This window comes from Heloderma suspectum, chromosome 2 (assembly GCF_057233095.1).
Source record: "Heloderma suspectum isolate Gila_16-S chromosome 2, 16-S_ref, whole genome shotgun sequence".
Lineage (NCBI taxonomy): Eukaryota > Metazoa > Chordata > Lepidosauria > Squamata > Helodermatidae > Heloderma > Heloderma suspectum.
In genome coordinates, this window is record NC_139459.1 from 259,786,247 (window position 1) to 260,074,604 (window position 288,358).

The 288,358-nt window shown below is 43.9% G+C and overlaps 2 protein-coding genes across 4 annotated transcripts; one reads left to right on the top strand and one right to left on the bottom strand.

The window, feature by feature from the left end:
- Positions 1-31,326: 31,326 nt before the first annotated feature.
- On the bottom strand, positions 31,327-81,417 carry PITX1 (paired like homeodomain 1). 2 transcript variants are annotated; one of them, XM_084838936.1, is made up of 4 exons: positions 80,662-81,417; positions 48,025-48,174; positions 42,225-42,430; positions 31,327-33,253 (listed from the first exon to the last, which is right to left on the bottom strand). In XM_084838936.1, exons 2-4 carry the CDS (start codon positions 48,167-48,169, stop codon positions 32,720-32,722), a joined length of 885 nt encoding a protein of 294 aa, XP_084695062.1. In that variant the 5' UTR covers positions 48,170-48,174; positions 80,662-81,417; the 3' UTR covers positions 31,327-32,719. The 2 variants fall into 2 exon arrangements, with proteins under 2 accessions (XP_084695062.1, XP_084695061.1); XM_084838935.1 differs by lacking the exon at positions 80,662-81,417 and having other exon boundaries at positions 48,025-48,190.
- On the top strand, positions 77,962-223,866 carry LOC146354464 (uncharacterized). Of its 2 annotated transcripts, XM_084838938.1 has the most exons (5): positions 77,962-78,177; positions 78,820-78,908; positions 105,237-105,318; positions 139,541-139,594; positions 222,880-223,866. In XM_084838938.1, the coding sequence occupies exons 1-4, from the start codon at positions 78,157-78,159 to the stop codon at positions 139,592-139,594; spliced, it is 246 nt and encodes an 81-aa protein (XP_084695064.1). In that variant the 5' UTR covers positions 77,962-78,156; the 3' UTR covers positions 222,880-223,866. The 2 variants fall into 2 exon arrangements, with proteins under 2 accessions (XP_084695064.1, XP_084695063.1); XM_084838937.1 differs by lacking the exon at positions 105,237-105,318 and having other exon boundaries at positions 78,105-78,177.
- The last annotated feature ends 64,492 nt before the right edge of the window (positions 223,867-288,358 follow it).

Below are 288,358 nucleotides of genomic sequence, written 5' to 3' on the forward strand. Positions count from 1 at the left end.
GTAAACCGTTTACAAGAACAAGTTGTGCTTTGCAATCCTTCCCTCCACCAGCCCTGGCCCTACAACTTCTCTGACGCACAGAGTTTACTCTTACTGTGGCCTGTAAGTAATCTTTTCTTTTCCGGTATTTTGACTGTGCCCTTCTACTAGGCACAGCCTTAAAACGGCAAGAGACAGCCTTGCAGAATTGACACAAGTAAATGAGCTAGTTTCTATGCATGTTTCTATGCATTGCAAGTTTCTATGGAGGATACCAACACTTCTCCTTAAATCTAACAGTAACGTAGTCCGCTCATTTATAATTAATAGACATGATACAAAATGGGGAACAAAGTGGAGGGGAGGGGTTCAAAGCAAATTCAGGTACCAATTCTTACATAATTACCAGGTGGAATGACCACTGCAGGAGACAGTTCTAACGTTAAGCAGGAGCCCCCACATTTTCCTGTCCCCAAATGACACCCTTTCTCCTTAATATGCAGAGGTAATTGTTTAAGAGCACAATCCTACACATGTTTAGACAGAAAAAAGTCCTACAGCTCCCAGCATTCCCCATGCTGGCTGGGGAATGCTGTGTTGTAGGACTCTTTTCTGTCCAAAAATACAGAGGATTACATCCTATGTCACCAGAAACAGACTTTCCCTCAGCAAGTGACTTGTTAGGATTCTGACACCACAGAGAGAGTATGGGCACTTCTGTGGGGTAGGATGAGAGCTACTACTGGGAAAATGTAAAATACCCCTGGGCACTTAGCAACTGTTCCTGCATGATATGGCAAATGAACAACTATCTGGGCTGTGGAGACACTTAAAGAAGCAGAACAGAGTACCTCTCCCCATTAGAGCACCAGTGTGGTAAAGCATCTAGAACATGGGGTCTAGCTGAAGGAAAGCCAGATTCAGATCCTTCTTCAGGGCTCATTGGATGGCCTTGGGCGGGTCACTGTCTTTCAGCTCAGTCTACTCCACCATGTTGAAACTGCTCTACGGCCTATTGCAGCCTTCCCCAACTTGGTGCCCCAGATGTTTTGGACTTCAACTCTCATCGGGACCAGGCACCACATTAGGGAAATCTGGTCTATGGGATGCTGGTGGCAGTGTAGAAACTCTGTGGTATTGCCCAGAGAGGGAGTTGTAGTCAGAGCATGAAAGACTCTGTGTAAGGGATTTCTCAACTCCCACAGGTGTGCAGTTCACGATACTCCTACTCACCAAACACTTGTTCCAGACTACTAATGAAAGTAGTGAGGAGCCTCCACACTGTCACTGTGGGCTAGTATATTTGTGCAATTTTGAGGGGGTGCAGTTCTCACATGGGTGCTAGTCCTCAGTTTTTATCTGTGGAGTCACTTGTTTGAAAGGACCTCCATGTGAAAATTCTGCTGTATATGGAAAAGTCACATCAGAGAGAACGCACATTTTCAAGGCTTCTCTCTGATATGTGGAATATTCACATGAGATTCTCTCCAAATGTGGAAGTGGTAATCTCCCTGCATGATGACTGTAAAATCTCACTGTCAAACATAAATGGGAACTCAGGAATAAGGTTGGCAATCTCATTGACCTGGTTGGCACATTAGTGTTATGTCGAATGGGTTGTTGAATTTGGGGTTGTTGTGATTTGTGAATGTGGCCATGCTTACAAACCATGGTTTGTTAACCACAAACAACCTAGGAAGAGAACCTATGGTTTATTGTTGGGTTAAGAACTCTGGGTTGTTTAAACCATGGGTTGTCATTACGTGTGATCCCAAACCATGGGTTGTTTCACCAGGCTACAAAGGTGGTGAGCGAAAGTGGTTTAAAAAACCCCAGTCACTCTACATGCCAGTACTCCAGTACCACAAAGGCATTTGGGATACAGGGAGAGAGTGGGCAAAGGAGGAAGGAAATAAACAACTCAGGGAGTGAGAAAACAATCATGGTTTGTTTGATTGTCTGCCAGACAAACCCTGAGTAGGGCTACGAGCCATAGATTAAATAAACCATAGGTTAATGTTATGTGTGAACCAGGCCAGTGACTATCTGTACAACATACCATGGCCTGGGGCAATATGGGGAGCTTGCCAGCAGCCATTTATTGCCAGTGGTTACAACTTTTCTCATTGATCCTATTATCCTAAAAGTTAGGTTTTCCATCCTTTGGTCTGAAGAGACCTTCTGTAACTCTTGATAGGTGTAAGGCACAGAAGGAGAGAGGTTCAGCTTCTTCCATCACTCTAGTCCTTTGGAATCTGCCCTTCCTGACTTCCCTCTGCCATGGAGCTATTAAAGCATTAGCCTCCCCTTTGGGGCAACCATCTTAAAAACCCCATCTGCCTCCACTGAGGGGATTTGATGTTTTATTCCAAATGCTCATTTAATCCTCATATTTTCCAAGAAAAGCTTGCAAATGAGACTTCAGGGCTCTCTAAATATTGTAAGAAGTATAAGGCAAATCTGAAGGGGAGGAAAAAGGGTTTATTAGTTTTGAAAACTCTCAGTACTGCTATAACTACCCTCATGATATTTGAAGGCCTGACTCAGGATTTTTAAACATTTGGCGTTAACAATGCCCCCGGACTCACAAAACCAGCTCAGATACCCACTTTCATATGAGCTACAGGGTTTTTGTCTGTGTTGTTGTTTGTGATTAAGTTGCGGGGAGGGGAAGAGAAGCATCCGCACGAATGTGATCAGGTGGATGGTAAAGATGCAGGATTTGTGTTGTTCAAACTGTTGATGGTTTTCCTAGATTCAAAATCTAGAAATTCTCTTTAGATTCTGTGTAGCCTGTGTTCTTAGGCCCTGGGAGTAGTGCTCCAAACAACAGAGCAGGCACTGGAAATATATTTAAGAAATATTACTAAATAATTTCAAATAAGTAAGTATTCTGACTCTTTCATGTCTTCCAGGTATGAGAGCTCATATACACATGTGGGCTTCCATGCCCTGATTAATGGTTCTCCATTCAGTGAATTCACTGTCATGGAGCCAATCCATATGCACATTTCTTTTAGTGTGCATATTGTTGCTCTCCCTTGAAATGAATGGGGATCTGTATTTTATTTATTTATCGTATGGCACATTCACATCACGTTACAATAAAATCAATGGGGATCTGTGTACATATGAAAGACTCTCCAAAATCCAAACAATGGCTCCTTTTGATGTACTCTCTCCCATCTTCCAGTTTAAAACTAAATTATGATAATTTAGGGAGAATGGAATTGTAGCCACTGTGTTGCATACTTATAAACTACAGCCTCAGTCATGAACTGAGAATATGGCTTTAGAAAAAGCATTGTTACTTTAGCTTCAGCCATGCCTGGGAGCTAACAATACTGGCCTACCTTATGGGGCTATTGCAAGGTTTATTGAGATAATGTGTGTGAAGCTCTTTGAACACTTAAGACGTGTGCTATAAAAATACTAAATCTTAGCAGTAACTTGTAACTAAAATTACTAAAGCTTTAAACATGCCTTAAAACGCCTTACCCCCTGCTATCTTTCTCTGAAGTCTCCAGCCTTGATTCTTTGCCTCACTCATTTCACCCTCACAATCCTTGTCAAACAAACTACCCAACCACTAACTTAAAAAAAGAAAGAAAGAAAAAAAGATTGCGTGGACTAAGTTCATCACCCCTCCATAATCAAGGAATGTTCCTTTTCTTATCTTACCCGTCCTTCGGATAAAGCCTAGTGATTCCATTCTTACTTTCATGCAGTACCACTGTTCTTTGTTCATGGATAGATCTTACTGATTTGTTTGAGACAATGATGATGTTTCACATAGTTCCCTTGAATCCTGAGCCGATAGAGGTAGGCATACATAGTAGGCAATTGCTCTCTTTTTCATTTTAATGCCAATCATAATGCCAATCAATGGGGTTTAGGGCTATATATAATAAGAAAATAATAGCCCCATTTCAACCTTGTAGAAATATTATTGGCCCTGGTATTTCATCATTTGTGGTGTTGTGGCCCAGATTTGTTGTGAAGCAACTACAGGCATGAAGGAAATGGCTTTCAAGTGGGTAATATGGCAAGTCTGGGCCAAGAGACACATTACACTCATCATGGGGATACCACTGAAATTAACAGCCTTCCCATGTAGAGGGATGGAACGACAGTACTTACTATATGGATGGATCACTCCCATCATTCCACACCTCCACCAATGGCCACTAGGAATGTAGTCATGAGATCCAACCAACATAGGGATGCATAAGAATTTCATTGTGGTTCATTTTAGACTTGAATTTGCCCTGTTCGTAACTCCGAACGCGAACACGTATGTGAGTGTTTTGGGGGAAAGCTCACATTTCCCCAAATTTGCATTTGCATTTGAAAAATGCGCATTTTCACACTGTAGTCTATGGGGAAAAGTGCACATTTAGGTGCACACTTTTGAAAAGTGTGCGTTTTCCCCATTCGAAATGTGCACTTTTCCGCTTTGTACAAAACAAAAACCAGAGTGCAACAGAACACAGAGCATGATCCCAGCTTCAAGGTGGAGTTTGAAGAATCTCAGTGATCATGAAAATTGCCTGTTCACTTATCCCTAATCAAAAACATAATGGAATTATAATTGTTCTGGTTTTCTAAAGGGGTGAAAGAAAATATTTATAGAGTGGTTTTCAGTACAGCTCTATGTGGTATTGAACAGAATACACCATTCTGCATTGTGAGTGTAGAATCACTTCATATATCCAGTCCTGACCACAACTGGAAGCCCACGGGGCACAGAGTGGTGCCTGAGGATGACAGACCCAGCTGTAGACAGGTGCGAGTCTCAGGACTTCAGACATCTCTGAGTTTGTGACTTGCCCAGACAATGTTTGGCCACTGGAGCAAAATGGAAGCTTTATATCCCTTGTGGTCCAGATGACGCCTCCCAGGCTCCTCCCGCTTCCTGAAAAGTGGAGAGCCTTAAAGGAATGTTCCTCTGGTCTAGTTCCTAGCACTCAGGTGCTTCTTCATCTTTTTCCTGCAATTGGTGGATGAGCTCACACCATTTACTAACTGTGTTCTCTTCAAATAATCTTTTCCAACCCAAGTCTTCCTGAGAAGGTTCCGAACGGGACAGGACAAACTAGGCATCTGACAGCTCCATATCAAGCTTCATGCCTTCTGTCTCTCCTGCAGCGCAGAGCCAAGTGTGAAAGCCACCAGGGCTCGTCCACAAAGGTGAGAGACTTTCCTTAGCTTCGCTGACATGTTCCACACAGTCCTCATACTGTGTTCTCTTTGAATCCTTTTTCTAGGCTGGGTCTTGCTTTCATCTGAATGACTGGACAAGCTAGGCCTCTGAAAGCTCTGTGGGCACAGTTCTTCTAGGAGTGGTGAGTTAAGTGAAGGAAAGGGGTGGCTGTAACAGGAGGAGGAGGCCCACACACCTTTTCTTCCAGCACAGAGCCAAGTGTAACAGCACCCAAATCTCTGGGCTGTTTAATTCACAACCCAGAGTGGGGGGCTCAGTTGACATGACTAACAACCCAAGAACGGGGTGTCCTTGAGTTGTTTCGGCAAGCTGATGCAAAGCAGAAGTGGCGAGCAAGCAGTTTAGCCCATGAATTGGCATTATGTGTAAACCAGGCATTATGTCTTTATGTGCCCCCAGGCCCACACTAAGTAGATGATGCAACATGGGATGAAGCCCTCCTTGGGACCCACGTTCCTTCTATCTCACAGGGGTAGAAGGCTTGTGGAAATCAGTGGCATGTGTGTGGGCTTGCTGTCTCCCTGCCAGATTTCAGATCATGAACCGCAATTGGCTGGCATATAGCACGCCCACAAATATGGGCAAGCTATCCTGCCTTCATGGGCCGCCTTTCTTTTAAGGGAGGTTTGAACAAAGCCAGTGGAAGCTGTACCACTGTGGCTGTGGCTCCGATTTCAGTGGGGCTGTACTTCCATTATGGGTTTCAGTCAGAACCAGCCAGAGCTCTAAAGGAGCTATCCAAGGTGCTGACCCCATTTGGGGGGTAGGGTTCAGCACCCTGGACAGCTCCTTTAGGGTTTTGGCTGGTTCTGACTAAAACCCAGAATGCAATCACAGCCTCACCAAAATTGGAGCCATCAGCCTCCACTGAACAAAGCCATTGTAAATAAAACAGGCATGGAAGGGAATCGTCTACTCTCACTCCAGCAATGATTTGGTACACTAAGCATTTTAGAGCAATGTCCGTGGTACGAAGGCTTCTCATCTGGGGCAGTCCATGGGAATTGGAGTTATGGCCACCTTGAGTGGCCTGAGATTTGTTCACATCTCTGATCATTTCTCCAAAGCTACCCAGCTACCTCGGTCTCTCCTAGAAACATAGGGAGCTACCTTATGCCAAGGCCATAGCTCAGTGGTAGAGTGCCTGCTTGGCATGCAGAAGGTCCCAGGTTGGATCCCCGGCATCTCCAGGTAGGGCTGGGAAGGACTCTGCCGGAAAGCCTGGAGAGCTGCTGCTGGTCAGTGTGGATGGTGCTGGGCTAGATGGACCACAGGTCTGACTCAGGATAAGGCAGCCTCCCATGTACAGGGAGGCAGTGGAGTCAGTGACTGGCAGTGGGTCTCCAAGATTTCAGACCGGGGACTTTCCTAGCCCTCCCAGGAGGTGCCAGGGACTGAACATGGGATCTTCTTCATGCAAAGTATGCACGCTTCCTCTGAGCTACATCCATACCCATCCCAACACCAAAGATCCGATACGCAGCCTAGCTTCCAAATGACTTAACCGAGTGGCTAAAAACACTCCTTCCTCTCTTCACTTGCTTTAGCTCCTGTTCCTGCTGGAATTGTTCGCTGGTGTTTGCCTCCTTCCTTTTGCCCTGTTGCTAGCCAGCTGCTTGGTATTGAATGTCAGGGCTGAGATACACAGCCCCTGCCAGGTTGATGTCTAAGCAACAGCGGTTTGGGCAGGCAGTTTGTTGAATATGGAGGTGACACAGTGGGTTGTCTGAGTGCTCCACTATATAGCTGTTGACCAGTTTTGCATGCTACTGCTGTGCCTTTCAGAGGCTCCGTTGGAATCTGTGTACATCAGGTGCATCACTGTCTTTACATTCAGTCCACGGTGACATTTTTAAAAGTGTCTCTGCCTCTGTGTTCACGCTGCCTCTGTGTTCAGAGAACATTTGAGTTGAGACTGGGTGTCAGATGTTTTCCTGTTCTGGCGTAAACTACAGGTGTCAACAGCTCTTTAGCTGAGGTGTGCATTGGCACTGCAATCCCTGACTAATGAGGCATTGAATGAGAGAAGACATTTGATCAACTTCCCCATTTTCTGGTGTTTGCCACAAATACTAGATTATGAGGGCAGAGTGGCTCTACGAACCAGGAGCTCTCTGCTAGACCTGCACTGATGGTTTTCTTGCGAAAATTTTCAGGGTGAAAAGGGTTTTGGAAGGATTCCAAAGTCTTCCCTCCCACCCACCCCCACAATGTGCAGTTGTGTGCATGTGTGTAGCTTGTTGCAGCTGTTGTGTTCCACCATTCTCCTGAGGTACCATTTTCTTCCCTCTCATTGCATCATTTCAGCCAGTCACTGAGTAAGCAAGATGATATCACAGTGCTATGCACCCAATCAGATTTGGCTCAGGAGTATAATTGTCAAGGTTAACAATGCCCCATGAAGTTAATGAACACTTTCACCCCTATTTCTGCATCCCTAAAGGATTGTTGAGAGGAGGTTCTTTTCATGGGCACTTCCACAAAAAGTGTCCTTCCTCCCTGTTTTGGTTCAGTTCTAGCTGAAAGTCCTTGGACTCTGTATATTGTCTTATAAAAATAACTATATCTCTGTCACAGCCCCCACACCATGTACAATATAGGAGAAAGTGATACTGGCCTACCTTACAGTGTTGTTGTAAGGATTACTGAGATAGTGAATGTGAAGCACTTTGTGTCTGAATGCTCTACTTGCAATTGCTACATATTAAAACTAAATGTACTGATTTTGTAATTAGTTGGCTTGTTGATCAAAACTCATCTATTCGTAATCCTCATCATTGTGGCAAGCCTGGATTGATATATTATGAATACACTATTAAGTGCAGAATTGATTGTGAGCTTTGGAACATGCACAGTAAAGTAGTACACAAATTCCCTCTCCTAAATTTTCACTTGTCCTACCATCTGGACCCACCCAAAAACTGACTTGAAGCAGTTTCATTAGCTACATCTCTTATTGTTGCTGCCATCTCACCTCTGGCTCCAAGGAGAGGAGGATGACTACAGGTACGTCTTCACACTGGTGATTGGTGATGGTGAGTAAACATCACAGCTTTCTTCACACAGAGCTTTTATCCTGCGATTGAGATTGCTCCCTCACGGAAGTTTGCGGGCTCTTTACATGATGCCGTGATCATTCAAGGCGTCTCCTGCACTAAATGCCCTTTGTTCCATTTTTAAATAGATTGCAGATAATGAGCCATCAAATTACCCCATCGTGTTCCGCTTGCGGCAAGAAGAGGAGTGAGATCAATGAAAGATCATGGAAGATACGGGGAGAAGGAGGAGGAAAGGGGAGGGGGGAAAGGAAGCAGGTGAAAAAAGGAATGGTTGTGATCCTGCATTTAAATGGAAGCAGAAAGCCCCGTTTTAAATGCAGGATTTTAGGCTGGTGTAGAGGTGCCCCACATGACATCATCATGCAGGCAGGCTATGTGAAAACAACCATTCAGAAAGGGGGCACATAGCATGGTGATGCCTGATGTCCTGCTGCACTACGCGATTCCAAACTACAGTTCCCAAGATGGACCTTGATATTGTGCATGTGCAAAAACCCGTATACACAGAATGGGATTTCGTATGAAAGGGGAACTCTTGTCCAAGCTCACATGGATGAATTCGCATGGACTTTCCAAGTAAATAGCGCATTCACTTGGGGTAAGTTTGCCCATCACTTATTATATATGCATCTACCAATTTTTCTCATGTCTAGCTTCTTCAAACCTCTTTTTTTACCTCTTTAAATCATGTCTTTAGTTCTTTCCACTAACTCAGTTGCAGAGCAGCTGCTTTGGATGCAGAAGGTCTCAGGTTCGATCCCCAGCATCTCCAAGTAGAGCTGGAGAATTTTCTGCCTGAAAGCCTGGAGAGCTGCTGCTGCCAGTCAGTGTCGACAATACTGGGCTAGATGAAGCAAGGGTCTGACCCAGTATAAGGCAGCTTCTGATGTACACTGAACATGTGAGAATGGAGTGGGGCTGTGCCTGTTGGCCATGCCCCCAAACTACGTACTTTCAGAGGAGTGCATGCAAAAGGTACCTATGTGTACACAGCTGTACACACCCAGGGGATTCCATGCGACTGGAATCCTGATTGCACAAGTTTCTCAATTATAGCTAAGCCCATATGCATATATAGCTGAGGGGGATGGAAATGCAAAGGGCTATAGAAATGATCACAGCAATATGGGACCCCTTTTAGCTCCACCACTTGAGTTCCTCTTATCTGGTCCTACGTTATGGTTCTTCCATAAAAAAGGTCCCGCTATTAATTTGAAGTCCAAGGGGAAGGAATCCTCCTCAAAGCTAACAACGTTCTAGTCAGCCAGCCTGTGAGTGTGAATTTTCTTTGATTTCCCCCGTCTTGAAACAAGCCATGCAGTGTTAAGAAGGGAAGCCCACTGTGCACTGAAACACACACCCTTGTAACATGTGTTCCCAAAGCCTCCAAATGTAGAAACCCAGTTGGGAAAACTATGCATTTCCCCCTTTTTTTGGTTTTTCAAAACTGGTGCCTCCAACACACTATAAATAGACTTTGAACACTTACCCCATGGTAAAATGAAAATTATTTGCTTTGAAAAGGCTTAAGATACAATGTCTTGTGGAGCAAAATTGAATCGGTTTGGAAAAGCAGACACCAGCCTGGCCTAATCCCTCCCAGCTGCTTTGCTTTGTTTTTGCCCCCAGAAAGGAGCCCCTAAATGTCTTCTCCATAATCCTGCAAGATGAAATTCAATATTTTTTATAAAAAACACACACACATACACACACAAAGTTTGAGCTGTGGTTTTGGATGTGGGGAACAGTGAAGGAAGAGCTTCATCTCCGCTCCCCTCCCCTCCCCGCCCAATGTGCTAAAACTCCTTAAATTTAAGGGAGCTCCCTCTCTTGGAGGAATCCAATTCATTTAAGTGCACTAACATAGAGTCTGTTAGGCGAACCTGACAGACAATAGATAGCTTTGAGAGTTTCACTAAGTAGCCATCTTTTTGTTGCTTTCGACAAGGACTTTGTTTCTGGTTTTATCAGTCAAGTTGAGCTCAGGCTTAATTGGCAAAGAAGTTTTAACACACATTTCTGATCATGAACCCCAAACTGCCATGTATGTTGCAGGCTCTGCTATCTTTAGATGTATCCCAAGAAGAATTTATCATCATCTCCTAAGTGTTTCCCAAAGGACTTTCCTCTGAATAACTGGGAAGTTATAGGGATTCTGCAGGTTGTTCTTTGCTCTTCCCTTTTTTAGTAATGGAGCAACTGAATCAGCAGCTATGTTGTGTAATAAATTTATTCCCTGAGCTGCTTGGCCTCTTAATACTTCATTGGTCCAAAGGTTTTTAGAGTTTATTCTCAGTTTTATGACCTTTTCAAATGCAAAGATTCCCCCCACCCCAGATAAGTAGGCAAAAATAGTAGTATGCAAGGCTCAGCTTGGAATCCTTTGTCCTGGGAAAGAGGGAAACTTGCTTGTAAAATCAGAAGCAGAAACTGGAGCACTACTTATACCTAACTAGTGTGACTGTATAATATTTACATGAGCTTGGTGGGTGCTGGGCCATAGCAACCGAATGGTGGGATATTGTATTTCTGACCTTGACGCAAGGAAGGAAAGAATACGAAAGAAAAATTAGAGAGAATAGGTTATAGCTGGGGAGGGAGTTAGCTTTGGGCTGACTTATTTGGGTTTTACTATAATATTTTAGATACAGTATATTTTATAGCATTTATTTTTATATTTTTCCAAAGTTGTATGTATCTGTGTGTCCCACTTTATTTATTATAGCTTTAGCAAGGAAAGTCTATAAAATACACACAGAACCATCATAAGACAACAGATTAATTCAAAATTCAGTGTTGTGACACAACCTGAGCTTTTGAATAGGTTAGAAATAAATAATAAGCCATAAGTATATGTGCCACACATACATATGAATACATTTATCATTTCCCAACCTTCTGCTAAAAAAGAGAATTGACAATGGGACTATGTCTGGGACTATGTAGATAAGAACGTAAGAAGAGCTATGCTGGATCAGAGAAAAGGCCCATCTAGTCCAGCATTATGTTCCCACAGAGGCCAACTACATACTCATGGGAAGTCCACAAGCAGGATATGAGTGCAAGCACTATCCCACTCATGTTCCCCAGCAACTGGTATACAGGTGCAAACTGCCTCTGATACTGGTGGCAACATACAGCTATGATGACTGGTAGCCATTATCCTCCATGAATCTGTCTAATGCCTTTTTAAAGCCATCCAAGTTGGCTGTCGTCATTGCATCTTGTAGAAGCAAATTCCATAGTTTAATTATGCTGGCTGGGGTTGATGAGAGTTGTAGTCCAACGCATCTGGAGGGCGCTAGGTTGGAGAAGGCTGATCTAATAGTTTCCTTGACACTATTCACTAACCACACTGGTGATCTCTTGGATTTGGTGGTACCTTTCCTGACCTGAGGTGTACATTCTAGCTGAACTTTTATTATTGTGGTTTTGAGAAACCCCCAAGCATTCTGAAGAAATGAATCCCTCTTAACTTTCCCTAAACTTCCTTTTTGATTTTTGTCAAGCCCATGTTGTTGTTGTTTTTAAATAAGATTCTTCTTTTGAAGTCAAATGTGACTGTCTTGGACGTCTTTTGCAATTTTCCTCTTGCATATTAATTAAGTTGGATACTTCTGTAGTCAATGTTCCAGTCAGTTCAACAACACTCACATCTTGCACTTGGCCCTGGCTGCCACAACACTTTCTCCTTTGGATGTGTTCCTGATTTCATTCTCCATCTCAAGATCATCTTGATAATTTTGGTCAGAGGGGTGAGGGTGCTAGCATATCCCAAGTACTAAATTACTTTTGGGGTCTGTATGGTCACCCACTTAGTGATTCTGTGGGGAAGACTGCTTTTTTTGAGATTTCTAGTCTGCTTGATACTATACCCTCTTTGACATACAAAGTGACACCACCCACTGTTCACCCTTTCCTGTCCTTCCTGTAGAGTTTGCATCCAGAGGTGACCATTTCCACTGGTTCTCTCCATTCTATCAGCTTTTCATTATGCTTGCTATATCTATGCCCTCTTTAAAGACAAGCATTCTGTTTAAGGCCAAGAGAGCCAGTGTGGTGTAGTGGTTAGAGTGTTGGACGCGGACTCAGGAGACCCAGGTTCTAGTCCTCACTTGGCCATGAAGCTCACTTGGTGACTTTGGGCCAGTCACTGACTCTCAGCCCAACCTGTCTCACAGGGTTGTTGTGAGGATAAAATAGAGAAGAAGAGGATTATGTAAGCTGCTTCGGTCTCTTAGGAGGAAAGGTGAGATACAGATATAACAAAGAAACAAGCACTTCATCTTGGCTCAGACTTTTAGCATTTGCATAGAAACATCTATACATGGTGTTCCTCTTCAAATGTCTCTGGCATGTCCATTTTGCCCTTTGGCCTCTTTGATTGGCTATCATATTCTTCTGTATGCTCATGGCCTATTTCTACCTTGTACTCATTTGGGTGATGAACACCATTTTCACCCTCACCCCTTGGGATGTTTCACCCCAAACCAGCTACTCACCAGGCGTGACTCACAATGTCTAGAGGCAACAGGGACACGAGTCAGGATTAGTCCCCTCCTCCGTGTCGCACCCATTTACTTCCTCCTGCAGTGTAATTGAGCAATTGCCATTTGTTCTTATAGAAAAAAGTAAAATGTTGCACTTTGGGACAAAGTTGCAGCCTGGGCAAATCCACTTTGACAGGAAACAGACTGGCTGCCAAAGGCAAAGAACAAGCAGAAGCTTGCATACACATCTTCCTTGCAGTTCTTGTAATATACAAGACCTCTTTCTGTACATAACTTTACTGATGGTGGTTGGGGCATTTTTGCTAGTAGTAATACTTGATTCATTTGTTCTTGTGCCATTCTAGTGTGAAAATAGCAGGGAGGGTCGGATCCATCTATGGGGCTGTTTGTACGTAATGCTGGCAAATTAATTAATGTAATAAGTTAATCGACCCATGTTTTACCATGGTGCATTCCACAGCCTTTTTGAATATTCAACTCCCAATTGGGAGTTGTTACATGGAGTCCAAACCTGGGCATTCTAGCTTAAAAAGGGGTTAAACAACCACAGTTAACCTAACTACTAATTGTAGGTTAACTGTGGATTTTTTAACCTGTGATTCAACTATAGTGTCCGAGTTCAGATGTCACATAGCAACCCCTGATTAGGGGTTGAATGTCCATAATGGCCATGGCATGTGCCTGGCATGCACCGTGGCAAATTGTGGGTTAATTAACCTATGATTTGCTGCTGTTACATGTGAACCATGTCTGTGTCTGGCCCATGCCAGTTTTGCATGTGTTAATTCATAAGCCTGTTCTGTTTCCACACTAATTTGCACTTTTAAACAAAATTGCATATTTAAATACATACATTTGAACTTATTTCTCTCAAAATATGGATTTCTAAATGCATTTCCTCCTAAAAATATGCATTTATATGCAGTTTAAGCTGAGATCTGCATCGTAAAATTCAGAGAAATGTAAAATTCAAAGGGTATCTGCATTCTGATTCACACATTTGTCCAGAAGGTACAGATTAGTTGCTTTGTTTTGAAACACAGACCAAACAAAATCCTTGAGCATCCTTAGACAATATAGCTAAGTGTGTTGGGAAGTTTGGGGAATGGGTGACATTTAACTGAACTTCCATATAAGGTTCAGCAGTGGTAATGGTGTTTGCTCAGAAACGTAAGTACTGATACACAGAGAAGGTAACTTTAAGAAATACATCTATTCATACCTGGAAATATGGCAGGCTAGCTTGTTGGGGTGATCAGTGGTAGTCCTGGACAAGTGTTCCAAATCCTGGGTGATTCCATGTTCTAAAATCATGAGCCATGCTGAGATCAGAAAATTTAATAAATGTAGATTTAAAGATGCTTTATGTTTGTCTTGTACTTCCTAGATCTTCAAGATGCATCACTGCCATCTTATTGGCAGTCATGATGAGAGAGGTTAAAAAAACACACACAACATTGGAATGATTGGAAAAACCATTCCCAGTGCCCAAATTGAGACGGATCTGGATGGCTTTTCAGATGGCATGGGTCAAGTGCAATGGGTTGGATCCAAAGGTGCCCTTCTATCCACAGAATGGTTCCTTCCACTTGTGGAAGGAGCTTGGATCCAGTGAAGGCTTCCATGAATGGAACTTGGGTGTTCCCCCTCTGTAGCCCCTACTGCAGAGCATCCCCCAGGGCTCTGGAGCAGACCTGGGGAGGGGGGCCAGGGTGATGGAGAAGCTGAAATCTGAGAGACCCATCTATCTATCTATCTATCTATCTATCTATCTATCTATCTATCTATCTATCTAATCATTTCCCACCTTTCCTCTAAGGAGCCCAAGGTGCCATACATGACCCTCCTCCTCTCCATTTTATCCTCAAAACAATCCTGTGAGATAGGTTAGGCTGAGAGTCAGTGACTGGCCCAAAGAGCTTCATGGCCAAGTGGGGACTAGAATCCAGGTCTCCTGAGTTCCAGTCCAACACTCCAACCACTACAACACACTGGCTCATTCGGTGAGTGGAACTCTGCTCATGGGACTCTTGATTCAACCAATTGACTAAAAGAAAACAAACGTTGGGCTATAACTGTGGTGTGTATGCTGATTTAAAAGGCAAACCAAGGCCTTTGCCTGAAGGATGTTGATTATCATCTGAAACTCCAAACTGTGAGTAATTAGGCTAACTTATTTTGTGCAGTGTTCTCACATCAGGCATTCTCTGAATGACCGGAGGGCTTTCCTTGTTGTTATAATAACAATATCTACGCTAAAGAGTCTGGTTTTGCACATGCTGTACTTGCAAGCCATGGGAAGCACTAATGCACAGGCTCTGTTCCAAGACAACATGTGTGATATCCGCTTGGCAAGTGCTAGAACATGTGTTCTCTCTTCTGTTTGGCTTTTCAAAGTACTAATGGCCTTGCGAGAGGGAGGCGTGCCATTGATTTCAATGAATTCTGGGCCAGAGCCATAGTTTTTGTGTCTCTGCATAGAGAGAACTCTGCACCTCAGACACTGCCATTGCACAGGGCAGGATCTTTTGTAATAGGGGCTATTGATTCACTATTGATTGGAAGGATTCAGGCAATAGCAAATATCTATTCACAAGCTCCCACAACAGTATCTCTGTTCTTACATTGAAACAGTGCTGAAGAGCATCAACCGCTGCATGTTATCGGTGAAAATAAAGGGAGATTTTCTGTTCTTCAGCTCTCTTTAGCAACAAGTCCCAGTACTTCTGTTATTGCTCCTAGGAGAGAAAAAGAGCTGTAACACTGCAGCTTAGAACACTGCAGGAAAGAAACATTAAGAACTCTCACATCAAGAACTTGGTCACAGATTCTAAAACCACTCTCATTGCATATAAACAAAAGACAAGATTATGACCATGTGCTGAAGAGTTATTTTCCAGTGGGGAATTAGCCACTTGCCTGCTACCCAACTGCCATTTTTATACATCACGAAATTGGTCTTGAAATCCTTGTTTTGAGTTGAACCAGACTAAGGCTTTATCATATGAGAGAACTTTTAAAAAGTGAAATAATTCTCCCCGCCCCCGCATCCATTTTGAACAGATATTAACAAATGATTACTCCAGATGTTAGCATGTAGGAAGAAGCAGACCAAAAAAGTATATAACCATAGGCTCACTTTTATGGTGGCATGAGCGTTGGTAAGCAGTAATCTACTTCATCAGATATATAAATCCATTCTCAAAGTCCAGACATGGAAGCAGCCGGGGGAGGGGGGAGAAGGAAATGAGCCACTGCAACAATAGTAAAACCTAACACAGAAATCTTATGGGATGAGAATTGGTAGTGAAGGAACTGCCACTTCCTTAAACCCTGGGGGCAGGGGATTTTTCCTCCCACCCTTCGATCCATTTTTAAAAATCCCTTGAACTAACAAGGCTAACATAGTTTTTCTCCCTTTGTTGGGGATTGAGGGGGCTTTGAATCCTGTAGATCCAAGGTCTTCCCTAGTCTGCTTTGACATGCTGCCAGAATGCCCCTTTTCATCCCACTCCCACCAGTGGCAGGACATCTATGCTGGTGGAGCTTTCTGCTGGCGGACTGGGGGCTCCTCTGGGGACATAAGTGCAGCCCCACTGGCAGAGAAGCGCTCCCACAACATTCTACAGCCCATCAGAGGCTGACAGGTGGTATGTTTGCAGTCTTAATCAAGTGGGCTATTTAAAAATGTATGGATACAAAGAAATGCAATTTTGAAACCATGAAAACAAGAAGAATTTCCCCCCAGAAAAACTGAAAAGTTGGGGGAAATGGCAATACATACAATGAATTTTTTATCAAATATAAAGTTACTATATTATGAACGTGAAATATACTGTGTACAGGAATACATAAAATTGTATGATCTGGTGTAGTCATGACATTTAAAATTTTAAGTGTCTTTACTTGTTTCAAAGAATAAATTACAGACATACTCAGTGGTGGAGCTGGAGCTGCAAGCTTTTGCACCCTAAGATACTGAAGTATGTCTCTGTTTTTGACAACTGGAAAAACAGCAATAAAATAAATGTTGAAGATAGAAGCCATCAACATTGGAGTAAATAAAAAGATGGTTTTACTATCTGGGCTTGTAAACAGTGTGCAGCGCTATCTGGCAAGAAGCAAAAGAAAAATGTATTTTTAAAGGGAAAGCTCTGAAAATAAACATTCCTATAATGTAATTAAGGAGCAGCAATAAATTTGGATGTTCAGTTACACTTCATTACAATACTGAACGTTTCAACAGTATATCATAATTGCGTACAATCAGGCTGCAATCCTACTTAATTAGAAGCTAACCCCACTGAACTCCGCGGGACTTGCTTCCAAGTAAGCATACATAGGAGAGGATTGCAAGTGTCATAGAGAAAATGAGCTATGTTGAACCCATACTTATTTATGTATTATTTATGTCCCAAATTGTAGCCTTGAAAATACAAGCTTAACTCTGTAAGTCTTGTGGCACCTTAAAGTTTATTATGGCATGACAAGCTTTCATGGACCAGACCACTTTATCAGACTCTGGTCCATGGAAAGCTGATGCCATAATACATTTGATAGTGTTTAATGTGTCACAAGACTCTTTGTACTTCTTGCGATAGCTTAATGAAAGTTTATTTCTCTAATCTGTGTATGAAAGAGCCATACCTTCTGATTCTGAACTTTCAATTACAGCGTCACATATTTCAGAACTGGAGATCAACCTTTTCTCCTTTTTTGATAGTTACTCGTTTGTAGACCATGGGAATGCTGTGGACATAGTATATCTTGAAAGCATTTGACAAGGGTTCCCATAATATCCTTGTTGACAAGATGGTAAAATGTGGGTTGGACAATACTACAATTTTGTTGTTGTTCAGTCGTGTCCGACTCTTCGTGACCCCATGGACCATAGCACGCCAGGCCTTCCTGTCCTGCGCTCTCTCCCGGAGCGTGCTCAAGTTCATATTCATTGCATAATACTACAATTAGGTGGATCCAAAGCTGGTTGAGCAACCATATTCAATGAATGCTAATCCATGGGTCTGCATCCTCCTGGAGGGAGGTCTCAACTGAAGAGTCACAGGGCTCTGTCCTAGGCCCTCTGCTGTTCAGCATTTTTATAAATGACTTGGATGAGGGTGTAGAGGGATTGCTTATCAAATCTGCAGATGACATGGATCTAGGAGGGATAGCCAATACCACAGAAGACAGGATCTGGACAGACTGGTACACTGGGCCAAATCTAACAAGATGAGATTCAACAGAGATAAATGTGAAGTCTTACATTTAAATACAAAAGAATCAAAGACACAAGTATAGGATGCCTGGCTTGGCAGAAGTACCTGTGAAAAAGAACTAAGTGTCTTAGTAGATCACAAGATGACTATGAGCAAGCAGTGCAACGGCAGGTAAGAAAGCAAATGCATTAACAGAAGCGTAGTGTCCAGATCACGGGAAGTAATGGTTCTGCTCTATTCTGCATTAGTCAGGCTGCATATGGAGTAAGTTCTGGGCACCCCAGTTTAAGAAGGACATTGACAAGTTGGAGCGCATCCAGAGAAGAGCAACCAGGATGGTGAGGGGTCTGAAAACCAAATCCTATGAGGAACAGTTGAATGATCTGGGTATGTTGAACCTGGAGTAGAAGAGATTAAGGGGAGACATGACTGCAGTCTTCAACTATCTGAAAGGCTGTCATGCAGAAGATGGAGCAGATTTGTTTTCTGTTGCTCCAGAGGGCAGGACTAGGAGCAATGAGTGGAAATTGCAGAGAAATGGATTTCAGCTAAACATTTCAGCTAAACTTCCTAACAGTGAGAAATTGCTTCAGGAGGGATGGGTTCACCTTCACTGGAGGTATTTAAGCAGAGGTTAGATGGCCATCTAGCAGGGCTGCTGAAGCTGCACCCTGCCGTGCAGAGCCTGCATTGAGCAGGGGGTTGGACTAGATGATCTCTGAGGTATTTCCAACTCTATGATTCTAGGGTTCTCAGGTGTTCTGGCTGCTGGTAGTGGTCTTGCTGCACTCCCTTTTTTTAATTTATTGCAAAATGTATAACCTACTGTTCCTTCCCAAAGGAAATCCAGTGTATGAGTTTTCAAAGGCTACAGCCCTCTGTATTAGAGCCCTCTATTTTATTTACTATAAAGATGAAGGGATGGATCATACATACCAGTGGAGGCTGCTGGCTTTGATGTCAGTGAGGAGGTGAATCTGCTCTGGGTTTCAGTCAGAACCAGTCAAAACTCTAAAGGTGTTTCCCCCACTGACTTCAGAGCCACCAGCCTCCACTGATACATTCAGTACAGGCCCATAGCCAGACTGTCTAGATGAGAGGGCCAATGGGTATGCTGGAGGTGATATATAAGTTCTGTCTGTGGTGCTTGATCTATGACGGCTCACTTGATGGTGTACTTGTTGTAGAAATAAAAGACAACACAGTCATCAAACAATGGCTTACATGTATGATATGCTCAGGTGATATGCTGGGCCACTGGCATAAGTGAGCCAAGCCTAGTTCTTCATCAGATGCACAGGTTAGCCTCCAGATGAACTAGACTGCAATCCTGTACACACTTTCCCACAGTAAGTCCTATTGAACTCAGTGGGCCTTACTTCTGAGTAGACATGCATAGGCTTGCATTGTAAGTCTCTAAAACGGGAAAGTGTATATTTAGGGTGGGGGTGGGAATCCGTATGGTGCTTGAGATAATGTAGAAAATATACACACGTAGAAGAGAGAAACCAGAGAAGTGATTCTTCAGTGCACTCTTTCCCTACTGGTGCAGTTCAGCATATTTAAGCTTGCTGCTCAAATCATCTTGATTATTCTTATCATGCTTTTTGTGGTCAATTCACTTTTGCATTAGCAGAAAGAAGCATAGTTGGATTTACCTTGGAGACTGATGGCAAGCATCTCCAATATTTGATTACTGGATTTATGCAGAACATGCTACACTAGTGTGTAATAGAGTGCACAATAGAATTATAGATCTGTAGGACTGAGTTTTATGTCTTGGTAGTCCTTTTACAAGGGGGTCTCCAACAACTGGAAATTTGACAGATTGTAGTGGGTTTTCAACTATATAATAGAGCAATAAAAGATGAAGAATAGTATGGATGAGATGAATTAGGAACTCTTATTTCTCCTTTCCTGTGAAGCAAGAACTAGGGAAAGCATGATGACATTAATATGTATCAGGTTTAAAATAATTATGTACCTTTCCGTGCTGTGAGCACTTCTGGAACCCACTGTCAAAGGACGTTGTCAAGGCTGTATCATTCGATTCAACACAGATTTAAACAAATTCATAGTGATTAAATCCTTCAGTGGCTGAGAGCCAGGATGACTAGGGGATGCAATTTCATACTCAAGTATTTGGAAATCTCTGCTTTGTAAAAAGGATGAGTGAATGGAAGGGGATGGATTATTCCATAATTGTTCTGAAATATCAGCCACTAGCGGTTGTCATAGATAGGACACGGAGTTAGATGATCCATATTTTAGTCCATGTGGGATTTCTTAGGGGTACGTTTATGGCACGGGACCAGTTTTGCTCTAATAGAGTTCTGTTCTGCCGAGAAACTCTTCTTCTGATTTTGAGAAGCAGTAAAAAGCAGATGTGCGAGTAACCTTTGCTTCCACTTTTTTTGCATTTCTGGGTAACCACCAGTGGTATTTTAAGGATCAGAGAAGAGGCACAGGGTGACGCCTTCAACCAACCCAGCCAAAAGTCAGGTACTGAATCAAAACATGTCTTATTAAGAACACCCAATAATTAGGGACAGAAAATAAAGAATGCAAATGCATGCTAGCTTCCTCACTCAACTTTGACTAGCTTTTGACGGCAGTTAGTAAGCCGTCCAAGGTACAACAGTTGCCTCCTCTTTTGATTAGCCTTTGATGGAAGGCACTAAGCCAAGATCCCGACATCCCGGTTGGAATTAAAACCTGCTTCTGACCTCAGTCTCGGCAGCATAAAATAAGTGACAATCTGATCAGCTGAACATTGACCGAAAAAAGCTGTCAAAAGGATTTCTTTGGAAAGGAAAGAAACACAAGAGTGTGACGGGCATGTGCTATCGTGGCACCTTCATTTCTAAACAGGAAGTGTGTCCTTGCTCTTGATTTTTCCAATAAAACTATTAGATCCAAGAGCTTGGGCACCAGGAGGTTATGCCATTCCATGAACTCTTGCGCAAGGACTAGCTGAAGACTTCCCTCAGTGCAGCCAGGAATAAGAAAAACATAGGCCAGGGGTAGCCAACGTGGTGCTCGTGGGCACCAATGCACTCCCAAACACCCTTCTTGGTGCCCGTCAAGGTGCCCTACCTCTCCCGCTTTAATTGACACATTTTCTTACCTGCAGCTGGGATCTCTGCGAACTAGGTTTCTGTTAGTGATTAAACTTGTGGGTTCATAGGAGTGTTGGGGCTCAGACTCCACCTCTGCCTTGTACTCAGTCTTTTGGGCAGGTTACTTGTCCTTTGCCACGCCTCCCATGGCAGCCATGTTGTGGTGGCAACAGGGCAGTTTCCGAAATTGCCAAATGTGCCCATGGCCCAAAAAGGTTGCCTCCCTGAGATAGGCTGTGCAGTATGCACAGTCTAGCGGGCCATAAAAGTCTTGGGAATTAGCTTATGCAAAGCCTTAGATATGAGTCTGAGCAAACAGGCAAACACTTTTGGATTTGGAGCCCATGTTTCTCACACAAAGCTTTTCCACTCAGAGAAGGGCTCTTTCCAAGTTAGTAAAAGAGGCTTTCCTTGAGTGGAAGGGCATCTTTGGATCAGGTCCGCAAACTCCTCTTCAGTGTTGCACATCCTATGGGAACTGAGGAGGCCTCATACTATGTATGTAACCATAAGCAGCTGCTTAGGGCAGCATTCTTGCAGAAGCAGCAAATGGAAGATCTGGTCTCATCCCAGTTTCACCCTGATGGTCACATTTCTTTTGTTCATGCATAGCAGCAGGCAAAGGAGGTTGCAAGGTCTAATGCTATAAAGAGGAAAGGAGGGGCCCACGAGAAACTGTCCATTCATATATGGCTGCTTTGCCATTGAAATGCCAGTGCATTTGTCTGGCTCAAGGTCTGACTTGGGGCTGTGTATCTGGCCCTATTTAGTGTAGGCTAGGGGGTGCATAGTAGGTAGATCTCAATCTACTGGTAAAGCTCTGGGTAATTTGCAGTAGATCGACAGGGATTTCTGACTTCTAATTGTTCAACAATAGCAGCAGCAAAAGGCTTCCCCTCCTGGCCTAAATTATACTGCCAGAATGATGAAAGCCTGGGAGTGGATTTTGTGAGGAAGGACTGTGATCTACGTACAGTTCCGGCACTGAAAACCCGTTCCTGGGCTCAGAATTCTGTCATTCTAAGGGTATATCTTTTGCACCAAGCTCTGGCTGGTGATCTCAGGGTTCTAGGAAAAATGAAACACATCCTACAAGCCTGAAGTCTGCCAGCCTCTGGTGTAGGCAGATATGCAGACACTGATTCTCATTGTAGTGGGAAATTGGTGGCATACAGATGAAGTTCTGAATCTTGTGTGTAGGGGATTTTTCTCTGCCTCTTGTTCCCATGGGGAAGCATCCTGCACTTCCTGTGCGCCAGTCGGATCCACTGCTAGTGTGAAGGGGAGCTAGTGGTTCTTAAAGCAAGTGGAAATGGTAAGAAACGCTGGTTTTCGGAAGAGGGGTGGCCAGCGGAGCTCACAGAAGGGAGCTCTGCTGACCTGCCCCAATCTGGAAATGAGCACTTCTGTTCACTTCTGGGCCTGCCCTAGGCAGCGCTAACTCTCTATTGCAGTAGCGGTGGGTCCTGCTGGTGCAATGGCATTAGTGGAAACACAGTGGCAGTATTGGTGTGGTCCATGGCCTGAAACTGTGAGTAACAAATGTGTGGCGGAATAGCAGGATCATATCCACTGTCTTTGCCTGTGACCTCCACACATTCATCCATGCAAGTGTGCACAGAGCTGAGGGACTCAGGTAGGCTGTGGGCACACAGAGCTGATGAATGCCTGGATTTGGGGGCAGGAAGAGCAGGGATACAGTTTTCAGACCATGTGCAAAGGATTAACTGTAACTTCCTTGAGTCATTTCTGCAAAACTGGAAACCAAAAAAGGGATGGTTGCAGCTGCAACTGTTTTACTTTGCAGCTGTCTTAACTAAAAGTGGGTTTCACTTTAAAATATCTATATATAATAAAATCAAGGCCATGCCTTGATTTTCAATGCCTTCTGGGGGTGTGAAAAGAAAAATGTTTTGGAGCAGCCTAAGATGCTTCCGTTAATGTACAGATATGAAGCATGTGTAGGGAGTGCTGTTCTCAGTGTTGTTTGCTAAACACCATTTTTGTTTGCAAAATCACCATGTAATTTAATTTTCAAAAATTGCATGAGTAAACCTTGGTTTATGAGTCAGGATCTCAAGCTGTTTTGAAGACATCAGACTCATGTTTCGCATGCAGCTTGCCAGTTTGGATACAAAATCTTGTCACAAAATCTTTTTCTAATCAGTAAAGTCATTTTTATTTATATAATTTGAAAATAGAAGCATAAATATAGCCTGAATTGGTGCCACTGCAGTTTGCAGCAAAACCCTCATTCACCAGGCGATTGTTTTCCAACTTCCAGAGGCTTTTGGAACAAGTTCTTTTTTAATGGTTGGATCCACAGATGCCCTCATATGTGGATGGTGTCCTACACTTACAGGAGACCAGCTTTACATCTCTCTCTAGAGCAGCCTGCGTCAACCAGGTGCCCTCCAGGCTTAGAATTATGGAATTTGCAGTCCAACACATCTCAAGGTCACCAGATTGGGGATGGCTGTGCTAGAAAAGTGTGTGTGGGAAGTCATTAGTGTTCTTCTGGTTATGTCAGAGCCAGTGGAACCTCTTGTACCTGCATGAGATCTGCTATAGGACCTCCCTACATGCAGCACTACATAGCTCAGGCAATTTCATGTGCTTTCACAGAATAGCACTTGTGGCTAATGCTACATACTCCCTTTTCTCATGGTTCTTTGGATCCAAATTGCCTTTTTGGCCTGTAGAACTTTTGGGAGAGTCTCAGAGAGCAAGTCACAACGAACCTCTAGAACGTACATGGAACCACTTTCTCAGGGATTTCTCCTGCATAGGAAGAAGCCATTTACATCGCAATCTAACCTTATATAATTATAATTAAAGCTATTTTGTCAGCTGTCCCCCCACATCAAATTGAAGCTGCAAACCTCTACCACCTGATCAAAGATAACATGGGGGTTCCTCTTCCCAGAGGGTGGAGCTTAGGGAGGGGGGCAAGGCCTGTGGAGGATACTCAACCCTCTGCAGGCTGGATTGGGCCCCAGTGCAGGTTGGAGGTTGGCCTTCCTTGCTGTACACACTAGCTTGGGAGTAAGTCCCACTGAACTCAGTGAGACCTCTGGGTAAACATACATAGTATTGCACTGTTAATCTGCTGTTCTGTTGCCACTTCTCCTAGAGTTGTATCCTTTTGCAATCCATGGCCTGCTTCAGACTGATTGATTTTGAATAGTTTTGCACTGTTGTTAATGACTATGTAAGTTGACATGGGTCTCAAAACTGACTTTTGCTCATATCCATTCTAAATATTAGCCATATTTTCCCTAACTTTCCCCACTGTCTTTTTTGGTAGCTGCTGATTTATGAAGGGAACTCACTGCATTGCTAATTTAATTTTCTTTTGTTAGGGAAATGTTTTCTGACAAACTCGAGAATACTCTATTAACTGGAGCACATCAAGGCTTAATTTGGGAGAGGGCTCACTAACACTCAGTGCTAGAATCTGTTTGAACGCAGGGCTTAGGCCTAGAATATTCATGTGGGGACAATAAATAAAAGGAACTGCAACAGAGCATGTGCAGAGTGCTTTTCATCAGCACTAGCTGTAGCTCACCACCAAACATCTAGTATTAGAGGGCAGGGCTTCCAGTTCAGGCATCTACCATGCTAACAATTAGCCACTGAAGTATCTATATCCACAAATCAACATCTCTTATTCCCCTTTTGAAAACGTTCTTCTCTAGCATACAACAGCTTTTATCCATGTGTATAATGTTTGTTCATTTCTATCATTTTACCTGGCACAGAACTCAAGTTTACTTACTTCCAGAATCTGGAGTGCTATTTGTTTTTCTTTTGTTTAAATTACTGTTACATTAGCTACTTCCTATGTAACACCAAAGTCAATTTTTAGCTGAGTTCCAGTTGTTGTTGTTGTTGTTGTTGTTTTTGGCAAATCTTGCATAACTTAATTTCCCAATGTGCTCTAAACTGAAACCCATTTTATGGGCAATTTGTGGTGATTATTCGGGTCTACCAACTGAAAATAATGGTTTAGATAACACAAGTATCTTCCTAACAGCCTCTTTTGTGTAGACAGAAGCAAAGAATTTGCTTAACTCTTTACATCGAGTGTTCCTTAACTAATTCTCTCTCACCTGGGTGGTCTAAAAAGGACTACAGGAATTCTTTGGCAGGCTTCCTCTTTGTATTTTATTTTGACCCCAAAAAAGAAAAACAAAGAAACGTCATTGTTGCTGTTTGTGTTGAACATCTTTAGCTAGTAGCTCCTCAAATTCCTTTTTGGCTGGTGTTGTTACACTCTTACGTTTAACTTGCCAAAATGTATGCTTTCTTTCATTGGTTTTGCTCATTTTAATTCCTGGGTTGTTTTTTAAAGGAGACTTTCCCTTACCTTTCTTCACATGGCTGATGCTGTTAGCAGGGCTAGAATGTTTTTCTGATGTTATCCAAAAGACCAACCCACGGGCCCCAAAATAGAATCCTTCGCATATTAACTCCTTCAAATAAACGCCCACAATCCAAACCAGAGCTTTCCCAAGCAGGAGTGGAGAAAATCCAGCCTGCCAAAAGATGCCTGCAAGACCATACAGGCAGAGCTGGGTGTATTACCAAACTCAACATTTCAAACTCCACAGGGAAAAAAAGCCACCCACATGTGTGGGTGTGATTTGGAGTGAGCACATGGCAAATGTGGAAAAGGTTCCCCCACTGACTTTCCAGTCCTGATTCCCCCTGCCCCGATATTTTAACGTAGCTGTTCTGGAAAGAGTGATCTGTCCCTCTCTTGGTGCTTTGTGGGGTGGAGAAGGCGGGAAGGCGGTGGCAGAAAAGGAGCAAACCTGCCCAATTTGGCACTGGCCTAGGCCACCGCAGGCTGCAGCCCCTGACAGATTACCCCTGAGGGAGTGCAGTCCTTGATTAATTTTTTTTTTTTTAAAGGCTGTAGGGATGGATGAATCTCTCAGTTTGGGTTTTTCATGTTTTCCAGTCTTCACTGAAGTTCATTCCAAACTTTTGATAATTTTTTAAAAAAAGTTTGCATGAAATTTCATGTGCATTCTGGTGCACATTTCTGTTAATACAGACATTCTTGTATGCAATTTTGCCTAATATGGTAATTTTTTTGCAAGTAATTTTCATAATGTATTGTTTGAAATTTATTTTTACTAATACACATATTTTTGTGTGCAGTTTCCCCTAATATATGCAATTTTTGTGTGCTTTTTTTGAATGGAGAACTCCACTGGAACATTTGGAGAAGTGCGAATTTTGAAGGATAATTATGTTTCGGATGATGTATTGGTTTGAAAGTACGAAATTAGGTATGTGCACATTAAAATGCAAACTGGATGAATTTCTCTCCCATCTCTAGTTATAACTGGTCCAGAATGCAGCCTTTTAGGGTGTTAAGTGGATCAGGCCACAGGGAACATATGAGGTTGACTTTTAAGACAACTCTGTCATTCCCAGTTGGTTTCTGGACCCAATTCAAATTGCCAGTGTTCTTTAAAGCCTAAATCAGGGATGGGCAGGTTGTGGTCTTCCAGATGTTTTGGCCTACAACTCCAATCAGCCCTAGCTAGCATAGCCAATGGTGAAGTATGATGGGAAATGTAGGCCAAGCCATCTGGAAAACGACAACTTGCCTGCCCCTGGCCTAAATGGTTCTGAGCAACGATATCTCACTGGCCACCTTCTACCATATACCTGACTGCCCATTAAAATCTCCTTCAGAAGTTCTGCTCTGGGTTTCCCCACTATCAGGGTTACAGAGGGTGGTTACCTGGGATGGGGATTGAAATGAAATGGCACTGAGATTATGGAATTTCCTTCTCAGGGGGGTTTGCTCTGCCCCATCTCTGCTTGCTTTCAAATACAGTTCTTTTTAGAGAATTTTGGGGGCTCCTTGTTTAGTTTTAAAGTTTGTGGTGGGGCGGGGGAACTGTGTTTGTTATCTTTACTGATTTTTCTGCTGCTCAGTTATATTTCTCTTGCATGATTATTCTGTCTTTGGTTATCATTATTTTTAAGGTTCTATTAGAGAGCAATTCTATGGTCCCTGGGAGCGTCCCAGAGACCATAGGATATTTCAGAGTTTCCTCTCTGAGGCCATAGATACTGTTCAGAAGTGTGTCTAGTATGAAACACCACAGAAAGGAGGATGGAGAGGAAAAGATTGCCTCTGTTGTGACTTCTGCTCTGCTGGGTGTCCAGTGGAAGACCATTGGAGTTTGGAGTGCTTGGACATCGGAGTGCTCCTTCGAAAAGTAGAGGGTCGCTTTGCCCATGGCTTAAATATTTTTGGAAGCCACTTTGTAGATCTTTCAGGTCAAAAGGTGGGATATAAAAGGTTTAACAAATTAGTTAATCAGGCATTAACATTGTATGATCTCTCTGTGAAATCTGATTTGAAGGCCCTCACTTTGCTTTGAAGCTATCCCAGCTACCAGTAGAAAAACATATTTATTTTTTAAGTGGGAGGGATAGGGCAAGATGCCAAGAAAGGTGTCCAGGGGCACACTGGATCTATTCTAAGTATGACCAAGTCTGGGTCTAACCGAATGGGCTGGCTTGCCCATCACAATAAGCCACACTGAAAACAAGCCATGGTGGGTTCGTTAATCACTTGCTAAGCCACACTGCTGCTGACAGTTGATCAGGCAATTGCCAGCTTGCTATGGTTTGTTTTCCCCCTTCGTCCTCCCACCTGCTCCCAGCACGTATCCCAGAGGTCTTTGCAGCTCAACTCCTCTACTCTATACTCCTGCAGTGATGAAATTCTGTCCCCACCCCGGCCCTCTCTTGCCTTGTGAAGCAGCAGTGTTGACATCTATATGCCATGCCTTTGGAGTGGAGGTGGGGTGCTTACCTTACTTTTTAGGACAAGATGGCTGAGGATTTTCTTTAACACTTAAAAAAAAGCCTCCTTGGCTGCTCCTTGCAGCCTGTTCCTCCTCCTATCACAGTTATGTCTGTATGCATAACTGACTTATCTCTGGGTATGTCGGTACGCCCTGCCCCAATTCAGGACCATGGTGTCTCAGGAGGGGGGCATTTAAGCTTTCCCCCTTATTTTCATGTCGAAATTTCCCCCCTCCACACACAAGCCTGAAACAAACATGGGTGACAACCCACCGTGGGTTGCCGTGTTATGCGAACCAGGTCAACATGTGTGGCCTTCAGGCTAATCCAATGTTATGCAAGCAGGCGTTTGTTCATGCAATGGGAGTGTCCATTCCCCTCCTCCCCTGCAGCTTCATGCATACCCCCCAAATTGGATCTGGGGATTCCCCCAACCTTCTGGACCAGATTTGGAGGGCATCCAGGGTGCTGCAGGGGAGAGGGGAAATTCAGTCTGCTAGTGATGTCCATTCTGCTGGTGGAAGGACAGCATTGGATCCAATCCTCAGTGCTCTCAGAGTCATTTTCTTATAAAAAGTTGACTATGTGAGGATGAAACTTCGAAGAAGTGTAAACAATATCTGGTGACATCTCCGAATCCACTCCGTAGAATTCCCACTGGGCAGGGAGCTGGCCTTCAGTGCTCTGTTGATTTACTTCTTCTCCTGGCAGATGCAAGCTGAATTGTGCAAAGTAAGAAAATAGATGAACAGTGTACCTAATTTGCATAATGTCCTACAGATGGCAGAATCTGATTTTACTTGGCAAAGAATTTTGCCTTTTTTTAAACAATAGCAACAACAACGTATGCACAGCTTTGCACAGAGCTCCAGATAACTTAAGCAATTGAACCCAACTACTATACAGGGAAGATAAAGGCAAGGAGAGGGGAGAAGAAACTAGAACCACTCAATGGCCAGTTTGATGTTGGAGAAAATTAAAGGAATGTGGAGTAGGCTGAATACAATAAGTAAAAAGGCCTTCCAAGGACATGGTAATTTAAACATGGTACAACAGCAGTTAATACATTAGTTTGAACTCAGAACTGGGTAAATACATCTACAACCCAATTCTAAGGGCATTTACTCAAAGGTAAGTCCCACTCCATTCAGCAGGACTTACGTCCTAAAACATCTGGATAATTGGAAGCTTAATCTTGTACCTCACTTGGGGTCAGGAACCCTTTCTCCCTCTCTTCCTTTGGAATGTCAGTGAATGTTTAAATTACTATGTAATGTAAGATTTTCCTCCCCTCCCTCCTTCGCAGGGTGAATGAAGGCACCCTTGCCTCACTTTAGCATAACAACCCTGCAAGATAAATGAAGCTCAAGAACTCATGGACAGACATTTTATAGCAATCACTTGAGCAGCTTCTCATAGAAACATAGCATATAGGGGCTAGACATTGATAGCCCTTTCCTGGAAGTACATCCCACCAACAAGACCTGGCTGAAATCTAAGGCCTTGGACACAGATTTGTATGGAAAAGGTGGCAATTCCCACATATTTTCCAGAAGGAAGCCCCAGCCCCCCCCCCCCCCAATCTGTGAGTCCCAAATGTTAGGTTGGAAATAGCTATAATAGATACTGCAAATGAATTAAGTCACTAAAGTAGCCAATCTGTTCATATAGTTAATTGCAACGATCTGTTGTTAGTGCTTAAAGCACAGTATGTAGAAAAGTCAACAATCTTACCATATGATTAGTCTCTCTAAACAAACTGATATAAACAAACACTCCAGGCCTACCTATGTGTACTTAAAAGTAAACCCCTTAATTTAAATGGGAACCCTCCATACAATAATGATCTTTCTGATCCTTATGTTTACCTGAAAGAGGGAAATTCTGCCTCCTCTTTCAGTTTGAAAGATTCCCTTCCACTTTTAATTTTCCAACTAACACATTTACCAGGGAAGTCTAACTGATTTCAGTGGAGCTTTTAAATTCCAGATGGTCTTCGGTTTGGGACATTAGAAAGGAGGTCTTACCTTAGCAATGCCCTAAGCAACAGCATCAATAAACTCAGCTTTCTCTTGCAGGGTCTTGATATTTAAAAATAAATTAAATTGAAGTGTTATAGTGGGAGCAATTCACATCTCATGTAATGGAGTACCATTCATAAGTCATGCTGCTGTAATGAATGCATCATTTTGCTCTTAACTTGGATATGTTTGGGATCTGCATAGGAAAGGTTGTGGACCTACAGCCATCTTTGCGTTTCATGGCCTTTTGCTCCCACTGTTAACTCCAACCCCCTCCCCAAACCCCTGTATCCATGTCTGTATTCTTTTACTTGAAAAAATTAATATATCTCAGCCAATTGCCCATAACACTTCAAAGTGTTCCTGCTGCTCTCCAGAAATGCTTGCACCAAAATAACAGCTGCAATCCTAGACACTTTCCTAGGAGTAGTCCCACTGAATGCAATGGGGTTTACTTCTGAGGAGACATGTAGGTTCACACTGTTAGCCTTTAAAGGTACCACAAGACCCTGTTATTATTAGATATCTGAATGGGTGTTCCAAGATAACTTTCAGCAGTAGTTGATTGATGTCAGTGTGGGACTTAATTCCACAAACATGTTTAGGAGCAACCTAACTTACTCCCTGCCTCTGGAAATCTTCACTACTGGAGTTGCAAATTTTACCTTCTTTGTATTTTTGGAAAAATCCCCGTCATTTTGTGTGCAATCCTATACCCATTTATCTGACTGGAATTAAGCCCCTTTGCCTCAATAGGACATACTTCTGAGCAGATATGTATAGGATTGCACTGTTGATGTTCTATCCCAACATCAGACCCAGGAAATTAAGGCGGTAATCCTATACATTTATTTACCTGGGAGTATACACTTACTCCTGAGTAGAAATGCATAGAGTTGTAATGTTAATCCCTTTAATTACAACAGAGCTTACTTCTAAGTAAGCATGTTTAATATTGTGGTATTAAGATCACAGCGTTGGAAACAAATTCCCTGGAATTTATGCTCCAAGGAATGTATTTAGGAGGCTAAGCTAATGGCTTGGAGTAAATCCCACTGTGAAAATGTATTCAGGGTCGAAGTGGTAGTGTTTCAATTTATGCACAGGACACTATAATTTTATTTTAAAGAAAGCTGTCATAGCAATGTTTACATTTTTAGCTCATTCTATGATTTTTTAATTTATTGCCCTTTTAAACTGCCCGGTAATCAAAGTTCTCTGATGAAATTAATACAAAACCAGAACCAGCAGATTGCAGTGTGGAATGTCATCTTTTAAAATATCCTCCAGGATTAGATAGGAGGGTCTAAACATTAATATAGCTAGAAAGGAAGACTAAAAACGTTTTAAGAGGTTTTTTCTTTTTTATTCCCATGCTCTTAATTTTGAAAAAAAAATCACAAAAACATAACTTATAAAACAATATATATACTGCATCCTCCACAACAGCATTATTGAAACATCCAGCGTAACGGTTACCACAGGTGGGAATACACTGGGAAAGAAGTACCTTGTGCATTTTATATTATGTTTCTTTGTCATCTACAGGTAATAAGTATCGACAGAAAGAAGCAACAAATATGTTTGCAAGAAAACTTCATATGCGTTTTTGTATGCGTATTAATATTTAAAGATCATATTCATTTCCATAGTTTTTTTATTTGCCAACAAAAACAACTCATTTTAAGTATTATCTACATTTACATCATAACACCTTTAAGATTTCTTGTTTGGGTTCCTTGCTTTTTGTTCAGGGATGGAAAAACAAGTCACTTTTTCAAACATTTTCTCCATCTGCGAGGCTATTCTACTCCTTTATTTCAGATGCAGTATCATCAACATTTTGCTCTGTCTTTAAATCCCCACCCCCACCCCCGTAGATTCTCTAGGAGAATTCTTTCCTTTTTAAATTAAAAAAAACCAACCCTTTAAATAAGGATGAATGATAATTTGATTATCAGGGTACGACTTCGAAAGGAGGGGGGAGGTTTCTGTAAAGTTCCTTTTCAAAGGGAGGAAAGTAGAAGGATACTGCAGTCTTGGGAGGGAATAAATGAGAGAGAGAGAGAGAGAGAGAGAGAAAGAGGTAGGAACCTTATCAGCTGCTTAGTGCTCGGAATGACTCGATCTTCGTCGCTTTCAGCTAAAGAAACAAATCTCACCAGGAGTCACGCATTGGAAAAACAACATCGTAATTCAACGGCTAAGCAAATAGATGAACAGAACCTTACTGAAGTGGTTGACCCTCGCCATGGAGAATTTGCTCGCAGAGTTTCATCCTCAATATCTGAGCCCCCGCCCCCCCGTTCCTGCTGAATGACACGCTCCCCGCCCCCTTTTCTCTCCCAGAAAGAGCAAACGCGGGACCCCGCCTCCTCCCCCACCCGCGACCACGAAGAGCCCCACCCACAGCTCTCCAAAACCATCACTCTCGCGGTTGCGCCCCCGCAACCCCGCCCAACCGTTACCGTATTCTCTCGTATAAAGTGGACGCTTACAGAAGAAAGTCCTGTGCAAGTTCAAGTAAACACACATACAAAACCCGCATCATCCAGAGGAGAAGAAAAACAATTGCAACTCATCCATGTACTTAGGTTCGACTCGGGCGCCGCCGCCGCCGCCGCCGCCGCCCTCCTCTCCCTCGGCCCGGGAGGGCTGGCCGGCCCGCCCCGCCGCCTCGCTCCGCCTCCGGAGCGTCGTCCTGCCCCCGGGCGCAGCCGCGGGCCCTCGCCGGCGGGGGAAGCGCGTCAGCTGTTGTACTGGCAGGCGTTGAGGGTGGAGCCGGGGCTCTGCAGGCTGCCGTAGCCGAAGTTCGAGTGCTGCTTGGACTTCAGCCGCAGGCTGGCCAAGCTGGAGTTGCAGGTGTCCCTGTAGACGCTGTAGGGGGCGCCCGGCGGGCCGTAGGGGCAGGCGGGCGACGACATGGCCGTGTTGAGCGACGAGCCGCTCAGGTTGTTGAGGCCGGAGCTGGGCACGCCCGGCACGGCCGAGTGGCCCATGGACGACGGCATGCTCATGGAGGGCAGCGTGCTGGGCGCCGAGAACATGGACTGGGCCGACGACAGCGGGCTCATGGAGTTGAAGAAGGTGAAGCTCTTGGACGAGAGCGGCGCCGGCGCCAGGCTCTTGGCGTGCCAGTAGTTGGACGGGTAGCCGGCGTACACGTCCTCGTAGGGCTGCATCAGGCCGCTGAACTGCGGCACGTAGCCGTTCTTGCACAGGTCCATCTGCTGGTTGCGCTCCCGCTTCCGCCACTTGGCGCGCCGGTTCTTGAACCACACCTGCGGGGCGGAGAGGAGAAGACACGAGGCACGCCCGCAGGCTGAGAGGTGGGCCGGCTCTGCGTGCGCCCCCACCGCTTGCGCGGCGTGAGGCTTGCCAGCCCCGCCTCCCGCCTATAACGTTAGAAGTTCAACCGGTGGCGCCTAAGAACTTTACCTAGCCACGCTCAGGCCAGCCAGATGCTGCACATGAAGGCAGCCTCCCCCAACCTAGGGCCTTCCGGATGGTTTGGACTTCCACTCCCATCAGCCCCACCCAGCATGGCCAGTGATCAGGAATCTTGGGAGTTGTGATCTCAAACATCTGGGGGTGGGAACCAGGTTGAGGAGGGCTGTATTAAGACATGGAGTCGAACCCCCCCCCCCCGGAACTGTTCAATGGATGGCTAATTGTTGCATCTCCATGTCAGGTTAAGGAATCACCTGTTGAATTCCTGCTCCTCAAGACACAAGAGGCCAGGAGAAGTTAAAAAGTGGAACAAATACACACACGATAGACATTTATGAGTGTTCGTGTTGCTTTCCTTTTTGAAGTTAAAAGGTGACAACCTAAGGGAAAAGCACTCTGCACATGGCTCAAAGTTACTCTTCTATGAAAAAGAAGAGGTGCCAATGTTCACCCCACATCACTGACTAGCCAGTTCCCACTGTTTCCCCATGACTGAAAGCTGGTCACGCTTATTCAGCTAGTATAGATCTGCACATCTTCAAACTTATGTTGACATGATCTAGGGCCACCTTCCCCAATGTGGGGCCCTCCAGATGTTTTGAATGGCAACTCCCATCATCCATGACAATTAGGCATGCTGGCTGGGGATTATGGGAGTTGTAGCCCTGGAGGGTGCCAGTTTGGGAAAGTCTGTGTTAAAAGGTTCCATAGCATCTATAATCATATTTTTGCTACAGACCAACATGACTTGCTCACTGGATTTTTTTTTTTTTTTTTTGAGCTCATCTCTCCTTCACTGGCAGTCTTCCCTATATTCCTACTGCTCAACTCAATCAACCTTTCAACAGAACAGAGAAGGCTTTGGAGGTTTGCCACATTGCAGAAAATTAAACTATGGATGCAATATTTTGATATGCTGGAGAAGGCCTTCAACCTCCCCCCATTCCCCAGCCCACTCTAACTCTGTTCCTCCAAAAGGAACAAAAATTATGGAAACTGTGGCTGGGAGCCAGTTAATGATTTTTAGATAAAATATAGTTTTTAACTTATTAATCAATGAATATGCATATTTCCAAAACCTCAATCTATGTGCCTTTGGAGGAATTCTGAAGAGGAGACACATGTAAAGTTCTGGAAGTCCCTTGGACGAGGCTGTGTGACAGACAGAAAACCCTGCAAAATAGGAAAAGCTGCAAGACACCCTCAGTTGCCTATACAGGGGTATTTGCTGTCACCACCCACACTACAGATGCTTGGTCATGTCTGAACAAGTCTGGGTATGCCTTTTGGACAGGGACATGTTGTAAAAAGGGGTGTGTGTGTCTGGTGGGGACCAGATTTGTCACACAAGCTCTCCTTCTTTCCTATACCTTTAAAAAGCTCCAGAGAAAGTTGTTCTGCCCCCACCCCCATTAAATAGGTTCCAGCCCTATTCATAAACATATCTCTGGAGTACCATGCAATAAGACCTATAGTTGCCATACAGCAATATAGGAACTTGGGCCTTGATAAATCCCCTCCTGCAGGCTTAGCCAGGTATCTCCTTTGTTTCCTATGGATGATCTCCAAATTTCATTTTCTCTCTTCCCTTCAATATTAACTACTGACAAGTCCAAACGTTGTGGCCTATCAAGTCCTGGATAGGATGGCTAATCTGTTTTGTCCTATACTAACACTATTTTAACAACAACCCCTCCATACAGATGATAAAAGGGAAATTGGACTAGTATGGGTGAGGTAGCCTTCCTCAACTTGATGCCATCCAGATGTTTTGGATCAAAACTCCCATCAGCCCCCCACCATTGCCAATTGCCACGCAAGATGGGAGTTGTAGTTAGGGGATGCTGGTCCAAGGTCAACACAGAGCCAGCCAACTACCCCCTACCACTTTTGTCTTTGAATAAAGGCAGCATCTTACATTTAATATTAAGCATTTACAGCTTTGTTGGTGGAGAGGAACGGGAGGGAATAATTTTTTTTTTCCTTTTTCTTTTTCTAAACAGACCGGGAGGGAAGAATCTGATGGGAGATTTTCGGAAAGTGGATCTTTAGGAAAACGCTTTGAGTGGCCTTTCATAAAAATCCAGGGCTTAGAGAACAGGAAAAGCCACCCAGCCCGTAACCCGAAGCAGGACACAGCCGGATCCGGTTTAGCGTCCTGTTAGAGAGGCTGCTGCAGATCTAATGGAAGGTTGGGCGCCATCCACGTGGTTTCTGCACCAGGTTAAATGTCTTCCCCCTCCCCGCTGGAAAATATCGGCCTCCGTAACTGCCTGTATTAATGGTGGGTTGTGATCTTTTAAAGTGCTGGCTAAGGCAAACCAGTAGATAGAAGACCTCACTCAACCAAACTTTGGAGTCGAGGCCTCTTTTCTACAGAAGCGTATTTTCCTTAAGCCAGAGCCCCAGAAGGTGAAAAGGCTGTTCTGTTATTCAGGGGTGGTGGTGGGGGTGTTACAGTACAATCCTATTGTTGTCTACTCAGAAGTATGTCCCACGGAGTTCAGTGTGCTCCCAGGTAAGTGTGTATAGGATTGTTGGGTCCAACTTATAAATTAAATATAGATTATAAAATCAATTTCTTAACGGGTGGGTGGTGTGGCTGATATTTAGAAGCGGTTGCTGCTTTTTCTGGTGGGTGGGGGCTTAAGGGGAAATAAACTAGTCTTAAACTGTGAGGACAGTAAAGAAAATTTCGAGGGGAAAAAACGGAAGAGGGGGAAGAGTATATGAGTATAAAAGAGTATATAAATATAAATGAGGAAACGAAGAAAGGCAATGTCCTCAAAACCTGTAATTCCCTTCTCAGAAGATGCTTCCAGACAGGAATTTCCTGAAAAGGAAGCTAATAGTTTTAATGATGGCTTCTAGACATTTTAAAGGAAGGCCCTCTTAACAAATTAAAGTTGGGATGGTTAAACTAGAATTGGGCGGGTCCGAAAAAATATATCTACAGAAAGGTGAGAAGTGGAGAGGGGTGGATTTGGGGGTGGTGGAGGAACCAGAAAAAAAAGCTCTAGGAAAGGCAATTATTGGGCTTCTTGAAATTTTTCCACCTAAGATACAAGGTACATTTCCAAGTAAATGGTCCTTATTTTCTGCCACTGGGACCGATTGCCTTGACAAGGTTATTAAGGTCGGAAACTTCGTCAGTACACCCGCCGTGTTCCATTCTTTAGAGCGTCATCCTATGTATGTTTACTCACTGGCACCTGAGTTCAATAGCCTTTCCTCCCAGGTAAGATCGTAGCCCTAGGTTTTTTGCCCTGCTCTCAGTGACTTGTATAGGACAAAGTGGAATTTCCGAAAATGATACGCAGAATTAGAATAAGAATTACAGAGGACCCGATGCTGCCGTAATTAAGCTCCATTGACTGCAACGGGGTAGTTAAGCGGGCCTTGAGGGTGCAATCCTATACATACTAATTGGAAATATGCTCCTTGGAACACATTGGTAGTATACTGAGTAAACAAGTATGAATAGGATGTGCATAGCCCTCCACCCCCACCCGTGATATCAGTTGGGCTTAAAAATGCTTTAACTTTGGCTGGATCGTCCATCTTTAAAACAGAAGCACCTCCTACTAATCTCAATGGGTCTCAATGAGTTTAATCAGATTTACCCCCAAGTAAGTGGGACTAGGACTGCAGCTTTAATATCCTTCTCTTCGCGACAAAAAAAATACCCTTTTCTTTCCAAACGTACTTACTCCCCAAAGTTTTCGGTGGGCTTTGTCACTAAATTCCTCAACATCGCAAAGCTATCTCAGTCTAATCAGACGTCCCAATGGGTAAGGAGCTGCAACATTCAGTTGTAGCCTAAGGCTGCACTCTTATAGGAGTAAATCCTATTGAACACAGTGGGTCTGACTTCGGATTAGTCGTATATAGGATTGTGCGTGAAGTCTAATTTCAGTTCTGGGGGGAAAAGTTGAGCCCTTTGGGATTTCCTGTCTCAAGCCAATTTAAGGCTTCGATCCTATGCTGTTTGGTTCGAAGGTCGCTCGCCTGGAAAGAAATCAGCCGCCCCCTTTTCGGGGTCCCGCTTTGGGAGACGCGGGAAGCTTTCGTAGGGATTGAACGGAGAATGGTGATGAAAGGCTGCGATCCTATGGGGACTTACTTGGGAGTCCCATTGCACCTCTTGTCACTTTCCTCCTTCTTTGCAGTGGTGCAGCTAGGTAATTTTCGCCCCTGGACTCAATGATCCAACATAGCTCCACGTCAGATGACCGTGTGCATTACTTCAGTTGTGGAACACACAACTAACATTTCTCACCCCACCCCAACCATCCATGCTTTGGAACTGCTTCTACATTCCTGTTACGTTAGAACACCACCTCCGAGAAAACCTGTTTGCTAACCCTGATTTAAAATAAATAAATAAAAATAACACTCTGACCATGTGCAGTTTTCCATGTTCAGCTCACATAAATCATAGCAACAACATGACAACATGGGAATAAAATGGAGCTTGCTTCTGCTGGCTTGATGCCCCCACCGCCTGCTGCTCTCTGGGTGGTCACTTGGGGTGGGGTCCCTGGACTTTGGTCCCAAGGTTCAGACCTAGTTGAACCTCTGTTTCTTAGTAAACATGCACAGGATCCGCGCTGATCTGCGTGGGGGACCGTGCTCGTCTACGGGAGAAATTCAACTGGGTTTTCCTGTACATTTCCCCAGTTGATTTTATGTAATCCCCAATAACTTTTTCTCTGGTGTATCATCAGCCCCTTCCGCGTGGTCCCCAGTTAGGGCCCATTAAGGCTGCAATCCTATGTATGTTTAGACAGAAAAAGTCCTACAACTTCCATGCTGGCTGGCGGATGCTGGGAGCTGTAGGGCTTTTTTTCTGTCTGACATGGATAGGATTGCAATCCTATGCTTGTTTAGACAGGAAAAACTCCGACAACTCCCAGCATTCCTTCAGCCAGACATGCTGGCTGGAGGTATGCTGGGAATTGTAGGACTTGTCTCTCTCTGTCTAAACATGTATAGGATTACAGCCGGAGAGGCTTTAGGAGGACACAACACATGAGAACTATTCAACTCGATGGGCTTTTTTGACATCGCCTTGAATCTCTTGTAGTTCTTTAGCAAACTATACTCAGCAGGGGTTAAATACACCCACACCTCCAGCGCTAGTAGGACTAATTCCTCCTACTAAAAACACAATGCAAGGAAAGATCCTGGACTAAGAAGGGTGGGGGGCAACTCCTAAACGAATCCAATGCAGTAAGAATCCAGGGCAAAAAAAACCCAAGGAGAAAGTCTAATAAAATGGTAATCCTTCCCCCACGGCAGGTTATTGTCTGCCATTGGCCGCTTTAAACCAAACAAAAACAAACAACCCCCGCAGTTGTAGGGACGAGCCCCGTAAAGAACAGTTCTAAAAGTCCTTGTGTCTACACAGACTTTGTTGATTTGGGAGTCCAAATGAACCCAGCCCCGTCGCTGAGTTTCATCTATTGACACTTTCTACCTACTGTGGTAGCGAGCCCCTATCAATACGCCCAGGACGTAGAAGAAAGAGCCATTGATTTCAACGAAATCTACGTCATGTTTGCAGTTAAATGCCCTTGGGTGGAAAGTGTGATTTTGCTTTGTTTTGTTTCAGTTTTACACTTGTGCTCCACAGCGCTCACCACAGCACTCGCCCCATTTAAAGCCAAAGCAATGGGACTCTCACCAGGATCCTAAACACTGAACTTGAAGTTGCTTTAATTCCAGCGGAATGTACTTAGCCTAACCCTGAGGTCTAAAGGCCATCTGCTTGAAATTAACCTCTACTGAAATCAGTTGGACATCATCAGGATGGCCGGTCCATCAACTAAAAAACCAAGTTTGTGAATCGGGCGGTTAGTGTTAAAAGAACCAATACATTACTATAACAGGTGGACAAAATAAAAGAAAATTAACCCCACAGGAAATATTACCTAGATTTCACATAGGTTTCCCACTTGATTTTAGGGATTTCATACATCTTTCTCACACACTCACACATCATTATAGCACCCTGAGCCCAACATATCAAGTAGCATTCATTTCACTGGGATTTATTTCCATACAATGGACACGATATAGCCGAAGTTATAGTGTGATCTGAAGTTTGTTTACCCAGAAGTAAGTCTCACTGATTGCAACGGAGCTTGCTCCCTAACAAGGGTTAAGTATATGTTTGATAGCACACTTCTATACATGTCTACTTCGAAGTAAGTCCCATTGAATTAAATTGTTTATTCCCAGATAAACTTGAATTGGAATTGCAGCCTAATCCTTCCACATAATTCAATGGAATTCAGTCCAATACTGTGCATTGGAATTAAGTTCCACTGAACTCAACAGGACTTCCACGCCGGACTTCAGCCTTTGAAGCCCTTATTTCTAGCTGGTATCGTGCCCAGTATTTTAGGCCCGAGGTAAAATACCTCCCCGTAAAATCGAAGCCAGCGCTCTAATTTCTTTTAAACCAACCTCTTCTGCAATACAATTATTGAGTGCAGAGTGTAAAATACAAGGTCCCTACGACTGTCTATCCTGTTAACATTACCCGCAGCCCACGGAAACTTGTCCGATGAAAGCGAATGAGGCTGGCATTCTGCCTAAAGGTGCCTTCCGATCTTTAGATATGGGGAAGGCAGCCTAGACGCCAGAAAGTGAAACAGACAGTAATATCTAGCGTGAACGAATCATGGCATTTCAGATGGTTCTGTGGATTAAGCTGAGGGATAACGCTGGCCTCCAGTGGTTTATTTTCTCTTTCTCTCACACACAGAATGAACTAAAGTTTAGACTTCTGCCCTGATCTGTTTCTATTTGCACGTCTCCGGAAATGTCTCACTTCAACTCAGCTCTAGCCTAGCATCTTATGAAATCCGCGAAGAATACACCGCACAACCGAACTCCGCCCTTGTAGCTGAGGCCAAGACTCCCCAGCAAGCGGCATGGGAACCTCCCGCGGTCGCCGGCTTTCTAGATCTAAGGGCGAAATTAATTTCTGTGTTTCGAGCTCCCCCCCCCCCGCCCCGGGAAAGAGAGTGCATTCATAAAGCCCGGATGCCCCCCCATCTCTCTCTCTCTCTGTCTGTCTCTCTCAACAATCCCCCGAAGAGAAAATAGATTTCCTGCTTGGTATTAAATGGCTGCATTTAATTAACCCAGGGGACAACAGTAAATCCTGAACGATGCCTCTCTTCTGGCCAAGTCTTTTTCCCCCAAGCCACACAAACAAAGAGGACAATAGTTAGCGAGCCAATTGGCATCCCCCGCCCCCAATACAAGGGCTATTGTTATTTTTAATCAATATTATGGAGAGGAGTTGGGGGTGATTTTATTTTAAATAAACTACCCGGAGAAGGACCCCCCCTTCCGTTTGCCGATCCCCATCGCAGACTATCCCAGATACTTTGAGGGCACTGACGCCCCTGGACTCCTCCGAGCTGCCAAGGCGCAGCCCGCAACACGCATCGATGAGGTAGCCTGGTCCGCACGGGCCGAAGAGCCATGCTTCGGACCTGCAGTGGCGGGCCGGACTTCCCCCCGGAAAGGACGGTGCCCAAATCGCTCAGCCCTACAGAGGCCTGCTGCGCGCCGGTTCCCCTTGCGCCGGTTAGCACACGCTTCGCGATTGTTCAGATTCCGATTTCGGTGGGATTTCCTTCCAAGGCTCCAGCTTGCTTCAGCCCCCTGGGTAGGGGCATCCTTGCTCGGCAATGAAGTGGCACCGTTTGCCACGGCATTCGCTTCGAACTAAGTAGGCCTGGAGCCAGAGTGGAGCCATTTTGACTGGGAAGCAAATCCCACTGAGTTCTTACTCCCGAGGAAGAGGCCACGAGGGAGCGCAAATTTAGACCGCAATCCTACGCGCACTTCCTCGGCGCTAGCCAGCGAGGCTTACTTCTCAGTAGGAATGGCTGGGATTCGGCTGCAACCATTGAACTACAGGTCCCGTTCCATTTCATTGGGACAACTCCTCTGCGGGTCTACTCTGAAGTAAGTCTCACTTTGTCCCAGGGGACTCCCTTCCAAGCAAGGGTACCGAGGATCGCAGTCTTGACCTCGGCTGGCTTTTCTGGGCCGAGGCGTTTAAACTGGGGAGCGTTAAGAGCAAGCAGCCGCACCCGGCATAGGCCTCTTATTCAGGCCGAGCTCAACCCTGGTCCTTCTTGTTTTATTTTGTTTACTGCCATCATTACTGCGCCACGAAAACTTTCTTCCCCTCGCCTTAAATAAAGAGCATTCGGCCTCTTGACTTCGGGCTCTGTATCGAGAGAGAGAGCAGTCAAGGTCCCACATTCTAATGACAGACACCGAGATACTTACTCCACGGTGCTCCCCCGCCCGTAGGTCTTCCTTGCACAGAGTGAAATTGACCGAAGTTAGGTGAGAATGACAAGAATGGGGGAAGCCCCCCCCCCTTAAACGTCCCTCTTTCTCCCACCAGACTTCCCTGCTCGCTTCCTCCTCCTCCAAGAACCGGCGCTCCCCCGTTCCCTTAGATGTCATCTCTTTTGTAGGCCGGTGTCTTGGATTTTTAAAGCAAGTGGTCTTAAGGCTACGATCCTAAGCACCCTTGGGCCGGCAATACGGCCGTGATCTCTGCACACTTACTTGGGAGTAGGCCCAGTTGAACACAGTGGGACTTACTTCCGAGTCAGTGTCTGGTCAAAGGCACAGAGCGCCCTGGGGAGCTTGCAATCGGCTAGACTTTTTACGGGCTGACTTCGAGCTGTCTCCAGACAGCCGGGGAAGTGGCTGGATTGACAGGAGAATCCTCGGAGACGCGAACAGCGGAGCGCGGCTCACCCTGACTCTGGGCTCGGTGAGGTTGGTCCACACCGCGATCTCCTCTCTCATGCTCATGTCCGGATAGCGATTCCTCTGGAAAGTGGCCTCCAGCTCCTGCAGCTGCTGGCTGGTAAAGTGAGTCCTTTGCCGCCTCTGCTTTTTCTTCTTCGCCGGGTCATCTGCGTTCCCGTCGTCGCTTTTCTGCACGCCACTTCGCTCCTTTTCTGGAAACCAAAGGGCCAAGCGCACGGAGACAAAACGCAGTCTTAAGTGAGAAAAGTCAAAATGCTGTTCTTGACCGGCTAAACCCAAGACATCGCAACCAGCCCTGCCCCAGAGCCTGAATAACGCGGGAGTCTGAATTGCTGTTCTTGTGGCCAAAACCTTCCCTAAATTGTGTACAGCGTTCCTCAACAGCGAGCACTTCTGGACTGGAATCAGCTCGTCAGTTTCAGAAAGGCTCACCAAACACAACTGAGGACAGAGCATTTTTTCCATTAAGGGCCAATCAAACCCGGAGCTTGATCTAACCTTCCTACTTAATGCAGAAGATTCTGAAAGCTAAAAGTGTGTGTGTGTGTGTGTGTGTGTAAATGGACTTTGTCTTTAAAAAAGAAAAGACATTTTAAAAGGGGGGGAAAGATGCACAAAATTTTCTTTACTAGTCATCTCGGAGTCAGTGTTCTCTCAATAAGAAATTCATCGCTAGTTCTTTCGTTGTTTTTGGACATGTCCAGAGGGCAAAACAACAAATATCAAGAAAAAATCCTCCCTCCCCCATGTTAGTATTTACTTAGCCAGAAAATGAGGTTTTCCATAAAACTGAAATAAAGGCAATATACTTTGGGAATGTTGGACAGTTGCATTCAATCGATTTTTCAGCTGTGTAAAATTTGGGGTTTTTTTTAAACCCAAGAACAACAGAACGGCAAGAAAACAAAACATCGTAGACCCTAACACCTACCCAAAACTTTTCAATAAGGATTCGGATATTATTTGAATGTTTTACAGTTCCAAGTGGAAGACCTGTATTTATATGTACACTTCCCCACAAACCCGAAAATCTACTTGTATCTTTATGGCTACAACTTTTATAGCCTTATGGCTATAGCTTTTTTTTCCTCATAGGCTTGAAGACCCTGCTTTCAATCTACAATCTTAAGGCTGCAACACTATACACACTTACTAGGAGGACCCAATGGTCTTTACTTCTGAGTAGACATGTATAAGATTTCACTGCAAGTCAAGGAGCAAACATTTCCAGAACAAGATCACTTCTATGTTCCGCTGGCTTGGGTGGGAGAAATCTAAAAGCACACTTAACTGGGATCTTGAAAGTCCCATAGATTTCAATGATCAAGAAGTGATCCAATGTTTACAATTTGAGTGTAAGCCTCCTCGGATTTAATTGACTTGGTTCCGAGTTAAAACTCATTGGATCGTGCTGCATATATGGTGGTTAACTTGGTTGTAGATTGCTCCCAGTTTTTGTTTATTGTTAAGAATACCAGTACATCTGTTGAATTAATTAAAGTGCATTTTTATAAGAGTATAGGTTATTCTACAATCTTGAAAAAATTGAAAGGGGAACAATGGCTTCTTATCTATTCAAAAGCAACTAGGCTGCAGTTATATGGCTACTTACCATAGAGTAAGCCTCATTGAACTCAGTGGGACTGATTTTCAGTAGATTTGTATAGGATTGCAAGGTTACCACAGATATCTAAATAGCCCAGTTTGATGGCAGCGAACTTCGTAGGGTTCTGTGATGTTGACGCATTTATGTAGAAGTCAGTTATTTTAACGCGGCAGACTTCTAACCCGATCTTATGCATCTTTACTCAAAAGTAAATCCCACCCCTACTCCAAAGAGACTTCCAAGGGATTCCTTCCTGTAATGTTTTGAGGGAAGAGCGTTTTAAACCTCAGGACTTCTCCTTAACCAGATTGTGTAGCAACCCTGAAGTCATTCAAGTGGTACCTTTATAGGCACTTACTTGGGAAGAAGTATAATCGAACTCATCTGGACTTGCTTCTGAGTAGAAATGTTTACAATTGTGCTATCTGTTAATTATTCTGGATTAATAGATCTATTCATTATTGCAGAACCACTCTGATTTTATAGAACTAAGACTTGCCTTCATCTATGTTTAGGTATTGTGCATGTCTATCGCAATATGCTAATAGGAATCCACGTGCAAATCCCTCAGTTAGAATTGTACATACTTCCCACCATCAGGCTGCAATCGAGAACTCATATACTCCACAATGCCTTTCTTTTGTGTAACCTTGTTAAAATAAACTGCTTTGGTCCGAGAAGAGTTATAGAATAAAGGCACCGTGGATCTCAGCCCATGGACTATTGTGTGTATGTATAGTACTGTGTGAGAGGGATTTGGTATAAAGTTATGTTTTCTTTACATCCTGACACTGAATGCCATTATTTGAAGTCCCCCTTCTATGGAATTTACTTAGGACGGTCAGCTTATTTCTGTATGCATTGCCACATGTACACTGTAATTGAATGTGTGCCTAAATATGTGTATAATACACTAATATTTTTTTAATTGAAAAAAGAGAGAAAACCATAGGTCAAGATCAATGCAAAATTAAGCTCTTTATGTCCCATTGATTTCAACGGTGCAGATTAAGTTACACGCTTAACTTCCCTATTGAAATGAGAGCGGATCTCAAAGAGCTTAACTTTGGCTGGATCAGGCGTATGTAAAAATATAGATACTACATGTGCCACTCTATACAGAGAGAAGGAAGTGTGTGTGCTGTGTGTGTATTATACACACACAAACCACATACAGACAAGAACGTGTATACACTTCAAGGAGGCACGCAAACAAAATTTTATTCACTTTGGTTTGTATCTCGGACACTGATCCTAAATCCTCCTCTACTTGCCTTAGTCTCCCCGAATGTATTCTATGTACCAGTTTGTGAGGATATTGTATGCACTGGAAATCCAAAATAAACTACCTCCAACCCCCCTTCCCTTTTTCAGGTCATCGGTTTTAAGTCTCTCTCTCTTACTGCTGCACTCATCTGGGATCTCTGAAAGGAAACTAGGTGAGTTCAAACGGTTAAATGGAAACCCCAAAGTGGTAAATGGCCTTACTGCACCTCCGATGGCCACTCGATTTCCAGTAAGCGGTTTGCAAAGCAAACAAGGCCTGGGACTCACTGGCCTCGTTAAAAGCGTCCTTGGTGATGTCAGACGCCCCTTCTAGCCCAGTTGCTCCCCACCCCCGCCCCGTCAAACTGCCAGACTTCATTGTAGGTTCCTAAAATCCCGCCACCGGGTTCCTAGCTGCGTCGGGGAAGGATTTCAAACGGGGACAATTTGGCAGTCGGTGAAGGAGGCGTTTCTTTAGGCTTGTGGCGAAGAGGCTGGAATGGGAAGGGAGGCGAGGAGGTGCGAGGAAGGCGAAACAGGAGACCTGTGGAAATCCTCCGCCGCCTCCGGGCGCCCTTCGTCCATCCAGGAGATTGCGATCGTGGCCTTTGACTGATCCCCCCTTGCCCGTTTCATTGAACAAAGGAAGAGGCGGCCTTCTCCAACGGGCTTCTCATACGGTTTCCAACCGCAGCAGCACCCATACGGCTTAACTGGCCTCCGCACATTCCCCCACTTAGAAGCGCGCGGTACTTTGCGCCCTCGGCGCGGACGACCCGGCCCCCGCGGGATTTGCAGGCCGCGGTTCGAGGGGCGACGCGGCGGAGCGACGCCTCCCCGCTTTCCCGCGGCGGAGACGTCCCGGCCATGCAGCCCAGGCCCCGCCGCTTGCGCGCAAGGCCTCGGCGAGGGCAGGCGTCTGGGCTGCCTACGTGAGCTGGCTGCCAGGCGCCGCCTTCGCGCTGGAGCCGCGAAATCCCACGTTCCCGGTCATGTCAGGGACTCGGGGAGAGCGGCAGCCCGGACGGAGTTCGGTGAGGCGGTCTAGAGGCAGCAATTCCGAGTCCCAGAGCTCTTGCTTACGGCCTTCACCCGACGTGTCCTCCAATTGCGCTAACCAGGCTGATTCTAAGTAGAAATGTAGTGTACCTATGTTTGTCTGTTGAACTTAGATATAAAAATATACATATACATCTATCTATCGATCTATGAATGAAACCATATATATATATATATATATATATATAGTAATGTATAATTACCTATACATTACATAGGATTATATATATATATATATATACACACACACACACACACACACACACAACATAAAGAGTGAATGGTGTATGAACCCCCCCCCCCCGACATATGCAATATGAATACACAAATACACACATATCTCATACGTCGGGGTGTGTGTTAGACACCATCCACTCTATTTCCGCACACTTGTGGATATACATTTATTAAATTATTTATTAAAGCCACAACTGTCTATGCAACTATAAAAACACAGTGGAATCCTTCGAGAGATATTAAATCCACCGAAATCTATTGCAATCAGGAGGTTTTACAGCCCCGTGTGAATTGGGAAAAGAATGGGCTGCAATCCTGTGTACCTGGGAGTAAGCCCCATTAAACTTCGTGGGATTTACTTCTGATTAGGTATAGAGAGAACTGGGCTGTGTCCTTGTATTAGCGGGTTTCACTTCCGAGTAAGGGTGCACAGGATTATAGCCATAACCTCTTACTGTGTATTTTATTGCCATCCCAGGCATGCCTGCTTGGAAGGAAGAAATGTGCAGGGTTGCCTTCCAGGTTACAATCTGTCATCGAGGCGTTGGTCCTATTAATTCCAATGGGCGAACTTTCCCAGGATTTGAAGCAATTTTCAAACCAAGGAATACTGCTGCATGTTTGACTTTAAAGGCATGCATTGGTTTTTCTGTCTTGTGTGCTGAAACAGAAGAGAATCTTATTCTCCCCTTCTGTGGAGGGACCTTTTTATATATGAGACACCGGCCAACTACATGCAGACATATTTAGAGAGAGTAACCCAAAAGTCGCCGTAAAAGAAACTTTAACGGTAGCATTCATTTTCAGACTGCGATCCTACGCACTTTTACCTGCGGGTAAACTTCACTGATCGCAGTGCCGAATAAACACGCATAGCATCTGCATCCGCCACCCCTTTATTATCTTTTTTTTTTTTTTTAACGACTTAAGTTTTGTATATAAGCCACTTTTGTGTAATGTGCAGCCGATATAATTCCGAGGTCTGGAATTCTCCCCCTTCAACCCCCACCCCTCATCCTGTTTTCTGATCGGTGCCAACCCCCCCCCCCCTTTGACAGAGAGATCTTTTTACATGTGAACGCTGCTATCCAGACTGGAAAATAAATCCAGCACTGCTGATATGATTTCAGAAGCGTTCTGTAAAAACCACAGGCCGAATGGAAGCTTTCAAAGAAATGTATAGCTGCAAAAACATTCTTTTTTTGTGGGGATACTGCGGACAACGACAACAGCCTGCTTCTCGTGTGGATATTGAGAGCAATATACTGTCACATATGGGATACATGGAAGAAAGTCATCCGGCAGCACAATCGTCTGCCTGTCTACTCGGAAGTAAGTCCCACTGAGTAAGTCCCAGTGAGTATAGGCTCTCAGCCTTAATCTCTCCATGCGTCCTTTCCCATTCCGAGACTAATGAATTCAATGGCCTTCTTCTACCCTAAGCTCTTTTCTTTTCTTCCAACTAAAATAACTTCTCCGATGGATCTTTCCTTGGTAGAGAAGGAAGGTCCTTTTCTGCAGACGTTACGTAACCCCCCCCCCCCCTCACACACACACACACACAACAGGGACACCGGCTACAGCCTCAACAACACATCTGGGCGGTCTCGATCTTACCTGGTACTTCGGTGTCTGAGGATTCGCTGGCCGAGTTCTCGATCGCTTCTCTGGCTTCGGAAGATCTCTGCAAATGGAAGCTGGAAGCCATGTCGTGGGAAGCCTGGGGAGGTCTCAAACTGTCGGGCAGTCTTTCCAAGTTCATCCCACCTTTAAAGGAATCCATAGCGAGAAGGAGGAGGAGAAGGAGAAGGCTCAGTCGTGGTCTGCTTCGGAAGCGACTGGGTGGGTTTGTGCGCGCGCGCGCGCGCGTGCTGTGTGGTGGTGGTGTTGTCCCTTTTTTTTTTTTTTAAGATAAAATACGATGATTATTATTCCACAGGGGCTGCTAGAAGCCTACTTTTTTAGCGCCACGGTCGCTGTTTTCCTCTTTAAATCCGCCCGGCTTTGGGAGGGGCTGGGCTCGCTGTCCGACAGGCGCCGCCAAGCCTCGAAGCGCGGCGGCTGCATAAGCGGGGAAGCGGCAGCGGGGCCCCCCTCCAGGCGAGTCGAGCGAGGCGGCTAGTTCCGAGGGAGAGAGGCTCGAGTGACCTGCCCGAGAGCGCCCGCCCGCAAGTTGCAGCGGAGCTCCGCCTCCTCCTCGCCTGCCTCCGGCCCCGCTCCCTCCTCCCCAAGGTTCAGAACCTCCCCGTCCTGCTGCCGGCTAAGAGATCGCGACCAGCGAGCGCTCTGCGCAGCCTAATGGAGCTGCCCTCAGACTCCCCGTCCGGGCAAGCGCGCTCCCGGGCGGGTGGCTCGGCGCATTTCTTAAAGAGACAGCGCCCTCTCCGAAGCCCGGAAGGATCTTCGCTCCCCAGTGGCTTCGCCCTCTCTCTCTCTCCCCGCTCGGCTTTGCTTTAAAGAATCCGGACTGCGGGAACGTCGCTCGTTTCCCCCGAGAAGCGCGTAGCCAATCAGATTGCACTCCTCTCTCTCCATCACTGCCTGCCTCCTTCCAGGATTTATGGTGCAATCCACGGTCCATTCCAATCAAGGGGACCTTCTGCCATTGACATCACCCGGGTGGGTGGGAAGTAGACCCCCCTCCCCGCCCGCATCCCACTCAAGGCTCAGTCCTCTGTGGAAACAAGTCCTGCCCAAAGTCTGCTCTACAGTTTTCCTCCCGGCCCGGGAAATGTTTGACATGGAGGCCACATGTCAAACACACCCACATTCTCCTGAAATCTATGGAAAAGCCCCACACTGCTTGCAGTGGCAGTTTGGAAGTCTCAGCGCCCACGCTCGAGTTCACTTCTGGGAGAACAGTTGCTTTCTAAGGCCTACAACCCTAAACTTACCTGTGAATGGATATAGTGCAGCTTAATTGCGAGTAAACCCGTGTATAGGATCGGCCTGCACGGCTTTTCATAACAATCCCACCATATTCATCATTAAGGCTGTGATTCCTGAACACACTTACCAGGGAGAAAGACATATTGAAGACAATCAGACTTACTTCCGAGTAAGCACGCTAGGATAGTGCTGGAAGGTGGACTTTCTCCATTATTTCATGGCTTGCATGTGAATGGAGGATTCTAACAAGCCAATCCAATGCCTGTTTACTCAGACGTATATCTCACTTTGCTCAATAGGACTTTATGGGTTGAATCCGGACTTAGTCATACTTAGAGTCGATCTATTGAAATCAATGAGGCTTAAATTAATCAAGAGCAATTTCACTCCCATTGAGTTCAGTGGGTCTACTCTGAGTATGACTAAGTCTGGATCCAACCCACTATGTGGATAGGACTGCATGCCTAAGGTGCATTCCTATACCTACTTATCCTGGGGTAACTGTTAATCTCAGTGGGTCTTCTGGTTAGATACTATAGGATCATGCTGTAAACTACTTTAGGGACAGGGGTGCGCTGCCGCTTATGGGGTGTAAGGCCAATGGAAATCAACATGATCGAAATCAATGGAGTTACTCTTGTATAATATATTTCTTATCAGTTTCCTGAAGCTGAGAGATCTCTTGCTTTCTCACACATCTCTTTAAAACAAACACATATTTAAAACTTATATCTAAAAGCCCCACTGAAAAACCAGTTACAGTAACCCTATCATCAGTGAGTTTTGAAGAAAGAGTAAATTAAACTTGACTGGAGCAATTTTTCAGGGAAACACAAACAACTCAAATACCTTAACATACATATACACAGAGGACATCTGCCATATACTGATTTTTATGACGGCATGGCGTGGAAACGGTGACTATAGGAAAGTTCTCAGTTTGTTACATATTTGATTCTACAGTGAAGGAGTTAGTCCAATGGCCTAGAATTTGGTAAGGGGAAAGACAATATGACAATACTATGTTTTCATGGGAAAACGGACTTGGCGTTTTCTCTGGCCATTTCTGGAGCCGTTGGCTTGGAGACCCCAGATGACTTTAATGCCCCTCCTTTCAATGGGTCTGTCTCAGAACTTTCGCTTGATTCCTCCAAGTCCAGCTGGAATTTTCCAAATGTGGGAGAAGGATTTTTAGGATTGAAAATATAGGCGATGCTACCCACACTTGTCTGGGGAGGCCACTCGTGAATGTGGTTGAACCTGGCGAGAGAGCACTTCGGTCCATTTAAATGTCGGCCCTATACTTTTGGGGTCGTTTTCACATGTGTCCCTTAAACTGGCTTTGCCTTCCTTTTATTCTCGCGGCTGGGATCGTCCATCAGATTAATGGATGGTTTTCGTTTGGTTTCATACAGTTCACAAGTGAAACTCCCCAGATTATCACCACGGGTCCTAAACAGGATTATCCTGATGAGGGTAAATGTCCATGAGGCTGCAGACCTGGGGAATTTCGCATGTGACTCTAAACTAGCATCACTTGGGAAACGTTTTAAGGATGATATTTAGGTTGCATCCCACGGGCCCTTAAATTCTAGTTTTTCAGGTTAACTGGGTGGATTGTTGGGATTACCCCAATCTGCAACGCACTCATGCCACAGAGCAGTGCCAACGACTTCACAAGAACTACTTGGTAAACTGGTTGTGGCGGATTATAGTCTCAAGTAATTCCCTTTGCTTCCGTAGCTTAAAACTGATCACCGGATTGCTTTAAAGTTTGTCTTCCGATTTCGCCCGATTTGCGGGACAAAACTTTTTCCTTAGGTTGGCTTATGCCGGGTGTGTGTGTGCGCGCGTGTGATTTTGGTGACTCCTTAATGAGTTTTTCCCCCCAGCTCCCAAGAGGCCAACCGCTGGACCTGATTGCTCACATGGCCACTGAATACTTAAAATTGGGGAGAGGCTCTTTCCCCTATTTCTGTTGCTTGCAAGATCTTGTCCAAGCTGGGCTGGATTTTGCATCGGTCTCAAAGACAGAAGAGAAAGCTTTTTGGCCCCATACACAGAAAGCAACCGCTCCACTTCCAGATCAACTGGAAGCCACGTTTGCCTGTTGAAGTTTTTATGCCCGGGGCCAGCTGGGTAGATGAGTTGTGGTTTGATCGCTACCTAACAATAATATCATAATATAATACATACCATTACTAGAGGTTTCAGTGGATGGCAATAAACCAGCAGGTAACTCTCACAGAGTCTAGTATTTATTGTTCCTCCACGTGACTATATAGATAACTGCTAGCGTTGGCGCGTATTAAATTCCGCATTCGTTTAGATATCTTCTCTTCTTGGACAAACTTGGGATGCAGAGATGTGTGCGTGTGTATATTCTGCGTCTAACGCCAAGGTATGTTTAGGATCGAGCCTTTCAATCTGCTCCCCATCCACCATCGCGAAGACATATTGATTAATTAGGATATGTATTGAATAATAAATATTGATAATAGTGTTATCGGGCATTGCTCTTCCCTACACGGTGTCTGTTTTAGATGGAATAAACATTTCAATAGAAATGCCTATTCAGGACGTTTAAGTGTGTGTGTGTGTGTGTGAACAACGTCAAAGGCAGGCGTGCTTTGGACTCTCTAGGTTGGATCCAGAATAAGCTAGTTGCCACTGAAATCAGTGGGACTTAAGTCATTACTAACTTGTCCCACTGATTTCAATGAGACCTAACTTCCACTAACAGTGCTATACTAACTACACCTGTCTAACGATACATGTCACAGCTAACTGTACATACTCTACTCAGAAGCAAGTCCATTGAATTCAATAGGGCCTACTCTCAGGTAATCCTCCATCTAGATCCAGCCCAGGGATGCCACTTTTACCAGATCCTAGTCAATTAATGTCCAGTAAAAAGGCAACCCTAAGCGCGCTGCCCTAGAAACCACTCCGTTTGAAAGCAAGCGGGAAGACTCGTCTCAAACGCAGATGATTTTTTTTCTTCCCGAAGGTCAGTCGCTTCCAAGATTTCGCTCGCTTGGCCTGAGGAGTGAGTATTTGAAGGACTCAGGTAGGCATATGCTCCTATACTCGACAGCTGCATTACACCAAGCTCAGGTCAGGAACAGAACCCTTTCTGTGCTGTTTCTAAAGGGGCCGCGGTGGGCCACACGTCAACTCACCGAATCATGGAAAAGATATCTAAGGGATCATCTTGCCCAGCCGGATTGAAAACACGTTCGCCTTGGCCTAATACGCTCCCCGAGGATCCGAAGAAACTCCTTGTCTGTCACTTTGGAACGCGGGCGCGGTGTCACCTTCAGACTCTTTACTGGGGGGCGGGGGGGGGGAGAAGTGCCATTGAATGGGTTTTTCCAGAAGAGAAAAACACCAAGAAGCCAGTTTCGGTTTAGCAAACTCCTTAAGTCCACGTTAATGATCCTGTTTTATCGCCCCTGCAGCATTCTCCCAATCTCCCTCCCCTCCCCCACTAAATGAGCGGAATGAAGACTGGAGAGTGGCCAGGTTGACTTTTCCGGAATGACTCCAGAGCAAATTACTTTTCGGAGAAGGCAGCGGTAAAGCTGACCCACTCCCCTGTCCAAATGGCATTTGAACGGGTTGCTCACACCTCTCCAGAAACCGCCACCATTCGAGAGCGAGACGCGTGCCCCCCCCCCCCCGCCCCGAACTTGCTTTCTAAGCCAGTGCGCCGAGGATTCGAGCCTGAATCCAACACCCGCGCGTTTCAGCTGGTTTAGGCTCGGATCCTAAACACACATCTTGTAAACACTATGTAAATCACAGGGACAAGCTTCCAGTGTGGTAGGGACCCCTGTGTCGTTGCTAGACAAGAGAACTCGGGACTGCCTTCTCCATATACAAATCCGTCGCTCCATAGGACAGACATAGGAATTCTGCGGTCTGTTCCAGGAACGCTCCGGAGTCAAGTGTCAAAGTCGGTTCAAGTGCCAAGAGACTTGAAAGTGGGTTGTCGCCACCAGAGTCTTGCTTGGGATCTGGGGCCGCCAAGTTAAGTGGGGAATAAAATCCAACCCATTTCTGCTTAAATCCACGTCTGCACATTGAGGTCAACAGGACCCAGCAGTTTGCATTTAGATCATTTGACGGAACCAATTTGGGGCTGTAAATAAATGTACAGTTTGCTCTTCCTTAGGCTCGGATTGAAACAGAATTGCATCTTAACGGTGCAACACTGCAACTTTGCGGAGCGGATCTGCTGAACCAAATGCCTTGTCAGTCACCCATATCCTCTGCCATCATAATCATTATGGGTTTCTGTTGATAAAACACAAGGATCTCGTTGTGGCTACCTGAGAGACACCCCAGCATCCCCCCCCCCCCGCTTTCAGTCTCAAATCTACGACCTCTGGACTTTAAAGCGACAAAATATTTGCCTGTGCTGATGTCAGAGACAAGGATACCAGTTTGTCTTGGGGGAGAAAACGGAACGATTCTCCTTGGAGTGGAGTTTTCCAGAAGAACACCCCCCCCCCTCCCGGAAGCCAGTTTCGGTTAGCAAACTCTCAAAGTCCATGGTTCTTTAACCCAGCTTTATTATCGCTCATCCAGCATCCTTCTAACTTGAAAAGCCTGGGTGGTAAAGGTGTGAAACGATAGCTGGTGATCTGAGCTCCACCATCGTAATGTGCCCTTTATGAACTTCATGAAATGCCCTTGTTTTTACAAAGGACTGGTCCTAAATTCAGAACATCCTGCCACACTGCTCCATACAGAATGGACCCAGAAACTGTACCACCGAACTTCACGTCAGAAGCCCGCAGAAAACACGAAAGGGCCTCTCTAATTTCCAAAACGAGCCGCTCCATAGAGCTGAACGGGTGTCCTCGTTTCAGAAGCCAGCAAGTTAGAGACCTTCAATCGCACCCCTCGTTCAGAATACTGCAACCTCCTGCAACAAGAAAATACTCTGACATTTTCTTAAAATCCTTTTGACCTCACAGCTTTCAATCCCCATCCCCGCACCTGCCAACGATAACACCTCATGCATGTGGCGAAATGGACTCTAGTCCATGAAAGAGAATGCCATGACAGATTTGTTAGTCTTTAAGGCGGGGGTGGACCGTCTTTTTGCCCCAGAGGGTCAGTCACATGCGGCTGCGGATGGGCAGTGAGGATGCATGCCTGCGGGCTTGGCCAAACCTGGCTGTGGGCGGGGCCTGGGCTGGTGGGTGGGGCCAGGGGCCTCCGTCAACCCTCCCCCTCCCCCCTCTCTCTCATACACACACACACACACGCACGCACACACATACACACACCCATTCACATTTTCACACACCAAACTCTTCGTTGTTGATGATGTTATCGAAAGAAGTATCTTTGGAAACATTTTACCCTCTCTCTTTCTGTCTTCAGCACATTAAAGGCACAATCCTATGGAAATTTAGACAGAAAAAAGTCCTACAACTCCCAGGATTCCCCAGCCAGATCGCATTGATACGGCTTTCCCCAGAGTAGCCCGATCAGTCTGTAGCAGCCTGCCTTCCCCAACCTGGTGCCCTCCAGAGGACTGTAGTGCCCTCCAGCGACTACAACTCCTATCATTCCTGACCATGCTGGCTGAGGCTGATGGAAGTTGTAGTCCAAAACATCTGGAGGGCACCAAGTTGAGGAAGGCTGGTAGCAGTCAGCGGGCCAAAAGGGCTGTGGAAACTTGGAAAACGAACTCCTTTCTTTGGGGTATGCGGTGCTTTTGGCGTAACTCTCTCGAATTCAATAAAGCCAGGGCTTACTCTACAATCCTGTACATCCTTACCTGGTAGTAAGTCCCAATGAAGTCAGTGGTCGTTACTTCTGAGTAGACATGTATAGGATCGCGCTCTTAATTGTGTCAGGGCTCAGCCCTGCTACAGAAACAAACTGAGTGTGCGAAATAACAAGAATGCCCCTGAGCATGTTCAGAGGGCCTTCTCCTCGCTTTTCAGCAACCACACAAAGCCTCCACCCACATGTAAGGTTGGGGGAGGCAGCTTCCGGGTCAGCGGATGTGGTTATTTCCATTTTGGAAATGAATACAGACCCAATAAATCGGCGCACTTTCTAACCTTTCCTCCTCGCTTATTATTTTTTAATTTAAATGTTATTAGATTCATTTATTTTTAATAGAGAGAACAAAAGAACACTACATTATGATCGGTGTGTTCAAGTTCTAAACGAGGTCAGCGCTCTCGCGATCTGCTCTCCCAGGATTAGGGGCGGTCCACTGAGAAGCAGAGGGCCTGCTTGCCTGTTCGTCGCTCTCCTTTTCCATTAGAAGTCTTCAGTGTTGAAATCACCCCCTTCCCTTCCCAGCCCAACGTCCAAAAGCCCCGGAAGAGGCAGATTTCGGCGTCCGGTGGCAGGTGGCAGCGCCCCCCCTTCGCCTGCCTGGCTGAAACTCAAGGAGGAAGGAACAGAGTGAAGCTTCCTCTCCCTGGTACGCATCTAACGTAAAACAAGGGAAGGTGGGCGGGCGGGTTGTTGGGGATGAAACCAGCAGAGGTTATGTTTTCTGAATTTTTGTAAACCGTCTTGGTTGGTCCCGGAAAGGCGGTATGAAGCAATAAATACATAGATATGCGGAGAAGGGAAAGGAAGCGGAGCGGCGACTCCAGTCCTAAGGATGCTACCTTGGATGGATCCACCCCCGTCCCCCGCCCCCCCAGAACGTGGCGCACCCCTGTTCGTCTGTATTTCAACAAGAGAAAGAGCATTGTAAAGACTGTCGCATTTACTGTGGCACAACCTTGTGTGGACTCGAGTCCACCACTTCATCAGATGCACTTCATCAGAAATGCGTTCCAGCTCACTCAAGCTCATGCCAGAATCCACGTGCTCGCCCGCAAGGTGCACCAAGAACTACTCTTCCTTGTTCTTGGACTGGACGGGACTGAATTCCTAGGCACTCAGAGGCGGATTGATGATGACGAGGGAGGCGGTCTCAAGATGAAACCGGTTTGGTTTTCTGCTGCCAGGTGCAGCAGATGTGCAAATGTGGCATTTTCTCCAAGAAATTTGGCATTTCCCAAGAGTTTCTCACCCGGATCCTAAGCACACCATTAGATAGGCGCTGGACGGAACAGAGACGTGGCAGGATGACAGACTCCACTCAGAAGAAAGTTCTGCTGATTTTCAGTCGGTGAGACCTAGACTTAGGCATAGAGCAGACCCCTTGAAATCAATGGGATTTAAGTTAGCTCAAACCTATGTCTCATTGATTTCAAGCGGTCTGCTCTAAGCACGACTATGTCTGTACTCAACCCAATAGGTCTTGAGGGTGCTGTTGCTCTCAGGTCTGCTTGTGGGCTTCCCCTAAGCATCTGGCTGGCAGCTCTGCGAATAAAATGTTGGACTAGATGGGCCTTCGGTCTGATCCAGCAGTGCTCTTATGTTCCGGCGCTACATTGTATTCCTTTCGGCGCCAGGTGAAGACCTTTTTATTTTCCCAGGCATTTTAGCTTTCTAAATTTTTATCTTTGCTGTTTTAAATCTGTATTTTAAACTCCTGCACTGCTGCTAGGTTTTATTGTGGTTGTATTGTTATAGTGTGGTTTTAATGCTCTGTATATTTTAAATTGTTTTATTGTGTGTTGCTTGGATTTAATTTTTGTGAACCGCCCAGAGAGCTTCGGCTATTGGGCGGTATAGAAATGAAATAAATAAATAAAATAAATAAAATAAATAAGGTTGAGGCACCGACCTCACAATTTCACTGCGATCTGCAGTCCGAGCCTGTGCATACATTTACTCAGAAACAAGCCCTGCTGAGTTCAATGGGACTCACTCATGTGGCCATTATCAGCCTTTGCCCGAAACACCCTGTAAGGTTTTTACTTTTAATGTAGCGGATTGCATTTCTATGCATCAGGCTCCGAGGGCAGGAGAGCAGTTGCTCTCAGGCTCAAGTGTATATCAAGGAGGCCAAGTCGCTTTATCTCTTACACAGAAAAACCCTTCATGTAGTCAGGAACAGTGGTGCAGCTAGGGCTGGATCTTGGGGCCAAAGTCCGGGCCTCCCAAATGACCATCCAGAGAGCAGCAGGTGATGAGGGCAGTCGAAGCAAAGGCCATTTTATCCCTGTAGTCATGGTGGTGCTATGGTTTAAATGAGCTTAAAATGCAAAACTGCACATGTTCAGAGTATTATTTTTTTTTAAATCGGGGGGGGGGCAAACAGTTTTGTTGTTGTCGTTCTAACATATCAGGAATGTAGAAGCAGTTGCAAAGCATGACATGGGCACGTGTGTGTGAAATGTTAGCAGTGCATTTCACAGCCCAAGTAATGCACATGGTATAGAGATGGCCACCAATTTGGATGGCTTTAATGGCCCAAAGACCTAGCATTTTTGCAGTCAGCAAAATACCCATGCATGTGATTGTAACACGCAGAACCTGGTGTAATGGCTGTCATGAGATCTCATCTGAATTAAGAGCTGGAGCAAACTGTTCAAACCTCATCTTATTCCCAGCCTTGCACACTGGGTGGCCACAGGACTGCTGCTGCATGTTCCTGTTATCAGACCCTATCTTGCCCGAAGGAGACAACACTAGAAAAGCTTACACAGCCCCTGACACCAATTCAACGCGGTAGGTGTCAATGGAGATAGCTCAAGCACTCCGACAAAAGAATAAGTGACTTGCAGCACCTGCAAAGCAGGCCTTGGGCTATGCATATGTGGTGTATTCAGAAAGGAAGGTTAACTAGCAGAGGTCTATAATCTTTTCACCCTCAAGTGATAAGAAGGAATACAGGAAATTCTTAGAGAGGGGTGTGAGCAACAGGTTTGATTAACAACTCTGGATCAAAGCGCAATCCTTCTTCAGCGTCTTCCTCCCACCACCTAAGCAGCAGATCCTGTCAATACTGACGAAAGAGTTACGGTCCTGGAAAGATGGCCATACTTTCTCAGACAAGCCCTTGTATTAAATCTGAAACTTCTAGACATTTCCTAGCATTAGAACGCAATTCAGAACAATCTTTCCCAGCCTGGTTCCCTTCAGACATTTTGGACTACCGCCCCCAGCATTCCTAACCGTTGGCCATGCTGGCTGGATCTGATGGGAGTTCAAAACTTCTGGAGGGCACTAGTTAGAGAAGAGTGATTTAGAACATCTACCCTGGGCAAAGACACTGCCAGAAACAACTGCGTCTGGAGCCCCATTCTTATGAACGTTGTCACACTGAACACATTTTCAAGCTTGTAGTCTGATCAACACAGCCCAGGTATGTTAAATATTAGAGGGATATCCTCCACAGTTAGGATTATTTCACTCTCATATTAAACACACACAGTACATGAAAGCAAGTGCCACTGAAAGTATGCAGTCGCAAAATTTGAGGCACCAATGGCCTGACTTGGTATGAGGCAGCTTCCTATGGTCTAATATTCACTGTACGTCATAGTCATATTCTTAAGGGTTTAATTAACATTTGCCTGAAATAAATACTGATGAAGTCTAGAGGAAAGGCTTCCCAGTGAATGTACTTATAACGGCCCTCTAAGTCAATTTGTTTAAATCCAGATTGTTCTTTTTCTTTTCATTGGGGTGTGAATTGAAATATGCCTATACAGCAACATCTCCCAACCAGGTGCCCTCCAGATGTGTTGGACCACAGCTCCCATCACCCTTAGCCAGCCAGCCAGATGGCGATGATGGGACCTGTATTCCAACACATCTAGAGAGCTCCAGAAGGCTGAGGCTGCTATAAACAGGTTTATTCAGACATGTCCCACTGAATTCAAGGAGACTTACTCCTAAGCAAGTGTGAACAGGACTGCAGCCTGGAGCCACCATGTTTAAACATGAGGTATATTGCAAAATCTTCTTTAAAAAAATCCCAGTCTCCAATAAATGTCTAAAGTGGAGAGCTACAAATCATTTACTGCAATGCAAACTTCAACAGGCTTCACTGAAACTACCACAGAACAAGTAATGACACTTTGAAGTTTCTTTTCTTGGGGGTGGAGGAAACCCATAACTAATTTTTTCACTGAATGTAAAACAAAGGAGCTGAATTGCAGGATGTGATCAGCACATCCTGCGTGGGTGGCAGGAGTCTGTCCCATGTGTGGCAAAGGAGAGAGGGCCTGCAATAGCGGTAAAGCAAGGGTAGGCAACATGGTGCCCTCTACGTTTTTGCACTACAACTCCCAACAGCCCCAGCCAGCATGGCCAATAGTAAGGGATTATGGGAATTGTAATCCAAACTGTCTGGACAGCATGGGGTTGCCTACCACTGTTGTAGGTGGAACAGGGAATTTGGTTTGGGCAGGTACAAAGGACAAGGAAACCACCTGCAGCCCAAATTCCATCATCTTTACACTTATTCAAAAGTGACCATAGCGAATACCTTTATTACATTACAACAGCATCATTGCAAAATAAAGAAAACTTTTGAATTCAGCAGAACTCTTTGTCAGGCTGGAGGTTAAGTAAAAAATAAAATAAAAACAAAAGAGGACGAGAGAGAAAGATGTTGGGCATTATGAAAAAGCCCCAGTTTGTTACAAAGTGCTGCAGACTGGGATTCTCTCATCATCTTTTTCTCAACACCACCACCACCTTTCCGGCTTTTTTTGCCTGACATCTAGTTTAGGGAAGAGTTCTGCTGAAGTTGAAAGCTTGTGGCCTTTTAGTAGGTCTTAATAAAGGTACTGGGGAGGGGACAGTGATAGAGCATATACTTTGCATGCAGAGGCCCATGGTTCATTCTTCAGCATTTCTTGCTAAAAAAGATCTCAGTAGACATGGGGAAAACCTCTGTTGGAGAACTTGTGCATTAGCTGTGAGACTAATAGTTTCTGCTTCCTTGGCTTTTAACATCAATAGGCTTTCATTCCTAGGTTCCTTCGATAAGCAGCTGTCTGTCAAAAAGTGGTGGAGTATGGCTTTCTATAAATTGCAGTTTCTGGATTACAGACATAAATCTGATCTAATTTTTTTTTAAGTCTTCCCCAAAGGATCCTGGGAACTTTAGCTTTACTGTGAGAATGCATCTATAGAAATTGTTCCCAGGCTTCCTTATTGAACTGCAATTCCCACAATTCCTTGAGGAGGGGAGGTATGACAGTGGGAAAACTTCAATTTCCTAGAACAGGGGGAGAGAGAGAGAGAGAGAAAAGAATCAAGAAAATGTTGAGTTGTTCCTTTCTCCCTCAACAGTTTCTCTAGGGAAGCTTTCCCAACCTGGTCCCCCCCCCCCCAATGTTTTGGACTTTGACTCCTAACAGCCCCAGGCAGCATGGTCAATGGGCAAGAATGCTGGGAAATATAGTCCAAAACATGTGGAGAGCACTAGGGTGGGGACAGGTGTTCTGGCGCTTTTAAAACCTTTCACAGCGCATTGTACTGTAGCCCCACAAAAGAAGCAAAGGCTTTGGTTAAAAGAGCATTGCTGTATTTATTTATATTATTTCTTAACCATCTTTCATAGAAAGTATTCCAGGGTTGTATGGAAAAGTGTGAATAAAAATATTCACACAAGCATCTAAATGCAATATAATAAAAACGGCATATGACCGTAACAGAATACAGCAACCAATTAAGCGGAATAAAAATAGACTAAAGGTGCAATCCTATGCATGTTTAGACAGAAATAGGTCCTACAACTTCCAGCATCCCCCACCCAGCATGGGGGATTGCACCCTAAAACATAGGGGATTGCACTCTTCCTCAAGCTGGTGCCCTTCAGATGTTTTGGACTTCTACTCCCATCAGCCCCAGGCAGCATGACCAATGATCAAGACTGCTGGGAGACATAGTCCAAAATATCTGGAGGATACCAGGTCGGGGAAGGGTGGAGTAAAGCACAATAACAGAGTGAGATTTCCTGCAAAATGCCTGGGTAACTAGAAAGGTCTTAATCTGGCCCTGAAAAGACTGCAGTTTTTGGTGTTCCAAAGCTGAGGTGCCACTGCAGAACAAGCTCTCTCCTTTGTGAAAATACATAATGCGCCTCTGCTAAAGAGGTTATTCAGAGAAGAGCCTCTACAGAAGATCTTAAGACCCAGGCAGGCTGGTCAGGGCCACTCAGAGGGTTTATGGGGTCTGAGGCAGATGTAGGGGGTGGCAGGGGGGTCCCCAACCTTACCAGGCCCATGCGAGGGGCTGTGGTGAGCAATGTGGCATGGCTGTGGCCAGTGATCTGCACAGGAGCTGAGGTAGGAAGGCCTTGCTTTGCAGGGGTCCAGGGCAAAGTCTGCCATTGCCCCACTCCCTGGGCAGGGCTGAGGCTGCTAATATGCTACAATGCAGGCTGCTGACCTTTCTGACAATGCTGGCAGTTTTTTCTTCAGATTCAGTACTGGAAGATTGATCGTCCTGGTGGAATCTGATCTTTTAGCTAGTCAAGGTAATTCTGCTTTCTTTAAGTGATCCACTGCGCTCCCTTTCAAAAGTCACTAGCTCAAGGAAGAACAAACTTCCAGAGGCTACGGACTGATTCTTTAAAATCATGACCAATAGGATCCGATGGCAAAAAAACCCTGGCCTTATTGTAGAATTGCTGCACTTTCCCAACCAATTTAAACCAATACCAACCATGTATCTTGTAGCACAAGACTCTTAGTTTTATTTGCTGCAACACAGACGAACATGGCTGACCCTCTGAAAATTGTTACAATTTCCCAAGATACCTTGGGAATTGTAGTCTTGTAAGGTGGCTAGGCATTTCTTTCATCAGCAGAACTACAGTCCCCAGAGTACATTGCAGGAAGCCGTGACTTTTAAGACGAGAATACATAGTATCTCTAAACACACGTTTCTGTAGGAGCGAGCGACCAAGGATTTTCGCTTGTCCGAAGATCCTCAGCGAATTCGGGCGGTACCCGAGTGCCAAACGGGACGATCCAGCCATTTCTTGTCCTTCTAGTTGCCACCCGACCGACTTCGCGTTGGCGGCCTGAACACTTTATATGTAAAAACCCTTTCCTCATCTCTAAACAATGGGTAAAATCCAACATAAGCCCTACTTGCATACATTGCATACATACTTGGAGAATGCATACATTTGAGGGATAAATGTAGCAGTCCATGAGAACGCTTTCCAGGCAAATAATAGTCCCATTCGGGAGAGGGGGGGTGTCTAACATCGCGATCCTGAACATCTTGTCTATTTATGACCTTTCTACGTAAGTAAGCTGCACTGGATGAAATCGACAATATTTCAAATAAATGCCTTGGGGAGGGCAGAGGTGTTGAACAGACACTGGGTAAAATCCAATGTAACTCCTGCTTAGAGTAGACCCATTGAAATGAATGAGTCTTCAGTTTGCCATGAATAATTTAAATCCCATTCATTCCAATGGGTCTACTCTAAGCAGGAGTTACATTGGATTTTACCCAGTGTCTGCTCAACACCTCTGCCCTCCCCAAGGCATTTATTTGAAATATTGTCGATTTCATCCAGTGCAGCTTACTTACGTAGAAAGGTCATAAATAGACAAGATGTTCAGGATCGCGATGTTAGACACCCCCCCTCTCCCGAATGGGACTATTATTTGCCTGGAAAGCGTTCTCATTGACTGCTACATTTATCCCTCAAATGTATGCATTCTCCAAATAATCCACTTCTTGAAAAGAGTTACCCCTTCTCTTTTCACTGTAGAGAAATCGATGTGAAAGATGCAAGATCTAGTCTGTGAAATCCTCAAATCCCCAGCAGCCAGGGATACAGATATATTGGGAAGGGGTGGGGGTGTCTGCTATGCTATAGGCCCATTGACTTTAATAGGCCCATATGTCAAGTGGACAATGGTTTCATCGAGTGGAAAAGCTATGGGTAAAACCCAACAGTTCTTCCTTAGAACTGAAATGACCGGGGCTTATGTTAGTCATGACTAACGTAAGTTCCATTCCTTTCGATGGGTCTACTCTAAGCAGAACTTCAGTTGGATTTTACCCTTTATTTTGAACTGGGTTCCTTTTACCCTCTCCAGTGGCACGTGAAGGCGGCCGGTCTCGGGAGATGGGTTATATCGCTGAAACGCCAGATCCTGTTGTTTGCCCCCCCTCCCTTAAAGGAGAGGCGCCCACAATCGGCCTCTCGCCAAATCGCACCGAAAGGGTCCCAACAACCAAGCCGGTGCCGGGCTCCCGTTTTCCCTCCTGGCGCCTTTCAAATTGATCCGTGTCAGCAGCATCTCATGTTTTCCGAGTGCGGAGGGGCAGCCGGAGGCGGCAGCAGCCTGGAACCAGAGGGACTCGCTTTCTCTCCTCTCCGAGCTGTCAAGAGTTACGCAGCCTTTTCCATCGCGCGGAGAGGGAGAGGGAGATCCGGGCTTTCCATGAAACCTCCCGTCGGAGCCTCGGGTTTGTGGCTTGGAGGAAATGTCCAAACCAAACAGCAGCGCGACCGCCGTCGGCTGGTTAGCAGCTTTAGCAGAGTGCCGTAGAGCTAGCCTGCAATTGTCACCCCGACCAATCCCTGCAGCCCTCGCCAGCAAAGCGGAGCTGGACTGGAGCTTCGCAGCCGAGCGAGCAGCGAGCCAGGAAGTGGCCGCGGGTTCGAATCTCGCAGACGCGGCCTCGCTCCCCCCCCCCCCATAGTCAGACTGATCTACCTAACGGGGTTGTTGTAACAGGGAACGCATATTACACGTTACCAGCACCGATCCCCAACGTTTTTTACTCGGGAGAGAGTCTTTGGCTTTCCCTGGAACCCGCTTCCAGGTAAGCCTGCCTAATGTCCTGGCTTTATTTGCGGGCATCCCGAAACCTTTTACTCGCAAGTAAGCCCCGCTGATTTCATTGGGATTTCTCTTCCAAGTAATCATGACTGCGATTACAGGATTTCACCGGGTGACAGTGCGATCCTATGTATGTCTACTCTGAAGTAAATCCCACTGCGTTCCATGGGACGTACTCCCAGGTTAAGTAGGCACGGGATTGCAGTTATTGTTGTTATTTTCATTTCTATGCCGCCCCATAGCCAAAGCTGTCTGGGCGGTTCACAACAATTCATTAAAAATGCAACATTAGCATTGCAGAATACAAGTTTAACGGGCCTATTTATTTATTTGATTAAAAACGATGTACATTATCCTGCCTTCCCATATATATATGTGTGTGTGTGTGTGTGTGTGTGTACTCTCATGCTATTTTCTTTGTGTGAGAATCCAGCGAGGTTGTAGCTCTTACGTGTTGTGAAATGCGTTTCATCCACCAGTGGGAATATCGCAATCGTTCAGACAGAAGAGCGGACAAACAGATTTGCAAGTAAGTAAGGTGTCAAATGATTGGGAAGTATGCCCAGCCACACAGGATCTCTGTTTTAATTAGGCGTGATGGTGGCCGTGTAAAGCGTAAGCGTGTGGGATTTGGGATGTCTGCGAAGGAGTGGCCACAGATTATTCCCAGTCTGACTTTACCGTATGTGGTAGTGCTCTCATTCCAGACCACAAGGAACACCTCATCCACGTTAGCGACATTTTACCGGCAGAATATAAAATCGCAAGCTTACGCCTAGTTATTCTTGCATATGTGTACTACGTATCCAACCATAACTGATGAAAAGCTTGAACTCAAAGTGCGTTTTTATTGCCTCGCCCCTCCCGGGTTATTTTTATTCATCCTTAATTAAATGCTCTTTCTCCCCTACGTATTACTTTACATTAAGAAACTGTAAATGGAGACGTGATGTCACCAGAGTCTTTTAATGAATGGCCCTGACGTCACAGGCTAAAAATTAATCCCCTGTCCAGTGGAAGTTCAACCTTGACTTCTTCAGTCTAATTTATTCAGTCTGATTTGTTCTATGAACCCGGTGCCGTCCAGATGTTGCTGATTTCAACTCCCTGCATTCCTGACCATTGGCCATGCTGGCTGGGGCTGATGGGAGTTGAAGTCCAAAACATCTGGAGGGCACCAGGTTGGGGAAGGCTGTTCTATGGCATGAACCGAACGTTAAAGGTCAGGAAACCCATCCTGGCTGGGGAATGCTGAGAATTGCAGGACTTTTTCCCTGTTTAAACATGCATAGGATTGCACTCCTAGTTTGATTTTCATTTTCCGCTCTGAATTTCATACAAACGTCTTACACGAAGGTGTGTAGACTGGTGCCACTTTGTTGTGCGGTTGCTGTTTGGTTATTATATATACAGTAACAACTATAAAACAACTGTAGGCTTTGGGCACCATTTCCTTGATGAAAAGGCTGGTATAAATCAAATAAATATATTAGACCAAGGTGGGGGAGTGGGCGAGAGATGTAGGGCCCATATTTAGTGAAGAGGTTTTAAGAGGTTTTGGACACAATCCTATGCATGTTTAACTATGCATAGGATTGCGGCCTTTGGGAAGTTGTCGGACAGATGAACAGAAGGAGGGGGAGAGAAGGATGGCAGTGAACCTGGACAAGGACTCCGGAGGGCAGGGAACGAGAAGGAAACGGGCACAGTAGCTGTGGTGGCTGATGTCCAGGATTTGAGCCTGCACATCAGTGAAGGCGGACTAAAGACGGTGAAGTGATACTGCAGGAGCGGGACTTGGAGAATCCTAACCTGGGGGGCGGGGTGGTGGTGGAGGGAGGTGTATCAGGTTGTATTTTAATAGCGCCTTCCCTGTTGAAGGCTTCAAACCGATGCACACTCAGTGGAGATTCTCTTCTGCGAAACGTGCTTAGGATCGTGCTTAGGATCGTGCTTAGGATCGTGCTCCACCTAGCAAAGAGAAATGCTAAGAAAAGATTTCGGATGCAATCCGATTCACGGTTACGTGGGAGCAAGTCTCAATGATGGAATACCGAGCGAATTCCTTCCAAGAAAACAGCCGCAGGCTGGGCTTCTGATCTATGTTTACATGGAAGTAGATTCTCTTGAAATCCATGCAGGTCTTCCTTTGGAGTAAATGTATTTAGATCGGGGCTGAAGGATGGCTGAGCATTAATTAATAATAACCACAGTAATCGCCGGTTTATCTCGGTTGGGGCTGGACACAGGTTTGGGGAACAGGCTGAAAACAACGCAACACATGGCAACAACATACGCGCTCAAGCTGATTTCCCAAACAGTTAAGCCAGAACACTTGGGTTGTGCAGTTTATGCAGCTCCAGTCACATCGGCATAAAACAATTAACCAGTCCCTTTTTACCAGATTGTGGGTCAGAGCCATACAAAGGTCAGTGGAACTCTGTTCTAGTTTTCCTTAGAGGTTGAGGTTTGTTTGCTTTAAGAAATTCCTGTAACCTTCCTACTGAAAACCAAAATTACTCTGATTAACTATTTACTTCCCACACCTACCACGTTATAAGTAATATCTCAAACATTTTAATGCCGGCACCTTTCTCTTGACTAAATTGCACATGGGAGGAAGTATTTTTATTTTTAGGAACTTACATTCATGTAATGTTCTTAGGGTCCGGTATTAAACGTGTCCCCAGAAGCAATGCATATCTGTAGATGATTTCCAACAATGATACCAAGAAAGAGGGTCCTCAAATATTAAGTTAGGTTGCAATCCTATACACACTTACTGGGAGTAAATTGCATTGAACTCAATGGAACTTACTTCTGAGTAGACGTACATAGGATTGCGCTCCAAAGTTGCAGTCAAACACACTTACTGGGACGTAAACCCGTTGAACACAGAGGGACTTACTGATGAGTAAAATGCATAGGATTGTGCTGTAATTAAACTTACTTGGAAGTAAGTGACATTGGGATCCATAAGACTTACTTTCTTGCCCGTGCCTGGGATCAGACTGAAAGACACTCCATTATAGGGAACTACTCAGATTAAAATCTGATTTTTAATACAAGTAGAATTGATGCCCAAATTTCGAATCTCCAGGTTCTTTGTTTTAATTTATTAATGATGGTTAAAGAGACATCCAGAAATTAATTCTAAGGGGACTTAATTCATAGTGAGTGTGTTTGGCATGGAGTACCTTGATCCTGTGACAACGGGACCACACCGTTTTAAAATCCAAGCCGTGGTCCAGACCTTGTTAGTTTCACGGGACAACAGAACAGAGCTATGAAAATCTCCGTTGGGAAATTGACTAAACTCCCTCCCGACTTTCCCTACATGGAGGACAGGGTCAAATGTGACAAGAAACCATTCCCAAACGCCTACAATTCCATGGGAAGAAAAATAGGTGTGAGTGGGGCTCTGAAAATGTGCTCCAGATAGGAAGCATCTGTTCACAACAAACGCAGGAAGGTTGAAATGTGACTGTAAATCAAACTTCCTACCTGGCCATCAATCAATCGATAAAAAAACAAAAACAAAACAGAAGGCGATACCAAGGCATTCTACCTTTCAAACGTGCAGAACAATCGTGGGAGGTAGTGGTTTAAAAGCGGTATGCGTGAAATATGCTTTGGGTTTGTGCATGCTGCTGCTCTGTGTCCAAATAGTGCCATCGGAATGGTTGCAAAGATGTTTCCCCCACCTCCTCTTTAAAAGGATCTGTGTGTAAGAAAAAGACCAAGCGCCTTCTTCTTCTTGAAAAGGCTGGCAACCCGATCCTATACATGTTCCGACAAGGTATTTTCCTTTTGTAGCAGCCAAGTTCTCAAATATGTGCTAATCTTCAAACTAGCAGCCCCATTGGGGTTAGAGTGTGGAGAGCTCTTGGAATGCTACCGCAGAACTCAGACTGAAATTCAGCGGAGGTTTTCGTAAAGCCCGCCGACTTCCAGAACGGATCACTCCCCAATCATATTTTCACCTCGAAGTGTGTGTGTGTTAAACGTGGTAGTTGCTGCTTAAAGAAGCTGTCTGTCTGTCTGTCTGTCTGTCTGTCTGTCTGTCTATCTATCTATCTATCTATCTTTAACTGTCCGATCCACCGACCAGTTAAGCCACAATAAATAGCTGATTACTGCAACTGTTGTTATGCACCATTTTAAAACTGACTTGGACTTAGCCTGCATCACGCCCAGACGCAACTGACTTCTAAAGCCACCAGGCAGCCCAATGTTGGACTCTCCACCCCCCCCCCCGCCCAGTTCCCCCGGGCGGATTTTGTGCAGGTTTATTAGTGCTAAACAGACTCGTGTTTCGCCGATAAATTATTGAAAATCGTTAAACTGTAAGTGACACCGTTTCCTCTCAAATTCCAAAGGAAAACCCTGTTATAATGAACTAGTATTTTTTTAAGGCACGTTGACATGGAAGGCAGGTTCCTAGGGCATCTCCAACGTTTATGCACGGCAGTTTTCTTTCTTTCTTTCTTTCTTTCGAATTGTTTTCATAGACTTTTCAGTAAGATTGGGGTTCCCCTGTCGGTCCACCCTGATTCCAATGGGGCAAAGCGTTGGTCGGCCACGTGAACCTCAAGCGTACAGGACAGGGAACGCTGGTCTGGAGACATCCTAGACGCCCGGAAGAGGGCCGAGAGCAATCAACGGCTGATGCCATCGATCGACCTTAAAGAGGTGGATTTAAATGGGACTTGAACTGGACCCCGGGCCCGTCCACTCGCGCAAAGCATTCTGTGCCCGGGCTGGGCGTCCCCCACGCCCTAGCGAGGAGTCTTGTGCTGTCCAGAAAACAGGCACAGTACAATCGAAATTTCATAAGTCCCTTTGGTTTCAGTGAGAAACTCTCCTGCAGGACACCAGGATACTCTGAAAGTGCACAACTTACAACGGATCGTGCCCAAACTGCTTTACTTATTAACGCTGCAGCCTTATGGACACTTGTTTGGGAGTAAAATCCATCGAATTCAGTGGGACTTCGTTTCGTCCGAATAAATATGCATAGGATCGGCCTGCGAACGTGTCCAAACGAGGTCAGTTGGTTAATGAAGGAGCGCACACGCACACGCTGGAAAGACAGAGCCATGGGGGAAGGCTTAGGGCAGCCTTCAATAACCTGGTGCCCTCCAGACTTCAGCATCCATCATCCCCAGCCGGATGGCCAATGGTCGAGAATGCTGGGGGCTGTAGTCCCAAACATCTGGAAGGCACCAGGTTGGGGAAGGCTGGCTTACAGTTTAATCCTATGCATGTATACTCAGAAGTAAGCCATGGGGCATGTTGCCGCGTATACAGAATTGTAACTTTCGACAATTTCATCTTGCGGCGGATCCAGGCATCCTGCGGGTTGATGAAACCGAGACAGCGTTCTCCATCGCTTCCACTGGTAGACCAGTCCAGAGTATAGAGCACACCCAGGATTCCGGCCAGGAGACACATGATTCTTGATTCCTTATCCTGAAATAAGGGGCCGGGGCCGGTCCCCCCCCCCCCCGCCCCTCCGTCAGCATCATGAGCTAGAGCCCATTGTGTGCTGCATACCTAAGCAAAGACGCTCTAAGACTTCTGAGGGAAATGTGTAACTGCTTTATCAGAGGACAATGAAGCGTTGTGTGGCGTTGAATAATGCACCCATTCTCTCCTCTTCCAGACAACAAAAGAAGGAACAATGGTCTTTTCCAGCTCTAGGGGGGAGATAAGTTCTATCTGAATAGACGTACTAGGGCAGGGCATTGCTTTCCGTGAGGGCAATATATGCTTCTTCCAACGGTACGACTAGGGAAGAAGGGAGAGGGGAACAGAGAAGATGGAAGGGAAGAGGGGGAAATACAAACTGAAAGGCAGGATAAATCACTGAACTGCACATGAGTTGGCCCAAATGATTTAATTCTCTATTAGGAACTGTCTGTACACTTTAAATTAAGCCCGTTGGTTGATATTCATAATATTATACAGTGCCCTCAACGTTCTGCGAGTTACATACACAAAAAAGGGATAAAGGAATAAATAAATAAATAAATAAATAAGATCCTTCCCTGAGTACCTTAGGGTGCAATGCTATGCATGTTTAGAAAGAAAAAAGTTCCACAACTCCCAGAATTCTCCAGACATTCCCCATACTGGCTGGGGAATTCTGGGAGTTGTAGGACTTTTTTCTGTCTAATCATGCATAGGATTGTGCCTTTACAGTCTAAATGTTGACGGTGGGAAGTCAAGTGAGGAAAAGGACAGGAAGCCTTCGAACCCTTCGGCCCTTGCTGAATTTACTAGGACTTCTGCACAGGGAAAGATACATAGGATCGGTATACTCCTTAACTTACTGGTTTAGAACAGCAGCCTTGATTTTAATGTTGTATTTTCTCATAGGAAAAGCTGTCATATCCTGCTGTTCAAAAGTAAGTCCATTTAGCCCATGGTAAAATCATCTGCAACATCCTGGGGTAAACGATTCACTGATTGCACCCATAATCTTAAGACTGTGGGTCTCCAGATGTTGTTGGGCTACAGATCCCATAATTCCTTGCCATTGGCCATGCTGGTTGGGGCAGATGGCAGTTGGAGTCCAACATTATCGGGTGGCCCTTTAGATGTGGGGCACGATCCACTTTAAATCCCATTTATTTTAATAGCAGAATTAGACACATACCTAACTGCACGATCCTATGCATATTCACTCAGCCTCAGGTCCCGTTGAACTCAGTGAGTGCTTACTCCCTAGTAAATTTGCTTAGAATTCCACTGAACGCCTCTCCTGACCTTAGCATTAAATTGTAAACAAATCATTCTCCTCCTCCCCATTTTTTTGGCCATGAGTTAACGCTTAATATTTTACTGATTTTCCTATCTGTTATATTTACATATAACCTCGCATAGATTTGTATCTGTGGAAATCCTCCTCCGTCCTTAATATTTTATACTTAACCTCCGTAGTGTTATATGTTTTGTACACTTTTTGTTTCTGCATATATTTTTCTTAAGCCTTTTTTGGGCGGGAGAGGTACAGATCTATGTCTATTTCAGGGTTGCCCACAGACAACACATACAGCATCACGTTAAATGGCAGTACTGGATTTAAACCGACTAAATTCAAACCGGTTTAAAGCCGAATTCGGATTAACTAGTTTTTTACTGTTATACACGCACACACGGTTACAACTGCAGGATGCAAATAATGCAATTATGGAAATCTACAATAATACACTCTGACGTTGTAGAACACGATCCGATTTATATGCAGGGTATGTACCAACTGAGAGAGGCACGCGCAGAAGTTGTTGATCTTAGGTTATTTAAACATGAAGTCTCCCACGACCATGTGGTTTAAATGCAAGCGCTCACACAGAAGAACACAGAACTCAAGCACCAGGTCTCGCAGGAGAGGTGAGCGGCACACCACCCACACCCCACTGAAGGCGAAAACTCACAGAGGTTGGTCATGGCTCTTGGCTGTGCCTACAGGTACTTAAATGAGCCCATATAAAAACAACAGCAACAACTTCACATCCGACGCCACAGAGCCGAAGGACGCCCCCCTCCCCCCACCTTCGCAACCGACGAAACCGCACAAAACAACAACTCCTCCCGCACACACATTCTCTGCAGATCCACAGCGCCTTCTTTCACCAGCAGCCGGCCACAAAGAGAGAAGCGGAGTCCGATCTTATCCACTTTTGGAAAGAAGCCCGCCCCCCCCCCGCCCCCGAGACCAACGGGATTTTCTCCCCAACTAGCTTGCATAGGATTGCAGCTCAGAGCGACGATGAAACAGGTTAAAAGCAAAGGGAACTCTCCCATTCCCGACCTCCTTCAAGCTGCGATTGATAGCTGATCCGTGGAAATAGGTTCTATTCACTGGGGCGCGGGCGGGTGGGTAGGGCTTTTTAAATTTTTTAATGTGTAGGTCAGATCGGGGCGGAAGTCCCACTGAAGCCTTGAGTGCCATTTTTGGTGGAAAGCCGGAGTACAATTCAAACCAAATCAATAAAGAAGCCGGCTGAATGAATATCCGAATGTTAAGCTCCTCTGCTGGAAAGGGAAGTGAATTTAGGATGGGGGATGACATCGAATCTGTGAGGCTGTGGAGTAAGGAGGTCATGAATGGGCCGCGCAAGATTCCCAAATGGCCTGCAACCGACTTGCGTGGCAAAACGAGCGTGTGTTGTGTCTATCGAAGTCCGATCTATTTTAACGGCGCCTATCAGGACGGCTCCTCTTTATCCCACTTGCCCAGAGTCCTCACAGCGAACTGCCTTCGAATCTCCCCTGGAAGGCACAGATCCCCTCAACTCAAGACCGCTTCTCAGACGGTCCCCGCCCCCACCGCCGCCACTGGCCCCTGGACTAAAAGGCGGCTGATGCGAAAGGGAGATCGACGCCCTTCCCCCTGGAAGCGAATCCATCACTTTCGGCGGCGTGGGCGGATTTTTCGCGGGGGGGAGTGGGGAGGGAGAGTCCCGTGCAGAGCGCCCAGTCCCGTGTCTACTCGAGGCACCCCTAAGCGTCCGCCATCGCGACAGCAGTCCGGGGGCAGGCTGATTTTATAAAGCATTTTATATTTTACGTGGGGCAATAAGACAGCTCCATGAGCCGTTTGCTAATAAATAAAGAAGGAAATAAATAAATAAAAACCAATCCCCGACGGCGGAGGTGCCAAGGCAAAGGGGCGCGCAAGGCCTGGCGCTGGAAGGCATCCTAAGGAACAAGAAAGGGCCTCTTTCGATAGGATCGCGCTTCTTTGGGTTCGGGACCTCCGAAGCAGCCCCCCCCCCCCGACAGGATTGTATGGAGGGGATAAACTGAACGCAGAGCTAAACCGCCAGAGCGATTTGCTTGGTGTGTGGGGAGAAAGAACCAGCGACAGAAGACCGCGGGTCAGTTTCCTTCCCTCGGAGGCTTTCAAGTCCAGAGGGCGATCCCTAGTCAGCTACCCGCCACTGCATGGTAATCGCCACTGCCAAGTTAACGGGGCCCCAAACAGGGACCAGCACTTCGCGGGTATTCCAGAGGTCCAAGAACAGAAGGCAGGCACCAGTGCTTGAGCGCTCAGGAGCAGAACGTGGACAGTTACAGGGGCTCCTTGTCACCCCCCTCAACCCCCCCCAAAACAAAAAACGAGGGACATTTTTCCTCTTGCGCGTGTACAAAGCTAGCAGCAAGATCGAAACATGCGAGAAAGGCTCATCTCCTTCCTCATTAAACCCAATGGACGTTTCAAATCGAACGATCAACTCGAAGATACGGCATTCAGGAACTCCCCCAAGCCCGTCATTAAGGTCCATTAAAAAATCGGACCGCGGAGCCCCCCCCCCCAATCTCCTTCTAGCTTTGCCTCGATACCTTTGCTTGGCAAAAGCTCTGCTTTAGCCCCATCAGGGTCTCTTTCCGTGTCCCCTTTTAAAATAACAGCGACACACTCCTACGAATTTGCTTGGGAGGTGGGTCTGCAAAATTGCCCCTGGGCGATCTATTTATTCAAGTGACATTCCAGTTTTGAGCTCCAGAAGTGGGTAAATTCAACCTAGAAACTCCAGATTAGTTCAATAAATGGGCGTGGACCACCTAGCCTTTCTCTCTCTCTCCCCCTCCCCCAAATACTCACTCTGTCTGCCTGTCTCATTCAGACATGGCAAAAGGCACCCTCTCTCTGGGACACAAGTACCGGAGCATCGTTTTACTTTTGGACGTGTGGAGCCCAGATGAAGCTTTGACTGTAATGGGATGAGTCACCGAGAGCCCCGTGAATGCAAAGTCCTTAATATATTACTGTCCAAACAGATACTGGGACTTTAATATTAGAGCAGCGGCCCCGAACGAAACGATGGGAGAGTTGGCAAAAAGTTGGGCTAAAAAAGCGAAAGCTTAATTTTTCATGACAGATACAAACGACACCCCAAGGCTTTTTCGAAGAGCAGCAACTGGCTGCCGGAACCCTGGCTAGTCTCCTTCTCTCTCACCGCCCCCCCCCCCCCGCTTTCCGAAGCTGGAAAGAAAGGGACCTCCGCCTCCCCCCCCCCCCGCCAGTCTTCGGAGCGGTTTCCGCTTGGCGCACGAGCACCGGTCGGCCGGAGCGCGCCTGTCTGACCGAGGCCGCCGGGCCTCAAGGCCGCCAAAGCACAATGGCTGGCGATCGGCTCTCGCTCAGGCCTCCCCCGGCGCCCTCCACAGAGTGCCGGGCTCTCTGGCGTCCGCATCGTGAACGCATTCACGGGGAACAGAAACGGGACCATTTCAGAGCAGGTTCTTCCCGGGGGCCGGGGGAAGGCAGGTACAGAAAGTCTGGATAAGGGCGGCCTTAACGCAGTGGTAGACCACATGCTTTCCACGCAAAAGGTCCCAGGTTCAATGCCTGGCATCTTGGGGTAGGGCTGAGAAAGACCTCCGGTCTGGGACCCTATGGATTCCTCGCTAGTCAGGGGAGATCAGGGGTAAAATCCAACACAAATCCTACTTGGAGTAGACCCACTGAAATGCATGGGGCTTAAGATCAGGGGTAAAATCCAACACGAATCCTACTTGGAGTAGACCCACTGAAATGCATGGGGCTTAAGTTATTCATTACTAACTCAAGTCCCATCCTACAATGGGCCCACTCTAAGGAGGACGTAGGTTAGAATTTACCCCAGGAGTGGGCAAGTTGTGGCCCTCCAGATCTTTTGGTCTACAAGTCCCATCAGCTCTAGCCAGCTCTATATTAATGGCTATAATGATAATTACTAATACACAATATTATTAGTATATACAATATTATTGTGTAAAATATTATTAGTACACATATTTATCATTAAATATATGACACTAAAGATGACACTTTCCAGTGAACTATCAAAGCAGTTAACAAAAATAATAAAGTCAGAAAAATCTAACAACACAAGTACAATAAAATTATATCTGGTTGACTATAAATATACTGGCTGGGTCACCCCTCAGTCAGGAAAGCCTGCATGAAGAGGTGGGGCTTGAGCAGGATGGGAGTTGTAGGCCAAAACATTTGGAGTAGATGGACGATACTGAGCTAGATGGGCCAGCTGTCTGACAACTTCCTACTTCCCAATTCCATTCACTGAAACGGAGCTTGCTTCTAAGGAAGCGGTCTAAGGTTCCAATCTTCCCCCAGATTCTAAACAAAGTAGGATGTGGAATTGAAATATAAGTCCATATGTTGTGGAATTCAAATACAGGTACATTACTAAATACAAGGTGATACATAAATACGAGTAAATATGTTGATATGCTGATAACTACAGCCTTACACCCCGGTTCTGTACACATCTGGGTATGCACGATCCAGGCTTAGGCACATTTAATGGCGCAATCCTATATACATAAATGGGACTTAATTCTAGGGGAGTGGGCACAGAATTGTTGCCAAAGTCACACTGTTCTTAGGGGAAGAGTTCAGCGTTCAGCTCACTCGATGGGTCTTAATATTAAAAGTGGTGAAACTGGGCTGGACGGCATCAGTTCCTTGATTTCAAGCTTTGCTTAAGGCTGCAGTCCTCAGCACAATCCTATCCATGTTTAGAGAGAAAAAAGTCCTACAACTCCTGGCACTACCCAGCCAGCCATGTCAAAGTATCATGATGGCTAGGGAATGCTGGGAATTGTAGGACTTTTATCTGTCTAAACAAGTATAGGATTGCGCCCTTAGAATCCCTCTGCACCACGGCTATTGATTGGTTTGGGGTTTATTTTCGTGCTGGGCACTCACTGCATTGGAGCATTTTGCATTCTGACGTCAGTTGCAGCTCGAGCCCATGAATGTTTACTCCCGAGTAAGGCACAGTGAATTTAATAGAATCTACTTCAAAGGAAACGTGCACTTCACCTTTAGGCCTCACTGGCTGGTTGTGCCAAAGCAGCTAGCTCTGTTAGTCCTAAGAGGATCCCAAAGCAAACGAGCTGCGGATTGTAGTCCTCTTAATAGGTCTCTGGCCATCTACAGAGTAGAAGGTCCCCCCCCCCCGGGCTGGGGGGATTGGAAGGAGAAGAGGAGAAGCATCGGAATCGTCAGGAGAGGCAGGCTAAAGAACTATAATATGGTTTCTTAGCCTGCCCCCTCTGGGAACATGCTTTTCAGATTAATTGATGGAGAAAGGGGCAGAGGAGTTTGTTAACCAGGCTGCTCATGTTACCCAGGGCATCTCTTCATCTGAACTCGGTGTGCCTTTTTGTGTGTGGAATTAAAGCGATGTCTCTGATCCAGCGTAATCAAAGGCCCAAGAACCAGCCTCCTTCGTTGGTTAGAAACCTCCCAAAGCTGAAAAAGAAGCTGCAGATTATGTTTCCATTTGGGCTTTAGCTCTACACCCCGCCCCCCCCCCCCCGGTCTTCCACCTCCTCTCCTTGTCCTTGTCTCATTCGAGCAGCCTCTTAATTGCTGGCAGTATTTTGATGGTGGGGGGGGGGGACACATTTCCCCTAAACAGGACATTTCCTGAACGGCTGAAGTATTCTAATAATGCACAGTGCTTTTAATGTGCTCAGAGCAACTCTGTAGCCCGGTAAAGCCAGGATATTTCCTGTTCCAAACGACAAAATCAGACAAATAATTAACCTTTGTGGAGATCCAGCTCTTTCTCCTCCCCGCCCCCCCCCCCAATAAATGGAGAAACCAAGGATTCTGCTCAGGAAAGTATCAACGGTTAAGATTCGTAATTGCAATTATAAACATTTCACGAACTTCGGCTGTATCACACAAACCCTCGGCCCAATAAACAAAAACAATCCAGGCAGCTGGATCCACAAGTCAACTAACCGTAACCGAAGCTAACAACGAAATCGGCTGAAATCCTACTCGGCTGAATTTAGACACGGATCGGTGTGCAGATTTGCGCTAGGAAGTTTTATATAGTGGGGTTGTTTAACGATTCCACCCTCCCCCTTCAATACCCAGTTCAAACACTATGGCAAGTCAGCCCCACAGTCGGCGATTGTGCTACAACACGGATCCGGTTTAAACCCCACTGGAGTGAACTGTGTCCAGGAGCGCGCCCAAATAACAGTCCCCTCCTAAATACGCTTCCATGGAAGTAAGAAACCCACAGGACTTTATACTTCCACATCGACGCGTGTCAGAGCTGGCGTGTCAGCTCCTTTCATTATCTTTCAAGGCCGAGAGTGAAGAGTGAGATGCTTTCGCAGTTGTACTGGAACAAACAAACAAACCGCCTTATCTTAACACAAGAGGCAGCCAGGTAAGGCGGGAGGGGGAGGAAGAGAGTCAAATATTCTCTTAAAGTGGTGGTGGTGGGAAGGAGCGAAGTTAATCAGCAGCACACGCAGGGTTACAGATGTGGAGGCGGAGAGCAAATAAAAGAAACGAGTTTCAATTAGTGCCTTCAAGGAATCCGTCCAACAAAAGGCTCATCTGACTTTACTAGAATATTAAAAGCGTCGCGGATCTAATACTCAGGAATACCCCCTCCCTCTCCCTCCCCGCCAGCCTGCTCCGAATTTCTCTAGGCGAAAAGACACCGTCTTACCTAAATCCACATAAGGAGGGATACTCTTGGGCAGACCCAGTTCCATTATATAATCTGTGTGGACAACAAAACACACCGTGAACGGAGAGCCTTGGAAATGTCTGGCCAAAGAGTAATGCATTTGTTTGTATCTGGAATATACAGAATCATCCCCCGCCAAACTGCTGGTCCCAATTGTAAACTGGGAAAATTCAAACCCCACTATTTCCACGCAATATAACCCCTCTTAGGGGCCTGTACTGCCACCCTAAACAAAGGTCCCACTCATTTCATTGCGGAAAGTTAAGCGTGTGGTTCACTCCCTTTCACCAAAGTAAATGCAAGATCAAAGTGCTTAGGCTTGGCCGATCATGCCAGAGAGTAGTTGGAAGGAAGCCCCGCAGGTGAGGCGGGATGCCAAGATACTGCTGCAAAATGGCAGCGGCAAATGTCTTATAAGCACTTCCGTAAAGCTATATTTTAGCAAAGAGCATCCTCAGCATTCAGCGACATGTAAACCAGGCACTGAAATAGGAGATCCTTTAAAAAAGCGATGAGTTGCCATCCTATGCACACTTAAACGGGATAAGCAACTTCCTATTACAAATGCACAGAGCTGGGCTCTGATCTTCGTACAGTGTACAACCAATGGTGGATTTCCTACGGACTTCAATAGCATGACAATTCCACTGGGAAAGGTACAGAAGAAGGTCATATTCCATTTTTTCAATTGTTTCTCCCCAATACTAGTACTAGTACCTGATCCAGCTGTTCAGAAGTCGAGGGGGAGGGAAGTGTGTGTGTGTGTGTGTGTGTGTGTGTTTCGGGGGCGGGAAGGATAGGCAAGAAGAAAACAAAAGATAAGGACAATGTGGAAATTTAAAATGGAACACTTTCTTATCTTAACTACACTTTTTAAAAAAGACAACGCCAAAGGAAAACACACACCTTTCACTATAATACCAGTTTATACAACACCTTATTATCAATGCAGTAAATGCTAGCAGAAATAGATGTGCAACCTGATCCTAAATATGTTTACTCAAAAGTAAGTCTCACCAAATTTAGTGGGATATATTTCCTAGAGTATGTTTAGGACTATACAAGTGTATGTGCCTGTGTGTGTTTAGATTGCTATGAAAGTTATCCATTTTTCCCTCTCCCAACTTAAAAATATCAAATTGCCATGATCTTGATCTATTTTCAAATTAGATAGGGGCAAATTTAGAACCTTGACACAGAGGTGCTTATACAGAGGTATACAGCTGTTTCAGGGGAGGGTGGGGGATGTCATATTCCCAACAGACCTGCCAATCTGTATGTACTTGTTTTATTTCTAGGAAAGAAGTATTTTGATCCTTCTAAGAGTTTTGTTTGGATTTAAGCATATTGTGGGACTGGCATCCCAATTTGACACATTTTTTAAAAAGTAAGTACCCTTAATAGAGATGGGACTCGCTTCCAAGTGGTACTGCAGTCCTAAACAAAGTTATTTGGATCCATCAAATAATGCAGTCCACTGTCAAGAATTGTATGTTTTAAGTCTATGGTGTAAACTTGCTTAAGCCTTAGTATTTGCTCTAAAATTGTGCATGGACTATGGAGGATGCTCACTAACAACGAATTTCTAATATGAAGAACTTTAAAACCCTCAGCATGTTATCAGGACAGCAATTATTGTAAAATACTTTACACTCAGGAAATTAACATATGTATTTTTAAATTAATAATATAATTTCCAGGTAGGTTTTAAGCAAGCACAGTATAGTTCCTCTCTCTCTCATTCTCTCTCTCTCTCTCTCTCTCTCTCACACACACACACACACACACACACTCACACACAATTTAAATGTTCTTTAAATAAAAGAACTTCCATTTAGATTTTATGTAAGGACAGTTGGGTTTTCTCTATATTTCCCTGAAATGCTCATGTTTAATTTAATAACTGGAATATTTATTTTGGTCTATTCCAAAGGCCATCATCTTTCCAAGGCATCAAGCTTCCTACCTGATTTCTCTTTGGGGTAATGCATTCTCAGTTTTATTTGTTTCGTTTTTCTTTGTTTGTTTTTAAAAATCCTAGACTTAATTCAAATTACTCAAGTCTGGAAGGGAGAAAAATCGCACTCTGAAAAAATCATTTGGATCATTCATAAGTGATTGTCACATGACCTCTAGAGGAAAATATACCTGTGAAATATTAGGTTCGTCTTTTCAACTGCGAGATTTTATTTATTTATTTATTTTTATTTATTTCATTTCTATACCACCCAATAGCCGAAGGGAGATTTGAAGCCCAGGGATGGAGATATATATATATATATATATATGAATATAATATTTCAGGATCAAGTAGCTGAAGCCATAAAAAGAAAATCGAATTCCATAAAAATATAATATTTATTAGGGACGTTCCAACGTGTTACTTGTCATGGTGATCCATCGTGAGCAGGAGATGAAATTGTCCCTCGCAACCTTGACAATAGACAGCTCCACCAAGGGGTCTCCCCTTAGCACGAAGTTCTGGTTTGATTTCAGCCTCGCCGTATTCAAAATGAGGTAACCACCTTGGAATTATATTTTCGGGTATATTTGTCAGATTTGACGAAGCGCAGGAGCCCTCGAGAATTTATACAAGGTATAAAGATGTCAAGGGCTCGCAACTTCAAGGCTAAGCCCAGGCTGCAATTAGGGAAGCCGCGGGGGCGACGGCGACTTTGACTGGCGAGAAAGGCCGAGGCAGGAGAAGACGGGGCGGGGCGGCGATGGGGTTCCCCACCGATCCACATTGGTCCTCCCGGGTCTGGTGGCGGTGGGGACATGGCCGGCAAGTTGGTGTGAGAGAGACCCCGCCGCCCGATTCGGCGGGCCAGGAGAAAATAACTTCTCCTTCTCAGCCGTCCGGCAACAAGCCATAGAAGAAGAAAGTGACCCGGGCTCTGCCCTCTAGGGTTAAGTGAAAGATGGTGTGTGTGTGTGCGCGCGCGCGCGTGCTGCCTCAGATCGGGCCGGGGGCAAGCGGGAGCCCTTTCCGAGTCGCCCCGAACATTTGCGGGAGGAATCCGATCTGCCTGCGGGCCAGAGGTCCCGAGATCAGGATTCGACGGATCTCTCCGGAGTCCGCAGCCTGCGACCCCCCCCCCCCCAGCCCCCAGGGTGAAGCAGAGAAGCGAGGCGCTTACCCTTGGACCGCGGTCTTCTGGCGCGCCCGCGTACGATCCCAGCCGAGACGGGCTGTTGCGAAGGATCGGGTCGCCGCCTCCGCTCAGCGCTCTCTAGCGCTCCTACCAGGGTCCATGTAGCCTCCGCTGCCTGAGCCCTGCTGGTGGGAAGCCGGCAGCGGCGGCGGGCGCTCTGGAAAGGTTCGGAGGCCCTTCTCTTGAGGCGGCTCCAGCCGAGGATCGTCCTCGGGCCAGCGCCTGGCCCCGCCTGCGCTTGTCCCAGGGCCCAAGAGGCAGCTGTGCGCTACCGGGGCCGGGGCGTCGGGTTTTCTCCAAGAGAGGAGCTCGCCAGCTCCTTCTGACGTCACCGAGGGGGTCCCAAGCCCTGTCCGGGGAGCGAGCCAAGAGAGGCACCGAGATCGGGGCGCCTGGGAGTGCGGGAAAACCAGGCGCCCTGTGCGCTCCCTTCTGCCGGGCAGCCTCCCGAACGTGGTCGTTCGCCCCCACCCAGTGGTTTCTCTGCCCCCTCCCCTCCCCAGACGAGCGGCCTTTCCGGTATATGCCTGCCCTAGGAGCGGGCTGTGCCAGTGGCAGATGCAGGAGGCATCAACGGAGACCTCGTTTGGAAGGCTTTCCCCTGCCTTTATAGCTGGGATCGCCTCCGAAGAGGAAGGCCGGTTTGTTTGCCCATCCTGGGGGTGGGGGGTACCTTTCCTTTCCTTTCCTTTCCTCTCCTCTCGCGAGCCGATCGCCTCTATCGCTTGTTACTCTACCCCCACTCCCTGCGCGCGCTCTCGCTCCCCTCCACCCAGTATCCTTGATCCCCCCCTTCCCAATCAGGAACAAAACCCCGAGGCCCCGAGCGGCCCTGGCGAGGCGCGGGGTCTACAAATTGGCTGCCTTCGTTTCCTTCCCTCTCGCGCGCTGCTCAAATTGCCCCCCGCTCCCCCGTCCGCCCTGCCACAATCGCCTGCTCGTTCCAACCTCCCCACCGCTAGTGACAGACACATTAACATTTTTCTTCCCTGCTGGGGAACGATGATTACGGAGACCCTCACCCTGGCAGCGGATAACAAGGTCTTTGCCTGGGGATTTACAGGAGGGGGATTCCCTTCTCTTGCTAGGCCTTAATCCCCCCGTTTCTCAAGTTAGCAGGACCTTTTATTAAATCGCTGAATAACAGGATACCGGCACACACTGCCAAAGAGAAGCCTAATAGGCGAGCGGGGGTGGGGGGCGTGGGGGCGGCAGGTAGTGTGCAGGGAGCGGCTGCTGCTCGCTTGCCTTTTGTTTCCCATGGGGAAGTAACAGCTAGCAAGGTCTCCGCCCCACCCTGCGGTTTGTTTTGCTCCGGATTAGTCACTGATATGATGAGTGTGTGAACGTGGTTAAGGCTGCACTCCGAACTAAATGCTCGGACTAGGGAGGGAGCCCCATCACATGCGCTGGCACCTACACCCGAGAGATCATGCATAGGGCTGTGCTGCACAGGCGGCCAAGCGCGCTCGTGTCCTGTGCTGGACGGGGCGGGGGGTGGGGAGAGAACTAGAATCTGCTTCTCTTTTACTGTGTGGTGGAGGAAGATCCAGGTACTATCACAGATGATGAAGTCCCCACCCAAAAGCGAGCCGCTCGGCCTCTAAAATCCCAATCGGTCCTGTTGCGGAAATGGTTTCTTCTAAAAGGGTTGATCCGGAATCGCCAGATTCTGTTTTGTACGTAAGTCACGTCGCTTGGTCCCGCGAGATTCAGGGTCGGGGCAAGGTTGACTCCACCGAGTTGGGGGAAGGCAAGGGGCTAGCGCCTGGCTTGGGAAGAGAGGCTGGAAGGAGGGCTCTTGTTTTATAAAGGTTCCTTCGGCCGAGAACCTGAGTATGCCATGAAACTGAGAACAAAGGTTCGCATGCTGTGATCCGGAGTCCAAATCATTTTTTGTTCAGTGGTTTGCACCCATATGCTAGGCGTATGTGCGCAGGGCCTAGGGAAAGCTGGTGCCCCCTAGATGTGTTGGACTACAACTCCCAACGCCCCCCAGTCGGCTGGCTAGGGAATGCTGGGAGTTGTAGTCCAACACTTCTGAAGGGCATCAGGTTGGGGAAGGCTGCCTGAAACAACTTACTACTTCTGATTGAGACTACAGCCCTAAACATACTTGCTAGGAAGTAGACCTATTGAATGTGGTAGAGAGAGGGAAGAGGTCCCGCCTTATAAGCCTCAACATTCTATTGCTGATGAAAATGGCATCTGTTCAGCTAATAACCTGAAAGTTGGCATCCGTGAGCTACGTGATGAGGTCTGTGATAGTACCAAATTTCAGACAGATCTGATAAAAATTGCCACAGATTCAGAAAGTTAAAAAGTGCTGAAAATGGACACATCTATTGTTTTTACTCCCAGTTTTTGGATAGGCATAGCATATATTTCTGCCACATTTTGTTAAAACTACCGATATATTTTATTTGGGTTTGTCAAGGAAGGCATTGCTTCATGGGTGAGAAGTTCTGAGCAGTGGTTCAAGAGTTATTAAGGTTTTTCTGCCCCATTAAAGCCTATGGCAGCAACTGTTGGTGAAGTTATATGGTGCACGCTCAGTTTCATTCTGAAGCTAGAACGTTGCCAATTCTGCAGTGTTTGCAAAGGGATTCTATATTGCAGACGGAATCTAGTGGATTCTATATGCAATGCCTATTATTTTAGTTTTGGAATGTGATCTCTTAGGATCAAACTATATGGTACTACATGGACTGGGACTCTAGTGTGGAAAAGTAGGGAGTGATCAGATGTTTATATATATATATATATATATGTGTGTGTGTGTGTGTGTGTGTGATTTATTAATACATATATTTCTTAGCTGCCTTTCAAGACTGTTGGTCTTCCAAAATGGCTTGCAATACAGAACAGTAAAAATATCGAATTATAAAAGTGTCTCAAATTTAAGCAATTTTAAAATAAACTAGTTAAAATAAAATACAGTTTTTAATATCTAAAAATGGGCAACACCATCAAAACTATTCAATGAAAAGTCAGAGCGAACAAGTATGTTTTTAAAGCCCCTTTAAAAGCAGCCGCAGATGGAGCCAGTCACATATATATTTCTGGAGGGAATTCCATAATTCAAGGGTAGGAACATCATGCCTGTGGGCACCAGGGCGCCCCCAGACACCTGTCCTGGCACCCACCAAGGTGCCCAAAGCTTTCCATTATAATAAATAAATAAATAAATAAATAAATACTGGCAGCTTACTGGCAGCTGGGATTACTGTGAAATAGGTTTCTGTTGTTGCTGAAAACTGTGGGTTCAAAGGAGTTGTTTAATGTATTGGGGCTGAGACCCGACCTCTGCCTTATACTCAAGTCTACTGGGCAGTGTACTTGTCTTTTGCCATGCCTCCCATGGCAGCAATTTTCTGGTGGTGACCAGGACAGTTTCTAAAATGGACAAATGTGCCCACAGCTCAAAAAGGTTGCCTAGCCCTGCCATGAGGTGATCCTAAAGGATGGGCAGGTTCATACAGGTGTAGGTGGTCCTTCAAATAACTTGGACCCAAATCATTTAAGGCAGCTTTTCCCAAGCTGATGCCCTCCACAGAGAGATGTTGGAGAAATCTGAAACAGATTCAAATGAGTTCAGATTTTTAGGAATCTGACCTATGGATTCCACAGCGGACTGTTTTTTCCCGAGTCGCACAAATTCCATGGACTTGCAGACTGGTTTTTCACTTGGTGGGGGGGAATTTGCGTCAATCCACATTAGTGCTAAAGAGCACTTGAGCAAATGCACTAGTGCACATTAGTAAATTCATTAATTATTCAATGTGAATTAGCGCTAATGCGAATTAGCGCAAGTAGAACAAAATTCTGGGGGGAAAATCCAATTCCATCAATGAGTGGATGATGGAATGAAAGATGTCTGACAATCTGCTAAACACAGTCGGAACAGATTTAACAAAATCTGTAGATCCCTACCTCCAGATGGTTTGGACTGCACCTCCCAGCATCCCTGACAATTGGCCATACTGGCTGACACTGATGGAAGTTGTAATCCAAAACATATGGAGGGCACCAAGTTGGGGAAGGCTGGTTTAGGGCATTAAATTTCAGCAGCAGCACTTTGAATTGTGTCCCCAAACACACTGCAACCAATGCATCTGGTACAGAATTGGTGTAATATGATCCATCTAGACCCAGCAAGGACAAGAGTGCCCACATTCTATACCAACTGAAGTTTCCAAGTTGTCTTCAAAGGCAGCCCCACACAGAGCACATTATAGTCAGAGCTGTCTCAAGGTATTTTAGTGTCCTAGGCAAGGTACACTTCGTCCCCTGCACCCCCCACAATACTGCTGTTAGTTCCTGAACAGAATGAAATGAGTTGGGGACACACACACACACACACACACACACGAGTTTCCTGGGATACTGATATCACCTATTTTTAATTTCTTTAACATGGCAACATTTATCAGTATCACTGTACTGTAGGGTGCTTTAAACATTTGTTTGGAACACAGTATATGCATCCTTTAAACCAGTGGTCTTCAACCTGTGCAGACCGACCTCCGATTCCCAGACTGCAACTTGGGATCCGCTTTCACACTTTCATTTTTTGTTTATATGGAAAGGGGTAAAAATCCCCACAGCCACACAAAACACACAGAAGCACTTCTTTGGACACACATTCTCCTGTTCCACAAACAACTCCCATTGCGCTCCACTGTCCTCATTCACTTCATCCCACAAAGTTAGTTAGCTGATTGGTCCAGCTCACTGCCTTTCACACTAGGAAAAACGCTGTGATTAAAAATGGCCCATGGCTGCAGTCTGGACAGGCCAATGCAGCGTTTTCCTTTATTGTATGCCAAGTCTTGCTCAGTCACTATTGCCACTACGTGCCTGGGGGTTGTTTGGCACACTGGATCTCTTGTTACCCTAGGTAACCACTCTAGGTGACCACCCACTTTGCCTCCACCTAGATGGCCTTGATGACAATAGGCAAATCCAGATGGAACCAGGGCTGGATTTAACAGTTATGCTGGTCGTATTCTCTGGATTCTTCTAGTTGAACTGGGAGTCCTGTTATGATGCGATCACTGGACAGTGCTTTCATATGGAGAACGTGAACAGGGCATCTGTAAAATTCCTCAAAGTGCAGACATGGCAAAGAAATTGCTCACATTCTTGTTCCAGTTTTGGACAAGATTAAAATACTCCTGTATAACTATGCACACAAAAATGAATATGTTCTCTGTATTGTGTCAGATATATAAATAAATAGAAAACCTGGCTGTTCAGGCGGGCATTTGGGGTGGGTTAGAGTGTTGTTGTTGTTTTTTGAGCAATGCTGTTTTGTTGATTATGTTGTATTTTGTGTTATTTGTATTGTATGCTGTCTAGAGTGGCTGGGTAGCTGGCCAGATGGGTGGCTAATAAATCAAACAAACAAACAAACAAGCAAATAAATAAATGAGGTGTGTAGAACTGATGGATTAGGAAAAAAGATTTGCTGCACCCTTCAGCCTCTGCATCTAAAGAAGAGTGTGAACCAGACATGTTTGAGGCCCCAGAGTACAATTCAGAGGTTGTGCCCTGTGTCTATCAATTTAATATTGGCCATAATCTCCAAGACTGGAGACATGCCATACCCCAGCCATCCCCAACTTGGGGACAGATTCAATGGTGCGCTCCCACTAGCACTAATGACATTGCACTAGCAGAAAGTAGCATGTGCACTCTCAATAGCACTTGCTAGTGTGACAAGTTTCCTGGGAAACCTGTTGCATTAGGAAATGCTATTGTTGTTGCACATGCATTAGTTTCTGCTAGAACAACATCAACAGTGCTGGCAGGAGTACACTGCTGGATCCTTCCCATTGTGCCCTCCAGATGTTTTGGACTTCAGCTTCCATCAGCTTCAGCCAGCATGTCCAATGGTCTGGAAAGCTGGGAGATGTAGCCCAAAATAGCTGGAGGGCATCAGGTTGGGAAGGCTGCCATGCCCACTTGTTTATCACTATTTCTTTTCTTCCCTCTTCAAATATGAAGAGCATCCATGCTAGATATGGCGTCCACAAATGCCAGGGACCCTCCTCAAAGGAGGGAGTAAATTTTTCACCGATGTAAGGGCATCTTTTTGAGTCTCTCAAACATTTCAGAGGATCCATGACAAAATTGGAGCCTGCCTTCTGCCCTGACAATACAACAAAATGAGGGTATCCTATCCAGTATGGAATGGATCAGGAAGATAACTAGCATTACATGAGGAACAGTCCAATTGCACACTCATAATTTGTTCTACAATGAAGAAGTAAATGGAACTCACATATGGGGCATTAGCCCATTGTTAAATGTTATGATAATATTAATGTTAGTACCTTAGGGGTTGCACAAGCTTTCCAAAGAGTCTGGAGGGGTGGGGTTCATTTGGGATGGCACACACATTGTATATGAGGCTTTGGCACATGAGACTACCTAACACATCAAGGGGGTATGAAGGTCATAAAAATCCATTGGGGAGCTCATAAATTAATACATTCTACTAGTTTCATGCAGGCAGCTAACAATGTGTTTCCTGTTTGGCTGGGAGTCCCTGTTGCAGGGTAGCAGCTGTTTTTTAAAGAGGCTGTGAAATTAAAGAGAGCAAAAGATTATTGTCTTTTTAAATCAGTACTTAATAACGTATTATTAGGAAGTCTTTTTAAATTTTTCGTCCCCCCCACTTAAACAGGTGATCACACACAGGCAGCTAAACAGAAATGAAGAACAGCCATTTCCTGGTGTGGTTTGGGATCCCAGGAGCTTGAAGAGAAAGAAAGGGCCCCAGGAAAGATGGGCAGAAAACAGTAATTACAGCCAATGTATTTGCTACTTCTCCTTGATGCTTTATTGGTATTCAGATGGGAGTGAGACTTCCTAATGAGGCCTCTGCTCTGGCTAACCCCCCACTCCCGCCCCCAAAGGGCGCAACTCTAAACACATTTATCCGGAGGTTCCACTGATAAAATCCGTGTTTACTTGGAGCTGATTCAAACCTGCATTTGGTACAGAGCAGGATCTGCATCACCCAGTTGCATGCAGGGAGGCATTTCTGAGAGAAGGACTGTCTCATTGGAGACACACACTTATGAATTGGACCCTACCTTGAAGTAAAACACAAAGTAAATCCCACAGGCTGAAGTAGGGATGGGGAAGAAATTCACGCAGTTTGCAACTTACCTCATTTTGCGCCACTGTGCAACCCTCCCCCAGTTATCTTTTGAAATTTGCTCTTCTCCAAATTTTGCAATGGAGTTCTCCAATCAAAAAGTGTATAAAATGCATATATTAGGGAAAATAATGTTAAAATGCATTACATTAGGAAAATGGCTTGCAAAAATGTGTATATTAGGTAAAATACACATGCTTAAAATGCATGTATTAAGAGAAATGTGCAAAAAAAAAAAATGCTTAGGAATTTTTCTGTGATCTTAAAAAAATATTCTCTAAGTTTGGGGCAAACCAAACTTAAGACTGGAGAAATGTTCAAAGTTTGAGAAAAACTGAATTTTAGATTGTAAAAATGAGAAACTGAGAGAAACCAAAGTCGACAGATTCATCCATCCCTAGCCTTAGTTCTGCCTAGGACAGGGGTCCCTAACGTGATACCTGTGAGCACCTCCAATAGGACCTGTGAAGGGGTCCCCAACGTGTTGTCTGCGGGCACCCACAATTTTACAAAAATCCCCTAATTTTTTAAGGTACGTACTTGGATTTCTGTATATTCATAGCAATGAGCACATATGAAATGCATACAGTCTTCTAGCAATTATACATAGGCTTTAACAAAAGCAGACCAAATATCCAAATAAGTATCCATTTGAAGGTGACATCTCTATAGAACCCATTCAAATACTGAAAGCATTGTAAGGTCCTCAATCCATTGCATCATAGGAGGTGAGTGTTTATCCTTCCAATGTTGCAATATCAGTCTTTTAGGTGTGAAAAGGGTGCGGACATTCCATTTATGCTGACCATTTGTTAATTTCCATGAAGCAGAGAAATAATTTAAAAGTGTGTGTACATCAGTGTATATTAAAGGCTGTTCCAGTACAAAATTTATCTGTGTATTAACATTCTCCCCCAAAGAAGCAACTATTGGACATTGCCAAAACATATGTTTAAGAGACGCATTAGTTGTATTGCACCACCAACAATGAACTGAAACAGACAATTCCTAATTAAAGAGATGTTGCCGTGTCTAATAGACATGAAACCAAAGTTTTTGCTAAAGAAGATATAGCCTGAGATCCATAGATGCAAAGGGTAGATGCCAAAGGGTGATCCACCCAGTAGACATTTTGTGTTGGTGCCCATAGCAATTTCTCAAATTCCCAAATGTGCCCACAGATCCAAAAAGATTGGGGACCCTTGGTCTAGGATATGGGGGTGCCATGTTTTGAGAAAGTCTGTCTTACTGTATGAGCATTGTTACTGAACACTCTTTCAGAGGGAATAGCTCGGCTGGCTACCTCCCAGACAATCCTGTAATTTATGTATTCACTAATTTAATCACATCTATCAAGTGGTTAGTGCTCTTAGCCCTTATTTATTTATTTATTTATTTATTTATTTATTTATTACATTTCTATACAGTTCCAATATCCAAAACTCTCCAGGTGGTTCACAACAATTTAAACCATAAAATATTGCATGATTAAACATAATATAAAATGATGCAGAATAGTTTAAAACTACAGTATAAAACCAAAGTAAAACCACCAGTGGGGTAAAGATTTAAAAATACAATACAGCTTGAAAACAACAAAAACTGAAGGACTAAAAGCCTGGGAAAATAAAAAAAAGGTCTTTATTTGGTGCCCCAAAGACCACAATGTAGGTGTCAGTGAGCTTCTCTGGGGAGGGCATTCCATAACTGGAGTGCCACCTCTGAAATGTCCCTCTCCTTAGTAGCTACTGGCCTGACTTCCTTTGGCGGGGATTCCTGGAGAGGGGGGTCTGAAGATGATCTTAGGGCCTGGGCAAGTATATATGGGAGGAGGCGATTGTGACTTTGGCCCCAAGCTGTTTAGGGTTTTGTAGGTTAATACCAGCACTTTGAATTTGGTCTGGAAATGGACTGGAAGCCAGTGCAGATCACAAAGCATAATGTGTAATATGTTCTGTTAACAATTGCGCTGCCCTGTTTTGGACCAGCTGAAATTTTTGATCAGTTTTCAAAGCGTGGCCCATAACCATTTAAACGGACGCATTTGGTAGCCGCTACGTGTCTGCCAAAGCCACCCGTTTCAACACTAATCCTTTCCCCCTTCCATACTAAAATGAATAGCTCTTTCAGCATATCTGATTCAATTTTGTGATGCAGTCATTGGACCAGTGCAGAAGATGTGCTGGTTTCAGCCTACGTAGCTAATAACCTGCCTATTTAACATGTACTTTGTATGATGATACAATTAAGGATAATGTGACAGTATAGTTTGAATAGGCCACACACCAGGGTATTGCACTCTTCCATTTAAAATCCTTTCCCTCCTTGCCCCCCTTGTCTGTAATGAAGAATGTAATCCTCATTCTCTCCCTGAGGACCTTTCGTGGCTCCAGTGGAAATTTTGCCTTTTCTTCTCTCAGTCATGCTGCATGGGAAGTACTGTAAATTAGCTCTAGGGAAGACTGGCATAATGATCCATAATTGTTAAGGTACATTTCCAAATGGGGTGTGTGGTGTGTGTGCTTAGTGCTGCATTTCGGGTGACACTGCAACTGCATAACCATTTCAACAGCAAAGTTCCTGCTTTACGTTCTAACGATTCGAGCCTGGGATCTGCTTATTTTAAAGTTGTTAGGTTTCATGACCTGTGTATACGTGCTTTGGGGGCATTAATACAAATGTAACACAAATACATTAATACAAATGAAACACAAGTACACCACACTAAGAGAGGAATCGTATGGTCCCTGGGCAAGCATCTCAGGAACCATAGGATGGCTCAGATAACTAGGGATGTTGGAAAAATCCATTTGGGGGGTGGAGTTTGATGGGTTTCCTAGGTTCAGCCCCCCCAGACTTGTTCTGCTTCCTGCAGCAGTGCCTGACTTGGTCTGCAGTGAGTTGGGCCAGTTTGTGGATTGTCTGGGCATTTTGCACATTTTTTGGAAGGTTCTGGAATTTGTGCAAATTTCTGAGCAGTTTGTGCAAATTGCCGCCAAATTTGTGCAAATTAAACTGAATTTGAGTGATTTGCACAAATTTGGCTGTAATTTGTGCAGATTGCAGAACCTTTAGAAATGCGCAAAAAATTTCCTGGAGTTTGGGAAAAGCCCCCAGCTTGGCTTGCAGATGCAAAGCAAATCATACACACCATGGAACTCCATTGAGCCAAAAAAGAACCAGATTTCCCAGCGACAAACATCCCTATGGAAACCTCCTCTGAGGTTAGAGACAGCACTCCAACCTCCTTCTTGGAGGAGGAGACAGGGCATTCTAGTGGGCAGGGAGGGGAGGAGAATGGAGAGGCCAGGGTATGAGATCCTCTGAGCATCCTCCAGCCTCCTTCCCTCCCCCTCCGAAATGCCCTTGCTAGATAGGTTGAAAAACCCATGTAGTAAAAATCAGGAAAGATGGAGGACGGGGAGGCCAAGATCACCTCTGCCACTCCTCCTGCCCTGCCAACTTCAGCCCAGCAGGGCATAGGAAATTTGGAAGCCGAATTTGGGGCTTCTGCGTGGTGAGGTGCAATGGATAGGTTTGCACCCTAGGACAATGTTATTATACACAGTTGTAGACTAGTGGCCATTTTTCACATACATGATAATTATTGATAAAGTTATACAACAATGTAAAAAGATACAATGCACAAGGGAAAAGGAATGGGGAGGGAAGAGGAAACACTCATATGGGACAATATGGAGATATACCAAAGTTCTAGGTGTAGGGCTTTTTTATCGAAAGCTGCCTTATGAAAGGTAAGAGTATTTGTTTGAACAGTCCGCTATTGTGTAACCTGATTAGAGCTGTGTGAGGAATCTGCCCCACTGAGTTTTTCTGATGGAATTCCTCAGTCAGCCCCATCCAGAAACAGAGGTGTACCCAAATGTCCTTTGCATTCAGAAATCCATATGTTTCTGGACTTGCACTGTAGTTCCGCAGAACAGGAAAAATGTGTCCGATAAAATGCACATGTTGGAACAGTGGCAAAGAAAAATACATACATTAAAAAAATGCATACAAACACACTTTAGTCAATGGGTGGATGCGTGTAATAACTTGCACAATTTTAAAAATGCACACAAACACATGCACACTTTTACAAATACCTTAAAAATCAATACAATTGTTTTTTCTCTGTAAAAACTCACACATCTGCACAGAACCAGCAGGGAATGGACTGAAGGTTGGAAAAAAAGGAATTTAATGGAATTGGACATGAGAGCTCCACCCAGTGAAGGCATTTCGGTGGGGCTGTGCTTTCATTCTGGGTTTTGGTCAGAACCAGACAGAACTCTAAGGGTGCTGGTCTCTATCCCCAAAATGGGTTCAGCACCTTGGATAGCTCCTTGAGCAGTCTGGCTGGTTCTGACTGAAACCCAGAATGAAATCACAGCCCCACTGAAATTGGAGTCACCAAACTCCACTGGATCCCCCAATCCCTAAATTTGATTGGTAGTGTCAGTTTTCCAGGGTCTTAGGCAGAGGTCTTTCTCATTACCTGCTACCTGATTCTTTTAACTGGAGATGCCAGGGATGGAGCCAAGGATCTCCTGCATGGAAGGTGTGCTCTGCTGCTGAGCTACGGGTCCCCACCTGAATTTTGCAATTCTGTAGTTACATTGCCTAAACCTGGGATCTGTTGTTGGGTACAGAACTCAGCATTCAAAGAATTTTATTTTTATTTATAATTAGATTTTGTCCAGTTTTCTTAAAAACATCTCAGCAATAATAAAAAACCCTTACATTTCCAGCTCTTATAATAATAAGGCTTTTAAAGACTGCAGCTGCAGAAGCGAGAAGGCTGAGAGGATATCCAGTGGTCAGATGTGGGGCTTCAGAGCCCTGCCTACATTCTTGGCTCCGTGACCTGAAGAAACAGAATAAATTAAGCAAATTAAAGGGAAACAGGTGGGCTTCTATTGCATAATTTATACCAATCTCAGAACTGATATTTTCTTGGTACAGGATCTGTGTTATGTGTGTGCAGGTCTGTTTACAGATAGCATAGAAGCCACATTCCAGGGAGTCAGTCACATTCAAATCCCATTAAATAAGTGGTTAGCAATGGCTCACAGCTAAGTTGTTCATTGGTTTCAATGGGACTAAAGTATGACTAAAGGTGCAATCCTATACTTATTAACCTGGCAGTAAGCCCCATTAAACATAATGGGATTTACTTCTGAGTAAACATGCATAGGATTGCACTGTTAGTTTCTCTGGATTAGGGTCAGAGTATAAGGCATAGGCTGAATCTACACGTAGCAATTTTACCGTTATCATACTGCGATGGTAACTCTTGGTGCACATGGCACCAGTGGGCACCAATAGTTATCACTGCAATATGATAATGGTATAACTGCTTTGTGTAGATTCAGCCATAGTAGAATAAAATCTGAAAATATATTCATATAAAATCAGGTCCATTCCAGTTAAACAATATGAGGATGTGGGCCATTACAAGTCTAATTCAGGTTAGCTGTCATGGCCTTCATCCAAGCAACCCTGGAATTTAATCTACAGCTATTTGAAGGAATTCAAATAATATCAGTGACAGGTTCACTTTCGATGTTAGCCATTGTTTTGTCTGGAGCTTGCTGGCATACTTGCTGCCTGAGAATCCCTGTCCCTGCATTGAAAGGATGCAGGAGGGGGGCTGTGGGACTAGCGCCACCCCCACCAGTGATGCGCGTTGCCGTTCCATGGTGGAAATGCTTGCTCACCATCCTTGCAAACTGCCAGTGTGGGAAAGGGGTCTATGAGCATCCTGATGTACATTGATAGGGCTCCACCACACAAGGCAGGAACTTACCCAATCAGGGTTCACCTCAGGAGCCTGGATGCTGGAGAAGTGTTTCCATCATGGGTGCTGGTGGTGGCAGTGTGCAGCCACAGCACCCTTCAGCAGTGTGGGTAGTCCTGCAGCTCTTGCCCCCATTCTTTTAATGCTTTTAATTAATTCTTTTAATGAGTGGGCAACTTGTGGCCCTCCAAATGTTTTGGCCTACAATGCCCATCAGTCCTAGCCAGCATAGCCAATAGTGAAGGTTCATGGGAGTTGTAGGCCAAAACATCTGGAAGGTCACTAATTGTCCACCCTTGTTTCAACGTATGGGTGGGCTATGTGAGCCTCCCCTTTGTCACTCATTCAATGAAATAAAGTATAAAATAAAATTAATTCCTTATTAAATGGATCTTCTTCTTCTTCTTCAACAACAACAACAACAACTGTTCTTAGTTATAAGCAGTGAAAATTTGTTGCAAATCTGTTCTATGTTTCAGTAGTAAACATCCACTTAAAAGAAATTCCATTCACCAGACAAGCAAAGTCACTCTCAAAGGAGATGCTGGAATGAGGTTCTGGATTTTCTGTTGAATGTGTTTATATACATTCCACTAGTAAACTCCACCAGCTAAGCTGCAGCTTCAAATAGAGGGGCAAGATTCACATTCACCAAAGAGCAAACAACTTTGTGGGCAGCTGAAATGCATGAGTCACTACTTGAAAATACTACTGCATTATTTGTGATTAGCAAAAATTGTATTCAGTATGAAATTACAAGGTTGCCAATTTTTAGTGGGTTTTTAAAACATCTGTATACAAATACATGATATTGATCTGCTAGTAATAGATTTCTCAGTTGTCATCCTTCCATTGATATGGCTTTATTTCTTTGACATTTTGTAACTTTATGTCTGCTATTAATATCACAGCATATATATCAGCTACCTGATCTATGGCAAGGAGCTCAGAGGTTTATCTGGGCCAATGAGGATTCATTGATCCACAAGCATATTGTAGGAATTCCAATGCTACCTGCAGTTTTGCTGCCCCATATGATTATGATACCAGATTTTCTTTCTTTTTTTAGTGTAGGACTTCTAGGGAATGGAACTGATGAAAGAGGAAGACAGGGGATAGATGACATGCTTGCCATTTATGCATGGTTCCTGCTCAGAGAAGGACAAGGGAATCATGCAAATAAGAATATAAAAGAGCCTTGCAGGTTCAGTTCAAGGGCCCATCCGGTCAGCCTGGGTCCCTCCAGATGTTTTGGACTACAGCTCCCATCAGCCCTGGCCAGCTCAGCCAATAGTCAGTTGGGAGTTGTCAAGACACTCAGGAACTGTGACCACAGTGCTGTCAAAGTAAACATGTAAGTACATGGAATGTTGTCCAGAAAATGCTGACACATTTAATTTCAAGAAGAAACATCTTTACAATTAAGGGATTCATTCCAAGGAAGTTGAAAGGGATAGAAGGTTACACATCTACCCCAAAATGGCAAGTAGTGACCCTTGGAAAACAGAAGCAGATGAGATTAAGAAGAGGTGGCAAGAATACACAGAAGAACTATACAGGAAAGATCTGAATGTCCCTGATAGCCATGATAGTGCGGTCACTGAACTTGAGCCAGACATCCTAGAGAGTGAAGTCAAGTGGGCCTTAGGAAGCATTACTAACAACAAAGCTAGCGGAGATTACAGTATTCCAGCTGAGCTATTTAAAATCCTAAAAGATGATGCTGTTAAAGTGCTGCATTCAATATGCCAACAAATTTGGAACACTCAACAATGGCTGCAAGACTGGAAAAGGTCAGTTTACATTCCAATTCCAAAGAAGGGCAACGCCAAAGAGTGTTCAAACTACCGCACAATTGCACTCATTTCACATGCCAGCAAGGTGATGCTCAAAATCCTACAAGCTAGGCTCCAGCAGTATGCGAACCGAGAACTACCGGAAGTACAAGCTGGGTTTCGAAGAGGCAGAGGAACTAGAGATGAAATTGCCAACATTCGCTGCATCATGGAGAAAGCAAGAGAATTCCAGAAAAACGTCTATTTCTGCTTCATTGACTACGCTAAAGCCTTGACTGTGTGGATCACAACAAACTGTGGCAAATTCTTAAAGTGATGGGAGTACCAGACCACCTTACCTGTCTCCTGACAAACCTGTACGAGGGTCAAGAAGCAACAGTAAGAACCAGACATGGAACAACCGAGTGGTTCCAAATTGGGAAAGGAGTACGACAATGCTGCATATTGTCGCCCTGCTTATTTAACTTATATGTAGAATACTTCATGAGAAACGCTGGGTTGGATGAATCACAGGTCGGAATTAAGATTGCTGGGAGAATTATCAACAACCTCCAATATGCAGACGATACCACCCTAATGGCAGAAAGCGAAGAGGATCTAAAGAGCCTCTTGTTGAGGGTGAAAGAGGAGAGTGCAAAAGCTGGTTTGAAACTCAACATTAAAAAAACGAAGATCATGATATCTGGCCCCATCAGTTCCTGGCATATAGAAGGGGAAGAAATGGAAGCAGTGACAGATTTTACTTTCTTGGGCTCCAAGATCACCGCAGATAGTGACTGTAGCCATGAAATTAAAAGACGCTTGCTCCTTGGGAGGAAAGCTATGGCAAACCTAGACAGCATAGTAAGAAGCAGAGACATCACCTTGCCGACAAAGGTCCGACTAATCAAAGCTATGGTTTTCCCAGTAGCAACATACGGCTGTGAGAGCTGGACTATAAGGAAGGCTGAGCGCCGAAGAATTGATGCTTTTGAACTGTGGTGCTGGAGAAGACTCTTACGAGTCCCCTGGACTGCAAGGAGGTCAAATCAGTCAATCCTAAAGGAAGTCAACCCTGAGTGCTCATTGGAAGGACAGATACTGAAGCTGAAGCTCAAATATTTTGGCCACCTAATGTGAAGAGAAAACTCTCTGGAAAAGACCCTGATGCTGGGAAAGATTGAAGGCAAAAGGAGAAGGGGACGGCAGAGGATGAGATGGCTAGATAGCATCACCGACGCAATGAAGATTAACTTGAGCACACTCTGGGAGAGAGCGCAGGACAGGAAGGCCTGGCGTGCTATGGTCCATGGGGTCACGAAGAGTCAGACACGACTGAACAACAACAACGACCCTTGGAAGGCTTGAGTTCAGTTCCCATCTGAAAATGATAGGGCTGAAAAAGGTGCAGAAAAAAAGCTACCAACATGATTAAGGGATGGAGCAGCTTCCCTACAAGAAAAGGTTAATCATTTTGCAGCTTTGTTTTAGAAAATACAACTCATGTTAGAAGTTTTCAGAATTATGAACCATGTGGAGTTCCTGGGCATAAGTGAGGATTAAGTTAAATGTCACCTCCATGATTAACTGTCCTAAAGCACAGTCATTTGGGATACCTAAAGCAGGGATAGGAAGCAGTATGAGAAATGCCACCTTGGGCACCATTTTCTTGTTGGAAAGGAGGAGTGCAAATTGAAAAAAAACCCACATGTTGTTGGGCTGCACCTCCCATCATCCCTCTGCACTAAGAGCTATGTTGGCTAGGGATGATGGGAGTCGCAGTCCATCAACATCTATAGGGCCACATGTTCCCCATCCCTGACTTAAGACATCTAGAAATATATTCTCTTTGTTACAGGTTAATGTTTGTTCACTCAGTAGATGTGAGAGCATTTGAAGTCATTATTACAACATTTTCTGTTTTGTCTGCCACCCAGAATGGTTCCTCTCTTCTCAAGAGAGCAGCAGCAGTATTGAGACAATGTATGTGAAGGATTTTGAATGCATGACATGTGCTATAGGCTAATAAGTTGTTGCTGTTGTTGTTAGAGTTCCCCATCACCAGCAATCCCACGGGTCCTGATGGAAATAACTTTACAGGTCTCGGTCTGGTGCTGACTTTCTGACAAAGATTTGAGGGATTTGAGGGATTTGGGCATTAGCTCAAAGTACCCAAGCGTAGACATTGATCTGTCTGTATAAAATGTCATATCATAGTGTTTGGATACAGACTTCCTTAACTACTATCAAACATTACATGGAGCTTAATTACATTTGATAATACCCCCCCCCCCGACACACACACTTTATTGCCATTAAAGCAATTCACAAAAGCACAGTCATTTTATGCAAGCATTACTTGAATGTTTCATGTTAAGGGGTTAGTATATGATCATCAACACAATACTTGGTAATGTGACTTTGAAATAGATTTGAAGTAGAAGTGGGTTTACATTCACATAACGGGTTTAGGAATGGTCTGGAAGGAAGCTAAACGTATTACATTTTAAGCATTTCTTGAGTGAATGATGAATATCAGCAGTGCAATCCACTTGCCAAGGGCAGGGAATGTGTTATCTGAGCCAGCAGTACTTTCCAGGCAGTTGAGGCTGGTAGCTCCTATGGCAGTGGGGCAGTAAATCTGCTCTGGGTTTCAGTCAGAACTTTAAAGGAGCTATCCAAAGTGCTGAAACATATCCCCACAATGGCTTTAGAGTTCTGACTGAAACCCAGATGGTGGGCTGAGAATGGTGAGGAAATCTGACACATCTAGATTGTTGCCTATTTCTGAATTCTCCAGCTAAGAAAAATGACTTGGTTTGAAATGAGCATCTGAATTGCAGTTTAATTCTTTTAGAATGCATGAGGCTTCCAAGTCAGGCCGCTGGTCCATCTGTTATTTATTTATTTATTTATTTATTTATTACATTCCTATAGGACTCATTAGCCAAAGCTCTCTGGGTGGTTCACAAAACAAACTTAAAGCCATACAATACAATAACATAGTAAAACATAGTATTAAAAAGCATAGGTTTAAAGCAGAATGAAACCAAAGTAAGAACCAAGATAAATGGCAGCAGCACTGTAAAAATTTAAACATGCATTCACACATTTTTTTAAATTGAAAGACTACAAAGCCTGGGAAAATAAAAAAACTCTTTACCTGGTGCTGAAATGACCACAGTGGAGGTGCCAGGCAAGCCTCTCTGGAAAAGACATTCCACATTTGGGGCGCCACCACTGAAAATGCCCTCTCCTTAGTAACCACCAGCCTCACCTCATTCAGTGGGGGCACCCTTAGAATAGCCTCTGTGGTTAGAATAGCCTCTGTGGTTAATCTTAGGGTCTGGGCAGTTATATATGGAAGGAGATGATCCTTCAGATAACACAGCCCCAAACCGTTTAAGGCGTTGTAGGTTAATATCTGCATTTTGAATTGGGTCCAGAAATGGATTGGAAGCCAGCGCAGATCACAGAGCACTAGTGTAATGTGATCGTGTTGGCCCATCCTCATTAACAATCTTGCAGCCCTAGTTTGGATCAGCTAAAGTTTCTAAACCATTTTCAAAAGCAGTCACATGTATAATGCATTGCAGTAATCCATGTGAGGTTACCAGAGCATAGGTAACCATAGCTAGGCCAGGCCAGTGCTGTCTGCTCCAAGGGGCAGCAGTGCTTCAAGGTCTCAAGCAGGGACAAAGGGCCAAAACAGACATTACCTGGAGGGAGCAATCCTATGGCTGCTAGACAGCAGCTAGACGGCTGTAGGATATGGTGTTTTCTGGGAACCGACCTCCCCCCACTTGGAGGCAGTGCGGAACAGCCCTGTCCTCCATACTCGCAAGAGGAGTGTTGAGTGGCTAGAAAGGGGAGTGTCTGGGGGTGTTCCCAGAACTTATGCAAGTTTTATGCATAAGTGCAAATTTGCACAAATTCAGAAACTAAAAAATGACCAGACAATGGAATGAAAGGCTCCTGACCATCCATGAAACACAGATGGAACGGATTTTACACAATCCATACATCCCTAACTTTTATATTTATGGGTTTATATATGTACATGAATTTTCATTATCAGGACCTTGTGGTGTGGGTATGTGTGTTTAATCATGCAGTTGTTTTATTATGGATGATATTCTTTGGATGTTACTGTGGAGACAGTGAGGGCAATGGTGGTTTTGTGATGCAACTATATCTATTTTGGGATGAAGGCCTTCCATGGTGGTTTGCCTGAGATGCACAATCTCTTTTCCACTTCTTTGTGGTTTCTGCAATGAAGCTGTAGTTGATTAGAGTATCAAGGTATTATAAAGATGATGTGATGGTGATGGTGGTGATGATGATGACATTGTTGGTAAGAAACTAAGAAGCTGTTTTATGGTCACTAAGGTCAGAATTTAGAACAAAGATTTCAGAAGAATTCTAAATGACATCTGGAATTTCTTTGCACTCTGCTCCTAAACGTTGATTTTGTTATTTGAAGAGAGGCAGCTCAGGAGGGGAATACACCTTTCATTTTCTTGATTGGCTGGCTTGCTGGTTTTTGCCCCAGCAGACCTGGTTATCACCCCCGCCCCACCAATGCTAGCTGACTGATAGCATGGTTCCTCAAGTCAACAGGAACCAGAAAGAACTTGAGATGTTAAGAGCCCAGCATCACTGGAGGTGAAGTGGCCAAAAGATGTAGAGGTTGCAGATACCGAGCTGTGGTAGCAGGAAAGCCCATGGGTCCCCCTCACATTCAGGGTCCCATCCTTTAAAAAGGGTGGTGGTGGGTGGCCAACCCCCACTAACAACAAAACCAGTGCTCTGACCTAGAGCTTACTGAACAACATCAGAGATGAGTTGTGGGAGAAGGACAGATGAATAGGGCTGGCAACTTTCTTGCCCAGTAGGGCTCTCCTGCCTCTGAAAGTTGCATGAGAAACAGTAGAGCAGTGTGTGACATTGACCCCATTGCTCTGTCTTCACCTGACACATGTCTGTCTGTCTGTCTGTCTGTCTGCTTGCAGAGGTACAGGATCCCAGCTAAAAGAAAAAGTTTGGCAACCCCATAGAGCAGGGGTGGGCAATACTCAGCCCCCCCCAGCCTTTTTTTGCAGCCCTCACTGCCCCCCCCCACTGCTGCTGATTTTCCTGCTGAAATTCGGTGGTACAGCAGCTGAGGGTGGCAAAAAAACCTTTCATTTCTAAACAAAAGGAAGACTTAGCTTCTAAACAAGGTGTGTGAGGACGAGTCATGCTCTGAGAAGGCCCCTGGGAGCATGATTTTGCTTCCAAATGAAGTGCGGGCTTCATGATGCCTGCTTTTTTGCCACCATCTCACTGCTGAACATCATCAGCAGGGGGCAGTGTGCTTTCCTGACCACCAGAAGTGGCTTACATTTGCTATAGAGGAACAGCTGGAACCACAGTGGTCATGGCTGCTGGTCTTGCTGTAGGCCTCATGCTGTCTACGTAAGACTTGGCATTGGGAACATAGTTTTCTCTGAACCTGTTGGGGGCTGTGGAGCACCAGGAGAGACATGAGGATAGGAATGTGCTATATTCAGCAGCTTCAACACACAGTCTCTGGGCTGAGATGATTAGATGATAAGCAGGTGTTTGTGAGCAGCTGGTTGAATGAGAGAGTGAGCGAGAGAGCTGCCACCTAACTGTTCTTCCATTGTCCCATCTCATCTTCCCTCCTCCTACTGGGACAAGGCATATAGTGACTGTAGTCCCTGTTAGGGATGGACAAATTTGTCAATTGTAGGGATTGACAAATTTGTAGGGATTGACGAATTTGTCAATTCTGGTTTCTTTCAGTTTCTCATTTTTCCAATGTTAAGTTTGGTTCATCCCATTTCCACATTGGTTTGATAATATTTTAAAAAGTTCACACAAAACTCGCTTTACCTTTTGGTGTGCATTTCTCCTAATGCATGTATTTTTGTACACAATCTTGCCTAATATGCACATTTTTTGCGAACATATTCCCCTAATATAATGCATTTTAATGTTATTTTCAGAAATATATACTTTTTGTATACTTTCCCCTAATATAAACATTTTGTACACAGTTTTGATTGGAGATCTCCATTGCAACATTTGGAGAAGTCCAAATTTTGAAGGGTAATTGAATTTCAGTTTGCTTATAGGTTTGAAGGTGTGAAGTTAGGAAAGTTAGCAATAAAATGTGGAACAAATGGATTTCTGCCCCATCCCTGTGGTCCAGAGGCATTAATGGGAGATGAAGATAGGAGTGGCTAGAGACCCTCACTTTGCTTTGAAATGATCCCAGCTGCCAGTAAGAAACTTCATTATTTAGAAAAAATAAAAAAGGTGGGAGGGGTCGGGGTACCTTGGCGAGTGCCAAGAAAAGTGTCTAAAAGTGCACTGGTGTCCATAGGTGCCATGTTGCCCTGGTTTAGCCCGTATAGTTTAGATAAGACAAAGTTATCAGTACAGAAGGGTGGAAGAAGACATGAGAGGCATTTGCAGCAGTCAACAAGGAAGGCCAGAAAAACATAGCGCCCTATCATCTGAGTGACTGGCTCCCTGGTAGTGGTGTATATATTGTTGTAGGTGTGCTGTGATTTGCTATAGAGTTAGTCCTACAGTCCATTGCAATGGAGTGGGTGGAGTGCAAGGAGGGAGGCAGTGTATTTTGGCTCTGCATTGAGTGCAGTGGGAGTGTTTTAACTTAACACAACCTTTTTTTGCTGGTATAACTTTTTAATTTTTGTGAACCGCCCAGCGAGCTTCTGCTAGTGGGTGGTATAGAAATGTAATAAAACAAACAAACAAACAAATAATGTCTATTGTTTCTCCACATGATGATGCTTTACAGCTCAGATTTCCAAATCATCAGCGCACAAAGTCAATTAATGTCCTAAACATCTATCTCCTTTCCAAAAAGGCTGTTTATTTTTAAATGGAATAGGTAAAGGCCCATTTCTGCACAAATGATGTTATGTGGAACTAGGAAAGCCTGGGGAAGCTCACCTAGACCTACACGAGTGCTTTTTACCAGTACTGAAGTGCGCTGATAACTGTTCAGGCACATAACATTACAGACGCCATGTACTGCTTTTGTAGCGTTATTTCCCACTTTGTATTCTGTATTATCCCAAATACCACAGCAGATGTCATTGTGTGTGCTACAAGGTAAAAATGTGCAAGAGGGATATAGTGTTACCATGATGGGATTGTAACGATATGACATGAGGTGTAGATCTGGCCTAGGATTCAGAGTAAGACTGCTACTCCCCCAATGTGGTGCTTTTTTGCCCCCTCTGTTGAGTTTTGCCAGTGATGAGGTTACACTGATGCAGCATTATGCCAGCACGTCCCTGCTGATGTTATGCTGGCCTAGGGCATATCTCTAAGATATTCCAGTGTGGAGGATTTACATCAAATCCCATAGAGCTCCAGTGGTGCAAATTTAGCATAGGATTGCACCATACTTTCTAAAGGTCCATTTGAAAGCTAAACTACATACCCAATAGAAGAGAGGAACTTGAACTTCATTTCCTTTGGAGCCATTTCTGAAAAGGGAACAGTTTGGTTATGAATGGAGATTCCTGACTAAATAAAAGAAGGCAATGACATGTTTGGGTGCTTTCAGATGAGGCAGAATAGGTGCACAATGCCTTTTGATTGTTAGCACTAGGATCCCCCTGTCTAGAAGCACTCCGCAGTTCATTACTTTCAGGAGTATAACGTCATTTGTGCAGAAAAGGGTGTTTACCTATTCTGCTTAAAAACAAAAGCCTTTTTGGAAAGGGGAAAGAAGTCTAGAACATAAATGGACTCTGTATGCTGATGATGTGGTAATCTTAGCTGTAGATCCAGTATTATCATGTAAAGAAACAATGGATATAATTAAACATTTCAGCCAAAGATCTGATTATGAATTGAATGAGAAACCTCCTGCGATTATGACCTTAATTCGGAAAATGAAACCTAAGTACAAATAATGATGTCATTGTATAATGTCTCATGGAAAAAAAAAGAGACAAGCAAAATACATGAGAACATATTTTCAAGTAACACTCGGGATTTTTAAAAGACAGTTTTGTTCTTTTACTTAATGAAACTCAGAAAGATGTGATTACATGTTTTAGTAAGTGCCACATGTCATGGATGTGGGAAACGGCTATAATAAAAATGAGCATGCTTCCAAAGAATATTATTTCTTTTCTTGAATCTCACTCTGTTCATGCCTGTTAATATAACAAATTATAAAATAGTTTATTTCAATGGGAGAGTTATGCAAATGATTAGATATTTCCAGTCAAAATTTACAGGACTTAAAAGTGATTAGCATTGGCTGGATCATGTCCTATATCAATAAGAGTCATCTGGAATTCAGAAACAATAAAGAGTCTTGTGGCAGTCCATGAAAAGTTATGCCATAATAAATCTGTTAGCCTTTAAGGGGCCACACAAGTCTTTATTGTTTTTGCTGCAATGGACTAACATGGCTACCCCTCTGGAAACTATTAAAATGGGAAGATTGTGCCACTGAATTTGAGTAATATTGTTTGTTGTAGCAAACCATCAGGTTAATGCTGGCAGTGGTGCCACGTGATGGTATAATGCCAGATTTGATATCACTATACTTCCACTGACAACACCCTAATACTGGATGATTTAATTTCCAGTGTCCAGAGGGGTAGCCATGTTAATTTGTTGCACCCAAAATAACCGAGAATCTTGTGGCATCTTAAAGCAGGGGTGGGCAGTATGTGGCCTGAGGGAATGTGCCCTCCACAGTCACCCACTGTAGCCCCTGCCACCCCACAAAGAATGTAAAAGAAAATGTAAAAAACCTTTTTGGAACCAAATTGGTGTTTGGAATGGCTATGGACTACCAAAAGGATCAAAATTAGCTTGTTCAGAACCTAATTTTGACCTTTTGTGAGCTCTGTAGTAACTCCAGGTGCCATTTTGTTTTTATTTGTTTTATTTTTTCCCCATTTTTAGCACCTGTGGACTTCCCAAGGTTGCCCACCCCTGCCTTAAAAATGAATAAATTTATTATGACATAAGCTTTTTGTGGACTGCCACAAGACTCTTTGCTGTTTTTGAATTTCCAGATTAATCTTTCCAGATGAGAGCTTTTGTGGACTAGGCTGTAGGAATACATTAATGTGGAATACATGAATTTATTTCATATAACTGAATGTAAACGTGTGGGTTTACTCTAGAAAACAGACATTCCATCTAGAATTCCTATTTCTAGGGGAAGAAAAATGGGGGGAAAGCCTGCATAGTAACTTGACTGCTGGAGGAGTTAAGTAATCCCAAATCCTTTTCAAAAGTGATACACAGATGGATATAATAGAAAAGTATAGACCATGCACTTTGTGTATATATCATCTAGTAGCGGCAGATTGGATATTTTATTTTTAATGCTCAGCATTCCTTCTGAATTCTTAGGGTTGCAGGCATGGGTAATTTCCATCTGTGCAGGCCATCCGCTCCACACCGCAGGAATTCTTTGAGTTTTCCTGAAATATATATACGTGGTAGGGGTTCATTCCCAGTATCATTTTTGGCAGTGACTTGGTCAATGTCAGACACACTGTTCTGAAAGAAAATACCCATTTCTGGTGAAGAGTTACACTTGCCAAAAATATTCAAGGTGTGTTAACACAATTACATATTGTAGACTTCAGGATTAAGGAGTGCATTTAAATGTTTGCTTTTAAAGACTCAAGTTTACTCCACTTCATACTTAAGTAAACATATGAACATGGGATTTAAAAAAAAACAAATACCGGATAAGACTGCTGGTCCGTCAAGTCTAATATCCTGCCTTCTCTGGCAGAGACCAACATCTTGATGCTTTAGAGAAAAGTCTTCAATCCACAATGTACCCAGCAAACTGCAAAGAGTTAAGCGTATGCCCGGTGAGTATGCCTATGTTTAGTTGTAACTCACAAAGTTCATATTGTATTTTATCAGTTGGATATACTTTGTTTACTTTTGCTGATGGCAGCTTGCACAGCTGATTGTTTTAACTGCCAAATTTATAACCCAAGTTTTGTTCCAGTACAGAACAGCTTCAGTAAGCATGGTCTTTTGAGAAAATTAATGAAATTCCAAAGATCAATGAAGTGATTAGCCATGATAGCAGAACTGATCACCCATATTCAGAGGCAGTAAGCAAAAAGTGTGGGTAGTTTATAGCTATTGCTTTCATGAAAATCAAGAGAGGGAGAAAGAGAGGTTAACCTCCAACTGGTGCCTGAGGGAAAATTTATTGGTTCGAATATAGTGGCCAATATATTTTGCCAAATGTTTGCCCTAGTAATAACAGGATGTATTGTAAATGCAGAATAAAATAAATGTAAACACAATGGGCAGTATCCAAGTCTGCCCACACACCAACAGGACTCATGGTTAGCGCAATGGGGACCTAGCAGTTAAAAAAGGAATCAGAAAAGAGTGGAAATGCTCATTTCCAGAATGGAGCAGGTCAGCGGAGTTTGCAGACGGAATCTCCACTGACCTGTCCTAATCTGGAAATAAGTGCTTTTGCTTGTTTCCAGGGTTGCTTTTAAAACCACTAGATTTCTGTTGTGCACAGCAAAACAAATGGGAACGCAGTGGCAGTATTGGATACTACCTAAAAAAACAGAATATAAACACCATGAAAGACTCATTGAAAAGAGTAGAAATATTAAGCAAGATATGTAAGAGATACATTATTTTATCTAAATGGCTTGATATTTTCAGCCCACATATTGAAGCTTATGTGATGACATTATTTAGATCTTTTAAAAATTGATTTCAAATCAGGATTTGAAGAGTTATAAAAATGCACTGTATTTTGGAGTCCAGATTTATTATCTGGCTTACCTTGTTTCAGAGCCTCGTGTGGCACAGAGTGGTAGGCGGCAGTATTGCAACCGAAACTCTCCCCACAACCTGAGTTCGATCCCAGCAGAAGCTGGGTCCCAGGTAGCCGGCTCAGGTCGACTCAGCCTTCCATCCTTCCGAGGTCAGTAAAATGAGTACCCAGCTTGCTGGGGGAAAGGTAGTCACAACTGGGGAAGGCAATGGCAAAACCACCCCGCTACAGTCTGCCATGAAAACGCCGGCAAAAGCGGCGTCCCTCTAGGAGTCAGCAATGACTCGGTGCTTGCACAGGAGGAATCTTTCCTTTCTTTCTTAATTTGTTTTATAGAATTGCTTGGGAATCCTTCTGGTTGCCTGAGTTTTTGTTTTCTATGTCCTTTATAACTAGCTCCTTGTTTCAGCATCTATTAAGAATACAGTGGACTTCATTACACTAGTTAGTCCTGGGGACCGTAATCTAAAATTGCTGTACATGTTTTCAGGCTAGTGGGTACAAGGCTGTTTCCCAAATACGTATTTCATCAATTGGACATGTTTCATATTCTTTTTTTAAGAACAACAACAACAGGTTGTATACTTTGAATTGATATATTAATGTCGGCTCCTTTTTCTATCCAGTTTGTACTCGGATGTTTTAAAATGAGTGTTATTCAAGTCTTTCATAGCATGGCATTGTTCTTATATTGATTTTATTGTGCTTGTTTCTGGGGTTGCTTTTTGAGCTTTGTCTACTGGATGGTATAGAAATAAGTAAGTAAGTAAGTAAGTAAGTAAGTAAAAAAAGCATTAGGTGTGTATTTAAATTCCAATTCAGGTGCCAGTTGGAAGTTTGCCTCTCATTTTCTAGCCATCGTTGGTCACTCTCTCATTCCCTTGTTGCTGTTGCCTGAATGTCCTGCTTGTGGGCTTCCTGAAGTCATTTTTCTACCCATTGTTGTAAAGTGGTTGTTATACTAGAATGGACCTTTAGTTTGATCCACTAGAATCATTTCTTAGTTTCTTGCCCGAGGTTGCTTGCTTGCATAGTACATCTTCACTAAATTGGAACAAAGATGGTGACTGAGAGGTGAGTACATGATAAAGTATACTCAGAAAACTCTGGAGTGAATTCAGCATCTATGGTCACTATGCCACATAAACAAAGCTCTAGGTCACCATGACCAATCCTTCCTTCCTTCCTTCCTTCCTTCCTTCCTTCCTTCCTTCTTTCCTTCCTTTCATGTTGTGAATCACCATATCCCCAACGAGTGGCCACCAGGAAATCTAGCAGAGGCGAGAGACTCCCAGTATGGTGATAATGGTCCCTATGGGAAGCATTTTTGAACAGTGGTGGGGATCACTCAACATGGGATGGCTGTTCTTAGTGGTCTTAGTACCTTAATGTACAGTACATATTGGTCCCCCTTTGCTCCTCTCCCAGACCAGGTGACCAGAGTTGTCAAACCTGACATGATAGACAATAGATTTCATGGATGCACAGCAGCATTCATGCAGCCCACTGCTGATTATGGGGATCTGTGGACTAGAGCCAATAATTTTAGCCTGCAATTACAACACATAACACTGCACAATAGTAAAGGTGTAAAAAAGGTATAAAAAAGATCAAGAAAATTGGAGATATCAAGGGAATGTTTTGCGCAAAGATGGGCATGATAAAGGACAAAGAAGGCAGGGACCTAACAGAAGCAGATGAGATTAAGAAGAGGTGGCAAGAATACACAGAAGAACTATACAGGAAAGATCTGAATGTCCCTGATAGCCATGATAGTGCGGTCACTGAACTTGAGCCGGACATCCTAGAGACTGAAGTCAAGTGGGCCTTAGGAAGCATTACTAACAACAAAGCTAGCGGAGATGACAGTATTCCAGCTGAGCTATTTAAAATCCTAAAAGATGATGCTGTTAAAGTGCTGCACTCAATATGCCAACAAATTTGGAACACTCAACAGTGACCACAAGACTGGAAAAGGTCAGTTTACATTCCAATTCCAAAGAAAGGCAATGCCAAAGAGTGTTCAAACTACCATACAGTTGCGCTCATTTCACATGCCAGCAAGGTGATGCTCAAAATCCAACAAGCTAGGCTTCAGCAGTATGTGAACCGAGAACTACCGGAAGTACAAGCTGGATTTCGAAGAGGCAGAGGAACTAGAGATGAAATCGCCAACATTCGCTGCATCATGGAGAAAGCAAGAGAATTCCAGAAAAACGTCTATTTCTGCTTCATCGACTACGCTAAAGCCTTTGATTGTGTGGATCACAACAAACTGTGGCAAATTCTTAAAGTGATGGGAGTACCAGACCACCTTACCTGTCTCCTGACAAACCTGTACGAGGGTCAAGAAGCAACAGTAAGAACCAGACATGGAACAACCGAGTGGTTCCAAATTGGGAAAGGAGTACGACAAGGCTGCATATTGTCGCCCTGCTTATTTAACTTATATGTAGAGTACTTCATGAGAAACGCTGGGTTGGATGAATCACAGGTCGGAATTAAGATTGCTGGGAGAATTATCAACAACCTCCGATATGCAGATGATACCACCCTAATGGCCGAAAGTGAGGAGGATCTAAAGAGCCTCTTGTTGAGGGTGAAAGAGGAGAGTGCAAAAGCTGGTTTGAAACTCAACATTAAAAAAACGAAGATCATGGCATCTGGCCCCATCCCTTCCTGGCATATAGAAGGGGAAGAAATGGAAGCAGTGACAGATTTCATTTTCTTGGGCTCCAAGATCACTGCAGACGGTGATTGTAGCCATGAAATTAAAAGACTCTTGCTCCTTGGGAGGAAAGCTATGGCAAACCTAGACAGCATAGTACGAAGCAGAGACATCACCTTGCTGACAAACGTCTGTATAATCAAAGCTATGGTTTTCCCAGTAGTAATGTATGGCTGTAAGAGCTGGACAGGACAATAAGGAAGGCTGAACGCCGAAGAATTGATGCTTTCGAACTGTGGTGCTGGAGAAAACTCTTACGAGTCCCCTGGACTGCAAGGAGGTCAAATCAGTCAATCCTAAAGGAAATCAACCCTGAGTGCTCATTGGAAGGACAGATACTGAAGCTGAAGCTCAAATATTTTGGCCACCTAATGTGAAGAGAAAACTCTCTGGAAAAGACCCTGATGCTGGGAAAGATTGAAGGCAAAAGGAGAAGGGGACGGCAGAGGGTGAGATGGCTAGATAGCATCACTGATGCAATGAATATGAACTTGAGCACACTCTGGGAGACAGCGGAGGACAGGAAGACCTGGCGTGCTATGGTCCATGGGGTCACGAAGAGTCGGACACGACTTAAGAACTGAACAACAACAACAACAAAAGATCTTACAAAGGAATTTGACTTTAAACAATCTGAGTATCTCCTCAGAGCAAATCCTTGTAGTCATATACTTTATTATCGAGGACACAGACGACTAACTTGATCTTCATGAATCATGAGTGTTTCTACTAACATTCATTTTTGTATGATATAGGACTTCCATAAAGTAATTTCATTTTAATTGCATGAATGTTATGGATTTCTTTTTCTTTTGTTGTTGCTTCCTTTTCGCCCTTTCCCTTCTTTCTTTTTCTTGTTTTCTCTTCTCTTCCTTTTTTCATTTTTCTTTCTTTCTTTCTGCCTGTCTTTCTTGAGCAAATTATATTTTGTACTCTTTTTGTGAACTCGTTATTGCTATTCTAAGGGACAAAAGGCAGGACTTTTATAGTTCTCACCCAGACACATGAATTCCAAGGGGGAACATGTCAAAGGAAGGGATCCAGCCTTGACGATGGATAATAATTATTAGAAAACAAAATCAAGTGCTGTCTCTTTCCTTGTACTATATCTTTGGGTGTGGAGCTTGGAATGAAGGGAAGGTAAATGCAGACCTTACATATCAAGCAAATTCATGTTCAAGCTTTAAACACGGATGCCAGGCTTGTTGTTGTTGTTGTTCAGTCGTTCAGTCGTGTCCGACTCTTCGTGACCCCATGGACCATAGCACGCCAGGCCTTCCTGTCCTGCGCTCTCTCCCGGAGCGTGCTCAAGTTCATATTCAAAAAGGCAGGAGATTTCTTTAAGGAAAGAGCTGTGTACTTTATAGTGCCAGTGGGATGGTGGAAGGAATCTCACTTTGCTTATGTGCTCTTCTACCATATGCTTTTATAACCTGCATAATAAATGTGCTTAAAAGGGTAACATACTTAGTGAAGAACCGAATAGCATCTGTTTGAGCTCTTGCTCACTTTCTTGATTGTTCTTTCCCCCCGCAAAATCAATCCTGTTTACAGGTACTCTAGCAATACAGTTCATTACTTTCATGAATTTGGCTTTCAGCACCTGACTACTGCTGGTCAAAAGGCAGGGGAAATCACTTAGGTTTTTTATATTGTGTGAATACAAGTTTCTGATGTTTTCATCAGAACTTGGACATTTTTTTAGAATTCCAAATAAAAATGAATCTCAATTTCCTATAGGGCAGGGGTACCAACTGTAAGGCCAGTGGGCTGCATAAGACAGACAAGGATATCCAATCCAACCCACAGCTGTATAATGGTGCTGCCATTTTGGATTTGTTGTGAGACATGGGTGGCTGATTCAGAGTTGTTGTTGTTCAGTCGTTCAGTCGTGTCCGACTCTTCGTGACCCCATGGACCATAGCACGCCAGGCCTTCCTGTCCTGCGCTCTCTCCCGGAGCGTGCTCAAGTTCATCTTCATTGCATCCGTGATGCTATCTAGCCATCTCATCGTCTGCCATCCCCTTCTCCTTTTGCCTTCAGTCTTTCCCAGCATCAGGGTCTTTTCCAGTGAGTTTTCTCTTCGCATTAGGTGGCCAAAATATTGGAGCTTCAGCTTCAGTATCTGTCCTTCCAATGAGCACTCAGGGTTGATTTCCTTTAGGATTGACTGATTTGACCTCCTTGCAGTCCAGGGGACTCGTAAGAGTCTTCTCCAGCACCACAGTTCGAAAGCATCAATTCTTCCATGCTCAGCCTTCCTTATAGTTCAGCTCTCACAGCCATACATTACTACTGGGAAAACCATAGCTTTGATTAGACAGACCTTTGTCGGCAAGGTGATGTCTCTGCTTCTTACTATGCTGTCTAGGTTTGCCATAGCTTTCCTCCCAAGGAGCAAGCGTCTTTTAATTTCATGGCTACAGTCACCATCTGTGGTGATCTTGGAGCCCAAGAAAGTAAAATCTGTCACTGCTTCCATTTCTTCCCCTTCTATATGCCAGGAAGTGATGGGGCCAGATGCCATGATCTTCGTTTTTTTAATGTTGAGTTTCAAACCAGCTTTTCCACTCTCCTCTTTCACCCTCAACAAGAGGCTCTTTAGATCCTCTTCGCTTTCTGCCATTAGGGTGGTATCGTCTGCATATCGGAGGTTGTTGATAATTCTCCCAGCAATCTTAATTCCGACCTGTGATTCATCCAACCCGGCGTTTCTCATGATGTGCTCTGCATATAAGTTAAATAAGCAGGGTGAAAATATGCAGCCTTGTCGTACTCCTTTCCCAATTTTGAACTACTCGGTTGTTCCATGTCCAGTTCTTACTGTTGCTTCTTGACCCGCGTACAGGTTTGTCAGGAGACAGGTAAGGTGGTCTGGTACTCCCATCACTTTAAGAATTTGCCACAGTTTGTTGTGATCCACACAATCAAAGGCTTTAGCGTAGTCAATGAAGTAGAAATAGACGTTTTTCTGGAATTCTCTTGCTTTCTCCATGATGCAGCGAATGTTGGCGATTTGATCTCTAGTTCCTCTGCCTCTTCGAAACCCAGCTTGTACTTCCGGTAGTTCTCGGTTCACATACTGCTGAAGCCTAGCTTGTAGGATTTTGAGCATCACCTTGCTGGTATGTGAAATGAGCGCAATTGTGTGGTAGTTTGAACACTCTTTGGCGTTGCCCTTCTTTGGAATTGGAATGTAAACTAACCTTTTCCAGTCTTGCGGCCATTGTTGAGTGTTCCAAATTTGTTGGCATATTGAGTGCAGCACTTTAACAGCATCATCTTTTAGGATTTTAAATAGCTCAGCTGGAATACTGTCATCTCCGCTTGCTTTGTTGTTACTAATGCTTCCTAAAGCCCACTTGACTTCACTCTCGAGGATGTCCGGCTCAATTTCAGTGACTGCACTATCATGGCTATCAGGGACATTCAGATCTTTCCTGTATAGTTCTTCTGTGTATTCTTGCCACCTCTTCTTAATCTCATCTGTTTCTGTTAGGTCCCTGCCTTCTTTGTCCTTTATCATGCCCGTCTTTGCACAAAAAGTTCCCTTGAGATCTCCGATTTTCTTGAAGAGATCTCTAGTCTTTCCCATTCTATTGTTTTCCTCGATTTCTTTGCATTGTTCATTTAAGAAGGCCTTCTTGTCTCTCCTTGCTGTTCTCTGGAACTCTGCATTCAGTTGGATATATCTTCCCCTTTCTCCCTAGCTTTTCGCTTCCCTTCTTTCCTCAGCTATTTGTAAAGCCTCATCAGACAGCCACTTGGCTTTCTTGCATTTCTTTTTCTTTGGGATGGATTTCGTTGCTGCCTCCTGAACAACGTTACGGACCTCCGTCCATAGTTCCTCAGGCACTCTGATTCAGACAGAGGTGAGTAAACTAAGAAGGCCAGAGCTGGGCCACTATAGTAGGATTTCCTGTGGAAGACTGAAGCAGTGGCAGAGAGGCTGAATCTACACATAGCATTTTTACTGTTATCATACTGCACTGATAACTATTGGTGCCCACTGGTGTCATGTGCATCAATAGTTATCACTGCAGTATGATAAAGGTAAAACTGCTGGGCGTAGATTTGGCCAAAGTCTTCAGAGGACATATTGACAGAAGGCCAGAGAGACCTTAAACTGTGGTGGTTGCTGATGGTGCAGTTCCCCCCCATGCTATCATCTTTGCAACATGGACATGGTCCCTAAAAACAGGTCACAGTACAATCCACTCTACCAGTCAGAAAAGAGAAAACCAGATACATCTAGAAAGTGTGCCATGATACTGCATTCTCAGCATTATTGATAGAAAAGCAGAATAGAAATGAAATAAAGCAATAAACATTTTAACAATAAATAAATGGGGTCAGGGGAACTGAATGGGGGGAACCAGCTGTATCATCTTGTGCAGTAACTGGTGGCCCAAGCAGCAGATAAACAGCCAGGATGGCTTTTGGAATACCCTCCTTAGGGCAGCTCACCTAGCACTTGTTCTGATGTCATTTCCATGACAGGCGAAACCCCTTCTATTTCTCCAGGCTTTTTAATTGTTTAAGCAGATGGAGGTAGTGTGTTTTATTCCTCTGTGTTTCCATGGGTGTCATTTGCTATGTTTTCTGCTGTTATTAAGATTTGTTGTTTATTTTAATGTACATCCCCTTGGGAACACTATGGTGTTGAAGGTGCATGATATAAATTTAGAAAACAACCTACCAACTAAATAAGGCAGTCTGTTGGCAATTCTTAAGTTGGATGGAACTTCCAAGTAAATTGAGTGGTATCCAGTTGAGGTTTCTGTCAGTGGAATGGGGAGGGTGGCAATTTTTTCCCTCCTCCCTGCAGCCCCCACACCACCTTCCACTCTGCTCTGAAGGGTCCCCCAATCCTCCCTAGCAGATGTGGGAGGAAGGTTCAGGGGGTAATGGAATGGCAGAAGATGTCTCCTTTCCTATTCCATTGATGGAAGGCTCCGATGGATCAAAGAGCCTTCTGTCAGCAGAGAGACACCAATTAGATACAATCCTTAGTGATTTCATATGTTGGCAGCTTAAGTTAACCATCCTGACTGCATGAAATCTAAATAAAATTAAAGAACAAAACAGACAAGAAAACCCAAGCATAAATATGCTGTCATTTCAAATTTTATTATTTCCAAGATCATTAGTTGTATTAACCGTGAGAATAGTGGGGAGGAGTAATAATGAACTCGGGATGTTCTTTAGAAGCATCAAGGTATGTAGTGAGTGAAAAAACGCCACTCAGTACTAGAAGTGACACCTAGAGCCACTGAGGATTCTAAGAGTTCAGCACCAACTTTCCCCATTTTTTCATGGGTTTCTCTGCAATCCCAAAGACTAAAATGTACTTAGATTCTCCAGATTTCATGGGATGCTGGGAGGTTATGTGTCATGATGCTCTTAAATGTGATCATAGCAGTAAAGATATTTACAGCCTCTGTGTATATGTAGAACTTTTCTTGTTAGATGTGGTTAGGTTAGGGGGAGATAAGCTAAAAGAATCAAACAGGGCAGAAGCAGTCTTTAAATGGAAGTGATGATATGTTCAGAGCTAGACAGTTGGCAGACAAAATTGGCTTTGCATATGATGAACAATGGAGTACTTCCAATTCCCATGTGGAATAATTGCAACTCCAGCTCCAAATAATGCTAAGAATATAGCACTACACAATGTTGGCCTACGGCTGGCCCTTTCCATTAGCTCGCTGCCAAAATCTTCAGTTCCAGTATGGCAATTCCTCCTTCTCCTTCTAGCATTTTTATCCTACCCTTTCTCCAAAGAGCTTAAGGCAGTGCACATGGTTCCCATGACAAATGGCATAACCTTATATAGTGATGTTAATGTCACCAAAATCTGTTGTTATCTCTTTCAATGTACAGATTTGTTTTGTTGGTGATGCTCAGCTGTATTGCAAATAGGGTGCTATTTCCCCAGAAATGCTTCTTCAGCTAGGAATGTTAAACAGGATTGTGTAGACCAGGTCTCCAAATCCAGGTGCCTTGGAGGTGCATGTGAAGAAGTTCTTTAAGGTTAACTACATATTTTCTATGAGACACTGGCCTGGTTCGGACACATGGAATTATGCAAATGGTGGTTGCGCTTGCAGGATGTGTGGGAGAAGAAGCCACAGCAGCTTCTCCCCCTGCCCCATGATTTTCTGAACTTGGCCACTGGCTCAGTTTGCAGATTCATCACAGCTTAAACAAGCTACGGGGGCTTGTTCCAGCCATGTGCATGCACCACGCATCATTTGCCTAATTACTCACCAGGGTGAGGCTTATCGTGTAGTCTGAACCTGGGCAGCATGGCTTGTTGGAGGGTTAAACAACCCTCAAATAACCCATGGGCTGTTGTAGGGTTACTCAAGGGCCGTTTAACCCTCCAGCCAGCCATTTCACCTGGGTTTGGATGACATGATAAGCCGCGGGTGGCCGGTGATTATGTAAATTGTGCCTGGCATGCACTGAAACATGCTGTGGCTCACAACAAGCCATGTTGGCTTGTTTTGATCTTGTAAACTGGATCTGTGTGTCCCAGTTACCTGACAAAGCAGCCTTTTGGATGGTGAGTATCTTCTGTAGTTGAGTCACTGAGGAGCCTCCACCTTCAAAGGGTAAGATCTGAGAAATCTGTTGGTCTCTTGGATGCCCTCCCAAGGACCAGAGGATTGCAGCCTAAGGGTGCAATCCTCTGCATGTTTAGATGGGAGAAAGTCCTGCAACTCCCAGCATTCCCTAGCCAGCCATGTTTCTAGGACTTTCCTCTGTCTAAACATGCATAGGATTGCACCCTAAATGAATTTTATATTTATCTATTCATTCATGTTTCACATGGTTAATAGTCCAGTCCAAACCATTTTTACTCAGAAGGCAGTTCTAATGATTTCAGTGGAATTGATTTACCTGAACTGCAGAACAAATTAAAACACACACACACACACACACACACACTTTATTGGAAGTATGTTGCCTTGAAATTAGTGTTTGTTTCAAAGTAAATGTCCATTGAGGAGACTGGTATACTGAATCAAATGTTAAAATGTCCATGGCTGTGATTTGAAAAATATTTATAAGTCTTCCTGACATTGCCTTGGATCCAAAGGTGCCTTGCATTCACAAAAAAGAAAATAATAAATATATGAACATAAGAACATAAGAAGAGCCGTGCTGGATCAGACCAAGGGTCCCTCTAGTCCAGCATTCTGTTCACACAGTGACCAGTCAGCTGTCGACCGAGAACCCACAAGCAGGGCATGAAGATTACATCCAAACTAGAAGTCATTTTGGGTCAAATAAAGAGATGATTATAAAGACATCTTGTGTGTACATACACCAGCTATCAAATTTTATTTTGCTTTTGGCATTTGTCACCATATCCAGGTACAAATAAACCAGAGCAGTGTTGCCTCTACCATTACGCCTGCCCTCAGGTTCAATGGAATCCGCTGTCCCATCAGGAGTGTTGAAGTAAGATTCAACTGCCAGTCTCATTGGTTTCTGTCTGCAGAATGGGGTGGGGGCGACATCTTGCCTTTTCCCTCAGGTAGAAAAGTGTCTTAAGGCAGCCTTGATTGAGTTAATTTCTTAGTCAATTCGCTTTGTTAAATATGTCCATTAATAGGCAGAGAAGAGTTGGCTAAGCCAGACGCCCACTGAACATTTATTGCTGTTCTGAGGAATTCCTTATACATACCAGAACCAGGAATCTGAACAACAGGCTGTCATGGCACATAAAGGAATAAATGGCGTTATCTTGATAGCTAGATAACATGGTATCTGCTCACATAAAGTCATTTGGGGAATATTGTTTAGGAAAGCCACTTTGCTTAGGATGCACTCCTTTTCCCATCTTCTGATAACCCCCCCCCCCAACCAAAACACCAAGCAGTTAAAGGAGGCCATAAAACTGAGAAGAAACACTGACAAAGATACTTTATCAAGCTCCATCTGGGAGACAAGCCAGTTCTTCCTACTTCAAGTTTATTTCTCCTACTCTGCTTTATCTCAGATAATGTCTCATAAACAGTTAAGAGGGTCATTTATAAATGTTTCGGAATGGTTATTGCTCTCATCATAGGCTCAGGATCCTTTGGCTTTAAGCTACAAAAACTAATGTTTGAATGAAAAGCCAGAAGAAAAACCAAATGTTTCTTGATTATTTGGCATTGTTTACTCAACATCAGAAATGAGAATTATACACTGCTAGCTTCCCTGTATCTCATTTTTTTAAAATTACAAATTCCACATTCAAAGAGTCATTAGCCTTTCTATTACTATACTAATGGTGTTAAAAAAATTAAAGTAAGGTGGAAATGTCAACACCTAAACTAAAAGCAAATCTATACACAGTGTTGTATTGGGATATTATAGATTTCTTTAAACATACTGGTCTCAATCTACACAAAAATTAAGCACTTTTTAAGTTCAGTTAATTTCAGTGGGAGAATTCAGTATGTTTGTCCATATATTCCATTGAAACTAATGGAACTTAAAAGTGCTAAACTCGATTGTGCCCATTTTATTTTATTAAAACCGGATAAAACTTCTGTGGTTATGCTTAAATTGGCTTTTGTTTATCACTTGTGGATTAAGCTGCTGTTATGAGATGTGTAGTGTTTTAAATCTTTAATTAACTTAATTGTACCCACAGATTTCAGATTGAAAATCTGAAAGTCTTGCTTATTCAAAAAAGCTTTCAAGAAATGTTATTGGATGGGCATTCCCCACAGCCCAAAGGGTGACATAATTAGTGGGTTGCAAAAATGAGCAATTATTGGTTTGCTTAAAAAATAGTGATGGGAAGCACCAGATTAGGTGACCTATCCATGGCCATTCTGGCAATCTGTTGCAAAGTTAGGAATAGCTTGGCTCCATTTCCACCCTCTCCCCACAAAATGAGGCTGCTAACCACTAACCATAACCTTGCAGTAGATGTGTGGCAGGGAGATGTTAAAGAGGTATAGCTTCTGCTCTCAAATCAGTATCTTGAACAGAAAAGCTATACCTAGTAAACCATTATCAGCCATGTAATTTTTGTGAACTGCCCAGAGAGCTATTGGGTGGTAAAGAAATGAAATAAATGAAATGAAATGCATTTGTTGAAAAATGCATAAGAACATAAGAAGAACTGTTCTGGATCAGGCCAAAGGCTCACTTTTTCCAGCATTCTGTTTCCACAACAGATGCCTATGGGAAGCCCAGAAGCAGGACATGAGGACACAGCCATCTGTTGTTTCCTCAGCATCTGGTATCGAGAGGTATACTGCCTCTGATAATGGTGGTAATAGATAGTCACCATGACTAGTAGCCATTGATGAAAGTGAAGGAACATGCTTCAAACCCAAGGCTTTGGTACTCTTATCACAAGATCATCTAATATTCCTAACATAGAGCATCTCTTTAATTTCTTGTAACTGCATTTGAAGATACTAGTTTGAGGGGGGCGGGAAAAGCATTTTTCAACAACTTTTTCTGTTATCTGAGCATTCATCCTAGTTAAGATACCCTCAAGAATAATTTAACATTACAAAAATGATTTTATTACTCATGTTAATATTAATCCTTTGCTGTTTTCTGGGTCAGTGTCCTCCTAATGGACATCATAAAAAGGATAGAAATCATTATGACTCCAGGGCTGATTCTTATTCCACTTTCAGCTCAGTATAAATTGTAGTCAAATGGACCAAATAATCCCACCATTGGCAGTGAACTGCAATAGTCAACAGCTGCATTGTTATGATAGGAAACTATGCAAAAACCAAGAAGTAAATATTTTCTTGTAAAGCCATCTGCCTTTCAAGTAAATTTGCTTAGGACTGGAGTAATGAAAAAGTAAAGAAATGGAAGGGGAAAAGTACAGTAGTGTATAAGAGCCGCCACTAGAGATACCTGATAAATAATAGCATTCCTTCTGAACAGAGATGGATCTTTTATCCATGCTCTGTCTTCAGTGCATAACTTTGTTGGTGTGTTCAGGCTAAGGCTGTACTGAATTGACAAAGACCATTTCTCAGTCATTCCACCCACTGCAAAATCAGCTGTTTTGTTTTCTCTACGTTTCAGAGTGGTGGTCGTGAGGCAAAATCCTTTTGGGAGAAAGAGAATTGGAGCAGACACCATTTTATTTTTCCCATTTTGAATTTTGGGAAATTCAAAATGGCTGCCACCATAAAAAATGGCTGCCCTCTTTGGCACTCATTGAGGGCCACCGTTATAATAGACAGCAGTTGAATATCTACAGAAAAACATATTTGTACACAGTTGGCATATTGTTTCTCCAGCAGCTCATTTTATTCAAGAAATGCAGTGTTACTCCTCCAAAGAAAGGACAATGACTGAAGCAGTCTATATTTTTAATGTGACTAAGTCACAGTGTACTATTCCATGCAACCCTGTTTTTAAACCTGAATTACTCAGAAAAACATTTTTAACATTTTGTGTATATATATATATATATTCCAAATAACAGAAGAGGGAATCAGAGATTAACTATCCAATCCTATGCATGTCTAATCAGTGGTAAGCTGCACTGAATTCAGTGGGACTTACTCACAAGTAAACACACTGAAGAATTAGCTAAATGGTCTGGAGAAACAAAGTTGGGGAAGGAGCCATTTCATGAGACTGTTTCTCCTTGAATTGCTGAGTCAGTTTCACCATGTTTTTGTTTTGTTTGGCCAAGACATTTTGCTGCCTGAGGCAGAGGAGTAAATGGTGCTCCCCCACCCTGTCCCCAAAGTCAAGGTGTATAGCAGCAGCCAAGGCTGGTCATGTTATTTTGGCACCTGAGGCAGAAAATCTCACAAGTGTCTCTCCTCCTCTCTGCCAGTAAAAATACAACAATTATACATTAAATAAATGACAATTTGCTGTCCTTTCATGACACTCCAAAACAGCTGCCTGAGGCGGCTGCCTCACTCTATCTAACAGGAGAGCCAGCTCTGTACCCAGCCTTAATTAAGGCCTGATCTAGTTCAGTCATCTGATAGAGGTTGACCATTCCAAACCTACTCCAGGATTTTTTTAGTGATTCTACAGCTGCAAGTAAAAACGAAGCTGTCGTCACAGTTAGCTGCGTTGCCACTCTCAAGTCTCTGTCCTTCTCCCTCCTTGCCGTTGGACTACTTCCTTCAAGTTCCCTTAGTAAAAGGTGAACACTGAGGATATCGTTAGAGGTGCACCACACACTATTTCAGGGATAGACAGCTTGGTGCCCTCCAGATGTTTTGGACTACGACTCCCATAATCCCCAGGTAGACTGACCAATGGTCAAGAAATATGAGTTGTAATCCAAAACATCTGGAGGGCACCAGGCTGGGGAAGGGTGGTCTAAAGTTACAGATGCTGCGTGGCTTCTGTTGTCTAGGAAATGTCATTTTATGCTGTCTGAGGGGAAATTACAAATTCATTCATATTTTTCTCAGAAAATAAGAGTCAAATTACACGGTTGGTTAAATACATGCTGTAAAGTGTGAGCACACCACAGTCAACTTTCTGTTACAAAAAGCAGCTGTGTGGGGTCCCGATCTGGATTGGGTCTATGGCCCCATCTATATGGGGGATTTACTTTGATAAAACTGCACCTCAAACACAGTTGTAGCACATGACGTTTCTCCCTCTCCACAGCAACTGTGGATTTTCATGCCCTAAAACCTGCATTTTTGCGAAGTCATTTTGTGACGGATTTTCCCGTCACACCGACTTCGGTGCGGTTTGGGAGTCTCTGTGACCTCAGCTATGATGCTGACTTTGGTGCTGGCTGGGGGAAGCAGCCTGATAGGAGGATGGGAAAGTTGCAACATCAAAGGGTGGGCCTGAGCAGAGGAGTTGGCTTCACCCTCCGCTGATCATGTTTTGTTTTTCCTTAAATAAGCCTTAGGCTGGATCTACACTTACCGCCTTTTTTCGCTTCCAATGAGTTTTCACCGCCCGCCTTTCACACTACGCAGTAGCCGCCTCGAATTGGAACCAGAATTTCCCATTTCCGTGCCCCCGCTTTCAATACCCTAATATCCCGGTATTTCCCCTTAATGTGCTCTGATTTTTCGCCTTCACTACCATATCCAGTCGTAGACCCCTCCCCCGCCTGTCCATATGCAGCAGTGTTTGTATTTCCCTCCTGTCCAATCACAGCTCTTGACGGCCCCATGTCTTCTTCCGGCTACCGATCACATAGCTTCCTCCGCAGCCCCTGTTTCCTCAGCCAGAAGCAAAGGGCTGGATGTGCGTGCGCTTGTCTGATCTTGGAAGCTAAGCAGGGGCGGTCCCGGTCAGTGCTTGGATGGGAGACTGCCTGGGAATCAGGCTTCCTGCACTGAGCAGGGGGTTGTTGTATCCCTTCAAATGAGGTTAAGTTTTACCCCCTCCTATCCCCCGCTCTGGATGTTTAAAAAAAAAATTAAGGCACTATCATCGCAGAATCGGGGCTTCTCCGTGATGTTTTTTTTTCTAATTGAGGCATGATCTTCGAAGCTTGGAAGGGGGTAAGGAGGGGGTAAAACTTAATCTTACTTGAAGGGATACAACAACCCCCTGCTCAATGTAGGAAGCCTGATTCGCAGGCGGTCACCCATCCAACTACTGACGGGGGCCGCCCCTGCTTAGCTTCCGAGATCAGAAAAGCGCATGCACATCCAGCCCTTTGCTTATTGCTGAGGATGTGATGTTCCTCGGGGGCTGCTGAGGAAGCTATGCGATTGGTAGCCAGAAGAAGACAGGAAGACATGCTTTACAACTTCAAAGCTTCAAAGGTCATGCCTGAATTATAAAAAAAAATCGCAGAGAAGCCCCGATTCTGCGAGGATAACGCCAGAATTAAAAAAACAACATCCGGAGTGGGGGATAGAACGGGGTAAAACTTGGTCTCATTTGAGGGGATACAACAACCCCCTGCTCAATGCAGGAAGCCTGATTCCCAGGCGGTCGCCCATCCAACTACTGACCAGGGCCGACTCCGTTTAGCATCCGAGATCAGACAAGCACGCGCAGGAAAACAGCAGGAAACCAGCGCAGCGCTTGAGTGTGAACCGAGCTTCCGCATTCGATGAAGCACTGCAATGGGGAAAATGGGTGAGTGTGAATAATCACGTTTTAATGCGAGAGCATTTAACCCGACGGGACACCAAATTCATTGCGATGGTGGGTGCAATGTAGATCAGCCCTTAAAGTCAGCCTGCCGAAAACAGCCTGCTGAGTAAACATGTCTACTCAGAAGAAATTCCCATTGTCTTCCTTTGCACTTACTCAGCACTGAAGTGGAGAGTGGGGTGGGGAAGGGAATTGCTTTTTGTTTGATTTCAAATCTCACTCATCTGGAGGAGTGAAACTGCACATAAGTTTAGTTACTTTTTCTTTAAAGGAAGCTTGTTGATGCTGTGAGACTCCATCTACATATGTCCGAACTAATGCTGTTTCTTGTGCAGTCTGCCATGCAAAAGCGGTTCTTTTTATTGTATACAATGCTTTAATTGGCTGCATGTACCACGGGAGGAGAAAATCCGATTTGATGAAATCACGGTTTTAAACTGAATCGCGTTGGAAAGCGTCTCTATGTAGATGGGGCCTATGACATGGGAGGTAGTCTGTTTTAATACTCTTTTCTTCCCATGCTGTTTTCCTGGCAAAAAAAAAAAATCCCTTGAAGCTATTTGCCTCCATTGGTGCTATTTTGGGGCAAAGACCAGCAGTTTTTGGTGTGAAAACAGCAACAGAAGGGAAACAATACTTCCCCCCCAAGCCACAGTCACAGTCTGTATCTTGAATCGATTTGTGTATCAAAAATGGTTGCTCTTCATTTAAATTAGGGGTTGGTAATTTTGGGAGGTCCAGGGGCCATTTTTGTCTCTGGAACTCCCCTCCATGGGCTGCACCCCCCCTTTGGGGGTGCCAAAAACTGCAGGAAAATATTCTTTAAAAAGACAAAAAGGCATCTGGAGCTGCTATGTTTGCAAGCTAATTTTGGCCCTTTTGGTGCTCCATAGCAACTCTGGATGCTATTTGTTTGATTTTTATTTAAAAATGACATGAAGAACCTGTGACCCAGGCAAAGAGGAAGGAACCTGCAGTGGAGAGTGGAGAGAGAAATACTGATGCCTTGTCTGAGTGGACAAGTGGGACTCCAGTGGTATCTGAGTGGCAGGATGTGACAAGAGTTCCAGTCCCAGAGAAAGACTTTTTCCAGGTGCTTTTTTACAGGGATTTACTTCTGGGTAATGGTGCCACTGCATAGGCTTGCATTAAATACCACTCACACACCCTCTCCCTGAACGTGCTGTGTCGTCAATTCAGTCCGGCTTTCTTCTGAGTAGACATGTGGAGGCTTGGCATTTGGGGATGGTATTTGCAAGTGCTACTGCGTGATCCCCCCTTCATGGATCACTGCCTTGTTGTGGCAAAGGGGCTTACGTAACTCAGTGAAGCCATAAGCTATGCCATGCAGGGCCAACCAAGACGGACAGGTCATGGTGGAGAGTTCTGACAAAATGTGGTCCACTGGAGAAGGAAATGGCAACCCACTCGAGTATTCTTGCCAAGAAAACCCCATGGAATGTATCACAAGGCTAAAGGATATGATGCAGGAAGATGAGCCCCTCAGGTCGGAAGGTGTCCAATATACTACTGGGGAAGAGCAGAGGGAATTTCCAAGTAGCGCCAGAAAGAGTGAAGCGGCTGGGCCAAAGCCGAAAGGACACTCAGCTGTGGATGTGTCTGGTGGTGAAAAGAAAATCTGATGCTGTAAAGAACAATATTGTTTAGGAACCTGGAATGTAAGATCAATGAATCAAGGGAAGCTGGAGGTGGTCAAATATGAGATGGCAATACTGAACATCGACATCTTGGGAATCAGCAAACTAAAATGGACAGGCATGGGTGAATTTAATTCAGGTGACCATCATATCTACTACTGTGGGCAAGAATCCCTTAGAAGAAATGGAGTAGCACTCATAGTCAACAAAAGGGTGGGAAAAGCCGTACTGGGGTACAATCTCAAAAACGATAGAATGATCTCAGTACGAATCCAAGGCAAACCATTCAACATCACAGTAATTCAAGTCTGTGCCCCAACCACTGAGGCCAAAGAAGCTGAGGTTGATCGGTTCTATGAAGACCTACAACAGCTTCTAGAACTAACACCAAAAAAAGATGTCCTCTTCATCATAGGGGGTTGGAATGCTAAAGCAGGAAGTGAAGAAATCACCGGGATAACAGGCAGGCATGGCCTTGGTGTACAAAATGAAGCAGGACAAAGGCTAATAGAGTTTTGCCAAGAGAACACGCTGATCATAGCAAACACTCTTTTCCAACAGCACAAGAGACGACTCTACACATGGACATCACCAGATGGTCAATATCAAAACCAGATTGATTATGACAAAGAAGGCAGGGACCTAACAGAAGCAGATGAGCGCTGCTTATTTAACTTATATGCAGAGTACATCATGAGAAACGCCGGGTTGGATGAATCACAGGTCAGAATTAAGATTGCCGGGAGAATTATCAACAACCTCAGATACGCAGACAATACCACCCTAATTGCAGAAAGCGAAGAAGATCAAAAGCTGGTTTGAAACTCAACATTAAAAAAACTAAGATCATGGCATCTGGACCCATCACTTCCTGGCATATAGGAGGGGAAGAAATGGAAGCAGTGACAGATTTTATTTTCTTGGAACGACTGAGCAACAACTGTGTGATCCAGTCCTGCTTATTTCCGAGTAGACATGCAGAGGCTTGGTATTTGGGATAGCATTTGTAGGTGCTGCTGAGTGAAGTAGTCCTGCTTATTTCTGAGTAGATATGCAGAGGCTTCTCCTTTTTGCTCTGGCCCCGCCCATTCCATTGGTCAACCCCCAACCAGCATTGAAAATGGCCCTTGACGGATAGGATGTTGCCCACCTCGACTCAGGGCAATATCAATTCACACTAGTTGGGCTTTGCATTTATTTTCAGACTCCTCAATTCAGACAACTCTGAATCTGCTTTCTGACTTGGGCTGTGTTTCTTTAATGAAGCACAGACCACTTGGTATCTGTTCCAAGGATTTCACCTATGCTGTATGAAATGTTTTTTTTCATTCTAAAAAAGTAAAATTATCACATTGAAATGGAGCACACACAAAAAATGATTGTTTCTGACAGGAGGAAATGAAATTGTAGGAGGGCCTGCAACAGCCTGTTTCGCATTTAGAAATGTATATTTAGAAGGATAAAAACCAAAACCAAAGTAATGTAAATAATGTAATTAAGTCCAGGAATTTCTGAATCCTAACACTGATTTGCTGTTTGGCCTTGAGAAAGTCACATATTCTGTAGGATCTCAGCCACCAATTTGCAAAATGTGTACCAGATTGAAGATACAGGAGCATTCTGAACTTTAGTAAACATTATGATGGAAGCCAATAAGGCGTTTCTGGTTAATAAATTAATCTGAAAGTATGATGTTACAGTGTCCATTCTGCGGAACTTCCTCTCTAAAGGAACTTGTCAAGTAAGCTCCCTTCAGAATCTTAAAAGGGTCTTTTTGTTCCACAGAGCATTTTGCTGCGGGGTACTGATGGGTTTTGTCTGTCTGCTTTTGATGCTGCTATTTTAGCCTTGGTTGCTGGGTTGGGGAGAAACTATTGAGAGCTAGTGTGGTATAGTAGTTAGAGTGTTGGACTGGGCTTCCGGAGATCCGGGCTCAAGTTCCCACTCTGCCACAAAGGTCACTGGGTGACTTTGGGCTAGTCACTGACTCAGCCTAACCTATCTCACAGAGTTGTGAGAATAAAATGGAAAGGAGGACCATGTATGCGGCTTTAGGCGCCTTCAAGGAAAGCAGGATATGCATGTTAATAATAATAGTAGTAGTAGTTGTTGTTGTTAATATTATTATTATTATTGTTATTATTATTATTATTATTCAGGAAGCACTTTTGGTGCCTCCTGAAAATATTGCTATTTCAGGAAGCCTTCTTCAAGTGACTGGAAGCAGTTTTTCAGAACTCTTTTCTTTTTCTTTTAATGAATTATTTTAAAATGGTGTTTTTACTCTTTATCCTGCTTGCTGTTCACCACTCTGAGGTCTCCGAGGTCTCTGGATGTGAAGCGTTATACAAATACTGTAAAATAAATAAATAAATAAATAAAAATAAAAATAAAAATAAAAGAGTAGTTCAGTGGTGAAGGTTCCAAGTTCAGTCCCTGGCAACTCTAGTTTAAAAGATCAGGTAGCAGGTGATGCATAAAAAAAAAAGACCTCAGCCAGACCTCAGCCTAAGACCCTGGAGAGGTCTTGCCAGGAGGAAACAGTCCTGTGTTAGATGGACAAATAGTCTGACTTAAGATAAAGCAGCTTCTTATGCTGCTGTTTTCATTGTTGTTTTATTGTAGAGTTGGGTGTAATGTTTGGTTTATTTGATATCTGTGTTGTAAACTGTCTGGAAAAGCATGAAAGCAGTACAAATGTAAAACACACACACACACACACAAAACCCACAACGATTAAAAGTTGATTTAGAAAGCAATCCTAACCCCTTGATGTAATTCCCTGATGTTTTCTGCCAACAGATGAACTCTGCCAGGTGGGGGGGGGGGGCTGCACCACTGCAGAGACCCCTGCTGAGAAGAACTGTACAGACTGAAAGCTCCTGCTGGTGTTAGCAGGTGTAGGGCTCAGAAACAGGGCATTCTGGGAGTGGGGTGGAGCTAGCTTTGGATCCACTCCATTCCCCCAAGAAGAGCCCCTCAGCGATGCCAGCCTGCAGCTCGAACAGCTCATTTCCCCCATGCTTTCATTGCGTATGTGTGTGTGTGTGTATGTGGGGAAGAGATCTTCTGGGCTGAAAAACCAGGCAACCCCAGCCCACGCACACCTTATGGCTTGACCAGTGTGAGTCAGCAAGGGAAAGCCTTCCCAGAAAGTGTGGAGCACTGGAGGCAGGGGGTGTGTCAGTCAGCATTAGAAATGTGAAGGACTGGAAAAAAACAGGACAAATGAGAAAAAAATGTTTTTTCCCCTCGTTTTTTTCCAAGGACCTTTTTTGTTTTTTTCTGAAACACTGGAAAAATTCAACAGCTTTGGATTATGAAATATTTTCCTTTAGAATTTAAGACAAAGTATTTATATATTGTTACCCAGCATTCCCCACCCCCTCAAGGATTTCTACAAACTATATAATAAGAACACTTTTATAGAAAGACTAGAGATGCAAAATGTCTGGAAATATATGAAGGCATGGCGGAAAACCTTTTTTTTAAGCCTCTGTAAGATTCCCAGCATAGTTAGTTCTTTAATTCCTTATTAAAATGATTGATCTGAAGTACATTTTACTGATAGATATTTATGCTCAGTTTCCCAAAATGTGAGTAGAGTTGTCATTTTGCACTCTTGACAGTAAACGTGCATTCTTGACAGCTTGGGTTTTGTTCCACAGAGTCCTGTGTTTCTGATACTGTAGCGGTCATTTAATGTAGTTCTAATCTATTCAGACAATAATTACAAATTTACTGAGGGCACAATCCTATGGAGATAGGCAACTGCCTATCCAATGCAGGGCTAGGCATTTTTATAGAAAGACTAGAGATGCAAAATGCGGATCGTTCCCTCCGCACTTCTCCTGCCCTGCATTTGCGGCCAGCCAGCCGATTCTGGCTATCTAGCTGCAGGAGGGTGGACTGGGGAAGGAGGCTGCCAGATGACACATAGGGTGTGTCAATCCAACATTTCCGCCTTCCCCACCCAGAACACCCCCCAGAATGCCCTGCTTTGGCTGCTCCACACTCCTCTTCCGAGTGTGGAGGGTGGGGCTGCTCTGTGCTGGCTTGTAGGCAGCGCGGGAGTGGGGAAAGGTTGGCTTTTTGGGAACTGACCTTGGAGCATGTGTTCCCGGAAAACCACATATCCTATGACCGTCTAGCCGCTGACTAGGAGCCATAGGATTGCTCCCTGAGTTTACTTTAAAAGTTTTAAACTAAAACGATAATTTTATGAACAAGCCAAGTCACACATGAATTAACTTTAGGAACGGACAGGTTGTTTTATGTTCCTAAAGCAGCCCTCTCCAACCTGGTGCCCTCTGGATGTTTTGGACTACAGTGCCCAGCATTCCTTATCATTGGCCATGCTGCCTGTGGTTCATGGGAGCTGAAGTCCAAAATATCTGGAGGGCACCAGGTTGGGAAAGGCTGTCTTAAAGCAATAAAGTGACTTTAGATCTATCCTTAAAAAATAGTATTGCTTATTTTTCATTTTTTCCAAAATTTCCAATTTTTCTGAAACCCCCCAGAAACCCCCCCACATTTTTTTTTCCATGGCCTCAAAATTTCCAGAAATTGTACATCTGTAGTCAGCATTGCATGCAATTGCTGACTGGCTAGTCTGCCCTGGCATGAGCTACTGGTGTCAGTGTGGCCTGCTAGCCAGTCAGTTGCAAAAAAGCTCCTCTGATGATGTCCAGTAAGGGCACGTGCCTCCTCCTGCCCGCAGGATAGTCCCCAGCAATGGATGGGGATTCTGATGACTGCTGGCTTATCAGCCTCCACTGCGCTGCATCAGGCCAACTCAACCTATTTGGCTGTCCTAGGAGAACATAATTTTTTACGGTCTCCTTCGGCTGCATTTGTGTAACATGAGGTTTGGTTGTTGTTTCTTGATCAGTGGCTTTCCTGATTCACCTCTTCCTTGCTCCATGCAAGTGAGTGAGAGGAAAGTAAGGAGACGGGAGTGCAGCTGGGAAAACCATAGTGTGTGTGTGTGTGTGTGTGTGTGTGTATGTGTGTGTGTGTATGTGTGTGAGGGAACATGTGCCAAACTCCACTCCAGACCCTTGAGGTAACTGGGTCTGGGTCTGGGGCTGATAGGAATGATCCCCTTTAAGGACTTTCTCAATTACAGCCTTTCCCCAGCTCTGGAAGTGAATTAACACTTTTGCTCCATTCACTTGTATGGAGCAAGTGAAAAAGAGCAGCAATTGTGAAATGGGGTGGGAAGTGTCTGGAGGAGATAGTTTCCATCCCCTTGCCCCCTTAGTGGATTTTCCAAATTAGCCTGAATCCTCTCTGTTGGGTTATCCTGGCTCTGCAATGCAAAATAGACAAGGGAATCACACTCAGCCCCTCTGTTTTAACTGGGGGCGGGGAAAAGGGCACCCAAGGAATATTTTTGATTATCTTTCTGCCTACATAAAATTAATGTCAGTACAAAACACTGTTCAACTATAAGATTTTGTATTGGATTAATTTTTAAAAACGCTTAATATCCTGCCCTTCATCAAGCTCCCCACCCCGCAATAAAATACAATAAAAGGCAATTGGGATTTTAGGACTGCATTTTTTTTAAATACAATTGTTCAGCCAGTGATCATTCTGTGCAAGTTAACTGTACTTTCCTTTGAACCACTGCAGCTGTCAGGGTTGGATCTCTTTGATATCAGTGGCCTTGGCATTTGCTCAGCATATGGGGGTAGGAGTGAAAGATAAAGGAGTGCATTAAGTAATGGGCAGAGAATAGGATCCACAGCTAGATGTGACACAAAACATTGGAACGTACCTTTGGTGATAAAATGGTGTGTTCTCAGTTACTATCTAAATACAGTAGCAGGTGGCAGTGCAGGTTGCATAGCAATATCAGGAAATGAGGGAGATAAATTACGTGTTAGGAAATGGCCACATGACCTCTGGATCGAAGAGAAGGATGGATATATACACACACACACACACACACACACACACAGTACTGTGCAAAAGTCTTAGGCCACCACCAGCTTTGTTGTTTTAGCCAAGTTTTAATAACCATCCATAATTATTTTTCAGTCTCTGTATTAAGATACAAACAGAAAATACAGGAAATATGTACAGGCAAAAGGCAGTATTTAGTGTGACCTCCCTTAGCTCTAAGCACATCTTGAACTCTTTTGGGGAGACTATCCTGAAGTTTTCTGAAGTAATCTTCTGGTATATTATACCAGGCTTCTTTCAGCACTTCCCAGAGTTCTTCTTTAGATGTAGGTTGTCTTTTATTTATTTCTCTGTCCAGGTGATCCTATGTTGTTGTTGTTCAGTCGTTCAGTCGTGTCCGACTCTTCATGATCCCATTGACCATAGAATGCCAGGCCTTCCTGTCCTGCACTCTCTCCCGGAGTGTGCTCAAGTCCATATTCATTGCATCGGTGATGCTATCTAGCCATCTCATCCTCTGCTGTCCCCTTCTCCTTTTGCCTTCAATCTTTCCCAGCATCAGGGTCTTTTCAGGGAGTTTTCTCTTCACATTAGGTGGCCAAAATATTTGAGCTTCAGCTTCAGTATCTGTCCTTCCAATGAGCACTCAGGGTTGATTTCCTTTAGGATTGACTGATTTGACCTCCTTGCAGTCCAGGGGACTCGTAAGAGTCTTCTCCAGCACCACAGTTTGAAAGCATTGATTCTTCAGCGCTCAGCCTTCCTTATAGTTCAGCTCTCACAGCCATATGTTGCTACTGGGAAAACCATAGCTTTGATTAGACGGACGTTTGTCGGCAAGGTGATGTCTCTGCTTCGTACTATGCTGTCTAGGTTTGCCATAGCTTTCCTCCCAAGGAGCAAGCGTCTTTTAATTTCATGGCTACAGTCACCGTCTACGGTGATCTTGGAGCCCAAGAAAATAAAATCTGTCACTGCTTCCATTTCTTCCCCTTCTATATGCCAGGAAGGGATGGGGCCAGATGCCATGATCTTAGTTTTTTTAATGTTGAGTTTCAAACCAGCTTTTGCACTCTCCACTTTCACCCTCAACAAGAGGCTCTTTAGATCCTCTTTGCTTTCTGCCATTAGGGTGGTATCATCTGCATATTTGAGATTGTTGATAATTCTCCTGGCAATCTTAATTCCGACCTGTGATTCATCCAACCTGGCGTTTCTCATGATGTACTCTGCATATAAGTTAAATAAGCAGGGCGACAATATACAGCCTTGTCGTACTCCTTTCCCAATTTGGAACCAATCGGTTGTTCCATGTCCAGTTCTTACTGTTGCTTCTTGACCCTCGTACAGGTTTCTCAGGAGACAGGTAAGGTGGTCTGGTACTCCCACCTCTTTAAGAATTTGCCACAGTTTGTTGTGATCCACACAATCAAAGGCTTTAGCGTAGTCGATGAAGCAGAAATAGAAGTTTTTCTGGAATTCTCTTGCTTTCTCCATGATGCAGCGAATGTTGGCGATTTGATCTCTAGTTCCTCTGCCTCTTCGAAATCCAGCTTGTACTTCTGGTAGTTCTCGGTTCACATACTGCTGAAGCCTAGCTTGTAGGATTTTGAGCATCACCTTGCTGGCATGTGAAATGAGCGCAATTGTACAGTAGTTTGAACACTCTTTGGCATTGCCCTTCTTTGGAAATGGAATGTAAACTGACCTTTTCCAGTCTTGTGGCCACTGTTGAGTATTCCAAATTTGTTGGCATATTGAGTGCAGCACTTTAACAGCATCATCTTTTAGGATTTTAAATAGCTCAGCTGGAATACTGTCATCTCCGCTAGCTTTGTTGTTAGTAATGCTTCCTAAGGCCCACTTGACTTCAGTCTCTAGGATGTCCGGCTCAAGTTCAATGACCGCACTTTCATGGCTATCAGGGACATTAAGATCTTTCCTGTATAGTTCTTCTGTGTATTCTTGCCACCTCTTCTTAATCTCATCTGCTTCTGTTAGGTCCCTGCCTTCTTTGTCCTTTATCATGCCCGTCTTTGCACAAAACATTCCCTTGAGATCTCCGATTTTCTTGATCTCTAGTCTTTCCCATTCTATTGTTTTCTTCGATTTCTTTGCATTGTTCATTTAAGAAGGCCTTCTTGTCTCTCCTTGCTATTCTCTGGAAATCTGCATTCAGTTGGATATATCTTCCCCTTTCTCCCTTGCTTTTCGCTTCCCTTCTTTCCTCAGCTACTTGTAAAGCCTCAACAGACAGCTACTTTGCTTTCTTGCATTTCTTTTTCTTTGGGATGGATTTCGTTGCTGCCTCCTGAACAATGTTACGGACCTCCATCCATAGTTCCTCAGGCACTCTGTCTATCAGGTCTAATCCCTTAAATCTATTCCTCACCTCCACTGTATATTCATAAGGGATATGATTTAGGTCATACCTGAATGGTTTAGTGGTTTTTCCCACGTTCTTCAATTTCAGCCGAAATTTTGCAACAAGAAGCTCATGATCTGAGCCACAGTCGGCTCCAGGTCTTGTTTTGACTGACTGTATAAAGCTTCTAAATCTGTGGCTGCAAAGGACATAATCAATCTGATTTTGATATTGACCATCTGGTGATGTCCATGTGTAGAGTCGTCTCTTATGCTGTTGGAAAAGAGTGTTTGCTATGATCAGCATGTTCTCTTGGCAAAACTCTATTAGCCTTTGTCCTGCTTCATTATGTACACCAAGGCCATGCTTGCCTGTTATCCCGGTGATTTCTTGACTTCCTACTTTAGCATTCCAATCCCCTATGATGAAGAGGACATCTTTTTTTGGTGTTAGTTCTAGAAGCTGTTGTAGGTCTTCATAGAACCGATCAACCTCAGCTTCTTTGGCATCACTGGTTGGGGCATAGACTTGAATTACTGTGATGCTGAATGGTTTGCCTTGGATTCGTATTGAGATCATTCTATCGTTTTTGAGATTGTACCCCAGTACTGCTTTTCCCACCCTTTTATTGACTATGAGTGCTACTCCATTTCTTCTAAGGGATTCTTGCCCACAGTAGTAGATATGATGGTCACCTGAATTAAATTCACCCATGCTTGTCTATTTTAGTTTGCTGATTCCCAAGATGTCGATGTTCAATCTTGCCATCTCATGTTTGACCACCTCCAGCTTACCTTGATTCATTGATCTTACATTCCAGGTTCCTAAACAATATTGTTCTTTACAGCATCAGACTTTCTTTTCACCACCAGACACATCCACAGCTGAGTGTCCTTTCGGCTTTGGCCCAGACGCTTCACTCTTTCTGGCGCTACTTGGAAATTCCCTCTGCTCTTCCCCAGTAGTATATTGAACACCTTCTGACCTGAGGGGCTCATCTTCCGGCATCATATCTTTTAGCCTTGTGATACATTCCATGGGGTTTTCTTGGCAAGAATACTGGAGTGGGTTGCAATTTCCTTCTCCAGTGGACCACATTTTGTCAGAACTCTCCACCATGACCTGTCCGTCTTGGGTGGCCCTGCACGGCATAGCTTATGGCTTCACTGAGTTAGGCAAGCCCCTTTGCCACAACAAGGCAGTGATCCATGAAGGGGAGGTGATCCTATACTGTCTCTATAATATTCAGGTCTGGACTCTGGAGGCCAGTCCATGACTGTTAGTGTTTTATCAGCTGTTTTCCTTGCTAAATATGATTTCACTGCATTAGCAGTGTGCTTGGGATCGTTATCATGCTGAAAAATTAAACCATTCCCAATCAGGCGCTTTTCAGAAGGAATGGCATGATGAATTAAAACCTGTCTGTACTTTTCAGCATTCATGATCCCATCAATATGGACAAGATCGCCAACACCACTGGCAGAAATGCAGCCCCAAACCAGGACAGACCCTCCACCATGTCTCACTGATGGCCGCAAGCTGACAGCACTGATCAGGTGGAGACTGTGCCAATCACCTGTTGGTCACTCACTGTTCACATAACCTCAGTATAATCTGGTGCCTTCTGGATGTTTTGGATTACAACTCCCAGCATTCCTGACCCCTGGCCATGCTGATGGGTGGGGCTGATAAGAGTTGAAGTCCAAAACACCTGGATGGCACCAGGTTGGGGAAGCCTGGTCTAGCAACTGGAGCCATAGGCAACAGGATACGAATATCTGTCCATGGGTACCATGAATGCAGCACTTTTGATTGCAGTTCCTGATACAGTAGGAGATCAGTACAGGAAAGCCTTCTTTTCTGTGTATATCACTCTCAGTGGATCAAGGCTCTTGGAACAGTTCTTGGGAAGAGCAATTGCCCCCAGAAAGACTCACTTAGGGCACAATCCTATGCATGTTCAGACAGAAAACAACTACAATTCCCAGTATGTCCCAGCCGGCATACCTGGCTGGAGGGATGCCGGGGGTTGTAGGATGTTTTTCTGGTGTAGGATGTTTTCACAGAACTTAACTCTCTAGTTTGATCCCCTGCAGATTTTAATAGACATTGATATGTTGGATGTAGATCCACATCCTGAAGTTATCCCCACACTCATATATGTAGTCTAAATAATAAAAGTTAATGAAAGGACAAGCAGTGATGTTTTGGAATAATAGAATTGTTCAAGCATATCGGTAGATCCTCACCCTACATCACCAGCAGCATCAGGGCAAAGTCTGAACCTCAGCCATTCCATACAAAACTGCCAGTGAAGAATACTTCTCATGGTATTTTTGTAAGCAGTGCTAAGAATGCTAGTCATGGACCAGCAATGCCCTGTTTCATGAGCGGAAGGGAAAACAGGCAAAAATAGTGCACCTACACTCCTTTTTGCTCTTCCCTTCGTGTGGTTTATTCTACTGTCCGCAGGTGGACATTTTTATTTTTTTGGTTTCCTCCACCAAACCAGCCTTAAAAGGGCATGCATCTTCCAAAATTAGAAGGTGTTTCCTCCCTAACTCCAACCAACCAGGAGGGTAGTTTCTTGTTCATTTTTTCCAGCTATGGGTGCAACCCTATGGGGATGGCCATAAGCCTCCGTAAGCTTTGAGACTTCGCCATCCAATGCAGAACGGGAAGAGCAGAGGAGGCAATCTTCACATTTGTGCTCCTCCCACTCTGCATTTTAGCTAGATGGCCATTTTCACCCATCTAGCTGAGGCATTGGGCAGGGGGAGGGAAGGAGGCTAGGGAGGCCAGAGGATTCCTCATATGGCAGCCTCCCCAGTCCCCTCCCCACCCACAGGAACGCCCCTTTACCTTCCGTCCAAGGTCACTTTGTAACCTTGGAAGGCAGGCGTTGTGGTTCTCTCCATGCTGACTGTGAGGGGGAGGGGAGGGGATGGGGAGCTCAGATTCCTGGCTCCAAGGTTGGAGCACAGATTTTGACCTCAGAGCGAGGAATCCAAACTATCCTATGGCCCCTCAGACTTTGTCTAGGGGTCCATAGGATTGCTCCCTCCATTTCTGTTTTTTGAGTTAAAACTTTCTCTCTCTTCCTTTGACCCTCTGCTGAGTTTTATTACCTCCTGCTTCCTGAGCTAAACTTCCTGAGCTCTATATTCTAATGATATTTTTGACCTCCAAACTATTAACCTTTTGGTTGATACTAACTAGCACACACACACTGCAAAGATCTAACTGTGTAACATCCTACAACTAACTAAATTTAAAAGAAAAGAGGACAGTTCTGGTCCTTCACATCCTTTTAGTCTGGAATATGCCAGTTGTGAACAAAAGATGGGAAGAGCAATCAAATGAAGCAGAAATGGAAAATTCATAGCCTGTCAGTACGTTGTCAACATTAAATTATGGCATCAATTTAATGACAGCTGACATTCAATTAGGACAGGTTCCTTTGGCAGCTTCCATACACCTAAACTTGTCCCTTGGTGCATGATGGAGCCTCAGAGAATGGGCTAAAGGCACATGATGCAATTCTATTGTGGAAGCTAAACAAGTTTGGGCCTGTAGGCAGTCAGACCACCTATAGATCCTATGGAAGTTTAGCTGAGCTCCTCAGAGGAAGAATAGAACAGACTACAATTAATTAATGAAATATGTTGCGAGGATAGGAAGTGTTCTTGGAAAGAATAGCAATAGCACCACAATGATTCGAATCTAAAGGTGTCTTTTCACATGCAGAAGGAAAGCATCTTCTGTTCACAGAAGTGCTCTATTACCTCGCACTTTGTGAGAAAAGTGAAATTAAATCCAAATATGATGTTCTGCTTGGTCAGGAGATTGTATAAGTAGCAGCATGTGAACCACAAAAATATTACCTACCTCTTGTGGCAATCCTTGAACTTTTACACAAGTGTTTGGTAGCTCTTCTCTTTCTCTTCACCATTCTTTGGATTCATCACATTTGAAAGCAGGAAGTGAATGTTGATGTAGCCTGGAAGAGTAGATTCCATTGTCTAAATTGTTCAGATGTGCCCTTGTTCCTGTCAGCCTCAGTAGAACTGGCCAAGTCTAAGTGGTTGTTGAATCACTTTGTGTGATTTAAGAGGCAGTGTTCTTAAACCACAGCCAGTCTTAAATCCACATATCTGTACCTTTCTTAATACTAAATGACTTATCTGCAAAACAGTAGGTTTTGAGATATATATATATATATATATATATATATGTGTGTGTGTGTGTGTGTGTAGGTTATTACGATAAGGAATGCATGTTATTTTAATACAATGCTTGGGCAGAACCATAAGACACAATCTGAAACAGGTGGAGCTGGAGTCAGTCTTAGGGACTTTTCCTGTGCATAAACCACATGTGAAACTTCCATTCATATCCCTTGGTACTCTGCTTCAGGATCAAGGGTAGTGGATGACTGTTGGTGCATGTAGTTCCAAATTGACTTTGAAAATAATAGTTTGTGATTTGCAACTTCCTCAGATGTGCACCCAGCAGGGAGCTCAACATCTACACCTGTTGGCACATCTTTGAGGCTGATCTGAAATGTATGGAAAAATGCATCATTATAATCTATAACAGTCAGCATAAAACCAAAGTCCACAAATGAAAGAGTGGAGTTGCTTTGATATATCAGCAGGATCAGGTATCCAAGAGCCCAATTATGTTGGGTTATAACTTCAACAGGAACGTGCAACAGCTTCACCTGGAATTGGTCTCAAGAGGAAACAAATTGACAGGGCTGTCTTGTTCAGCTTGGTTTGGATGCCTCAATGAACATTCAATTTTGAATGAGTCATCTAGTGAAGGGCACTTCAAAAGGCTCCTTACAGTTTCCAATGAATAAATACATTGCCCTGGAAATTCAACTATTTGTCATTTTACTGTAACTTTCTTTTGCAGACTCGTAGCTCGGACAGGGTGGTGAATGCTGCCCCCATACGTGGCTTTTTCCGACTCTCTCTGTACTGTAGAAATTAGGTTCCACATTTTTCTTTTAGTCTGAATTACATTTTTATTAGTTAGTGAAATTGTACACTTGCGGTGTAGTGGTCAGATCACTGGACTAGGACTGAGGAAAGTCAGGTTCAAATCCCTGCTCAGCCATGAAGCCCAGGGTGACCTTAGGCCACTCACTCTCTCTCAGTCAAATCTACCTCAGGAACATAGGAAGCTGCCTTATACTGCATCAGACCAGGGTCCGTCTAGCCCATTATTGTCAGCCGAGATGGGCAGCAGCTCTCCAGGGTTTCAGGCAGCCCCCTGCCCCCCAGTCCTACCAGTGGATGCTGGGGACTGAATCTGGGACCTTCTGCATGCAAAGCAGGCGTTCTATCACTGAGCTATGGCCCTTCCAATCTCAAAGGGTTTGTGAAGATGTGTGTGTGGTGCTGGATAGTGGGGGGGATGAGAACCAGGTATACTGTCTTGAGTTCCTTGGAGGAAAGCTGGGATATAAATGTAAATAAATAATTAAAAAGGTAAAGGTGTCCCCAACCAGTCATGTCCGACTCTAGGGTGTGGTGCTCATCTCCATTTCTAAGCCGAAGAGCCAGCGCTGTCCGAAGATGCTTCCGTGGTCATGTGGCCGGCATGACTGAACACCGAGGTGCACGGAATGCTGTTACCTTTCCTGCCAAAGCAGTACCTATTTATCTACTTGCAATTTCTTGCTTTCGGACTGCTAGGTTGGCAGGAGCTGGGACTGAAGACGGGAGCTCACTCTGTCATGCGGCACTCGGGTCTCAAACTGCTGTCCTGTCGACCTTCTGGTCTGCAGTTCAGCGTCTTAACCACTAAGCCACCGCGGCCTAATAAATAAATAAATAAATTTAAATATTTATTAAATAAATATTTAATAAATGAATACATAATGTTAATTTTCACATCTTAGAACATAGCATGTATCCATCTAGTCCAGCATTCTGTTCACACAGTGGCCAACCAGCTGCCCATGGGAAAGGCACAAGCAGCACATGAGTGCAACAGTACCCTCCCACCATGTTTTCCAGCATACTGCCTCTGATACTAGAGGTAGCAAATAGCCATCAGGACTAATAGACATTGAGAGCCTTATCCTCCAGGAATTTGCCTAACCTCCTTTTAAAGTCATCCAAATCGGTGGCGATCACTACGTCTTGTAGTAGCGAATTCCATAGTTTAACTACAGATAAAAGGAAGAAGTACTTCCTTTTATCAGTCCTGAATCTCCCCCCAATCTTATATAGTGTTACACTTCATTTTACCCAGTGAAATTTTAAAAACCCGCTAACAGAAAAATTTCCTAACGTGGTTTCAAATAAAAAATTAGGTTGAATACTAAACCAACATTTAAAGGGGATCTTTGCTGTAAAAAACAGAAAGAACAACTATCCACCTATTGTACAGCTCATTACTGTTTGAAAATGCATTGTCGTCATCTTTAAGTGAATGCAAAGCCATCTATGTTGCATAAAGTGCTGCTGCCAGTGGCAAACAATGGGTGGGATACAACCAAATTAAGCAGTTTTGAGCCCCATTTATTTCAATGGCAGAGATTTAATTACATGTTTAACTTTCCATTTGAAATCAATGGGGCTTAAATGTGCAACCTTGGTTGGATTTTGCCCAGTATTCATAATTGCTTCAACTGGAACAGCCATCCTACATTTCACTAATCAGAGGCAAAAGACACTGGCACAGGACTGAGCATATAGCACTGTTGTGGCTTTCTACCCCAGTGATCGTGTTTTAGTGATGAGAATTGATATTCATTGAACTGAGAGCTTGCAGGCTCTGCTGGAGCGATATGAGGATACAACAGAATTGATGCTGAGTGATACAACAGCTGGAGCGATATGAGGATACAACAGCATTGATTGAGGATACAACAGCAAGTCTCTCTTACTGTGATTTCTCAGTCTAATATGGCATAAAAATAGTGTGATGTAAAATGATATTTAAAATGGTTTTTCTTTATCTTCTATAGTTGCAGTCTTGGTTTATCACTCCTTGCATAAAATAATTTGAGTAGGAGCGTTTAGGTCATCCTGGTGAATTTTCTAAAATCCAAGTTTTACAGCACAAGCCTATGTATTGTGAACTGCCCAGAGAGCTTCGGCTATTGGGCAGTATTGAAATGGAATGAATGAATGAGTGAATGTGTTCAATGGGGCTTGTGTTCCTAAGACTGCAATCCTGCTTAGTAGGGAGGAAACCCCATTGAACACAGTGGGATTTACTTCCAAGCAAACAACGGTAGGTTTGCACTGTAAAATATTTCCCTTCCTCTCAGATCATGTCATGTCATGTGAGTTTGTTGCTTAATGATAATTTAGTACTAGTCTCAGGAATTATATCTTAGGCCAGAAGCCCCATTAGATTTTACGACAGAAAATGAGACTGGTCCAGATCCCTGCAATATCTGGTCTTTCGGCATATTTTACAGCTGACTGAGCAGATACAAATGCAGACACAATGATGACAAGAAGGTTTGTGAGACCGTCTTTATTCTTTCTGATTCCTTTCAAGGTGCAGCAGCCAGAACTGTGTGAAGCTGACCAAGTTCGCCCTGCAGAGCTTTAGGTAAGCCTGCTCTTTGGTTGTGACCTACCTGGGCTCCAACCTTTAAACCAGTCACTCAAGCATAATCCCATTAAAGGCCAAGGAGTTAGCCCAGAGCAGATGGCTTGACCGCGAGGGAGTCTCTTGTGCCACGTGGCTGGGGGTGATATGAAGAGACATCCATTCAATAGAGCTGTTAGATCCCTGAATAAGGATTGTTCTCTAAAAATTAGAGGTGTTCTCTTAAATTCATGTATTTCTTTACTTTTGTTTTCCACCTTGTCCAAAGGCACCAGGCAGTTCACACATGCATCAACATAACTTGATTTCGCTACACTTGATCACTATACACTTGACCCCAGGAGCATAGAGTGTGTGTGAGTTTGTGTGGAATACTGATTATGCTTGCTGACTTCATGTCCTCTGAGCATCCAACATCCACATGATGCTAACATGTGCACAGAAGCATGACATGATTGGACACTAGACATGTTGGGGTCTCAGCATGTAGGCTTAGGGATGGCTGAGAAATATGTTTGGTTCACATTTGAATGCGAACTTGCTAAATCTGTACCTCCCAACCGTAAACATGAACTGCAACACAGTTTGCCTCTGAAATGTCCAAAGTTTGTGATGACGTTTGCACACACAAAAAGCATAACAAATGTGTATATTTCCAAAGATGCACATAAAAATGTGTTTATTTCAAAAAATGTGCACAAAAATGTGCATATTTGCCAAAATGTGCACAAACAGCTCATTTAATGCTAGGAAAATACATATGTTTGCAAAAGTGTGCACAAAATGCATGCATTTGTAAAAAAAATACAAAAAATGTTCATGGAAACCAAAAACACATACAAATGTTTGTGTCAAGTAAAAATAATAATACTACAGTCTGACGTGGAATGAGGACAGAGAATGAGAACTTAAGTGAAATCAAATGTGTCAGTTTCACCCACCCCTGTGTAGGGCCCTTTCAACACACACCATTCACTGTGCCAACAGTGGGTGCACAGAGGCGGCAGTGTGATGACAACCCCACCCCCCTCCATACATATAGTGAATATGTACACATGGTTTTGAGGGCCAGCAGCTGAGTATGTGAATTGATTTCATAGAGAAACATGAAATTTGTGGCGATATGAACGTTCTGTCTGGGGGTGTTAGATCTGCAATGGCACATTTACATATTCAAGTCACTTCCCATTTCTACACTCAGAGAGAGAGAGAGAGAGAGAGAGAGAGAGATCTTTAAATAATGTGGGCTGGTCCACACATACAAGCCCATCACTTGATGAGTGTGGCATTGGGCAGCAACTTTGCATATATGAATTCAAAATCTAATAAGCCCAGATCTCTCTCTCTCGCTCTTTGGAGAGAGTGAAAGAATGCATACAAATCCTAACTGGAACCTTCCTAGCCTACTCAAGGGTATTTTAAACATGTATCATGGTTGGGATGATCTTTAGTTAGCTGATTTTCAAACATAAGAACGTAAGAAGAGGCCTGCTGGATCAGACCAAGGGTCCATCTAGTCCAATATTCTGTTCACAAAGTGGCCAGCCAGCTGCCCACAAGAAACCCACAAGCAGGACATGAGTGCAACAGCACCCTCCCAGCCATGTTCCCCAGCAACTGGTGCACACAGGCATACTGCCTCTTATACTGGAGGTAGCACATAGCCATCAGGACTAGTAGCCATTGATAGCCTTCTCCTCCAGGAATTTGTCTAACCCCCTTGTAAAGCCATCCAAATTGGTGGCCATCACTATTGTGGTAGCAAATTCCATAATTTAAGTATGTACTATGTGTGCTTGTTGCTTCTTTTGCTTTCAAAACAAATTGGGAACAATCGTACAATGGCTGCTTTAAGTTCTGCTTGGAATTCTTTTAAACATAAGGCAAGAATGTAAATAGAAGTTGAGGCTGCAATCCCATGTACTCTTTCATGGGAATAAGCCCCACTGAATACAGTAATGGACAAATGACTGGCTGAGCTTAATGGCCCAAGACATATCAAGTCCTCTCAGCTGGTCTCCAATCCGCAAAAAATACACCCTGCCTCAACTGCTGTGGCTCATAGAATAAAATATGCATAGTACACACAAGATTTCTTTCATTAACATTTTACGTGTGTGACAATGTGTGTGTGCACATGAACTTAACCCCCCCCTCTTTAACTGCATTTTGGGTGGGTTGGGGGACATTTTCTATTTTCCACTAATTCTCTTTATTAGGAAATGGCAAGTAAAATACACTCCTTTGCAGGTTTCGTTAAGATTTATTAGTCACTTATGGCCACATCTTATTATCTGATTGTGCTCTACTTCTGGAGCACCTTGGAGTGGTCTTAAGGGGCTCAGCCCATGGTCTCAACTAGTGTTCTTATATCAGTAAACAGGAAGAAAACATCCTTAGAAGACTTAATTTTTTTTTTTTTTTTAGAAAATCACCCGAGTTTTCATTTCATTTATTATATTTCTGTACTGCCCCATAGCTGAAGCTCTCTGGGCAGTTCACAAAAATTAAAAAACCTTTAAAGTACATTATATAAAGTATAATACAATTCATGTAATAACATAGGACAAATAGCACACACAACAACAACATATATCTGAAACAATTTAAAACAATCATCCAGACAATCAAAGAGACTCCTTATATGCTGCCAAATGCATGAGAGAAGAAGGCATTTTTAACCTAGCACTGAAAAGATGACAATGTTGGTGCCAGGCAGGACTCGTCAGGGAGATTACTCCATAAATCGGGGGCTACCACCGAGAAGACCCTCTTGCTTGTTGCCACCCCAGAAGGGTTTTGAACTTGTTCCTGTTTTCTAAGGTTACAATATAAAACTACATATATAAATATTAAGATGGAGTAATTCCTTGTTATAATTAGTGTCATCTTCATTTACAATATATACAATAAAATATAAAGACATATCTAAATTATCTAAATAGACATTGTAAAAACTATTACTAAAACACCCAATTGAACACAGTAAAGTGTAATGTGTAAGTACTTTTTTGTTATTCTTCTTTAAATAATTTTCACCATCTGCCCTATAAAAAGACCAACACATAGAGTTATATGATGCTTAGTTTTCAAGCTCTTCTCTTTAAACAATGCCCACCCACAGGCACTAGATTCACCCCTTATGCACATTTGATGTAATACCTTAAGGAGTCTACATGCATACAAACTACATGCATGGGGTCTGTCAATGTGATCAAGGATTGTTGAGTGGGCAGGGTCCCCGATGGTTTGGTTGAATAGAATATGGGTTGGATCCAGAGTTCCACAGAGCAGAACTCCACAAACTAGATTATCTGCTGGGCCAAAGGGAGGAGGCAATTGTCACTGAATCCCCCTCCCCATTGCAGTCTCCCTTTCAGTCCCTCCTCTGCCCCTGAAAATCAACTGTCTCCAGCACAGGGTGTGAGGTGGCGCTGGGGACAGCAGGGGGAAGGAGGAACTGGTGAAAATTACCCCCTTCCCCCTTCCTCTAGTGGGCGGGGGGAGCTGCTCTGCTGAATCCCTGTTCTGTCTGCCAATGGAAGAGATCCTTCTGTTAATGGAGCATCAGGTCTGGATCCAAATTTATGCATGCCCAGTTTGAATGTGCATAGACTATTTCTGACCAGATGTTGAATGTTCACAAGCAGTGGAACCAGTGGGCACAAGTGGACACAATCATCCTACTTCCCAGTCGAGGCTGGTGGCTTCAGTGTCAGTGGGGTGGTGAATCTGCTCCGGGTTTCAGTCAGAACTCTAAAACAGCTGTCCAAGGTGCTTAACCCATTTTGGGGATAGGGTCCAGCACCTTGGATAGTTCCTTTAGAGTTCTGACTGAAACCTGGAGCAGATTCACCACTCCACTGATATTGGAACCACCAACCTCCACTGCTACTTCCCCTCTACACGTATTCACACAAACATCTGAATAGTGCTATGGGCTGCTTAGGGAAAACTTGGGACAGGGATAGCAAATTGCATAGTTCATATTTTTAGCATTACATGTAGTGACTTTCCTATTCTCCCTCATCTCTAAGGTTCACAGAAGTTATTACCCTAGCAATCTGCTTACAACATATACAGGATTAAAAGTGGAAATGACCTTTTGGAGTATCTGGGAGTAAACAAGCCCCTAGCCCCTCTTAGGAAACTGTGGTTTGTACCAACACTGGTTTACTGGGATTATAGAATCTGCGGACTGGTGTGTTACAGAGTGCTGCCTCTAGTGGTCATGTAGCAATTGTGGAAGTGGAACTATCAAGGGTGTTTCCCCTAGGATGTACTGTGTAAGGAAACCCTGGGGGCAAATGCAGTGCTCACTAAATTATTAGTATTGCCCCACCCCACCCCAGTTCAAGAAAGGCGGGCAACCATTAACAACCCTTTGAAATTTATCTTCAGGAGACCTGACAGTTTCATATGTCTCCCTCTTCATCCATATTCTGATCAGCAAATGTACGTAAAGCACAGTAGAAATGCCTTGAGTATATTTAGTGGCATACATTACTGTAATTTAGGGTGCAATCCTATCTAGATAGGCCGCCGCCTCCAAATTCAGAGGTGATCGCCTATCCAAAGCAGGGCAGGAGAAGCATGGAGGTGATAGTTCCCTCTGCACTTTTCCTGCCCTGCTTATTCGGCTAGACAACCGATTGTGGCTGTCTAGCTGTGGGAACACAGAGTTGGGAAGGAGGCTGCTGTATGTCATACAGGCAGCTACGATCTCCCCACCCCGGAATGCCCCCAGCCACACCCCTTTCTGGCTGCTCTGTGCTCCTCTTATGAGCGCAGAGGATGGGGCTGTTCCACGCTGCTCCGAGGCAGTGCGGGCTCCAAGGTCGGTTCCTGAAAAACAGCATATCCTATGGCCGTCTAGCGGCCATAGGATTGCTCCCTTTGTTGTTGTTCAGTCGTTCAGTCACGTCCAACTCTTCGTGACCCCATGGACCATAGGACGCCAGGCCTTCCTGTCCTGCGCTCTCTCCCGGAGTGTGCCATATGAGTGTGTCATATTCATTGCATCAGTGATAAAATCTAGCCATCTCATCCTCTGCCATCCCCTTCTCCTTTTGCCTTCAGTCTTTCCCAGCATCAGGGTCTTTTCCAGAGAGTTTTCTCTTCGCGTTAGGGGGCCAAAATATTTGAGCTTCAGCTTCAGTATCTGTCCTTCCAATGAGCACTCAGGGTTGATTTCCTTTAGGATTGACTGATATGACCTCCTTGCACTCCAGGGGACTCGTAAGAGTCTTCTCCAGCACCACAGTTTGAAAGCATCAGTTCTTCGGTGCTCAGCCTTCCTTATAGTCCAGCTCTCACAGCCATACATTACTACTGGGAAAACCATAGCTTTGATTAGACGGACCTTTGTCGGCAAGGTGATGTCTCTGCTTCTTACTATGCTGTCTAGGTTTGCCATAGCTTTCCTCCCAAGGAGCAAGCGTCTTTTAATTTCATGGCTACAGTCACCATCTGCGGTGATCTTGGAGCCCAAGAAAGTAAAATCTGTCACTGCTTCCATTTCTTCCCCTTCTATATGCCAGGAAGTGATGGGGCCAGATGCCATGATCTTCGTTTTTTTAATGTTGAGTTTCAAACCAGCTTTTGCACTCTCCTCTTTCACCCTCAACAAGAGGCTCTTGAGATCCTCTTCACTTTCTGCCATTAGGGTGGTATCGTCTGCATATCTGAGGTTGTTGATAATTCTCCTGGCAATCTTAATTCTGACCTGTGATTCATCCAACCCGGCGTTTCTCATGATGTATTCTGCATATAAGTTAAATAAGCAGGGTGACAATATGCAGCCTTGTCGTACTCCTTTCCCAATTTTGAACCACTCGGTTGTTCCATGTCTGGTTCTTACTGTTGCTTCTTGACCCTCGTACAGGTTTGTCAGGAGACAGGTAAGGTGGTCTGGTATTCCCATCACTTTAAGAATTTGCCACAGTTTGTTGTGATCCACACAATCAAAGGCTTTAGCGTAGTCGATGAAGCAGAAATAGACGTTTTTCTGGAATTCTCTTGCTTTCTCCATGATCCAGCGAATGTTGGCGATTTCATCTCTAGTTCCTCTGCCTCTTCGAAATCCAGCTTGTACTTCCGGTAGTTCTCGGTTCACATACTGCTGAAGCCTAGCTTGTTGGATTTTGAGCATCACCTTGCTGGCATGTGAAATGAGCGCAACTGTATGGTAGTTTGAACACTCTTTGGCATTGCCTTTCTTTGGAATTGGAATGTAAACTGACCTTTTCCAGTCTTGTGGTCACTGTTGAGTGTTCCAAATTTGTTGGCATATTGAGTGCAGCACTTTAACAGCATCATCTTTTAGGATTTTAAATAGCTCAGCTGGAATACTGTCATCTCCGCTAGCTTTGTTGTTAGTAATGCTTCCTAAGGCCCACTTGACTTCAGTCTCTAGGATGTCCGGCTCAAGTTCAATGACCGCACTATCATGGCTATCAGGGACATTCAGATCTTTCCTGTATAGTTCTTCTGTGTATTCTTGCCACCTCTTCTTAATCTCATCTGCTTCTGTTAGGTCCCTGCCTTCTTTGTCCTTTATCATGCCCATCTTTGCACAAAACATTCCCTTGATATCTCCAATTTTCTTGATCTTTTTTATACCTTTTTTACACCTTTACTATTGTGCAGTGTTATGTGTTGTAATTGCAGGCTAAAATTATTGGCTCTAGTCCACAGATCCCCATAATCAGCAGTGGGCTGCATGAATGCTGCTGTGCATCCATGAAATCTATTGTCTATCATGTCAGGTTTGACAACTCTGGTCACCTGGTCTGGGAGAGGAGCAAAGGGGGACCAATATGTCCCTGCCTTCTTTGTCCTTTATCATGCCCGTCTTTGCACAAAACGTTCCCTTGAGATCTCCGATTTTCTTGAAGAGATCTCGAGTCTTTCCCATTCTGTTGTTTTCCTCGATTTCTTTGCATTGTTCATTTAAGAAGGCCTTCTTGTCTCTCCTTGTTATTCTCTGGAAATCTGCATTCAGTTGGGTATATCTTCCCCTTTCTCCCTTGCTTTTCACTTCCCTTCTTTCCTCAGCTACTTGTAAAGCCTCCTCAGACAGCCACTTTGCTTTCTTGCATTTCTTTTTCTTTGGGATGGATTGAGTTGCTGCCTCCTGAACAATGTTACGGACCTCCGTCCATAGTTCTTCAGGCACTCTGTCTATCAGGTCTAATCCCTTAAATCTATTCCTCATCTCCACTGTATATTCATAAGGGATATGATTTAGGTCATATCTGAATGGTTTAGTGGTTTTTCCTACATTCTTCAATTTCAGCCAAAATTTTGCAACAAGAAGCTCATGATCTGAGCCACAGTCAGCTCCAGGTCTTGTTTTTATGGACTGTATAGAGCTTCTCCATCTTTGGCTGCAAAGGACATAATCAATCTGATTTTGATATTGACCATCTGGTGATGTCCATGTGTAGAGTCGTCTCTTGCGCTGTTGGAAAAGAGTGTTTGCTATGATCAGCGTGTTCTCTTGGTAAAACTCTATTAGCTTTTGTCCTGCTTCATTTTGTACACCAAGGCCACACCTGCCTGTTATCCTGGTGATTTCTTGACCTACTTTAGCATTCCAATCCCCTATGATGAAGAGGACATATTTTTTTGGTGTTAGTTCTAGAAGGTGTTGTAGGTCTTCATAGAACCGATCAACCTCATCTTCTTCGGCATCAGTCGTTGGGGCGTAGACTTGAATTACTGTGATGTTGAATGGTTTGCCTTGGATTCGTACTGAGTCATTCTATCATTTTTAAGATTGTACCCCAGTACTGCTTTTCCCACCCTTTTATTGACTATGAGTGCTACTCCATTTCTTCTAAGGGATTCTTGCCCACAGTAGTAGATATGATAGTCACCTGAATTAAATTCGCCCATGCCTGTCCATTTGAGTTCGCTGATTCCCAAGATGTCAGTGTTCAGTCTTGCCATTCTCATGTTTGACCACCTCCAGCTTACCTTGAGTCATTGATCTGACATTCCAGGTTCCTAAACAATATTATTCTTTACAGCATCGGATTTTCTTTTCCCCACCAGACACATCCACAGCTGAGTGTCCTTTTGGCTTTGGCCCAGCCACTTCACTCTTTCTGGCGCTACTTGGAAATACCCTCTGCTCTTCCCCAGTAGTATATTGGACACCTTCCGACCTGAGGGGCTCATCTTCCGGCGTCATCTCTTTTAGCCTTGTGATACGTTCCATGGGGTTTTCTTGGCAAGAATACTGGAGTGGGTTGCCATTTCCTTCTCCAGTGGACCACATTTTGTCAGAACTCTCTGCCATGACCTGTCCGTCTTGGGTGGCCCTGCATGACATAGCTTATGGCTTCACTGAGTTACGCAAGCCCCTTTGCCACAACAAGGCAGTGATCCATGAAGGGGATTGCTCCCTTAATGATGTACTAAATCTGGTTCACTTGAGAAACAACCGATAATAGCCCTAATTCCACCAATCTTGCTCAAGTGACATGTACTTCCTCAGCCTCGACTTCATGGAGTGACTCTCATGATGATTGTTAATTGTTGCAAGTTCAGGAGCTTGAGGCTGTTTCCAAAACAGCTTTAGCTTTGCTTTAATTAATTAATATTGGCAGCCTTAGGAGTTATATCTGTAGATAATCAAAGCTTCATTTGTAAAATGAAAGGTGCTGGGCACAATTCTTTCTGGAAGTCCCACTGTTAAGTCTTGAAAACATGCATGTTGGCCAATGGTTTGTAGGTGTCAAGTCAGTTTAGCAAATGACCTGAGTCATTTGCTGATTTCATTCCTGGTTGGTGGAAATGGAGAGTAATAAATATATTTTTGGCAGAAGGTAATCCAGATAATTCCAAATATGAAAAAAAGGACACATATAGGAAGTGGAAAGAAGGCCAAGCAACAAAGGAAGAGTACAGGCAGGTAGCACAGAATTGCAGGGATGGCGTCAGGAAGGCTAAAGCTGAGAACGAGCTGAGGTTAGTGAGGGATGCTAAAAGCAACAAAAAGGCTTTCTTCAGCTCCGTGCATAGTAAAAGACAGAGCAAAGAAATGGTGGTTCAGCTATTAAATTAGGTTGGCAAAATGATAACAGATGACAAAGAAAAGGCAGAGGTGCTCAATTCCTACTTTGGCTCAGTCTTCTCCCAAAAGAGGGTCTATGACCCTCCTGGCAAAGGTGAAGTACAGGCTGAAGGGGCAAGATTGCAGCTTGAGATCGATAGGCATATGGTCAAGGGACACCTAAGTACTTTGAATGAGTTCAAATCTCCAGGGCCAGATGAACTGCACCCTACAGTAATAAAGGAACTGGCAGAAGAACTCTCAGAACCACTGTCTATTGTCTTTGAGAAATCATGGAGGACGGGGGAAGTGCGAGATGACTGGAGGAGGGCTAATGTTGTCCCTATCTTCAAAAAGGGTAAAAAGGAGGAACCTGGGAACTACAGACCAGTCAGTCTGACATCAATCCCTAGGAAAATTCTGGAGCAGATTATAAAGCAAGCCATCTGTAGGCACCTTGAAAACAATGCAGTGATTACTCGAAGCCAACATGGATTTGTCAAGAACAAATCCTGCCAGACGAATCTGATCTCATTTTTTGATCAAGTCACCTCCCTTGTGGACTGTGGGAATGCTGTGGACATCATATACCTCGCCTTCAGCAAAGCTTTCGACAAAGTGCCCCATGATATTCTGATGAGCAAACGAGCTCAAAGTGGGCTAGATGAAACAACAATCTGGTGGATCCACAGTTGGCTATAGAAACGGACTGAAAGAGTGCTTATCAATGGGATCTTCTCAAACTGGGGAGAGGTAACGAGCAGGGTATCACAGGGCTCAGTCCTGGGCCCAGTGCTCTTCCACATTTTTATTAATGACTTGGAGGAGGAGGTGCAAGGAATGCTGATCAGATTTGCAGATGACACAAAATGGGGCGGGATAACTAATACTTTGGAAGACAGAAACGAAATTCAAAGTGATCTTGATAGACTGGAGAGCTGGGCAGAAAACAACAGAATGACATTTAATAGTGATAAATGCCAAGTTCTGCACCTAGGAAAAAGAAACCAAATGCACAGTTACAAGATGGGGGATACGTGGCTCAACAACACTACAAGCGAGAAGGATCTTGGAATTGTTGTAGATCACAAGCTGAATATGAGCCAACAATGTGATGTGGCTGCAAAAAAGGCAAATGCTATTTTGGGCTGCATTAATAGAAGCATAGCTTCCAAATCCTGGGAAGTACTAGTTCCCCTCTACTCATCATTAGTTGGGCCTCATCTGGAGTACTGTGTGGAGTTCTGGGCATTGCACTTTAGAAGGATGCAGACAAACTGGAGAGGGTTCAAAGGAGGGCAACGAAGATGATCAGGGGACTGGAAACAAAGCCCTATGAAGAGAGACTGAAGGAACTGGTCATGTTTAGCCTTGAGAAGAGGAGACTGAGTGGAGATACGATAGCGCTCTTCAAGTACTTGAAAGGTTGTCACAGAGAGGAAGGCCAGGATCTCTTCTTGATCATCCCAGAGTGCAGAACACAGAATCATGGGCTCAAGTTGCAGGAAGCCAGATTCCGGCTGAACATCAGGAAAAACGTCCTGCCTGTTACAGCAATACGACAATGGAACCAATTCCCTAGGGAGGTGGTGGGCTCTCCCACACTGGAGGCATTCAAGGTGAGGCTGGACAGCCATCTGTCAGGGATGCTTTGAGTTGGATTCCTGCATTGAGCAGGGGGTTGGACTCGATGGCCTGGTAGGCCCCTTCCAACCCTACTATTCTATGATTCTATGAAAGATTGTTAAAGATCATGCGATCCTTTGGAAATTCTTCTTGACTTTTTGGAGAACGATATTACAACATCAGTTATGGAGTGGGTATCTAATGTACTAGTGGTTTCTATGTTTAAAATATCTATAGATGGAAGTCCTTAGACTTTCCAGCCATTGATAACTGGATTACAGGGATTTGGAAAATTGCTAAACCTGTGAAATTAGCAACTCTCACTAGGACTCATGAAGGATATCAAAGAAATAACTTTCAAGTTATTTGGGCTATGTTTATTCCTTTTTGGAATATTCAAGTACTTCCAAATGGACAGCTCCTAGCACTACCAATAAAGCCACTGTGCAGCTATTCTGCCTTTCTCTCCTTAATGGATTATTTGTGGCAAGAAAAAAAGGGTGGAAGAAGCATAGGGAAAATGGGGGGTACAAATAGAAGATGATGTTTTCTGGACCTGCCCGACCTGTCCATGTTTGTGGCGGGACAATCTCACACTAAAAGTTTCATCTGGAAGCACTCCTGTTATGGACAAAATTATAACAGCATAATCCTGTGCATGTCTACTGCTCAGAAGTAAGTCCCACTGAGTTCAATGGGACTTACTTCCAGGTAAGTATGCATAGTATGGTGTACTTTACAGTCAGGCTTGTTTCTTAGGCTTAGACATTTGTAGGATTGCACTATTAGTTTTTTTGGCAGTTTATGGATTTTGTGGCAAATATGGACTTGTAGTTGGTTGACCTTGGCTATTACATAAATATGAAATTATTTAATTTCTTTAAAATGTAAAAAATAAATACAATCTGAGGCATCACCATATTTAATATACTTGCTGTAGAGGAAAAAAAATCTCAGAAAGTATGGAAGATTCAAATTCCAGGTTGCCGCAAGGGTAGGACATTGTCCAATGGATTGCTTATTATTTGACCACAGTTTGTTTGTTTGTTGATTGATTTATATTCCATCTTTCCTTTAAGGAGGTCAATATGGCAGACACAGTACCCATTATTTTTCTCAGAATAATCTTTTGAGTTAGCTTAGGGCAAGCGAAAGTGAGTGGTCTAAATTACCCAGTCAGCTTCATGGCTGAATGGGGATTTGAACCTGGGTTTTCCCAGTCCCAGTCCACCACTCTAACCATTGCACCACACAGTTATGCCAAATGCTCCCAGAAGTCAAGAATGCCCATGTGTAAATGGCAGATTGCACTATGGAGAACATCTGATAGCAATGGCAGGAGTAAAGACATCTTGCTGCTCACCATCTAGGAGTCAGGGCTGTACTCCTCCTTGAGGAGTAGACACACCTCCTCAGTAACTGGGGAGTGACTTCTCTTTCCCTAGCAATTAAGCTGTGTGGCCAGGCCTGCCTTCCTGGCTATGTGTTGTAACTGGAGGCATCTCCGGCTGGAACAGAATCAATGCCTTTGGGAGGAAGCACGAAACAGATGAACACAAGCAGTTATGACTAGGCCGAGGATTCAGAACTACCACACAGTTATTATTATTATTATTATTATTATTAAATTTATTAATCGCCCATCTGGCTGGTCACCCAGCCACTCTGGGCGATGTACAACATACAATAAAACAGTTTAAAACAATAAAATTCTACAATAAAAACATTTTCTAAAATACCCTAACCCACCCCAAATACCTGCCTGAACAACCACGTTTTTAATGCATGACGGAAGCTCATTAAAGAGGGGGCATGATGGAGTTCCCTAGGGAGGGAGTTCCACAGAGTGGGGCCACCACAGAAAAGGCCCTCTCCCTCGTCCCCACCAGCCTAGCTGTCCTGGCTGATGGGACAGAGAGAAGGCCATCCGAGGCTGATCTTGTTAAGCGGCCTGTCTGGTGCTGCTGGAGGCACTCCTTAAGATAGGCTGGGCTGGAACCATATACGGTTTTAAAGGTCAAAACCAACACCTTGAATTTGGCCCGGAAAACAACTGGTAACCAGTGCAACTCCTTCAGCACTGGAGTGATGTGATCTCGCCGGCGGCTGCCTTTAATCAGGCGAGCCGCCGCGTTCTGTACCAGCTGCAGTTTCCGAACCATCTTCAAGGGTAACCCCACGTAGAGTGCATTACAGTAGTCTAAACGAGAGGAGACCAGGGCATGTACTACCGATGGGAGCAGATGGTCGGGAAGGAAGGGGCGCAGCCGCCGTATCAGATGGAGTTGATACAGCGCTGTCCGGCTCACAGCTGACACCTGAGCCTCCATGGACAGCTGGGAGTCCAAAATGACCCCCAGGCTGCGGACCTGGTCTTTCAAGGGTAGCCGTACCCCATTCAACACCAGGTCAACATCCCCCAACCTCCTCTTGTCTCCCACCAAAAGTACTTCGGTCTTGTCAGGGTTCAGCTTCAGCTTATTCCTCCCCATCCAGCCACTCACCGTCTCCAGACATTTGGACAGGGATTCTACAGCCAACCTTGGTGAAGATTTGAATGAGAGGTAGACCTGCGTGTCATCTGCATATTGATGACACTGTACCCCAAACCTCCTGATGATAGCCCCCAGCGGATTCACATAGATGTTAAATAGCATCGGGGAGAGGATGGAACCCTGTGGCACCCCACAAGTAAGTGGCCACGGGTCCAAAACCTCCTCTCCCAGAGCTACCCTCTGGTACCTGCCGGAGAGGAAGGACCGAAACCACCGCAATACGGTGTCTCCAATGCCCAACCCCTCCAGGCAGTCCAGGAGGATACCGTGGTCAACGGTATCAAAAGCCGCTGAGAGGTCGAGGAGAACAAGGAAGGAGCATTCACCCCTATCCAGAGCCCTCCTCATATCATCTACCAAGGCGACCAAGGCCGTTTCTGTCCCATGCCCAAGCCTGAAGCCCGACTGAAATGGATCTAGATAATCAGTTTCTTCTTCAACTGCACCGCCACCACCCGCTCAATCACCTTGCCCAAAAATGGCAGATTTGAGACTGGGCGAAAGTTGTTCAAAACTTGGGGATCCAAGGAGGGCTTCTTTAAGAGCGGTCTTATCACTGCCTCCTTGAGGGCTGATGGCATCACTCCCTCCTCAAGGGAGGCGTTCACCACCACCCTGATCCCCTCACCCAGTCTCTCTCTGCAGCCCATGAGCCAAGATGGGCAAGGATCAAGTAAGCAGGTGGTTGGCTGTACAGATGAAAGCAATCACAGTCTACTTCATTTGCTGTGGGGAGGATAAATAAATCCATCTGATTTAGTTATTTATTATTGCATTGCCATACTTTCTTTCTGAAGTCCAGGGGCAGCCTAGACTAGCTGCCAGCAACTGGTGCCCTATGCAAACCATGCCATCAGTGGCCCCACTCCCCATCCTCAGGGGCAGATCTAGGCTGATGTTTTTGGTAAACTTGGAAACATTTTGCCCCTATTTTCTGTTAAATGAAGAGGCAACCCCCCGCCCCACCTCTTCAGAAGCAGAAATATGATCATTTATAGTAAAATGCCCCCCAAATGGCTTTTTTTTTTTTTTTTTACTAAGCACTGTATCAGCACAGAGGGTCTGATAAAAACAACAAAGGAGACAACCACAGCCCTAGAGGAAGGGTCCCAGAGAGTTACATCCTCAGGGCGACATGATCAACAAGGTGCCACCAGCCCCTACGCTCAGCCCTCCGAGGTCAAAGGAAGCGGCTGCACTTGGGGGGCCCTCTCACTCCCCGCCGCCAACTGGGAGCAGCAGTGGAACAGGAGAATATCCTGCGTCACCCGAGGGAGGACCAGGTTCCAAAGGCAGGTGGGCGGCCTAACTTAGCCCCACCATCCCTAGTCAGTTCCTTCCTCACCTCCACAGTCTTGGTCATATTCCCTCTGTACATGCACAGGAATTGAAATAATGACATCTTCATTATTTTATTTGTATTTGTATTTTATTTTATTTGTATTTGTATTTTTTTTATTTTGAATTTTTTTCTTCCAATTTGGTGTCCCACTGAACTTGGCGCCCTAGGTGACTGCCTAGTTTGCCTGTATGGATGGACCACCCTGCTGAAGCCAACCAAGATGGTTTATAAAAAATTCAGAAAATAAAAACCCACAGTGAAATAAAAAACCATAGTAAAACATTAAGAATAACCTTTAAAAGCCATAACAACCACCAGACACTGTGAAGCCCCTGAGAGGAACTGGAATCTTCTAGCATATGTATGTATATGTATATGTGTGTGTGTGTGTGTGTGTGTATATATATATATATACACATACACACACACACACACACACATACACCCAATTATGTGTATTGTTTGCAACTATTCTAATAATGCTTTAAAATACCTAACTATGGTTTGACAATATTTGACAGCTTTTGACTGGTTAATTGAGCATGTTTTTTTGACCAGGCTTAAGGAACCATGCTGCCCAGAGAACAATGTTATTGCGTGACTTTATAGAAATATAGATAATAATAATAATAATAATAATAATAATAATAATAATAATGCCTTAGGAAAGTTTTCTGATGCCTAACATGTTCGTGTCTAGTATGGATTTAAGCAGAGCAGTCAACGGAGATATTGTGCCAATGATTTGCAATTAGCACAGAAACTGTCTAAGCATATCAAACAAAGACCTATTGCTGAGTTGACATATACTCGCTGAAATGAAACCCTCCCTGTTCTCAAGTGATGTGGCCTGGAACCCCGCCTTTGCTGCAGTATTGCTTAGCCATTTGTGCTGTTGTTGCTGGGTAACCATCCTAAGAAGCTGTCACTCATCCTTGGCATCAATCAGCTCCTGCCTAAAGCCAACGATCATAAGGCATCCGAGGCAAGCACCCACTTGCTTAACTGGGAAAAAAGTTTTATTTGTAGAATAAGGATGCACCTCTCTCTGGTTCATGAATTTCCTGAATTACTTAATCTGGAACACTTGGATTTAAATGGGTGCAATCCCATTGACCAAATAGTTTATGGTCCGGGGCTGCAGGATTTACAGTGTGATCTTCTGCATCGGTTTACAGAGGTACAACAAAATATAAAAGGAACAAAAAATGAGAAGGTTAGTGATGATCTCTAAGCCTATAGAGGCACGCATACCTGTGAGGGGTGGGGAGATGTTGGTATATGTGTGAGGCACTAAAGTCCTTTGCTTCTCCATTCTCCCATCCCTATGCTCATGTAAAACTTCCTCCTAGTCTCAGGATCACCAAAATTACTCCCTTCGTTGCCCCCATTCCCTGCTGCTGCAAAATCAACTTGTGGCAGCAAAACTGGAGAATTAGAGTATCCCTTTACGATCTCCAAATAAGAGTCTACTCATGTATACTGACGGGGGGACACTATCTAGCCGTGCCATTCCGCTAGTGCAAATGACGTTGTGCTAGCGGAAACTAGGTTTTGAACTATGCGCAAAAGAAGAATCCAACTAGAATTACATTTGCGCAAGCATGGCTGCACCACCGGCAGTGCAAGCTGTTGTGCAACTGCTTGCACAACCACTTGCATAACCAGTTGCACAACCGATTGTACAACTGCTTGGATAAATGGTTGCACAATGGAAGAGCTAGCGCTCTTTGAGTTTGCGGAATGACGCCGTTGGATACTGACCAGCGTTAGGAATATTCAGCAATTCATTAAATGAACATGACGGATACAGTTCTCTCATATTATAATTTCTCATAAGGTATGAGCATCCTGAAATCAGTCCAAAGGAAGAAGTGTCAGCTTTCCACCTTTAAACACTTGACTTTGTTTTCTTTTCGGTGCCAAGCGAAAGACCATGTTGGGACAATCGTGCGGGTGAAAGAAGCCATCATGGCTTCTCCCCCTGCCCCTGCATGTGCAACCATAATTTGAATAATCACCCACAATGCAGCATGGGTTGCCGTGTCATCTGAACCCTGCGTGGTGCATGGTTGGGGTGGCTTCTTCCATGCTACAACCCATGGCTTGTAGTAGCTGTTAGTAAGAAGCCACCTCCACTGTGCACCATGCCAGGTTCAGATGACGTGGCAACCCGCGCTGCATTGTGAGTAACTATGCAAATCATTGTCATGTGTGCAGCATGCACGTGGGCAGGGCAAGAAGCCACAACGGCTTCTTTTGCTCCTGCAATCATCCAAGCACAGCCAAAGTGTGTCTTTTTGCCCAGGCATTTTAATTTTATATGCTTAAAAAAATTATTGTTATTTTTAAACTAAATTGATTGTTGTGCGTTTGCTTGGCTTGCTAGCTGAGGAGTTGCTGTTGTTTAATTTTCTTTTGAATGTGTAATTGTATAGCTTTTATGTTGGGTTTGTTGTTTGCTTTTAATTTTGCATACACTGCCCTGGGATTCTATGGATGAAGGGCAGTTTATAAAATTTATAAATAAATAAATGTGCAAAACTGATTGTTTAAAGCAACAGTGACTGGAAAAGCACTAGCAATCCAGCCAGGAAGCATTGTCAAATTTGGCAGTGCTCAAAGTAGGGAGGGAAAGGGTATAGCACCCTTAATGAAATCCACACGCCCCACTGCCCAACTCCCCTAATGCTAGCCAAATATGCCCCCCACCCCACCCCGTAGCCTTGTAAAAACATTACCTAATGGGGATGGCCCCCAAAGTAAAGCTCCCTCCGCTCCCGCTGGTAGCTAGTGTTTGCTGTCAGTCTCAAGATTTTGAAACTAAGGTGCTTCTAGTTTTAGTTCCCAAGTTGGCTGCTTCTCTTCCAGCTTTCAGAGTATTTTTGGCATCAGTGAGCAAGATACAGGCATTCCCTCCAATACCTTCTTGAAGTGTGATAGGAATTAAAATGGTTAAAACCCTTCAACTGCTATCTATTGCTCTTATCTATAAGTACAACAGTGTGTTAGCCACCAGCATGAACGAGACGAATAAGCTCACTTCCCATAAAAAGGGAGGATCTGAAAAACAGAAACTTTGCCTTGTTTTGGAGACCCTGTGAGTATGCATAGCTTACTTGCACGAATGTCCACAAAAAATAAGTAAATGCCTGTTTCAAAGTGCAATAGTGGAGACTAAGTGTCAGTTTTATAGGTGCATCAGAAACCACTGTGCATGCATCATCAAGAAGGAGAAATATTTTTATGGAACAATGTTTACAACCATTCATTCATTCATTCATTCATTCATTCCTGTATTTTAAAAATCCTGCTTTTTGGAGAATTAATGGAAAGAGGGAGAGAGGCCCTGCCATCAGGTTTACAAATTAAAAAGACAAGACACACAAGGGAAGGGGAGTGGAAGGGAAAAGCTGTGCAGGGAGATTAATTTGCAGTCACAGTTTCACTTCAGACCTTCCCTGTCAACACACCAGGAGTGGAGGAGCTGGGGGCGAAGCACGTGTCCCCGTCTCTTCTCCATGGTTTGGAATTCAAATGCCTGAACAGGGCTGTCCTCACAGGCAGAAAAATATATAACCTAGTTTCAGTGGGCAGTATCCAATTGGTCAGTAGCACTCACGTAAATTACACTGGGCTAGTGGAAGGGACCTCTAGCTCAACACCAATAGTATTAACTGGGCGCAACAGGTTTTCTGGGGGATCCCATCATGCCAGCTAACACCATGGGCATTGTGTGAGAGGTCCTTTCCGCTAGCGCAATGTGATTTACGTTAGTGCTAGTGTCTGATTGGATACTACCCTGTAAGTACTAGCTTCACTTAATCTGGCTTTTGCTATATCTTCTAGTACTGTTTCTGGGGGTGAGACAAGCCCCCCTGCCACCACACACACATAGCCAAACAACAGTCCTATTCATTCTAGGAGATTTGGATGGAGACCCAAAGCACAGGTTAAAGGTTTAAAGATGTAGCTCGCGGCTGCACATCTTTTCTGTTTTACTCTAGAGTAAGTGCAGGGGTTACCAGTCTGGATCGGGACCCTAGCATGTGTGCCTGGGAGTTTAGAGGGCTTTAACCCTTTTCTCCCTGCTGTGTTCCTGATAGGATCCCCCCCACCCGCAATATATATTGCCAAACAGCGATTCCTCAGGGCAAATGAGATCCTTCAGAATGAAGGAGAAATGGTCTTCCAGTCCTCCGCCCAGGCACAGTGATGCGATCAGGGCTGACAAAAGTGTCTTTCTTTCCGGCATGGAACATGGCAATGGTGTCTTACAAACAAATGCATGTGGGATTGTGTGTGACAGAAATGGGGCTGGTTACTCAGCACTTGGCTCTTGGAAAGGTGGCAGGAGGGTTGCACGCACAGTTAAAGCTTACATTATCTGCCCCATATGAAACAATCTGGTTTTGCTGAAGTTTCTGAGCTCTCAGCTTGTTTTGATTTATGCACTGATGGCAGCAGCATTCCAGTCCTAGCAATATGGTTAATGTGCCGCCACTGTTTTAGGGGAAAGCGAACACTCCACCACGGGAAAAGAGAATTCTTGTTGCCCTTATTGGACACATCTGTATACAGAAGAGCTATCTCATTAGTTCCATCAGGCTGCCTTTGTGCCAGGGAAAGGAAAGCCAGGGACATAGTGTGCCATGCAGAATGGCTTGATTGGTTCGCATGTTGCCTTTTCAGACTCAATCAGAATTTGGAAAAAGAAGAATATATTAAATTGATGATTCCTGCTCCATTTTCTCATAATTAACACATGATTTACACTCTGGATCAAGACTTCTCAAACTGTTCTCTAGTGAACCTCCATGGGGCAAAAAAGCTGGGAGGAGAAAGTTGGCTTTCCAAGAGTTACAAGACAAAATAAAGATGGAAGACAAAGAACTATGGCCATATAAAAATACAGGGCACTTAAGGACCTTGAAGGTTCTAGGAAAACAATGCACTCTACAAAAAAAGAATAGTTGTTCCATTATGTTCAGCTGATGTTAATGGGTCTTTTTTCTTTTTTGGGGGCCAAGCAGAGCAACTTTCATTAGGTAGTCTGGGGGGTCAATCACCACCTTTCTGCATACACACACACACACCCCTCTCTCTCTGTCTCTGTCTCTCTCTCTATATACATATACAGTATGTGGGGATAAAAGGAGGGGGGTATTTCCTTGGAGGAAGGGTGGAATAAAATATAATGAAGTAAATAAATAAGTGCATGGAGAGACAGGAAGCATGAATGACCCATGCTTCCTCTTTCTGTATACACTTCCTGCATACAGTTTGAGCCATGGACTTGTGTATCTTCCACATCCAAGACACACCTATATTTCGAGTTTGCATATCTCCTCAGAAGGGAGTTGTGTGTGAGCCCCCTCTTCTATTTGTATGATATGTGGAAGCTGAAGGCTCTCTCAGGTCTTACACCCACATAGTTTATGTTCTTATACCCACAAACAATGGTGCAGCTGGGGCTGGAACTTGGGGCCAAAGCCCAGGGCCCCAAGGCTCCTTAAACTCACCATCCAGAGAGCGGTGGCATCAGAACCTGGACGAGGTGCTGATGGGTATGCTGGGAGCCACCAGGGTTGTTGCTGGCCAGTGCAGCATCCTTTCTTCTTACTTTTAACAGGGGGCAGACAACCAAGCATGTATAATCTTACAGATACTCATTATTTTTACTTTAAAAACATATTTTGCTTTTCTACAACAAAATGGTGCTTATTCCCCCAAATCAGGGCAGCAGAAGCAAACTCATTTTATTCCTGTAGTAAGTATCCCTGCCATGATTTCAGTGAGTAAAACTGCACAAGCTCAAAGTCGTTCTTTCTTTTTTAGAATTAGGGTTGGCATGCAGAGTGTTTGGTTTTTTGCTCCAACATATAAGGAATGTAGAAGCTGCTGTAAAGCATGGAATAGCGGAATATTAGTGGTGTGCTTCACAACTGAAACAATACACATGGTCGTCTAAATTCCCCCACCCCGCAAATAAGACTATTAAGGGCACAATCCTATGCATGTTTAGACAGAAAAAAGTCCAACAACTCCCAGCATTCCGCAGTCAGAATCTAAAATTACCTAGCTGCACCACTGTCCACAAAATATGTCTGAGAGTGAGGTTTAAGTTCCATGAATATCAGGGAGATGGGCAGAATAATCCTATGTTCCCACTAATTTATTTATTACATTTTTATCCCTTCCTCCAGGGAACTCAAGGTGGAGCAGTGCATACCAGTGAAGTACCTTCCCAGATTCTTTGCTGGCATGTGCATGTGTAGTTGTGGCAGGGTGGTGGTGGTGGTCGTGGGGGCATCAGCTAGGAGAAGGATGCGGTTGGGGACACTGGCAAAACTCTGCCCCTCTTTTAATCTGCAAGCAAGACAGATTTGAATCTTGCCAGGGAGAATGGTGGGCTAAAGGCCACACACACCTTTTGCATGCCTGACCAGCAGCAGTTATGTAAAAAGAGCAGCAGGCAGGATCAGAACTCAATCTGTATATGCCACAGAGCAGCTCCCACTGTGATCTCTCAATAAAGAAGGCTCAGAGGAATCAGCACACAGGCACACCTAGGAGGTTGCAGTGTCTGAGCCAGCCAGAAGCAGCGCTGCGTGGGCCAGTTCCACTGACCATCACGTGACCCTTTTGTGCCTGCTGCCCCATTTAACTACACCTTTTCCCTGCTCATTTGCTTTAATGCCTGGGCCTTCTAGTTATTGCTCCAGTGGACTTTAGAGTGGGAGTGTCTTTTGGGTGTTTATGTCTGGGGTCCTGAAGTAGCATTATGTGTGAAGTGTTCTGAGAAAACGAGTGTTAGTCATATGCTCCTTCTCTATTGGTTCTGAGAATAGGCTGCTTATCAAAGTAGTCCCTTGTTCTGCAAAATCCCCTTTCTTTGTAGTTCCCATCACCAGCATTCCTGTTGTGCTCCGTAACTGTGCATAGTGCAAGACTAGAGTCTTATCAGCCTTGCCGTGCACCCTATCTTAACAGCAGTATGGTGCAGGGGTTTGTATATAGTTGTGGGTATGCTGTGATTTGCTGCAAAGGTAGTCAGAATCCTATATTCCATGTGGCGCTATTGGCAGGGTGGAAAGAAGTGGAAGGGGCCCTGTGTTTCACCTTTCCATTGAGTTCAATGGGAGAGTTTTAACTTAAAGTGTCTCTTTTGCCTGTGTAATGTTTGGCCTGCGTAGGAGCTGGTAACAGGGCTCTAGGGATTCCGGGATCCAGACTAAGCCAGCCTTTCCCTGGTTTCACCCACTGGAGTTGTGTTGGCAGTGGACATATGCTGACATAATGTTACACCACCGTATCTTTGACATTACGCTGGTGTTAGGCCCATAGTGGTAGTGTCTCCCCGAGATCTTACACCAAATCCTGAAGAGCCCCAGAGGATGCAAATTTAGCCTAAGGTTTCACCCTAAATCCTTTCAACCAAGAACATTGGGTTGAGACTGAGTTCTTTGTGAACATTTGATTCATCTGTAATGTGCAATGTCAAGGGATACATGCTGAGCAGGCCGGTGCAGTTCAGCGCTTGCATGCTAGAGTTTCGGTTGGCTAGAGTTTCAAACGTGCTGTGGACATGTAACTATCTCTCAGCATCAGCTCTGTGATGTTAAATGGGGCTTTCGACAGATGATCTGGCTAGTGGTTTGGCATCAGTTATGTGTATTCTTCAAGCGGTAACTGCTTGTACTAGAAGCCATAGCATTACATATCATTCTGAGTCTCAATTAAAAACACCTTAGCTGCGCAACGTAGAAGTGAAGTCACCTCTGATCTGGTTGGATAAGGAACGATTTCGCAAAACACACTGATGCTACACAAGGGTTTGGTGTGCGCGTGCATGTGCGTCAGACAAAAAGTGAAATGTAATAATTCAACAAATTATGTTAGCGAGTCAAAATATAACCGCCCAATTGGAACCAGTCCAGAATGTAGGCAGCTGTTGCCAAAATAAGTCTGGGTAAGCCCTGAAAAACACACACAAGTGATTTGTTAGGGGCTGGGTGTGTTTCTGTGCAGTAGATGCTGAAGGAATTTTTATTGAATCCGGCCCCAAGTTCCTGTGGTATGAAAAAGACTGAATGGCAAAGAGAAATCTCACATGCCAGTTTGAAACTTCATGGCACAAAGAAAGGGAGGTTCCTGTAGGAACTGGAATGTGAACTGCAGTTACATGAATAAAGGGCCCACGTCTTTTTTAATTCACATGTACAGTAAGGTAGGCTTTGAAATCAAAGCTTAAAGTAAATTCCACATCCTCCAGGAATATAAAAAACAGAAGACACCTTGTCTATGGCTGAGCCTGAAGAGATGTTTTCCCTTGGGAAATCGGCTCTCTTGGAATTGTTTTTGTGGTCATTGTTGGTTTTAGGGAAGCTTTTATGTGTGCAAAGAACAAAGCCCTGGGAATTTTCCAGTGAGAGGTATGTTTTGAGGTGTCTATACAGCTTTTGGCAGGCTTCAACTTCTGCTCTGAGACATGGAGATTATATTATAGATGGAGAGTTGACAGCCATTCCCACTGAACAATGATAAAAAAAGCAACCACTATCCAGATCCCTCCCCTCAAATTCTTTCTTTATGTAACCAGCAGCAATAATGTATCTGGCCTGGCCTTGGTCAGCGAAGCCTGTTCATCTTGCCAGTAAAGACAGTTGCAAAACCCTCAAAGGCAATGGCAGAGGACGAAGATCAAATGCAAGAAAGGGAGCCCAGAGAGCTCAGACAGCCAGTAATGAGGGAGCCTTTAAAGTGGCCCTGTCCAGATTCATTAAGATCAGCACAGGTTTTGCCATTGGGATGTGGATTGGCCTGACAGTTGACGCCTCTGACCCTCAAGGATCAGATCAATCAAGTTTTACATTCAGCATGGCATTTGACTGCGCATCCATAACTGATTTTCAAACATCATGTCTATCTGATAGTAGGAACAAGCCCACACACTTTGTGTATTCTGGTAGCTCCCCAGTAGCTTTATCTGTAGGTTTTGGATATACAAAAGTTTCATGATAAGAAATCAGCCTACCAGATGCTGTCTGTATTCTTGTGTCTGCAGTCTGAGACTTGACTTAGTAAAGATGCCCCAAGAAATAAGAATTGCTGTTTGCTCAGACCAGGAACCATGTCGGTAGTTCTATTTATTCTTGACGTAAACTTCCAGGTTTGGGGGGTGTTTCCAGATGGAGGGATCCTAGCACTAAACAATCCAAATTGCACAGCTATTTCCTCTTTTCTTTCTTAATGTATTTTTTTTTCTGGCAAGTAAAAATGCCAAAGAAGAAGTAGGAAAACACAGGAGGGCTACAAATTGAAGACAAAATCATCTGTCAAATTCTGTGAATGAGTCAGTGCAATTGCACAATGAAAGCCTTGTCTGGAAATACTCCTGTATAAATGCAGCATCCGCAATACACATTTTTTTTTAAAACATCTTGAAAATCACATTTGTATGGAGCTTAAGAAACCTGATCAACAGCATTGACTAATTTAGATATAAGATCCTGCTACACAAATTCGTGCTTCTTGCATTCTCTATATTTGATTTTTAATCCATAACATGAGCACTCCACTTTGGCAAAATGTGATATATGAAAGAAGAAGAGAAGGTGGAGGGAGAGAAGGAAAAAATTTAAGCGGAACATGGTCAAGTCATATAACCCTGGGCAAAGAATTTTGGAAAGATAGTATAGATATTTTTTTTAAAAAGATAGAGAAAACGTATAATCCAAGGTAGTAGGATAATCCAAGATTATGCACATAGGGTTGGATCCAGACTTAGAGTAGATTCACTGAAATTAATGCTTTCATGACTAACTTAAGTCCCATTGATTTCAATGGGTCTACTCTAAGTGTTGTGGGCATTAGATGCTTGGTACACACATACACACAGCAGTCCCAGACACACGCACACATATTTTGCAGTCCCAACACAAACAGGAGGTTTATTATGCCCCTGGTGAGTTACCATAAATGGCGGGTGTGTGGTGTTCAGCTTGCTGTGTCACAAGTTGTACAGGTTCTTTCTGTGGAACAGCTCAAGGCTCTGTTCTGCTGAACTGGATTGTCTCAGTGGCATACCCTCCAACATTTCCTAAATGAAAATAGAATACAACCCCGTTCTCATACCAGCACTCCACTGACCAAGACTATTACACTTTGCAAAGCCCTACTCTGTCTGCTCTACCCTGGATTCATTCATTTTGTTGTAGTCTGTCCTGCAATAATTTAAAAGCAAAGACAGCATTTGTTTTTTTTAAAGATATAGTAGGTATGTGGGGCTTTAATCATGCAGGGCCATTTTGGCACCAGAGCCCTGACCTGCAAAGCTAAAAGACACATTTCCCTTTTGATAATCTTGCCTTCTGACTTCGGCATTCACTTAAAATACAGAGGGCTGGCAGCAGAAGAGGACAAGAAAAAAAAAAAAGACAAGAGAACAAGACCTGCAAATTAGCATCAAAGGGCTGGTGTGAGGTTTATTGGGACATTTACTAGTGTTGTTTTCATTATTTACACCACTGTTGATTCTAGGAGATCTCATTAAAAGTGTAATAAATGTAAAAATATTTTACAGGCCAATAAAACTCCCCGCCCCCCAAAAACACACTGTGCAGTGCTTGGAGTTTTTCTTTTGCTTGTTGTTTTTCATAAGTTTTTAAACAATTATGTGTTGTGTCACACTTAAACTGCTGATAATTGATGGGAGGATAAAAGAGCTTCAGTCCTCTTAGAGTGCCAAGGGACTGTTGGACAGGGCTCACTGCTTTTAGCTACTGCCAGCCCCAACCCGGCGCTCTCCAGATGTGTTGGACTATAATTCCCATCATCCCCAGCCAGCATGATCTATTGCCATACTAGTTGGGGATGATGGGGGTTGTATTCTGTCCAGTCATGTCTCTCTGAAGGCAGAGACAAATTTCTTCTCTTATCAAAATTAGAGAGTGGCAAGGGAAAGGGATCAATTTTTCTAGGAACTCAAAACCTCCTTTTAAGACAATGGTGCACAACTTTCGGGCCCCAACAAGAGCCACATTGAATAGCTGCTGGGGTGGTGGGGGTTGCGCGTATGCACACATGCACACACCACTCTCTCACACCACTCACACACAATGTGCTTGTCTTATATACATTCCCATATTAAAAAAAACCTTAAGTTTAAGATGGGGTGGGCAACTTGTGTTGCATTTCCTTGGGGGCAATCTGTCAGGGGCCAGGATCCCACAATGCCCCCCCCCTTTCACCACAAAATTTCCCCATTCACATCCAGTCCACTCACATCTCCTTGCACACAGCCACTTCCTCCACTCACACACACATATTCACACACCAGACACAAGTTTAACCCTTTCCTCTGCTGCCATCTAAAAAAGAAACAAAGACAAAACACTCTAGAAATGGGCTCTATGGTTCCTGCCACAGAAACTGTATTCCTAGAGCATCTCCATACTGTCCTAGAAAGCAGGCAGGCACCTTGGAGCACTGCTTCCTTGGATGCTCTAGGAACGAGGCTTCCATGACAGAAACCATAGAGCCCACTCCTAGAGCATTTTTTCCTCTCTTTTTTTGGCATGGCAGCAGATGCTGGGGGTCTTGAGGGGTGCCTGTGGGCTGCGCTTTTTTTGCACCCCATTTTCAGGGATGAAAAGTATTCATTTCTGTCATGGAATGATTTCACTCATTGTTCACATATTTCTGTAAATACATTTCCATAAAGATACAGCTTTCAGCTCAGAGTTTTGTGTGAGCTCCAATGCTTACATGGAGCTTTTATGTGACGGGGCTTCCCGATCCACTTCAGCCTAGGGGGCAAGCCTGCATGCACATCCCTTTGTTCATCATGTTTGGAGCAGAGGTGGTGTTTTTAAATGCTTGTTACTTATTTGAGACCTCAAATCGGGCTAGCTACAAACTTACATGAGCACGTGCATTCATTTACAACAGGGGTGGGGAACATGTGGCCCACCAGATGTTATGGGACAACAACTCCCATCACCACGGACCACTGGCTATGCTTTTTGAGGCCGATGGGGGTTGGAGTCCAGCAACATCTGGTGCCCCCCCCCCCCGATTTATATATGATCTTCCCCTACTCCCTGAACTAAAACTAGGTTTTCATCTTGGATAAAGAGGAAGATACATTCAGCACAATTCAGGCTGAAATTCTGTACCAACTTACCTAGAATGAAGCTCAATTGAACTTTATAGGGCATACCTCTGAATAGACATGTGTAGCATCGTGCTATCAATCTATCCAAAGTTAGTCTCTGCCAAATCCAATTGAAATGGGTAGAATTTAAGTGGGTTACAGTTAGGCCCCGTATATTGCTTTCAGTAGGACCATTTACAACTAATTGTGCCCACAGTGGATTGTGCCCACAATGCCTTCAGTTATATAACAATGTTGCATAACAAGCAACAACAAGACAAAGTAGAAAAATATACTGGTTTTCCATAAACAATAATCTCTAAGGTGGAATTGTTTGTTTCATTCACTCTATACATTTTTGGAAATATAGGCTTCCTGGCTAAGTAGTTATATACTTCCTGGAAGTGATGTTCTCATCCGTGTATGTATGTGTATATATATATATATATATATACACACACACACAGAGTATACACACACACACACGCACACAAACATAGACATAGAATCATAGAATCATAGGGTTGGAAGGGGCCTGCGAACCCATCGAGTCCAACCCCCTGCTCAATGCAGGAAGCCTGATTCCCAGTCAGTCTCCCATCCAAGTAGTAACCAGGGCTGACCCTGCTTAGCTTCCGAGATCAGCTGAGATCGGGTGCATCCAGCCCTTTGCTACGCACACACACGATTAATATAAACAGAGATGGCAGGTGCCACCCACCCAGATACCTGTGGGAAACAAGGTAGCTTAACCTGTCCTCCTCCTCTGAAGAGGCTGAGTCAGGTGCTAATTGTACATAGAAACCTTCTGGAGAAAAAAAAAAGCCTAACAAAATTTTCAGAAGTTGTTGCACACCCAGTTTTTATTCCACAATAGGCTGTGTAGAACAGACCTTCATTCTAGAGAAAGTTCAGAAAGGTTAGTCATACCTAAAGGTGGCTACAATCAATCACCTATCCAGCTAGGGGGCTTTCACGAATAGAAGCAGGTGTGTGTGTGTGTTTGTATTCCCAGCAGTACAGTAGTCCATGGGTTCTGGGTGGCATGTTAACCACAGCAACAAGTCAACCTTGCTGGGTTCGCAGAACATGGCAAGTCACACTTGTAAGGGTAATTATGCAAATTCCTCCAGAATGCGGGGGGAGGGGGCCACCATGGCTTATTTCCCCATCTGTGATCATACGAACCGGGCCAGCAAGCCTCTCCTTCTTTACTAGGGCCATAGCATTCATTTTTTGAAATACGTACTAGTGGCTCAGAAGTGATGCTGAGACGCGCTGAGACAGGCTGAGCATCTTTTCAAAGCCTCCCGTGAGTAAGCATAATTTATTTTTAAAGGGAGCCTAGGGACCTACAACAAAATGCATTCTCATTTCTCTTTGCACAAGACATGAGCGTATGCAAGTCACATTCTTGTGCGGCAGCTTGGTGGTAGCTTCTAAAATCTCACCTCTGCATCTTAAGCCAAGCAAGCATGAGCATTTATCCACAAAGAAGGACACTCAGAGCAGAGTGAAAACACACTCCTTGGTCCTCTGAGCCATGTCTTCTATGAAGCTTCACAGCTGTCCCTTCTGGCCACCACCTTCCGCCCGTCTCCATATGTAAATCATCACCCGCTCTGCCTTTTAACATAACAGCGCTGCTATTTCAACGGTAAAAAAAGCTGAGAAAGAGTTGATTTGTTTAGATGTATCAATAAAACAAACTGTAAGCATTTAATAAATGGGTGGAATGTCTGTTTATCCTAACACCCCCTCCCCTAAATATTTAAACAATATTACAAAAGGTCATGTTATATGAAAGTTGTTTGTATTGTGTCTTTACCAAGATATTCTGTACTCTAAAACAGCATGGATTCAAATCCTTGAGCACAACTACAAGCCAATGTGCATACTTCTGCTACCCACACTGTCCCAAAGCAACAATATTGGCTGAGTCTGTGCTGTCTTACAGCTATTTGTGGCACCCTGTCTGTCAGAAGCTGCTGAGGCTAGGCGCTGAGCACAGCTGTCCTGTGTGGTGAGCCACTATGATGAGTGGTGTTGTCAAGCCCAGCAGAATGAGCAGAAGGGCTCCCAAATGCAGCAGGGGTGGCTTACCACGTTTTGATATAAGTGAAGTCCTAATATTTAATGGAGTGATACATTACCATCTAAAGACGCCTCCCTTCCATAAAACCATTAAGTCCAGAATTTAAAATGACCAAACTGCACCACTGACCAGAATTTTGGACTGGAGCATCTTCTTGGGGACTGACATATGGAGCACCTGCTTTGCATTCAGAAGGTCCCAGGTTCGATCCCTGGCTTCTCCATGTAGGGCTGGGAAAGAATCCTGCCTGAAAGCCTGGAGAGTCGCTGCTGCCCGTCAGTGTTAACAATACCGGGTTAGATGGACCCAGGGTCTGATTCAGTATAAGGCAGCTTCCTATGTTCCTGTTCTCATCCTCTGAACTGGCCACACCCAATCTAGCTGGCCATTGGGTCTTCCTAGATAGGAAGGGGTAAAAAGGGATTCCTGTTCAGGCTAGGTGTCAGGGTGGACACTGAGCCCATAGAATCCCAGAGTAGTTCTGATTCTGAGGAAGAGGAGCCGCTCCTGGGAGAGGAGCGTGCTCCTCTTTCCCAGGGCCAACAGCTGACGGAGATTCCTCCCACCGGCATGCATAGCTTAGATAGCAGTCCTGGGAGTGACAGAGCACGGGAAGCAGACTTGCTGGACGCACGACGCCGACGCAGGGAGTGGTGCCAAATGGAGGGCGCGGAAAGGAGGTGTAGTGCCCGGTTGGCACACAAACAACGGTTGCGCCCAGAGGATCCAAGGAAAAAGGGGAGGGACTCTCCCTAGCCCATAAGTTCAGGGTCTGCCAGTGATTCCCTTTCAAACGGGGACCAGCTGTTCCAACTTAGGGCATAGGTACTCTGCTGCTCATATCTAGTTGCTAACAGTTGAGTTGTTAAGTTGTAAAAGAGGAAGAAAGCTTTGAAAAGAATCCCTTTGTCTGTGTCTGGACTTGGCTACTGGATTAGACAGAGAGAGGCCTCCAAGGAGCCCTTGACACTAGGGTATTCCTCAAAACAGAAAGCTTACTGGAGGGGGAGGAGGTGCTGAAAAAGTCACCAAGGGTCTCTAGTGAGAGACCCCGAAGGCTTTGAAATCAGCACCATCTCAACCAGTCCAGCCCAAAGCAGGCTGTAATTAGCAATATGTACTAACTTCAGGTTCTTAGTACTGTACCAGCACCTTGAAGCTACAGCGGATATGCTAGCAGTAAGTCTGTAGGGGAGGGGCATTAACTATTACGTGTCCAAGTAGGACTCCCAAATAAATTGGGACCCACCCTGACCCTGGTGTGCCTTATTTATTTATTTATTTATTACATTTCTATACTGTCCAATAGCCGAAGCCTTAATGTATAGGGATTTCCCCTATGTGAAATTGGGCTCATTTCTCCTATTTCTCCCAGGCATCTTAGAGATTTAGGTTTTATGGCTGTTTTTATATATCTTTATTTTTATCTATTCCTGTGCTGTTTGTCATTTTGTGTTGTATCTTACTCTGTTAGATACAATAAAGAGTATTGTATCGGGTGACTGGCCAGATGGGCGATTAAGGAATTTAATAAATAAAAAAAATAAAATTTAAATATTTGTATTTTAAATACAAATTTGTATTGTATTGCATTAAATATTTTATTTAATATTGTATTTATTTATTTAAATATTTTATTTGTAACAGTTTGTAATCCTCCCAGAAAAATGTTTGTTATTGGCCAGATTAAAACAGTATAATAAATAATATATTTAACATTTCTGTCAGCTCAAATGGGACAGTGTTACCAGCTGCAAGTGTGTAACCTGGAAAGCTTTGCCACAACAAAGTGGAGAAGACTGTTTTCTAATAGACAGAGGCCTAAGAGTAAGATAGAGAGAAAAGAGGGAGATGGGGAAAGTTAGTGTTTGCCAAATAAGGAGTGGAAGATGGCGTTATGGAAATGGCAAACCAGGGATTTGGGGAAGCTACATGCCAGAGGAAAGCTCAAGCACTGGTGAAAATGGTGGGACTGGTGTGGTAAAAAATGACAGCTTCAGAGGAGGAAAGAAAAGAAATAGAACTGGAGTGGTTATAATGTCACTTGGAGGAACAAACTAGACCTCACTTCCTGGTTGGTTATGGACAGCTGGAAAGAGCCTGTGGACACAGGCTACCCTCAGGTCTCCCAGCTTTTGGTTACAAATCAAAGTGGGGTGAAAGCCTCAAGCTGCTCAGGCATTCGTGAATACCATGTTGTCCAGGAACAGCTAATGGATGATATATCCAAGGTGGTTCTGACACAACTGGTACTCGCAGCGATGATGGGGCACTGAATGGAGGCTTATGCTCTAATGTATGCGTTGCTGGTTTTGAGCCCAGTAGTGGTGGTTTTCAAGCAGGAAATCTAGGGGATTTTTTGGAGGCTGCTACAGAAGGTCTTGAGTCAAATGAAACCATTAAGCTACCTTTAAACCTTTTGGTTAGTTTTTAGCTAGCCCATGTCTCTTGCCTCTTTTCCTGAGGTCTTCTCTCTCTCTGTTTCTTCTTTTCTTTGGTGTAATTCAGGTGTACAGAGAAGCCCCATTTGAAGGCTTTCCATTTTTAATACTATTTTTAAACCAAATTGGTGGTGGGTCCAGGGTCCCTAATAATGAATTATTTTATTGTTTGATAACTGTTTTATTATTTTATTGATTGATTTTATTTTGTGGACCTACTTTGGGATTTTTATTTTAATGAGAAACAGCATATACATTTTCTGAAATAAATAAATAAATACATACATACATACTGTTTCATGCTGTAGATTCACAACTGTCCAAACAAAAACCACATTATTTCTCACTATATGAAGTATTTGTTGTTCAGTCGTTCAGTCGTGTCCGACTCTTCGTGACCCCATGGACCATAGCACGCCAGGCCTTCCTGTCCTGCGCTCTCTCCCGGAGCGTGCTCAAGTTCATATTCATTGCATCCGTGATGCTATCTAGCCATCTCATCCTCTGCCGTCCCCTTCTCCTTTTGCCTTCAGTCTTTCCCAGCATCAGGGTCTTTTCCAGGGAGTTTTCTCTTCGCATTAGGTGGCCAAAATATTGGAGCTTCAGCTTCATTATCTGTCCTTCCAATGAGCAGTCAGGGTTGATTTCCTTTAGGACGGACTGATTTGACCTCCTTGCAGTCCAGGGGACTCGTAAGAGTCTTCTCCAGCACCACAGTTCGAAAGCATCAATTCTTCGGGGCTCAGCCTTCCTTATCGTCCAGCTCTCACAGCCATACATTACTACTGGGAAAACCATAGCTTTGATTAGACGGACCTTTGTCGGCAAGGTGATGTCTCTGCTTCTTACTATGCTGTCTAGGTTTGCCATAGCTTTCCTCCCAAGGAGCAAGCGTCTTTTAATTTCATGGCTACAGTCACCATCTGCGGTGATCTTGGAGCCCAAGAAAGTAAAATCTGTCACTGCTTCCATTTCTTCCCCTTCTATATGCCAGGAAGTGATAGGGCCAGATGCCATGATCTTAGTTTTTTTAATGTTGAGTTTCAAACCAGCTTTTGCACTCTCCTCTTTCACCCTCAACAAGAGGCTCTTTAGATCCTCTTTGCTTTCTGCCATTAGGGTGGTATCGTCTGCATATCGGAGGTTGTTGATAATTCTCCCGGCAATCTTAATTCCGACCTGTGATTCATCCAACCCGGCATTTCTCATGATGTACTCTGCATATAAGTTAAATAAGCAGGGTGACAATATGCAGCCTTGTCGTACTCCTTTCCCAACTTTGAACCAATCGGTTGTTCCATGTCTGGTTCTTACTGTTGCTTCTTGACCCTCGTACAGGTTTCTCAGGAGACAGGTAAGGTGGTCTGGTACTCCCATCACTTTAAGAATTTGCCACAGTTTGTTGTGATCCACACAATCAAAGGCTTTAGCGTAGTCAATGAAGCAGAAATAGACGTTTTTCTGGAATTCTCTTGCTTTCTCCATGATGCAGCGAATGTTGGCGATTTGATCTCTAGTTCCTCTGCCTCTTCTAAACCCAGCTTGTACTTCCGGTAGTTCTCGGTTTGCATACTGCTGAAGCCTAGCTTGTAGGATTTTGAGCATCACCTTGCTGGCATGTGAAATGTGCGCAATTGTGTGGTAGTTTGAACACTCTTTGGCATTGCCCTTCTTTGGAATTGGAATGTAAACTGACCTTTTCCAGTCTTGTGGCCACTGTTGAGTGTCCCAGATTTGTTGGCATATTGAATGCAGCACTTTAACAGCATCATCTTTTAGGATTTTAAATAGCTCGGCTGGAAGACTGTCATCTCCGCTAGCTTTGTTGTTACTAATGCTTCCTAAGGCCCACTTGACTTCACTCTCTAGGATGTCCGGCTCAAGTTCAGTGACCGCACTTATATGAAGTATAGAGACTACCAAAACCAGACTATAGGCAAGTCATATTCATGCCGCAGTTACTCATTTCAGTCATCCAATATACAGTCATTGTTCAAGTCAATGCTAATTTGTTGTTAAGTTACTCTGATGAGCAAAGAATAGTCACTGTTGATTAATCATAGAACAGATAGAGTCTTAGATCTGCGGTTTGACCTTTAAGATGCATATACTTCCTTGTTATCAAGGAATAGTGATGGCTAAAGCTCTTTTCAAGGAAACATTTATTTTTGCATGTGCGTGTTGTTCTTTAAAACATCTGTATTACCTGTCACCTTCTTAGAGTAATAGAGATGCCGTAGATTTTATGGCTAGACAGTCACCAGATGACTTATGGATGTATCCTGAATAAAGATATCTGCCAATCCTGGACTTTCCAATCATATATCATTGTTCTTTTTAAAAAAGAAAGAAAAAGAGAATCATATGGTGCCATCTGACTCAGTAATGCTCTGTGGTATTGTAGTGGCATCCTGGGCCAGCCAACAGGATGTTGTAAGAGACCACAGCAGCATGGATTGGCAAAGACAGGGCAGCCACAATTGTCAGATGCAAAGCTGTGGTATGGTATAAAACAGGTGGGAAGTGGAAGTCAAAAAGGATGAATCGGGGTGGGGTGGGTGATTAATCTACATGATACCCAGTAGGTGTTTAGTCATTGCATGGGGTCAATCCTGCAAATGTGAGATGTGATAGTATGATGTTTCACTGGGATTTCAAATGAGCAAGGGATGGTAGGACAGATCTTTCCCACATGTGGCACACAGGATGTTCCTTTCGCACAGCCTTGTCCAACTCGGGGCCCTCCAGATGTTTTGGACTATAACTCCCAGAATTCCTTACCATTGGCCAGGCTAGCTGGGGCTGATGGAAGTTGAAGTCCAAAACATCTGGAGGGCACCAGGTTGGGGAAGGCTGCTCTAGCAACATGGGCTCATGTCATGTGCTTGACTCTAGGGTCAGGGGATGGAGTTACTAACATGTGTTCCCAGGTTGCTGGAAATTACTTATTTTTCAACTAACACTCAAACAACAGCCAATTCCTGGGAGCTGACTCCTGATGTCTTTGCTATTTTTTTCAGCATGGCCATAAGCTAGAGACCCATATTATATTATTATTTATTTATTCAATTTATAACCCTCCTATATAAAAATACTCTAGGCCGCATACAAAGTTAAAAACAATTTAACAAAAAATCCAATAATAAAAACAACACGGCATAAAAAGAGTATATAACACTCAACAAAGAGGAACAAGAGTTCTAAAAAGGGAAGGAAGAATAGAGTCTTTAATTCCTGCTTAAAAACCTTCTAAGAGGTCCGCAGGCACATTTCAACCGGCAGGTCATTCCATAACTGAGGGGCAGCAAAGGAAAAGGTCCTCTTGTGCGTGGCTGCCAATCTCACATTAGGCAGCCGCAGCAGAGAGCCCTCAGAAGACCTTAGGTGGCGGACTGGGACGTAGGGGAGAAGGCGCTCCCTAAGGTATCTTGGACCTAGACCATGTAAAGCCTTAAAGGTAAGAACCAGCACTTTATATTTTGCTCAGAAACAAATTGGCCACCAGTGTAAATTGTTAAACTGGTGTCCTGGAGACCAACCTGGCTGCCATATTCTGTATCAGTTGAAATTTCCAAACTAGATATACAGGCAGCTCCAAGTACAGCGCATTGCAGAAATCAAGCCTAGAGGTTACCAGCGTGTGCACCACCATTACCAGGTCCACATGTTCCAGGAATGGGTGTAGCTGGTGTATCAGCCTGAAGTTGATAGCAGGCATTTCTCACCGTTGCCTCCACCTGGGGTGCCAGGAGCAGGGTTGGGTCAAAAAGCACCCCCAAGCTACGAACTTGCTCCTTCAGGGAGAGTGCAACCCCATCCAGAGCTGGTTGACATACCTCAATACCTGAATTAGGACCCTTCACGATGAGCACCTCGGTCTTGCCTGGATTCAACTTTAGCTTGTTCTCCCTCATCCAGCCCGTTACCAACTTCAGGCAGTCATTCAGAGGAGTCATACCTTCCTTGGATAAAGATGTTAAGAAGACATAGATTTGGGTGTCATCAGCATACTGGTAACACCCAGCCCCAAACCTCCTGATGATCTCTCCCAGCGGTTTCATGTAGATATTAAACAGCATTGGGGATAGGATGGATCCCCAATATGCTTGGCTTTTTCACCCACGGAAGTCTTTATTATCCTCGCTCCCGCTGAGCAGCATCACCTCAGACTGCCAGTGGTGTGGGCTTTAAAATAAAAATTAAAAAAACTATTTTGCAAGAAAACAGGGAACTGTTCAAGGATTCCATAAGGCAGCCTTCCCCAGCCTGGTGCCCTCCAGATGTTTATCTCAATTATTACTTCAATAATAACGTGGAACATTATTCTGGGCTGCTAGAGGACTGTTCTATCCTGTATTTAAAGGGTTGTTGAGTCCAAGTCCAGTTTAAGGATAAAGAACCATAAGAACTGTTGCCTATCAACAAGTTAGCACCATGATAGCAGACTGAGCAAGGCACATTGGTCACTGGTCACAGTCTTCCACACTATGGTGAGGCGGATGTTTCTATTTAAATTATCATAATTACTTTTAAATGTGCATCTATACATACAAATTTCTGAGCAAAATATAAAGTGCTGGTTCTTGCCTTTACAGCCTTACCTGGTCTAGGTCCAAGGTACCGTAGGGAGCGCCTCCTCCCCTACGTCCCAGTCCGCCACCTAAGGTCCTCTGAGGGTTCTCTGCTGCGGCTGCCTAATGTGAGACTGGCAGCCACACGCAAGAGGACCTTCTCCTTTGCCGCCCCTCAGTTATGTGCAATGGTCTGCCGGTTGAAATGCGCCTGCTGACCTTGTTGAAGGTTTTTAAGCAGGCATTTAAGACGCTATTATTCCGGCAGGCCTTCTCTTTTTAGAACTTCGTTCCTTTTGCTGACTTTTGTGTACTGTTTTTAAGCAGTGTTGTTTTAAGCTGTGTTGTTGGATTTTTAAAAAAATGGCTTTGAGTTCAAAGTTGTTTTTAGTTATATGTTCTTTGTACACAGTATATTGTCCATATGCGTTTATGTAAATTATTTTTAAACTTTGTACACTGTATTTTAATGTTTTAACTTTTGTAAACCGCTCAGAGAGTTTCGGCTATGGGGCGGTATATAAGTGTAATAAATAGTAATAATAATAATATAAAATGATGATAATAATAATAATAATAATAATAATATAAATGAGCACATGTGAATTTTATGCAAATCAGTGTCGTCTTTTGCCCTCTCTTTTGGTGTTACATTTCCCCTTTTTTGCCTGTTCATAAGTGGCCGCCCTGCCCATTTCACCCTTTAAAACGGATTTTTTAAACAACCACAAGAGCAACAGAGTAGTTCCTTGCAGCAGTGAAGTGAGTCAAGAAGGGCCGGTCACACAGAAGATGCAAAACCCACAACAATGTCAATAAACAAAGCTGGCTGAAAACAGGCCATGCAGCACAGGAAAGGCAGAAGGGGAAACCTGAGATTACTCTGGCGCTCCCCGGTGTGGCAAACTGGGAGGGCCAATATGCTGCAAGCAGCATGAAGCCAAAGTGGAAAAATGGGAGGCCCGCAGGGGCAAGCCCACCACAAGGACTAGGCGGTGGTGGCCTCGAGGGCCAACGGATGCTGCCTGCCCCGTAACGTGTGTTGCTGCTGTACCTCCTGCTCCCAGAGGTGGTACACTGGCCCTGCAGCTGCTGGGGGCAGCACTGCTTTCCTGGTGCTCTGGCCACTTGGGTTGCTCCGGCACCCGCGCAAGGTGGAGTACTGGCCCGAGGCCAGTTGGAGCCACACACAGGCCGCCTGCCAGGGGCACAGGAGCCGAGTGCTGCATGTCTATTCCAGGGGCTAGTTCCACTTCCTCAGCGCAGCCATCTGGCCCATGGAGAGGTATGCAATGTGGCCCTGGGTGAGTGGATGCATTGGATGGGGAGGAGAGGAAGAGCGAGAAGGGCAGGGAAGCGTTGACTCAGGCTTGGGTCAAGAGTGCCCCTGAGAACATATAGAGAGACACCGACCCTTGCACTGTTTTTGCAAGCGTGCTCCCGAGCATGTGTTGTGCACCCGTTTTGTGCCACTGAATTCCAGTGTGCCTCCGTCAACAGGGTAGGTGTGATTTTGGCGAACGCATGAAAAATATTTTCCATCTGAGGTGTAGGTGGAGGAATTGGGGTGGCCGGCTCTGAGCATTTGGAACGTCGTTCTGGGGGCAGAGGAGAGGGTCTTGAGCCCTGGAACCCCTAAAACATTGTGTGCTCTGTGTGAAATGTGTCATCTGGTGGCACTGCTTGAGTAGGTGCAGGCAGAAATTTGAGCACCACCTGGTATCTGCTTTCAGAAGACTTTCAATAATGAGTGCCTCTGAGCATATGCAGAGGCCATTTCCATCTGCCTGGGATTAGGATGAGGGAGTGGTTTGCATGTGTGTGCCAAAATTGTACCTCACCTAGGGCACCAAAATACCTTGAGATAACTCTGCACAAGTACTATCCAGTATTTATTGGGGGAATTAAGTTCCTTATGTGTTTTGATCCTGTGTTGTTTCTTAGGGGCAGAATCTATAAAACAACATAAAAGCTAATCAATAACATTGTCACACTTTATAGACATTATTTGCATGAATTATTACATCAGGAACACTGTACAACAACATTGTATGATGTGTTAATGTTATTCATTACTCTATAGATTCTGCCCGTGTGGGGGACAAAAAAACCAGTCTGAAACATGCAAAGCAGCTAATTCCAAAAAAACTAGTTGACAATACTTGCAACATTTGTCCCCCCCCCCCCCTGCCTATTTTCTGGCATTTTACTGTGAATCATTCTCTTCCTACATATGATGTTTCCCACTTCCTCCTATAAAAATGTCAAGAGATTTATTCCATGAACTATATATTGATGAATTCCTCCAGCGTATGCACAGCAAATCATGGAAGTGGGGTTGACGTTCAGAGGTGGCTCTTGCTTGAGACATTTCCCCAGCTATAATAGTCACTCTACCAATGGTGACTCTCTGGTCTGGATTTAGAGGAATGTGGCAAGACTAAATAAAAGCAACCTGAATACTTTTTTCTAGGGGAAGGGCAAGCTCTTTTGGCTTTTCCTTGGTTTCTGTGTTGGTTAGAAAATAAATATTTGAGCAGACTTAGTAAAGGAAGATCTCTGAAAGAATCCCGGTTTCATACTGGTAATAAGTATTTTATTACTGCAGTTCTTTAAGGGCATCCACATTCTTTTTTAACCTTTTCCATGCTCTCAAATGTTAGAGTCCTCGGTTGGTTGCATGAAAACGTTCTTTGGTGAACTGAAAACAAATCCGTCATCTTTTATTCTTCTGAGTCTAATCCTTTCTTTTGTTTTGCCATGTGCTTTTAGAAATGGTTTCCCAGAGTATGATAAAAGTGGGAATATATCATTAAAAATCAAACCTTTGGCAGCCATTTATCATTGATCTTATCACTGAGCTGGGCTTTTTCAGTTCTTTGTTTGATATTTGTAGGCCTCCAGTTGAAAGACTTAATTACAAGGTCCTTGCTTTGCAGCCTGACACTTATAATGGGTTTTTGGCCCCATATTATGCCATGGGCTTTGTGCACTGAGCATACTAGGAGGGGGCTGACATCCCTTCAGAGTAGAAGCTTTAGCACAGCAGCAGTAGTTCTTTTTTAATCATGGATAATCGCAGAAGGAAAGACTAAGGTTCAGTTCTTACAAAAGCAAATTGATATGCCTCTATGATTAACAGAATTATAACTATCAACCTATAAAGGGGGATGTAATTTGAGAGATTTCCAGAGCCATGACCTAATGTTGTTTACATAGGAGGCTGCTTTATACTGACGCAGAACATTCCATGTAGTCCATCCTTCCCCAACCTGGTGCCCTCCAGATGTGTTGGACTACAACTCCCAACGTGCCCTGGCCAGCAGATCGGTGCCAGATTATGCCAGAGTGGTGCATAATAAGAGCTCCTGCATTCATGATCTAACAGTGGATGAGCCAGCCAGTCTGGCGCGTGTAACCGAGACTTGGGTGGGCAGGCAGGGGGGAGTTGGTCTCTTCCAGTTGTGCCCACCCAGGTACTTGGTTCAGCATCAAGGTAGACTTGAGGGCTGAGGAGGGGGTTGCCGTGGTCTATAGGAATTCTAGCTCTCTCTCCAGGCTGCCTGTCCATCTGTCTACTAGTCTGGAGGGTCTGCATCTTCTGTTGGGCCAGTGAGACAGATTGGGGATTCTGCTGGCATACCACCATCCTGCTGTCTAGCAGGCTCCCTACCTGAGCAGATGGAGGTGGTCTTGGATGTGATGCTGAGGTCCCTCAGACTGGATGGCTGTGGATATGCGAGATCAGTGCCTGGCTGTGATAATGGACTGGAGGAAAGCTAATAACCTGGAGCTCCACCCAGACAAGACTGAGCTGCTTCTTCGTGGCTTGGGGTTCTCCGGGAGCCATCATTGTCACTTGAGGCTCAGGTGGCCTCAGTGGCACAGAGTACCTTCTACCCAAGCCTCTATCTGGACAGGGATAAATTGGCTTCAGTAGTCTATGCTCTGAGAACCTCCAAGTTAGATTAGTGTAATGCATTCTAGGTGGGGCTGCCCTTGAAGACTGTTCAGAGGTTGTAGTTTGTGCAAAATGAGGCAGCCCATCGATAGCAGGGATCCGAAGAGCTGAGCATGTAACACCAATTCAGGCCCACTTGCACAGGCTGCCTGTACATTTCTGAGCCAAATTCCAGGTCTTGACCTACAGAGTAGTGCTGTGCTGAAACCCCACCTGCCTGTTCACAGTCTCTTTATTTCACTATGAAAGAGGCAGTTGTTTGTCTGCTTCTTTCGTTGGGATGTTGAGAATTTCTCCGAAATTTCTCAGGGTGCAGGGATTGAGTGTCTACCTTACTGGAAGGTGGCAGAGGGGCTCCTGTGTGCTCTTTCTCCTACCATTTCCCCCCTGTTCAGGTCTTGCAGCTTCGCGCGCTGCTTGAGTTTCTCCGAAAGCCTCCTGGAGGACTTAGCCAGGACTTCCTCCCATGGGGCTTCCCAAAGCTGCTGCCTCCTGAGGGCGTGAAAGCCAAGAGGGACATGTTTTTATTTAGCTTTATTGTTGTTAAAAGGCCTTCTAACAACAATAAGAAGAAGAATAAGAAGGATAATAAGAATAAGAACAAATCCTGTCTCAGGCACTCAGCAGGCAGCTTTGGAAAACCCCATGGGAGGAAGTCCTGGCTAAGTCCTCCAGGGGGCTTTCCGATAGACTCAAGCAGCCAGAGAGGCTGCGGGGACAGAAGGCGGGGGGGGGGGATAGTAAAATAAAGAGCACCCCCCTCTGCCACCTCTGTACAATAAGGTAAGCACTGAAGTCCTGCACCCTGAGAAAATTCTCACCCCTTCCCACAATTTCCAGGTGCAGTTTATTTTTAGCCCCCCCCCCCCAATGAATGGTCAAAAATAAGTCATTTTTTTTACACAGTCCTACTATAAACCCTTGCACGGCTGGGTACTGCGCTACTTGATGGAGTGCCTCTCCCGGTGTCAGGGTGGAAACGGAGCCCATAGAGCCCCACAACAGTTCTGATTCTGAGGAGGAACAGCAATCCGTGGGAGAGGAGCTCGCTCATCTCTCACAGGCACAGCAGCTGGCAGAGATTCCTCCTGCCAGCATTCCTGGCAGAGAGAGTGACCCTGGCAGCGAGAGAGTGGGGGAGGGGGGCTTGCTGGACGCTCAGCGCAGGCGCAGAGAGCGGCGACAGATGGAGGGCGCCGAAAGGAGGTGCTCTGCTCGTTTGGTGCTAAAACAGTGGTCGCGTCCCTAGGACCCAAGGGAAAGAGGGAGGAACTTTCCATAGCCCATAAGTTCAGAGTCTTCCCATGGGTCCCCTTCAAACGGGGACCAACTGCCTTACCTGGAGCTTAGGCTACTCTGCTATCTTTCCTCAGTGCTGTTTCTTGCTTAGTCGCTAGTGATTAGTATCTGAAAGAGTCATAAAGTAATAAAGGAATAAAGCCTTGGAAAGAACCCTCGTCGTCTGTGTCCTGAGTTGGGTATTGGGAGGGGACTGCAAGAGGCAACTAGGGCACTCCTGACACCCGGTATGAACCTACCTGGACTCTATTTTCAAATCTGATGCCCTCCTCCAAGTGCTTCCTCCAAGGGAGGCTTGGAAGAAGTCAACAAGGGAGAGGGCCTTCTTGGTGGTAGCCCCCTGATTGTGGAATGATCCCCAATGAGATCTACTTGGCTCCAGCATTGTCATATTTTCGGTGCCAGGTTAAGACTGTCCTCTACTCCCAGGTATTTGACAGCATACGATGAGGCTTTTAATGCCAGTTGTTTTTATCAGTTCCCACAGTTTTATTGTGACTGTTTTTTTCTCCCTGGTTTAAATTGCTTTTAAAGTTTTGTACATTAAAGATTTTATAGTATATTTGTATTATGCTGTATTTTGGGGGTTGTAATTTTTGTAAACTGCCCAGAGAACTTTGGCTTTTGGGAGGTATAGAAATGAAATGAATGAAACGGTGGGAGTTGGGGTTCAGCACATCTGGAGGTCACCAGGGTGGGGAAGGCTTGTCTAATCCAATCCTGCTTATTGTTTACTGCCAGTGGCTCATTAGGGGTAGGCAACCTTTTTGGGCTGTGGGCACATATGGCAATTCGAGGAACTGTCCTGGGCACCACCTCAAAATGGCTGCCATGGAAGGCATGGCAAAGGACTCCCCCCCCAAAGACTGAGTACAATACAGAGGTGAGCCTGAACACATTAAACATCTCGTTCAAACTCACAATTTTCAGCGCTGACAGAAACCTATTTCACAGCCATCCCAGCTGCTAGTAAGAAAATGTTTTGTTTTTTAAATGGAAGGGTTAGGGCACCTTGGTAGGCACCAAGAAAGGTGTCTGGGGGTGCATTGGTGCCTGCAGGCACCACGTTGCCTACCCCTGCTTTAGGGTTTCAGGAAAAGGCCAGAGATCCTTTTGACTGGCGATGTCAAGGCCTGAACTTGGGACGTTCTGCATGCAAAGAAAGGGCATCACCACGCCCCTAGTTTCAGATTTAAATGCTGAAAAAACAACACCCTGGCCTGACTCATTTGGTTGCTTTGTCAGACAATTGCATGGTGTGAGAACATCACTTGCTAAGCTCGCACAAGTCAAAGAGGATTTTGTATTAGATGTTGGGTCTTTTGACTCAGCAAGATTTCATGGATATTGAGTTTGGCTACAAATATGTCACTCAGCTGTACTGCTGCCACCAGGCCTTATGAAAGGAGAGAAAGAGAGGGTGGTCCCCTTTTTCTTCTACTGCCACCTCTCCCAAATATAGAATTACTAGGGCCAGTAGGCTCCATGCTGTTGATGTGCATTCCTGTTACCCCTCTCCTAATGTTCTGCAGGAATCGGTTAGTGAACCACATGCTCCAGAATAATAAAAGTTTAATAATAAGGTACGGTACCTGTTTCCTTATTATGCGTTCAGGGTTCAGGTTTTCTGAACGTTTTCTGAGTTTTGTTTATAGACTGTATCTATTTGGGGCTGCACAACCGTTTTGTATTTTGGGAGTCACATTTCTAATAATCAAGATGTACAAATTCAGGACAGATTTGGACATAGCACTTTCTGGGGATGTCTGGCTGGACTGCAGAATCTCAAGGGCTGATTGATTTGGGGATAACAACTGTTGTTGTAGTTGTTTGGGGCTAGAGAAATGGGTTAGCATTAGCAGTTCCCCCCCTCCACATGGGCTACTGTGAATTCTTGATCCAAGAATGACTCTGCGATGTTGGAGGCTGGACTGAGCTTTGCAGGGAGGAAAAGTCTGCACATGTTTACTTCTGACTAAAAAAAAAAGTTAAGAAGACTCATCAGCTAAGAATTAAGGGAAAATCAACAGCTTATTTTACCTGTTCTTTCCAACTTGTTTGAGAATTGGGATTTTTGGCCTGCTAGGACTATGGATATGGGAGAAATTTGTTTGGTCTGCATTTTAATGTGAACCTCCTAATTTTTCACTTTCGAACCCATAAGTGAAGCGACACTCAGTTATCCTGTGAAATTTGCACTTCTCCAAATTTTGCAGTGGAATTCTCCAGTCAAAAATGTATGTATCAGGGAACATGGACACAAAACTGCATGTATTCATGAAAATAACTTTCTTAAGAGCACTGTATTAGGGAAACTGCTTGCAAAAATGTGTATATTAGGCAATACTGCATACAAAAATGCATTCTCAAAGTTCAGGATGAACTCAATTTAAGATTGGAAAAATGAGAAACAGAGAGAAATGGAAATTGATATATTTATTTGCCCATCCCTAGCTAGGAATGGGCCATTCAGAAGCTATTGCCTGCTTCTGTGGCTCCACCCAGCTTGTAAGCATATCGCAGCTGAGACTTGGTTGCTATTTAGTGCCATAGGGAGGAAAGAGAGAAAGTGTGCACTAAATATTTTGAGGGAAACAAGAAATTATAGGGAAGAGGAAATGAGGGAGGTCTACTCTCATAAAAAAGTAAGAAAAAAACTTTTAGAAAAGAAAAGCTACATTGTAATCCAACACAAATTAACTGTCATTAACTGTAATAAGACCATGATTATTGTTATTAAATGTAAAGTGTCTTAGATCAAAAGTAAACATTTACTTTTGTTTTCATAAGAGCCTTTTTCTTCATAAGAGCATCCCTTCCATAAAAAGAAGGGATGAATTCTTGAAAAATGCAGTTGATAGGTTTTTTTAAAAAAATTATCTTTTTTTGAATTCCGAAATTAGAGGGTTGAATCAGGTTCTACGAACATGGTGAAAGAAGGGTGTCATTTAATTTTCAGCTTTATAAACTGCATGGTACCAGGGCTGGGAGGTCAGAGCGAATCTGTCTAAAACTGGCAAGAGGTTTCTACCGTGGTAGATAGTTGTTTCATTGTGGGTATTGTTTGCCATTATTTCCATTTTGCCAGCATAGGCCTTAATACATAGAATACTCTTACACACAAGGGTCCTGGGTATGCCTGGGTACTGAAAAAGGAGGAACAACTCCCCCCTCCCCCATAATTTTATCCCAGCGTCATTGTTTTGTAGTTGAAGTTGGCGTAGAGAAGACGAACTCTGAACTTAAAATTAAGTTTGGCCATCACAGTCTTGCACTCACTGTGTGATCCTGTAGCAGAAAAAGACTTGCTGTGTACTTCCTATGACTTCCTAGTACTAGATCCTGTTGCTAGTGATTAGATAGATAGATAGATAGATAGATAAATAGATAGTCTGAATTCTAACAGTGCCCATTGATTACTTTAAAGGCAGAAAGCACTTATTCTGGGGTTAAGTAGCTAATGAAATTATTACTAAGTAGGGATTAGTTTAGCTATCTTCATGTTGTCATTTTAAAGCCATGCTTACTTTGTTTTCTTATAACCTGGAATGCCATTTCATTTACTGGCTTATTATTTGTTTTACTCACAGGTCACTTGCCTATCATCACTCGCTCCAGAGCAAACACTACACAGTCATGAATAGCAGCTCTTTTTTGTAGACACACCTGGTTCAAACATTTAAGATGGATGGGAGTGACTTTCAGATTCTCGTCTTCTTTGCATAGTAGCAGAAATGTGCTTTGACCCCTTTCCACTGCATTTTGTGCAAGAACAGCTCAAGGGCACCCCCTCGGGCAACTGTCATTTATTCAGAAGCAAAAGACCTTACAGTGACATGGTCCCATTTAGTAAGGTTCAGACACTTCAGTTGAAGGCATTCCCTCTGTTTTTTCTTCTCAGAAGAGATGATGGAGTTATGCCGCCCAGATTGGAGTAGATCAGCCATCCCCACCCCCACCAGATAGTTTGGATTTCAGCTCCCATCATCCCGAGCCAGCATGGCAAATAGTCAGGAATGCTGGGAGTTGTCGTGCAAAACATCTAGAGGACACCAGGTTGGGAAAGGCTGAGCTAGATTATACTGCCTCAGCAGTGTGGCATCCTGTGATGCTAGATCTGCAGTAGGCCTAAATCAGATCCAGTAGGCCTCCCTTTGACTTCTCAAGAACTGCCAACCCCATCTCTGTCAGCAGAAGGCCACATTTTTTTCTGGCCCCTTCCCCCTCACAACCACCTATGGTTGCTACTCTAATCCTTGCTGGCCCTCCGGCCATGACAGTCACACTTGTTAATGACACTGAGCCTGTGCAAACAAGGCAAGTTTTAAAATGGCTGTCTAGGAGAGCTGTCGTGTTCATGTTTATATGATGTGATGTGGCCAAGTTAAGGTGGCCACTTATACACCACCAAAAACAAGGACTAAAGAGGACACAAATTTGCATACAATTTACACATCTAATTAATATATATATAAGGATGCAAATTTTGAAAGAATAATGATCATTTAAATAGAAATATGCTCCATCTCTTCATAGTGGTGAGGACTATTACCAGGTGACTTCTGAGCCTGCTCAGTCCACTGTCTAGGTACTGACTGTTGATGGGCAACTTCAGAGCCCCTGCTCTCACTTCTTATGGTTGTTGATCTTCAAACCAGTCTTGGATGGGACAGCCCTTGAATTAGAGGGTGCCTTCAAATGGAGGATTGTCCTCTGTAAAATAGGGCATATTTAATAATGTTAGCATATATGGCATTTGGGGAGCTGACAAATCCTGGGGTTGCTGTGGCCGCTAGGTTAGTCAATGGTGGTGGCAAGGAGCGGGGCTAAGTTTCCTCTTTGTACATTGTCAGTTATTAGTTGGTACTATTTATGAGGTAAGAATTTTGTCTTAAGAAAAAGGAGCATACCAGATCTGAAGCAATTGCCATCTTCACTCCTCCCCCAAATTTTCAGATAAAATCTGAATATTCTGTTCTTTTGATAGATAGTCACAACCTGTTGTGACAAGATGGACATGATATCCATTGATTGAGAGCCGGTGTGGTGTAGTGGTTAGAGTGTTGGACTGGGAGTTGGGAGATCCGGGTTTTAGTCCCCACTCGGCCATGGAAGCTCACTGGGTGACTTTGGGCCAGTCACAGACTCTCAGCCCAACCCACCTCACAGGGTTGTTGTTGTGAGGATAAAATGGAGGAGAAGGATTATGTACGCCGCCTTGGGTTCCTTAAGGAGGAAAAAGGGCGGGATATAAATGAATGAATGAATGATATCATCCGTAATATGAACTGTGCCAGCATGCCCAGACGAAAAAGACCATGAAGAAACCCTCTGTAAGCCAGCCGGACTATTCACACTTTAAAAGAAATTATGCAAAATTCTTTGCTGGTGTTGTGTAGGGGCTGGGAGGAGAAAGCTGGGCCATTTGTGGTTCACATCTGACCCCAGTCATGAGCTACTGTGGGAACTTCTCTCAGCTGGAGGGAGGGGATAATGCTGGCCTATCTTATGGGGTAGTTGTAAGAATTACTTAGGTCACAATCCTATGGGATCTGCCCTTGATACCCGTTAGCCTCTGAACTTGGAGGCTTGCCAGTGTCTTATGCAAAGCGGGAACCACTTTGCGCCTCCCACTCTGCTCTTTATTTAAACAGGTGATTTTGCCCATCTGGTGGAAACTTCACGGGGGGAGGCTGGGGACGGCTGGGGATACCTCATAGCCCCACGTTTTCAGTCTCCTCCCCTCCCTGCCCCCAGGAACATCTCCTTTTCCCTATCTCTGTGCTCGTTTTGCGAGTGTGGAGAGGAAGCCAGTGTGGTTTCCTCCATGCTGGCTACCAGGAGGAGGGGGCAGGGAACATGGTTTCCTGGCTTCGAGCTCGGAGCCAGGAAACCAAACAATCCTATGTCCCCATAGATGCTGTCTGAGGTCATAGGGTTGCTCCCTCCAATAATGTGTATGAAGTGCTTTGGACTCTGAAAAATTGATACATAATGCTAAGCATAATCCAGAAATATGAGACAGGAATTTATCTGAGTAATATGGAGGTGCCTAGAGTTGATTTGTGAAAGAAGTGCCACTGGGAAAAATGTTGCAATGCAATCCAATGGTCAGTGGGAGTTTATGTGCCACTATGCGCACAAATGTCTCACAAAAAACACTATTCTGCCTTTCCTAAAAAATGATCCAAGGCAGCAAACAACATATAATAAAAACTATAAAATTAAAACAAATCAGATTTGTTTTAAAACAGCATAGATATAGAAGCGAATTCCATGAAACAGCAGCAAGAATAGTGTAACATCCTCAATAGAATTAAAACTGGATTTAAAGCAATCCTGAGTTCCAGGGCTTTGAAAGGTTGAAATGTGTGACTGAATCTTACCAAGAAATTTTGTGCTTTCCCCCCAAGTCCTGAAACAGGGGTAGGTGAGAGCGGCTTTGCATCCAGCCACCCCCTAGAAGTGGTAGAGCACCAGGGAGCAAGTGAGCAGATGCATGCCATGTCCTGTGTGTTGGCTGGCAGACAGGCAGGGCTTATACAGGGCCTTTAGGCTCATTGACCCTTGGTGGGGCACTGGACATTTTCTCAGCATCTGCCTTTGGGACCCAAGAAAGGAACGGCTGGTCACATCATGGTCTGAATATGATTGATTTTGCCCACCAACCAAATTGGCAAAGCCAGATTGTTTGCCCCTGTCTACTCTGTATGCACTGGTGTCTTAAATAGAATAGATCCATTGATCACAATGACAAAGCAGGGTGTCCGTGTATCCTCTTTTACAGAGGTCAGTCCTCTGTTTTGAAGGCACCCCTGTTTGAAGGGCTCCCCAGTCCAGATCTGGTTTAAAGATAAAGAACCATCAGAAGGCAGAGCTGGGCCTTGAAGTTGCCCATCAACAGCACCTGGACAGCAGGCTGAGCAAGGCACACAGGTCACCGGGTCACAGTCTTCCACGCTGTAGTGAGATGATGTGCTGTATTTCTGTTTAAATTATAATAATATTTTCTACATTTGCATATTCACATATACATTGGCATATGCAAATGTTACGCAAACCAGTGCCCTCCTTTGTTCTCTTTTTGGTGATGCATTTCCTCTTTTGGGGCAAGTCATAAGTGCCCCCCCTCAAGTGGGGGGAAATAAGAATGGAAAAATCTAGGCATTGGTGAACACCCAGATATACCAAGATAAAAAGGGATACCCTAGATTTGTCACTCAGTGCTTCGGGACATGGGGAATGGAAAAGGCCTTCTTTGGATCACACAGTCAGAGCCTTGAGGGTGAGTGGCTCAGGAAGGCCTCTCTCAACACAGAAAAGGTGTGGCTAGATGGGACATGCATGCTCAGAGCTCAGTTTCTTTACTCAGGGACAGCGTCAGGTTTGGCAGGGCCTTTGGCAGCCCTTCTGGATGGGGCCTCAGCACCAGTAAAGCAGCAGTAGATGTGGCAGTCCACTGGGCAGTAGACGTGGCAGTCTACGGGCAGTAGACGTGGTGGAGCCAGTGAAGTCCCCATTTCCTGCCCAGGGCAAAATAGCTGGAGCTGGTAAGATCCTCTCCCAACAGCAAACTGCCACCCTCTGTGCCCAACCCAAGAGATTCATGCCCAGGACCCTAAGAACAGAAGTGGCAGTGTGTCAGGATGGAGATCTGAAGCTGGAGGCACAGTGCCCATCTAACAACGTGACAACTATCCCTGAGCCCTACTCATGATGAGAGAGCATGCTTTGAATCCTGGCCCTACTGACAAGCCAGAAAGGTGTGAGATAGCAGCATCACCTATAAAGCTGCTCAGTTCAAGCTTAGCCTGCTGGATTGACATCTCTCTTCTTATGGTCCATGCTAGACTGTGCCTCTGCCAACCAGGACTTCCTTATCCTTGATCCACAGAACTACGCCACGTAAGGCAGGAGTTGACTCACATGGCAGGCCTGGCAGAAATGGGACACAAGTGCCTCACTTCTTTTATACCAGATTTGGGTACAAATATCCATAGTCAAGCTGCTCTATAAAAACATCTTGTGGGAGTGTCTTGTAGCACAGTCCTATGCATGAAAAGCAAAGGTACTGGCCATAAGAAGAATCCTGAAATCCATATTGGGGTAGTACCTTTTATTAGGCCAACTCAAGGTCACAAAAAATGTGCATGCTTTTGAGATCTCCAGATCTTTTCATCAAGCAAGATGTTACAAGAAGCAGGTGGAGTGGAGGACAGGAAGAAAAAAAGACTGGTTTCCTGTTGAAGTCATGAAGTCTGTATGGTCAGACTCTTAAGATGAGATGTGCAAAGAAGCTGCAGACATTCAAATTAGACTGTTCCAGGTGATGTGATGGTTTCAGGTTGCACCTGGGACTGTCCATAGAACTGCTGGGATGAAGAAACAAACAAACAATGATTGATCCCTCATTTTTGAAAATATCCAGCTGTTACTCGGAATTGTCTCCATCCTGTCTCCTATGCAGGTTTACTTAAAAATAAGTCTCACCAAGTTCAATGGGACTTATTCCCAGCTACATGTGCATAGGATTGTATCCTTAATAAGCTAAGCATTATATTATAATGCAATTAGAAGTTGAAATGCACCTGCTGCAATCAAGAGAGATTACAGAAGTGGTTCTAAAGCATTTACTTGATTAAAACCCAGTTAACATTTAACTTAAAATCCATATATTTCCCTATGCGATCATAAAGAGGAAGTAAACAGAGCAATGATTGCTATATAACTGTAATCTGCTGTGGTTCATGTGGACTGTGTTGAAAGATAATTCGGACAAGATACTATTTTTCCTGCCAACTGGCTTGTGTAATTCATTGTATCATGTGCAAAATGGATAGTGCACTGGTGCTCAGAATACTCTCACCAGTGGAAAGCAGGTGGCGGGGGGGGGGATTTTTCTCTAAGTTCTCAGGGCCACCTCTGACACTGTTCTGGAGGGTCTCCAAACCCTTGGAAGCACATTTTCAGGGAGGCTAAAGGGCTGCAGAGGAGGAGAGGATCGACAAAAATGGTCTCCTCTCCCGTTCTAGCAGTGGGATCAGAACCCTTCCATTCATGGGAGGCAAAGTCTGGCTCCAACCCGTAGTAAATGTAACACAACTACAGGCTTGAGATGGACTCTGGATTCTAGCTTTTCATTAAAAAAAAATAAAATCTTGCAGTGTATGTCTTGGATAAACCACTTGAGCTGAGTGCCTGTGATTATTATTTCTTCGTTTGTTTTTCTACATTTGTATTCTAACCTTCCTCCAAGGAGCTTAGCATGGTATTTTAGCACCACAGCAACCCTGTGAGGTAGGTTAGGCTGAAATGTAGTGACTGAACCAAGACCATCTGGTGAGCTGTGTAGTAAAGTAGCAGTTTGATACCAGGATACCTGGAAGACCGCCTCCCCCTATATTCATTCATTTATTTATTGTGTTTCGATACCGCCCCATAGCTGAAGCTCTCTGGGTAGTTCACAAAAACAAAACAAAATTAAAATACATTATAAAAAGTACAAAAACCATTTATATAAACACATATAAACAGACAGCACACACACAAACAACATATATCTGAAAACAATATATACCCAGTCAAAGCGGCCTTGCTGATCGTTCTGCGACCAACAGAATGTCGCCATGTAATATCTCGAAGGCAGGCCTTCTCCGTGGTGGCACCCACCCTCCAGAAAACCCTTTCCTGTGCAGTTTAGGAAGCAGAAAATGCGGTATGTTTCAAATGCCTCCTAAAAATGCACCAAGGCCTTCTCTGGCTTGTAAATAACTGCAATTGATCCTATACTGCTCCATCTTACTGCCTTTTGTATTGTTTTGTAGTGTAGTTTTTAAACTGTTTTTAATAGTGTATTTTAAATATATTTGTTTTGTTATTGTAGTTGAAATTGTTTTAATAGGGTTTTAATATTCTATTTAAATGTGATTTTTAATATTGATGTGTGAACCACTTGGAGTTTTTTTTTAATATTAAGTGGTAAAAAAAGGTAAAGGTAAAGGTGTCCCCAACCAGTCGTGTCCGACTCTAGGGTGCGGTGCTCATCCCCGTTTCTAAGCCGAAGAGCCAGCGCTGTCCGAAGACGCTTCCGTGGTCATGTGGCCGGCATGACTGAACACCGAGGTGCACGGAACGCTGTTACCTTTCCCGCCGAGGCGGTACCTATTTATCTACTTGCAATTTCTTGCTTTCGAACTGCTAGGTTGGCAGAAGCTGGGACTGAAGACGGGAGCTCACTCCGTCACGCAGCACTCGGGTCTCGAACTGCTGACCTGCCGACCTTCCAGTTTGCAGTTCAGCGTCTTAACCACTAAGCCACCGCAGCCCCTTTAAGTGTATTAAGTGGTATGTAAATATTATTAATCAATAAATAAAATAATATAGTATGTGTTGTTCTGTATATCAACATTTTTCTTGACCAGTGTACAGGCAATAGTTTTTTAGTGTCAAGCCTGCAAGCATCACAGGATACACTTCAGGTGGCCAATATGATCCACCTTTTCATCTCTTTCTATCTGCACTATATAGATTCCACAACCATTCAGTCCTGTTTTAGGCAATCATCCTTCCAGACACTCCCTGGTGGGTGTTCATTCCCTACTCTTCAACTGTGCCTCCCTCCCTCCTTCTAGAGGTTCATCTCTAAGCCTGTGCCCAATTGGAAATGTAACTGAAATGCTTTTGATTGGGTTGATTGGGTCAAGAACTACCTGACTCACTAGCATAGAAATAAGGAGCAAGGCGAACTCCAACTGTTTGAGTTACACGGATTTCCATTACAGGGTTCTTAGCAGTGAGCTCAGTGCTAGCCAACTGCAGAGTTACAGCTACAGGTAAAGCACCTCTGTCTGGAAGTATCCTTGTTTGTGTGAGAGAAGTGTTCTGTACGTTGTCTCCTGTCATTCACATACATGAAGGGAACATACAGCAAGGCACAGACAGGAAGTTGGAGGGGCAACTCCCCTGGAGACGGTGTATAACTCTCTAGAAAGGAATAACTAGAACATAACTAGACTGTGGATGGATAATGAAAAATCTGTGAAGAGTCATAAATACGGCTATCACCCAATTAATGAAAACTTAATTTCTTTAAATATATACATTTGAATGAATTAATCTCCTAAATCTATATACAATTGCAGATCAGTTAAAATAGCTCTGAAGAAAAAACAAAACACAGCATGTTTTCTTCGTTTGAGGCAGCAGCCAGGGCCATGCGTCTTCTAAGGCAGCATCTGCCACCCACATTACTTGTGATTACTTGTATTTAAAGCAGTATTTTTTTAAAAAACTGCTACTTGATTAATCAGAAGTTAATCTTGATCAACTAAAAGATCTTTGATATAATATAAACACACTTCTGCTGTTTTGCAGTTTTCAGGGGCATATCATTGCCTACAGGTTATGAAATCTGATGTGCGGTTGGACATACTTCTCTAGGCATGGTCAGGGCAGCAGAAGTTGCTGTCGCTTGCAAACAGAAAACCACAGCTGTAGACATGATACGCCTGTTGACAGCCATAGAGATTCTTTTGGGGAAAATAGGATGTAGAAAATGGATAAGTCATAATCAAGTTCCTTCTGGCCTTTCAGAGACTTAAGCTAGGCACATACAGTGGCAAACAAACCAGGGAATCCTTTGTCACTCGTAAGGGTTGTGTTCCTGCCATTGCAACTGACATTTGGTGCCATGGGTGCTCTTCAGTTCTCCTTTAGGACGTTCTTTCCCTGCCCTTAAAATGCACACACAGCTAAGACGTGAGTAAACACAAGAGCAAAGTCCACAAATCTACATTCCCAGCTCCTTTACTTCCTCCTGGAGAGTATGGAATGCTGGTGGTGTTGGTCTGGATAGGGGCCTCTCTCTTTTGTCTCTTTGTCCCTTTGAAAAATGAATGTCATGTACTTTTGGATGCTCTATTGTATCACAAGTACAAACACAGATACTGGATGCAAACCTTAGGAGAAAGCATAGGTGCATATAAGCAAATGAAGAGACCAAAGCTTTACATGCTCTCTCTAATCCCTATATCAGCATTACACATGCCTGTTTACTTATACGACAAGTGGGGTATTTATCCCTGTGTGCACTCTTTGTTTTCTGTCAATTTGCTTTCTCCCGAGCAGTGTCATCCTAAATATGCCACAGAATTCAAGGCAATCCAGACCAGTTTATTCCTATTACTGTTTCTGGTTTGGAGTTATCAGTAAAACTAACCACAGGGACCAAAGTCTCTGGAGCACTGTGTAGACTTATACATCTTGTATTCTATATTTCTTCCCGTATAAAAGCTTAGATAAGTGACAATGCCTTATCATTAGATTGTGATAATTCCTTACGACCACCTTCCCCCACCTGGTGCCCTCCAGATGTGTTGGATCACAACTCCCATCAGCAGCAGCCAGCATGGCCAGTGGTTGGGCTTGATGGAAGTTGAAGTCCAACACATCTGGAGGGTGCCGTGTTGGGGAAGGCTGCCTTAAGAAATGAGTATTCATGACCTGTGATGGATGTTAACATTATCTTCATTTAACTCATCGGCAAAAACTTCAGTTTTGCAATGTATTTTGTCCTTTGGTACAGATAGCTAAATATGTGTGTACCAAATCATTTTGTAAAGTTGTGTGTGTGTTTTAAATATGGCTAGTTCCATCCCTCCTTTGCACTACTTGGGCTATTTGTGTGTAAGTTGACTAGAGGAAAGGAATAAGCTCTGCTTGTACCGCTTGGACCCGGCAATTCTCGGGTCCAAGCGGTACAAGGGTTTGCCGGGCACAATTCACGTTTGCTTGCTAGAACCCCACAATATTGCTTTTGCTTTCATTTGTACCAAATTCAGAACATACTAATACATTAATGCTTTTAAATGATTGGATGGGTTCCCTCACCACTGTCCCTCAGGCATTTCCTCAGAATTTTGCTCTCCTAAAAGATGTCCTAGGTCAAAACTAGTTTGTATTGCTGAACCAAAGTTCTCACCTAGGTGGGAACTTGTATCTGGGTTGCACTTCAGACTGCAGGTGAGGACTCACATGATCAAACGCCCCTCCATACAAAATAAATAAGAGAGCAATCCTATGGCCCCTGGACAGAGTCTGGGGGGCCATAGGATATTTCATAGGATATTTCAGATTCCTGGTTCTGAGGTCGGAGACAGTGCTCCAACCTCGGACCCAGGAGTCTGAGCTCCTCTCCCCCTCCCCCTTACAGCCAGTGCGGGGAGAACCATGCTGGCTGCCTCTACGAGTTTGCAAACGCGAGTTCCGAGAGGAGGGAAACAGGGCAGCCAGCTTATGAAGAATCCTCCGGCCTCCCCAGGCTCCTTCTGTCCCACTCTGCAGAATCGCCCATCTAGTGAAAATGCAGGGCAAAGGAGTGCGGAGGTGACGATCACCTCTGCTCTCCTCCCACCCTGCATAGGATGCCCATCAGCCTCTGAGTTCAGAGGCTGATGGGCATCTGGATAGGACTGCACCCTAAGTAAATCAATCCATCAATAAATCCCAGCACATAAAGCCAGTGTGGCGTCATGGTTAGAATGTCGGAGTATGACGAGGAATACTCAGTTTCAAATCCTGAATCTTTCTCTGTCTCTCTCAACCTAAGCAATCATCTTGTGAAAACAAAATGGGGAAAAGAACTATGTACATTGCCTTGAGCTTATTAGAGGAAAGGTGGGATATAAATTAGCAAATCAATACAACTAGATGTCAGGGAGAAGGATTGTGCTCCTTACTGCCTAACATCTAGTGCTCTGTGTGTTAGGATTTGGGGGTGGGGGTATGTTTGGCACAATCTCTGGACTGGGGTCACCCAAAAATTTGTTCTTGGACAGGAGACCAAGAAAACCGGATTGAGCAGCCTCAACTGATGGTGTTCAGCATCGGAAACAACCAAGCATTGGTCTCCTGCTGGCAGGGTTCTGGAAGGAGGCAGCAGCCTTCTTTTATCTGACACCACCAGAATGGGAACCAAGCAGTCTCCAAATTGAAAGGAACCATGGCCAAGCTGTTCTAGGGTTTCTTGTTCATGGATCAGGTTCAGAACCAAAGGCTATAGTAGACCCCAGGGTTGGAGGCTGTGGCTCTAGCTAAGCATGTAAGAAGATCAAGGGATGTATCTGCCACAACAGACAAAACCAAAGCCAACTGTCTGAGCCTCTCCAGAATGGGCATGTCAGAGATGAGCTTGAATGCTCATCTCAGGAGCAAATGGCTGCTGGGGTGGGGTGAAGGGGGGAGGTTGCTGGGAAACGTGGGGCCTCAAAGCTACTTTTTCTTCCAAGAAGAAGGAGGAGGCATTAAGCTTGCTTTAAAAACAAACATGATTAACATAATATGTTGTTTGGCCCTGAATATGGTTTCCTCCCTTTGGTCACTGGGCATTTGTGGATGCTCACCCGAACCTACTTGGGTGAAGAAACTAAGCCAGCAACAGGAGAATTGATCTTAGGAACCATCAGAGTGTTGGAAATGTCCTTACGAAGGAAATAAAGTGGGTGACTGACCAGGAAAGAGATCTTGGGATTGTGGTGGACAGCTCAATGAAGATGTCAACCCAGTGTATGGCTGCTGTAACACCCCCCCCCCCCGGCAAACTCCATGTTAGGCATAATTAGAAAAGGAATTGAGAATAAAACTGCCAATTTGCCCCTGTACAAATCTATGGTGCAACCACACTTGGAATACTGTGTACTGTTCTGGTCACGACACCTAAAAAAAGATGGTGTAGAACTGGAAAAAGTGCAAAAATGGGCAATTAAAATGACCCAGGGGCTGGAGCATCTCGCCTATGAGAGAAGGCTACAACAGCTGGGATTGTTTAGCCTGGAAAAAAGGAGGGTAAGGGGAGACATGATAGAGGTCTACAAAATTATGCATGGTGTGGAGAATGTAGATAGGGAGACATTTTTCTCCCTGTCTCAAAATACTAGAACTCGGGGTCATCCCATGAAGCTGATTGGTGGGAGATTCAGGACAGATAAAAGAAAGTACTTCACACAGCACATAGTACCACAGGATAGTGTAGTGATAGCCACCAATTTGGATGGCTTTAAAAGGGAGTTGGACAAATCACTAGAGGAAAAGGCTATCAATGGTTACTAGTCTTGATGGCTATGTGCTACCTCCAGTACCAAAGCCAGTGAACCTATGTACACCTGTTGCTAGGGAACATGGGGGGGGTGCTGTTGTGCTCATGTCCTGCTTGTGGGTTCCTGGTCGACCGCTGGTTGGCCACTATGTGAACAGAATGCTGGACTAGATGCACCCTTGGTCTAATCCAGCATGGCTGTTCTTATATTGTTATGTTCTTATCTATCAAAGTACTCAGGGCGGGGCGGTGTGTGTGGGGGATACCTTGTTCTGGCAGATGCTCTCTCAACCAGGGATATGGATATCTAAATCCAAGAATTCCCCCATTTCCTCCTCTTATGCCATCTGAATGTGCAGTCCAGTCATATCCTCGGAGCCGAGGTCTGATTAGGCTTGCATTCCTATTTAAAATATGAGTACTAGGCTCTCTCCAGAAGGGCCAGGAATATGTGGAAGCTCCAGGGAAGACTGCTGCAACACTGCATCCTTACCCCATCTTATTTTAATGCCCTCTTCCCTCCCTTAGATGACTTCCTGCTGTGAACTGTAGAATAACAGTGGCCTTCAAAGGAAAACAAGCAGGAAGGGATGCCTGCCACCGTGTTTGCAGCATGACTTGTGACAAGAATGGTGCCTTCCTATTCTCCTCCCTGAGAAAGAGCCAGACAAAGAAGGGCTATATTCCCCCTCTGGTGCAGGAATCATGCATCTGTTGGGGGAACAGCTGTGTTCTGGCTGGGGTTGCAAGGGATGACTTTATGGGATCCCACTGAACCTTGACTGGGATTGAGATGAATGACCTCCTGGGATGTTATCACCAAACCCTGCAGGTCACCAGCAGGCATAGTCAGGGGAACTGCTGTGGGGATGAGGTCTAGGTGGTTACTGAGCCAAGTGGTGTGTGTGAAGAGTAGAAGCCTCTAATAAAACAATCCAATTTATCTAAGTATGGCCAAGTCTAAGGGTTTGCCGGAGAGGGCACCAGGGGGCCTGAAGAACCCATCCCTCTAAGACATGGGTTTTGAACCACGCTCTACCCAAGGGCTGAATTTAATTTTGGAGAAGCTCTCAAGGGCTGTATTCCAGTAATGGGTGGGTGGAGGGGGCCGAAGGTAACAAGGGCAGTGCCAAATTGCTAATAATACCAGCATATTTTAGCTTAAACCTCTTACTGCCATTAACTATACTTTAGGAGAGGCATCTCAAATGTTTAGAATGGGGGGGGGGCATGCACCACCAAATGATCAGCAGTCAGGGGAAAGGGAGTTGGGCCAGGGAAGGCAGCGTGGAAGATTTGGCCTGTGAGCCTCAGGTTCTGCACCCATGCTCTAAGCTATCCAGCACTCACTCTGAGTTGTTTGGCAGAGAGAGAGGGAAAGAGAGAGAGGGAGGAAACCAACACTGAAAATAAGATGGCAAAGTCAAACGGATATGGCTAAGCAGACAGTGTTGCCCACAGCAAACCTTGGGTTAAAGGTCAACTTCAACTTCCTGCCTTCTGGGCCCAAGGCCTTCTCCACTTCCAGAATGTCCCTCTGCCCATATCCAGTGAAACCTGAGAGTGGAAGCAAAATCTTTGTTTGCTCAGCAAAATGATTGCGAAAGAAAGCCACGGAAGGGTATGGGCTGCTCTCTGCTGTCTTTTCCTTGTTGTTGATATTGCTATTGTATGTTTTCTATGTGGCTAAGAGAGTCATTAGAAGACTTAAACTGCCTGTGGTGATAGAAGCAGGCTACAAAACATGCCGTCCTAATGGTATGCACAGGACAAAATGGAGGGGTGATGATGGATGATGAAGGAATAGTATTCTCCCCCCTCCCTTGATGTTATTTGCACAAACGAGAACACCAATGAATGAAGTTTTTCATAAGTCAGTTGGCCAGGCACATAGACAGCTGTCCAACATGACAGAACAAACCTACAGACTACATTGTTTATAAACAGGTTTTTTGAAAGCCAGTGTTATGGCTTGCTTTGTCAGAACTTGAATTTTTTTTTTTAAATTAATCTACTGCTGCTGGTGATCACAGAAAGAGTCATTTCCATCCTATTGTAGCTGCTTTTAAAAAGCTGCAAGATCTTGCATAGAAGCCACCTGCTCGGGCTATATTGCAAAGGTGTCCCACCAGCACAGTGGCAGGGTGAAAGCCCCCTAGAAGCCCCCACCCCCCTCTAGTAAGGTTTAGAATTATTCAATTTTTCAGCTACTGTCCTTCATCATAGTATATCAGGGTCCTGTTTGCTAGATTTGTCCCTGTCCCCAGCCAAAGATATGATTGATGCTGCATTGAACATCGCTTGGAGTGGAAGGGAAGGAGGGTACCTGGATCATGTCTCTCTTCCAAAACAGGTACTTAGCGGTGTCAGAGGTGATACTGCCAATAATCTGTTCAATGGCATTCATACAGATGAGTGCATTGTGCATGCCACCCAAGGTGCTGAGCGTGGGACTACTCTCTCCTTCATGCACAATCCTCTTCAGCAAGAAGGGCAATCTGCACAAGGGTACTTGCTTTCATGCACACATCACTCTTTCTGGATCAGGATGATACAATTATAATGAACAATTTTGCCCCACCTACCCCAAATCTACACATTTCATCTCTGTGGCCCAAGTTTTCTGACCCTGAGTATTTTCCTTTGATGCTAGCCAGTGAAGCTGTGGCTATGGCATAAATCCACTACTCTGATGCCCACCGCATCATCTCTTGTTATCCATTATGGGAGAAACAGGAGACTGGGAAGCTTTCCTGTCCTGACTGACTCCCAATGAGGGACTCACATGTTTGCGAGGGACCTGTGGCTGCTTCCCACCAGAGGTTTAATGAGGTTTTGCCAAAAAAACCTCAGACTTGAAATAGGCTGCTCCTTTGTCAGGAGCTACTAGGACTAGAACTGGGTTCCCGTAGATCTGTGCTTTGCTGCCTCTTATGGCAAGTCACTCAAGGACAACGATGTCATCCCAAGCTCCAAGGTGACTCCCATCTCCCATTGGTCTCCCCTGACCTGATAGAGGTATGAAAGCTTCTGGGTTAGGTGTGAATTATGGGCAAGAGTCCGCTTGGCCTTGTCTGCTGGAGTGATTCCTTGCCTGCTGTATTCATCTTAGGTCCCAGTGTCAAGGGCTCATACTGTCTGCTCTTCTTCTAGGCTGCCTACAACCCAGTGTTATGATATTCTCCAGTCTCACCATTAGGGATGGATGAACCTGTCATTTTCACTTTCTCCCACATTCAAATTTTTAAAATTTCAAGTTGTAATTTTTTTAAAATTGAAATCAAATGTATAAAATCTGAAGTTTTTTCCCCCCATGTCAGATATTAAGACATTTGTAATTGGGGGGGGGGCGGGGGTAAATTCTTATTAAAAAATGAACTGAAATGGAAATTCACCCTGGCCAAATCGAATAGGTACAGCTATTCCCAGCATGGAGAGGACCATGTTGCGCCTGCCTGCCATGCAGCTGTTAAAGATGAGGGACCTGTCAGAAAAAAAGAGTGGCAATCCCGATGCAGCTGCACAAGCTAGGATGATTACACACGAATTCAAATCCAGACATTTGAGAGCTAATCACTCAAAGCCTCTGCCTGGATGGATGAATCTGGCTATTTTGCTTTCTCCCACATTTGATTTTTTAAAGTCTCAAGTTCTTTCTTTCCTGAATATGAAGAAACGTGAATTTTGGTACATTCTTATCAAAACCAAACAAAATCTCACCCCACCCCAAGCCCTAAGTGGTGGCAGCTTCCCAACACTATATGCTGACATGACCTCTTAAGCACGTGAAGGGGTTCCCATGGAAAGCCTCCCCTGTCCATCTGAAGAATCCCTCTCACACAGAAAGGAAATATAAACGGGATATTATGCACATGGCATTGGTCAAAGGTGAACAGATGCCCTTTGTCCTTAGAAAGGAAAGAATGGCAACTTGTAAACCGAAAATGTTGCCACAGTTTGCAGATCACTTTGCCTGAAGCAAATCCGTAACACTGCAAACCTTGTAAATGCTCATGCTATCTCTAGAACTGCAGCAGTAAAGCACTGGTTTCAGTTCTCTACTCAAGCTGAGCACCTGCACTTATTTGAAGGCACAGCTCTAGGTAGAAAGACCTCTTTCTACCAGTACGGTGTCAATTTCCATCTCCTTCTTCCTCCTTAAGTCAAGTGCTTGTAAGGAGATGGCGAGTCTAAGTTAATTACACAAAAGGTTCATTCTTCCATTCAGCCCATCAGGCATTATGTAAGTGAAATGTCCTCATGACATAAGTAGCTGAATACCAGGCTTATTTTTAGTAATAGCCTTGTCATTGCACAGTAGTCCTGATCACAGATTAGTGCTATTAGTTCAGGTTCACTACAGAAAGGCTATGCATTACAACGGGATTCCATGCTGAACATGCCTACAGAGAGAATGGTGTGCATTATACACTGTCATTGATGGACATACATCAGTGACATATGCCTTGTAGGAGAATGGGATGTCAGTCTTTCATTTGACTATGAAGCAGCTCATGATTCGTCAATAAAGGGAAAATGAGAGAGCGAGAGGGAGCATCAGAAGTCGTCTGATACTGTACTAGATCTTGCTTCAAGGCATAATAGCGAGCAGGAAGGTAATGGTTGCTTGTGACAAATTTCCGACTGTTAAAAGTTGTTATCGCTTTGGTACATGGCAATTGCGACAGACAATTTCAATATGTTGCCACCCTGATGAGGACTGTAAATAACATTCATGATATATAAGATACGAGGGTTGTTCAAAAAATCCTCCTCCGTGCATATATATGTATGCAGGGGGAAAGTGTATAGGGGGAAGCGGAACTGGGCCTCCTGCCCAGGATATCTGCACATTCAGTGTGAGGTCTGAAAAGGGGCGTTTACGCATGTGCAGCTATACTGGGGTTCCTGATCATGTGGAGAGTCTTTGCAGTTACAGCTGTAAGTGAGTAGATCACCCTTTTCAGATGTCACTCTGAACAGTGGAGGCTGGTGACTCTGTTGTCAGTGGGGTGTTGAACCTGTTCCAGGTTTCGGTCAGAACAAGTCAGGTGCTTTGCACCTTGGATAGCTCTTTTAAAGTTCTGACTGGTTTTGGCGGACATTGATGATCCGGCTGAGATTGGAGCCACTGACTCTGAACAGGTGGATGTCAAGGATTGCATCTGAGAGATAAGTAGACATTGTGGGCGGAGGAACAGCAATATGTTCCCTTCTGTGCACTGGATATATGTCTGGAGGGCAGTGGCGTAGTGGGGCCATGGCTTGTGGGGATGCAGCACCAGCACCTTTTTATTAGCAGGGATGCCGACGTCATCTGCCACTTTCTTCAGCATTCCCTGCTCCCTCTGGGCTTAGCTGCAATCCTCACAGTATCAGGGCAGGGGGCGGGGGAGGTGAATTTTCCTAGCAACAGTATATAGTTCCTTGTTGGAATGCAAAGTCTTTTGTGGTGGCTTGTCTTGAATGGGCAATTAGGCCCCATTAGTTTTACAAAAGACCTGCTCCTAGTAGAGATGAACAGTACTAGAAGTGGTTTGTTGATATGGATTAACACTGCTGCCTGAATTTTTGGACTCTCCTTGGGGACGTAGGTATGAGGGCTGTCATGAGGAGAACTAGAACTTCAAAATTTACCACTACACCATTGGTGATAGGGGATCTTCTGAACAGCTCTTTTATATCTACTACATTGTTTTCAACCAGTCCTTGGACATTGCAATATGATGGTCTGTTTTCTACAGAAAAATTCTGCTATATACAATTTGGTAACCATAATAATACCAGTTCATGCCCTGTGTTTCTTCATGCCACTGTCTCCTTAATATAAATAGCATCTTCAGTTTCCAAAAGGTATAATTATCTGCCTGCTTTTCATATCTTCCACTCCCTTTTGGTAAACAAAACTGCATTGTACTTACACAATGAATCCAAAGGAATCAGTCACTGAACAACAAGGTATTTTCATTTCAGTCTCAGCAATTACACGCACATAAAATTGTGTATGAAATTGGAATAAGTTGCACTATTTTCATTTATTGAGAATCTGTTTGCTTTTGTGTTCCTGCCTTTTGATTTCAGGTAAATTGATCAGAAAGCAAAGTTTTTATTTGGCAGAATCACATTTGTACTGATAATGTTTCAAAATGTTTCCATTTGGACATTTTCTAGTGTTAAAAAACAAAAGAATATTCATTACTTTTATCAAACTTTAATGGTGAAATGTTAGTGGGTTTAAAATCATAATAGTGTAAACATAAAAATTAAAAATGCAAAGAAAATGGACACTTTTGAACTAACATTTCCACATAAAATGACCAGACTCCAGGACATAGAGCATAATCCCATGGGAAGGTCTGCTGCACAAGCTCCATTGAAATTAGCAGGAGATGTGCAAGAGGACTACTGTGATGTTGTGCAGCACCCATTCATTTCAATAGGTTTTGCAGATATTCTTGTTGGATCATGCCTAGGGATGGACAAATTCATTGATTTTGGTCTCTCTCAGTTTTCTCAATTAAGTTTGATTGAACTTTGAGAATTTCTCCAGTCATATGTTCAGTTCATCCCATGAAAATTCACAGTTTTATGCACATCTTTCCTAATACATGCATTGTTGCCTAATATACACATTTTTGCAAGCACATTTCCTAATATAATACATTTTTGAGTGCCATTTCCCCTAATATATGCATTTTGTACTCATTTTTGATTGCAGTACTCCACTGCAAAATTTGGAGAAATGCAAATTTTGAAGGATAACTGAGATTAGGTTCACACCATGGTTTGAAGGTACGAAATAAGATAAGTTTGCATTAAAATGTGTAATGAATGAATTTCTTCCTCATCCCTAATCATGCCTAGGTATGGACGAGTCTGTAAGTGTCACTTTCTCCCACATTTGATTTTTTTAAAAAAATCTCATGTTGTTTTGGCCCAGGCATTAAGAAATGTGTGAATTTTTATAAGTTCTTATAAAAAAAAACACCCCTGAACAAAATGCTTAACTATTTGTACTGTACTGGCCAAATTCGATAGCTACAGGTATTCCCAGCACAGAGAGGACCAGGCTATGCCTGCTTGTCATATAGCTGTTAAAGATGAGGATCTGGTCAGTAAAAAGAAGGGATAACCCTAATTCAACACTCATCCCTAATCATGCCTATAGTTCAATGTGATGCAGCAAGCTCTGTATAATTAACTCTTAAGCAGCATCCTATTTTTTAAAAATAACAGAACACTTCCAATGAAGTGGACATGATTGGTGTTTTTCAAAGTACAGTTTTGAACTGAACAAAATGTATTTCAACACACCTTTATTGCAATATATATATATATAAATATAAATGTGTGGAAATATTTTTTCTGTTCCAAGCAGTGTGTGTGTGTGTGTGTAAATATATAAACCTCCATCTGTTATTTGGAACAGGCACATTTCTTGTTTGCAGAGGGTGAAATCAGTTCTGGCCAATTTGTATTCTTAGTTTGTTCGATATTTGGGGTGAGACAAAAGTCTACAGGAATTGGTGGGCCATCTCTATTCTGCATTGTTGGGCTGTATATTAAATGCAGAAGCTTGCACCTTTGTGAGAAATGAAATATTCCTTCTGCCTATCTTCCTTCAGATGTGAATCTCTGTTTATTCCTTGCCTTTTTCTCTTGAGAAATCGAAGTACAAGGAAGTGTGTCTGTCACTGATGTGAGCTGAATAACAATTGTAGAATTCCCCTATGCTCCAACTTGAATTCCTGTAATGTTTGGTAGGCTGAGTGGTAAAATACACTGGAAACAGATTTTGTTGATGCAGAATAAAGAAGTACTGAACAGAAGCCAAATGATAAAATAGTTTTTCTTCTCACATTTCTTCTTTTCTTAACGAATGCCAAGAACTCCTTAAAATCAACCCCATTGCAGATTTTCTTTCCTAGTGATAATGTTTGCATAAGAATTTGGGTGGTTTCAGTCTTGGTTGTTCTTTTTGAGCTTCCTCAGCTTTCATCATCCTAAAATATACTATAAAAAATAATTAAAGGACTTCAGTGACCGGGGAAAGTCTGAGTTTCTTCCCCCCCCCCCGCCACATAAATACTTATTTGCTGGCATGTTGTTGTTGTTCAGTCGTTCAGTCGTTAAGTCGTGTCCGACTCTTCGTGACCCCATGGACCACAGCACGCCAGACCTTCCTGTCGTCTGCTTTCTGCCGGAGTGTGCTCAAGTTCATATTCATCGCATCGGTGATGCTATCTAGCCAACTCATCCTCTGCCGTCCCCTTCTTTTGCCTTCAATCTTTCCCAGCATCAGGGTCTTTTCCAGTGACTTTTGTCTTCGCATTAGGTGGCCAAAATATTTGAGCTTCAGCTTCAGTATCTGTCCTTCCAATGAGCAGTCAGGGTTGATTTCCTTTAGGATTGACTGATTTGACCTCCTTGCACTCCAGGGGACTCGTAAGTGTCTTCTCCAGCACCACAGTTCGAAAGCATCCATTCTTTGGCGCTCAGCCTTCCTTATAGTCCAGCTCTCACAGCCATACATTACTACTGGGAAAACCATAGCTTTGATTATATGAATCTTTGTCGGCAAGGTGATGTCTCTGCTTCTTACTATGCTGTCTAGGTTTGCCACAGCTTTCCTCCCAAGGAGCATGCGTCTTTTAATTTCATGGCTACAGACACCGTCTGTGGTGATCTTGGAGCCCAAGAAAATAAAATCTGTCACTGCTTCCATTTCTTCTCCTTCTACATGCCAGGAAGTGATGGGGCCAGATGCCATGATTTTAGTTTTTTTCATGTTGAGTTTCAAACCAGCTTTTGCACTCTCCACTTTCACCCTCAACAAGAGGCTCTTTAGATCCTCTTCACTTTCTGCCATAAGGGTGGTATCATCTGCGTGTCTGAGGTCGTTGATAATTCTCCCAGCAATCTTAATTCCGACCTGTGATTCATCCAACCTGGCATTTCTCATGATGTACTCTGCATATAAGTTAAATAAGCAGGGCGACAATATGCAGCCTTGTCGTACTCCTTTCCCAATTTTGAACCAATCGGTTGTTCCATGTCCAGTTCTTACTGTTGCTTCTTGACCCTTGTACAGGTTTCTCAGGAGACAGGTAAGGTGGTCTGGTACTCCCATTTCTTTAAGAATTTGCCACAGTTTGTTGTGATCCATATAATCAAAGGCTTTAGCGTAGTCAATAAAGCAGAAATAGACTTCTGGAATTTTTTTCTGGAATTCTCGTGCTTTCTCCATGATCCAGCGAATGTAGGCGATTTGATCTCAAGTTCCTCTGCCTCTTCGAAACCCAGCTTGTACTTCTGGTAGTTCTCGGTTCACATACTGCTGAAGCCTAGCTTGTAGGATTTTGAGCATAACCTTACTGGCATGTGAAATGAGCACAACTGTATGGTAGTTTGAACACTCTTTGGCATTGCCCCTCTTTGGAATTGGAATGTAAACTGACGTTTTCCAGTCTTGTGGTCACTGTTGAGTGTTCCAAATTTCACTCTCTAGGATGTCCGGCTCACTTTTAGTGACTGCACTATCATGGCTATCAGGGACATTAAGATCTTTTCTGTATAGTTCTTCTGTGTATTCTTTCCACCTCTTCTTAATCTCATCTGCTTCTGTTAGGTCCCTGCTTTCTTTGTCCTTTATCATGCCTGTCTTTGCACAAAACATTCCCTTGAGATCTCTGATTTTCTTGAAGAGATCTCTAGTCTTTCCCATTCTGTTGTTTTCCTCGATTTCTTTGCATTGTTCATTTAAGAAGGCCTTCTTGTCTCTCCTTGTTATTCTCTGGAAATCTGCATTCAGTTGGGTATATCTTCCCCTTTCTCCCTTGCTTTTCACTTCCCTTCTTTCCTCAGCTACTTGTAAAGCCTCCTCAGACAGCCACTTTGCTTTCTTGCATTTCTTTTTCTTTGGGATGGATTGAGTTGCTGCCTCCTGAACAATGTTACGGACCTCCGTCCATAGTTCTTCAGGCACTCTGTCTATCAGGTCTAATCCCTTAAATCTATTCCTCATCTCCACTGTATATTCATAAGGGATATGATTTAGGTCATACCTGAGTGGTTTAGTGGTTTTCGCTACATTCTTCAATTTAAGCTGAAATTTTGCAACAAGAAGCTCATGATCTGAGCCACAGTCAGCTCCAGGTCTTGTTTTTACTGATTGTATAGAGCTTCTCCATCTTTGGCTGCAAAGCACATAACCAATCTGATTTCGATCTTGACCATCTGGTGATGTCCATGTGTAGAGTCACCTCTTGTGCTGTTGGAAAAGACGGTTTGCCATGATCAGCGTGTTCTCTTGGCAAAACTCTATTAGCCTTTGTCCTGCTTCATTTTGTACACCAAGGCCATACTTGCCTGTTATCCCGGGGATTTCTTGACTTCCTACTTTAGCATTCCAATCCCCTATGATGAAGAGGACATGTTTTTTTCGGTGATAGTTCTAGAAGCTGTTGTAGGTCTTCATAGAACTGATCAACCTCAGCTTCTTTGGCATCAGTGGTTGGGGCATAGACTTGAATTACTGTGATGTTGAATGGTTTGCCTTGGATTCGTACTGAGATCATTCTATCGTTTTTGAGATTGTACTCCAGTACTGCATTTCCCACCCTTTTGTTGACTATGAGTGCTACTCCATTTCTTCTAAGGGATTCTTGCCCACAGTAGTAGATATAATGGTCACCTGAATTAAATTCACCCATGCTTGTCCATTTTAGTTCACTAATTCCCAAGATGTCAATGTTCAATCTTGCCATCTCATGTTTGACCACCTCCAGCTTACCTTGATTCATTGATCTTACATTCTAGGTTCCTAAACAATATTGTTCTTTACAGCATCAGCCTTTCTTTTCACCACCAGACACATCCACAGCTGAGTGTCCTTTTGGCTTTGGCTCAGCCACTTCACTCTTTCTGGCGGTACTTGGAAATTCCCTCTGCTCTTCCCCAGTAGTATATTGGACACCTTCCGACCTGAGGGGCTCATCTTCCGGTGTCATATCTTTTAGCCTTGTGATACGTTCCATGGGGTTTTCTTGGCAAGAATACTGGAGTGGGTTGCCATTTCCTTCTCCAGTGGACCACATTTTGTCAGAACTCTCCACCATGACCTCTCCATCTTGGGGGGCCCTGCATGGCATAGCTTATGGCTTCACTGAGTTACACAAGCCCCTTCGCCACAACAAGGCAGTGATCTATGAAGGGGCTAAGTGGCCATAGGGGAATAGCTATTTTTTAATCTCAGTCTCTCATCAGTACTATGGTAATGATATTAGTCTATCTGACCAAGGTATTGTAAGGCTTATTAAGAAAATATATATGAAGCATTTTGAAGTGGCATTTTTCTAGGGTCAAACTAGATTTTTTTCTAGTGACAAACAATTAATTTTTTAAAAAAATTTTCTAGGCATTTTTTAAAGGGCCAAACCCATGATGGGGGAAAGTCTGTTTTATTTAAGAAAAAAAAAGGAATAAAAATGGATGCTTCCATAGTTACTTAGGGCACAATCCACCCCAAGTTAAACAGTTTTTGGCTGCAGTCCTATACATTCATTCTCAACCTGGCAACAGTTCTTGGAATTTGATTAGAAACAGGATTGAACTATTTTTCAAATGCGTGATTGAAAACACGCTGGCAGAAAAAAAAAATCTCTCTGCAAAGTGGAAACCTCAGGCAAAAGCTCTGCCGGAACAGGTGAATGGACAGGAATGGCCAGGAGAAGTTGTAGTTGCTTCCTCTTCTGCTCCATCTGGATCTGGGTTGCACACCAAACTCTCGCAGCTTCTTTTGGTACTGTGTCAGATTTCAAACATAACACAGGGGGTTGTGATGCTTGACTTTATGAATTACCTGTATAATTGCAGATGGTTGACAGATGTTTGGGGCCTTAGAGCACAGCCTGGAGAGTTACTGGAGATTTGTTTCTATAAAGAGTGTAACTGGGAGCCCAGGCTTACCAGGAAGGCAATCAATTATCTGGCTGGAAGTCTTGCTTCCTTGTAAGAAATGTGTAGCAGGGCTGCAGAACCTTGGGCCTGGGGTCAAATCTGGCCCACTGAGAGTCCCAATTCAGCCCTCTGGGGTTCCCATGCCCCCTTCCCCTGGCCTCACCCTGATTATTTGTTGATTTCCTGGGTTCCGTGCAGGTGTTTCTAAATTCTGAAAAATCGAAATGCTTCTCCTAAGGTTTAGTTATGATCAGGAAGAGCTTTAAGCTAAAATTCGTTGGGTTTCTTGTATTTTTGATCCCACTTCTTTTGCCTTCAGCCCTGCTCACCACTGGAATGCGGCCCCTGAGAGCTTTTCTGAAATGGAATTTGGTCCACAGGCTGGAAGAAGTTCTGCACCCCTGGAGTAGGGTTTGATTGTGGACGTTCAGAGGGAAGGGAAAGGCACTTTACACTTGACAAGAAGCCATCCTTTACTTTTACAACACATATTCTGGGTACAGCTTAAGATGAAAGGATAAGAACACAACCATGTCATAGGGACATAAATAGAGCCAAGCAGGATGAGATCATGGGTCTGTTTAGTCTAGCATTTTGTTTTTAACAGTGGTCAGCATGATGCTGCTGGGAAAGCCTATAGGCAGGGCACAAAGGTGATGGAGCTCTCTTCTAAAGGCCAAGTCAAAGCCATCTCAGATGGAATGCCTGGTTGTTACAGGATCAGGAAGAAGCCCTTCTTGTCTGGCATGGAATGGTCTGTAATCCACAAAAGCTTATGCCAGGGGTGTTGAACCTCTTTCAGTCCAAGGGCAGAATACCAGTTTGGATAAGCTCACAGGCCCCGCTAATCATGGGCAGGCTGAAAGGCAAAAGGGCTGGCGCCAACATATCCAAATACCAACATATTGTAGCTGAAAGCTCTTACTGCCCCTAACTAAGCCTTGGGAGAGACATTTCAACTTTTTAGAATGGGAAAAAAGTTGCAAAAGCCAGGAAACCACCAGATGATTGGTGATTGGGGAAAGAGGGTGGGGCCAGAGGAAAGGGGCATGGCCATCAGGGGAACCCAGGAAGGCTGGTATGGGAGCCCAGGTGGGCCAGATTTGCTCCTGGGACAGAGGTTCTATACTCCTGGCTTAGGCCATAATGACTTGGTTAGTCTTTAAGGTGTCACAAGACATTTTGTTTTTTTTTAACTCCAGGAAACTCTCTGAAGTCTGTCATACATACATATAAATGTTATTGTATATAGCCATAGGCCTTTACAATGTTAAAAAATGTTAAAAAAGAAAGAAACCTTTCCCAATACAAAACTTTGGTTTAAATAAAAATTATTTAAAAACTCAAAGCTATTAAGAACAAACCATATTTACCATCCACTAAGAAGTTTGACCACTCATATCTAAAACAATAAGATTTATAGCACATCATAATTCTTGATGTGGCAAGACTGCAGCTTCTTGGCTGCCAAAGCAAATTGGGCTAACAAATATGTGATAGATGGTTATTGGCTAGGAAATCTATTACCACCTACTGAGGTGTTCGATCCGAATACAACTGGATAATAGATGACAAAAATTTACCTCTGCATACAATGGACAGAACAGCAAGTAATGAATTATATCTTAAATCTGATTGCAACCAAATATACATTTCCGTTCTGTGACTGGGATTCCTAGATATTTCCCATCGAGATATACAGAGGGCATCAACTGGAACCTAAGTTCTGTAAAGGCCCTTTGAAGCTCTGAAGTGTATCTTCCATTAGATTTTTGTTCACAAACATAGGAAGCTACCTTATGCTGAGTCAGACCATGGATCCATATTGCCTGCTATTGCCTACTGTTTCAGGCAGTGTCTCTCCAGGGTCTCGAGCAGGGGTCTTTCCTTGTTCTGTTCCTTGAGACCCAGATGACATTTAATCTGCATTTTCCCATCATCACTCGAAATCCTCTTTCCATGACTTTCCTACTTTTTATACTGGGGAAAAAAGGAATGAAATCAAAAGCTCTCTGGCTTGCTGACTTCATATTTGCATCACTTAATAAAGATGTGTTCTTTGCCAAATGCTGCGTGTTACCATTTATGGTGAAGAGGACTGATTTTTACAAAAAATAAAAATAAAAAATCCAGCAGAAAAATCAGTTATGTCATCTGCCAAGCGAGAAAATAAAACAAAATGTAGCCATTACTCTTCCTTGCACAATTTTGAATTGGATATGAGAAAAGAGTCAATTTCAAAAACATCCACATATCCATGCACCGTGGTTATTTGGTGTGAGAACTGGAGGCTGGTTAAAAAAAAAAAGTGAGCTAGGTTCCTCTTAGGATCCTCCTTCTGGAGCTATTGAGGATCTATAAATCAACTATAAAATATAGTCCAATAAAACCAAGGAAAGGTAGCAGGAGTTCATACTGTGTGTGTGTGTGTGTGTGCATAAATGTATGCATTATTTTATGCAAACTACATGAATATTCATATTTACTTGTAATTTGTAACATTTTATTTTTAGGAGGCCAGTGGGATATATCAGATATTTATTGTTAAATATAAAGGCCAACCAAATTCTTTCCCTAATTGACCAACATTTCATCCTAATTTCCCAGGGATATACCATGGTCAATCCTAATGCTATTAAATTAAATAATAAATTAGAGAAAAAGTCATTCTTCCTTTACCTCCCCTGCCATGATTCTGGACATTACTTGGCCAGGTACATGCTGACCCTATAATATAAATGGTAGAAATGAGGTTGAAAATAAGTTAGTTACTGAGTGCACTAAATAAACAGAACGAACATGAACTCTTAATACAGGAGGGAAATTATGACTTAATAGGTGTAACTGAGACTTTGTGGGATGACTCTCATGACTGGAATAAAACAATCGAAGGATATAACTTGTAGGGATGGCGGAGAAATCTGCCACGGACTCCAATGAGGCTGGATGCTTTAGAATTTGCCCCCCCCCCGGAGTCCGTGGCAGAACGGACTGCTCCCCCCTGCCACCCCACAAACTAGAGTCGGGATGGACCCTGGCGCCAGCGGCCACAAATGGCGTAGCAGTTATCATTTGCGTCCCTGCCCTTTGCCGTGATTGGTTATGTAAATATTTACGTAGCATCGCTATGCCGGATGCCATTTGCAGCCCAGTAGTGGATGGAAGTCCAGCCGTGAGCAGCCCCAGCCGGCGGCTCCACGCACTCGCTTCAGAGCAGAACCAGCTGGGGAGGATTCCGGGAGGAGGGATGGATCCTCTCCCTCCCAGTGGACCCCAGGGTGGACTGGTAAGTGGGGTTCGTACACCCCTAATAACTTGTTCAAAAAGAACAGGAGGTACAGAAAGGGAGTTGGGGTTGCACTATATGTGAAAAATACGTATCTCTGCACAGAAATACAGGAGGATGAGCTTGGTAGCCCCATCGAGAGCATCTGGGTTAAAATAAATGGATCAAAGAATAAAAGGAACATGGTGGTCAGAGTCTACTACCGGCCACCCAATCAAGGAGAAGACGAGGATGAAACTTGTGAAAAGCAAATAGCCAATGTTTCAAGGAAGGATGATGTAGTAGTAATGGGGAACTTCAACTTCCCCAATATTTGTTGGGAGACAAATTCTGCAAAACATGGCCCCTCCAGGAAATTCCTGATTTGTGTGGCGGATAACTTCCTCCTACAGAAAGTTGAGGAAGGAACTAGAGGATCGGCGATCCTTGACTCGATCCTAACCAACAGAGATGACTTAGTGGATAAAGTAGCAGTTACAGGAACTCTGGGGGAAAGCGACCATGTTATACTTGAGCTCTTGGTTCTAGAGGAAGCAAAAGCCGAGTGTAGCCAAACACGTACCCTGGATTTTAGGAAAGCTGATTTTAATAAACTCAGAACAATGATAAGTAAGGTCCCATGGCAAGCTACTCTAGTGAGAAAAGGAGTCCAAGATGGGTGGGAGTTTTTAAAAAAGAAAATTCGAAAGGCACAATTACAAACAATTCCAACAAGAATAAAAGGTGGAAGACAACAGAAGAAGCCAGTGTGGCTTCACAAAAACTTAGAGATGACCTGAAAACAAAAACGTACACATATAGGAAGTGCAGGGAAGGTCAAGCAACAAAGAAAGAGTACAGGCAGGTAGCACAGAATTGCAGGGATGGTGTCAGGAAGGTAAAGCTGAGAACGAGCTGAGGTTAGCGGGGGATGCTATAAGCAACAAAAAAACTTTCTTCAGCTACATGCATAGTAAAAGACAGAGGAAAGAAATAGTGGTTCAGCTATTAAATAAGGATGGCAAAATGATAACAGATGACAAAGAAAAGGCAGAAGTGCTCAATTCCTACTTTGGCTCAGTCTTCTCCCAAAGCGGGTCTATGACACCCCACCCCCCAGCAAAGGTGAAGTACAGGCTGAAAGGGCAGGATTGCAGCTTGAGATCGATAGGCATATAGTAGGGGTGTGCGAAACACCCTGTTCCGTCCGGCAGTCTGCGGTGGGGGGGAAGTGATCCCTCCCTCCCCCCCCGGAATCCTCCCTGGTTGGCTCCACTCTGCTCCACGGCAAGGCCGCGGAGCCACCGGCCAGGGCCGGCCACAGCCAGACTTCTGGCCGCTGCCGGGACGCGGCCGCAAATGGTGACCGCTACACCGTCTGCCATTTGCGTCCCCACCAAGCCGTGATAGGCTGCGTAAGTATCTACATAGCCTATCATGGCAAAAGACAGGGATGCAAATGGCGTGGCGGCCACCATTTGTGTCTCTGCCTTTTGCCGTGATAGGCTACGTAGATACTTACGTAGCCTATCATGGCTTGGCAGGGATGCAAATGGCAGCCGGCATAGCAGCCGCCATTTGCGGCTGCAGCCCGGCAGCAGCCAGAAGACAACCCGGAGCCGCCACTGCCGCCAGGTAGGTCCGTCCCGGGGGGGATTTCGGGGGTGGCGGGTGGGTAGTCCGTTCCACCACGAACTCCGGGGGGCCGGATTCTAAAGAATCTGGCCTCACTTGAGTCCATGGAGGAATTCTCCAACATCCCTAGCATATAGTCGAGGAACTCCTAATTCCTTTCAATGAGTTCAAAACTCCAGGCCAGATGAACTGCACCCTACAGTAATAAAGGAACTGGCAGAAGAACTCTCAGAACTGCTGTCTATTTTCTTTGAGAAATCATGGAGGACGCGGGAAGTGCCAAATGACTGGAGGGCTAATATTGTCCCTATCTTCAAAAAGGGTAAAAAGGAGGAACCTGGGAACTACAGTCTGACCCTGGGAAAATTCTGGAGCAGATGATAAAGCAAGCCATCTGTAAGCACCTTGAAAACAATGCAGTGATTACTCGAAGCCAACATGGATTTGTCAAGAACAAATCCTGCCAGACAAATCTGATCTCATTTTTTGATCAAGTCACCTCCCTTGTGGACTGTGGGAATGCTGTGGACATAATATACCTCGACTTCAGCAAAGCTTTCAACAAAGTGCCCCATGATATCCTGATGAGCAAACGAGCTCAAAGTGGGCTAAATGAAACAACGATCTGGTGGATCCACAGTTGGCTACAGAATCGGACTCAAAGAGTGCTTATCAATGGGATCTTCTCAAACATGGGAGAGGTAATGAGTGGGGTTCTGCAGGGCTCAGTCCTGGGCCCAGTGCTCTTCCACATTTTTATTAATGACTTGGAGGAGGAGGTGCAGGGAATGCTGATCAAATTTGCAGATGACACAAAATTGGGCGGGATAGCTAAAACCCTGGAAGACAGAAACAAAATTCAAAGTGATCTTGATAGACTGGAGTGCTGGGCAGAAAACAACAGAATGACATTTAATAGGGATAAATGCCAAGTTCTGCACCTAGGAAAAAGAAACCAAATGCACAGTTACAAGATGGGGGATACGTGGCTCAACAACACTACAAGCGAGAAGGATCTTGGAATTGTTGTCGATCACAAGCTGAATATGAGGCAACAATGTGGTGTGGCTGTAAAAAAGGCAAATGCTCTTTTGGACTGCATTCATAGAAGCATAGCTTTCAAATCCCGGGAAGTACTACTTCCCCTCTACTCAGCACTGGTTAGGCCTCATCTGGAGTACTCTGTCCAGTTCTGGGCATCACACTTTAAGAAGGATGCAGACAAACTGGAGAGGGTTCAGAGGAGGGCAACAAAGATGATCAGGGGACTGGAAACAAAGCCCTATGAGGAGAGACTGAAAGAACTGGGCATGTTTAGCCTGGAGAAGAGAAGACTGAGGGGAGATAGGATAGCACTCTTCAAGTACTTGAAAGGTTGTCACAGAGAGGAAGGCCAGGATCTCTTCTCCGTCATCCCTGAATGCAGGACACAGAATAATAGGCTCAAGTTACAGGAAGCTAGATTCCAGTTGAACTTCAGGAGAAACTTCCTGACTGTTAGAGCAATATGACAATGGAACCAATGACCTAGGGAGGTGGTGGGCTCTCCCTCACTGGAGGCACTGAAGATGAGGCTGGACAGCCATCTGTCAGGGATGCTCTGACTTGGATTCCTGCATTGAGCAGGGGTTGGACTCGATGGTTTTGTAGGCCCCTTCCAACCCTACTATTCTATGATTCTATGTTTTCTGAGATATGCTTGTGAATGTCACAAATGACTGTGAAACACAAGACTCCCCCCCCCAATGTTTACATCTTTTTATAGGATTGAAAAATGGATGAAATGTCATTTACTGAAGGCAAAATGTCATCATTTCTTGAGGTCCAGAACTTCGTGGGCCTGGATCCAGATATAGTCATACTTAGAGCAGACCTATTGAAATAAATGAGTTATGGTAGTCATCACTGAGTTAAGTGCTACTGATTCCAATGGGTCTACCTTAAGTATGACTGAATGTGGATTCACAACCCCATGTGTGTAGCCCTAGCTGTATGGTGAATTGTATACAAATGGATACTGCACACATGATGCCCCAGCCTAATCAAACAGCAAGATCATCATGCACATAGTCTTTTTAGAAAATCTCTCACACTGAAGAAGGTGGCACCACAAATCCATATACAAAGAAAATTATTCCAGTGGGTGCAGGAAGACATTCCAACCTACCAAAACATCTGGCTCTTTGTCGGAGAACATCTTAAAAATAATTACCTGAGAATTCATGTTAGAGTAACACTTTACAAAAAGGGATGGATACAGATTTAAGCTGGATCAACTGCACTGGCAAAAGTAGACTTCCCTGCCCTTTCCTTCCCATGGCTGTCCCCTAGGCCTCTCAAAATGTTACACAGAGTCAGGGGTCCCTGCAGAATGGGATAAGCTATGAGGGGGGAGGGGGGATTCCCAAAAATCAGGCAAAGGGATCTTCCATGATCCTGGAAGGCAGATCCTGGTTTATAGTTTCTGGATTGTAACTCCTGTTATTATAATTCCTATAGTAAAATATTTATCTTTCAAAAGATGTATACAAAGTTACACATAAATACAATGAAATATAAGATACCAGTGTATAAAATGTGGGCTAACTAGGCACCAAAATATTGAATTAATATTAGTAGTTCCATAAAACATGCAAAACTCATTTACAGTAAACACAGTATTTTATTTATTCCAGAAATCTAAATATTGTAATTATACTAATATATACAAGAGGAGAAAATTCCCCATGTGGAAATAAGCCCAAATGAATAAAGATCCTTTAAAAGAGCTCATCTTGTATGGGATGTATACCGTAAATTTTCTCTAATGGTTCAAATAGCTTCGAGGCTTCTTTGGGAAAATGGTGGATGAGTGAAGGGTTGAACTCCCCCTCCAACAGAAGTGTGGATTCATTGCCAATCAGACACCCTATGCCTGCTCTTCACAAACTTTTAAAGTTATAAGGAGCTCTTCCATGTTGAAGCCGTTTAAATTCTCTTACATTTTGATTTTATTCTAACCAGAAATAAAAGGATGTCATTCTAAAAGTGTCAAAGGTTCAATGTTTATGCCTTTCCGTCCTTTATTATAATACAGAAGCTTTTTATTAGTGTTGTGTACCAAAGTCTCCTTTTCCATTCTTCTTTTTGAAGGAAGCTGAAATTATTTGAAATGAGGATGTAAACAGCAGTAAACAAACTTCCAACTAACTTCTGATGAGTTTTCTAACCACATTCTTAAGACGTTCTAATTGGAGGGCCATCAAATCACATGGCAGTTCATATCCAATTATACATTTTATGTAAATTATGATGGGATCTAGGCTTAGTTATGCTTTGACTGAGTGGGCCTATTGAAATCAATGGGACTTAAGCTAGTCACGACTAACTTCTCCCATTGACTCCAATAGGTCTACTCTAAGCCTGGCTAAGTTTGGATCTAAGCCGATACCTTTCCGAAAAGCTTGGGCATTAGTTTCACAACTACTATGCTTAAAAGCATCCTCTGCTTGATTACCTCTCCAGGTTCTAAAATTACCTTAGATACAGTCTTAAATACAACTATTAAAACAAAGCCGTCTTGAGGATCAGAGCATACATGAAACCTTTTAACCAAGTTTGGTTTGGGACCAGAAGCATCACATTCAGTTTAAATCAAAGCTAAAGAGCCACACTGAAGAATCTTGAGGCACTCTTTTAACACACAGCAAGAACAGCAGCCTTTCCATTTTGTAGGAGAAAAATCTATTGTGCAACAGAAGGGTTAAATCAAAATAACAAGGGTGATTTATCTAGTAGCCTTGGCTATCTTTCCCCAGGGGGCCCAATCCCAAATCTACCTATTTGTCAAGTCACTGACAATTGCCTATTTCTTTCTTGCTACCATATGCTTTATTAAAGAAACACTTGACCTACCTGTCATATCAAGCGGCTTCCTTTTTCCAAAACAGAATAATATAGACATTTCCCTTAAGGGAATCCTGATGCAAATATATAAGGACAGGTTGCCAATTTGTTGAGCATATTAGGATATGGCAAACTGTCAAGGGAAACAGTTGTAATACAGAGAGTTCTAACAAGCTCATTTTCCCTTTTCTCCCCAACCGCACTTTGGGAGTCTCTCTTTCTCTAGTTTATATCACACCATTTATCCATTATATTTTTATGGACAGCTGTCAGATGCAACTGTCTTTTTTCTTTTTCTTTTGAAAAGAGACCACTTGGAGATCTTGCAGCATCTCTCTCTCTCTCAGCTTTCACCAATAACTATTGCAAATCTTCCAGCTGCAAATGGTTGCTGGTAAAGGCATCCTGGTGAAGTTTAGAATATTTTTTTCTGTGAAGCCAAGGGAGACTGGGTTGTGTGATTTACAAGAAGCTTGTATTTTCAGATGAGGCTTTGTAAATGAATTTTCCGTTCTTCACCTGCCTGCTGGTATATTATAAAAAATGGTTGATGGCTACCACTAAATGTTTATTCAATCAATAGATATATTCTTGAAATTGCACACATGGCTCTGAACTGTTGTGTTTGAAAGGAGGTAGAACTGTAAGCCAAAAGTAAGAGTAGGAATGCAATATAATTTAAAGATGTAGCCCTATACATGCTGACTTGGAAGTAAATCACAGTAATTTTAAAGGTACTTGTTCGTGTGTGTGTGTGAGTGTGAGAGAGTACTGAGCATCACAGCCTAAAGAACTGATTTTTTAAAAACTTTCAGCAGAGAGCTTTTTCTTGGCAGACTAGGCCACAATACAGTGTAAAGTTACTATATGGTAGAGGTTTGTTTGTTTGCAAATCCTCCTATCTTTTCATCTAATTTTCAGCTGCTTTAGGCTTAAAATGTCCTGGAAGCATGCAACATTTAAGAATTCATTGGCTATTGCACTCGCATTCTATGCTGGCTTGGGGGAAAACATGAGAACTGCACAGCGCAGCCACATGGAACAAAGCGCAGATTAAGACATTGGCTAGAGCTCAGCTGAAATCAATACAGTTATAGCAGGGATTAATTTGGCCTGCTGCATTTGTTTACATATGTGATACTGTAGACTGTTTGCTGAACGAAAGTGATTGGGTGAGGAAGATCAAAAGTTCAGACCACAGAGCGATAAGGCATAGCCTGTAAATTAAAAAAAACAAACCAAAAAAGTAGGAGAGAAGCAACCATGTTTGGTCTCTGTTTCAACTGGTTTATGTTAAGGATCATCAAAAATGTTGAATAGGAGATCATTGTGAACCATGTGGCTTGCCATTTGTTAGCCTTTTTTCAGTCTTTGCATTCCCAGCCACTGGGAATTTAACTTGGCAGTAGTAATTTGTCCCTCTCTTCATTCGTCTACGCTGAGACTGCACAACGTGGAACCACTGAGCTGAATTCAACCCACCAGCCATGGATGGTAGACTGCCAGGCGTGCTCCCCCCCGCACCCTATTTCTTCAGTCCCAAGCAAATAACAAGAGAATATGAAAACATAAGAAGAGGCTTCAAGGCCTGCTGGATCAGACCAAAGAGTTCAGAGCCTCTTTCAGCCTGAGTGCCATGTTCCGTTTCAGAGATGCTTTGGGGGGCAGCATTCCGGTGGTGGGCAGGGTTGAAGGCCAAGAGGGTGCCAGCATATTTTAGCTTAAAGCTCTTACTGCTGGCAACTAGGCCTTAGGAGAGGCATTTCAACCTTTTGGAATGGGGGGGGGGGAAACAGCACAAAAGCCAGGAAACCCACAAGTGATTAGTGGTTGGGGGAAAGGGGTGGGGCCGAAGGAAGGGGGCATGGCCATCTGGGGAACCCATGAGGGCTGGATTTGACCTCTTGGCCTTAGGTTCTGTACCCCTTGCCTGTCTAGTCCAGCATCCTGTTTCCCACGGTGGCCAGCCAGATGCCTAGAGGAAGTGCTAAAGCAGGGTATGAGGGCAATAGCTTTTTCCCACTGTTGTTTTACAGGAACTGGTATCCATTGGCATACTACCTCTGATCCTGGAGATAATACACAGCCATCATTATGAGCCATGATAGCCTTACCTTCCATGATTTGGTGTAATCAACTTTTAAAGCCATAACCACATCTTGTGGTATTGAATTCCATAACTTCCCTATGTGCTGTGTGAAGAAATACTTCCTTTTGTCTATCCTGAATCTCCCCATTCAGGATAGGGGAACCATTCAGCACCATTGGATGACCCCAGCTTCCAGTATTATGAGAGAGGGACAAGAACATCTCCCTATCCACTTTCTCCACGTTATGCATAATTTTATAAACCCTTTTTCCTTACCATTGTCACCTTTCCTTATTAAGGAATTCCTCCAGCTCCCTGATCATTTTGGTTGCCCCTTTCTGCCCCTTCCAGCTCTACAATATTATTTTTAAGGTGCACTGACCTGAACTGACATCATGTATTAGAAGTGAGGCCACACCATAGATTTATTTAGGGAGCAATCCTATGGCCACTAGTCAGCAGCTAGATGGCCATAGGATATGTCGGTTTCCAGGAACCGAGCTCAGAGCCCGTGCTCCGAGGTCGGTTCCCTGAGAAATGACCTTCCCTCCCTCCCGCGCTGCCTCACAGGCAGCTCAGAACGGCTCCGTGCTCGGAAGAGGACCACAGAGCGGTGAAAACGGGGTGTTCCAGGGCAGGGAAGGGAGAAATGCTGACACGACACATCCAATGTGTCATCCAGCAGCCACTTTCCCTGCTCTGCCTTTCTGTGGCTAGACAATTGAAATCAGCTGTCTAGCCACAAATGCAGGGTGGCTGAAGCACAGAGGAGATGATTCCCTCCGTGCTTCTCCTGCCCTGCATTGGATAGGTGGTTGCCTCCAAGTTCAGAGGCAGCCGCCTATCCTGGTAGGATTGCTCCCTTAGAGACTATTCAATATTGGCAGTTCTAGCTTCGATCCCTTTCCTAAACATCCTTAACATGGCATTTGCCTTTTTTCACAACTGCTGGGTCATTTTCACTGATATTTAATGTTTGATACTGGATTGTTGGCAAGTCCATCATTGACCACTAATCTCTTCCCTGAACATTTATTTAGAGTGAGCCCCACTAGCCAACCTAGTGGGAGTTCTGAGTAAACAAGCATAGGATCAGCTTGTAAATGTTCATTAGGCCAAATGCTGGAAACGATATTTGCAGATCATAGAGAGCTAAGTTTGGATTGTCCCCATCCATTAACATTTCTATGTAAAACGCAAACTGAATATAAAACTAGCTAAAACTACTTTGTGCTTTCATCTTAATTATTCCACTGAAATCTTTATTAGGTTCTGAAATGCTACTTGCATGACCAATGCAATAATAATATGGTAGAGTTCTTAATGTGGAATATTCTCTCAGGCCAAAAGATCACATGCTATTAACCATATATTTTATCATTCATTATTTAGTTAAATGACAGGCGGGTCCAAGACTGTATCTAATTTCAAGCTTTGCTCCCTCATTTGTGCTTGTCTGTCTTGTCTTGCTGTCAGATCTGGCTCCTGCCGAGTCAGTGAGGCAAGGCCTTGGAAGCAAGACAAGGCTGTGGGAGAGGGAGGAATGAATCTGTGACAGGAACGGCAGCAGGCTGGGTCCCTTTTGCTTCAGGCTAAAGAACGCTTGACTCACAGGCTTTGTAGGGGTTCAGGTCTCATAACACAACCTGTTCTGCCCAACTGCTGTTCAGCTGGCTTCTTCGCTGGCCTGGTTTGTTACCCTGTGATTTGGGGGGGGGGATTTATGAATCACCAGAAAAGAGGACAAAGGAGGACACTGATTTGCATAAAATTTGTATAAGCTAATTTATATGTGTAGATGCAAATTTAGAAAACATTATTATATTTTAAACAGAAATGCAGTCCATCTCACCATAGTGTGGAAGACTGTGACCAAGACCGTGTCTCCATGACAACGGAAGGAGAAGCAAATGGAGGAGTTCTGTATTTTTGAAAAGGAATCATCTTTGCTGCGCTTTGATCCATGCAGGGCTCCACGAGTGAATGCTCTGCACCAGTAAAAGTTGCTTCACAGAACATACTTCTGGGTGGGGGTTGGAGTGAATGTCATCTGACTGGCAGGGGCTGCTCAACCAATAAGAGAGGCTCCCCCCCCCCGCTTTCTCCTTTCCCCTGAAAGTCCAGATGCACCTGCATTTCAGGAACAAGCCTCACTGAACACAATGGGAGTTACTTCTGAGTACATATGCTTATGCTGGGAAAGTGGGGGTACACAGGAATGGGAAACCAGCCCCCTTTCTAACTGCAGAATCTCTATAACAAAGGTGTGAAGTGTTTACTTCCAAAAGCAATAAACCAAGCCATGGAGAATCGCAGGTTTGTTAAAGCTCTTTACAGGCTTCAGGGAATCAGTGCTTTAAAATATGTATTTCAATTCAGGGGGATCTCTGTAAATTCTGATGTGCAAAAGCCTCATCCAGCACAATGGGAGTTACTTCTGAGTAGACACTAATTTGTGCTGAGAAACACAGGGGACAGGAAACACCCCTTGACCCGGAATAGCACACGCCTGGGCAGGGCTAGCATACAAGAGGTGGGGCACACAGCAACCATACTGCGGAGAACCCGACTTAAGGAAAAGAATCGGACTTTAAGCAGTCTCAGGAAATCCGGTTTTCCCTGGATAAGCTTCGGGGTGGCTGCTGAATGGCCACGGCGTCATCCATCCCTAACGACCTCAGCACACAGCCGGCTCGGAGTACGGTGTGGGTGGAGGCACCCCCCAGGTGACCTGTGTGCCTTCCTCAGGCTGCTGTCCAGTCCAGGTGCTGTTGGTGGGCAGCTTCAAAGCCCAGCTCTTTCTTCTGATGGTTCTTTATCTTTATACCAGACTGGACAGCCCTTCAAACAGTGGATGTCTTCATCAGATGCATGAAGTGTTATCTGATCATGCGTTCATAGGTTTGTGGGACTGGGTCCCTGTGGCATATTTTACTCCTATTGTGACCTAGGCCTATCCACACTGAGCTTCACAGAGGCAAGCCATTCCGGCTGTGCCAGACAAGGGCTGCTGTGTCTTTTGGGCAAAGATGAAAATGGGAAGAAATCATCTATGTTTGACAACATGCTGTAGCCTGTAGGGACTTCAGAGACCAGAGGTTTGCCAATGTATGGCAGTAAATTTCTAATTTGCCCTGCATAACTTTATTGTACTTTGGCTGCTGTTACGTAGGGTGCAATCCTATCCAGATAGGTGGCCGCCTCCGAACTTGGAGGTGACCGCCTATCCAAAGTGGGGCAGGCGAAGCATGGAGGGGATCATTCCCTCCGCACTCTTCCTCCCTGCTTTTTCGGCTAGACAGCTGGTTGCGGTTGTCTAGCTGTGGGAGGATGGAGCAGAGAAGGAGGCTGCTGTATGACACATAGGATGTGTCGTACAGGCAGTTCCATCCTCCCCGCCCCAGAACACCCCCCAGCCACACCTCTTTTCAACTCCTCCGCACTCCTCTTGTAAGCATGGAGGACAGGGATGTTCCATGCTGCCTCGGAGACAGCGCGGAAGTGGGGGGGGGGGTCGGTTCTCCAGGAACCGACCTCGGAGTGCGGGCTCCAAGGTCGGTTCCTGGATAACATGATATCCTATGGTGATCTAGCCGCTGTCTAGTATCCATAGGATTGTTCCATTAGCCACTGTAATTAATGCTGAGAATGTAGCATTGAGCCACCCAGGTAATAAGTCCAGGCTGCACCTGTGGCTCAGGCTCCTAGTATGGAAGACCATGTACAAAGGGGCAGGCAGTCCCACTTCAAAGGAATTCTGGGACATCATCTGAAACCTCTCCTAAAGTAAAGAAAAGTGCATTAGGGATACTAATTACTTTAAATCATGTTATGTAAATCTTCCTCAACTTGGTGCCCTCCAGATGTGTTGGACTACAACTCCAATCATCCCAGCCAGTCTGGCCATCATGCTGGCTGGGGATGATGGGCATTGTAATCAACATCTGGAGGCCAGCAGGTTGATGAAGGCTGCGTTATGTCAATATATGTCAAAGAGAGTCTTGTGGAAATATGGGGAACCATATTGAGGAATATACCGAAGAAAGTTAGCAGAAGCCCAAGACCTATTCACAATGATAAACTGCTGTAATTAGCTTTATATCTAGCTAAACAGAAGTTGAATTTGCTCTCAGACATCATCATAATTATGCTCTGTGAATTTTCATGTTCAATATTCCATTATGATCTTGGAATATCTATCAAGTATTTCATTTTTAATTTTGGTCATTCAATATTTAATGTTAAATTTGACAGCTGGTACTGGATTGCTGGGAGAAGACTCTTACGAGTCCCCTGGACTGCAAGGAGGTCAAATCAGTCAATCCTAAAGGAAATCAACCTTGACTGCTCATTGGAAAGACAGATACTGAAGCTGAAGCTCAAATATTTTGGCCACCTAATGCGAAGAGAAAACTCCCTGGAAAAGACCCTGATGCTGGGAAAGATTGAAAGCAAAAGGAGAAGGGGACGGCAGAGGATGAGATGGCTAGATAGCATCACCGATGCAATGAATACGAACTTGAGCACACTCCAGGAGAGAGCGGAGGACAGGAAGGCCTGGCGTGCTGTGGTCCATGGGGTCACGAAGAGTCGGACATGACTTAATGACTGAACAACAACAACAACAACTGGATTGCTGACAAATAATGCTATGTAGTATTTGGTAATCATTAGCATGCAATAGTATTTATTATTTGACTGAAATTGATAGCTGAACTACAATGGCGTTAGTGCTTGATAGCCGATATGAAATGATATTTATTTGCTGATTGTATCTGATAGGTAACAAACAATGATATTTAGAATTTAACAGTGTTTTGCAGTTTGTTTAGGACTTCTTGTTTGAGAGACAGAGAATAGTATGCCTTCCTATGAGATATGGTCTTTTAAGAATTGCACATCCAAGATGTGTAGTTCATGTTGGCATATTCAGTGCATTTGAAGGAACTGGCTGCAGGAATGGGAACAAACACAAGCACGCAGATACTTGTGGGAGGGACACATTTCTGTTGCTAAATTTACGGGCCCCAGAAGTTACTTGAGTAATAAGCTATCCTTAATTTACAAGTTTATAAGCCTGTCAAAAATCATGTATGGCAGTGGGATTTTGTGATTAAAACTGGTTCAGAATTCTGGACATTCTTTAGAGTAAATCTAATTTTCCTGAAATTTTATCAGTTCAAATTAAAATACAGGCATCATGATATTTCTTTTTGGAATAAATGTGTGTTTTAAAAATGTATGTTGAAGTGCCTCTGTCTGAATTCTTACTCTTCTAAATGGTGTGTGATTTCTTCTTAATTATGATATTTCTTCCTTTCTTTTTCTATTGAGTTTCTCATTTTTAATTTCAAGTTTGCCTGATCAGAACATTGGAGGTATAGCTTTGTCAAAATGTAATCAAATTCAGTTAACAAACCCCTTTTTGGTTTTGTTATTAACCAACATTAACCCGTGTTGGGTTAAGAGTTTTCCATGTTCAACGAAGCTCCAAAATGCTAGGAAATTACAGCTGTCAAGTGCCATGCCTTTAACAGAGGTGTTATTTAGGCAATATCCCATCATGTGGCCAGTTCCAGCCTCTCCACTACCTTGGAGCTGTATGGCTGTTAGTGGCAGAGTGGTGGACCTAAGTCTCAGATCTGTCTGTTCAGTACAAATATTTTTCAAATGCAGCCTAGATCTTATAATACTTTGTTCTGTAGAGGGAATGTTTAGCCTGCCTATAGGTAAGGTAAGCAGTATTGTTAATCTTGGACTGCATGCAGTTTAATCAGCATACTGGCATGATCCTATGAGTCTGGGTCACATAAGATTGTATCTAGTATACAGTGACAGCACTGGGCAGTACTACGTCACATAAGCACAGTGCAGCAAATGGTGGCATTGGCCCAGGGATGTAAATAGACCCAAGACTGGTTGCAGCAATACAATATGGTGCTACTGCCCAGGCAATGGCTACCATTGTTAGATGCATCATGTATGTTGGTCCTTGTTGAATAACATTTTATTATTATCAGCTAAAAGCTCCAGTTCACTGACTTTATTCTAGATTTTCATGTAATTCTTTCATGTTATTGCAGCCCCTCCCCGTTTTGTATTTTGTGTGAATTCACTAGGTGCCCTCCATCTAAAGTAATAAATGTGTTAGGGATGGCTGTCGCAGGGAGATCCTATTCACTTTTGGCTAGATGGATCCCTGCAGCATCCCCAATTCAGCAAGTATTTGCGAGCCAAGTGGTGGGTCAGTTCCCCAAACTCGGGAACTTTCCCACCTTTTTTTTTAATCCACGAGCAAAACCACAGATATAAAAATTTTCGGAAATCGTGATTGCATGAAATGGCAGTTGTAAATAGTGTGATTTGTGCAAAGTTGCAGGCATAAATGACCATTTCTGCCTGCAGTTTTGTGCAAATTGTGCTATTTATGGCTACCATTTTGCACAAATCACAATTTTTGCAAATTAAAAAAAAGCGGAAAACTGCAAGTTTGCTCAACTTGGTGCGCATCAAGTCAGGCAAGTGCATGGATCCACAAGGGGGCTGAGCTGGTAAAAACTTGCCAGATTCAACCCCTCAACTGGATTCCTCTGACATCCTTAAAATGTGTTGGAGAGCATCAGACTACAGGCTGAAGATAGCAAATCTCATTTGCACATCTTTCCAGACTGACTTAGAAGCCTACCAGTACCCATATTGTTCACGTTACCCTTGCTGCTTTGGCTATAAGTCACGTGTTTCCGACACATGACTTAACTCCCACTGATTTTAGTGAGTCTGCTCTAAGTATGACTAATTCTGGATCCAATCCTTCATCTTTATTATTAATTAATTTATTATTACATTTATATCCTGCCTTTTTTCCTCTTGCAAGGAACTCAAGGTGGCTTACATGGTCCTTCTCCTCTCCATCTTATCCTCACAACAACCCTGTGCGGTAAGTTAGGCTGAGAGTCAATGACTGGCCCAAAGGCACCCAGTGAGCTTCATGACTGAGTGGGGACTAGAACCCGGATCTCCTGAGTCCCAGTACTCCACACTGGCTCTCAAACATTCTTGGCAACATTCTTTAAAGCAGTATATAATAATGTATTCCAAGTGCTTCACATACATTATCTCAGTCATCCTTATAATGCCCTGTAATGCAGGTCAGTATTATTATCCCTTTTTTGTAAACTGATGGTGGTGGAGGTGTTGAGGCTGAGAGGTAATGGCTTTATGACTGATGGAAGATTTGAACCAGGTAGTTCTTTCGTACTGCATAACAACAGCTTTCTAGGTTAGAACATGAATACTATATCTTTATATAAAAATAGATGCATTCTGTACAATGGGGAATGTTTCTTTCCTGACATAACAAGCTGATTTGCTTTACCAGAAGTAACAGCCACATCCAGGTCAATGCTCTAGCTGTTGTGACATTAGCTTCCAACTTGCATCACAACACAAGTCCATAGCAGTATGCTGGAACATCAGTATGGCTGCCGTGCTACAGGAGAGAGGGCAACTCTACAGCACTGGGCCAATGGGACAAGGTGTCCTGTGATTTTGTTGGTTGGAGTGGCCAGGTTCTACAGCAAGCTGCACAATTTGGGATCTACCAAGACAAATGGAGCTTATAGGATGGCCATGTGCCCTACTTTATAGAAGGCAGTCCTCTGTTTGAAGGTATCCACTATTTGAAGGGCTGTCAGGTACAAATCTAGTTTGAAGTTAAAGAACCATAATAAGAAGGGACAGCAGGGAAGGGTCTTGAAGTTGCCCATCAGCAGTCACACAGGTCACCTGGACACAGTCTTCCTCATGATGCTGAGATGTATTGTATTTGTATGGAAATTATAGGACAGGATCCAACACAGCCCATGCACATTTAGAAATCATTATTATACTTTAAACAGAAATGCAGTCCATCTCACCATAGTGTGGAAGACTGTAACCAGGGGGGTGTTTCCACGAGAACGGAAGGAGAAGTGAATGGAGGAGTACTGGACTGTTTAAAAGGAATCATCTTTGCTGTGCTTTGGTCCATGCAGGGCTCCATGAACAGGTTCTCCGCACCAGTAAAAGTCGCTTCACAGAACATACTTCCGGGTGGGGGTGGAGGTTGGAGTGAACGTCATCTGACTGGCAGGGGCTGCTCAACCAATAAGAGAGGCTCCTCCCCGGTTCCCCTCTCCTTTCCCCTGAAGCTCCAGATGCACCTGCATTTCAGGAACAAGCCTCATTGACCACAATGGGAGCTACTTCTGAGTAGACACAGATATGTTTGTGCACCTTTGGGAATGGGGTGCACAATGGGACCCCTTTTGTCTCGATAAAAATAATTCCTTCTCCCTGTCCCCTCCATGCACCTGCATTAAGTACTTTCTTAAAGCAACAATCATTAAAAGAACCGAGTGTTCTCCCTGCCAAACAATCTCTTTCTCTCTGTCTCCCCCCCCACACATGTATTACTTACTTTGTTAAATAAACTATCAGTAGAGGAGGAACACAATGTTCTAGCTGCCATGCTGGATCAATCAACGCTTCGAAGGCTCCGGGGGGGGGGGAGCAATCCTATGGCTGCTAGTCAGCGGCTAGATGGCCATAGGATATCTGGTTTTGGGGGCACCAACCTTGGAGCCCACATGGAGAACTGACCTTCCCCACTTTCGTGCTGCCTTGCAGACAGCGTGGAACAGCTTCGCGCTCCGAAGAGGAGTGTGGAGTGGCCAAAACGGGGCGTTCCGGGGTGGGGAAGGAGGAAATGCTGATATGATACATTGTATGTGTCATTTGGCAGCCTCCTCCCCCCCTCCTTCCCGCTGCTAGACAGCTGAAAGCAGCTGTCTAGCTGAAAATGCAGAGCAAGCCTCATTGAGCACAATGGGAGTTACTTCCGAGTAGACACACATATGCTTGTGCTGGGAAAGACGGGGGGGGGAGGGAGACACAGGGATGGGAAATTAGCCTCCTTTCTAATCCAATGCTGCACAGGATCCCTATAACGAAGGTGTGAAGTAGTTACTTCCTAAGGCAATAAACCAAAAAACAGAGAATTGGAGCCTCGAGCTTGTGCTTTACAGCCTTCAGGGAATTTGTGCTTTAAACTGTGTCATTTCAATTGAGCGGGATCTCTGCAAATTCTGATTTGTGCATTCAGGGGACAAGCCTCATTAAGCACAATGGGAGCTACTTCCAAGTTGACACACCTATACTTGTGCTGGAAAAGACGGTGGGGGGGGGCAGACACAGGGATGGGAAACCAACCCCCTTTCTAACCTGATGCTGCACAGGATCCCTGTAATGAAAGTGTGAAGAAGTTACTTCCTAAAGCAATAAACCAAACAATGGAGAATTGGAGTCTCAAGATCGCGCTTAACAGTTGTTAGGGAATTTGTGCTTTAAACTGTGCCATTTCAATTGAGGGGGATCTCTGTAAATTCTGATGTGGGTATTCAGGGGACATAGATCATAGATCATAGAATAGTAGGGTTGGAAGGGGCCTACAAGGCCATCGAGTCCAACCCCCTGCTCAATGCAGGAATCCAAGTCAGAGCATCCCTGACAAATGGCTGTCCAGCCTCGTCTTAAAGGCCTCCAGTGTGGGAGAGCCCACCACCTCCCCAGGTAATTGGTTCCATTGCCGTATTGCTCTGACACTCAGGAAGTTTTTCCTGATGTTCAGCCAGAATCTGGCTTCCTGTAACTTGAGCCCATTATTCCGTGTCCTGCACTCTGGGATGATCAAGAAGAGATCCTGGCCTTCTTCTCTGTGACAACCTTTCAAGTACTTGAAGAGTGCTATCATATCTCCCCTCAGTCTTCTCTTCTCAAGGCTAAACATGCCCAGTTCTTTCAGTCTCTCTTCATAGGGCTTTGTTTCCAGTCCCCTGATCATCTTTGTTGCCCTCCTTTGAACCCTCTCCAGCTTGTCTGCATCCTTCTTAAAGTGTGGTGCCCAGAACTGGACACAGTACTCCAGATGAGGCCTAACCAGTGCTGAGTAGAGGGGAACTAGTACTTCCCGGGATTTGGAAGTGATGCTTCTATTAATGCAGCCCAAAATAGCATTTGCCTTTTTTGCATCCACATCACATTGTTGGCTCATATTCAGCTTGTGATCGACGACAATTCCAAGATCCTTCTCGCTCGTAGTGTGGTTGAGCCACGTATCCCCCATCTTGTAACTGTGCATTTGGTTTCTTTTTCCTAGGTGCAGAACTTGGCATTTGTCCCTATTAAATGCCATTCTGTTGTTTTCTGCCCAGCACTCCAGTCTATCCAGATCACTTTGAATTTTGTTTCTGTCTTCCAAAGTATTAGCTATCCCTCCCAATTTTGTGTCATCTGCAAATTTGATCAGCATTCCCTGCACCTCCTCCTCCAAGTCATTAATAAAAATGTTGAAGAGCACTGGGCCCAGGACTGAGCCCTGCGGTACCCCACTCGTTACCTCTCCCCAGCTTGAGAAGGTCCCATTGATAAGCACTCTTTGAGTCCGATTCTGTAGCCAACTGTGGATCCACATGATCGTTGTTTCATCTAGCCCACTTTGAGCTAGTTTGCTCATCAGGATATCATGGGGCACTTTGTCGAAAGCATTGAGCACAATGAGCACATTGAGCACAAACTAAGTAGACACTAATTGGTTTGTGCTGGGAAACGCAGAGGCAGAAAACACCCCTTGACCGGGGTCAGGGTAAATGGCACACCCCTGGGCAGAGCTAGCGCAGCGGAGGTCAATGCAGGGGTTGGGGCGCACAGTAACTATACCGCGGAGAACCTGATTTAAGGAAAAGAATCCGACTTTAAGTTGGTGGGCAACTTCAAGGCCCAGCTGTTCCCTCTGCTGTTTTTTTTTAATCTTTAAACCAAACTTGGACTGGAAGCTAGTTGCTAAAGCAACTGGAAATGAGCCAAAATGCTCATTTCCAGAAAAGTGTAGGAGGAACCTGTAGAACTCTGCTGACCTGTCGCATTCCAGAAATGAGCATTTTGGATTGTTTCCAGGGATGCTGTAGGAAGTGCAAGCTTTCTATTGTGCTGGTGGTCAACCCTGTGGGCACAGCAGAGGCACATGGGCAGCACTGGATACTGCCTGCCCATAGTCAGAATTTCTAAATTTGCATATATACATGTAAATTAGCATATTTTAAGCAAATTGGTATCCTCCATTGTCTTCTTTTTTGGCAATGCATAAGTGGCCACCCTAGCAGCTTACCAGCAGTGTATGTGGACTTACAAGGCACCTGATAAACCTGATTTTCCTGCCTATCTAGGATGGCAAAAAAGTGTGTATGTGGTGGTGGTTGTATTATTATAATTAGTAGTAGTAGTAATAGTAGTCATCGTAGTAGTTGTAGTTGTATCCACATAGACGTGCCCAGAGCACTGACAACACAAGTACAGCAGTGCAATTACAGGAATTCGTATCCAAGTAACATTACAACGACAGTCAACCACAAATCCCTTTCAAAAATTGAGAGCCAGTGTGGTGTAGTGGCTGGAGTGCTGGACTGGGAGCCGGGAGATCCGGGTTCTAGTCCCCACTCAGCTATGGAAGCTCACTGGGTGACTTTGGCCCAGTCACAGAGTCTGAGACCAACCTACTTCACAGGGTTCTTGTTGTGAAGCTAAAATAGAGAGGAGGAGGATTATGTACACTGCCTTGGTTTCCTTAAGGAGGAAAAAAGGAGGGATATAAATGTAGTCAATCAATCAATTAATCAATACAAATATAATAGAGCAATCCAAACAAACACTTCATTTCAACAATACTAACATTATTAAATACCATGCAGGCCACAATACATGACTAGTAGGCTGTCTTCAGCTTGGTGGGTCACAAGTTGTGCAGGGCTCCTGTACAAAAAATAAAATAATGAATTCAGTGCCACAGTAAGTCTGAAAGAAAAGGAATTTGATGTGAGGCATGTCTTCAATTTGCGGATGCGCATGGTTTGAATTTGAATACAAAACTCTCTTCAAATTAACTGTTCCAACAAGAGCAATACTAATTAAACAAGATGACATGAAATAAAAATATCATAAAATGAATCTCCTAAAGGGTTACCAAACAAAATGCCAGGAAACATCACACAATAAAACTGAAGACTTGCTTCTTTAAAAAAAAAAAAAAAGGAAATGCAACAATGAAGCCAAGTAGTGAAATGAGCAACTCAAAAGAAAGACTAAAATGATGCAAATGATTGAATATCAAAGGGAAGTCTCATAAGAGAGACATTCAACACCAAATGATGATTGAAATTATCATCTTTCTTCAACTTTATTCACAAATCTGGGAACAAAACCCCTTTCATTTCAGCTCTAACCCAACAGATCTCGTAGTAAGATGGTTTTAATAGTGCAGTGAAACATCTAGCTGACGTTTTTGTGTTAAACAGCATATCCTGATATGTTACTCATTTGGTTTTAATTCACTTTGCACCATGTGGTTACAAGCTTAGCTTGTTTTCGTTCCTGCTTATTTTTTAGCTGCTTTCAGTTATTTCCTCTTTTTTCACTTCAGCTTGTGAATTTCAAGGTCAGGCTGAAGTCAAACGTTGCCATTTTGGTGATGAAATGCAAGCAGATGTGGCCAGTTTGTATGACATTGTCCACACTCTTGCAGTTGAGTTTGTTTCTGTGTGTGGTGCATGGCAGTCTGAACAGTCTGATCATTTTCAAGATCCTTATTTCTTAGATTCAGATTTCAAAGGCAATGCCCGTCAGGCTAACGTTTATCAAAGGACATCTGAATAGGGAAGTTAACTACATATTAAACATCACTTTGCTGATTGGTTTAGACAAAAAATACCAAAACAAAATACCCCCTTCCTTTTTTATAGCCACAAGTACTGTTAAAGGCCATTTGCCCACTAGATGCAGGTTTCTTTCTGCTTGCAGTAAATGATTTCATGTTCAGGCTGTCTTCTGTATTCCCCCCCCCCCCCAAAAAAAAAAAAACTTTTTTATAAAGCTCCAGTATGTTTCAGATGGCCACCCTACAGGTTTCTGAAGCACAGTGGCATAGAAAGCTGGTTGATAAATAACTTTCCATATAATGGAGATGGATGCTTATATCCTAAACTTTAATAAAACTTTTATTTTTTCATGGCCTAATTCTTTTTTTTTTAAATCATTTATTGGATCTTTAGTTTATGGATAAAACCTGAAATCTGTTTGTTACCTTGTTCCATATCAATCCCTGCCCCCCAAAAGAACTTTTAAAATACACCATTTTTAATTATCTTCCTGGTTAATCACTGATAGAAATTACAGTCACCTTATATTCATGCTGTATTGATTTTGTGAGGCTGTTAAAAAAAAACACCCACTCTTTTATTCTGGGTTTATCAGTTCAGAATATACATATACCCCATTTCAAATGAAAAGCACATTATCAGGATCAAATTTGTTCACTGTCATCATTTAACTATGTTTAACCAGCCATTTTTTCACCCAGTTAAGGTCAATACTAGAAAGTTCATAGGGAAATTTCCCAATTTTTCCATTGTACACTTATACATCTGTTCTCACATCTTTTGTTAAGATTTTATTCCCCAAATTCTCTCTGGAAGGAACATTGTCTCTTCACTTTTAAAGCATTTTTGAAAGAGTTGGAGAGTTGACTCCTTTTACCCAGTCTTTAACTACCTGGATTGCTGGAACTAAAGGTAGGTAGCGGTTGAACTTCTTTCAGTTCAAGAGACAAATTCAATTTTGTAGATGCTCTCAAAAATGTAAAATACCAGCATATTTTAGCATAAAGCTCTTACTGACTCTTAAGCCTTAGGAGTGGCATTTCAACCTTTTACAATGGGGTGGGGGAACTACACAGAATCCTGGAAAGCCCCAAATGATTGGTGGACCGAGGAAAGTGGTGGGGCCAAGGAAAGGAGGCATGGCCATCTGGGGAACCCTGGAGGGCTGGACTAGGGCTTGAAGTTGGCCATATTTGGTGGGCAGGCCTGAGGTTTAACACTGCTGTGGTAGTGTGTGTAATTAATACATGCTTAGTTTCAAATGAAACCCATTTGTTTAAACCAAAGTCTTACCACAATCATGTGCCAGGCAGGGTGAAGGGCTAAAGAATGAAAGGGGCTTACAGGCAAGTGCAACAGACCTCCCCACTTTCTGATTATCTGTCTGCCATCCATTGCTCCAAGCACGTTATCCAGGCTAGTCTCACTTCTCATAGGAGGGGGAATGGGGTTGAGAGCATTGGATTGCAATTTGGTAAGTGGTGGGAGGGGATGCGCTTGGCTTCCCTCACCTGCATACCTATTAAAACAAATATCCACCTTCTGCTTTATTTGCAATTAGGGCAGACCGAAGTTTAAACAAATGGCTCTGCCACCATCACAGTTTCACCAAGTGGCCTTGCAAATGATTTTTATCTCTTTGTCCTGTGCTTTGCCCTCATGTTCCCACAACATAGTTTCAAGCATCTTCACACAACATGGTTTCTAATGCTCTCTGTGTCATGTGTTAAGGAGTGATGTGTTTCCCAGTTATCATTGCTTATTCTCTGGAATAGGCAAACTTTCCTCTTTTAATGAGAAGAGACCTGCGTTTCCCAAACTGCATACCAGGTAGGTACAAGATTTCCACCTCCCCCTCTCCTGGGGTTAAACCAGTACAGAAAATTGATATTGCTCCTCCTTATTATTCCTGGTTAGTGTACTCCAGTCTGCTTTAGATTAGGATAATGCAGCTGTGGAAGAGAGGTGCAGATATCGGAGAATAATGGTGCATGTGTATAAAATTTCACTACACGCACAATCTCCAAAGTCTTTCTGGTACCTAGAGAATAGCAAAATAAGGGTCTTAGACCCAGTTTTACAAATGTTAGAGGAGATGGGAGGTCTCATTTCCACAGACAGTGAAACGTCACTGACTTTTATGGTCTTTGTTTGGGGATGAAGTTAATTGTATGCACATGTATGATCAGCTCCTTGAAGCATAACACTGCAGGAAAAAGGGCCCATACTAGGATAATTTTAAGGATCTGCCATTACCGACAGAAAGCCTTTGGTTTATTTGTGCAATTGGCTGTATTTCCTTGGCATTATTTATTAAAAGGCTTTAGGTTTGGGTAAAGTGGGCCTTTATAAAGAGTAGCTACCTTGCCATCAAACCTATGTGCGTTAGTTGAGAATTAGGAATAAGAGAGATGTGGCAAGATATGTAAGCTATCCCTAAGAGATGAGCTAACACATTTCTTGAGTCTCTGATTAAGGCAATTTAACCATTTATCCAGTTAACTTATTCAATTGTTGTCCAACTGTTAAGACAATACTTAAATATCTGCATTTAAGAACTTAAGAAGATCTATGCTGGCTCAGACTAAGGGTCCATCTAATCCAGCAACCTGTTCACACAGTGGCCAACCAGCTGCCCATGGGAAACCCACAAACAGGACACGAATACACCAGCACCCTTCTGCCCATGTTTCCCAGCAAGTGGTGTACATAGGCATACTGCCTCTGATTTTCTCATCCCTTAAAGCAATGGCTATCATATCCATTTCCCAGTGATAATATCTAAGAGTTGTTCCCAAGTTTCTTCATGGCAGCCTTATAAATGCTGAAATACCTCCATGTATAGAGGCAACACCAGATGCAAGGGACAAAAGAGCAGGGGTGGAGCTCTCCAGTGTTGTTGGAGTCCTACTTCCATCAGCACTCCTCAAGCCATTCCACCAGCACATTAGAATCATTCTCACTTGTTCCCCAGAATCTCTTTGAGAAACAGATCATTCTGGATGAAAAATTTCCACAGGTGAATATGCCCTATTATTTTATTTAAGTTTTCAGATAGTTCTTAGTTTGCACAGTTCTAGACAATCACAGTGCAATTGCAAGCATATTTACTCAGAGGTCCCACTGTGTGCAGTGGAGCTTACTCTTTAGCCCCTGGCCCAAACCTTAACCCATGCTGAAGCTAAGCAGATCTGGCCAATGCCTGGATGGCAGACTATCTGGATACCCCAAATAAGTTACCGTGATGGAAGACAGGCAAGATATAAATGTTATCAGTCAGGGATGCGGAACCTGTGGTCCCCAAGGTGTTGTTGGACTCCAAGGCTCATCAGACCCAGCCAGAATGACCAGTGATCAGGGATGATGGGAGTTGTAACCCAACAGTATTTGAATGGATACAAGTTCCTGACCCCTGTAATAGAGCAAGTGCATCACCTTCATGCCCTACTTATGAGCTCACAGTAGCAGCAAGCAACTGGCTGCTGTCAGAAATCAAGTGCTGAGCCTTGGCGTGATGTAGTGGCAGTCCATACGATCTTAAATATTAATGTCATGATGAGAGTGTAATAGTATTACCCCCACCCCATCCTGGGGAAATATTGTTGTTCAATCGTTCAGTCATGTCCGACTCTTCGTGACCCCATGGACCACAGCATGTCAGGCCTTCCTGTCCTCCGCTGTCTCCCGGAGTGTACTCAAGTCCATATTCATTGCATCGGTGATGCTATCTAGCCATCTTATCCTCCGCCGTCCCCTTCTCCTTTTGCCTTCAATCTTTCCCAGCATCAGGGTCTTTTCCAGTGACTTTTCTCTTCGCATTAGGTGGCCAAAATATTTGAGCTTCAGCTTCAGTATCTGTCCTTCCAATGAGCAGTCAGCATTGATTTCCTTTAGGATTGACTGATTTGACCTCCTTGCAGTCCAGGGGACTCGTAAGAGTCTTCTCCAGCACCACATTTCGAAGGCATCGATTCTTCGGCGCTCAGTCTTCCTTATAGTCCAGCTCTCACAGCCATACGTTGCTACTGGGAAAACCATAGCTTTGATTATACGAACCTTTGTCAGCAAGGTGATGTCTCTGCTTCTTACTATGCTGTCTAGGTTGCTATAGCTTTTCTCCCAAGGAGCAAGCGTCCTTTAATTTCATGGCTACAGTCACCGTCTGCGGTGATCTTGGAGCCCAAGAAAATAAAATCTGTCACTGCTTCCATTTCTTCCCCGTCTATATGCCAGGAAGGGATGGGGCCAGATGCCATGATCTCAGTTTTTTTAATGCTGAGTTTCAAACCAGCTTTTGCACTCTCCACTTTCACCCTCAACAAGAGGCTCTTTAGATCCTGTTCGCTTTCTGCCATATGAGTGGTATCGTCTGCGTATCTGAGGTTGTTGATAATTCTCCCAGCAATCTTAATTCCGACCTGTGATTCATCCAACCCGGCGTTTCTCATGATGTACTCTGCATATAAATTAAATAAGCAGGGTGAAAATATGCAGCCTTGTCGTACTCCTTTCCCAATTTGGAACCAATCGGTTGTTCCCTGTCCGGTTCTTACTGTTGCTTCTTGACCCTCGTACAGGTTTCTCAGGAGACAGGTAAGGTGGTCTGCTACTCCCATCTCTTTAAGAATTTGCCACAGTTTGTTGTGATCCACACAATCAAGGCTTTAGCGTAGTCAATGAAGCAGAAATAGACGTTTTTCTGGAATTCTCTTGCTTACTCCATGATCCAGCGAATGTTGGCAATTTGATCTCTAGTTCCTCTGCCTTTTCGGAACCCAGCTTGTACTTCCGGTAGTTCTCGGTTCGCATACTGCTGAAGCCTAGCTTGTAGGATTTTGAGCATCACCTTGCTGGCATATGAAATGAGCACAATTGTACGGTAGTTTGAACACTCTTTGGCATTGCCCTTCTTTGGAATTAGAATGTAAACTGACCTTTTCCAGTCTTGTGGCCATTGTTGAGTGTTCCAAATTTGTTGGCATATTGAGTGCAACACTTTAACAGCATCATCTTTTAGGATCTTAAATAGCTCAGCTGGAATACTGTCATCTCCGCTAGCTTTGTTGTTAGTAATGCTTCCTAAGGCCCACTTGACTTCACTCTCTAGGATGTAGGGATGTCAGAGAATTCCGCCATGGATCTCGGTGAGGCCGAATACCAGTGTATTCGGCCCCCCGAACTCCGTGGCGGAACAGCCTGCCACCCCCACGCCTCCACGCGGATCCCCCCTGGGACGAGACCTACCTGGGGCAGATGTTCCGGGTGGCGGCTGCGGCTGCGGCGGCTGGTCTTCCAACCAGCTGCCGCTGCTGCCATTTGCAGTCTTGTCGTTTTTTTTTTTTTTTTTACAAGACATGATAGGCTACATAAAGATTCACGTAGCCCATCATGGCTGGGTAACGTAGGCTAAAATGGCGAATCAAAAATGGACACAAATAGTGCCTGCTACGCTATTTGCGTTCCCCTTTATTTTCACCATCATAGTCTACGTAAATATTTACATAGACTAAGACGGCCCAAAATAAGGAATGCAAATGGCGGTGGTGGTAGCCACTGCCATTTGTGTAAGCGGTTTTTTTGTTTTTTGTTTTTACCCGGAGCCCTCCGCGGCCGGAAATCTGGCTGCGGATGGCTCTGGCCTGGGCCTGGCTGGCTGCTCCGTGGAGCTGCCGCGGAGCACAGCAGGCCGTGGAGGATTCCGGGGGGCAGGAACGGATTGCCTCCCCCCCCATTGAGGATTCCAGGGGGAGGAACAGAATGCCTCCCCCCCCCATTAACATAATCCCCGGGAAGGTAAGTGACTTTCGTACATCCCTACTAGGATGTCCGGCTCAAGTTCAGTGACCGCACTATCATGGCTATCAGGGACATTCAGATCTTTCCTGTATAGTTCTTCTGTGTATTCTTGCCACCTTTTCTTAATCTCATCTGCTTCTGTTAGGTCCCTGCCTTCTTTGTCCTCTATCATGCCCGTCTTTGCACAAAACGTTCCCTTGAGATCTGCGATTTTCTTGAAGAGATCTCTAGTCTTTCCCATTCTATTGTTTTCTTCGATTTCTTTGCACAGTTCATTTAAGAAGGCCTTCTTGTCTCTCCTTGCTATTCTCTGGAACTCTGCATTCAGTTGGGTATATCTTCCCTTTTCTCTCTTGCTTTTTGCTTCCCTTCTTTCCTCAGCTACTTGTAAAGCCTCATCAGACAGCCACTTGGCTTTCTTGCATTTCTTTTTCTTTGGGATGGATTGAGTTGCTGCCTCCTGAACAATGTTACGGACCTCTGTCCATAGTTCCTCAGGCACTCAGTCTACCAGGTCTAATCCCTTAAATCTATTCCTCACCTCCACTGTATATTCATAAGGGATATGATTTAGGTCATTGTTGTTGTTCAGTCGTTCAGTCGTGTCCGACTCTTCGTGACCCCATGGACCATAGCACACCAGGCCTTCCTGTCCTGCGCTCTCTCCCGGAGTGTGCTCAAGTTCATATTCATTGCATCGGTGATGCTATCTAGCCATCTCATCCTCTGCCGTCCCCTTCTCCTTTTGCCTTCAGTCTTTCCCAGCATCAGGGTCTTTTCCAGAGAGTTTTCTCTTCGCAGATTTAGGTCATACCTGAATGGTTTAGTGGTTTTCCCTATGTTCTTCAATTTAGCCGAAATTTTGCAATAACAAGCTCATGATCTGAGCCACAGTCAGCTCCAGGCCTTGTTTTTACTGACTGTATCGAGCTTCTCCATCTTTGGCTGCGAAGGACATAATCAATCTGATTTCGATATTGACCATCTGATGATGTCTATATGTAGAGTTGCCTCTTGTGCTGTTGGAAAAGAGTGTTTGCTATGATCAGCATGTTCTCTTGGCAAAACTCTATTAGCCTTTGTCCTGTTTCATTTTGTACACCAAGGCCATACTTGCCTGTTATTCCAGTGATTTCTTGACTTCCTACTTTAGCATTCCAATCCCCTATGATGAAGAGGACATCTTTTTTTGGTGTTAGTTCTAGAAGGTGTTGTAGGTCTTCATAGAACCGATCAACCTCAGCTTCTTTGGCCTCAGTGGTTGGGGCATAGACTTGAATTATTGTGATGTTGAATGGTTTGCCTTGGATTCGTACTGAGATCATTCTATTGTTTTTGTGATTGTACCCCAGTACTGCTTTTCCTACCCTTTTGTTGACTATGAGTGCTACTCCATGTCTTCTACGGGATTCTTGCCCACAGTAGTAGATATAATGGTCACCTGAATTAAATTCGCCCATGTTTGTCCATTTTAGTTCACTGATTCCCAAGATGTCAATGTTCAATCTTGCCATCTCATGTTTGACCACCTCCAGCTTACCTTGATTCATTGACCTTATTTATTTATTTATTTATTTATTTCATTTCTATACCGCCCAATAGCCGAAGCTCTCTGGGCGGTTCACAAAAACTAAAACAAACAACACACAATAAAACAATTTAAAATATATAGAACATTAAAACTACAATATAACAATACAACCACAATAAAACCTAGCAGCAGTACAGGAGTTTAAAATACAGATTTAAAACAGCAAAGATAAAAATTTAGAAAGCTAAAATGCCTGGGAAAATAAAAAGGTCTTCACCTGGTGCCGAAAGGAGTACAATGTAGGCGCCAGGCGAACCTCACTAGGGAGCTCATTCCAGAGCCGGGGTGCCACAACAGAAAAAGCCCTCCTCCTAGTAGCCACCCGCCTCACTTCCTTTGGCAGGGGCTCACGGAGAAGGGCCGCTGATGATGATCTTAAGGTCTGGGCAGGCACATATGGGAGGAGGCGATCCTTCAAGTAACCTGGCCCCAAGCCGTTAAGGGCTTTGAATGTTAACACCAGCACTTTGAATCGGGCCCGGAAATGGACTGGCAGCCAGTGCAGCTGGAAAAGTACTGGCGTAATATGAGCTCGCAGGCCAGTCCCTGTTAACAGTCTTGCTGCCCTATTTTGGACCAGCTGAAGTTTCCGGACCGTTTTCAAAGGCAGCCCCACGTATAACGCACTGCAGTAATCCAGATGAGAAGTTATCAGAGCATGGATAACTGTAGCTAGGCTATCTCTGTCCAGATAAGGGCGTAGTTGGTATACCAGCCTAAGCTGATAAAAAGTGCTCCGTGCCACTGAGTTCACCTGTGCCTCAAGTGACAGTTCTGGATCCAAGAGCACCCCCAAACTACGAACCTGATCCTTTAGGGGGAGTGCAACCCCCTCCAGAACAGGTTGAATATCACCTAGCCGGGCAGACGAACCACCCACTAACAGTACCTCCGTCTTGTCTGGATTGAGTTTCAGTTTATTAGCCCTCATCCAGTCCATTACCGTGCCCAGGCACTGGTTCAGAACAGCCACTGCCTCACTGGTTTTGATGAGAAAGAGAGGTAGAGCTGGGTGTCATCCGCATATTGATGGCACCTCAGCCCACACCTCCGGATAACCTCCCCCAGCGGTTTCATGTAGATGTTAAACAGCATGGGGGATAAAATAGAGCCCTGTGGAACCCCATGGCACAATTGCCATGGCACAGAGCAATAATCCCCCAGCACCACCTTCTGGAATCGGCCATCCAAGTAGGAGCAGAACCACTGTAGTACAGTGCCTCCAACTCCCAACCCAGCCAACCTATCCAGAAGGATACCATGGTCGATGGTATCGAAAGCCGCTGAGAGGTCCAGGAGAATCAACAGGGTCACACTCCCCCTGTCCCTCTCCCGGCAGAGGTCATCCCACAGGGTGACCAAGGCAGTTTCCATTCCAAAACCAGGCCTGAAGCCCGATTGAAATGGATCTAGATAATCCGTTTCATTCAAGAGTGCCTGGAGCTGTCCTACAACCACCCGCTCAAGCACCTTGCCCAGGAAGGGGATGTTGGCCACTGGCCTATAATTGTTAACATCCTCTGGGTCCAGGTTAGGCTTTTTCAGGAGTGGTCTAATTACTGCCTCTTTTAAAGCGGCAGGCACCACTCCCTCTCTCAAGGAGGAATTTACAACCCCCTGGACCCAGCCGGACAACCCCTCCTTGTTTGATTTAATAAGCCATGAAGGGCAAGGGTCAAGCACACAAGTGGTCGATCGGACTTGGCCAAGCACCTTGTCCGCATCCTCAGGCCTCAGTAGCTGAAACTCATCCAATAAAACTGGACCAGACGGTGCTCTGAACGCCTCTACCAATGGAACTGCATTAATGGTGGTGTCCAATTCATGACGAATCTGAGCGACTTTATCCTCAAAGTGCCGCGCAAACTCGTCACAGTGTGCTACCGAGGGTTCCACCGTCTCTCTCCCTGGCCCAGAATGTAACAGGCCGCGAACCACTCGGAAAAGCTCCGCCGGACGACACTGAGAAGATGCAATGCTGGTAGAAAAGAACTGCCTCTTTGCCACCCTCACCGCCACAGAGTAGGCTCGATAGTGGGCTCTTACCTGTGTTCGGTCAGACTCAGCACAAGTTTTCCTCCACCTGCGTTCTAGCCATCTCCCCTCTTGCTTCATTGCCCTCAGCTCAGGTGTATACCAAGGAGCTGGCCGGGCTCTGCTCAGAGGGAGAGGGCGCTTGGGCGCGATCGTGTCAACCGCCCGAGTCATCTCTGCATTCCACAGAGCGACCTGGGCTTCGACAGGAGCACCAGCCATACCAGCAGGAAAATCCCCCAGAGCCCTCTGGAATCCATCGGAATCCATTAATCTCCGGGGGCGGACCATTTTAATAGGTCCCCCACCCTTGCAGAGGGGAAAGGCCGCCAGAAGTCTAAACCTCAGCAGGAAGTGATCTGACCATGACAAAGGGACAGATGTTAATTCCTCCACTTTCAGATCACCATCCTCCTGCCCAGTCGAGAAAACCAGATCAAGCGTGTGTCCTTTTATATGCGTTGGGCCGATGACATGTTGGGACAGCCCCATGGTTGTCATGGCGGCCATGAAGTCCTGAGCCGCCCCGGATACAGCGGCCTCGGCATGGAAGTTGAGATCCCCCAGGACCATCATCCTGGGGGTCCTCAACACCAAGTCCGAGACCACCTCCGTCAGCTCAGGCAGGGAGTCTGATGGGCAGCGGGGTGGGCAGTACACCAACAGAATCCCTAATCTGTCCCGGGTACCCAACACAAGGTACAGACACTCAAGATCTGCACTCGAATGAGCAGGAAGCCTGGAGAGGGAGATTACATTCCAGGTTCCTAAACAGTATTGTTCTTTACAGCATCGGACTTTCTTTTCACCACCAGACACATCCACAGCTGAGTGTCCTTTCGGCTTTGGCCCAGCCGCTTCACTCTTTCTGGCGCTACTTGGAAATACCCTCTGCTCTTCCCCAGTAGTATATTAGACACCTTCCGACCTGAGGGGCTCATCTTCCGGCGTCATCTCTTTTAGCCTTGTGATATGTTCCATGGGGTTTTCTTGGCAAGAATACTGGAGTGGGTTGCCATTTCCTTCTCCAGTGGACCACATTTTGTTAGAACTCTCCACCATGACCTGTCTGTCTTGGGTGACCCTGCACGGCATAGCTTATGGCTTCACTGAGTTACGCAAGACCCTTCATCACAACAAGGCAGTGATCCATGAAGGGGTGGGAAATATACAGCAAACAAATTGTTAATGATTAATTGACAGATCCAGGGAATGATCTGGAAGAACAGGATGTTGTTCAGTCGTTCAGTCGTGTCCAACTCTTTGTGACCCCATGGACCATAGAATGCCAGGCCTTTCTGTCCTGCACTCTCTCCCGGAGCGTGCTCAAGTCCATATTCATTGCATCAGTGATGCTATCTAGCCATCTCATCCTCTGCTGTCCCCTTCTCCTTTTGCCCTCAGTCTTTCCCAGCATCAGGGTCTTTTCCAGAGTTTTCTCTTTGCATTAGGTGGCCAAAATATTTGAGCTTCAGTTTCAGTATCTGTCCTTCCAATGAGCACTCAGGGTTGATTTCCTTTAGGATGGACTGATTTGACCTCCTTGCAGTCCAGCGGACTTGTAAGAGTCTTCTCCAGCACCACAGTTCGAAAGCATCCCATACTCATTTATCTGGGAGTAAGCCCCATTGAACTCAGCAGGGACTTACCTCTGAGTAGAGATGTTGGGATTAGAGACCACCTGGTGAAAAACTGGTGCTTTAATGGTGCCATTGAGATTGGAGGTGGAGCCAAAGATGGCTTTAAAGTGAAATCAATTTTAAAAATGTATATAGAATTAATAGCAAACAGGGAAATACACCCAGGCTTATGAGGTAAAAGCATAATGTGTGAGAAATCAGAGCAAATAATAGAACAGTATACATAAATTAAGGGTGCAATCCTATGCATGTTCAGACAGAAAAAGGCCTACAACTTCCAGCATTGACCAGCCAGCCATGCTGGCTAGGGAATGCTGGGAGTTGTACAACTTTTTTCTGTCTAAACATGCACAGGATTGCGCCCTAAGTTTAGGAGAGGCAAAATAGAATGCTATATACAATTAAAAGGATATCGTGATTGTGTGGAAAAATCAAATATGATTTAAAACACAAGGCAGAGCAGCTTATATATGCAAGGATTACGAAGCACAAAGTAAGCAACCATTTAACTCTAGTAAGAGTTTTTTTTTTCTCCTAGGAAAATCAAATAGATAGAACAATAAGCTGTACTAATACAACAGGTAATAGGATTCTTAAATGCAGTAACTATATTAAAAAGCTAACACTGGGAACCCTATGTATACTACCTTTAGTTCCATGGAAGAAATATGGGTTGTATCATGTAAATGTAATGGATGAATGAATAAGTAAGTAATAGATTGTAAATATAAATGTTGTTGGGAATTGTATAGAAGAAAGGCCTACCAATCTTGTTTTATGAAATCCTGGGACTCTTTATGGAGTTCTTGTGGAATGCACAAATGTATATGAGACCATTGTACATTTGCTTCAGTGACTGGGAGACTAGGGGCCAATCTACATTGCGCCCGCCATCACAATGAATTCAGTGTCCCATCGGGTTAAACGCTCTCGCATTAAAACGTGATTATTCACACTCACCCATTTTCCCCGTTGCAGTGCTTCATCGAATGCGCAAGCTCAGTTCACACTCGAGCAGTATGCTGTTTTCCTTCTGTTTTTCTGTGTGTGATGGTCTGATCTCAGATGCTAAGTGGGGTTGGCCCCGGTCAGTAGTTGGATGGGCGACCGCCTGGGAATCTGGCTTCCTGCATTGAGCAGGGGGTTGTTGTATCCCTTCAAATGAGACTAAATTTTACCCTCTCCTATCCCCTGCTCCAGATTATTTTTTTTAAAAATTAAGGCGCTATCATCACAGAATTGGGGCTTCTCCACGATGTTTTTTTTTTCTAATTGAGGCATGATCTTCGAAGCTTTGAAGTTGTGAAGCTTCACAGCTTCAAAGATCATGCCTCAATTAGAAAAAAAAACATAACGGAGAAGCCCCAATTCTGCGAGGATAACGCCTTAATTTAAAAACACACACATCCAGAGCGGGGGATAGGAGGGGGTAAAACTTAACCTCATTTGAAGAGATACAACAACCCCCTGCTCAGTGCAGGAAGCCTGATTCCCAGGCGGTCTCCCATCCAAGCACTGACCAGGACCGACCCCGCTTAGCTTCTGAGATCAGACAAGCGCGCGCACATCCAGCCCTTTGCTTGTTGCTGAGGAAACTGGGGCTGCTGAGGAAGCTATGTGATTGGTAGCTGGACGAAGACATGGGGCTGTCGAGAGCTGTGATTGGACAGGAGGCAAATACAAACACCACTGCATATGGACAGGCGGGGGAGGGGACTACGACTGGATATAGTGGTGAAAGCAGAAAATCAGAGCACATTAAGGGGAAATACCGGGATATTAGGGTATTGAAAGCAGGAGCACAGAAGTGGGAAATTCTGGTTCCAATTTGAGGCGGCTACTGCGTAGTGTGAAAGGCGAGCGGTGAAACCTCATTGGAAGCTTAAAAAGGCGGTAAATGTAGATCCAGCCTACTATCTCCAAGGAAATCTCAAGGCACCATGATTTTAAAAGGTGCTGTTATATGCATTGGATACATATCCTAGTTCTATAGAAAAGATGCACCAAGGTCCAGGTTTAGGATCAGCACTGGCTTTGCAGTTTGCATGACCAACCTAAAAGGGTAAGAAGTCCCTGAAAAAAGGAACATAAAAAACAAAACAAAACCATTGGAAAGAGGCTTCCTGCACTTTTTGTTGAAGTGCCGGTGCCAAGATCATGGAATCTTGCCATGCAGATGTGCTTGGAGGCAAAACACAAAAACTATTCCTCATGGGTTCATCTTTTCCCACCTCACTTTTTGCCATTGGGCTTTTCTACATGAGGCATTTATCGTGCGCCCATCATTCCCTACTCATGCTGTGTATGGGTTCTTTAGTTGACACTGTGACCCTCCAGTTTCACTTCTGTGTCTAACGTGCACTTCTGGCGAGTTTTTTTAGAAGAGAGAAAATGCAGCATTTAATTGTGAGAGTGAAAGAAACTGCTTTTTCACTTGTGTATTTGTGCTGTTCCTGTATCCCACAGTGCCACCTAGAGGTTATGTAGTGGAAAAATAGGAAACACTCTTTGTGTAGTGCTTAGATCTCAATTCTGCGACAAAACCAAAAGTAGTTACAGCAGATTAACAGCAGATTAGCAGCTTCATGTAGAAAAGCCCATTGACTGCTAGTACCCTTAGGCACAAACCCTCCATAAAATGCATAATCCACTGGGAAGTTCTTCTAAATAGGCTCCAATGAAACCAATGTGTGCAAGAGTGGCAGTTGCCACTCCTATATGGCTCCCATCAATTGCATTGGGGCAACTGCAGGAAGACTTCTTGGTAGATTTTGCTTTTAGTGTTTCGAGGCCTATGCTGTTTCACTGTGATTTCGTAGCTAATACAATGCTGTGTTGCTGTGCTGTGCTGTGCTGTGTTGTAAAAAGATGGTGCATTGCCTTTTGGTAAGATCATTAATTCTGGATTAAGCTTTATCACAGAATTCCATGGTGTTGGGGCAAGATTCCAAACATGTGTTTGCAATTCTTTGCATGTTTGGTCTGCCTCAGTTCTGAGAAATTGTGCCTTTTTGATATGTCTACCCAAAGGATTTTGCACTTCTTGAAGACCTGCGTTTGAGTTGTCTTGATGATAACCACAGTAGTCGAACTCTGATTTCCAGCTTTCCTTCCAGCGGACCTTCAAACCACCACCCATCTTGAAGTATGAAGAAATGCACACAGGCTTTTCAGTCTCCCTTTTTTCCTTTATAAGGGCATGGAGAAAAAAAAATCCAAAATATTTTCCACTGAGAAAAATGACATTTCTCCTCCTTTCAGCATTCTCAAGCAAGTTTTTCTCTTTTTCCTTTTAATGAGCTCCACCATGAACTACATAGTGGAAAATTCTTTGTTTATCATCTGTGCACTCTGATTACCTGCCTCAGTAATTTTACAAACTCCTCTAAGGCAGTGCTGGCTGCATGTTATATAAAAGGAACAATTACTGTTCTTCAAAAGGAAAAATAAATTTGGGTGTTTAGTTTTAGAGAAGATAGAAATGTTCATAGTAGTTTATTCCCACCTACTAATGCTTTTGATTTTTGTCAATTGCCAAGAGTATAAAATGTCATCTAATTAATGGTGTCTTTTATTGATATACCTTGTTCAGTTTCAGTCTTGTATGTTTTCTGATACTGTGTCTCTCTCTTTGGGAAAGGACAGTTTGTGTAGAGTTATGTGGAGGTTTCTCCCCCAGCATATCCTCTTTTTTAGCAGAAGAATAGACTTAAATTAAATTGAGACCCAGAGCTTTGTATTGGCTACCTTTAAATATAATTAATAATCATAAATGGGAATATGGAGGTGAGGTTAGGCTAGGCTAGGGATCTTTATCTCTTTCACATACATTTTATATTATTACATGTACTTTTTAACAGCAAGTAAAGGAAAAAAATTGAATTTCTGTGGGCACATTAAAAGGACTTCTAAGTATAAACTAGTGAAATGTATGCTATTATTTTAAATGTATATTTCTTCCTTATTTAATTCATATACCTGTGATGGTTTTATATGTCAAAACAGACTTAGGGCGCAATCCTATGGGGATAGGCGGCTGCCTCCGAACTTGGAGGCAACCGCCTATCCAATGCAGGGCAAGAAAAGCACGGAGGGGATCATTCCCTCTGCGCTTCTCCTGCCCTGCATTTGCAGCTAGACAGCCGATTTTGGGGGGAAGCGGGGGAAGCTGCTGCCAGACAACACATAGGATGTGTCGTATCGGCATTTCTGCCTTCTCCGCCCCGTAATGTTCCCTGGAATGCTCTGTTTTCGCTGTTCCGCTCTCCTCTTTCAAGCACAGCACAGGAAGGGGGGAAGGTCGGTTGTCCGGGAACTGACCTTGGAGTCCAGGCTCCGAGGTCGGTTCCTGAAAACTGACATATCCTATGGCTGTCTAGCCCTGACTAGTGGCCATAGGATTGCTTCCTCCATAGTTTCATTTGGTGCTAATACCATACTATTTATGTGAGTAGTTCTTTAAAATGCCTTCTATGGATTAAAAGAGAAACTAATCGAACGTATCTGTGAAAAGATATTTAGCAACTAGGAAAGTATGTGAGATTCTGAATAATCTGATAGCAGTAGCAATATAATCAGCTGATTAAAACTATAACACAATTAACTAAAATTTGCAAGTAGATAAAAATAAAAAAAAATTGCCTGTAGGCTATAATGCAATGCAATCTTATGTATATCTACTCAGAAGTAAGCCCCGTTGAGTTCATTATGACTTATTCCCAGGTAGTCTCGTATAGGTTTGCAGCCTTACGGTGCAGTCCTGTACAGGTCTACTAAGAAATAATCCGAATCCAAGTTCAAATGGACTTACTTCCAGATAAATGTGTATAGGACTGAAGCCTAGGGTGTGCTCCAGTACACATTTACCTGGGAGAAAGCTTCATTGAACTCAGTTGGTCTTACTTCTGAGTAGACATGCATAGGATCGCATAGGCGCAATCCCATGCATGGCTTGCTGGGGCCTGCTGGGAGTTGTAGGGCTTTTTTCTGTCTAAACATGCACAGGATTCCTGTGACAATCTGGCATTTTGCTTTGTTGTTTAATTGCATATTTTAATAGGGCTGTGCACCGCTTCGGCCCAAGGCCTGAACCTCGAGTCGAAGTGGGCTGCTTCCCCTTCTGAGGCGAAGCGGAGGGGGCATGAAGTGACCCGGAGTGGGTCGGGGGCTCTCCGAAGCACTCAGTGCGCTTCTGAGCTTCCCCCCTGGCCCAGCCCCCCCAGTGCCTCCAGGTCCTTACCTGAGCTGCCTTCTCCTCGCTGCTGCTGCCTTCTCCACTGTCTTCTCCGCCACCGCCGCTGCCTGCTGCCACCACCCACTGCCCCACTGCTGCTGCCCGCCACCACGCTTCCACCGCCTTCGCCGCCGCCTTATCTGTTGCTGCCCCCACCCACCACTGTCCACCAGCGTGCTGCCACTGCCTTTGCCGCTGCTGCCTTCTCTGTCACCACTGCTGCCTCTGCGTTCTCCGCCACCACTGCTGCTGCCTTCTCCATCACTGCTGCTGCTGCCTTCTCTGCCGCTGCCACTGCCACCAGCTCCTGAGGCCTAGATGTGCGGTGGCGACTCGTCGTGCAGGGAGTCGCCATTTTTAAAATGGCAGCTTCCTGGACCTTCCAGGAGGTTGCTATTTTAAAAATGGCAACCGCCTGCAAGAAGACAAGTCACTGTGTGTCCAAGTCTCAGGACCTGGCAGAGGGGGAGAAGGCAGTGGAGAAGGCAGCAGCAGTGGCGAAGGCGGCATGGCAGCAGCTGGTGACGGAGAATGTAGCAGCGGCAGCAAGGAGAACGCAACGGCAAAGGTGGAGAAGGTGGCACCTCAGTGACAGAGAAGGTGATGGCTGTGGCGGTGGCGGCCCAGTTAAGGAGCTGGGGGGTTGCGTGGGGGCATCAGGGGGGGACCCGAAGCGGGGTTTGGCATCCGAATCCCACTTTGGGTTCGGGGCTGAGTTGTGCTGTCCCCCCGCCGAATCTGCCTGAACTGTATCAGGCCTGCCTCGGAAGCCGCAAAGTGGCTTCCAAGTCGGATTGGGGAGTCCCTGCACAGCCCTATATTTTAATGTTTACATGCTTGATTGATGTGTGCTAACATATCCTTTCTCCTTAAGGCTATGCTAAGTATGGGGGCGTGGGGGAGTCAGAATGTTCAGATTTAAATGGTGTCTCCTGATTGGCTGTTGCTTTTTCAGTTGGGAGAAAGAGGGAATAAAAGGCATTTGGTTTTCTTTAGATGGGGAGATAGTAGGGATGTACGAAAGTCACTTACCTTTTCACAGAATTGATTCGCGGTGGGGGGAAGGCACTCTGTGCCTCCCCCCGGAATCCTCAATGGGGGGAGGTGATCCGATCCTCCCCCCCGGAATCCTGCCCGGCCAGCTCCGCTCCGCAGCGGCTCCGTGGAGCAGCTGGCCAAGGCCGTCCGCAGCCGGAGTTCCAGCCGTGGACGGGCTGCTGCAGAAGCAAATGGCGGCTGCCGTAGCGGCTGCCATTTGCATCCAGCCAGGCTGCCATGATAGGCTAGGTAAGTATTTATGTAGCCTATCACGGCTGGGCAAAAAACCCACACCAGCGTACGCAAATGGCGGCTACGGCGGCCACCATTTGTGTTCCCTATTTTTTGCCGTTTTAGCCTATGTAAATATTTATGTAGGCTAAAACGGCGAAAAATAGGGAACACAAATGGCAGCTGCCGTAGCTGCCGCCATTTGCATATGCCGGTTTTTAAATTTTTTTTACTTGGCTTGCCGTGATAGGCTACATAAATACTTACGTAGCCTATCACTGCAAAGACCAGGATGCAAATGGCGGCCGTGGCAGCCGGTCGAAAGACCAGCTACCGCCGCCCCTGCCGCTGGAGCCACCACTAGAGCCGCTGCTGCTGCCTGGAACATCCGCCCCAGGTAAGCTTCGTCCCAGGGGGAATCCACGGGGTAGTGGGGGGTGGCAGGCCGTTCCACCACGGATTTCGGGGGACCGAATGCCAGTGCATTCGGCCTCACTGAAATCCGTGGCGGAATTCTCCGCCATCACTAGGAGATAGGGAGTCGCTTTCTGAGGGGTAGAATTAGTGCACTGGGCTCTAGCTTTGGGGGCAGTTAGATTCCCCTGGGATTTGGAGGGAGGTATATTTATTATTTTGACGTATTATTATTACAAAGGGTAGAGTAAGTAAGGAATTAATAAAAACTTGAAAAAATAATTCTTACTATAATTATAGTATAATTATAATTCTTAATACTATAATTCTTATGGAGCTCAAACTGCATTGCAACTAGGGATGTACAAACTTGCCACTGTCTGGTTGGGGGGAGGGGTCTGTTGTGGGACAGTTCGGGCCACTTGGGGCCCTGCAGAATCCCTTGGAGCCCTGCCACATCCACCGGAGTTGGCAGAGTGGTTCTCTGGCTTCCTATAAGATGCGATACGCTAATGGCAGCTGCCATTAGCCTATTGCAGGAACATTACAGCCGCAAATAGTGTGTTTTATGCCATTTGCGGCCCTAAAGCACTTACTTTTACCTAAATTACAGCTTTTTACAGCTGTAGTTAGATAAAATTAAGTGTTTTATGGCCGCAAATGGCATACAATATGCCATTTATGGCTGTAACTTTCCTGTGATAAGCTAATAGCAGCTGCCATTGGCGTATCGCGTTTTATAGGAAGCTGGAAAGCCACCTCGCAGGAAATCCTCCTGACCCAGAGGTGAGTGTGGCCGGTCCGCCACGGACTCCAGAGGTCAGATTCTTTGGAATCTGGCCTTATTTGAGTCTGTGGCAGATTTTTCCAGCAACCCTAATTGCAACATCTTATACTGTATAAATAAAGTATACAAATAAATGCAAATAGCGTAGCGTTCCCCTTATTTTCGCCGTCTTAGTCTACGTAAATCTTGACGTAGACTAAGACGTGCCAAAATAAGGAACGCAAATGGTGGCGGCCGTGGCCGCTGCCATTTGCGTATGCGCGTTTTTGTTTTGTTTTTAAAGTCATTTTAAAGATTTACGTAGCCTATCACGGCTGACTGCAGGGACGCAAACGGCGGTGGCTATGGCTGCCGCCATTTGCGTCCCTGCTAGCCAGCAGCCGGATGTCCAGCTGCTGGTGGAGCTGGCCGGCGGCTCCGCAGAATCCCTGCGGAGCACAGCCGGCCGGCCAGGATTCCGGGCGGGGAGGAACGGAGCGCCTCCCCCCCCCGTCCAGGATTCCGGGGGGAGGGACGGAGCACCTCCCCCCTCACCATCAACATAATCCACGAAAGGTAAGTGACTTCCGTACATCCCTACTTTGAAGTATACTACTGCACTGCTGAATTTAAAAGCGTAAGCCACTCTTTAAGACTTCTCTATGTCTGTATCATTATTATAACACTGCAGAACAGCACTATGTTTAATCACATTAAAATGGTTCCAGAAAGCCAAAAGCCATCTCAGTTAATCTATATCTAAACAGAAAAGCTGCCTGGCTATGTGTGTATGCAGTGTTAATGCTCATACTGGGGAGTTAAGGGCTTGATTCAGGGCGTAAATTAATGTTGGAGCATGTATTTGTACTGAAATAGTAGCGGAGCAAAGATTTTCCCCAAACATCACCTGTCAATGGGAAACAGAGTCCAGACCTAGTCCATCTACAGCCTCCCCTCCCCAATGGATCAGTACCATGATTGTGCTGCCCTTAGGCAGTGCTGTCACAGAGCTCAGTAAAACAGGCAGGGAGTTGGCCTTAGCTCTAAATTCACTGGATGTACAGCAGGTGGGATCTCTAAGGTCTGACTTCCATATGTACAGGGATCTTCCAAATGTTGCTAATGCACATATAATTCAGTGCTCATGGGCAATGGTTGCACGCTCACGTTCCTGTAATTCGGAAATCACTCATACCACTTTCATCTATGCACACTGAACTGCACACCGGCATGCTTAGACATACGATGGACCCGGCTTTTCAGTGATGTGAAGCCTGTATGTATGTGCATCCACAATAAATATAACAAGCATGCCTGGTAACTCAACAGCCCAGCCCTATAAACTGCACTGCAGATTACAGAATTAAACTTTAAAGTCCCGCTTTTGGTGTAGGGATGGAACTATTGCCTTTGGGTCAGTGCTGGGACCTGATCCCAACCCAAATATTGGTGGGTGTCCTCTGCCACTGCATGGAATCAGGTTTGATGATCAAAAAGTTGGCTATTTTGTGCAAACAACAACTAGTCATATGAGCAAAGTAACATCAGAGTGATGAATTATCTGAATTGGAGGATCACAAGATGCGATACGCCAGTTTACCAAAAAGAAGCTGTGACCAGACTAAGGTGAAACGGGGAAAAAAACAACAGATGGTCAGTATCTCTAGGGCAACTTTCCCCAGCTTGGTGCCCTCCAGTTGCGCCATGCTGGCTGGGAATGGTGGGAGTTGCAGTCCAGCGCATCTGCAGGGCACCTGCACTAGGCAAGGAAAGCTCTATCATACCACCACCAAGTTTATTTATTTATTTATTTATTTATTGCATTTATACCCCGCCTTTCTCCCTCTCGCAAGGAACTCAAGGCGGCTGACATTATCCTCCTCCTCACCGTTGTATCCTCACAACAACAACCCTGTGAGGTAGGTTGGGCTGAGAGTCTGTGACTGGCCCAAAGTCACCCAGTGAGCTTCCATGGCCGAGTGGGGACTAGAACCCGGATCTCCCGGCTCCCAGTCCGTCACTCTCGCCACTACACCACACTGGCTCTCATTTCTGACACTCTCAGCTGTACCAGCGCTACTATCCATGTGGTCTCCTGAGGAAAACATTAGAGTAGCAGTAAGCCCAGTGGGTAGGATTGCTAACAGTACTACAAGACTTTGAAATGTCTTAGAGGAAAAATAGCCACAATGAGTTATCTTTGGACTGAAAATTAAAGTACTGGAAAAATTAAGAGAGTCTGATCCTTTCAGTTCATAATATACATAAACATTTTCATAGTCTCAGAGCCAATATTTGTACAGAAAGTAATGACATTGAGTAAGAATGCCACATTCCAGCCAGTCCCCCCCCCCCCAAGGTGAAAAGATGGCATTTTGGGGCCTTCTTTAAATAAATAGAGAAGGTGATTCAAATCCTGCAAGTTCTACAGATTTGTTGCATTGTAATTACTGGGGGGTGGGATTGCTCTTAATATTGGTACATTTATTTATATTACCAGAAAACTAACATTTCACAGAATGGACTGATAGTTCAAAATCTGATGCAAAACAGATTGCACAACTGGTGCAAGAGTGTATATACACACAAAATGCTTATATTTAATAGGGGGGAAAGATGTAAACATATTTAACTCCAGAAATGGGTTCGAAATAGTTAGATTTCTGCTAGATAGGCTAGAATTGTACACCGGATGCTGATGTTTTCTGATGGTAAAAATACAGGTTAAGAAAGGCGATTTACACCTCAAACTACTGCAATAGCTCAGAGGATTAAGTAGGTGCTGAAGCAATGAGAGATCCCATTGTCTATGAACCCTTTAAGGAATTAAGACTATCCACATAGCCAAAGTAAACTGAACTGGAACAACTGAGTCCCATTTTTTAAAAAAGTTGTACAGAGAATGATTAAGTTTGTATGAGTTTCTGGACCAGGGATCTACCAAACTGAATGGGATAGACTCATAAGGTTGGAAGGTGCCTGCAAGACCATCGAGTTCAACCCCCTGCTCCGTGCAGGAAGCCTGATTCCCAGGCAGTCTCCCATCCAAGTACTAACCAGGGCTGATCCTGCTCTAGAACTTCTACTTATGTGACATTAACTCTGCAGCTACCATTTTCTAGTTGTATAACTTTTGTGCCTTGCCATCTGGAGCCCCCTCTCAGACTCTGCTGCTCCTTGAAAAGAGGAAGGCCTTAAAGCAGGGTACAGAATGTCTTTCAGCATGAGGGCCATTTCGGAGAATCTTTCGGGGGCTACAATCCAGTGGTGGGCAAGGCCAAAGGCAAAAGGGGCATAGCCAAAAATGCCAGCATAGTTTAGCTTATAGCTCTTACTACTAGTAACCTCATGAGAGGTGTTTCAACCTTTTCGAATGGGGAAAAAGGTGGAAAACCACCAAGTGATAAGTGGTCAGGGCAAAAGAGGTGGAGCCAGGATAATGGGCATGGCCACTGGGGGAACCCCAGAGGGCTGGATTGGGACTGCAGGAGGGCCGGATTTGGCCCCTGGGCCTGACCTTCTGCACCCCTGCCTTAAAGAGGCACGCCTCTGATACTTTTCTTTCTCTCCAAGAGTTCATCCCAGGCTTGAGACTTTGGTACCTTAAGGCATGCCTTCTCACATGGCAACCTGCCTGGAAATTAAGATCTTCCACTGAAGCCCTTCTTAGAATGCAACTGCCATCAGAGTTCAAGCAGGTGGTGACAAGGTGAAGGATTTTTCATCTGTGATTTTTCATCTTTTTCACCAGTTATGGGATTCTATCCTCATGGAAGCTTGAGGTATCAGGCTAAGAAAAGTTTAGACACTCTGGCATTTTAATAAAACAATTTACATTAATTGGTCCTGTGTTGGATCTGGAGGTTGGTGGCAGATCAGCAAGAGATATGTTCAAAGTTCAGCTCATAAAAAGTAGCATTTATTTTTTTTTGCAGATTTTGCTCACATATTGACCAGACACTTCTCAGCATTTTCAGTGCATTTTTATGATAGCACATCTATCTCTCCAAATTGTACCAAGATGTTTTCTGGTCATGCAATTAGTGCTGCATATTTGGTTCCAATCTTATTCAAAGCAATGCCTGTTTATTTGCTTTTTAATGAAAATTCTGTACAGTTCAATTCCCGGCTTGATGCAAAGGGATAATACGCCATCATTTTATTCCAGATCCAAAAGGAACCCATAGCTTTGTTAGGCTTTTGGTGTTGAACATTGGTATGTACCTCAGCTGTTATGTCCGAGTCACTGAAAAGTAGGGATGTATGAGAAATTGGTTTCATTTTTGACCAGAATTTACCCAGTTTGCATCGCCCATAAGTAAACACATCCCCGAATGCAATCTGTGGTCAAAATCCTTACATTTCCAAGCTTGTGATGTGATTTACAGAATAAATTAACAAAATGTATTTGAAAAATGCATATATTTGAAAAATGTGCATGAAAGCATGTGTATTTTTGGAAAATGTGCACAAATCCACTTTAATAAATGTGAGAAAATGCATACATTTGGGAAAATGCGCACAAAAATATCAATGAATTTTCATGTGAAAAAACAAAACAAAAAACAAATATTTCTTTATATTCTGATATAGACATGATTCCAAATGAACTTCAAGGTAGAATTCAGAGAACTTTGATGAGTTTGAGTTTTGCTGATGTGTTGATCAGCCCCCTCAGCTTTTCATTTTGTGTTCTAATTTCAGCTTTCATTTTATGTTCTACCAAATGTTTTCCAGGTGGAAAAAACAAACATACCTTTAGGTTCCTTAGGAAGCAAGATGCTTGACGAAAAAGTATTATGTATATTTCAATCCCTGCCCCCTTTTTTATTTATTGCTAAAGAAGAAGAAGAAGAAGAAGAAGAAGAAGAAGAAGAAGAAGAAGAAGAAGAAGAAGAAGAAGAAGGCTGGGAAAAGCCACATTTTCCCAATGGGTTCAAAATTTCAAGGAATTTTTTTTATCTCTATCCACCAAGATATCTGGCACTGTGTCTATCCTTCATTTCCTATCTTGTGGAGTCCAGGCCAGGTTATGTGGCAATCCTAGCTCAATTTAGCAATCAGATTAGTGTCATGTGGCCTGATCTTTACAGTGTCAAATAATAAATTCCCGAATTAGCTGAATCAATTTCATTCAGTTTGCTGAGTAGTGTCTTCCTGGGGTAGTATCTTCCGAAATATACTTGGCAAAAGGAACAACAAATATTTTATTGTTGTTCCTTTTGCCATCTATATTTGTCCCATACTAACTTTATCAACTCTAAGGATTATCCATTAGTATCTCTTGTAATAAAATTATACCATTGCACTGGAAATTAATATTTTCAATAACACATTTTATTGATAATGATTTGATTTAAATTATCATCACCGTCCTTATTAAAATATTTTTATACTGCTGTTCAACTCATTATACAAGACAGTATACACATTTTCAGAAAGTCGTTGTAGTGCATTATTTTCCTTAAATGTGGCTCCTGTGTGCTGCAGTGGGTTCAGCTGCAGTGTGCCCTGTCCCCCCCCCTCCCTTGCATTAAATCCTGGGCATGCCTAGGGGTGTTTCTGTGACCTGGCAGTGACAGTCAAGGGGTGGGGCTGCCCCTTCCCGACATTCCCTCTTTTTCCCAATTCGCAGTAGGGCGCTTTTGGACACAGGCTTCCTTTCTCTACTAATTCGCAGTCATGCTATTTTAACCATTCATAGTGCTGTTTCCCCATTCACAATAGTGCAATAGCCTGCTTTACCCATTCACAATGTGTAACCTCTTTTAATGATTCACATTAGCGCAGTAGTGCTGTTTTCCCATTCACAATAGCAGTTTCCTGCTTTATTCATTCACAATCTGTAGCCTGTTTTAACTATTCACAATAGCACAGTAGCACTGCTTTCCCATTCACAATAGCACAGCAGCCTGCTTTGCCCATTCTCAATGTGTAGCCGCTTTTAACCATTCACAATAGTGCAGTAGTGCTATTTTAACCTTTCACAATATCCCAGTGGTGGATGAGAGGGGAGAGGTGTGGGGTAAACTACAGGGGCTTAATTCAGTACTTCCATTAAACTTCCCTGAGCAGGGGAGCATGGACCCAGGCAGGGAGCAAGCCTCTCTCATTGGCTGAGCAGCACCTACACAGCTGATGACGTTCAATTCTACTCGCTGGACTCCACCCACCCGACCCTGACATATGGCAGTTTCAAGCAGGCTTTCAGATAGCGTATGCTCCACTTTTCTTGCTTTGTGTGCCGCTGATGGACTGGAGTCCATCAGAAAATCTGGATATAACCACAAATGCTTTAGAAACCGTCGCCATGTAGATTGCCCCTGGGCAAACAAAAAAGTTTTGCAAATAATATAATGTTGGTGCCAGTCACACTTCCATGGGGAGGGTATTCCATAGTTGGGGCACCACAACTGAAGAGGCTTTCTCCCTTGTAGTCAAATGATGTATCCAAGGTCCTTAGAGAAGAACCTCCCTGACAATCTTAAAGCATGGGCAGACTGTCACAGCTATTGCTAAGGGTCAGACAATACCCTCACCCCGCCATTACTTCTACTCCCCACCCCATCCCCAATAAAGTATATTCACACTACAATTGATATTAGTTATATACTATCAAATAAACAAACACACAATCAAACATGGATGTTTCCCAAAGAATCCTAGGAATTGGAGTGTAGTGAATGTGCTGGGAATTCCCTGTTAGGAATCCCAAATGCCCATCACAGAACTACAAGTCCCAAGGTTCCCTGGGGACACTGAATAACAAACTAGTTTAAGTCTGTAGAATATACACTTGGTGCCTCTTGCATTTGGTAGAAAATGGGCTTAAAATCCATATATGCCTACCCCACAAGCCAGTCTATTTCCTCTTCACCAGAAACACTCTCCATGTTACATTAAAGTGGATTTAAGATTACTATCATCTGTCAATCTCTGAGTAGATCTCCAGGGCTAATTTTTTCTACCATTATGAGGTGACCTTTACATTCTCCTGCATTTCATACCACTGTGAACTTGGAAAATTCAGAAATGTGATGTTTTAAATTTGTTTTAACCAGGAGGAATTGCAATGTGTGTTGGGCCCTTCTCAGGGCCTCATTTCAAGGGGCTTTCAAACACAAAATGATTTTTTTTAAAGCCACCTTACCTTACTGTAAAATATCACTGTATGAGCTTATTCATCATCATCATCTGTACCCCCCCCCTTTGAAATGACGGTTTTACCACATAGAATCCCATTTCCTATGTTTCAGAAATATGAAATTTTCAAACAATGTTCAGCACATATGTTCTGGGAAAACAACAACAGATACTAAAAACGTAGTTATAGACCAACTGTTTGTAGCACCCAACGGAATATTTTAACACATGTCTCTGCTTTCAGTATGTGTATAATAAATGGAAATATCAACATAAAATAAATGCTTTCTCTGAGCAAATTGGTTTTCGTGGGTTTGCAGACTGCCTCCCCAAAAAATATAAGGGCAGGCCTGGTGTACAAGTTTTATTTACCACAGGGAGGGGAGTGACTTAGCATGTGGATTCCTGCCACCACATGAAGGTCTCTGTGCGTTTTTGCTGGACATTCTTGGTGGCTTGGTGGAGAGAAGGTAGACACTCTCCATACAATATATCAATGATCCATGTGAACATTGTCTAGACATTATAATTGCAGTGTGGGGCACTTACCAAGGGGAGCCTGTTTTTGGGACCAGTGTTAACAAGTGTACTTAGCCTTAGCCTTAGCTTAGTAATTTTATTTTAGTGAATACTGTTACTAACAGTGAAATCATTTAATGTGAATTAAAAATAAAAATCTATGTGAATATTTAACAGAAGGCTTGTTTTCATATTGGAACTTTGGTAAAGATGTTGAATTTGAAATTTGCTTCCTGGACTCATTTAAGCTTAGAGATTTAGAAGAGTATGGCAAAATTCCACCATCTTGTTTCTTTTTCTCTCTCCTAAGCTTTTCATCCTCATCACTCAAAATTGAAGCACTCTTCTTTAACAGAATGTCATTTTGGCTCCAGCTGACTGATAAGTATTTTGTTATTTTTATGTAACCCAGTTCAAAAGGTACAAATATGGTTTGTGGCCACATATTTCAGACAAATCAATTTTCCTTAAACACGGAGGTCACTGATTATATGAGACATTGGGTTGATGGCTCTCAGATGAAAACCCATGTGAAAGCTCAAAAGAATGATTTAAAACAATTCAGATTGCTCAACAATGTGAAGCATGCAGTGGTGATCCTACTGGAAGGTCTGGTTTCTGTTAAATGGCTCTTTTCCTTGCATTATCAGTATTGTAATTTTATAAAGTGGATGGTTTGTATCCGTGGGTCTTCTTTGTTGTTATAGCCATCTTCAATGGTAATATTAACAAACTCCTTGTCCCCTGGTATTCTCTTGCCATAAAATATCCCAAACTGGCTAGCCATAAGAGGGAAAACATGAAATAATGTTGTCTTTCTGCCACCTCGCTCTGCCTAATGGTAGGGCTGGATCTGATGATCAGGGCTATAAGATTTAGTTCATTGTGGGAGTGCTGTGCAAATGTGTATTCTAGAATGTTGTGTAACATACAGATTTCTAATAATCTCAGCTTTCATTTTTTAAATGTATTTTTTTAAAAATGCATTTTTTAAATGCACATTTTTAAAATGTGGAGATAAGCTGTAAAACTGATAGGGATGTACGAAAGTCACTTACCTTTCCGCAGATTATGTTGATTGTGGGGGGGAGGCGTTCCGTCCCTCCCCCCAGAATCCTCGACGGGGGGAGGCAATCCGTTTCTCCCCCCCCGGAATCTCCCACGGCCGGCTGTGCTCCACGGCAGCTCCACGGAGCAGCCAGCCAGGCCCAGCCCAGGCCAGAGCCATCCGCAGCTGGATTTCTGGCCACGGAGGGCTCTGGGAAAAAAACACACCAACAACCGCGTACGCAAATGGCGCCCGCTACGCTATTTGCGTTCCCCTTTATTTTCGCCATCATAGTCTACGTAAATATTTACGTAGATTAAGACGGCCAAAAATAAGGAACGCAAATGGCGACATTTGCGTACGCGGTTGCTTTTTTTTTAAACCCAGCCATGATAGGCTATGTAAATCTTTACATATCCTATCTTTACAACGTAGCTTATCACGTTGTTGTTGTTGTTGTTTTTTTACAAGACAAGACTGCAAATGGCAGCGGTGGCAGCCAGTCGGAAGACCAGCTGCCGCCGCTGCCGCCACTGCTGGACCTGCCGCCGCCCGGAAGATCCGCCCCAGGTAAGTCTCGTCCTGGGGGGGATCCGCGGCAGGGACGAAGGGGTGGCAGGCCGTTCCACCACGGAGTTTGGGGGGCTGAATGCACTGGCATTCAGCCTCACCAAGATCCGTGGCGGAATTCTCTGCCATCCCTAAAAACTGATAAGTTGTGTTTAGTTAAATTTCAGATACCAATGTGCAGCTAACCAGAACCACTTCAGTTCAAAGTAGGTGGCTGAGGTTGCATCTTTGAACTTGGCAAATTCTGGGAAGTCCACCCTTTCATCGTGTCAGTGAGACAAGAGTCTTGTTGTCACAAGACAGGCAAGACATCAAGGTTGCAATCCTGTATATTATTAGGAAGTAAACCTTATTAAACATTGTGAGACTTACTTCTGAGTAAACATGCATAGAACTGTGCTGGAGGAGGGGTTTATTTCAAACACAGTATCATGATGCGCCACTAATCTGATTCATTATTAAATATGGGATTGCAAAAGAGATGCTTAATGCTTAATGGTCATTATAGCCCTTTATTATCTCATATCACAATTTCAGTTTTCAGAATGGTTATACCTGATATAGTATTAGTATGCCTTCTATTTCTGCAAAAAAGCATACCTGTGTTTTTCTTTCAAAAGATAAGCCTTTTAAAGATATTTGCTATCACTCTTCTCTAACATCAGAAGCTCTTGTTTTCTTCCTCAAACACGTACCTTTGAAATTGAAGGCAGGACTGATTGACATTTATTCCAACACTTTTGTCTTCACAAAAAATATGGACAAGCTCTGTTCATAATACCTTTGTCTGAGACTGTGAACAACCCCCATAATTAAAATCAGTAGTTAACTGCCCTTGAGATGGTGCTCCAAGAAGTGCTTTCGCAAAGGCCCATGTTCTTTCAGCTCGTGCACATCCAACCTGCACAGATTTCCCAGCTTCTGTTTGCCTAATAGAACCCAGAAACCATTTTATATTCCATGAGAAACTTGGAAGCATAAATTAAATAGCAAATATAAAATCTATGCAAATATTTTTAGTTTGTAAAATTTCTTCCCCTTGCAGATTTGGCTTATCTTGTCTTGGCATAGAATCTTGGTTAACATAGTACAATTAAAAAACCAAACAAAAGTATTCCATTCAATCCTGAATATAATATTTTGAAAGGAATTCCTGAATAAGAGCAAAAGAGAATTGTACCCTGGAGAGTAACATGCTGAATAATATTTTTTAAAAAAATGAGTACATCCCATCAATCTCTAGTAGAGCAATATCTTTACTAAAGTTTTTCTGAAGAAAGAAAAACTGCTATCATCCAAGCTTAGGGCAGTAACATTTTGCCCTCGCTGAACTGATTTCTTTTGTGCATATATCTACACCTGGTTAGAATTTTTCTTGGAACAGTAATATACATTTTGGAAAGAGTAATTTTCACACTTTAGTTCAGCTTCTCAACATCTGTATAACAAGAAAGAAGGCATGATTGCTTCTCGGTAGGTGGCAGAAAGGGTGCCGAGGATTGCTAAAGTGACCTGCCAGAGGGTATAGAGAGAAGTACTCTCAGGATTTTAAGGCTATTGTAGGGATGTGACCAAAGCTCTGATAATAAACAATATATTCTGACCATCATTTACCTTATTCATCTATCTTTGTCTGGTGCGATAGAAATGCTATGATATTTATAATACATTCTCTATTGTAAGCATGCTTACTTTACTTTCAGAGGAAATATTAATGAACTTCACAAGTTAACACATTAGCAGTGAGTGATATATATTTGGCTTTTACACTTACAAAAAGGGGCTGCCAGCCAATTCTGTAACTGAAAATACTTTCTTAAAGGCACAAGCCTATGCACGTTTAGACAGAAAAAAGTCCTACAATTCCCAGCGTTCCCCAGCCAGCATAGGGATTGCTGGAAGTTGTAGGACTTTTTCCATCTAAATATGTATAGGATTGCGCCCTAAGTGTCTACTACACTAGAAGATTTCATTGAAAATGTTGTATTAATGAGAAAAACACTAACTGTTTATTTATCACTGATATTGCGTTTTGGACTTCAAATGGTCCTGTGTTCAGCTGAGAACTCTCTGTCTCTCTCTCTGTCTCTCAATCTGTGTGCGTGTGTGCGTGTGTGCGTGAGAGAGAGAGAGAGAGACTGTACAGATAGGTGTGTATATGTGAATAATTTCACAATCTACCTGTTATGCTTAAATTAAAACTTTGGGAAAATGTTGGTCCTTGGCCATTTTAGTTCAGCTAATTTGATTTATACCTGCAAGTGCCCTAATGTTTACTAACTTTTCAAATGCCAAGGAAAATCAAAATCACTGAAAGTTTGCAAGGGATACAAATCTATTTGTGTTATCCTCTGACCTTTTTGAAGAGCTCCAGTTATATTTTCTCAGCAAAACAAGGGTTGGGTTAAAAAACAACAGCACTGAACATGGTGCTATTAGTTTGTTTCACATGAGTTCACCATTATTATTATTATTATTATTGTTATTATCATCATCATCATTTCTATACTGCCCATAGCTGAGGCTCTCTGGGCAGTTTATAAAGATTATACTGGACTATGTGTAGATTAATTATTTTTCAGAGCTCAGATTTAGTCATGTATCTCAGTCAGCACAGGTCAAGGGGCGTGTTTCCATGCTACCAGCTTCACTTTGTTTGCAATGTTGTTGCGATGTTTCCCCAATCACGTCTTCTCCTTTTCCTGTTTCCACAGCCCTTAAAGACCCGGCTTATCATCGCTGTAGTCTGGGGCTCTGTGCTGTTTCCACTGAGCGCTAATCGAATTATTTTCTTGATGGCTGGCTGGAGCCTGAGCGGAGTCTGGGTTGGGTCTGATTACCTCATCAGTGTTCCCACCTCCTCGGCCATGTTTCCAGGACAAATGAAGGAGGAGCTAATGGAGGAGCACCGGATTTTTAAAAAGGGAGCAACTTTGCTGTGAAGAGAGGTTTTCCCCCTCTCCCCCCTTTCTCCTGTTCCCTGAAAGTCCAGATGTGCCTGCATTTCAGGGGCAAGCCTCACTGAGCACAATGGGAGTTACTTCTGAGTTAGACACACATATGCTTGTGCTTGAGAAGGAGGGGGGGAGAACACAGAGACAGAAACCAGCCCCCATTTTAACCCAGAGGACCTCATTGACCACAATGATGAGACAGTAATGAATTTGTTGGGGGAAAGAGCAGTAAACACAAAGACAGAAACCAGCCCCCTATTGTAACCCACAGGATATCTATAATGAAGCTGTGAAATACTTTCTTCCTAAGGCAATTCATTGGAGCCTCATAATCCCGCTTGGTCGCTTAATTGCACTTAAGGAATTGGGCTTTAACGTGTGCCATTTCAATTGAAGGGGAATCTCTGTAAGTTCTGATGTGGGCATTCAAAGGCAATCCTTATCGACCGTAATGGGAGTTACTTCTGAGGAGATGCTAATAAGTTTCTTTTGGGAAAGAGACAGAAACCAGTCCTCATTTTAATGCATAGGATCTCTATATGGAAGCTGTGAAGGAGTTACGTCCTAAGGCAATGGACCGGAGCCTCGACATCACGCTTAATCGCATTTAAGGAATTGGGCTTTGATACATGCCATGTCAGTTGAGGGGCTTCTCTGTTATTTCTGTGTTCATTGAGAGGGCAAGCCTCATTCAGCACAATGGGAGAAAACACCCCTTGACTGTGGTCATGGGCTGTGTTCTGGTGCTTATTTTCAATGATGTTTTAAAAGTTGGTCCCTTGCCATCCTGCTCCAAAATGGTGATGAAACTTCTGGAAAACAGGGAGGGAAAGGGTTAGGTCACTGAGGTCAGAGTGACACACCCACAAAGGCCAGGCTACATGCCCCATGGGCAGGACTATGATACTGAATCCATTGGGGTTGTGGAAACAGGTCAGTGATGGAGCCAAAGTAAGCTGGAAAAGTCGGATTATAACCAGTCTCAGAAGAAGCAGTTTTTCCACATTAAAATGTGTGAATGGCGACGACATCATGGAAACACAGAGACCTCACTGTGCAGCCAGGTTGGAGTAAATTGCTGGTGGAAACGCAGCCAAGGTATGGAGTACTAGGGATCTGGTTTTTCTTTGTCTGGCTCCAATTAAATATTAGCTCCTTTAAACTGTTTCTGGAATTGTGGGAAAAACATGGGTGGAGGGATGGTTTAACCCTCCTCCTGGAGCACCATGGTTCTGGTCTGAATCAGGGCCACACATGTTTACACAAGAGTAAGTAAAACGATCACACATAGTTACTCTATACATGATTCGGTGAACATTTAGTTTGGCCCTGAGACTAGAAGGAGGAGGGAGGATAGCCCCTTCCTGTATGACCCTGCCCAAAATTTGGAATATTCCTCATAGGCCCTGTTGTGTGACTCACTATGTACCAAGGCTGGTGGGTACACGAGACAGGGCTTTTTCTGTAGCAGCGCCTCAGTGATGGAACTCCCTCCCAAGGAAGGTCACGGTGGACCCATCCCAACTGAATTTTGCACAGACAATAAAAACTGTATATTTCTCCAGGCCTTTGGCTTTTAAAATTGGATTTGGCTTGTTTTTAAAGAAAGATCTAGTTTTGGTTTTTATGTTGTGATTTTATTAGATTTTACTGTATAGCGCTTTGAGGGCTGTGGTGGGAGAATAGCGATATCAAAATATTTTAATATAAATCAAAAAGAACAGTGAAGTAATGGATCTCTGGATGCAGAACTCTCAAGCTCCAGTTAACAAGCAAACCAAGTTGCATTTGGATTTTTAATCTGGCTTAGTTCCACTGAAAACTAAATAATGGCCAGACTGCCATAGCCGCAATCCAACATTAGGGGTGTGTGTATGCATGCTAAAGGGGAAGAGGCATATGTAATTGGCTGTGCGCCACTCATCTGAGAGTGTCAAGATAATACATCTGTGTTCAAAAAGTACAGCCCACATGGCCCCATCAGAGTTAATGGAAATTGGTGGATCACACTTCCAGCTGTCAAAACCAAAGAAGTGAAGCTGAAGCTACAAAAGAAAATAAAGTTTAGCAGAAAGTATCAGCGTGAATCACTTAATCTCAAACGGTGCTAATGCTACATCAAATCTGAGTGTCTCTACAAGGGGATAACTTCTCCAATCTGAGGTACAAATTGTGAAAGGCATGGCAATTTGATGTATTAATTGGGGAAGGTTAAACTGGCAAGATTTGAGATTTTAGTTCAATAACTTGCAGCAAAGTAGTCTTTCAACATTAGATCAAAACCATCAGTCATCATCCACGAGTCTTTGCAAGTTCCCGTGGTATTTCCATATGTCCCAGTCACGCTTATAGAAAGGCCAAAGAAGAAGCCTTTTAAGACGAAAGTCAGGAAACAAAATAGCGGCAGCTTGAAAATCTGTTCCAGAGTGTGGGATTTAGAGAAGAAGCAGCTGCCAAGCAGCCTGCTTGTGTGGCAAATGGGTGTTGTCTTTGGGGCTGAACCAGAGTCTGAAGAACATGTGGCATTCAACAGACAACCATGGAGAGGGAGAACTGGAGAAGACAAATGCCTTCAGCCACTTTACCGCCATCGGGAAAGTGCCTCTCATGTTTTAAAGAGCTAAAAGGACAATAGGGTTGGATGCAACTCAGTGCATCCAATAAATCTCAGGCAACCATACCAAGATAGATTCAGGATTAGATTTGGATGTGAGACGCCCAAGTTCAAAGTCTAGTACAGCCATGAAGCTTCCAGAGTGGTCGTGAGAAGATGTTACCTCACCAGGCTGTGATGAAGAGAGTAGAGGCTGGTGGCTCTGATGTCAGTGGGGCAGTGAATCTGCTCTGGGTTTCAGTCAGAACCAGTCAGAACACTAAAGGAGCTATCCAAGGTGCAGAAGCAGCTGGCAGAACACTCCAGGTTTGGACTGAAACCCGGAGTGGATGCACTGCCCCACTGACATCGGAGCCACCAGCCTCCTCTGACTGAAGATAAAAATGGTAGAACATTTTACATACTGCAAAGTGCTATAGAAATTATATTGGCTTTAATGCTCTCAGTCTCTCTATGTAGAGCTACAATGAATGTTCAGTGGCTGACTGGGAACCCTGGGTGCTGGTGAGCAGCTGGATATTGGAGGGAAGGGCCTGGTTTGGTGGCAGAGGACACAGCATGCAAGAATGATGGTGCTTAACACCCTTTCCTTGCTCATAGCTTCTCCCCAGTGTTCCCCTCTTTCTCCCCATCTGTGGCAGTCACAGTATGGAGCAAAAGCTGTTGATGGACAGGGGTGCAGGGGACAAGACGAGGTGGGGAAGGGTTAAGCACCCTTCCCTTGCCCACTACTGCTTCCCTCCAAATTGTGCCTCCCTCCACTGTTTTTCAGCTGTTCAGTGATCCCTGGATTCCCTGACCCAGTCTGCTGCTAGTTCATAAGTGGAACTGAAATACTGTATATCTTTCAGTCAATATAAGGCACATTTTAAGCACTATACAGAATTACCAAACAATAATGCAGTATTCAAGAAACAATGTCTCAGAGCCAGCTTTCTTACCCTGATGTTTTCACAGCCTTTGCAGCCTTGTAAATAATTTTACTGCTGCATTTAATTTGTATTTGATTGTTATCATCTATCTATCTATCTATCTATCTATCTATCATCTATTTTTATGTACATTGTTCTGAGAATTTTGGCTATAGGGCAACATGTAAGTTGAACAAATAAATAAATATGGAGAAACTGTAGCTTTAGCATTTTTCTGAATTGGCTTCCTTAGTGGTTTTTGGCATAGCTTCTTTCACTTGAGATGTAGGCATGGATCCTCACCCAGAAGTCCATTCTCCATCTTTGGCTCTTTCTTCCCTCAGACTTTCAGAGCAATTTCTCCCTTGGTAGCATTTGCTGACAGACATGTCTTATTAGAACAAATGTGCTTTGCAGGCAGCTTGTCTCTTGCACACCTAATAATTTGGCCATGAGTATACTAAACATAGAAACCTTTACAATATTTCAAGTGAGAGGAAATGAGATCACTTCTGTGATCACTTGGGGGGTTTTCTTGGTGGGGGAAGAGAAAAACAAGCCCAAATATAAATGGAAAGACCTTCTTTGATGGCAACAGTGTCCAGAACAGTCAGTTGTGAGGCACTTCATGATGCTGAGAGACCAGCTCCTGCATATCAACACTCACTCCATCATTTTAAAGAGGAGAATTGTCTGCCTTCACTTCTGACTGTTCCTTTGTTCATTATTCTAGGGTGATGGTTGCAGTGCTTTCTCAGTACATTGGAGCCATCCATGTTTTTCGTGACTGAGGTTATCTAAACACATGAGAAAAAGTAACAGGCGGTTTGCTGTGGTCACTATTGCAGCAGAAGTGGCACAGAAAGAAACCTCTTCATTTAGACGTTTCTCACTATAGTTGGCCAGGCTCTGATACTATTTTTTTATTTCATGGACTTGAATTCTAACTAAAGCTTCCATGAAAGGAAGGGCTCCTTCTGTTCACCTATGGGCCAGAGTTCCAGCAGAGGATCTCTCTGGCAAAAGGACGTTATTTTTGCTCATTCCCCCTTTTCCCTGCAACCCACCTTCCCCACACTGGTCCAGATGGTCTCCATCTGGTGAAAGTCTCCTCCCCCTTCTGCTTAGAAGAATCCACTGAGCAGATCTCCACCCAGGGGACCTTCGCACCAGTGGAAGCAAACTCAACCTCCCATCCATCATTTATATACCACCATTTCACAAAGTTGCCAACTTCTGCTTAATCATATTCTCCACCTACTTAATCACAACTAAGGGCTTTGGGTCATCATCAACATCATCATCATCAAGGATTCTGGTCGAACAGCTGCTTGAAGAAGCCTTTCTTCTGATCCTCACTGAAGCCAGGTTTTGCCTGGTGTAGCCAAATTGTTTTAAGACTCTGCATCTTTTTTGGATTTTCAGATTTTTTAAAGATTAATTCTGTGATTTTCAACAATGCTGTTCTGACATCTACTTGGGATCGTCTAAGGTTCACATCATGCCCTGAAGCACTAATACTAAGCACAGGGCTTGATCCTGATCCTCCATACGGTGTTTTGGAAGACTGGAAACATTACATCTGCACCAAGCCATTAATCTTTGGCGTTGTATGTAGGTGCATATTGGATGATGAAACAGAGTGCTCTTAGAAAACTGCAATAGTTAATTAATAGAGAATGTAATTCTTTTTAATAGCATACTCAGAGGTGTAGTGCAAAAATCTGGGCAGTGAAATAGCCATTCTTTTACCAATGAGCTGGTTGTTCAGTACTTTGGGTTGGATCTAATCATAGTCATAATTAGAGTCGACACATTGAAATCAATGGGACTTAAGTTAGTCATGGCCAAGATTGGGTCCATCAGGCTACTCATCAGACTACTTTTTAATTTATAACTAAAATTTTAGCCACTGTAAGGTCTAATAAACTAGTAATGTGCTGAATGAAATCAAAATTAAGAGAACAGAAGATAAATATGAGGAATTGGACAACAAATGCTGAATGAGAAACCTAAAAATTCGGAGACTTAAAGAGAAGGCTGAAGGCGACTATTTAGTGCATCACCTAGAAGACCTATTTTCATCAACTGGGGGATCATATTCCAGTAAAATATATTGACTGAATATAGTCAATTAAATGGGAGATTGAAAGAAGAGCAGAGACATCTGAGTTTCCCCAGAAACTAATCCCCCCAGAATATGCATCGTCATCCAGTGTATCACAGATTCACATCCAGATACACTTTGCAAAGTGTAAAAGAGCCGCAGACTTGGGAGTGCCCAGGGATCATATCAGCATGTTGCTAGCTTCTATCCCTGCTGTCCTCACTGTGCGGACACCCCAGAGAAGGCTCGGGTGAATGGGATTTTGCACTATACAATACCGAAGTGATCATTTCCTTGGAAAACAAGGTCTCGAGTGGGCCTTCCTCTCCACATATCAAAGGGGCTGGCAAGAGGAACCAGTGTATGGAGGAAGAGCTGCATAGCGTTTTGTTTTTGTTCTTCTTCTTCCACTCATGCCCCCAAAGGAACCGCTTGTATGTCCATGTAGCAAAAGTGGCTGACTATGAGCCACCTGACACTGGAGCAGGGATAATTTACAACTGTACCATATAGCATTATGTGCTATATAAAAATGTATTAGGCCTAATGTGTACTGGCCAGAAGTGTAACAGCTTTATACGAACTTATATAAATGTTTAATCTCTGCTGATTTCTCAGTGCAAATATATTTTGCAAAAATAAAAAATAAATAAAAATAAAAATACAAACTTAAGAGTTATTCTAACTTATATTTTCTATTTATGTCAAAAAGCAGATGAGTTTGGTTGACACCCAGTAGTTTGTTGTGTGATTTTGGTTTAGTTATAAGCTTAACTTATTTGGTTAAGCCAAAGGACACTATATATTTGCTTGTTGTTGTTGCTGCTGTTATTTACAAAAATGAAAAATTATTTATATAGTGGGTCTTTTTACATTTGCAAAATGTAGCTATCTATCAAAATTACTTTAGTTATTACTTGAAAGAAATCTGATAACAAGCTAAGCAGATCTGGATCTGATCAGTTCCTCAATGGGAGATGGTCAGGTACTTCCTGCAGGCCGCATTGAGTTCCATGATAGAAGAAATGCAGGATATAAAGGGCACTGGTTCTGTTGTGCTTGCAGGACCCATTGCTTATGCAATGGGGCTTTCGCTTTTCTAAAAATAACCCCAGAAATGAGCGGAAGTGTTAATTTCTGGATTGCGATAGGTCAATGGAGCTCACTTCTGCCAGCTCTACTGACCTGCCCCATTCTGGAAACTCGGGTTTCTGTTTGTTTCCTATTACTTTTAGAAGCAAAGCCCCAATGCATGCGTGGTGGGTCCCACAAGAGCATAGGTACAATAGCATACTATCCTAGAAGTACTAAATAATAAATTAATAAATAAATTTGTGGTGCTTACTATTTGGGAAAATCCAGATCTAAGAGTTGATAGTATGGAGGTACCTTTTTGGACAGACCTCTGCTCAATAACCTTACAGAAGAGATAGGAGCTTTATGGGCTTTGTTTTTTTTTAACCAATAGATTAATTGATTTTGTTAATTGATTCTGTACAAATGGGGAAAAAGAATGACCAAGGGTCTTGTGGCATCTTAAAAACTAACAATTTGATATGGCATAAGCTTTCATGGTCTAAAGTCCACTTCATCAGATGCATGGAATGTTATCCCAAGTTGGTAGATATATATACACATGGCTATACAAAGAGAGAGCGAAGAATGCTAGCACTAAGGTAAGAGGGAAATGAAGTGTGATAATTCTGTTAAAGCTTACATTTCTGTAAAATAATTGCAGTGATCATTCACAAAGCAGTGTTAATGATGACATAGAATCACAGAATCATAGAATCATAGAATAGTAGGGTTGGAAGGGGCCTACAAGGCCATTGAGTCCAACCTCCTGCTTAATGCAGGAATCCAAGTCAGAGCATCCCTGACAGATGGCTGTCCAGCCTCGTCTTGAACACCTCCAGTGTGGGAGAGTCCACCACCTCCCTAGGTCATTGGTTCCATTGTCATATCACTCTAACAGTCAGGAAGTTTTTCCTGATGTTCAGCCGGAATCTGGCTTCCTGTAGCTTGAGCCCATGATTCTGTGTCCTGCACTCTGGGATGATCGAGAAGAGATCCTGGCCTTCCTCTCTGTGACAACCTTTCAAGTACTTGAAGAGCGCTATCCTATCTCCCCTCAGTCTTCTCTTCTCAAGGCTAAACAGGCCCAGTTCTTTCAGTCTCTCTTCATAGGGCTTTGTTTCCAGTCCCCTGATCGTCTTCGTTGCCCTCCTCTGAACCCTCTCCAGTTTGTCTGCATCCTTCTTAAAGTGTGGTGCCTAGAACTGGACACAGTACTCCAGATGAGGCCTAACCAGTGCTGAGTAGAGGGGAACTAGTACTTCCCAGGATTTGGAAGCTATGCTTCTATTAATGCATACATTCCTAAACATCCTAGTGGTGGTAAGCTAATTAACACTTGTATCCATCAGTTTTCACTGTAAACTATAATAGGGAGTGCATTTTCATCAGTATGCTGATGATAGCTCTACATCTCCTTGTCATTGCTTTCTGGGGAGAATGGGGGTTTTCAATCAGTGTTTGGAATCAGTAATTGTCTGGATGTGGGTAAATAAAATGAAATTAAACTCAGACAAGGCAGGGGTGTTATTGGTCAGGAGGTGTACCAATCCAGCAGTAGGATGGCAACCTGTTATGGATGGGGTTGCAATTGGGTACAATTCTGTAATTGTATCATGTTGAGTTTTCCCTGTAATGTTTTTTGTTTTTCCCTGTAATGTCATTTCAGAATGGTTTTGGTCGTAAGATCTGTGACATCATTTTTGCTAACGATGTCAAAAGGGATTTTAAATATATTAATTCCTCTGTTTGGTAATTCCTCAGTTAGATATATTAAAATTAATCCAGATCATAGAAGGGCAGCTTACTTGTGAGAACTAACTTTCTTCCCTGCTTTACCCAGGTCAGATTCCAAACTATTCCCACAAAATCTCTGGCTGCCATTTTTTTAGACTCGTCAGTAAATGACTGTCTTTGTGTATGTGGATCAGGCCAGATTGAATATACTGTGCACTACATTTTGTATTGTCCATTTTGTGTTCATCCAGGGTTAGGCTTCTTTTCTCTTTACAGAGGTTTTTAGATCAACCAGTTGACTTCAAAATTATATGTCACTAATATGACAGCACTGTATGAATTAGCATCAACAAGTTAAAAGCCATCTTTCTGATGCACAATACTGTTAACTGCCAAGGGCTTTTTTTTTCTTAAATGAAATTGAAAGTAAGACTTACTTATAAGTAGGCAGTATGCATAATGTCAATTTCAATTAGCTATAGGGTAGAAAATAAATCTATTAGACCTTAAATATTTTCCCCATTGTACATATTTGTTATCACCTATGAGTAAAATATTTTGACTAAACGTTAAATAAACTAAATAATCTGGTTTAGAGACAAAAAATAGTGAAATTTTTAAGAAGGCAAATGCTGATACCTCCCCGCCCCAGAACTAGCTATTTCTAGCAAAGCACTCATAGCAGTGTTTGTGTCATTTTATAATAACTTGTCAAAATAAGGATAACCCAAGGTTTTTTCCAGATACAATATATTTTATTTTATTTTATTTTATTTTTATTTATTACATTTATATCCGGCCTTTTTGCCTCCTAAGGAACACAAGGCAGTGTACATAATCCTCCTCCTCTTCATTTTATCCTCATAACAACAACCTGTGAGGTAGGCTGGGCTGAGAGTCTGTGACTGGCCCAAAGTTACCCACTGAGCTCTAATGAAATTGACATTAAGTGGCGACTAGAACCTGGATCTCCCAACTCCCAGTCCAACACTCCAGCCACTACGCCACACTGGCTCTCAATGTAATCTACATTTTTATATTAAAAATATATTATCAATATAAAATACATTTCTGTACTACTTCTGAGGATTTAATATGGGAGAATTCTTCATATCCTGCACCCTGCAAAGAGCTGAAACATGTTGCCACTTACACGGCTTGGGACCACAATACCTGATGGAGCGCCTCTCCCGACACGAACCAAGCCATATACTATGCTCAGCATCTAAGGCCCTTGTCCAGCTGCCTACACTGAGGGAAGCTCGGAAGATGGCGACAAGGGAGAGGGCCTTCTTGGTGGTGGCCCCCAAATTATGGAATGATCTCCCTGACGAGGCCCACCTGGCACCAACATTGTTATCTTTTCAGCGCCAGGTTAAGACCTTTCTCTTCTCCGAGGCATTTGGCAGCATATGATAAGTTTTAATTGATCCTGGAATGTCTTATGGTTATGGTTGTTTGCTTTTGAGATTGTTTGTTTGAAGTTGTTTAAATATGTTTCTTTTGTGTATATTGTCTGTTCATGTTTTTTTTTATGTAAATGGTTTTTAATCTCTGTATATTTTATTCGTAAAGTTTTTAATCTTTGTAAACTGCCCAGAGAGCTTCGGCTATTGTGAGGTATAGAAATGTTAACAACAACAACAACAACAACAACATCTATTTTGCATTTTGTTCAAAAAGCCCAACTGATCGAATAGGAGACTTATTATTCTTATTATTCCCAAGAGTGACTTTGATTTTGGCTAGTGGTCCAGATCTACAACCACTTATTTCCTCTCTTTTGATAATCTGAGAATAATTGGTGATAACTCCAACAAAGAGTTACTTCCATCCTTAGAAAGACTAAGCAAGACAAATATTTTAACAAATACAAATCATTACTAAGATGTTTTCAGAAAGATATTTACATCTAATGGATTATAGATTTTGGAGATTTTTCCATCCTAAATCTAAAGATGTGAATGCTTTGACTTAGATTCCTGCATTGAGCAGGGAGCTGGACTTGGTGGTCTTATAGGCCCCTTCCAACCCTACTATTCTGACTGTATGATTGTATGATTCTATGTCATGTTCTATTCCAATATTCATCAAAGTTACTCTAAAACTGACATGATATTAATGGCTCCAGCATTGTAATAATGGAAGTAGGGATTCTTTAAGTTTGTGATTGTGCTGAAATAACTGCTGCAGCATCATCTCCATTGAGCAAATCATCTTTTAAAACCCTGGAGATTAAATTTAAAATAAATATTTTAAATTCTAAAATCAGAATGTTAAAATATCTCATAATCTGACATAATATTTTCCTTTCAATATTACACCAGCTAAGTCAAGTTAAGTGATGTAGGATGCATGTAAACAAAGCTTTTATAAGTATATATATATACACACACACACATACACACACACACACTCACATAGGAGCAAACAAAGAAATCGAAACAAGCTGGAACTGATGCTAAAAAAAAGGGAAGTAGAAGCAGTATAGAAGCCTAACCGAAACCCTGAGGTTTTGAGTGAACTTTAAAATTATAGGAACCAATTAGAGCTGAAAAACACACATGAAAAATCAAAAGCTTTCAATTTTCTTAAACAGATTTCATTGAGGAAGGAAATAACGTAGATCAAATGCTTTCTATAAGAGTAGCGGGTGGATGAAATTAAAAATGTATCCTTCCTATATTTTAAAGAAAGGGAACTCAAGGACAGAATCCAGCACCGGCCTTGCACATGCGGCCAGCCCCACCACTTCTGATCTGCAAGCGGCCCCTACCACTTGTGGAATGGTGCTTCAGCACTTCCAGAAGCAAGCCGAAATGGGTGGAAACATTTCGGAGCCAAGGACTCATAGCGGAATTCATGTCATCTTATAATAACTTGTTTGTCAGATAATAAACCTATGGGAGTAAGGGAGTTCGGCATTGAGTCTCTGAACAGCATAGGTGAATTGATAGTAGATACTAGGAACAGACAATGCTAGCCCTATTCTTGCGTTATTAAAAGCTCTTACTTCTGTCTCCCTCCTGCGGAAGTTTGCACTGATGTGTAGATACCTGGGGGAAAAGCTACTCGCTGTAGCTGATGTCAGGGGTGGGGCTACTTGGCATGGTCCCATCCCCACTTCTGTGTTTAACAATTTTTAATAATGCCTGAATATGGTTTTTTATTTGTTTGTTTATTTATTACATTTCTATAGTGCCAGGCTGTTGAAGCTCCCTGGGTAGTTCACAACAATTAAAGCCATGAAATACAACACAATAAAATACAATATAAAAATTTAAAACAACAGTATAAAATAAAAATAATCAAATAAAACCTAACAGCAGTGCAGAGAGTTAAAATACCGTAACAGATTTAAAACAACAGAAACTGAAAGACTAAAAAGTCTGGGAAAATAAGACGATTGCCATCTGGGGCCGAAAAGAGGCTTGCCTGTTGCCTGCATCAGGCAAGACTCTCCGGGAAGCTCATTCTACAACTGGGGTGCCAAAACAGAAAAGGCCCTCTTCTTAGTAGCCACTCATTTCACTTCCTTTGGTGGGGGCTCCTGGAGAAGGACTGCTGCTGCTGATCCTAGGATCCAGGCAAATATACATGGGAGGAGACGATCCTTGAAGTAACCTGGCCCCAAGCTGTTTACGGCTTTGAATGTTAATACCAGCACTTTGAATCTGGCCTGGAAATAGACTCATAGCCAGTGCAGATGGAAAAGTACTGGTGTAATATGTTATCGCTGGCCAGTCCCTATTAACAATCTCCTTGCCCTGTTTTGGACAAGCTGAAGTTTCCAGACTGTTTTCAAATGGCAGTAATCCAGATGAGAGCTTACCAGAGCGTGGGTAACTGTAGCTGGGCTATCACTGTCCAGATAAGGACGCAGCAGATAAAAGGTGCTACGTGCCACTGAGTCCACTTGTGCCTCTAGTGACCATGCTGGATCCAAGAGCACCCCCAAATGAAGAACATGATCCTTTAGGGGGACTGCAACCCCCTCCAGAACAGGTTGGACATCACTTAGCCAGTCAGGCAAACCACCCACTTGTCATTTGGGGATAATTACGTTACACACATGCCATGCTGCCATATCTGGCTATGATATCAATCAGGCAGCCTTTGTCATTTATCTTAATCCTTGAAGAACTAGACATTTCTGTAGCAGAATTGGGAGGCTGAGTGGAGTGGAGCTGTTCCAGAGGCATTTTCTTTTGGAGATGCGCAGTGGTGTCACAGTGAATACAAGGCTGAGGAGACCCAGTCTGGAGGCACTGCACTGCACAAGCCACCAGAATGCAGTTAAAACAACGGCTAGATCTACACTCCTGCTTTATAGCAGTATTGAAGTGCACTGATAACTTTTGGGGCACATGACACATTCAATATACTGCTTTTGTAGTGTTATTTCCTGCTTTTTATTCCACATTATCCAATATAACGCAACAAATGTCATTGTGCGTCCTACAAGATATAAATACGCAAGAGGGATATAGCAGTACCACGATGGGATTGTAATGTTCATATGACATGAGGGGTAGATCTGGCCTAGCTCACAAGGGGGTCTGACTTTAGAGCCAGCTCAACCACGTTGGCATACTAGGTAAGCCAGGGAAGCCATGGTTCAAGGAACTCACAATATTTAATTATATTGGAAAAATATTTATATTTCACTGTTCTGTCTTTAAGAGGCAATGACAGAACAGTACACGAGTCTACACTTCCATACTGCTTCTAGGAAGCAGCATGGCTCCCCATAGAACTTGAGATTGTGTCCCAGAATCCTTTACATGTGTGTGTAGGAATGGCTGTGTGGGTTGTGTGAGAATGTGTGTGTATGAATGAATGGGTTGTATTATATGTGAGAATGGATGGGTGTGTCTTATGTGTGGATGTGTAAATATCTGTTATATGTGAATGTGTGTGGGGTGTGTGTGTGTGTGTGTGTGAGAGAGAGAGAGAGAGAGAGAGAGGTGGCTCTCCTCACTTCAGCTTTGACCCCATCCACTTTTTGCAGATGGCCCTCCTCCTGCCCCCTCTGGCATGCCAGAAGGTCACCTGGAAGGAAATGTGGTGTTGGGGTGAAAAAAGGTTCCTTACCCCTGACTTAAAGCTCTGCTTAAACAAAGCATATTTGGGCATGGCAGAGGAAAGAAATTTCATCTGCATGAAGATCTCTGTGAATTTTGCATGCAGAAATATGGTAGTTCAGCTTCTTATTGGTTCTCAGCCAAGTCCTTTTCTCAGTCAGTAATAATAAACAGCCATGCATAAAAAGATTGTAAAACCAGATCAACTGCAAAGGATATGATTATTTCTGGAGCTGTAGAAAACCTTGTGGGTTCAGGTCCATCTGAGGCCAATGTGAAACCAGTCTTCACATCTTTAACTGGCATGCAGATTTCCTCCAAGTTCCTTCAACTCAAGGCAATGCTTTTCAACAGCTTCTACCATACATTCCATTAACTATTATTCTCTGTGTAGATAAATGGCATGCAACCATGGGCTGGTATGTTATTGTAGGGCAGAGCTAATAAAACATCTGGCTCATTCTCAGGAAACTTTGAGATTTCAAAATACTCTCCTAATCTTCAAGGTTACCCTGTTTTGCCTTTTCACCTTGGGACTATATGGTTTTGCTTTAAAACCTTTCATCTTAAGAAGCTTTTCCGCTTTAAAACCTTTGCAAACTTAAATGACAGGAAAATATTTCAGGTTACAATAACTGGTTAATGCTTTTAATCAACATGGGCTAATATGTGTTCAATTTAGATGTACTAAGAGGGTTATTAAGCATTAAAACCCAACTGATTTTAAAAGCAGTAGCTATCACAAACTATAAATCTTCAAAGGGTTTGATAAATATTAGATAACATTTTGTTCATATGGTGATATAGGAGAATACACAAATAAAAAACAATGAAATGGTTCACACATGAAGGTACATCATTTGGTCTCTCGTCCCTTGAGCACTGGACACTTGATGACTCCCAACAGAACGAGTACACCATCTCCATTGAAAATCAAAGTGTCTGTGTTGTTACTGGTGATACAGAAGTTTTGTCTGTCATGATCAGTTTGTAATGACCTTAGTCAGAGATGCAGGCGAATGATGCCACAACTGAGAATGGAACCTGCATGTGTGAATCACCAGCGCTGAGACTGATTCAGGAATCACTTGCATGTAGTTCCTCTGACTTCAGGGAAGTGACAATTGTGCCAATTTGGATGGCTTTCAAAGGGGTTTGACAAATTCCTGGAGGAGAAGGCTATCAATGGCTGCTAGTCCTGATGGCTATATGCTACCTCCAGTATCAGAGGCAGTATGCCTATGTACACCAGTTGCATGGGAACATGGGCAGGGGGGTGCTATTGCAGATTACGCTGTCACCAATTCGCAGCAACTCTGCAGCTTCCCTCTAGAAACTGCATTTTTGCAAAGTCATTGTAGTGCTTGCTGTCCTTAAATGTGGCTCCCACATAGTTCTGCTGCAGTGTGCCCTGTCCACCCCACATTAAATCCTGGGCATGCGTAGGATGTTTCTGTAATCTACTTTCCCTACTACTTTGCAGTAGTCCTGTTTTAACCATTCACAATATCACCATAGCACTGTTTTAACCATTCACAATATCGCAGTAGTGCTGTTTTCCTATTCACAATATTGCAGTAGCGCTGTTTTCCCAGTCACAATATCACAGTAGTGCTGTTTTGCCATTCACAATATCACAGTAGCCTGCTTTACCCATTCACAATCTTTAGCCGTGCTGTTCGCAATAGTGTAGTAGCTCTCTTTTAACCTTTCAAAATATCCCAATGATGGACGAGAGGGAGAGGTGTGGGGTAAATTACAGGGGCTAAGTTCAGTACTTTCATTAAACTTCCCTGAGGAGGGGAGCATGGACACACACGAGGAACAAGCCTCTCGCATTGGCTGAGCAGCAGCTATGCAATTGATGATGTTCAGTTCTACACCCAAACCCAAAGTATGGTGGTCTCAAGTGCCATGTGACCCATGAAAGCAGGTTTTTAGATAGCGTATACTCCACTTTTCTTGCTTCATGTGCTGTGGACAGATCAAAGCGATTTCATGACAATCATGATATAACCACAAAACGCTTCAGAAACTGTCACCATGTAGATTCCTCCCTTCTTGTGGATTTCCCGTGTGCAGCTGGTTGGTCCCGTGGGAAGCTGGTGGGTTTCCCATATGAACAGAATGCTGGACCTGATGGACCCTTGGTCTGATCCAGCAGGGCTCTTCTTATGTTCTTATGCCTCTTTAGGACAGAGGATAAGTGACTTTCCCAAGGTACAGATATTAATCATTCTAAAAAAAAGTAGTTAATACCAGCAGATGTCACAGAAAACAACAACAAGCAGGGTACAGTCCTCTCTGCCAAAGTGCACGTAGAGGGGTGCAAAGCTCTGTAAAGATAGGAGTTACGTAAAGCAGGGGAAGGACCAGTATTATCCCATTATTTAGCACATAGGCTGTTATTCTGAACCAATACAGCACTGCTCTGTCTCTTTCATAAGGGCAGTTTATGACTTAAAGAGGAATTGATGACATAGGGGGGTAAAGCAGGACACCTACTCCACTTTATTTATTTAGTTATTTCATTTCTATGCCGCCCAATAGCCAAAGCTCTCTGGGCGGTTCACTTGCCACATACAGATGTTGTTTTAGCTTTCATGGCACAACCAGAGCTTACATCACAGCTGAGCTGTAGGAATTAGGCTGCCCAATATCCTACAGTGTGGGCAGCAGCCATATGCGTGTTGCTTGAGCTGCCGTCTCTGTTGGGTGATACATTAGACAGGTGTCCTAGGTCTATGCAGCACATAGTTAATGTGCTCTTGTTTTGCTGGATATGACTTCATTGGTCAGGGACAGAACCGTTTTGCCAGAAGGGGCAGAACCTTACTCATAGCAGTAGAGAAGAAAGAAGCAGGTAAGGTGAGAAGAACCTAAGATTGATGGACATCATACCACAAAACAAAACGGATCCATTATGCAGCTTGCAAAGGATTGGTACTGGAAGAGGAGCAAAAGACTTTAAAGGTCACTTTCATATTGATTCGAATGTAAAGTATAATACCAGCAGGAGCAACAGCATGCAAATGAAGAATTTTTGCCTTCTGCTCAGACATTTAATACACAGCATGCCTCTGCAAAATATATCCACTGATGGTATAACCCTACATCATAAATTTAAAACCATGTAAATGGTCACATAGTGTCATTACATCTCAATAAATATATATTTAAAAATCAACAGGCATTAAAAGAACACAGAATATCAGCCTCATTGGAAATAATCTCAGGGTTTGGAGAGTTAGAGTGAAAAGCTAAAGTACTTGCGAAACATCCGGTGGTTTTTAAGTAGGTGCTACTGCAATATAAATTGTTACATAGTAGTAATTTTCTGAAGTACCTGCTATGGATGTAATCCAATGAATTACAGACAGTTCCTGTTTTCGAAACTACTTCAAACATGATTTAGGCTGCAACCCTATAACTGGTTACATGGGAGTAGGCACTACCAAACTCAGTGGGACTTACTTCTGAGTAGACATCTATAGAACTGGGCTGGTAAAGGTATAAAAATAATATAGATATGTCATAATTATATTAATCACTCTAAAAAAAGTTAAAGTTCAAGAAATATAATTATAGAAATGTAGTGATGGTATTGGTCCAGTGCATAGTAATTGTCAAGATCAATCTACATAAAGTGGCTTAATAAGATATATAGGAGCATAAGAAGACCCCTGCTGGATCACCAAAGTCCTATCTAGTCCAGCATTCTGTTCCCACAGTGGCCAAGCAGATGCCCATGGGAAGCTCACAAGCAGGACATGAATACAAGATCACCCTCCCATTTGTGGTCCCCAGCAACTGCTATCAAGAGGCATACTGTCATCGATAGCGGAGCTAATACATAGCCATCCTGACTAGTAGCCATCTAATAATACATATAGCCACCCCTTATCTTTCATATATTTGAATGCACAGATTCTATTTAATTATATTGGAAAAATATGACACCTTGTGTCATATCATTATGATTCCATCATGGTAATGCTATGTCCCTCTCGTGCATTTATACCTTGTAGGACACACAGTGACATTTGTTGCAGTATTTTGGATAATGTGGAATAAAAAGTAGGAAATAACACTACAATAGCAGTATCTAGAATGTGTAATGTGTCCCAACAGCTATCAGTGCACTTCAATACCACTATAAAGCGGTGGTGTAGATCTAGCCCTTGATTATCCATGCATTCATGATGACTGGTCAAGCCACTAAGCTGGACAATACATGACTCATAATGACCACATGCACAAACTCATTCCAATCACATTAATTATAGTCCATAAACAAGTCCTTCCTTTTGTTTCTTCCCAATGGAAATGTGGAAGGAAGGAATACACAGTAAATGGGTCAGAAAAAGATGGCAAATTTCTCATAGTCCTGTGTCTTTCTTTGGTCCAGTTACGAATAGGACAGAGCAGAAACTATTCATTTTGTGTTTGTTTTTTGTGAATGTGGAAAAGTTCTCATGAGTTTTTGTAACTTGCTGAGAACACAATTTGCAATGTTCCAGTCCTGTTCTTGGAACCATTATCCCTTCTCCTTTGTCTTAACAATCCTCAGACTCATTTGACCAAATTGCTATTTAACCCTATTGGTTGTGGTGATCCATGTGATTTTGTTAAAGATGCCATTATACAATTCTGATGTGATGATGTCATGGACACTCATAAACAAAATCACATTGGTGCCTACCGTGAATCATATTCAACAGTAGGGTGGGCAAATGAGGCCTACGATATGGAAGGCAAAAAAAGAAGAAACATGATGCTAAGAAGAGGTTCTCATCAACCGGGGGAGTAAAAAGGCATCAAACAATATCTAAACATTGCAAATGTGTGTGCGTGTGTGTGTATATATATATATAGAGAGAGAGAGAGAGAGAGAGAGTATATATGTGCAATGTGCTGCACCTACCGTGCTACCTTTGAAGCAAATAGTATAATTAGAGAATATTCAGTACAGGCCTACTTATGAGCATATTAGAATATTAGAGAATATTAGAGAATATTCAGTACTGGCCTACTTATGAGTGTTTGTTCTTCCAATGTTATGTTTTCAGACAAAGAAGTGACTTCTGAGATAACTTCCGTGTCATTGATTTACATTGTTGGAAGCATTCATGAATCTTTCTTTAGTTTTGATATAGTATAGAGAGTTGCTACCCATTATCCTTTGTGTCTTGCTTTTCCATTTCTTTTTATAAACATGAATAGCTTCATGAGGAGCTGCCAAGAAACAGCTAATGCATTATTTGCTGACAAGCTTGTGTTTTGTAATATTTCAGAGAAGGAGGGAAATGCAAAATAGACTCTACATGACATAAGGGTGTGGAACCTATTATAGTATCTACAATTCATATTCTACAATCATATTCTACAAATATTTTTTCAAAAGTAAGTCTTATGAAATATTTGGTAGGTATTTTCCCCCCAAGTCTGCAAAGTTATCGAAATCTGAAGAGAGAGAAAAAGAGAAATGGGGTGGTATTTCAGAAGAAATAAAAAAGTTAATTCCACCAAAGGAGTTTCTTCCAACCATTCAAATATGAAATGAAAACAAACCCTTCCCTAATCCACATTTCCGTGCTAGCTTAAAAAGTGGTATAGGAAAAAATGTGAATACACACATCTCCGCCCCAGGTGTAGAGTCTGAAAGATCTGAAAGATCCTCAGAGCAAATTGACTCGTCTGGCTGGTGCTCTGGAAAGTGACCAATGTAGCTTTCCAGAATGCCCACCTGCCCAATGCCTTGCTTAGTTTGAGGGTTCCTTCAGATGTAGCCATAATAAGCAGATGTTTCAATCATGTGCTTAAAGTTACATCTGGTTTGATCCTAAGACAAAGACATGAGTTAAGCAAACAGCAAATGAGATGGTGATACTATTCCTGCCTGGACTGCAGATAGTGGTGGGGGGTTGCACGTTGAACACTCCCTCATGAAGCACACACAGATATACACGACCCACTACACAAAGAAAACTAGCATGTCAAGGAAAGGCTAAGCTAGTACCTTTCCTCTGACATCTAGTTTTCTGTCAGGGCTGGCCCTATTATTAGGCAGAGTGAGGCAGCTGCCTCAGATAGCAGATGCTGGGGAGCACAAATTGGATACAGCTGTGCGTGACACGCGACCAGCTCTGAGTGCCCTAAACTAGCACCTTGATCTCTGGTGCAGTGGAGGTCAGTGTCCCATTGCCAGTGCTGAAGCAAGGTTCAGCTGCCAATCCAGCTGGCTCGTGTGTATGGAATGAGGGAGGCGCCATATTGCCCTCTGCCTCAGGCAGCAAAATGTCTTGGGCCAGCCCCGACAGGGCGATGTTGTTGTTTTCAATATGGGAAATCATTCGATCCTGTGATTCCCCACCTGCAATCTGAAGTAATTCAGGCCAGGAAAAGTTTTATCACCTTGTCTGCTGTTTGTGTAGGCCAGGCCATGACTAGAGCTGACTAACTGTTAGGAGATCAGAAACAAGGGAAACATTTCTCTAATGGGAAGAAGAGAATGAAAGATTCCCCGAACCACCCAAGCACAGTTGGCATCTGCAGCAATGCTGCAGTTGATCTCCATGCAGAAGACAGCCTGTTTCTGCACACAAATTGCTATTGATGGATCAGGTCCACTGGATTTCACCTAAGGAAATTCCACACGGGTCTCAGCAAGCAATGCCGAGCTACATGCAGAAACCGGAAGGCGATGTCTGATTTTAGGTTTGGATTTCAACATGAGAAGTTGCGGGACTTTTTTGGCCTAATTGGAGCTCTAATATAATTGCGGTTTTTTTGCAGCGATGTCTCAAAATTATTGACCCCAGTCCATTATGGAGCCAATATCTTTGTTGCAGATGAAGGAAGTTCTGATTGTCCAAAGTGAAATGAAACACAAGAGTTTCTCCCCCCCCCCCCCGAGTGGCACTCAGCAATGCATTTTAATGGCTATTTTTGTCTTTGCTGTATGAGTGACAGTACTGATGACAACCAGCTAAACAGGATTCTTTGCTGTGAAATCTGGTCATTGTAGGTCAGGCCACCACAAGCTGTGACTCACCAGGCTGGATGCAGCTCACCAGCCATGTATTGTGACCATCCAAGTTCTTAACCAGCACATCCATTTTTACAGTTCCAGGCAGGCAGGCAGGCAGGCAGAGAGAGAGAGAAGTTATCGAGCATCTGGTAGTCTGCATTCGGCCCACTGGGTCACAAGGTGTGCAGGCCTGCTGTAACAAGACCTCCCACAAAGTAAAAGCCAGAAATAAGCAGATCATGTTCCTTAGGAAAGAATAGTACCACAACCCCGAGGGCTTCTGCTGTGTCTTGAGATGGAAGTCATACATTTTACGGTACAGCAATGGCAACAATTTCTCAAATACCATGGCTCTGAAGTACCAAGGCCATTCCTTTCAATGAGAGCCTGCTGCACGGCATAGTTTGCCTTCCAGCTTCAACTGTCAGCTTTTGAAGCTGTTCCTTTTTGGTGACAAGCGACTCTAAAGCTCTTATTTGCACTGGCTGTTGACTCATCTTAGGCGGAATTATGTACAGAAATAAGTCAATAGTTCCCCATTCATTGTGATCCATATACAGCTCGGGTTGATGATATAATGCAAAGCTCCTGTATAGACAAGATTCTTGTTTATTGTGTACTTTTCCAGGTCGCTTAGCACGTTGCTTCATAAACGTGCTTTTAGGAGTGTAAAGCCTGGTGTGAATGGACTTCGAGTTTATGTAGAGCAATTCACCCTTAAAAACTAGCAGAACTGATTTTTTAAAATTTGCACTGCAAACACATTAAGGATGAGCTAAGCTATTCCTGGCAAACTTTGGGTACCTCCCAAAATATTAGGCTATTAGGAGATGCTGTGTTTGTTTTTAAGGCTGTACTATTATTCGCTACCTTTGATGGAGGTATCATCCAGGGACTATAATTCTTGGAAGCAGATCTTGGAGAAAAATGCTTGTGGGAAAGATTTTGCTGTCACTGGAAGTTTCTTTTGGAAAATTTTCCATCCTTTCCCCAAATATTTCCTAAGTGCAGTCCAAATTAGTGTCACAATCACGGACAAATTTCTGCTTGGAGAAGGTGACACCATGACATAAATTGGCTTTTTCCATTTCAAAGAGAATCTTGGAAGTCAAAAGGAAATGTAATCTCCTTTAATATCAAACATGCACATTCACTAAAGGAAAGAAAGGCTCTAATTTCCATTCTTATTACTAAGGAATTTTGCAGTTAATTGTATGTCGGGAAAACCAGGACCATTGTTATGGGTCAAAATGTGCTATGCCAGTAATTCAATGCTTAGTATAGGTCTAGGATAGACACAACATAGCCTTGATCCTCATGCATAGCAGAAGCTTCAGGCATGATACTCGATGCAAATAGCGCCATCTTCACAGAGATAGTTGATGCCAATCCTCTGTTAGGGGCAAATATTGGAATCATTCTTCTGCCCCCATACATGATTGGCATTGCCAGTCCTGTCAGCACCAACTGCCTTGTCAGAGACGCATGTGCAGTGCAATGAATGAGAAGCAGGAATAAAGTCAGCTAAGGATGTGCCCAACTTGGCGCATGCTAATAGGACCCAGTCCTGCAAGCAATTGCTGCTCAGGACATGAGTGGTGCACAAAGGAAGCGCTTGAATGGGCAGGTGCTGGGTGGGGTGAGATCAGATGATGTCATGGGAGGGGCAGGGCTTCAGGGTGGACCCTGCCCCCTTTACATCATACGGCCCACCAGCTTGGTCCAGGGTGCTAATCCAGCCCCTTGCAAAATAGGTATCTCGCTGCAGCTCCAGATGCTATCTGTTTCCTTACAAAGGGCAAGCAAAAATTCAACCATGAACTAGATCAGGGGGGTCTCCAATGAGTCCATGCTGAGTGCACCCCCCCCCCAGCTATTCCCCCCCAGTGCAAGTAATTGGAGTGAATTCTCTATTTACTTGCACGGGGGAAAAAGCCCCTGCTGAAAAATGGCTTGAGGGGGGCAAAGTCCATGCCCCACCAAGGACCCTGCGGCAACAGGGTCTTTGGTGTGTGTGTGTGGGTTACCTTTTCCCCACCTCCAGATGATTTTTGGCAGGGGGGCTTTTCCCTTACGATTAAAACTAATTGAGCAATTGCACGTTGGTTTTAATAATGCAGGAAAAACTGCCCTGCTGAAAAACAGCTTGGCGGGGGGCAAAGTCCGCATACCACCAAGGACCCTTGGAGCATCAGGGTCCTTGGCAGAGGTGACCTTCACCAGCACCAGCTAGCCATTTTTCAGCAGGAGGGCTTTTCCTCTCCCTATTAAAATCAATGGATGTATTGCTCCATTGTCTTTAATAGGGAGGGGAGGGGGAGAGAGAGCCAGAGAGATGGAAGGAAAGAAGGAAGGAAGGAAGGAAGGAAGGAAGGAAGGAAGGGTCAAAGAGAGAAAGAGAGAGAGATGGAAGGAAAGGAGGAAGGAAGAAAAGAAAGAAGAGCAAGAGTGAGAGCGAGAGAGAGAAGATAAGCCAGAGAGAGGAGAGGGGAGAGGATCCAGAGAGAGAGAGAGAGAGAGAGAGAGAGAGAGAAGCCAGAGAGATGGATGGAAGGAAGGAAGGAAGGAAGGAAGGAAGGAAGGAAGGAAGGACCAGAGAGGGGGAGAGGGAAGGGGGGAGAGGGAGATTGAGAGAGAGAGAGAGAGAGAGAAGAGGAGCCAGAGAGACAGAAGCCAGAGAGATGGAAGGAAGGAAGGAAGGAAGGAAGGAAAGAAAGAAAGAAAGAAAGAAAGAAAGAAAGAGGATCCAGAGAGAGAAGAGAGAGAGAAGCCAGAGTGAGTACCATGCACACAGGGTGCACATTCATGCGTATACACAAACACAGATAAGGAGGGTGCTCCCAACATTATTGTGATTTCCTGCCCCCCTCCCCCAGCAGTCAATATGTGGTGGTGCCCAGGGCATGTTTTCAAGTGCCAAATGTGCCCACAGCCTCCGAAAGGCTGGACACCCCCTACCCTAGACTCCCCCCCCACTTGGTGAGTTCTCTTAAAAAAAACCACACAGCTTAAAATATCCATATCTATTTTTCCTTTATGAAATAACATTCTATTCAACAAGAAGTCCATAGTTTTATCTTTACATTTCATGCATTCAGTATTGCATATTAATAGCCCCTACTATACAGTTTCAAATATCTTGTTCGGGGGCTGGCCATCTTTTTGTTGACACTTCTGCATTAGTGCTGTCAACTTCCCAGTTCTGAGGATTTTCTCCCATTCTATGAAGGCTTTTAAGGGAACAATCCTATGATCGCTAGTTAGTGGCTAGACGGCCATAGGATATCTGGTTTTCCAGGAAGTGACCTCGGAGACTGGGGGATAACCGACCTTCCCCCACTTCCATGCTGCCTTGCAGGCAGTGCAGAAAAGCCCCATGCACTTGCGAGAGGAGCGTGGAGAGGCCGAAATGGGGCATTTGGGGGGAGCGTTCTGGGGCGGAGAGGGTGGAAATGCCTGTACGACACATCCAATGTGTTGTATGGCAGCCTACTCCTGCTCTCTGCCCTCCTGTGACTAGACAGCTGCAATCAACTGTCTAGCCGAAAATGTAGGGCAGGAGAAGTGTGAACAATCCCCTCTGTGGTTCTCCTGCCCTGCATTGGATAGGCAGTCGATTCCGAATTTGGAGGTGGCCGCCTATCTGCATAGGATTGTGCCCTAAGTGGCATGGAATGTGACTCTAAGACAATGGTGGGCAACTTGTTGTGACCCTTCAGATTTTTGGCCTACAACTCCCATGATCCCTCACCATTGGCTATGCTGGCTAGGGCTTATGGGACATGTAGGCCAAAAAAATCAGGAAGGCCACAAGTTGCCCAATTCTGCTCTTAGCAACAAAGCGTATACACACACACAGGGAAAATGCAGGGTGATTTATGCAACCACTTATGAAAGGAAAAAATCACTATGTCCCTATCCTGTCCTGTGGCAAAGCTTATTGTGAAAATGCGTATTACATTTATTTTATTTATTATTCAATTTATATCCTACCTTTTTTCCTCCAAGGAGCCCAAAGTGGCTTACATGATCCCCTTCCTCTCCATTTTATTCTCATAACAAGCCTGTGAAGCAGGTTAGGCTGAGAGTCAGTGACTGGCCCAAAGTCACCCAGTGAGCTTCATGGCTGAGTAGAGTTTAGAACCCAGATCTCCCATGTCCCAGTCCAACACTCTAGCTACTGATGAGATTTAAAGATGAACCAAAGATGTTAGAAGGCCTGGTCAACCCTGACCTGAGTCAAGGGTCAGGCTAACATATCAGGCCTGCTCCAAAAAGGAGAAGTTGATGGGGTGCTTATAAGGTTGGGTAACCAACCTTCATGCATGAATAAAGAAGTGTTTAACTCAACCTCGACCTCCAGCCTCATTCCTTATTGAGCAGAGAACCTGACACTACTACATCACACCATCTCCCATGCAGATTAATATGCAACCTCTGGACCAGAGGATCTAAGTGAACAACCTAACCTACCCCTTAATATAAAAGTACTGTATCTGATGAATACTAAATAATTATTGTAACAGTCAGTTTGATGCTTTTGTTATTAAAACCCACCTCCCCTCTTGCCAAGAAAACCCCATGGAACGTATCACAAGGCTAAAAGATATGACGCCGGAAGATGAGCCCCTCAGGTCGGAACGTGTCCAATATACTACTGGGGAAGAGCACAGGGAATTTCCCAGTAGCGCCAGAAAGAGTGAAGCGGCTGGGCCAAAGCTGAAAGGACACTCAGCTGTGGATGTGTCTGGTGGTGAAAAGAAAGTTTGATGCTGTAAAGTACAATATTGTTTAGGACCCAGGAATGCAAGATCAATGAATCAAGGTAAGATGGAGGTGGTCAAACATGAGATGGCAAGACTGAACATCGACATCTTGGGAATCAGCGAACTAAAATGGGCAAGCATGGGTGAATTTAATTCAGGTGGCCATTATATCTACTACTGTGGGCAAGAATCCCTTAGAAGAAATGGAGTAGCACTCATAATCAATAAAAGGGTGGGAAAAGCAGTACTGGGGTACAATCTCAAAAACGATAGAATGATCTCAGTACGAATCCAAGGCAAACCATTCAACATCACAGTAATTCAAGTCTATGCCCCAACCACTGAGGCCAAAGAAGCTGACTTCTTTGGCCATAAAGTCAGTAAAAACAAGACCTGGAGCTGACTGTGGCTCAGATCATGAGCTGCTTCTTGCAAAATTTCAGCTTAAATTGAAGAACGTGGGAAAAACCACTAAACCATTCAGGTATGACCTAAATCATATCCCTTATGAATATACAGTGGAGGTGAGGAATAGATTTAAGGGATTAGACCTGATAGACAGAGTGCCTGAGGAACTATGGACGGAGGTCCGTAACATTGTTCAGGAGGCAGCAACTCAATCCATCCTAAAGAAAAAGAAATGCAAGAAAGCAAAGTGGCTGTCTGATGAGGCTTTACAAGTAGGTG

What these genes read in the sequence shown, in the direction of transcription:
- PITX1 (XM_084838935.1), bottom strand. Translation starts at nt 48,190, where the DNA reads ATGGATTCCTTTAAAGGTGGGATGAACTTGGAAAGACTGCCCGACAGT. An exon ending in CTCAGACACCGAAGTACCAG is followed by an intron (nt 42,431 to 48,024) that starts GTAAGATCGAGA and finishes TTTGGTTTCCAG; the next exon opens with AAAAGGAGCGAAGTGGCGTG. An exon ending in TCACCGAGCCCAGAGTCAGG is followed by an intron (nt 33,254 to 42,224) that starts GTGAGCCGCGCT and finishes TCCGCCCCGCAG; the next exon opens with GTGTGGTTCAAGAACCGGCG.
- LOC146354464 (XM_084838937.1), top strand. Translation starts at nt 78,157, where the DNA reads ATGACAATTCCACTGGGAAAG. An exon ending in TGACAATTCCACTGGGAAAG is followed by an intron (nt 78,178 to 78,819) that starts GTACAGAAGAAG and finishes TTTTATTTCTAG; the next exon opens with GAAAGAAGTATTTTGATCCT. An exon ending in TTTGACACATTTTTTAAAAA is followed by an intron (nt 78,909 to 139,540) that starts GTAAGTACCCTT and finishes ATTCCTTTCAAG; the next exon opens with GTGCAGCAGCCAGAACTGTG.